Here is a 288,358-nt window from a genome sequence, read left to right as displayed (position 1 = left end):
AAACCACATTCTCCTGCAGACACCAATGGGTGTGCTAGAATTTAATTCAATTCTGACATTATCTACTTGGAGATAGTGTCACATCCCACATGTTAGGGGCTCAGTTTCACAATATTGCCCCCCAATTTGGACACCAGTTACAAGTCCCAGGTTATGAATTTGTGCTTCTTATCAACCTGCTATAAATTGAGATTCCCACACCTCCCCTTCTTGGGTTCAAGTAATTTGGTAGAGCATCTCACAGAACTCAAGGAAATACTTTACTTAGATTTTTTACAAACGATACTTTAAAGGATACAAATAAACAGCCTGATGAAGAGATATATAGGGGCAAGGTCTGGAAGGGTGTTGAGCACAGGAGCTTCCATCCCTTTGGAGTTGGGGTGCACACCTCCTGTCAACTGGATATATTCTTGTTTATCAACCTAGACACTCCCCAAACCCTGTCCTTTTGGGTTTTTACGGAGGCCTCATTATGGCATGATTGATTACATCATTGGCCATTGGTGATCAACTCAACCTTCAGCTCCTCTTTCCTCTCTGGAGGTTGGAGGATGGGGCTGAAAGTCCTAATCTCTAATCATTCCTCAGTCTCTCTGTATACCAGCCCCCCATCCTGAAGCTATCTAGGAGCCCCCAGCCACCGGTCATCTCATTACCATAAGTGATAAGAAATACTTTCTTATCACTACAGATAGTCCAAGGGGTTTTGGGAGCTGTGTGCTAGTAAACAGGAGCAGAGACCAAATATATATTTCTTATTATATCACAATTACATCACACCCAACTGCTCCCAAAGATAATTTGATGTTGATTGCAACAAATAGAATAGATTTTTTTCAAAATAATAATAAATAAATAAATATCAGATAATACAAGTATAAAAGGAACTGAGAAAAGAAGGAAGAAAGGCAAAAAAAAAGTTGAGCTAATCCTAATGTTTGACAAGAATTTTGCAGGATGTTTTCTAGTATATTAAGTGGTTTTGAACAACCTAATTTGTTATGGCCTCGGGAACAATTTGACAAAAGACAGATTGTCCAGAAATGGCTGTTTCTTACAAAAGTTCTGAGAGAAAATCATCTACATATTATCAAATATATTTCTGTTAAGGCAATTCTATCTGGAGCTAGAGTTGAATGGTCTAGGCACCCCGATAGATCTCCAGGAATAAACATGTTTAAATTAGAAGAGGTTGATGCTGACTAACAATAACCCTCTTTCTCAATTAAATGGAAAAGGGCTCAGACTAGGAAGGGATTCTGAATTGTTTTAATGAGATACAGAGTTTCTGTAACATAAACCTTTAGAAAATAAATATGCCCATAATGCTTGGCAAGAGATACCACTGGCCTTACTCCCATTAAAGTAGCAGTACACAACAATAATAAAGTACAAACCAAGTTTTTATGAGTCAAATTTGTATCCTAACACCCTAAAATTTTAAGAACTAAGAGTACTGAAAAAAATCCAAGTACTAGTAATAAAGGCAATCTTCTAATACCTACAATATTTCGTAAAACCTAAGACACTATTGATTCAAAGATACGACATTATTTATATACAGCGAAAAAAATGAAAAGTTAATTAATTGTAAGATGCTATCAACCATAAGATACATACTACTTTCTTTTAAAATAAAATGTGCATCTAAGAATCTAAGAATACTATCATAAAATTCATACTTATTGTTTGAAATTCACTACCTGCATTAATCATTTAAGGGACAAGAAAACAAAGGTCTAGAAATCTCATATGACTAAATGTGAAGGAAACCTATGGCTTAATTGATGTTTCTAAATTAGTGAAGAGTTTTTTGTTTTTGTTTTTGTTTTTGTTTTTGTTTTTGTTTTTGTTTTGTTTTGTTCTGTTTTTAGGAATATCTCTCTCTGTGTTGCCCAGGCTGGAGTACAGTGGCCGGATGATAGCTCATTGCAACCTCCAACTCCTGGCCTCAAGTGATCCTCCCCCCTCAGTCTTGCCAGTAGCTGGGACTATAGGCATGTACCACCACACCTGGATAATTTTTTGTTTGTTTTGGGGTTTTTTTGTTTTTTTTCTGAGATGGCATCTCGCTATGTTGCCCAGGTGGGTCTTGAACTCCTGGCCTCAAGCAATCCTCCCAACTTGGCCTCCCAAAGTGCTGGCATTACAGGCATAGCCACCACACCTGGCTGAGATTGTATTAACTGAAGAGATAAGAAATGTACTCTGTTTGTAGTCTAGAAAGAGGTGGCCTAACAAACAAAATTGTATCTATGTGTCTTTAGGATAAAATAGAACTCAGATCCACTGGGGGATTATATTCCCAGAGCACCATGTAATATAAGTAAATTCTTCTGAATCTCTGACTCTATTAAGAAACTCAAGCTTGTATGTTATCAAGGAGATAAATACAGTTACAATATTGAAGAGACACCGTAAGACTATTTAGTCTAATTTGCAGAGGCTACAAATTACTCTTTACAAAAGTACATGTATGTGTGTGTGTATTACATATGAAAATCAGTCTGAGTCTTCATTAATTTAGGGGGCTAGAAGTCAACAGAATTAAAAGAGTTCTGGTAGCAAAAGCTCTCCCTTGGATGTTTTCTTAGCTTTAAACTGTTAATTCAACTCACTCAAACCATATGGGCTTCTGGATCCCATTAGGGAAAATACAGTATCTATAAAATACTGAATGAATATTAAAGGACTACAGAGTCAGAAGAAGAAATGAATTTCAGGATTAAGGGAAGTGTATACTAGCAGGCTTATTTTATTGTTTTTACTGCATGTTATGAGAGGGGAAAACAGTCCTAGAATCTGCACTAATTGTTGGCACTGATCATAAACATGGGACCACCCATGGAGAGCCAGAACATAAGTTTGTTTTTATTATAACTAGTTTTTTTTTTTATTTGAAGGGAGGGAAGGGGATGGAGTGTGAATGGTTTAGGTAAAGGGTGGGAGTGGAAATGTTTATAAAATAACATAAATAAAATTAGTTCTTAAGTAACTTCCTCTGAATGAATCTGACTAATCTTGCTAGTGTTTTCTTGGCTTCCACGCAATCTTTATCAAACCAGGAAGTAGTTCAGCCAGACCTGGGGCAGACAAGACAATTGGTTGGTATATACACAGTTGAAGGGCTTCTCCTGTAAATCAGTAGGGGATTTGTAAAATCTCTGAGACTTAAACTGTGGCTTGTCCTATCTCAGGCTCTCCCCATCTTTCCATCTTCATTCACCCTGAATTCATGGGTACAATTAGGCATGCACACAAATTAAGAGGTGGAAATATTAAGGAACTGTCAGTTTAATAAGAAAGTGGAGATTTTCAGTGCTACACAGAATGCCTACTACATAGATAAAGCTGAACAGAGAAGAAGTACAGTTAGATTAAACCTGACATAATTTAATAATCCTTTGTTAAAAATGTGGTATCTCCTAGATGGATGCCAAGAGGTGCTGTGTATGAATAGCAAGTTTTGGTAACAGGTGAATATGATTATATATTTCTCTGAATAACGTAGCAAATCCTATAGGTGTGGTCTACTGATTCCCTATTCTGTACTATGCTTGACAATCTTTATTTAGACATTGAAGATTTTTATACATGGCTCAGAGTCTTGCACCTCTCTGCAATTCTTGCTCACCTTTTAGAAGATTTCAGGGTCTGTGTAGATAACCCATTCCACGATCTACGATTTTCAGTTCTACTCCATTCAACCACCATCCACCCCTGTCCAAGGCAACCCTTATCATCATCCAGCACCATACTGTCTCATAAAATCTAACCCATAGTCTTTCCACTGACTTCTGGACCAGTAGTTTTCTCCTAACTTTACTCACACCACGTTACACTCCTATTCATGTAGGCCTAGTCCTTTATTCCTCAATTTTATTTCAGTCAATCAGTCTTTTGAGTTTTTTCTCCCTATCATGTTTTCTCACTGTCCAGTGATAACTATTCCTAATATTTTGGTAAATAAGAACATGAAAATATTACTCTAAGTTGAACAGAAATTTTACTTTTTTATGTAGTCAAAATTAGGAATTCTTTTTTCCAGCTTTATCGAGATATAATTAACAAATAAAAATTATATATATTTATAGTATACAATGTGCTATTTTGATGTATGTATACATTGTGAATGAGTACCACAATCAAGCTGATTAACGTGCCTATCACCTCACATAGTTTTGTGCGTATGTGTGTGGTGAGAACATTTAAGATCAATTCTCTTAGCAATTTTCAAGTATACAATACGTTATGATTAGCTACAGTCACCACGCTGTACAATAGAACTACAGAATTTATTCATCCTAATTGAAACTTTTATTTTTTGTGATTTTTAAATCTTATCAAAATATCTCTCACTCTAAGGGCTACATTCTATTCTACTAATTTTATAGTTTTGTGTTTCACAGTTGGGCCTTTAATCCATCAGGAGTTCAACTTATTAGATACCAGACTCCCCCATCCTCTGCAGCCACGTAACACACACCCAGCCTCACTCTCCAGACAGGAAGCTGCCAGCCAAATGGACTTTGGATTCCAGACAGCGGAGGTAAGGGTAAAGAGCAGGGCCCAAAATAGAAGAAATAAGTGAAAGTCTGCACGCTAAGTGTGAGATCCCAGGTAATCCCTTTTTTCACAACAAGCATATGCTCTCTAAATAAGAGAGTGAAACCTTCTCTTCTTGAGATAGTAGACATCCGAGAGAAATCCTCCAGATACCTTTATTTTTGTGGGCAGAGCAAAAAACCGGGGCACTGCCTGATCACTCTACAGTGATCTACTAGCAATTTGGAAAAAGGTTCTATAAGGAAAGGAGACAAAACCCACCACAGAAACTCAAATGGGAAAGAGATAATGCTGGAAATGTAAAAACACTTAGCAAAACTCCTACTTTAATTAATATAATATGATCAGAGGAGAAAAATTTTGACATTCTTAAAGCAAAAGGTAATGCTATGAAAATGAATCAATCATCAGGTTAAAAAAGTTCATGGAAGTTAAACATATAATGCTTTCAGTAACGAAATATGTATGTATAAAAAGCTAAATGCAAGAAAATCTTCTGGAAAGTAGAATAAAAGAAATATGAGGGAATCTGGAAAGAAACAATAAATGAATTAGAGAAATCCAGGAGCTCCAACTTCTAATAAAGAGGAGATTTAGAAAGATAAAACAGCAAAAATATAAGAGAATTTTGTTTAAATTTAAATGTTGTCTAAATTACAAACAAAATGTCTTATAGTAAAAAGAATTCAACGAGTACCATCCTAGAAAATGTACACAGACCCAAACCATAATGTCATGAACTTTCAGACCCCCAGTGATGAAGAAGAGAACCTAAAAGTTTCCAGAGAAAGGATGGAAAGTAAGTTAAATTTGAAGAATGAAAACTAGATGGCCTTGGAGCAGTACTAGATCCCAGGATTCAATGAAAACATAAATTCTGAGAAAAAAACAATTTCCAAGATGAAATTTCATAGCTATCCAAATTCTCAAATGTGACTTAAAATAAGACTTTTTCAGATATGCAAGGACTGAAAATAGAAACTGAAAAAAAGGGAGTGACCTCTTAAATATATTGTGAGAAACTTTTGGAGAATTGCTATAGTACAAGGACATACAAAAAGAAAGAACAAAATAGTGGGTCTTGTCAAACAAGGTATTCAATGTAGCAGTGTTAAATTGAAACAAGAGAACAGAGGCTGTGTGGATTGGGTCTCTAGAAAAAATAGGGAATTAAGAGATCATCTGACATGTTTGAGGTTTTGTAAAATACTATTGATAGCAATTTAATAGACATGATGGAATATTTGCAAAAATGAAGGATAGGTATAAAATACCAAGCAAACAAAAAAGCAAAGTAAATTTGAGTGAAAAGAAAATTAAATTTAGGCTAAACAAGGAAAGCTAATTTAGCTATAAGTATACTGCTTGGTTCTGATGCTAATATTTACATAATCACAACAATGTAAACCCTTGATTTAACCAAAAATTGTGGAAATGTTATATTAGGACGATGGAAGAGGATGTGAACAAAGAGAGTGTAAGAGAGCTAAAAACTTAGCTGCATTACAGGAAGTTAATGGGAAATATAGAAAAAGGAATAGCATAAACATAATACCTCGAAACACGAATATTAATACCAGATGAAAGAACTAGGAGCTAAAGGAGTTGTTTCCGGGGAGTAGTGATGGTTTGGATGGAGAAACAACTTTTCTCGCTATAAGATTTCTTATTTGATAATCAAACCTGTGTTTCAGTAAAATTCCACTTACTTTTGAAATACATTAACTCTATACATCTTTCCACTCCTGAGATGGTGAAACCTGAATATATTACCTATAGAAGTAACACAAAAGGCGCAGGAGTACGTTTTGGAGGGATGGTGATGATTTCATTTTGGGGGCATGTTGGCAGGTTGGAGCTGGTGGACATAACGCCCAAATTTAAATCTGCAAACCATGCCTTGGACATTCAACCTCAAAATAGCCAGTGGGCTGCTTGGTCATATTTCCTTAGATGTCTTTTTCTCCATTACCTCAAGTCTGTCTTACCAAAACTAATGATTATCCACCTCAATGTGGATAATCCACCACAATCCACCTCAATCCACTTCAATCCACCTTTCTTGTGTTACTTCTCTCAGTTGTTGGCATTATCATTAATCACCCCAACTGGAAAACTAGAATCATTCTTAACTATTCCCTTTTAGTCATTCCCAACAGACGTTTCCCAAGTTCTGCTGATATGCATTTCTACTTGCCTAACTCAGTCCTTCATCTCTTAAATCCTGAATTACCATAGTCTCCTTACAGTTTTGCCTCCCTCAATTCTATCCTTTACTTAATCACCAAAGTGATCTTACCATGTTTACCCCTAATCCAAGTGAGTGGTTCTTACACTTTGCGTATGCTTGTGTAAGTGTGTGTCCATAAGCAATTTTAGAAAAGGAAAATGTTTAATGATGTTAGTGCAAGAATAAAAAGACTCAAAGAGACTTAATATTTTAGCAATAATTACAAATCAATTATTAGCACAATGTCACGGTTGCATTCATACTTCCAATCAAAGAGTGAGCGCTCACTGCTCTGCGCCAGAGGCTGCTGGGATTCTGCAGTGGCCGAAGCAATAGAGCTCCTGTTCCTACGGAACTCACATCCCAGTGGGGAGAGACAGACAGTTAACAAATAAACAGATAGGTGTTAACAAATACCATAAAGAAAACAGCATATCAGTTTGGGCAGGTTATTTTCCTTAGAGAGGCCAGTGATGGCCTCAATGATCAGGTGACATTTGAACAGGGACTTGAAAGCCATGAGAGAGCCATGGGGGTAATGCAAGAAAGGTGTATCAGAAAGAAGCAGCCGAACACGCCAGTATCCTGAGTAGAAGTGCTTGGAGTATTTGAGGAAAGCAAGGAGCCCAGTTGATTGGAGTGCCATAAGCAAGATAGAAACTAGTAGATGCGGTCAGAGAGGAAGCCATATACTGGATTATTTAGGGCCTCAATCGCCACAGTGATGCCTTTGGATTTATCCTAAAAGTGACAGAGATTCTCTAGGGGCTTTGAACAGAGGTGTGACAAGAACTGACTACACGTTGTAAATCCGACTACTCTTTGATTCTTACAAATTATAGCCTCTGATATCTCTTCTGTCCTATTTCTGCTGTCTTTGTAAATAAAAGGATCTTAATCTTTGTTGATTTTATGGGGTGAGGTTGGGAGGAAGGAAACAATAGTGAAAGTCTTCAGTCCAGTGTATGGTCCATTCTCTCTTAAGGAACAAACACGCCTGGCATATAAAATTGATTTTCTTTAGGAAACGTCACTTATTGCTGACAGAAAGGTTCTATCCATCTATATTTCTGTGACCTCATTTTGAGAGAGATAAATTAATATGCCTGACATAATTATGCAAAAAGAACATGCATTCCCTCTTTCCACCCCTACACTGAGTGGTATTGACAATGAAGAACGTTATGCCCAAATTATTTTTCCCCCATTGTGGACTGGCTTCCCCAGGTGGGAAGAAAGGTGACTGATAGCATTTCCTCATTACACATTTCTAATCTCCAACACCCCAAAAGAGAAATCTTCTTCTCTCATTTCAATAAAAACTCCAAAAGGACAGCTTCTGGTTGGCCTGGCTGGGGTCATAGGCTCCTCCTTGGCACAATCATTGTGGCTACAGGAGTGAATGAGTCATTCTGACAAGCCAGGTCCAGATCGGGCGCCCATCCCAGCCCTGGGGAGTAGGTACTTTGATGGACAGCCTAGCAGGACAGGGAAGGGAGACAAGGCAGACAAAATATACAAACATCTACTAAATATGGCATACGGAACCTGTGACAATCTGAAGACCACCTACTGCTCCAGCCTTATCTTGTACCACCCATGAATCTGGATTTTATGCTCCAGCAGTAGAGCAGAGTAGTTCAGAGCATGAGCTTTGAGGTTTGCATCAGAAATCTGCAAATCACTAATTATATGACCTGGAGTAAATTTTTAACTTCTCTAACCTTAGTTTCTTAATTTCTGAAATATGGTAAATAATAGAGCCAAAGGAAATGACACCAGTGAAACAGTTGGCATTGGTGGCAGGTGCGAGATTTTAGGAAATTGGTAAATAGCAGCCCTCTTCCTCCTTCAAGTTTGTTTAGTTTAGAGAGATACTCAGGAAATCAGGAAAATGGAAAGACATTTAAACCCTGTCAGGCCATGCTTTCTGCTCAGAACTATGCAGAGGGTTCCCCTCTCATACAGAGAAAAAGTCAAAGTCATTATGGACCAACAAGGCTCTAAAACCATCTTCCCCACTCCCCAAACAACGGTTACTTCTCTTCCTCATTTTCCCCGAGCTCACGTGCACAGCCACCCTGGCCTCATGGCTCCAAACGTGCAGGGAATCTGCCACCTCAGGTCCTTTGCCCTCGCTTTGCCACTGCCAAGAGCACTATAGGCTCACGTGTGCGTAAAGCTTACGCCCCACCTAGGGAAGGAAACAGATTTAGCCTCTGTCCTCATTGAGCTGATTGTCTAGAGGGGAGATGGGTATTACATGCATAAACAAATAAATATAATATGATTATGAAGTGTGATGAGTGCTATGATAGAAAATGCCTGTATTCTGAGGAAAAATAGTGGGGTAGAAGTACTGAACTCAGAATGGTGAACAAAGGAAGGGCCTTAGAAGGAAGTGTCATTTCAGGGGGGAGTGGCATGCAAATAACATAATCGGAAAGTACAGGCCATGCCCAAGATCCATTAGCCAGTCTAGCAGACATGCAACAATGACGAGCCGTCACCTGAGAGCCAGGCAGACAGTGGTCAGCGTCTGGAGCATTCAGGCACACCCAGTCTCTGGCAGATGGGAGTTCAGGAACAGGAAATTCAGTGTATGTGGGAATCCAATTGAAAGGAAACCAGTCTAATAGCATCAGATCATAACCAAGAATAAGACTGATTCAGTGCTTTACTAAGAACTAATTACTGGGCCTTCCTATAACCCCTCCTTCTCAGATAAAATTTTTCTTGGAACAAAGTGGGGCTCTTTCTCCACTTCTCCATTAGAAGGCAAATAAGTAAGGATGACACTGTTTGGGGACTAATCCTGGCTATCTTCAAAATTATTTTTTAAATTTTTTATTTTAAATAATTGTACACTCAGAGAAAGTGACAAAAGTAGTGCCTAGAGTCCTGTGTGCCCTTTTTCTAGCTCCTCCTAATGGTGACATCCTATGTCAATGTAGTACAATATCAAAACCAGGAAATTGATATTGGTACAATGTTGCTAATTAGACTATGGACCTTATTCAGCTTTTACGTGCAGTCATTTGTGTCTGTGTAAGTGTGTGTGCATGTACTTCAGTGCCATTTTGATAGCATGTGCAGATTCATGTAGCCACCATCCCAATCAAGATGCAAAACTGGGCCAGGCATGGTGGCTCTCACCTGTAATCTGTAGCACTTTGAGAGGTCAAGGTGGGAGGATCACTTGAGGCCAGGAGTTTGAGACCAGCCTGGGCAACATAGCAAGACCCTATCTCCACAAAAAAAATGAAAACATTAGCCAGGCTTAGTAGTATGTGGCTGTAATCCCAGCTACTTAGGAGGCTCAGGAGGGAGGATCACTTGAGCCCAGGAGTTTGAGGTTACAGTGATCTTTCATTGCACTACTGTACTCTAGCCTGGGCAAGACAGCAAGACCCCATCTCTAAAAAATATTTTACAGAAAGATACAAAACTGTTCCATCACCATAAAGGAACTCTTCATTCTCCTCTATATAGTCACACCTTCCCACACCTGTCCCTGTTCCCTGACATCCACTAATCTATTCTCCACCTTTATAGCTGTGTCATTTTGAGAACATTATTAAATGGAATCATATAGTATGTAACCTTTTGATGTTGACTTTTTTTTTACTAAGCATGATACCCTTGAGATCCACCCATGTTGTTGCATGTATCAATAGTTCATTCTTTTTCACTGCTAACATTCCATTGTATGGATACACCAGTATTGATTTAACCCTTCACCCAAGGAAGGACATTTCAGTTGTTTCCACTCGATTTTATTTTTAAATTTTTGTAAGCTCAGGTCTTTCCTCTTTACACGTAACTTCCAAGCCACCTCAATAGTGATTGGTGCAGGGAGAGCTGCTGAGCAAGATGAATGCAGTTAGAGGGAGGAGCAGGTGGGTCGTGAAAGCTGCTACTAGTTGTAATGAGCATCACGTGGGATAGTGTCCTGAACAAATGCGACGTTGTAAACGTAACTTTTCAGATTCTCTAAACTCTAATTAGTTGACAGCTTGATTCTAAATTGTGTCAAGTCTCAGGAGGCTGTGTAGGGAGGGGATCAGAGACGGTGAGCCCGAGACTAAGAGCGTAGGTCCGACGTAAATGTCACATAAGAGCCAGGGGGAGGGGTGACAGCGGCAATGGTGTGGGAATGAGCACAACATCACCTTTCCTGTGGTTCTGAAACAGGAAAGATGACAACGTAGGCATCATTACACTTCCTGTTTCCCTCAAGTCACCAGTGGCTGGGCTGTCACTGTCATGTCACTAACACACCCCTTCGAGCTTACACGTTTTGCCTGGTAATCATCATTTGATTATGGATTTTACAAAGCTATATATGGAAAGAAGACAAAAAATGGCAATGTTCTGTGTTAAGACAAATTCAGAAGACTGGGTTCTCTTTTAAATCGACTAAGTTTCTAACCATCTGAAATTAGCTTTAGCCCTCCTTGGGTAAATAATATATCCTATCCAAACTCCAGTTGCTACACCTGCAAAGGAAAAGAATCACTTTACCTTCCTGAAGACAATGAGACAGGTCAAAAAAATTCCTTGAATTGTCACTTTTTCTTATTTAATTAAAATAGTGTTCTGCCAAAATATTCTATAGGAAAGAGATTCCATGGGTTCCTAGGTGAATAAATATAAATTGTAAACACAGTCTCTGCTCTCAGCAGGCTCACAATTTAACCAGAGAAAGCAAATGTTGCATGTATAAAACATTAAGTGTATGCCAATGGATTATTCTAGCAATTAAAAATAAATATTTCTTGGTTCATTCTCTCCTTCAATAAGTTTTTCCTCACTCTACCTTAATGGCTCACTCCCATGATCATCAATGAGACAGTCATCAAAGTGTTAAATCAAACATCCTGCTCTGTGGCCGTTTCCTGCTGTCCCTCCAGCTGGCTTGTCAAACACCCACGGTGGGGTACAGTCCCTCCTGCATCTCCCCGGCTCCACAGTCCTTCTCACTTCTACTGTGTCTCTCCTCTTTAGCCCCTTCAGTCATTTGTTCTCTCCCTTTCCAGAATAAATGCAATGGTCTATCACCTCAATGATTTTCTTGCCAAAACTTTAAACTCTTTTGTCCCTTTTTTTTACCTCTTTTTTTATGGTACAATCTCTAGGAGAAACACCCACTTGCTGAATACTTTTTCTCCACACTTATTCCACACTTTCCTCATACTTTCTCTGTATTTTCTTTACACTTTCTTCACACGAATGCACCAGAATTTAAATGGAAAAGCCACATAGGAAAGCGAGTACCCTTGTCAATTCATGATCACTAAATTCAAATGTGCCTTCAGTTGTCCTGTTACTATCACCTGTGCTTCTCTGGGCAACCCACTCACCTTTCCAAGAAGGCTTTCTCATATCATCTCTCTTCTCAAACTTCTGTCCAAGCCTCATTCTTTTTATTTTTTATTTCAGAATATGACAGGGGTACAAATGTTTAGGTTACATATATTGCCTTTGCCCCACCCAAGTCGGAGCTACAAATGAATCCATCCCCTAGAGAGTGCACACTGCACCCATTAGGTGTGAACATATCCATCCCCTTCTCCCCCCTCCCACCTGCCCGACACCTGATGAATGTTACTACCATATGTGCACATAAGTGTTGATCAATTAATACCAATTTAATGGTGAGTACATGTGGTGCTTGTTTTTCCATTCTTGCAGTACTCAGTAGAATGGGCTCCAGCGCCATCCAGGTTAATACAAAAGGTGCCAGATCACCATTGTTTTTTGTGACTGAGTAGAACTCCATGGTATACATACACCACATTTTATTCATCCACTCGTGTTGATGGGCACTTGGGTTGTTTCCACATCTTTACAATTGTGAATTGTGCTGCTATAAACATTCAGGTGCAGATGTCTTTTTTATAGAATGTCTTTTTTTCCTTTGGGTAGATGCCCAGTAATGGGATTGCTGGATCAAATGGTAGTTCTACTTGCAGCTCTTTGTGGTATCTCCATACTACTCATTCTTCCCTTTGCTCCCTGAAGATGACCTACCTCAAACTTAACAGAGGCCAACAGAGATAAACTCCAACAAGTTCCTCCTATCACAACTAGAAAATGTTCCTGCCCCTGGACCCACTATAGCCTCCTTTACTTCCGTTTCAGCAAAAGTGCACCTCCTTCTATCCAAGGCCTAGCTTCAGCCTGAGTCCTTGCTCTCTTTTAAACCAAATATCATCCATTACACCTTCTTTCTCTGGGCTCCTTATCACTTCCCCTCTAATCAGTCTTTCCCTCCGCCCTTAACTGTGCACGTCCATGTCAGAACAGAGCTCCTCCCTTAATCTCACTTCCTCCTGCAGTTAGCATTATCACTTCTTCTCCTTTCCCCAGTTTACCGTGAAAATATACAAGTCTGTTTACTATGATGACTATAGTTTATACTCCACAGGTATCCACCAATGCCATCCTCCCTGTCACTTTTGTAATAAAAAAGTGCGCCCTCTACTTCAGATGTGGGCATATGCCCCAGGCTTAATCAATCACGGTCACTCTCTAGCCTCAGTAATTGGTGATCGGTGATCGGCTCTGCAACTTGTACAACTACTCAAGGTTCAATTACCTAAACAAATTTCACACTGGGTATTTCAAAGACAGTAGACTTAATCCAGGGAGCTCTCACTGTAAGTACTGAAAGGCCAAAAGATCAAAAAGGAAACTAATAACTGCAGGAAGAAGTCATTACCCTTGAGGGCTATAGAAGCAAAAGTGGGCAGGGGCACAGACACGGGAGCTCACTGGAGGGGGCCCAGTAGACCCGGTGCCCCAAGCTGTAGCAGGTAGCTGTCCACAGTGGGCTATGGATTACTGAGGAGAAGACCTGGCCAGGCAGATGCTTGGATAGCTCAGGAGGCGCCACCTTGTAGTGACATGCAGCAGAGCAACTAGAATTCCAACTGCACAGAGGTTAAAGTGTGGCAGTCGCTGGTTCTTTTAAGGGACATAGTAGAGGAGATGCTTAGAGTTCAAAATGAAGGTGGAAACTGGAACCACATTTCTGCTGCTGCTGGAATGATAATATAGAAACTGAAGAAAGAGGAAGAAATCCCTTTCTGCCCCCCTCTTACCTTCTAATCCTTCTCCAGTACCTCCCATTGGTAAAACCTAATAAGAAACTAGATGACAAAGGAGTCTGCGAAATGCAGTTAACTGAGCCCCAGCCCCAGCCTCACAGACCAGACTGTTAAGACTTACAACTGTGCCAATAGGTAAAAACCTGGTGTGTGACTCAAGCTGGATTTAGCCTGGAAATCCACATCAACAGGAATATCATTTTCCTCTCAAATCACAGTACCATGAGGTTTTATCTCAGAGTGCAGGTAGCTATGTGCCAGGCACATGGAAAAGCATGACCAAAGATAACACCGGAAAGAATAAATAGGAATCAATAGTCATAGCACTACTACTGTGAAGCTTTCTCAGTCTCTGATGTTCTAAGGAGAAAAGGAATGGGATCCCCAACAATAACCCCCCAGGGGTAGGAGAAGGTTGCCCTATGAATAAATTTTAGAAGATCATTTAATAATAAAAGTTATGTTTTGATTACATCAGTAAGTGTGCTAGTTCAGTGTTAACAGTTACTTCAACGTCTTTGAAGAGGAGCTGGAGAAGGAAAAGCCAAGGAAAGAGGCAGAGAAGCTCTTGCCAGAGAAGAGAGGTTAGAACAATGTCCCAGCAGTCAAAGGCAGAGAGGATTTCAAGAGCCAGACAGCAATGTTCAATGCCATCAAATAAATCACCCAAAGTGAATGATTGGGATAATGACTTGTTGCTAGTGGTCCCATGTTAAAATTTTGTCATCAATAATTCATTTTATAAAGACTCTCACACCCAAAAAATCACTGTCAATAAATTCTTGCTAGAGTCCTAATTCAAATTGAGGGCAAGATTCCTGGTTTATAGTTTATAAGATTTATTATCATCTTCTTTATGAAAGGTCAAGTAATTAAGTTAAAGCATGAATAACCGATACATGAAAGTCCCATGTTATTGCCCAGAAAACAAGCACATGGCTGAGCTCCTCTTCTGAAGGAACCTATAGGTTAGCCAAGGAGACCCTTCTGTTTCAAACTGAGGAGGGCTGGGTCTTCAGAAGGCTTTAGGAGAAAGTCATGAATTTTATTTTCTAAAGCAGACATATTGGAAATTATTCTTTCAAAATTAGAGGACTTTTAAAAAAATGAGGACTCTCTCCTTAGCTGGCGGATGGCTGCCTTCCCACTGTGTCCTCAAATGATCTTTCCTTTATGATCACACATTTCTGTGTCCTAATCTCCTCTTCCTATAAGGACACCAGTCATACTGGATTAGGACCCACCCTAAAGACCTCATTTTATCTTTATTACTTTTTTAAAGGCCCTATCTCTAAAAACAGCCACATTCTAAAGTACCAGGGGTCAGGACTTTAATATATGAATTTTGGTGGGGGACACAATTCAGTGCATGACACTCGGAAAATCAGTTCTACACAAGGTAGTGATGTATACAGTCAAGTTAGGATGATTCATAAAAGCAGTGGGTATTCTACACGGATGAGATAGTTTTCTAATTCACTAAACAAATTGTTTTTAAAGAAATTAGAAAAACATTACATTATTTCAAGCCAAGCTATTTAAAAACTTGCCTAGGAAGAAATATCATCTACCTAATAAATATTAGCACTTACAGTGGGGTTGCCATAACTTTCAGCCAAGCTACCTGTCCACATGAATCTTCTGGGCGTGTGTCAGTCCCTCTGCTTCTCACGGCAGCATTTGGATGTGCTATCTGCCCTTCTCATTCCAATTCAGTCCTTTAAAGGAAAGCCCTTGGCAGTGTACATACTGTTTACTTTTCTACAGCCTCTCATGGCAACAGGATTTGGTGTCTCCCTCATTTTAAAAGCTCTTTTCCACGCCCCTCACAAGGCCCTGTAGGAGAAAAACATTTTCCACATATTCTGCATGTGTCTCTTAGTAGCTGATTATTCCTATATGTTTGTTTCCAAAATACTGCTGGTTACAACTTGTGCAATTTGGAAGCGAGCATATCATTAAGTGAAAGTCTACATTTACATGAATATGTGTCTCCTTTTCCTACAGGCATCAAGCTGAACGGTGCCCTGCCCTTCTGAACCATTCATAGGGCTTGGAAGGGCAGGGCGCTGGCAGTGCACACACTCACACATCACTGCCAGGGCTGGTCCTAGCGCTCCCCAAGGGAAGCTGTGTGTCTTCTATCAGAAGGCAGGGAGGGAAACCCTACATCTCTCAGTCTGAGAAATGTCTTTGGAGAGCTGGGTGGTGCTGTAACCTGCCACCCAGGGATGAAACCTTGCCTAGAAACAGTGACAGTCAAACAAATGTGTAAACAGAAATCCTCTTTGTTAATGGCAAATGACTATACTAATTGACATCAAAAGTGAATGAGTGTGCACATAGTAACGCTACATCTAGGAAATCTCTCGTTATTTACGATTAATGTGATAAATTATGCAGTATTTTAGAATTTAGACCCAGGAAAAGCATTTTTCCTCCAGAGAAACTAAGAGCCATGCTTTTTTTGTTCTTCTGATAGTGTGAACTATATAAATAGAGTTTTCCAACCATGATGTCATGGCTTGTAAGTGTACCCCTAAGAGTTTACAGGTGTACCCAAACATTGATTCTTTCAGGCCTCAGGCTAGCTGGAGCCCAGGGTTGATAAAGCAGGCTCCTCTTCTTTTCACTATGTCACTTAAAATAACTACATTATTCTGTTTGTGCTATGATAGAATGAAGGGTAAGAAGCCTTGTTGTAACTAACCATAATTCCTTTTTTTTTTCTTGTGTGCCAGTAATTTCTGAGGCAAATGTAAAGTTCAAGTACATAAATTCTCACAGAGTTAGGTATTTTTCAATTTCTCCCTTTATTCTTGTTTTTTGCTTTCTTATTTTGATTTTTTATATCCTTTGTGCAGATAAATCAAACTCTTTTAGGAAAAAAAAGATAAAAATTTCTATTGTTGGTATTAGAGACATTAAAATATTAAAGGTAGGCATAAAAACATTTCCTTGACTGCTTAATAAATAAAAGTGATGATCATTCTAATAAGAAAAGTGATCTTTTATGAAAATCCTGCAGAAAACTGCAGTTAAGTACATGCTTTCATATCTAATTCATACTTGTTTCTTCACCCTTTGACAGTTTCTCCAGCTGTTGCTACATGGAGCAAGAGGAAGTAGGAAGACTCATAAGTAGGTGCAGGACCTTTTAACATAGCATAACACCATCCACAGGTAAGTGTGGTTCAACAAAGTCTAAGACTTGGCTAAAATCAGATTAGTATTCCCTTGGAAAGATAGTATTTCCTTGGAAGAATAACAAAAGATCCCCCTCTACTTTGTTTCTCAGCCAGTGGTTCAATCATTCTTTGAGTCTATAAATTAAAGAGAAATGAAATGTAGCTCTACAACACTTCAAAGAATGATAATTACTCAAAAATGTTTGAAAAAATAATGACATTTTTGAGGTCTTGACTTTTAAGCTCTCTAGAAAAGTATATTTTTATGAACTAGCTATTATAGAAGGGCTCAACATCTTGAAACAATGATTTCTCCCTCGATCCAAGAGCTTTAGATAATATAAATGAATAGATTAAAAAAAAACCTTGATTATTGGCTTAACTCTCAACCAATCAATAAAATATGGTAATTGATCATCAATAAATATTTCCGTATACACAAAAATGGAAACCCTCTATGGTAGCTTCAAAATATAAAAGCAAAGGGCAAAAATCAAATGTTTTTTTGTGGTTTGTTTTTGTGTATGTGTGAAGTCACCATAATGATCCCGGACAGTAACTAAGACTATAAAGATAACAAATATTAATGATTAAGTGGAAAACTCTTCTTGAAGGCACTTGGTGCTCTTGCAAACTTCTGACCAACCACCTTACTATCATATAAATGATTGTCCTGTAGACTGCAAGGCAAAATACCAAAAGATTAACCCAAGATGTTCCTTATTTAATCACAGAAAATAAGAATAGAACTGAATCTTTCTGCCCACTTTTGAATTGGTCTTCATCGGGGTTGACCAATGTAGCAGTTTGTGAGCATTTCACAGATTTCTGGAAATATTAGTTACACTTCAGATTTTTGCTTTTCCAATGTTTTCTTTTTTTTCATTTACAGACTTTTTAGAGCAGTTTTAGGTTCTGAGCAAAATCGAATGGAAGGTACATATTAATAGATGGATTTCCCATATACTACCTGCCCATACCCATCTATTGCCTCCTCTATTATCATCATACCCCACTAGAATGATATATTTGTTACAAATATATATGCAAATATTTATAATAAATTTGTCCAAACCCATGGAATGCACAACACCAAGAGTGAGCTCTAATGTAAACTTTGGACTCTGAATGGTAATGTGTCAATGTTAGTTCATCAATTGTTAAGTTTGAAACTAGTTTTATATCATAAAAAATAAAATAAAAATGGCTCAGACTTCCTCATCAATTTATCCATTCAAGATATGCTTCTCAAAAGACATAATTTATGGGAAAAAATTGTTATGTAATAATGTAATTAGCACAATGTAGATGTAGAGAAAAAGTGTTATGGGAGTAGAGAAGCATTGAAAACAAAAGGATAGAAAGGATGGGAAAAATTCTAAGGAAAAGACAAGATCAGGAAACAACTTCACCCTTACCAGAGGGGTGCTAAACAGATCACCCTCACCTTTTGGGACAACTCAGCCCTGCCCAGGTCTGTTTTAAGTACAACCAGTAGGCAGACCAGAGAATCCCATCTGATGACTCAGCTATTATGCAATGACGATGATTCACTGCTCTTCAATCTACATTTTCTCTGTGGGCTGTCTTTTCCAGTTCTATTACCTGGACTGCCAACTGAATGTCAATGACTTACAAATCTTTATCTCTTGCCCATACCTCTTTCCTGACTACAGACTCCTTTACCTAATTGACAATGGCATAGCTTCACTTGGTTTCTCAGAAGCATCTGAAAGTTGAACTCACAGGCTTCCCCCACTAATTTGACTTCCCCTGTATTTCTATAATTAATTAATTAATATCATAGTAGGGATTCAGCCTAGATGCTTCCTTCTTCCCTATCCTTAACATCAACTCTGTTCTATTGTCCTATTATTTTATCTCCTAAACATTTCACTCCCTCAATTTCCATTGCCAAAGTTCAAGAGCACACTATTTTGTACAATGGATTTTTTACTCATTTCCCTTCTCTATTTTAAAAATACAGTTTTCAAATTAACTACCACAAATTTCCCCTTTGGAAATCATCAGAGAATCAGTTTCAAAGTCCTTACTATGGCTTATTTTCACCACCTGTTTACTGCTTAATTTTCATCCCCCACCATTCTCTCCCTTCAATGTTTTTTTCATTTCTCTTGTGATTTCTAGGCAAAAAGGATTGCCAGCTCCCCAAATGTGTCATACTTTGTCACGACTCCATGCATGTGCACAGCTTTTCCCTCCACCTGAAGTGACCTTTCCTCCACCTCTGCCACACCTCATACCCTGCCTTGTCCACCTGGTTCTCTTAGTCATGCTTAAAGACAGTTTTTCCACCTTCTCCTTGAATCCTTTCCCCACCTTTACCCTCTTCCTCCAGGCAGAGTGATTAGCAATTCCTTTTTCCTTGGGGAGAAGCCAGAAAGAAGTATGAGTAGAAAAATCCCTTCTCTCTAGGTTGAGACAGAAATGTCAAGAGAGAAGGAGAGAATTTTGGACCCAACAAATGTAATCTGATGGATTCATTTGCATAAGTCTTCTTGTTCAGCAGTGGAGAAAGAGAAGTTTTCTGACTTTCATTCTTCCATGGTCTCTTGCTGGTCATCCTATCCCTTCCTCAGTCTTTTCTGAGGGGTAGATTATTTCTTTAGAGATGTTAGTATAACTGATTGGACTGAGTTGATTCTTAGTCCAGCCTGAAAACCACCCTTCTTCTTCAAAATGATTTTATCTATTTCTTATTTTATTCCTTAGTTTGGATTTTATAGTTTATCTCTCAGAGGTCAACCTCATTTCCAAGTTCTGGAAGACAGCTCATTGTGTGCTTTCATGTCAAGTTTACATTAGTGGTTCCTGAATACCTTTAAAACAGGAGATTTGTCACTGAGAAAGAGAGGAAGAGAAAGATTGAGAGAAAGAGGAAGAGAGAGAGAGAACATCGAATATCATCATATAACACACATGAAAGAGGAGCTGCTCCAATTGAAGCAAGAAAAGGAGACGGGGCACAAAGAGCCCAGGACCTGAATCCCTCTTGCCCCTGGTGTCTCTGCAGCTACACAGAATACACCATGAACTTCTTAGTAATATTTTAAGAACTTTCAGCTTGACTAAATGTTTACCAGGTATATGCATATGTGTATGTGTATATATGTGCATGTGTATGTATCTGTATGTGAATGTGTTCCTATGTGTTTTCCATAGTCCTAATTCAGAAGCTGATAAATAGCATCTATTGAAAAAACAATATCCCTTTCAATGACACCTTCAAAAAATGTTATGATAAGTTAGAGAGCTATTAATGATGGAAAAACTTAACAAAATTAAAGGTCATAAAAACAGAATATTTTAACAATGTTGATTCTGCTGATCCATGAGCATGGTATGGTTTTCTACCCAAAGTGATCTATAGATTCAATGCAATCCCTATTAAAATACCAAAAGCATTTCACACAGATCTAGAAAAAAATAATTCTACACTTTGTATAGAATCAGCAAAGACCCTGTACAGCCAAAGCAACCTTAGGCAAAAAGAACAAATTAAGAGACATCAACTTACCAGACTTCAACCTATACTACAAGGCTATACTAACCAAAACAGCATGTTAGTGGCACAAAAATAGATACAGAGACCAATGGAAGAGAACAGAGAACCCAGATATAAAACCATCCACCTTTTGCCATTTGATATTTGACAAAGTAGACAGCAATATACACTGGGGAAAAGAATTCATATTCAATAAATGGTGCGGGGAAAATTGAATAGCCACATGTAGAAGATTGTGACAGGATCCATATCTCTCACTGCTTACTAAAATTAATTCAAGATGGATAACAGACTTAAACCTAAGACATAAAACCAGAATTGTAGAAGAAAATTTTCAAAAAACTCTTCTAGACATTGGCCTAGGCAAAGAATTTATGAAGAAGACCCCAATGACAATCACAGCAACAGCAAAAATAAATAAATGGCACTTGATTGAATTAAAAGGCTTCTGCACAGTCAAGAAAACAATCAATAGAGTGAATAGACAACCTACAGAATGGAAGAAAATATTTGCATGCTATACTTCCTATAAATTGCTAATAACCAGAATCTACAAAAAACTCAAGCGAATCAGAAAGGAAAAATCAAACAACCCCATTAAAATGTGGGCAAAAGACATGAACAAAAGCCTTTCAAAACAAGATAGATTAATGGCCAATAAACACATGAAAAAATGCTCAATGTCACTAATCATCAGGGAAATGCAAATGAAAACCATGATGAGATATTACCTAACCCCAGTGAGAATGGCTTTTATCAAAAAGTCCCAAAACAATAGATTCTGATCTGGATGCGGACAGAAAGGAACACTTATACACTGTTGGTGGGACTGCAAACTAGTACAACCTCTATGGAAAATAGTATGGGGATTCCTCAAAGAACTAAAGTAGAACTACCATTTGATCCAGCAGTCCCACTACTGGGGATTTACCCAAAGCAAAAAAGGTCATTTTATCAAAAAAACACTTGCACTCGAATGTTTGTTGCAGTGCAATTCACAGTCACAGAGATGTGGAATCAAACCAAATGCCCATCGATTCATGAGTGGATTAATTAAATTTCGTATATGTATACCCTGGAGTACTAATCAGCCATAAAAATGAATTAATACCTTTTGTAATAATCTTGATGGAACTGAAAACCATTCTCCTAAATGAAGTATTACAAGAATGGAGAAACAAACATCACATGTACTCACTATTAACTTGAAACTAACTGGTCAGCATTCATGTATACAGATGGAAGTAAAACTCAATGGAAATCATGCAGGTGGAGGAGACAGGTGCAGATGGGTGAAATCATACCTAACAGATACAATGTACGTGATCTGGGTGACGGGCACAAATAACTTTGTCTCAAGTAGTACAAAAACAATCCATGTAACAAAAACATTTGTGCCCTTGCACTATTCTGAAATAAAAAAACAAAAAAAAAGTCTTTCTCAGGAGAAAAAAGTAAGTCATTTGTTTGAAAGAAAAGATAATATATTCATTAATGATCATATTGCTTCAAAGTGAAAAGATCCTGTTTCCATGAACAACTGTAGTGAAAGTTTATAAAATTCAAATTTTCAATTGTTTTTATCTAAAGTAATCTGAAATACATAATCAGATGGGTCCACTATTTTTTTGAAAATTTCTCATTATTGATGAAGTAAAAACTGCAATGAATTAATTTTCCTGATTGTGCCAGTTATCTGATTCTGTCTCTCAGTGTTTGCTTTGGTATTATGTGGATAAGGAATTTCAGAAAAGGATTTAAAAACTGAAAGAGTAATAAGGTCTACCCTGAAAAGGTCCAGGTTTGTTTGATTATAAATTTGGGACCAGAGCCCAGGGGCCTTGGCATCCCCTGCAGGAGCATCTGAGCAGTTCTGGCTTCTGTTAATGAAAGCACAGATAAAACAGGTTGTATAAACACACTGCACAGCTGAACTGGGGTTGCCCTAAAATAGCAATAGCATACCAGTTTTATGAAATATCCCAAAAAGGATAGATAATATTAAATGTCCTTAATTAGGTATGATTAAAAATGGAATCATATTATAATCAGCATTTTCAATCAGAAAGATACCACTCAAGCAAGGCATCTAGAAAGTAATTCCAAAATGATTTTATGAACAATGGCAGAATAGTAGTCACATGTGAGTTCACAATTAGAAAAAAATTGAAAATAACTGCAGCTGAGTTCAGAGACCTGGAGTCACAGCCCTGGGATATAGTAGGTATGACCATCATTCATTGGTTTAGACTATTTTTAGAATTTGTGTTTAAATTTTCATATCTCTATGTCACTAAGAAATAGACAAACTAAGAAACAAAGCTTTGCTGAACCACAAAGTCAAGCTGGGCGGGCAGATAAGAAAATCAAAGAAACTCAGTTGAAAAAAGAACACAGACTCAAAAGAAGCCTGCTTAGAATTTTATTCTTGAAATGGCTATAGAGGAAAGGAAAAAAAGAAGGGAGGGAGGTGTGATGGAGAAGGCTTTGAGGGATAGGTGTTTTAGACTGTTCCAGGGAAGAATGATAATTAAAGGCCTTTTCAAATCTGTGACTCTTCACTGGTGTGATAATAATAAAAAAAATCTAATATTTGATAATTTGCTTAAACTCTTACTTGAGCTTTGCTTGGATTTTGTTGTTTGAATTTTGACTATATAAAACCCAGATATGAGTTAGCTGTAATTAATGTCATTTATTTAGGATTAAAGGGAATTAATTAGTTCTTTATTTTTTAAAAAAATTTAAACCAACCTGCTTACCACTGACTGAAATTTAGTAGTCTTCAAATCCAATTTCAATGGCTCTGCTCGCCACTAGACTTTAAATCTCAGGCCAGCTATTGATGGTATTAAAGAGAGCAAGGGCAAAATCCAGAGAGCTCAGATACGCTCCTTTAAATATTCATTCCAAATTGTAAAGAAGCATCCTGACCCATCAAAAACTGTGAGTGAGGAAAGCAGAAATAAATAGAAGAAAATAAGTATTTTGATATGGCAGTTTTGGCAGTTATAAGAATTTTAGGTTGTATTTTGATAAAACCTTAAAAATAATCACTATTTAAAAAATTATTCAATAATTTATACACTTCTCCCTACCCACGTCTAAGCCCCATTCTTGAATTTCACTAGTAAGACACAGGTTCAGTTTGTGAAATGCAGTAGGGCTCAGGAAATAGGGTAAGGTCAGGATTAGGGTGGGGATCCAAAGAAGTTATATTTAGGGATGGGAGGAGGGACCAGGAGTGACCAGGAGTGACCCTGAATGTGGCTCAGGGATGACGGGGGTCAGGGATGGGCTGGGGGTAAGCTAACATTTATGTGAATCCATGTGGAAACCCTTACCCATATGGTTTAGTTGGGAGCAGTTCTACATTCAAAGAACAGGAAAATAAGAATTCTGATTTTTATATATCTTGTTCCCAAATCTCAAGAATAACCCAAGTACGTAGGTCTACAATAACTCCTATTTCAATTTTTTTCCTTCCCAATTCTTGAACATCCTGTAAATTCCAGATGCTTATCACTTTCCTACCCAGGATGATTGTTTTTCTTAAAAATACTAATCTGTTCCCATAATCTCCCGGATCACAGCTGCACCTAAAGCTTCCACATGACTTGCTAATAAATGTCACATGCTCAGATATTGCCAAGCCCCTGAAGAATTTAGTTTACCTTCCCTTTTCATTTCTTTTCCTAAATAATAATTTCTAAGAAAAGTCCATGCCATTTATCCTTGCTACTTTTTCCCAGACTCCAGACTCTGCATAACACTCTTCAGATGCAGAGTGGGTAAAGTCAGAATCTTCCTTAGTATACATGAAAAGGGAAAAGCCTAAGAACAGTCATACATTAACAATTCACATCACATGCTATACTACATGGTAATTTTAAAATATAAATATTGAATCTTTTAGCTGCAAAATAGGTATGAAAATCAATGTATCCTTGACAACCTAAATAATGGTCATGTTGAAATGTTACTGTTCAAGAGAAAAGAATAGGAGTAAAAATCCATTAGGAAAACTGGAATAAACTCATTTCTTTATACCACAAGATTAATGGAAGCTTCATAGTTAAGAAGACCCAAAACTAGTAACAGAGATAGGGCTGTAAAAATGCTTAATCTTGTCATAAAAGTATTACCTTGTATCCAATATTTACTAATGTGATCAGTCTTAAATACAAGTCTGAATGCACCATTCATCTTATTTAGGTACTCTGTAATAGCAATACTCTAAATCCATTGCCAGAGTCTGTATTAAGCAGCTTTGCTGAGGTGGCAAACAACTCAAAGTCTTAGTGACTTACAATGACAAACATCAAATTTTCCTCATTTTACGTATCAGTACCAGTTGGTCATCTGCTATGGCCATTGTTTCACATATCTTCCTCTCATAGGGCCAGGGTTAAGGTGTTGTCCCTATTTGGGACATGTATTCTCATGGCAGGAAGTTGGTGGATCCATGCAATGGTTCTTAAAACTTCTACTTGATTGAAATAAATATCATATCTACTCTAATGTCACTAGCAAAGCAAGTCACATGGCCAAGCCAATGTAATGGCCTGGGGATATAAACTCATCCTATAGGAGGCAGTGGATGGGTTGTATCATCCTGTCTTTGTCCATTTGTGGGTATAAGTTACCAAGCCTGGGTAATTTATAAACAATAGATATTCATTGTCTCATAGTTCTGGAGGCTGGTAAGTCCAAGATCAAGGAGCCGGCAAGTTTGGGGTCTGGTGAGGGAATTCATCTCTGCTTCTAATATGGTGCCTTGAATGCTGCCTCCTCTGGAGGAAACAAATACTGTGTCCTCGCCTGGCAGAAGGGATGGAAGGGGAAAAGGGCAGGAAGGAGAAAAGGGCAGGAAGGGGAAACAGCTTCCTCTCACCTTTTTTATAAGTGCACTAATCCCATGAGGGCAGATCCATCATGTCTTAATCACCTCCTGAAAGCCCCACCTCTTAAAACCATCACGTTGGCAATTACGTTTCAACATAGGAATTTTGGGGGACATATTCAGACCATAGCACATCCTCTTACAAGAAAGGGGACTATGCGGCTGGATTGATAACACAATCTACCACACATACTTTACACTGTGAGCCTTGGGAAGTTATCGAACAGTTTCCATAAGGGGAGTTGCAGATTCATATTTGTGTCTAAGGTTGATAATATTAGCAAATTTTGCAGGGAAAAGAACAAGATAAAACATCTCCATGGCCCCTGTCTACCTCAGTAGTTCTGTGTTTTCTTACTTAGCCATTTCATCTCTAGTTGCTCTTCTTTCATTTATCTTTAGCATTTTCCTTTGTGCTGACATCTTTTCCCTTCAGAAAATACATACAGTATGCTTAAATTGAATCCTAAGCTCTTTTCCCGACCCTCACAGGCAAGTTTCATGAAAGAGTCGTGCACGAGCCCTGCTCCCTCAGTAAGCCTTTCTTTGGGCTCACTTCTTCATGTCCTGCATTCTACCAAAAGTACACTTTGAAAGATCACCAATGACTCATCAGTTCCTTTACAATCTTCATTTTGCAAGCACTATTTCAGCATTTGACATTTTTTATCACATTCTCTTTAAATTTCCTCCTCCCTCGGATTTTAGGACATCACTGTCTCCGGGATCCTCTCCCGCCCCTCCTTCTGTTTGCTTCTCATGCTCTCCTGCCTGTCACCTTGGAAAGTGCTGTGATTCTCCTGAGTGCAGGCTGTCCTTGGCCACTATTGTCTTCCTTCTGTTTGTGTTCTGTCCATATTCTCTTAACCCACAGTTAAGATAATTCCACAGCTGTGATTCTAACCCAGATCTTGCTCTGACCTTTACACTTCTGTGTCCCTACTAGACATTTTCCCAAATACTCCATGTTTACTTGCACCTCCAGAACTTCATAACCCTGTTCCTTCTGTCTAAAACTCCTTCCTCTTTTGCAGCCTAATCCTTGTGAGATTGTGTTATTCAACCCAGGCCTTCCCTCCATAGAAAGCTCTCTCTGGCTACCCATTGTGTGTCAGCAACCTCTTCTGTAGAGTCCTGTGCACGGCTCTGTCATGGCACTCAGCACACTATTGTCATTGCTAGTTTGCCTGCTTCCCTCCCCTATTAGCAACTCAGCTCCTTTAGGGAAGAGACAGTCATCTGTCTTTGTGTACACAGCAACAATTCCATGTCCAGCACGTAGCAGGTACTCAATAATGTTTTTTAAATGATTGAATTAATTAAAAATGAGTGAATTAGTGAGAGATGGTGGGATTCCTCTGAATCAGTATATATGTTTGGAGAAAGAGAAAGAGTTGGGGAATCAAATTTATTTATTTATTTATTTATTTTTACCAAAAAAGTTCAAGGCATCAGTGTGTGCTACGAAGGGAGTGATAGGAGCGTGTGTGGGAAATGTGAGAACATTCATTCAAGGTCTCAAAAACTTGCTATGGACAGAGCCAAGTATGAATGAATAACAGAACTATTTTTCCACAGAATCTAGGATATCTTGTGAGAATTTTTTTAAATTATGAAATTTTATTTTCATGATCATCTGAAAATAATTTATTCTGAATTATATGAATGACCTCATAACCACAGATCCCACATGATTTCATTGCCCGTGTTTTCAGTTGTATTTATGAAATGAATACAAATAGTTGCAAAGTGAAACTATTTTAAGTATCCTGGCTGCATCAGAGAGTTAAATCAGAGATTCAGGACCATTAAGGATCTATCTCTATCTATCTATCTATCTATCATCTATCTATCTATCTATCTATCTATCATCTATCAAGGGATTTGTTTCAGGAATTTGACTTTACACAATTATGGGAGCTAGTTAAGACTCAGTCTCCATAATTCTCTTGTCCTTGCATCTGATGCTGAAGGTTGAAATCTGAGAGGCAGGTGGTCAGAAAGGAAGACGGTTGTAGAGTCAGGGAGACCAAGAATAAGAAACCCACAAGCACAAGCTAGAAACTGCAGGGATGGACTAAAACTCGTTTCAGGTCTTATTTCCTCTGCTCTTAGTGATGTGGGTGCCTGGAGAAGTCAGGGTGCTTCACCGTGGAGCTAAATAAACACACCTGTCCTGGGTATCTGAGAATCTGTCAGAGGGTCCAGTGGAGGAGGGAAGAGTTGTAGGCCCAGCTACTGCCTCACACAAATTGTGTGAGCCGTCCTATCAGTGACAATGTGTGTGAGCTGTAAAATAATTGCTGCGTCACTTCCGCTCTCCAAATCTTGCATGAGAACGTCTCCTGTGATTCACTGCAACCAGAAACATATGGCAAAGGGAATTCTAAGAAATGTGATTTGGCCTAGCCAAGTCGACACATTGCAGAGCCACCACACAGGCTTACGAAAAGTAAACTGTAAATAATGGGATGTTTGGCAAATGACTACAGCCTGGTGTATAATAATTACAATTTGTTGAAAAATTTCTGTATGCTCTATTCTTCAGTCATTAACTCATTGAATTACCACACAATGCTGCAAGGACTATTATTTTTCCCATTTTCCAGATCTGGAAACTGAAGCCCAAAGTGATTAGGTAACTTGCTTAAAGTCACAGAGCCAGTAAGTAGTAGCAGAGGCAGGATTTCAACCCCCAGACAATCTTGCTGTAGAGCCTCTGCCTTTACCCACTAGATTCTGCCACCTCCCTAGGGGACAACGTGAGAAAAGCTGTAGCAGAATTGAGTCAAGAAGTGGCACATTGTATTCTAAGTCTGCCAAGTGCAAAAGGCCCTGGGCCACGTGGAGAAAAGGGGACACTTGTACACTATTGGTGAGAATGTAGATTGGTGCATTATGGAAAACAGGATGGAGGGTTCTAAAGACATTAAAAATAGAACTACCATATGACCCAGCATCTCTCTTGTTCATGTAGCCCCCAAAGTTGAAATGCCAGCCACCTTGTAAAGATATCTGCACTCGCATATTCATTGCAGCATTATTCAACCAAGATATATAAGTAAACAACCTAACTGTCCGTAGACAGATGAGTGGATAAAGAAGCCGTGTGTGTGTGTGTGTGTGTGTGTGTGTGTGTGTGTGTGTGTGGTGCATATATGTTAACACAATGGAATATTATTTGGCCTTAAAAAAGAATGAGATCTTGCCTTTACTACAACACGGATGAGCCCGGAGGACATTATGCTATGTGAAATAAGCCAGATGCAGAAAGAAAAACATTGCATGAACTCACTTACATGTGGAATCTAAACAGACAAATCTAAACAAATACCCAGACGTAAAGAACAAAACAGCGGTTATCAGGGGTGGAGGGAGAGGAGAGAAATGGGGAGACGTAGGTCAGAGGATATGTAGGAGGAACAAGTCTAGAAATCTAATGTACAACATGAGGACTATCGGTAATGAAGTTGTACCGTTATTGGGATTCATGCTAAGCAAGTACATTTTAGCTGCTCTTGCCACAAGATAAAAAAATGGGTAATTATGTGAGATGATGGGCATGTTAATTTGCTTTACTGTAGTAACCTTTTCACTATTTGTATCCCATAACGTCATATTGTATAACTTAAATATACGTGATATGATTTTTTTTTTTTTTTAGAAAAGGACCTGGGCCATCAACACCTATTTTCATGGTGGGCAGTATAGCATTGTTCACCTCCTTAACTTAATGGTTTAAACTTTGCTGGAATTTATTTTGTGTATATTTCTTTTTATTTTATGTTGTATAAGAAGTGTAAGGAAGTATAAGGAATTTATTCCCCATTTATATTTGTATATATAACTTTTATGATAAAAATAATTAAAATCAATATGGTTCTCCAATAGTGAGTGGCTTTATTCATATTTTGGCAAGCTTAATTGCTTCTGACAGACAACAGGGACATGAGGAGCCAACGTCTCTGAGTAGCTGATTAATAAATTAAAGGATAAATATATGACAATAAATGAATGAATCATTAAGTCCATAGGGAAATACTTTTTAAAAACCCTCAATTCCTACTAAATGAGAGATGCTTTTGCCAGATGACATTAAGTGCTTAAATTAAATTTGCATGCAAATCATCCATTCACAAAAAGCCAGATTTTCACAACAAAATATTTCCTTTTTGTCTCTGGGGGCAGGTTTTCAAACTGTCCCCCAAATGCTCTTGGAGGCAAAGGCAGTGGGAATCAAGACTGTCTGGACAGAAGTCCACTGAGACTTTTCTTGTGCAATCCTGTGTGTAATTCAGCAATTGAAAATGAAAACGCATTTGGAGTTTTCTGTGACAATGACTGCATTGCACAAGCCCGGAGCTGCTTTCAATCATGTAACCACTTCCTCCTTACAGGGATGGCCTCCATTTCCTTTACCCCGCGTTATGCGTTAGGAGAGGCACGATGTCTATAAGGTGTCTCACCTGCCAGATGCTATGGGACTGCCCTTGGGGCTGAGCCTGCTTGACAGAGACTTGGCCCCTACCCATGGCAGAGCAATCCTGAAAGCTAATTTGTACGAAATCCTGAAACTACAGTTCTCTGCAGATATATTCTGTCAAATATAAAGTGTATTTCCCCCCAAATCGCTCAATAAAAGCCTTGTCCGCAGATCATCTGCCTGCCCTGACCCTGGAGTGACTCCTGTCAGGGTCACTTTGGTTGGACGGTGGCGGCCACACACACAAGTCCAGCCAAGTTGGCTCTGCCTCGCCTGCCGCTTAGAACCTTCTCTCTTCCCTAATGGAGTCCCTAATGATTCCTCATACAACTCTCCCAAACTTTTCTACCTTCCCTAAATCAAATCCGCTCTCTCTCATTGCCAAACCCTGACAAGACCCATCCTCTGCCTTCTACCCTATATCAAAAGTGTAGTCTGCCGTTTAGGGCTTACATGCACTTGATTTATTCTCAGGGAAATCGTGAACAGTTCAAATAAAATCTTTTCTTCACTCCACCACACAGTTGATTGTTTCTCTCTCAATTCTCCCACAGTATGCTTTAGACTTCTTTTTCTTTCTTTCCTCTTTTTTTTGTTTTTCACCTCACACAAGGTACTGTCATTGTCTTGTATAAAAATTAAAAATGCTGGATTCCAACTCTGCCTCTTCCACTAACAGTGTGATCTTGTTTAAATCACCTAATCTTTCTGATACTGTTTTCTCATCTGCAATGTGTTAATAATAATCACAATAAAAATATAACAATAAACATAAAAAGATCCAGATGTTAGATACTAGAGCACACAGAGTGTTCACTATGTGCCAGGCACTCTTTTAATAGTGTACATATATTAGTTTTTTAAAATGCAGAAGAGTGATTAAATAATTTTTAGCATATCCAAACCACAGAATACTATGTAGCCATTAAAAATAATGAGATATAATAACATGGAACTATATTAATGATATAATATTAAGTGGAAAATCAAGTTGCAAAACAATATACATAACATTATCATTTACATTTAAACTATACATTGGATATATAAATCTCTCTCTTTATATCTACAGATCTAGCTATACACATACACACATGAACACATGTACAATTTAAATTTTTACAAACCATGTATTTATAGATCTCTATAGATTAAATTTTGCAGTGAACATTTTAAAAACACAATAAATAGAAAAATGGCTATAAAAAGAAAACTTGACTTTAACAAGCATACTAGAACTGACAATTTAGGTAAGTTAGTATTGTACTCATGAAAGTAGAAACTTTGGCTAGAAATTATCTTAATTCCAATCATAATTTTTAAAATAATTTTTATGTACTCCTTTAAGAATTGCCAACTAAGCCAGCATTGCATTTTTTTTTAATATTCCCCAATGACAGCATAGATTTCTAATTTGGGGATGTTTGATTTTCTTTTAAAATAGTAATTGGTCATTTGTCATCTTGGCTGATGAATAAAATTGCTAATCAGGCTGGGCAATGCTGATTTTAGTTAAAACTGTATCATGGACTTCTCATTCTCATTCAAAGAACTGTAATTTTTAAAGGATGTTTCAGATGTTCAGTCCTTTTACAGGGCATAGAGCCTCAAAAATATTTCCAAAGTCTGTTTCAAAATAATAAGCTTGATAATGCTTTGTGGGAAGAAATATGCATGAATAGTGTAGATAATATTAAAGAAATAAATCAGCACTGACTTTCTTTGTAATTTTTACACATCTACGTAATCAATGGCTTTCTTGCCTTTAAGGTCACAACAAAAATGCCCCATTTCTTCATCTATCAAACTCTTAAACATTCTATCAATATTTCAATTATTTTATCTACTGTCCCTTGAAATTTTAACAAAGTCAAGAACTTCTTATATCTACTTAACACTCAAATTTTATTCCACTAGTACCTTGGAAATTGTTATTGTGGTCAAGATTTTCATTGTTGTTGTTAGTTATTGTTGATTTTGTTGTTTTTGCTACGTTTTGGCAGAAGTCCATTTCCTTACCTAAATTCCACTATTCAGTTTCCATTCTTACCAGTTACTTGCCATTTGGAATGAATCTGTAAACTTTTTAATAATTCCATCAGTCCTGGAAGTTATTAGATAAATACATTACTTCTCACCTCAGAAATCCTTCCTACCTTCTTTAATAATAATATTCCTGTCATTATTTCATCTAACATTCAAATATTAAGAAGTATCTCACTTATATATCTTATAACTTATTTTTGCTTGAAAATGAAAAAAAACTTTTAAATTTGCCATAGTTACCAGCACAATAATGAGTAGCAGATCTTACAAGTGCTGTTACTTCAAGGTGAAATCCAATGCAGCAACACCCAACTTCCTGCCCCATCTCCAACATGTACACGGCTCTGCACTGTGGATTATCTGCGTTTCTTTCATTCAGTGAACAAGTCTGTCCAAGATTAATCTCTCAACCCACTCTCAGAAATTGGCTCCATCATTTAGATCCATTCATGTTTATCATTAACTCTTCTTTTCACCCAGTTTTTATCCCTCAAAAGTTAAACAAGCTTAAGTTGCTCCCATACATAGACATACATAGAGACAGAGACAGAAATAGAAAGACAGACAGATGGACAGGAAAACAGAGAAAGAGAGACAAGTAGGTATTCTAGCTTCTGACCAATAATTTGCCCCTTTCTTTAAAATGACCTTCTTGATCAAGTAGTCTTTACTTGCTCTCTTAATTTACTCATTCTCACTTTCTTTTCAGGCCAAGCATTCAGGGTTTTGCCCCAATCCCTCCAATGAAATGGTCTCAACAATCATTAATGACCATCATTTTCCAAGCCCAAGGAATAACTTTAAAGCATCTTATGTCACTTCCTTGGCATTGTGCATTTCTCCATTCTTCATCACTTCCTTCTTGAAACCTTACCTTGGTCTCCGTGAAACCACACTCTCCTTGTTCTCCTTCCACCTCCTATTCCTTTTTTGTATATTTCGGAAACTTATCATTTAAAACTTGACACTATACCATAAGCCCTTTTCTCCTCTAAATCTGCATATTTACCCTCATCATTTCTTCCTTGCTTAAGGCCTCTACTACTCCTTCTGCCTCATGGCATCCTAAACCTTTGAGCCTAAGCTGAGCTTTGTTTCTGGAGTGCCAGTCTGAATTCACAGGTGGCTCTGAAAGCTCTCTTATCCTCTTCTCTTTTTGGCAAATGACACCACCCAGTTGTTCAAATCAAAAATACAAAGTCCTCCTAGACTTTATCTCTCTTCCTCAACTTCCCATGTTCATTGATCTTTAAGCCCTGCAGATTCTATTTATTATGTGCTTCTTCAAGTATAAGTAGAACATCCCTAATCCAAAAATCCAAAATCTGAAATGCTCCAAAATTCAGTACTTTTTGAGCACCAACATGACACCACAAGTGGAAAATTCCACACTTGAGCTCTTGTGACAGGTCGCAGTCAAAATGCAGGCAAACGACATTTTATTTAATGTCCTCAAGGGACCCTCCCAGCCTCCTTCAGTTGCAATATACCTTTTCCACACAGAGTGTGGTGATGATGCCAAACAACCACAGATTGTCTACAGGATGGCTGAGATAGTGACACCTTTCCTTTTAGATGATTCAATGAACACAAATTTATTTCATGCACAAAATTATTTAAAATATTGTATAAAATTACCTGCAGCCTATGTGTATAAGGTATATATGAAACATAAATAAATTTCATGTTTAGACTTGGGTCCCATCCCCAAGATATCTCATTACATATACACAAATATTCCAAAATCTGAAAAAAAAAGTGTGAAATCCAAAATACTTTTGGTATCATGCATTTTAGAAAGGAGATACTCAACCTGTATTAATGTGGGTCTTTTTCATATTTTTCTCTAGATTCCTGACAAAACCTAACTGGACCTCTGACGTTAGTCTTATGTTTTCCAATATGTCCTTCCCAATGCCATCACAAGAAGCTTTCTAATACACCAATTACTAACTCCCCATCAACTACCAGATAAACCCAAGCCTAATGCTGTACATAATCTGGCTTCCAGTCTTATATTCTCTCTAAACTTCATAGGCATCCCAAGATCTTGCCACGTTCAACAACCTGTAGTTTTGTGAACATAATATAACCTCTCTTTCCATGTCTTCCCATTATTTCCCATCTCTTCCCTCTCTTCTCAGTCTAGCTAATTACTATTTCATCTTTAAGAACATCTCAGTTTTCACTTTATTAAATAAAAATTCTAGGAGGCCATTGTTTTCATGTATAAGAATTATGGCCCAGAAGTTGCAAATATTTACAAACATGGCAAAAATCTTACTAAAACTAATTCAGAATTACAATGACCATCATGTGGAATGTTCCAGATGAACAAGACCGTTCATCTAAGAAGTGCACGTGAATCCCAAGCCTCCCAAATTAAGCATAGAAAGTGGGATTCATATTTTAATCAGAATTCAGAAAACTCAAAGAGACAAGAGGATTTTAAAATAGCTTTTTTAAAAGATTCATTGTGAAAAGCTAATGAAAAGCTAAAAATGCAAGATATTCCCCATACCAAGGACAATAGGACTGGTGACTGCTATGCTCCACTCTATCCCACTTACCTGAATATTCATTCTACTCCTGAGCACTCATAGTCTGCTAACTCTCTGTCTGAATTGCCTTTCTTTTCTGAAAAAAAACTGTCAGTTTCCTCATCAGATAAAACCACCTGAAAATTCAAGAGATAATCCCTGAGTGATTTAAGCTCCCTGGACAAAAACAGAGTTTAGGCCATAGTTAAAGAATTTCCTAAACCTAGGGAAGATGCTTAACAGTTTTCTGAAGAATTCAGAGTTTTAATTAGAACCTATGACCCCAGGATACCTGACCTCTACCAACAAGTACGTATGTTGGCAGGACCTGAGGAAGCCCAAAAATGGATGAAAGAGGCAGAATGGTGAATGGTGTTCTCCTGAGAATGATATCAAGGACCTGACAAGCCTCAGCTGGTCTACTCATGGGCCAGGTAAAGCCCAAATAATTGCAAATGACCTTTTGAATGCCATTCCTAACGTGTTCCCCACCCACACTGACTGGTCTATCATCCAGGCCTGCAGGCAAAAGAAAAATGAGTCTGTTACTAATTTTAAAATTCACTCATTCCTTTTCTTAAGGCATTCCGGCTTCTACCAAATTCAAGATACAACCCAACCAGCCCCACCTGCCCTCTTTGTAAATGAGCTCCCTCCGGAGATTAGTGGGCTCATGAAAAAGCCAAAGATAGGGTGGGAGGCTGCAAGACCAGCCGAACTAATAATTACAGCTGAACATTTTGAAAGGACATTAGAACAAGATAAGAAACAAAAAGCTTCTAAATTAATGTCCTAGCAATTACAGCAACTAAATAGCAACAATAACCTAGAACGATTTTTGGACCCGCCCTAGGGTGCTTTTCCAGTAAGCAACCCCTAAAACAATAGTTTCAAAAAAACTGTTGCTGTTTTTGCAAACAACTAGGGCATTGGAAAAAGGACTGTCCCCCAAAGATTTCACAGGAAGCCCAACAAAACAAGCTGCCTACCCTCTGATATTTAACAATAATCTCCATGCTAACCACGAGGACTAAGGGACCACCAAGGGAAGCTTTGGTAAGCTTTTACCAGTTATTCATTTATATAATCAAGGGGAAAAAAATAAAAATTAATTAATTAAAGGGTTTTTTTTTTTTTCCCAATCTTGGTAGATACCAGAGCCAATATTTTTACTTCAAACCCCATTCTTATAGGACAATCTCTACCTAGGAGTAAAAAGAAATTTTAGTTATGGGGGTATCATATTCATGTCTCAACTGAGTCTGGGCCTTTTTACCAAAAAACATTCCTTTTCGCTATGTGACGCAATCCTGCTCAATTTCTTTTTTGGGCAGAGACCTCCTGTCTAAGCTAACAGGTCTAATAGGGTTTCCCTTTAATGGAGATTTGACACAGAAATTTCCGGACCCACCTGGGCCAGATCTCATAAGGCTCTGTGTCCCAGACACAGGGGAAGAAGACAGCCCATTACGTGCCCCTCACTTAACCGAAGTACCCAGTGGTTTATGGGCCACATTCAATACTGACATTGGGAGAACAAAAAATGCAGAGCCCCTCAAAGTTCAAACAAACCCCACTAAGCCTCTTCCCAAATTACCTCAATGCTCATTAAAACCCAAGACCAAACAAGGTCTCATGTCAGCACCAAGAATAGAAGACTTAATTCCTCAGAGATTAATTATTCCATGTACCACCCCTTGTAACACCCCAGTTTTACCTGTGCAAAAACCTAATGGACAAGGATGGACATTTGTCCAGGATGTAAGAGCCATAAACAGGATCATTATTCCCCATTTCCCACTCATTCCAAACCCTAATACTCTTTTCATGGGTCTCCCCCAGATTCTAAATGGTTTACCGTTGTAGACCTATGTTCAGCCTTCCTTAGCATTCCAGTCTACCTTAACAGTCAACACCTGTTTACTTCCACCTGGAATAACCCACAATATACCTGGAAAGTCATGTCTCAAGGGTTCACTGAAGCCCCCTCCTCTCTCTTTCAAGCGCTCCATGGAGACTTGATTACCCTCCAGTTTCCTAGAGGGTGGACTCTCCTGCAATACGTGGAACTATGTTCACCCATGGAGAACCCATCCTACCAGGATTCCCTCTATTTACTGTAGCAGTTATCAGAAAAGGGACATAAGGTCTCCTGAGAAAAATTAGAATTATCAACAGATATTGTTCACTATTTAGGACACAATCTGAGTGCTGCAGGCATCCAGCTGTCTCCTAATTAAACTTACGAAGGAATTCTCTAGACCAGTAACTAAGCAGCAACTTTGAGGGTTCTTAGGTTTAGTTGGATATTGATGTCCGTGAGTTCCTAATTTTTCCCCCTTTAGCATCTGCACAGTATGAACTCATTAAAAACTCAGCCTTTGCAAAATTAAAGGGGGCATCATAAAACCCCCTGCTTTGGGATTGCTCAATTACTCAAAACCTTTGACCCTATCTGTACATGAAAGAAATAACCAGGCATCGGGAATGTTCACACAGGAACATGGTGATAAACTGTGTCCATTGCCTTTTACAGTGCTCAATTAGACTCAGTCCACTCTCAGAAGCTCCTGCAGATCTGACCCTAGGTAATGATGTTTATCTCCACACGCTACATAAAGTACAGAGTCTTAACTCTGATCTTACCCAACATCTTTTTGGAGCAGATTAACCTCATGAAATCCTCGTGCTCTCACCTCCTAATCTTCATCTGGAACTTTGTTAACATTTGCAACCCTGCTACTCTGTCACCTTTATCTGATGAAACGGGCGAACCACATGACTGGAAAACTGTAACCCGTGCATTAGTCACTTACTGTCCCGATATGCAGGACATTCCTTTACAGAATCTTGATTTCATCCTTTGGGGGATGGATCTTATGCTAGAGATCAGGCAGGAGATTTTTGCTCTGGGTATGTAGTCACCACCCAGCATGAGCTCACGGCAAGCGGCCAACTGCCCCACCTCCAGTCTGCTCAGCAGCAGAACTTTGTGCTCTTACCCATGCCTGCACTTCATCTAAAAACCTTTCTGGCAAGATTCACACTAACAGTTGCTACTCCTTTGAGGTAGTTCATAATTCTGGAATACTTTAGAAGCAAAGAGGTTTTCTCACATCTGCAGGCACGCCAATAAAAAATTGTCTGCAAGCTGATGAGTCCTTGCTGCTACACTGCTGCCTAAGAGACTGCTGCTATAAAAATAGAGGCTTGTGCAATGAAAACTGAGCCTGAATATGAGGGAAACGCTCTAGCTGATTTTCATCCCCAAAATACTATGCAACTCTGTGAGATCTGTTATTGAAATCTAATAGCTAGAAATAATAAACATGTTCCCTGATACCTGACTTTGCCTCCTTATGCCCAGATACTGTTACCTATGGACAACAAAATGCTCCTAAGGATCAAAAAGAATATTGGCAATGAAAAGGGTGCTATGTTAATTGCCTTTCCGAGTTGTTGGAAAGCCTGGATGGTTGCTTGGTGCTCCCAGACTCCCTTAAGGGACCTTTCTTATGCTCCTTACATTCCCTGACCCATAATGGTATTGATAAGATAGTGTAAACAATCAATAAGTATTGATGGGGAAATTGTTATAAAGTTGCAAAAACTATTTATAATCAGTCCTTACCCTGCCAAACTCATCATCCAGGAAAGTCTTTTTCTAGTCCCCTGAAATGACATCCTGCCCAGCAGGATGTTGGAACACCCTACAAGTATGCTTCACCCAACTCCCAAGTATGAGTTATTCATAGGTACCTGTAAAAGTCTGTATGTTTTCTGGATGTGTTGAAGCCTTCCCATGTGGAAAGGCTAACACCCTTACCATAGCAATGGAACTGCTAGAAGTAGTTATTCAATCTAGGTATCCTGAAAGCCATTTCAAGCAAAGGAGGCACTCCTTTCACTGGACAAGTCATTAGAGCACTCTCTAAATTTTCCTGAGGAGAAAGTCTGTCACCACGTGGTGGTAAAGAAGGCCATCAGCTGATTTCTTGAAAATTTCATCCCAAGTCTTGAAGCAGCATCTCCTTGACCTGGCTATGGTGATATGCCCGTATTACCGAACAATCTCTTTGGTTAGGACAATGAGGTAACCTGTTGGCCAGTGTTAGGTCACATGCTCATCCCTGGCACTGGGTGGCAGGTAGGATCAGTGTCCTCCAAGCCAAGAACTGAATATAAAAATGACTTCACCAAAAAGACAGAGGCATAGAAAGGAAAATATGTCTGCTGCAACCATTCTCATTCTGTATCATTACACTATGTTCATTTATCTCCTTACCCATTGATCTGTGAGTCTTTTCAGAGTATAGATTATGTTCTTATCTACGTACCCACAGCACTAAATATACCACATATCACATAGTGGGAAATTTTAAAGTGTATGTTGAGTAAATGAAAAACAAATACTTTCTTTGCTATATGAATCACAGATGTACACTGAGGTAGGCTCTATCCTATCTCTACAAACAGGGGCTGGACGAGGGAAGGAAGAAGCTGGGACAGATAAGATCGGGATTGGGAAACTGGAATTTTATAGTGCTGGCACCTCATAAAAGTCATTTTTCTAATTAGCTTCTATGAGATTGTAGGCAAGGGAAATGACTTCTCTGGACCTCCGTTTCCTCAGCTATCAATGGGGATTACCCACATTCCTGTGAAAACTTAATGAGATAATGTATTTAAAGCATTTATCACAGAGTGAAATACATGACAAACACTCAGTACATGCTGGATAGCATTACTGGTGTTATTATTTTTACCCAGAGTGGAAAGCAGAGTGATGAAATAAGCTTTATTTGTACAGTCAATGTACAGAAAAGGTTCTTATGTACAATTTCTGTAACAGAAGATGTTTTCACCTTTGAGTAATAGAAAATCCAACAGAAAGTGAACTAATATTAACAGGATTTATTATTTCAATAGCAAGGAGTCTAGAAGGCACGTGGCTATAAGGAGATGGCTAATTCTTGGCTAAAAGAAGTTATCAAGGATCCAGAGTGTTTCCATCTTTCTGTTCTGTCATGCTCAGAGGGTGGGCTAGTTCTCTTCACAGTCACACAAGAGAGCTGAAGTTCCTAGCACCACATCCTCATATACCAGTTGCCTAAAGGCAGGAAAAAGGGCATTGCTTTTCATGGATATCTCTTTAAGAACATAGAAAATTTTATCAGAAGCCTCCCTCTCCCCAGCTAATCACTACTACTGTCACTGGTCAGAACTGGGTCAGAGTGAGACCACTGCAATTTGCACACACCACGCAAGATCTACTTTTGAACATAGTTGGGACCCTACCAATATGGAAAACGTGGGGAATAGCTTTAGTGTTGGCAAAAAAATGAAGTCTGCTACATTTTGTAGGCATTTCCAAAGTAATACATACTCATGGTTGCAGTCCAATATATCAAGAGCATCTACAGTAATAGAATGGCTATTCTTTCCTTCTGGCTTTCAGTTTAATCCCCTGGTATATACATGTAAGAGTTTGGGAGGTGCCGATGCCTCTTATTTTCATTTCATTATACAAACATAGGAGTGTGTTGGTAAACCGAAATGTGCTATATATATTCTACCACATTTGCTTTCCAATAGATGCACATCATTACCATGGTATAGTATGCCAGTTACCAATTTATTGCCTTTCAGCTCCAAATCCACTCTTTGCTCTGTTTTGTGACCTTAGAGCTATCTCTTTAAACATTTCTCATTTGCCAGTTGACTCAATTTTAGGCTTTGTCAATAGAGGGTGCTGAAGGGACACTGGAAGTCCAAGGAGAAATAAAGTGAAATTAAATTTTGATGGGACTGGAGCCCCTAAGTCAGGAACCAAGTCTATAACCTTCACCTATTACAAAGATTCAAGGTCTGGCTCATCATTTTTTGTCTTTTTTCCTTCTGTCTTATCCTTCTTTCTCAATTGGCTTGCACACAACTCAACATGGCCACTCTGCCCCAAAACTACAGGTTTGTTAATTCCCACCAACATCTTACTAGATCAGGGATCATAAAAACAAATGCCTTCAAGAGTCAAGAAGAAAGCATAAATGAAGGAAGTGATAAAATTTCATTAAACTGTAACAAATAAAATAGTCATGTCCAAAAATACTATCTAGGGGCAATGGTGCAGTCTTGAGCTTCCAATAATCACAGAAGTATGATCGTATGTCTCTTAGAGAAAATTCTTCAGAGAAAGAATTCGATTAGCTGGCTTTGACCTGCACATTGATTGCCTCTGGTCTGGTGTCAATCCACCAGTCAACAATGGCAAGTGGGAGGCTTATGTTGTATAAGGTAGCAAGAGCTATGTGCCAGAGGAAACTCTCTTAGAAAGAGCTATGGAAAGGTGGATATTGGTATCTCAAGTACAACCATTTTAAAAAGAGTTAGGGTTCTAACTGGACATAGTGGCTTATGCCTCCAATCTCAGCTATGTGGGAGGATTGCTTGAGACTAGGAGTTTGATACCAGCCTGGGCAAGATAGTAAGACTCCATCTCTAAAAAAATAAAAAATGATCTAGATGTTGTGGTGTGTGACTGCAGTCCCAGCTACTCAGGAGGCTGAGGTGGGAGGATTGCTTAAGCTCAGGATTTGGAGGCTGCCGTGAGCTATGATTGCACCACTGCACTTCAGGCTGGATGACAGAGCAAGACACAATTTCTGAAATAATAATAATTGTTATTGCCATAGGTCAGCCACTTTTCTATGAGATAGAGAAACAATGATTTAACACAAACCTTTACTTCTTAGAGTTCATAGTTTTTAAAATAATATCTCTGAAGTTTCTTGGCCCTATGAAGATACTACATGACAGACATTTCCTTTCCCAGACAAAAATATTTTGTAAGCCAAAAAGCTTCAATACCAAAACATATTAGGGAGTACTTACTCTGCAAATAAAAAGAAAAATGGTACTTTCATGGGTAAGCAAGTAAATGCAAGGCAATAAAATTTGTTTACACACATACTTTCTGAATTGTTTTATCACTTCCACCATCATGATAAACTGCCCCTATAGATTTCTAACTCTAATGTCATCACACGTTAAAGCTAGATGCTATTATCTTTCTTTCAAAAAATTCCAGAATCCCCTATATCACCTCCAACCTTCTTTATTCTTCCAGGCACAAATTCATAATAAACAATTACTTCATAAGGTGACCTCACACATCAACTCCTTGAACTCTACCTTCATTAATTAAGCCAAAATGATTTGAGATTGGGGAAAACCCCATATACTTTCTGTGGTTGATGATTTCCTTAATCCTACCAATTTTTTTTTTTTTACCTTACTCAACACTATGTTACAGTTAGAATGTTAACCATGTAGCGTAGTTTCCTAATACGGATGTGAAGACAGATAGCTTAATCAGAAAAATAGAAAAGTTGGTTTCAGGCTGTCTTCCTTGAAATTTAGTCATGAAAATATAAACCAAATATTACTAGTCAGAAGAGAAACTGACTGATACCAGACAGCAGGGACCTTTTTGTGTTCATATTTGCAACTACTACATTTTCTATTTTAATGAAAGCAGGTGCCACGTGTATGTCTTTCAAGTTGAAAAACAAGAGGAGAGTCCAAATATAAAGTAACAATTTCATAACTTTAATTGAAAAGTTTAGGCCGGGTGTGGTGCCTCACTCCTGTAATCCTGGCACTCTGGGAGGCCAAGGCGGGTGGATCATTTGAGCTCAGGAGTTCGAGACCAGCCTGAGCAAGAGCGAGATCCCATCTCTACTAAAAATAGAAAGAAATTAGCTGGACAACTAAAAATATATATAGAAAAAATTAGCCAGGCATGGTGGCGCATGCCTGTAGTCCCAACTACTTGGGAGGCTGAGGCAGGAGGATTGCTTGAGCCCAGGAGTTTGAGGTTGCTGTGAGCTAGGCTGACACCATGGCACTCTAGCCTGGGCAACAGAGTGAGACTCTGTCTCAAAAAAAAAAAAAAAAAAAGAAAAAAAAAGAAAAGTTCAGAGAAAAATGTATATGGCAAGAAATTATACTAAAAATAAAAATGACAATTGAAATTGTATTCTAAAGGATAACCTTTAAGGAAACTTTGAAAAATACCTTCAGTCCCTCATCTGGAAAATGAGAGGAGCAATACTTTCCAGGTTCAGTTGTAGCAAATGAGATAGTGGATATAAAGCACCCGGTACAGTCTCTGGCACCTAACGGAACTCAGCTTGTGTCAGTTTCCTTCCTTTCCTTTTTTCTGAACCTCCTCCATATGGATGATCCTTGGAATATACTCATTTTGATTGACTAGAGCAAAACAATAAACATCAATCACACTGTTAATGACTCCAAGCTTTTTCAAATTTTTTTTCTGTATGTGCTTTCAAAAGCAAGAGTATATACAATGGATATTTACTGAGTGCCTACTACATTCCAGGTCACCGTAGGTCCTGGAGATAATGGCTCTGAACATGTTGTGATTAGTCTCTGAGTCTCATGGGGAAAACAAGTAGCCACGAAATAATGACACATATTAATTAATTGTAATCATCGCCATCTCTTGCGGTATCTCAACTCTTCTCGTTGAACAACATACAATATATCTGGCCTATTTGCCTAGTTTATTATTTGTCTCCCCCACTAGAATGTTTGTTTTACTTTTCAGTTTTCTGAGTAGTTTGGTAGGATATTTGAAAATAATCAAATAAATTTGAATAACTTTGATATTCTATTAAAGAGAAGAAAAATGTTGATTAAGTTTGATTTGAAGCTCAGTAATTGGAAAACAAAGTGGTGGTCAATTTAACTTTATAATGGCTAAATTTCCTATAATATTTAATATATGGTGGTGAGATTTATTACTTAATTTTAAATCATGCTGTATATGATTGCATGAGTGAGGTCTATTTCACAAAATGCCAGTTTATAGATTTGTAATGCTGTCTAATAAATATAGCAATGGTTAATTTGATTTAATTTTTTTTATTTGAGGAAAGAAATTTAATTTATTTAGGCATGATTGTTACTCAGAGCATCCATGTTACATAAACAAACTGGTTTAAATGCTGTTTAGACAATTGAATTATCTTTTAATATATCTGACAGTGTTGAAATTTTAAAATTAAAATAAATGAAAGTAATTTTCAAATCTAATTTTGCTTAATTCAGATTAAATTATGCAACATGTAGAAAAATGAATAAACATTTTATTATTCTAATCATTAAAAATCTGGAAAATGCAAAAATATCCACTGTGAGGAAAAGTAAATCAACAGTTGTTAGGAGGGTTGGGAAGGGCAGTGAGACAGAGATTACAAAAAACAAGAGGTAAATATATGGATATTTGGACAAAAGACAAAATCCCAAAAGACACAGTCCAAAATGCTATAATCCCAAATGTTGAAACCTTGAAAAAAAATCAAAATCCCTAAAGACTAAATTCCTAAAATCTTCATCCCTAAATTCTAAAATCCTTAATGTCTAAAAGCCTGAAAAATCACAGGATAGTTGCATTGGAACTATTATGTTGTTATTATCTTTATATAGAAGAAAATGAATTTAATTGAATCTCCAAACTGTAATGACAGATTTGGGATTAGGTGTAATCAAGGCTTCTAAAAGTGAATTTCAAGGGGTTACCAATAAAATTGGTTTTTCCCAGTTTGGCAGAAAACTGAGCTGAGTGGATTGGTCATTCGACACATGGACAAAAACTTCAGTTTAAAAGTGCATCATTTGGCTGCATTGACATTCCTTTCAGCTGATGACATTCCAGGAGTTTTTAATGAATTAAAGCAGCATTTTCCTGAAGAAGCCAGCTAAGTTACTGACTGGTTCAAAAATAATTATGTGCAAGGTAAGATAAGGAGACATATGATGTCTCCTTTGATCACGAGTATTGTTTCCACCAAATTTGTGGTCTGTGTATGAGTGTGTGCAAAATGGATTTCTGCATGCCCAAAACAACACAAGCATGGCACAGAAGATGGGAAAATTTAATAGGAAATGCTCATGTCAGTGTACATCTAACCATAGAAGAATTTCAAAAAGAGCAGTGCCACCTAGACAGTGGATGGGAATGCATTCTCTGAGGAGAGCTAAAAGAAAAAAAGCAGCTATTTATCATGATGCAAGAAGACTTCAAAATATGGCTAATGATCATAAAAGTCGGCCAGCTCTCATGGGCTGTCTCCATGCAATTACCCATAATTTATTCCTATAACACCCTTTTTCATATGTTGAATTTTCTTTTTAGTTTTTTTCCTTTTTCCTTTTTTTAGTTTTTTTTTTTCACTATTTTGAATTGTCAGCATTGGTTTTTAATAATTTGCTCTGCTATGTATTTCATCTTTGCATCATTTCCAATACTGGAGGTGTCAATTGTGTAAAGACTTTTAGAACGTTCTAATTCATTTTATGCATATTTTGCAAATATGACTCCATGAAAGTGCATTATCACAATGTTGACCTTCTGTGTAAGTATTGTGTGTCATGTAAATAAGTTGGAATTTCCTCAATAAATGAATAAATGTCCTTTTTGTACATCTGCGTTAGTGAAAGAAAATTTCTAAAGATCTTGGCTCATTAGGTAACTGCTACCATAGGAGGCAGTGATGATCCACTGCAATTTTTGATCAATCTTACTGAAATATTTAGGTTGTCCACCAGTGATGTTTCAGATGACTGCAGTTATGAAGCTGGGCATACACAGTCACCAACCACAGTGATATGCATTTATATGTTTTGCTTTTTGGCTTATGGCTTCATGAATGTGGTTCATCTGCTCATAATTACTATACCCATGTGAATGTTATTAGCATTCATGAGTGTTAAATGCTCACAAAAATATGTATGTTAGTATTGGCTATTTTATTGTGTAAAGTGGCTTGTGAAGTATTTTGTTGTAGTTTTACTTTTGTTGTTTTTGTTTGAGACAGGTTCTTGCTCTGTCACCCAGGCTGAAGTGCAATGGTGCCATCACAGCTCCCTGCAGCCTCAAACTCTTGGGCTCAAGTAATTCTCCTTCCTCAGCCTCCCAAGTAGCTGGGACCACAGGCATGCACCGCCACGTCTGGCTAATTTTTTTAAAAAGTTTTTGTAGAGACAGGGTCTCATTATGTTGCCCAGGATGGTCTCGAACTCCTGGCCTCAAGCAATCCTCTTGCCTCAGCCTCCCAAAGTGCTGGGATTACAGGCATGAGCCATTACCCCAAGCCTGTGTTTTTATGTTTCTTAAATAAATCATCTTTTAAAAATGTAAATAAATATCTTTTAAATAATTTTATATTATTTTTCCCAAAATTATATTTTTGGGATTTGGCATTTAGAATTGCGTCTTTTGGGATATGATGGGCTTCCAACATATGGTGACAGATATGTTCATTATCATGATTATGATGATGGTTTAACAAGTTCATTCATATTTCAAAACTTATCAAATTATATACTTTTAAGTATGTGCAAGTTATGATGTGTAGACTATACCTTAATAGGGCTTTAAACAATGGCTGAGGATAACTAATGTGGCCAAACATGGAGAGCTACTTTTTTGTTATCATACTACTCCTCTAAAGCACAGACATTTTGGGACCTCCATAAAAGTTGTTTATCCCTTCATCATCACAGAGCCCAAATTTGTTTATAAGTCACCTCGGTTATTTTCTGAACCCCAGTGGGCAGTGGCAGGAGTGGTGGCTGTTATTCAAGGGAGCACCTGGCAAATGCCCCACCTCGGGCACTGGCTGGCGTATGCGTCACAGTGAGAGAGAGGTACAGTAACTGTGATCAAAGGAAATCAACAAGCGGCACCAATAAAGCACAGGACTACAGTTCAACAAAGCAAATCTTCATTGTCAACCACTTCACAGACTGCAAGAAAATTTCATCCTCAACCAAACGACAAACATTTCCTTGAAATAATTAACCTGTTTGGTGAACAGTCACAAGTCTCTTCCGCATCGGAAACTGTTTGCTCTAAAGTAGTTATTCCATACAGATTGGTACATGGTTTGGTAAAACACACATTACAGGGAGACTAGCTCCTGAAAATCTTGCATTTGATCTTCTTCTTACTACTTTAGCTGAGGTTATAAGGGAGACTAAACATCCATATAACTTTGTGCGAAAGTCGGATCTTAGAGTACTGCTTTTGGTCAAATGTGCTCCTGGAAAAACTGTGCCTTTGCTACTTAGACTGACTCCTGCGTTAGAGAAAGTGCTGGTCCATTCAGATGGGGAAGGTGTGAAAGAGGATTGAATTCTCTGTGACACTTAGGTGTCATTGTTGGTCCTTCTCTAAATGATTACTTGAAAACCCCTGCTTACAAGTCTTTCCTAGAGACTAATGGATGAGAAATTGAAAAAGCTAATCACCAGTGCATTACAAAGCTAGAGCAGTATGGTGGAAATGGAAGCCTTATCATCATCAAATCTGAAATTCCAACATATTGCTCCATGTGCTGTTGAATGTAAGAGCCAACAATCTTATTTTACTACCTGGCGACAGGTGTTAAACACTGCCCTGGGTACCCACAGAATCTTTGTTCAGTTCAGTATATTCTTTTGTAAATCGCAGCCACCATTCATTATTTACCAGATTAAAATGAGTATACACAATCCCTCTAAACCATATTCATAGTAAAAGTTATGCATCCACAAAAAAGGGCAGTTAATAATGGAAAGCTCTTAAAATAAGTTCTATGATAGTACAATGATGTGGGGGTGATTTTTCATATTTTTATCATTTATGAAAAAACATTGAGGTTACAACATCAGATATCTTTCTGTTTTCTAACACTATTTATTTATAACATCCTTTGGCAATTTTTAGCTGTGCTCTTATTTTTATAAATAGCTTGTGATTTATTGGGTTTTATATTTATCAAAGCTACAGATTCAATGGTAAGATGTCATGATGAAAATGAAAAAAAATTTAATAAGGCTATAGCAACTTAACAAAATAGTGAGCAAACATTTGTGAATTCAATACTAATTATTGTTTGTAAATAAGTTGTTTTTCTTTCTTTCTTTTTTTTTTTTTTTTTTTTGAGACAGGGTCTCACTATATTGCTCAGGCTGGTCTCGAACTCTTGACCTTAAGCAATTATCCCATCTCAGCCTCCCCAAGTGCTGGGATTATAGGCATGAGCCACCGCACCTGGCCTGCAAATATGTATTCTGTAATGTAGCATATTTGGAAAGGTTTCTTTCTATAGTATTTATGTTCAGGAGATTTTTTCCAAATGTGTAAGTTCTCTTACAAATATGTTGTTTCAACTTGTTAAAAGTGTCTAAATCTCAGGTGCTAATTGTATTTAAGTAAATGTTGTTTTTATAGTTCATAGGCTAAAAACTACAAATATACAAAGATATTCAGAAATTAAAAGTTTCACACTCTTAAAAAAATTCCCCAAATAGTGAATAGAGCTCACAGATTAAAGATGACTTAAACAGTAAGGACTTTATTACTGTGCAAAACAAAACAACATGCAGCAGGTAGTGTTTGGGTTGGGAACTTGGAAGCTGAAAAAATTTATCACGAGCATCACAGGAGTCCCTTAAAAAGATAGTCCTTCCTTGTAACCTACCAGCCAAACATATACGATGTTCTCTGGGCCAATAATGGGTCAGGTTCACGCCCTGACTAGTCGGAGAGTTGGGAATGAGGACTCCCCTGGGCTCAGGGGCCTCCTAACTTCCTCAATCCAATGGGACAGCACAAAGGTTAGCTTCCTTGAGCACACTGGGGGTGGTGACTGATGCACACTTGGTGGTCCTACCAAGGGAGGGGGAGCTGGAATGGCTTCAGCAGTGACATAATCTGGCAAGAGCTCCGGGTAGGTTACAAAGTACATTGTTACACATGCTACCCACATAACTGACACTTATGAGGAATCTCCCCACTGTGGATGTTCGGATGGGTGAGATTCAGTTCAGGCAGGAGACTCTGCGCAGAGACTTTCCTCCAGGGTAGTTACACTGGATGGGAAATGGCACATTCCATGCACATCTAAGGCCTTTCTCCTATGTGAGCTCTCTGGTGTCAAATGCAGAGGGAGCTGCTGATGAAAGATACCCCACATTCTCCACGCTCAGCAGGCTCATGAACACAGGTGTGAACATTCTAGCGTTGAACGAGATCGGTAATTTCCCTAAGGGATTTCCTCCATTCACTGCATTCAAAGCGCCTTTCTCCAGTGTGAACTGTCCCGTGTTCACTGAGGCTGCAATTCAGGTGAGAAGATGTGCCACATCCATAGCATGAGGCTATGCGTTTCTTCGGGTGAAAGATTTCCCAATTTCTCTGCACCTTGCTTAGGTATGATTTCTCTGATGTTGACTGAAAGTGGATCACTGGTGTGAGTGGCCTGCTGCTGAGGATGTCCTGAGGTAGTCGGCAGGTGTTTCCTAAGCCCCCAGCAGGTAAAGGTCTTCTGTGACTCATTGAATGTGAAGCTCTTCTGAAACTAGACCCATCCACAACGATCCTGAAGGAATTGTCTCCTATTTGCTGCTTCTGCTGTTGTCGAAGCTTCGCCCTGTAACAACATGGTTTTGTACATGCCCCACACGGGCAGTTTCTGGACGAGTTGTGTTCCCTGGTGTAGAACATGTAGAACAGCCAAGTAGAACATGTCTCTCAAGACCAGACTACACATCTGAGAGGGCTGAGTCTGCTTGGGAAATGAACCTGCTTTGGCAGTCGCAGCCTGTGACAAACCTACAGAAACACTAGGGTCCTCTGCATCCTCTGCTCCACCCCAGATGCCTGGCATCACCCAGGACCCTCGACACAGCTGCTTCTGTGGGCAGAGCAGGGCCAGGAGCAATGGGCTACCGGGGTGGGAGCCCGGGCATGAGGGTTCCTAACTGGTTCTGATACAGGTCACCCCAGACAGCACTGCCGAGCCTCAGATCCACCTCTGTGCAGCTGGACAATGATTCCTTTTGTGACTTTGCATGGATAATTTTGGAATTGGGCATTTCATCTGGATTAAGGCAAAGTCAACATCTACATATATTGCTTTAGAGTTCTACCTGTTGGATACAGAATTTACAATTTTTTTATCTATCCAGTCTGTGGTATGGATACCACGGTATAATAATAATAAAATTAACAGAATCTCACTTTCGATCTAGAGATAGAGCGTTGAAGGGAGTAAGGAGGTCAGAGAAAACAAGATGAAATCAAGGAGCTTGAATTAATTTCAAAGGATAGAACACAAGTGTGCTGGAGAAGGTGTCAAGGTATGAAATTAAAATAAGCAGGTAAATGTCATATTATGAAAGTCCTTTATATGCCAGATACATATGAGAAGCTACTGAAAAATCTTGAGCGGGGACTGATATGAACAGCTTGCATTGTAGAAAGCCAATCCGGGAAGCAGCGTATTGTGGAAGTTGAGCTAGGACTAGTGAGCAGAAGGGTTGTAGATTAATGGCATCACCAACTAGAGGAAGCTCATAAATAAGATATTTAGTAAGAAGAGTTTGAATATTAAGGCAATGATATCAGAAACAGAAAGTTGGATCAGATTTGGTAAATAATTACATTTTTAAATATATAACCATTTTTATTAGAATCCACATATATATTTCCATCTCTTTTAAAAAAAATCCTGCTAATTAGCCATATGACCTTTATCCTCTTTGTTACTATACCCTGAAAGTCCCAATTCCTCTCTGTCACTTTCCACGCATTCTTTTTTCACATTCCAGGCTTCTAATTCTTCCAGAATATTAATATATCACTTAGCCACCATTATGCCAGAAAAAACTATAAGCGTGTTGAGAAAAGGAGCCAAGTTTTGCTTATTCACAGCCCAAATATCTGGCAGTAGTGTCTAGCATATAGTAACCACTCAGTATATTTTTGTTGAATAAATGGCTGGCTTCCTTTTGAGTATACTTGGAAAGTCCACTGTATCTGCTGGAGTTCTTTGTCGCTGGTATAGAAACCAACTCTGAGGAGACAGTGAGATATCAAGACTGGGGTTATAATAAGGCAAGAAGGTAAAGGTCATATGGCTAATTAGCAGGGTTTTTAACTAAGCCATAGGAATGTATTGAAAAGTCAGTGGGAGATCACAGAACCTACAGAAAGGCCAGGGAAAATAGGGAGGGACCAAAGTAAATCTTTGAGGGCTAAAAGATAAGAACTATAGAAACTTCCTGGGTTAGAGTATTAAGACATCACCAACAAAATGAATAAATTCTCTTTGTCACCTTGTTGAAGGTCAAACTACAAGGCTATAGCATCGAATTGGCACGATTTGTGTGAAACGCCTCCTTGTAATTAAGGCTAAAAATCAAGCACCTAGAACACAGCCTAGTCAGTGGAGTCTCTGCAAGTACTTGTTCAATGTTTAAAAGATATTCAGCTTTGGTTAGGGAGGGCAGAGCACCTAACTACTGTCCAGTTAGATTTTATACAAGGGGGAAAATATTACTTCCATAAAAGCAAAATCTCTTGTCAGAAATAGAACAAGATATTGGGTAGCCAAAACATAATAAATATTTGCCACATCTAAAAAATGCTAAGAATACATGCGTAGCATTCTGAATGCTCAGGAAATCCTGTAACTAATGCTATGTAATCCAATCTCATTTTAAAAGGAAGTGGCCAGGATCAAATTGTTTTTAGAAATAAAATTGGGGCCAGGCGCGGTGGCTCATGCCTGTAATCCTAGCACTCTGGGAGGCGGAGGTGGGCGGATTGTTTGAACTCAGGAGTTCGAGACCAGCCTGAGCAAGAGCAAGATCCCGTCTCTACTAAAAAAATAGAAAGAAATTATCTGCACAACTAAAAATATATAGAAAAAATTAGCCGGGCATGGTGGCACATGCCTGTAGTCCCAGCTACTCAGGAGGCTGAGGCAGAAGGATTGCTTGAGCCCAGGAGTTTGAGGTTGCTGTGAGCTAGGCTGATGCCACGGCACTCTAGCCAGGGTGACAGAGCGGGACTCTACCTCAAAAAAAATAAAAAAATAAAAAATAAAGAAATAAAATTGGGATGCTAAACCATGATTTCTTTCCCCATTTCTCTCTTTTCCTACTTACACAAAGTTAAAGTAATGGGGCTTCTGGGATACTACTTACATGCCTTGATTTTTTTATTACTTGTTGCAGTTGTTTATACATTTGTCTTTTTATTCCTCATACTTTTCCTTCCTCCTTGGAAAGCAACAAAGAAATTGTTTTCTCATCTGATGATAATCTTTCCCTTGTCATTCTTTTTCTGCTTCCTTGCTTCACTCTGGAATTCATCTTTTCCCCCTGGTCTAGCCCAGCCCGTTTATTAACCTTCAGGATATGGTGCAACACTAAACATTTCCTCAACTGAGTCACGTAAATAAGGACAGTTTTCAGTATTAAAGTTTAACAGTTTGCTATTTTTAAGCCCTTTCCCTTTGCTAGCTCCATATAACATGGGATGTGGTAGAATGTTGTGAAGAGTGAAATACTTTCTTTATAGAGATAAAAATGTATTCTATTGTTTTAATGTAGTATTCGTGTGGTGTTTATGTGGTAGCCTTGAAGTTTCCCCAAAGCCTTGCAATTACTGATTATTATAATGTTATCTCTAACTTGTTGAAAGCGACATGAGAGATGACAAAACTCATAATGATATTCATATTTCAGCATTTTTTCGGGAAAAGCTCCTGATGAATAATTCTTAGAAGCAGGTGTCATGGGATGAATTCTAGACTATAAAAAAATGGACAAAGTGAAAGGGCTGCAATTATAGTTTAATGGTTATTAAAGTGTCTCTCCAGTAGTTTCCTTGAATGATGAGGAGGATTCAATGCTTTCAGTAAATCAGAAAGATGGAGCATCTTAACTCAGAACAGTGTAAAGAATAAAATGTAGCAACATTGAAATTTTGAAGCACCCGAGACACTTTTAACGGTTTGCCTGACTGTAGTGTAGCAAAGTGGAGAAGGGTTAGACAAATGTGAGTTAAATTCTTGCTTTACTATTTATTAACTGCATGGCCCTACGTAAGGTTTTGCTTTTTCATTCTCAATCTCTAATGTGGATGCAATAATACTTTCTTTGCAGAGTTGCTGAAAGAATTGATCAGACAATATGTATAAATCTCGTTGAACAGTTACTGATACATAAGAACTTCTTAATACATAAATTGAATATCTGTTTCCAGAATACTATTCGTAGACACACCCACGGGACAATTCGATTTAACACTTAAAGATTCTGAAGGACCTGCTAAATGGGAAGATACTACTTCCTGCAGTGCAATACTGAAATAACGTACATGCATTTAAAAAGTCAATTTCTTTTTCTTTTACCAAGTGTAATTTCTTCAGAATTTCTAGGGAATATATCAACTGTTTAGCATGAGTCTCTCCTGATTTGGGTAAAGGGGAAGTGGTATTGTTAGGCTGGGACAAGGAGGAAGGGGAACAGATGCTTTGTCTAGGGGGTTTCCATTGAGAAACAGATAGCACTAGGAGACACTTTGTCTACAACAGGAGGAACAAGTTGACCAGAGGGGGCTTAAGGAACAGATGACATGTCAAGGGGGCTTCCAAGGACTGAACAGATGTTTGGTCTACGATAAGGGGTCTCCAAGGACTGACCAGTCAGAAAGAGGTAGAAAGGCCACAAAGTGGACATATGACCAAGGCCACGAAAGAGGTTCTTTGGAGCATGCGTACAAGTAAGGTGACAGTATCCTCAAATGACCTACCCTTATTAACATAGTAAAAATCACACCCACTTCCACCATGGCAGTTTACAAATACCATGGCAACCCCAGAAGCTGGGGAGGGTTCCCAGTTCGGGGAACTCTCCACCCCTTTCCAAGAAAAACCATGAATATTCCATCCCCCACTTAACATAAAATTAGGGAATCAGCATAAAAGGGAAAACGCTGTTAAACTCAGGGTCTCCTCCACTTGCAGGGGTTGGCCCACTCCTTCTCTGGAATGTACTATGCTTTCTAAACTTTGGCACTTTGCCCGCTTGCATCTGCTTGGTCTACTCATGTGCTCCGTCAACTTGGTACCAGTAACCATTCTTTGGTCCTGGGAACCAGGAAACAGAGGCCTGACATCTGGTCCCCACACCTGACAGCATAATTCTCTTTTTTATTTGAGTCTATAAAGATAACTATACACTTAGATTTTTAAAATAAAACAGTGAAGTGTTTCCCCAGAGCAAATAAAGATAGAGAAAAGCCTATAAAAATAGTAACGAAATTGCATTTCTCTGCCTCTGGCCCTCAGCCATAAATGTAGGGAATCCAGATTCTCCCAACTTGTGCTTGGAGGCATCTGAGTTTATCATGTTTGTGTTTCACAATTAGCTCTCTGGTGCCGCAGGTCTTTCTTCTCCTCATCTGCTTTGTTACTGTTGTGTTGTCTCTGAGTGTGACATTCTGTCCTGCTTCGCTTTTCCAGATGTGCCTGGTCCATAACTCAACCTGCTCCAAAAGCAACCACAGTGGAGAAAGTTCCCCTAACCCACAGCTTTGCTGCACTCGTACCTAGGATGCAAGGAAGTGTTACCTTTTTATTTCAAGTTCTTAAATCTCTCTATTTTTACCATCTCCTCCTTTGGGGATCTGGCACAGGTCTCGAGGGGCAAGAGTAAAATAAAGATGCAAGCTGAGGAGCACGTCCCCAGCTTTCCTCAGAATTACCCTTCCATTATGACATTAACCCTTCTGCGTGGAACTGACTTACTCTTCTTTCAGAATGAGTTCTGTTCTGGATGGTTCATCATTCACTTTTAGAAATTGACTTCTTTGCATCGCCCCATCCCAGTCTTCCAGATGGACATAAACATGTCTGAATCCTACAGGGAACCCAGAAGACAGGCTCCACAAACTAAGTTTGTTACTTTACAGAAAAGGGGAAATGCTCTTCAAAATACGGCATAGACTATCTAGTGTGTCCCCCTCCACCCTGCCGTGGAGTATGCTCTTCCAGGACATACTGAAGGGCCTTCATGGCCCGAGCCACTGCCTGGACCTTTCCAGGGTTCATCTGCGAGATCTCAGTGCTGTGTATTTGCCACTGTCTTACTGAATCTTTGTTTTCCCTCGGCTTTGCCAAAGCCATTCTCTCCCGGTTTTCTTGCTACTTTCATTGTTTCTCAGACAAGCGTAATGATTTCCATATTTCTATTTATAGCCCTGATCATTTTTATAATAGGGAAAATATTCATTACCGTATTTCTAACTTCCTATTGTGTATGTAAACCCACATAGTGCCCAAATATTTCAATATGATATGCTCAGAACCAGCTTCCCTTCCTTTCTTCCTTCAGTTCTGTATTACTGTCTCTGTTAACATTGCCATTCATCTGCTTCCCTGTTTAAGGACCTTAGACGACAACTTTTCTTTCTCTCATTCCCAACATCAAACTGCCAACATCAGGATTACACTATGCTGATTATATCTCTAAAGTGCCTCTGAAATACAATCCTTCTTGTTAATTCTGTTGTTGTAGCCCGAGTTCGGTCACTCCTTATGTATTCCATAATCACCAAGAATAATTTTTGTCCAATATCTTCCCATTTACAGACATCCTTCATAGTAAACCCAACATTATCTCTAAAGCCGCATTAATTTATGTCACTCTACTGGTTAAAAACATTTCTAATTTCCATTGCTCATGGCCTTTTACAGTCCGTTTGCAACCAGTCATTCCACCATCATGGCACTCAAGTTTCTTATGTATTTCTTATATATAGTCAAAAAAGTCCATCCATCATTTTCTGAGAGTGCTATTCACTTTTCTATCTCCCACCTTTCTTCATGCTTGTAACTCTTCAATTAATACTTCCATTAATTGATTTACAATATTAGTTTCCTCAGAATAATAGCTAACTAGGACTTCTGTAAAGTTAGCCTATTAAAAGGATGTGGACTTAAATATTAAATGCCAGTTTAAAAAATAAAATATTAATTTTCTATGGATATCAGAATGTCATAAATTAGATATAATGTCTAGATTTTACCCAATAAGTGAATTGTTTGTGCCTAGGTGAAGTAATTATAACTCTTTTGGTTATAAGTAACTGAAACTGACTCTGACCAGTGAAGCAAAAAAGGGACTGCATCATAAGCCATCGGTAATCTCACTGAACACAAGGACAGGATATAGCTACCTCAGGAGCAACTGAGATGGGAATTTAACACATTGACTGCCACACTAGAAAAAAATTTTTTCCCTGGGAACACAGTGTTTTATTATGAAAACAGAATAAAAACTTGGAAAACAAAACAATCCTTTCTAATTTAATGAAAATTTTTTGTTATTTTTTTATTGTTTTCTGTCTATGAGTTATATGCAACCTGAAAAATCGTTAATAACGGTAAAAGTAAAGAGACATGTGAGTTACATATGCTTTACAAGGCCCCAGGCTCAAAACTAGCATGAGTTAAATACAACTCACATGGCGGGTAATGTGTTCAGTCAGTCAGGAGTCTCTCCCCAAATTTCACCTTTACTTATCTCTACAAGACTACTTCCTTCCTGCTATTGTTCCCTGTCCTTCTTCCCTCTCCACCCCTGCCCTCCCCTCACGTGTCCTCTTCCTCTGTATCTCTCTCACCCCCATTCCTTCCCCACTGCTTTTCTTGTTTCCGTGTCTGTGTTACAGAAAACATGGAGGCCGATAGAGCCCAGGGTTGAGATTTAGTCATTCAGTAAGTGACTGTTCTCTCTTTTTCACAATCTAATGTCATTCATTTTCCTTTTGACCCAACTTGAGTCAGGTTGCTGCCTACAATCTAAGAACTTTGGCCAGAAGGTAGGATCTTAGTGTAGAAATGGCACAGCTCCCATGGTGTAGTAGAGATGGGAAGGGCAAGCCCCCAGACAAAAAGGAGTGGGAAACTGCTAGAAAACGTGGGGAGCAGTTATTGGTCAGTCAACGAAATATATGTACAAGTCACCACATTAAAAGAAAACACAAACAAGCAAACCAAAACTAGAGCTATAAATAATTAGCAAAATAAACTACTTTACATTTTGTCTCTTCCTTTCCCTAACTAAAATATAGTTGAAATGACTTGTTGACATGATACAGACCACAATGACCAAAGAAACAGAATATCTTAAAAGTTGACTAATTGGTAGCTAAATAAGCAAAAATTGACAGTCCAGCAGAATATACTAAAGGGTATTCACTGAAGCACTAGAACCATCAAATGTCCCAGGACAAAATTGTTTGAAAAAATCACCAAACTGCAGTCCTGTCCTGGAGACTCATAATATACATTTATGTTTTAGGGACTTTGGAAAAATAATTCTCTATAAACACTAGGAAATTGCTGGAATTCTAAACTTACTCCTTTGTAATGAGTTCGAACTTACTGTTTTTCTAGCTACCATTTTATGTTATCTTTATTATATTTCTGTTGAGCCTCAAGTCATTTTATGCTCTTGAAGCCACTATTTTTATAGGGTAAGTCAGGGACAATAGCATCATCTGCTATACTCAGAATTTCTCATTAAACTCCCAATTCAGATGGGAATTTCCAATCTATATCCTCCTTATGAAGCTTTGTTTTTTGAAAACTCTTAAAATAGTTAACCTGGAAGGTGACATCTGCTAAAAAGTTAGGCATACATTGTATTTCAACATATATTAAGTCATCATATTACAAACCTTGTTGACACAAAGCCTGTAGTATCACAGGATACTAAGAATTAATGTATTTTACATAAAAAGGAAGATGGAATTTTGCCAAGACATCTATAGTTACAAGAAACTTTAGTTAGTTTTAAAATAATGCTAGGTTGAGTAGCTTCTCCTTTACTGGTGTTTGGGTGTAAAATATTACTTGTGAGTCACCAATCATAGAGAAGGATCTTAGTAACCCCAAGAACATTCCTTGCCAGGTGTTTTCTAATGTGTCATTTACAAAAAGGGGTGATGGGGCTATATAGTGCAATTATGTAATTACAAGAAATTTAAAGGGAAATATTTTAAGATTAAAGATTGGAAAATCCCTAATGCTTCCCTTGTGATGGAAAAATCCCATGTAGCTGAACAAACTAAATAAAGGACATATGCAAATAGAAGTCAAAAATAAGTCATCATCATAGGTGTAAATCATGCCCATGTAGATACTGTAAGCTAAAGAAACCCATGGGATGAGGACAGGGAAGTATTTTTAAATATGAATATATTTGCAGTATAGAAACAATTTTTTTATATTCCAGTTCTTTATAATGTGGGTATTGGAGTGGAGAGGAGAGATGGAAAAACAACTTCCCTTTATTTATATATTCAGCAAATATTTTTTGAGTCTGTACCTTACTATCAGTCAATATTCTTGGCATTCTGGAAATGGAGGTGAACAACAGGGACAAGGTCCTTTTTCTCATGGAGCTCACTCTCTAGTGAGGGAGAACTAGCAGTTAAATAAGTAAACAAGCAACAAATTTAGCAAGATAAGTATATTGTGATAAGAGCTAAGAAAAGAAACAAATAAGCTAATACAACAGCATGCAATCCCTCTGAGAGGTGATGCTTGGATTGAGACATAGCTCCAGCTGCATGAAGAAACCTGGGGAAAGGGTTCCAGTTTCAGGGAACAGGAAATGCTAAAAGACTTCAATAAGTAAAAGAGTTTCAGTCTATTACAGGAACAGAAAAGAGCACAGGGTAACTACAGCACCCACCACCCTCAGGAAGGAGGAGAGAGGTGTGATTCAGCTTGATGAGGAAAGCAGAACTCAGGTTATTGTGAGGAGTTTGCATTTTATTGTAAATGCAATGATAAACCATTGAACTTCAGAGATTAACAACATAAAACAAAATCATAAGCTTTTCAAGATATCATTATGAATTATTTTGTGGAAGATTTTTTTCATCGTAAAATCTAACATTTTTCTTCCATATTCTCTCTCATCCCTGAAGATATGAGATCTTAGTTATGAAGCTAAATATAGCTATCATTTGAAAGTATATTTTGGAAAATGAAGAGTTTACATTTTGAAATGATTAATTTTTATAGATCATAGATAAGGAACAATAGATGTAGAAGAAGTGGCTGTGGGGTAAGACGGTTTCATAAGTTGATTCATCTTTATTGTCTTGAGATTAAGAAAATCTTTCTTAAAGAGGAGTTAATAATATACATTATTTGATTAAAATGCATTAAGTGTTAATTTTAATGAACTTGGTAGCTATATAAAAGTACAAAGAAAAAAATAATAATCACTCATAATAACATTACTTTTCTGTCTTTCCTAATCATTGTAAAGCTGAAATTTTAAAGTCTATGAAATTTTCCTACCTGATTATTTTCATTTAATATTATATTTTTGGTAGTGTTTCATGTCAATTAGTATTCTTTGACAACACCATGTTAATTTTTGCATAATAATAATTCTTGTGGCTATACCATAATTAATTTTATTCATTTATCTGGTTTTGATTTCTTTTTTTCTCTTTAACCTAGAAAGGGTTTACTAGAAACAATCATTATTCATGGCATTCATTTTATTTTAAGATTTGTCCCACTACATTAGAAGACACAGGAGCAATCTGTGGCAAGAAGAAATACAGGATTTCTTGGTGGTGGAAGACATTTCTCTTCATCATGTTACTAAGCATCACAATGACTAAGACCCCAACCTCAACAATGACAACAAAGAATACGAATGGTCCAAACACTGGTATGTATTTATATGTGTACATCAGAAAAATATTTTTCTGAGGCCGTTCTCTCCACTTACTTCATCTCCAGTGTAGCTTTAAAGCTTATATTTAGTATGGAATGAGGTGGGCGTTGTACATTCATTGATTCTGAATTCAAAGTGTGGTTCCCAACTACCAAGAGAATTCCTACATTTCTGTTTGTCAAGGACTGGTCCTGTGTGTCCTCATGTAATGGGACACATTTTAAAATAAAAGCCTGCCATTAGTAAGACCATCTTTCTGGAGGCAAAAATTAATGCTGGAGTTTTTATTAGAGATATCTAGCTTTAGTCTAAAGGTCAAGCATCATTTACTTATTCAGCAAATATTATTTATCACCTGCTCTTTGCCAAGAAATATGATCTCTGCCCTGATGGAGACTTTGTTATAGTAGAGAGACAGATACTAGTGAAGTTATCATACAAATAAGGGAATAGTTACAAGTGTCTTAGAATAGACACAGGGTATTGTGAGAAACCTTACCGTGTGTCCTGCTAATGGGGAGGGTCAGGAAAGTCTTCTCTAAGGGAATAACGTCTGAGCTGAGATCTAAAAGAAAAATAGGGGTTAACTAAGTACAGAGGTGAACCTTGCAGATATAAGGAAAAATAAATGACAGATTCATTGCTTAAATAATAACTGTTACAAATACTTGTAAGGATAGTTTTTTAACCAGTTCAAATTCCTTCTTAAGCTTTCACAGGAGCCTGGTCAGTTTATTAGTCATATTTTGTGCAATTTACATTAAACGGTGATGTCATTTACTAGGCAACCATCACTCACGCCAAACAGTGACATATAAATATTAAAAGAGAATAAAACAGCACTGGCTTTCAGTGTTCTCTTACTTGAAGCAACTGAACCTGTTCTTCATTTAAAAGAATAAAGACCTATGTTTTGCACAATATTACATGTTGCAGAGTGTAAAATAATAATTGTAGGGAGTGGGGAAGTACAAACACAGAATTACCTACTGCCTTTAAAGTAGTTTTTAGCTACAAAGACAGGATATCTTACCTTTTTTGCCCACATCAATTTATCAAATCAATTGGAAAGAAGATACAATAGCAAGTTTTTACCACGGAGAAGTGGCATCCAGAAATATGATCATGGTCATCATCAACAACATCAAAAATTCTGTGACATACATTTTAACCAAAGTATTCCAAACTGCCAATAAATAGTAGGAGTAACAGTAGTGGTAGTAGTAGTAAGAATTGCTATTTATTCTGAGTTTACCAGGCTATTGCTCTATCTCTAGTAGTTTTGATTTCTGTCTAAGACAGCTGTTAGAATCTCTGCTTTACAGACAATAATGGCATAAGTTCAGAGAGGTAAGTAACACAGTGAACAAGAGAGTAAGGACTCAGCCTTGGTCTCCCTGCTCTCTGTTCCAAACCAATATTGTTTGCACCCAGGGAGCTTGCCTGGGTTCAGGTTCTGATAATATGAGTTTCTCCCTGAATGATTCTCTTACTGTTTTCATAGCAATAAAAATGGGAAGCACAGTAATACTTGTAATCATGACTTTCTTCATCTTTCAAATTTTAACTGGTTCTAATAATCCCTAGAAAATGAAGAACATTTTCAAAATAAAAACAACCGTTAAAAGAGACGATAGATCCTACTTTCAATGGGATAAGTCCCTAAGCCAGAAAGGAGAGAATTAGAAATGGAATGCAGCAGAAACATCATAATGTAGCATAAGGATTTATTGGCAGCAAGGGTAATATCCAATCCAAAATAATGGATATGTTCTACTGAAAAAAAATGTATATATAATTATCTTTTCATCTGGGAAGTAGCAGAACCAAAAATTAAACCCATGTGTCTAATCTGGGCATTCTGTTCTTATCTATGCCATTAGCAAATTTTTTAGACTAAATGACTCTGAATTTGGCATGAGGTGTTCTCCATGTTGATTCCAGTAGAAATAAGTGAACCAAACCTCTCTGATGCACACAGCCTTAACAGGGTCTAACAGTTTAGTCTGGATAAGGGAATAGATGAAAATATAATTACATTTAAGGAAAGAAGGAAAAAGCAAGCACTAACAAAATTCTGCTTTCCCCTTGGTAAAATGAAATATAGTCAAAAAATTTATAAGAAGATATATTTATAATCATAATAATTATGTTAGAATGTTTTACCTCCATCTCTTGAAAAACAGTAGTGAAGAAAAGAAATTGTTTCATCTTTTTTTGTTTTTTACAACAAACAATATGAAATGAGACTGCGATTCATGCCTTTCCCTCACAATATGCAAAAACATCCTGCCAATTCTGCCCGCAATTATCGGGAGACACACACACACAAACACACCCCGCATGCGCAAGAGAGAGGAGACGCATCGTGGATCAAGGACCTGAATAGCTCCACTTAGAAAAAATAAAAAGAAACTATTTGACTGGCAATCCCAGAAGTCTGAAAGCTAGTTTGGTAGGGTTAGTGTGTCGGGAAGCGAAAAATTTCAAAGATTTGCGTGGCAGGAAGGGAAGAAAGAAAGGGAACTTCAAAGACTGCACAGAAGAGGGGCCAGAAGAGGGGGGTTGACATAAGCAGGCCCAGGCTGTAAGAGCTAAAGGTTGCTCTGCTCCAGGAAGCGCAGGGAGAACACGTTAAACAGTATACAGGAGACATTTGCAGTTTCCCACTCAGGGTAGATTTCATAAGATTGCAAAAAGCAGCTTAGGCCTGACATACAAACCTGTACATTCCTCTGAAGTGTGTGTGTGTGTGTGTGTGTGTGTGTGTGTGTGTGTGTGTAACTGAGCAGATCCTTGTAAAGATTTTCCACAATTAGACTGTTAAAATAGTTATATACCATAAAAAGAAACCTCCCTGTCTACTTACCCAGGGCCACTACTAACCCAGGCCTCACACTCTGACTTATGTTTGAAAATGGGCTCTGTGTTTCAACAGTGCTACACAATTGCACAGGAAACTTACCCCAGCGATCTACCTATATTAATCAACATAGACTTTTATTCATAAATGTAATCGGTCAGTTTTTAGGATCAGCAGACATTTTAAAAGAGAAGATCAAGATGAACAAGCAGAACTGATCCCAAAGGAAATGGATAATGTAAGGAATAAAAGGAAAAAAAGTTGGGGGAGAGACAAGATGGCTGCCCAGAGACACCGGCTGCCAATTCACCTCAGAAAGAAGGAAAAGTTGTGGATGTAAAAGAAAAAACAAACAAGAAACATAAATCAGGTGTAACTGCAAAGGAAAAGAGCCAGAACCTACTGGACATTCTGTGGGAAAAGTTGCAGAGCAGAACAAGAAGGACAAAGATATCAGCAGAGATCAAACACGGAGAGGCCTGGAGTCCAGCTGAAAGGGGTGGGTGGAGCTGTTTATTTCTCCCTCCCTCACATCTCTGGCAGTCAGCAGGCTCCCAAGCTGCTGGAAAGCCTTTCTACCCTCACAGGCCCAAAAGCTGCTGCTGCCAGAGAACTGGGAGCTTTCTGAGGACAAAGCACTGGGCTGCCAGCTTCTCATTACCACAAACTTGAGCCAATATGGCAGGTACCATATTGCTTTTCCACCCACTGTGCGCCTACATCCTCCCCAAGGGGGCTTCAGCCCCTCAATTTTTGTCTCATTTGTCCCCACACAAATATTTCCTAATCCTGGTCCAGACTGCAGAAGCCACAGGGGCAGTGGGTCCCAGGGGATCTGTGTGACCTCAGAGCCTGGACATTCCGGGTGGGCTGCCTGCCAGAGAGAGGGACAGAGATGCCCAGTGTGCGAGCTTCCCTCCATTCAGACTCCTTTCCTCCCGTCCCTTCCCCCACCCGTGGCTATCAGGGAGGAGATTGAGCCGGGGCTCTCAGGAGCAGCTGCTTCCCATCTGTTGGTGCATCCATCACCCTGTGGCTTCCACAGACAGTGGGGCTCACACTTTTCCTCTTAAAGACCTGCAGCACACTAAGGGTTGCTGGGTCTGTGACCTCCCTGTGCACCAGCCCTTCCCAGTGTTCCTCACTGGGCTGCTCCATCCAAGCAGGGTACACCCTGAAGCGGAGGGACATCACACTGCTTGAGCACCCCATAGGCAACTTGTGACCACCATGCCTCTCCCCAGCACAGTCAGGGATTGATCTTTGGGGACCCAGGTACAGCCCCACAGGCCAGATCCTGTACTCAATCATGTTGCTTAGGGGCATGGAGGGGAGATTGTGAACTAATCTTGGAGGCGAGGGAGCCCACGTGGGCAAAACTGAAAGGAGAGTGTAGCTTAAGTCCTGGCCACAGCACGCTCATGGGGCACCCCTCACCACACAGTAAGGTCATGCTCTCAGCCCAGGGTGGGATCCTGGACATGGGAGCTCCTAGCCCGCAGAGCCATCGTGGGGGAGCTCAACTAGTTTGAGCTCCTGTTTGCTTGCTGACTCTGGAGGGGGACTGCAGAGCAGGGGACAGGGACTGCAGAGCAGGGGACAGGGAGAAGAGTGAAAAGTTAAGGCTCTCATCAGAGTTTGATGCAGCTGGGCACACCTTCCTTCTCAGAAACTTACAAGCTCCTGACTTCTTTCCCTATGCCATTGACTTCTACTTCTCAGTCTCCTTGGTGTATCTTTAAATGGTAGATTTCTTTACACCTTGCACTCTCTCTGATGTCTTCCCTTTCTCTTCTCTCAGCTGATCTCTTAGTTCCCTTGGTGTAACCACTACAGATATGCTATTAATGGCCACATCTATATTTCTGGGGCAGACTTCTCTAAACTACAGACTTACACATCCAATTTCTTCTCAACTCACATATTTTACCAACATTTCAAACTTAAAATGTCCAAAACATGAAATGAAACCTGGTCCTCACCTGTACACCAAAGCTTCTCTATCTCAGTAGATGAAATCACAATCTACCCAGCTGTTAACACTAACAAAACTAGGAGTCATAACTGATTTCTCCCTTCTTCATACCCTCTGTATTAAGTCTATCAGCAAATCTAGTTGATTCTTTCTCTAAAATATATCTTCACCCTGCCTACCTTTTTTCCATCTCCTCTATTACAATCAATTATAGTGACTTGTGGTGTTATAGTCTGTTTCAGTTACACTGTGATTTTCATAAGCATGATCTCTTTTAGTCCTCCTAATAATAATGTGATGAGACCTAATAAGGAAATATACTCTTATTGAAGGTAAATAATTTGAACAAGTCCACACAATAAGTCAGTGTAGGTAAAATGCAAAACCAGTGATTACACATATTTGAACAAGTGACAACTAGCATTTCGATTACCTGCTATGTGTTAAGTATTTCCCATATTTTATCTCATTTAATCCTTATAACCAGAAAGTATAATCATTACCATATTACAAATAACGCTCAGAACTAACCTGTTAGGTCAACTGCCCCAGATTACTGAGTTCTCTTTGCTCCCAGTCTCAACTTCCTCCTTTCCATCCTTCTCAATTTCACCATAGACATTTGTCAAAAACACAATGCTCACCATGTCATTCCTCTGCTTAAAATCCTTTAATGGCTCAGAATTGTCTGCAGAATAAAGTTCTCATCACAGCGTTTTATGAACTGACTCTTGCCCACCTTTCAAACTCCATTTGCTCCTGCTTCCCACCGTACCTCCTGGATTCCAGCCAGGTGAGCTGCATTGCAGGTCACATCTGAACAGGCTGTGCTCTTTCTTTTCTCTCTGTCTTTCTCCAAGCCATTTCTTATGCCTTTAGTGCTCTTCTGACATACGGTGGACATGGTTGCCTTGCTACCCTCTGTTTTTGTTACTTTTAGTGGTTATTCCCATTTTTGTTTAAATATCCACATTTCCCTCGTTCTATGCTTTGAAGTTGGTTCGGCTCTAGCTAATCAGTGTGATTTTACACCCTGGCTACAGCTCTTCATTCAGATAACCCAATTAGAGCCAGTGAGACATAAGGTGGCGGCTGCATTTTAAAAATACCCAACTCTTCTGAGAGGGTTCTGGAATTGACGCTCTCTCTGACCACTGATGTGTAGATGGCAACCATCTTATAAATATGAGGGAGAGTAAAACCTAAACTGAAGCTTAACGTTCTGGAAAGCAGAGGAGAGAAAGGGAGATGTAAGATCCTCAATGACATCATTGAGCTGATGAAATAAACCAACACTGAAGCTCACTTTACCTCTGGACTTTTCGGTTACGTGCACCATTCAGCAACATTTTGGACAGATTTTTCTGCTACTTGCAACGGAAAGCAACTAAATGTTATACCACATTTTATCATCTGAATGATTTCTACTGAAAATAGGACTTCCTTAATCTCTCAAAAAAATTTTTTTCTCTGTAATCCTGAAATTCCTTCTGTATACCTCTATCTAAGCCCATGCTACATTGCTTTAATTTTATTCTGTTTTTCCACGAAACTAAACACCTTAAGGAAAGGAGCTCATGTTATTTGCTGCTCTGAGTTTGTTATAAGGCTGAATATGTTCAGAAACAGTTCACTCTTTCTCCAAGAAAAAACTCTTTCTTTAATTCAGGGTTTCTCAACCTCAGCATTACTGATATTTTGGGCCAGATAATTCTTTATTGTGGAGTATCCTGTGTAAAGTATGTTTAGCAACGTCCTTGACCCCTACCCACTACCTGCCTGTAACACCACCTACCCACCCCCCACATTGTGATAATCAAAAATGTCTCTAAGAATTAACAAATACCCCCTGGGGGGCAAAATTATTCCCAGTTGAAGACTACTGACCTAATATAATGACCAAGAGTTTAGATTTTATTAAAAACAGCTTCTTGAGCTTTTAAACCAATGGCAATTTATAGAGGTTCATTCCTACAGGATCATATTATATCCAACCCTAAATACAAACAGGAGGAGCTAAGGATTCCATAAAGGGCAAGGTGTATCAGTTTCATGTGAAACTATTGGTTTAGTATGTAATGAAGAAGTGCTGGAGCAAACCCCACCTTTATGGGTACAGGATGTGATCTCACACACCAAACCTGCTTTTCTCATAAGCCAATCCCTCTCCAGTAACTTCCCATTCCAAAAAGATGGCTCATTTTCATCACTGGAAAAGGAAAGACCAAAAAAAAAAAAAGGAGGAAATGTATTTTATATTAGAAATATTATATTGGGTGTCTGTAACAGAAGAACTTGGCACCAAACTTCTTTTATCACTTCGTCATTTCTTACACATACCCAGTCTAATCCCCAAATGGCTTCTTCCCACTTAGAGTGAGATCTTTCAAACTGTTACAAATTATAAACTTCTTCAGAGGCGAGATGTTTTCACTCAGAGCTAACATGCATGTACTTGAGCCCACACAATCTCCTTGGCCTCAGGCAAGCGCTTCTGCCTGAAATACCTTCTCTCACAGACAGGATGGTAAAAACGGAAGTTGTAGAACTGCATGAACCAAGCCAAAAACCTTGTTTGGATGACTAAGTTTTCTGTAATACATAAAGAATTCAGAGAAATAGTCCAGTATAAATGCATGTATGATCTGACATAACATAGTTCTTATCTTTATGTCCAAAGCACTTTTGTATGTATACCAAATCACTACTTGAATATATATGGTTTTGGTAAATATAAAAATTAATTATCGGAGGTGAAAAAATTATAAACATCCATTTTGATTTTTCTTTTTCTCTCTCTCTTAAGTTAAAGCTAACACAATGTTTGTCTTTGAATCTAGACACAGTTTTAAATATAATATTAATACATATGTGTCTATTAAAACATTTACAAGGCCTCAGTTAAAATTCTTGACTGCAAGCATAGGGAAATTAGTAAAATCCATACCATTATGTATAAAATGTAATAATTAAGGTTATTAATATGACCAAGAATGATAATGATATATGGTATGGCTCATTTTTCCAGAAACTCCAGGAAACAGTATAATTTGGGGCAATTAATGTGGCCATAGATGAAACTTATATATTCCCTCTATTAAAAAGAGATTTTATATTTTAAAAATTAAGTTATGATCATAAAATAATTTCCCTACAACCTGGAATGGAAGACTGTAATAGGAATTTCCATGATTTACATTGTAGAAGGAAATATTCTTTAGAATTAGTTTGGGGATTATTAGTATAGTAGGAAAAAACAAACTGTTTTCTCCTACTGTACTCTCAACACAACACAGAACTACTTCTATGACCAGACACATGGATTTTTTTCCCCCACACTAGCCAATTCTCCAACACTTTGGGTAACAAAGTCACATAGCTTGCAAGAAACAAACCACACTCTTTAAAACATTCACACACACACATTCTTTGTATGAAGTAAGACAATTAGTACCTTGCCCATCAAATAGATTGATAAGCTGGAAGTGCTGGGTCCTTGTGTTCCATTAAAAGATGTATACCATACATGTAGGTAGCACAAAGCTGGAAATGAAAGTTAATAAAGCTTCAAATGAACTTAGCAAGCTAGAAGAATAAATCCAAAATTAACAAGATGAAATTAGAAGGATGAGTGTAATAGTTTAGATTTCTCTCTTAAAAACATCCATGAATAAGTGAGGAATAAGTAATGGATTATGGATAAAACCCCTTCTTTCAATAATCATTAATTAAGGGCAGTTTACCACTGTCACTTTATCAAATGTCTTAGGGCATTGGAGTCACGTGGTATCTATAGCATTACCCTCATCTATCAACCTAGTAACCCTAGCAAAAGTAAAACTGATTTGTTTGTCATGACCTATTCTTTTGGGGTTCATGCTCTTTTGGGATTCTCACTGGAAATCATTTTACCTAAATTTTCCTAAGCTATCAAATTAATAATATATTATAGAAAATTTTCTTGGGGATTAATGTGAAGTTTATTAGTTAGAAGTCCCCAAACTCTATCATTTTCCTCTTTTTAAAAAAAATCAGAACGATACTTCTCTAGACTTATGCCATTCCTACACAATTTTCCAAAGTCTACCAACAGAAAGCTGTATGGTCACATTTCAATGTATTTTCAGAAACCAGGGTATAATTTCACTGGATCTGTAGTTTGAATATAGCCTGAAGTTATTAGTTATTACTTACTGTATTGGGGGAAAAAAAGAAGAAAATTTTAGCACTGTCTAATATGTTTCACATATATTATTTCATTTGATACTATTTTATTAATCCTCCAGTGGGTATTAGTATTTCTACCTTAAAGATTAAGAAAATGAAACTTTAGATACACTCAGCTTGAATGGATCAAACAGCTTGCCTAGTATATGTCTAGTAAGAAATAGATTCAAACCCTAGTTTAACACCAAACCTTGTATTTTTTCTGTTATTTTATAGTGGCATTGCTCCTCTTAGTCCTCTGTCTCAAATTTAAATTTTCTCTTTACAATCACTAATTAACACAACAGCATGTTAGTGTAAATGTCTTTCTCTCAGAAGAAGATGAAAGCAAAATAATTAGGAAGTAGTTTTGTTTTCTTTCTGTGATCTGTTAAGTTTAGTTCTGCATCTCTACCTAATTAATCTTATTCTGAATATTACTAGCAAGAGAGAAAAAGAGAAAAAAGAAAGAAAGAAGAGTCAAGAAACGAAAAATAGTGTTTATCATAATTTTGCAATTCTCCATTGATTATGAACTTCAAGAAGCTATAGATATATTCTCCCAAATTCCATGTTATTCATATATTTCTCAACCAGTTATTCCTTGTCATAATTAAACCCAGAGAAAGAGTTTCTCTTATCACTTCTATTTAAGACATGAAATTTTTAGAACAAGTCACAAATTTTCACTAACTCTACTTTTACTCTAATCATAATAACATGAACTATCTAATTAGTAGAAATCACCCATAAACATTATATCTTATTTGTAAACAACAGTGTGTGGCAGTCAGAATACATTCATGCAGAGTCTGTTTCAAAATCATCTTAAAAATGGTTAGCTCACTCAAAACATGTTTTTACTTCTAATAAACCAGGCACAAGGCCAAGAAACCAAGAAGTACTGGTGCTAATAGAGAAGTTAAAGAAGCCATTCACTGAGAAAAAATTTATGATTAATTAGTACAAACTTTCCCTTAAAATGTATTTACTTTTGCTTATACTAGTAAGGAACAATCTTCCCATCTTTGTAACAAGACTAATTTAGAACATCTGTTTTAGAGACAACATTGATTTTAACACATCTGAGAATGGTTATTATTTGGCATATGAACATGCCAGAATAGCCGGCCATTTAAAAATACAGTCAATGTTTAATAAATTCTGAAATTTAATTTGAAGGCAATGTTGAAACATATACAGTGGTATTTCTTCTCTTCCTGTGTATCCACTCTAATTTATTAAGCTCTTCCCTTTCCCAGCCACATCTCACGTTCTTTTAATCATATTAAACACCACACTGCATAAACTCTCATTTTAATTTGCAGTCCTTTTTGCTCATCCAAGTTCTAGGCCTCCGCAACTGCCTCTTCCTCACTCCTTCCTTCCAACAAGCAAGAAACAAGGAAGAAAATCTTGTTTATATCTTGTAAATATTTCCTCTGCCAGACCTTCTTCTTGCCCACTGCCTTAATTTAGCCCCCTTATAATCTCTCACCAAGATGATAGGAGTAGCTTTCAGCTGATCTCCTCCTGAATAGTATTTTTCCATTCTTGTCCAACATCCACACTGCCATGTCTGATTGCTTTCTGATTTGAATTAGTCATTGGATCTCTGTTGCCTTTATGATAAAACTGCTGCTCACTGACATTGAAATTCATATCTGGCCCCCACTGATGTCTTGAACTTCACATGCTCCCACCCCCATGCTCCTACCCCTATATAAAAAGCAGATATCATTCCCAAGAACCTTGAATGCTTCTTTCCCTTAATTTGCCATACTCTTTTACAACCAGGTTCCTTAGATTATTTACTTCACTTGGCGTAGAAGTATGTTCTCTTTCCTCTATTCTCTACGTACATCTTCTGATTCTTCAAACCCACCATAAGTATCACTTCCTACATGATTTGATTTTTCTTCCTCAGTAAAAATTAACCATACTCTCCCTGTAGTCCATAGCACTCTACTCATAGTACTTACACAACATTAACAAATATTAATTTCAATATGCTGAGAAAAGTACTATGATCATGATAGATAAATCATATAGAGTGGAAAGGAGAAAGGAAACATTAGCTCTTAATCTGAGTCCTGCTTTAGACTGTGAGTTCACAGAAGAAAGCAACCTGGCTTTAGGTATTATCCATTCAATTGAACTTTTATCCTTGATACATGGTGAGTAATCAATAAGCTTTTCTATAAAAGATGGTCTCCCTAAAACTAGTTTAATTTCTAACCTTTACCAATGTTTTAACATTGGATTTCATCTTCTTCTGTTTGTCTCCAACCATTTAATGTGTTCAAGCCTGGTCCGCCCAATAGGAAGACTAAATTCCTAGAGACAAGGCACTCAAAACAGTCATACTGAATTAAAGAATAATCTTAAACTTAATAAACTACTCTTACCTTAAAATTTGTTTCCTGAATTGAATTTTTAAGTATTTCTGTATAAACATAGTAAAAATTGATACCATCTGTTGTGTGCTCATTATACAGGCTACTGAAAGGTGATTTGAATGTGTTAAAAATTTGGGGGATTTTTTCCCACAAAGATGATGCATAATGTTGATGAATGTCATAGAACTGACACAACAAATTGAAATAGCTCTCATTTAAATTTATAGCAGAAATCCCATTAGTTATATGAATCTCTTGGTTATGTATTAATCAAGAAAAAAGAAGCCAAAAAACCTTAGCCATTTTAGAATTTCTGATGTTACCATTGTTTAATACCAATTTTAACATTTGAATAAAATATTATCACTCTGTCTATGGTTTTTGTTTACACAAACAAATGCTTGTTTTTTGTTTTTTTTTTTTAATAATGTAAGACCAGGTCATTTCTATTCTTCTATGAATCATCTTTGAGGGGCATTTACATATGTTTCAGGAACAGCACCAAATATCTAAATTTATTAACCTTCAAGAAGACCTGTGAAATGGGTTTTATTGTCCCTATTTTATATATGAGAAAACTGAATGTCGCAGTATTCAGTATATTAACATTCATGTAAGCTCCTGATGTTAGTAAAGTACCTGTGACTTCACTATAGCTCTTGTCCTCTCTTCCACAGATCCTCATTTTATCCCCTCTGTGTAAGTCTCCAGTGTTCTGTAAAAATTCCCGACAGAAAGTGAGGGAGGGAGTCTGACTCCGCCTTAAATACAGTGTCAACAACTCATCCTATTTTCATCTCTGCCTTTTTTACCTGTTGCCAGTAATTTCTGAGGATCTATAGTGAAAAATCTGGTTGCCTCTTGTTTTTCTCACTGCCAGTTTAAGATCCAGCTCCCTTAGGTCTATAAGTCAGCTTTTAGCTTTTAAAATAGTGCTTTTATCTTTTTTTCTTCTTTCTCTCTCTTCCTCTCTCTCTCTCCCCACCACCATTCCTCCCTCTTAAATAATTTATTGTGAATATACTCACCAAAAAAGTGAATAAAACATACGTACAGTACATATACCAGGGTGGCGGAACCTGTGGCCTTAAGCCTACATGAGGCCTTCTAGGTCCTTAAGTCCAAGCTTTAGACTGGATCCAAATTTTACGGAACAAATATTTTCATTTTTATTAATACATTTTGATTTATCTTTTCTATTTTTATTTTATTTTCAAAATGAACGTATTTAAAATACCAAAGAATAAAATAAGTTTCAACAAAATAATTTTCCCAGATTGACCAGCACAATTTGAACATTAGTGAGCCATAAGGACTGAATTGACAGCTGCTGTGCTCATGATTCAGTTCTCACTCCCCCTGCCTGACTAGCCCCGCTATGGCACAAGGCTGGTTGGTGAGAGTTTATGGGGGTCGAGTAAGCCAGTCTGTTATCAGCTTTTGATAATGGTGCACTGTGTTTCCACTTCTGTTTGAAGTGGAATTTGTAAATAGTTGCACAGTTCGTCAGTATTTTTTAATTCTGTCTGCTTAACAGCCCGTCATGTCAAAGAAGACGAAGAGAACACTGAAGGAAGAAAACAGATTTTTTGATGAGGATTGGGAATTGCAATATTATCTTGTTTCTGCTAAAGATAAGATGATTTGCTTGTTTTGTGATACTACAATGTCCACATTAAAGAAATTCAGTGCTCATCAGCATTGTAACACTCATAAGGACCATAAGTATTTTAAATACGGGAGAGACATGAAAGGTTGTATTGCAGAAATTAAAAGGTGAAAAGCAAAAGCAAAGACTATTCTTTCAAGCAGCAATTAAGACCTGGAAATAATGCCACTGAAGCAACTTATAAAGTAGCTTATATACTTGGAAAAAAAGGAAAGCCATTTAGTGATGTAGGAATTGTGAAAGAATGCATTGTCAAAGTTGTAGGATGCTTAGACCCCGATAACGTTTCAAAGTACAAACAACTGCCTCTTTCAAGGAGAACCATAACTGATCAGCAGCATAAATTAGCCTTCAATTTAACAGAATAACTTCATGCAATCCTTCTAAAGGAAAACATATATTATTCAATTGCTTTGGATGAATCAACTGATACTGACTCAGTGCAGGTTTTATGCTTTATTAGGGTCATAACAGAAGATTTTCTTTACTATGAAGAGTTATTGCTTTGAGCACTCTTGTGAACAGAACACAGGGAATAGGTTTCTTCAACAACTTTCAAGATGAATGTCATGAAGTTGAATTGAATGTGGTAAATTTAGTGAGTGTGTGTACAGATGGTGCACTTTCCATGACAGGATACTATGAAAGGTTTATTGCACAGATTAAAAAAAAGTATTAACAGATCCAGATGCTCTGATTTCTTACTGGGAGATTCTTAAAGATACAAGAGAGAAACAGCAAGCCACATTTAAAGGCATCTCCATTAGACTGTCAGCAGATTTCTCGGCAGAAACCTCACAAGCCAGGAGTGAATGGGATATAGTCAAAGTGCTGAAACCTGTAATTCTATTGTCTGGACATAACAAGTTTTGGAAATTTATTTTTAGCCTTTTATATTCACTGACTGCTTTTTTTAACATTGGGGAAAATATTTTATAAAATATCTGGATTTTTTTTTTACTTAACTTTATATAATGGCCATTCACTTATATAATTTAACATTTTGAGAACATCAGTAATCATTATTTGTGATATCCCATTGTCGGGATATGCCATAACTTATAAAACCATTTGCCTATCTTGGAGATATTTCTTTCCTGAGGAGAGATTACTAGAAGTAACATTGCTAATTTAGAGATAGAAACATTTTTCATGGACTTCAAGTATAGCAACAAATACCCTGTTGAAACATTTGGTGGCTTCTGATTGTAATTTTAAAATAAAGCTGGAAAATAAGCAATGATTTCCTATTATTTTCTTATACTTCAGTTATATTAGCAGCTCTACAACTTCTTTTGTTTCTTCCACTTCTCATATTTTTTTTCTTTTTCTCTTTCCATCATTTTACCTTTCCAGCATATTGACAGATGCCAACAACATAACCAGTATGGGAATAAACAAAACAGGATTTTTAAGTGATCAAAACTTATTCTTATCTACTGCAATGGAAAAAATATTCAGAATAATATATGAATGGGTCAGACAATTAATCATTACTATAAGTTAATCAAGTATTAGCAGGTAAAAGTATTGAATCCAGAAAAAAAAATCATTTTATCCAAATTAAATACATTCTTTATGTCATTTAGCAATGGGATTTGTTTCTTCTTTCCTCACTTTCCTTTTGACTTCATTCTCTGACTGTATAACAAATATTAAAACATATTCAGAATTAGTTTCAAACAATTTATAGTGGTCAAAATTTTCAGACTTGCAATATTATGAATTTAAGGATGACTAAGAAAGATAGCATGGTCCAGTCACAAGAGCTATGATCTCTGAGTCAGAAGCTGGTTTTATTACTAAAAGCTGAATGACCTCAAACAGGTCATTTTAAGTCCATAGTGTTATGGTTTCTCAATCTATAAAATGGTTATAATATTTATTCTGTATATAAAACATTAACATAATGAATATAATAATATATTTCAATTAGATTCACAATTATCTATTGAGTAGTCTTTTACATCCCAAGCATTGTTCCAGATACAATAAAAAAAAATGTTTACACTCTCTAACTTCATGGAATTCATAGGAGATTAATGAGGATGATGACTCATTAATCAAAAGTATGATGAATGTTACCAAAGAAAATGTAAGGCAGCTATAAGAGATGGAGAGTAAGGGGACTTAACTATGCAGGGAATCTCCTGAGGATAGACTAAGGCCTAGGAAGAGGAAGATAATGCAAAGAAGGATACATGCCTTTAAGAGTTATCAGTTTGCCTGCCTACAGGAATAAAAATGGCAGGCAAAACACCTTCCTGCTTTCACAGTGTTTTAAAAAATTAGTTTCCAACATTTAAGAACTTTGAGATCACAGGAAAAAAAACTCAGATTTCCCTATTTCTTGAAAAAATGGAAGATCTAACACAAGGCAGCAATCAGCTGAACCAAGTAGCAGTGGCTTCAAGTACGAACTCTCCAGTTTGCCACAGATACCATCACTCCCAACTGTCTCATACTTGACCTGCTTCACTTTACTTCGATCTGCCTCAGCCTGTATTTGGATTTTCAACATCTGATCTAGAAAGAAGGTTGTGCCACACACTGAAGAATGGAGGTTTAGTCCTGTGTGCACTGAGCATAGAGACAAAGAGGAGTCAGAGTGGTAGCTAAAGCCGGAGCGGTAGGTGTATGCACTGTCCGTACAGCACAGAACATCTGTGACCAGATGTAGGGGGGTTTTCCACACACATCAAACTAATCTTCAGTGGACACCAGTTCAATTCTGGGTCATCATGATCCCATAGATGACGGGTTAATCCCACAAGACTGCCTTCCACTTCAGATACCAATCACAAGCCCCAGGCTGTGACCTTTGCTTCCAACCAGTTGGCTATAAATCAGAGGTTTCCACAGCCTCTTCTTTGGGTTTGGTTAATTTTCTATAGGGTGTCTTACAGAACTCAGGGAGACACTCTGCTTATGTTTATTCATTTATTATGAAGGATATTAGGAAGGATACAGATGAACAGCCAGGTGAAAAAGATGCATAGGGCAAGGGATGTGGGTGCTTCCATGCCCTCCAATCTCCTTTACGTGTTCTGCTATCTAGAAGCTCTTCGAACCCAGTCCTTTTGGGTTTTTAAGGAGACCTCATTACCCAGGTATAATTGATTAAATCATTTTCCCTTGGTGATCAAATCAACCTTCAACCCCTCTTTCCTCGCTGGAGGTCAGAAAATGGGGCTGAAAGTTCCAACTCCTTGATGACAGGGTTGGTTCCCCTAGCAACCAGTCCCCTACCTTGCAGCTATCCGGGGGCCTCCAGCCATCAGTCGTCTCATTAGCTTACAAAAGGCCACTATCACTTAAGACATCTCAAAGTTTTTAGGAGCTGTGTGCCAAGGAAAGGGTTTGAAAGCCAGGTATATTCAGCATTTCACACTACCACAGTGCGGATGTGGCAGGCCTAGCTGAGCCTTAGGTTAACGGATGCCACTGAGGATACTTAAGCAGGGAAATTATTAATACATGCTCATGTGTGAGTTTTAAAAATACTTCTCTGGTGCAGTGTGAAGTGTGCTTAGAAAGCTGAAAACTAAAAAGTATCAATTTGGCTTATATTGTAAAATTTCAAATGAAAGCCAAGAATAACTTTTAAATTTTGTGCAGAATAGGTTCTACTCTGATAAAAGAAAGGCACTGTGACTCTTCAACTTCCTAAAGACAATAAAATAAAAGTTAGTCATATTTTGAAAAAACACTGACCAAAATTATTCTAACATGAAGGGGAAACATTTACATGAAAAGTGAAAACCAGACGATAAAACCTGAGTGATAAAAATTTCCCGTATGTTACAGAAAAGTCTTTCCCTTGCTCAATACAGTACATCCTAGTATTATTCAAATAAACTCAAACCCAAACAGACACCGTAAAAAGCCTGTAACTCAGAATGACCCATGGGCTTATTTCCTGTTAGGTTCTCTCCCGGGTTCTGCTCTATAATTCGGTTTGAATACATTTCAGCGATGATTCATCTTGTCAGTTTGCCAATGGTCTTTCCTGCTGAGCGAGTGGCACGTACTTTAGCAGGAACTCAATTGAGAACTTCGCTCAGACTGCCCCCAATTACCTTATTTGCTTCTCAAAAATGTCACATTATTTTTTTTATCAGTAATATGCTTCTCTAACACTAAGTATCACAGGACAAGAAGTGAAGTCAATTTAAAACACCAAGGAAACATCACCAAGGGATGACTTGGGCCTGCATTTTGGGGACCTGGCCTCCATCGGCGAGGCCCACTGCCTGGAACCTGTGTACAGGCTGCCTCTGATGCCCAGGGCGGGCCGCTGCTCCCCAGGCCCGGCGTGCACGGGAGGGCACCACGGCACACCTGGCAGCACCGCACACTCCTCTTGGTGATTTCTGTGCCCTAATATATTGGTAAAATTTTAGTCAAAACCATTACTTCATTATTATAGTTTCTCACTTTACTCCCTACTATCCCCATCTCTACCTCAAGGCTCAGACCTGAAGTTCATGAAGAGCTGAGGTAAGGTAATAATAATAGCTAATATTTATTGAGTCATTCTGTATCAGAGAGTGTCCAAAGTGCTTTATATGTATCAATTCCTTTTACCCTCACAATAACCCTAAGCAAATAATTAGGGAAGTTCTCCTTTTTACAAATAAGGATACCAGGCCACATAGTGGTTAAGTTCCGAGCCCATGGCCAAAGTTAGTTGTAGGTAGTGAAGCTGGAATTTCAACCCTCAGTAATAACTATCACTTTATAGCTCTAGAATCTATGTTTTTAACCTCTACACTATAAATTTTTTGCTACACTTGGACTCACCTTTTTTCTATATTATTTAAGACTTTATTAATTGTGCCCATTTGTAGGAGACTTCTAGTCTGCCATGATATTAGGCTTCTGGTGGACACATCGTATCAATCTGTAAGTCTGAGCAGACATAACTGGGTGGCAGTAATTTCAAGTTGGAATCTCTACTTTTCTCAATTCCTGGGCAACAGAAAACCCACAGTTCTTCCTTGTCCTTCCTTCATCTTCATTGAATCAGACTGATAATTTGATTTTTTGCTTCTACTATTGCCCATATTGTAGACAACATCCTTTCCTCAAGTGGGCATGAGTAACAAAAGAGAGCAAATAAGGAATCCTCCCTCTTTATTTGGTCAAAAACAAGAAAAAGGGAAGGAAACCCTCTTCTCCACACAAGTATCTTATAGAGATTTGGCTGCCAGCAAGGACCATGTGTTCCTTAGATCCAAATTTCCCAGCTACAACTCAAGATCTATTTTCCCCCTAGAGAGAACTGATTAAGCCAAATCTGTGGAGTTGTCCCTTAAATGACTTAACTCTCCTTAACTCCCTCATTTTCGTATCAGCAGCACATCCTACCTTTAAAATGTTGAATCCATCCATTTTCCTCCATACTCATCCTCTGTAATCTTGCAAAGGCCACCATTGTCTCTCACCTGAATTGCTGACCGTACATCCCACCTGGTTTCCCGGACTCCCACCCAACTCCTATTTCCATTTAATTTTTCACTCTAGTCAAAGAGTCTTTGCAAAATGCAGAGTCAGGTTACCTCTGTGTATAAAATCCTTTGATGACTCTCCATTGCTCTTAAATAAATCAAAACATTTGAACATTGCTTTTAATGACCTGGCCTTGGTTAATCTTTCCAAACTATCCATCGTTCATCATCCTTCCCCAAAGTGGCTCTTCATTCTCTTTCATGCCACAACTCATAACTTTCTTTGCTTCACTAAGGTAATATATTTTTTCTTGCCTATAATTGTTTGCATGTCTTTTCTCCCACATCGCTTACTGTTCCTTCTCCTTTGCCAAGTTAACCCCTCCATATTTTGTGTCCTTCCATATCACCCTGTACTTCCCCATTGTTTTCACGGAAGGTTGCATTTAAATTGCTATTGCTTGTATAGTTTGTGTCTCTGGCTAGACTTTAAGCTATGCAGGAACAGGAACTACTATTATTTTGATTACTATTATATCCCCAGCACCTATCACAGTGCCTGGCAAATAATGAGCACTTGGTAATCATTTATTGAATGAATGAGCACATGAGTAATCTGCTGCATAATGAGTTAAATAAGTTCCCATGGGTCTATCTGAAAGCTAAACTTTCAAATTAAGTTCTGGAACAGTTTGTTAATAATTTGAGATTTTGCTCCATTTCGTCCATTTGTTTATTTAGAAATGGGATGTATTTTTACACAATCATCTGTTCCTTTCCTCCCAAATGGCTGCTTCTAGATTTCTTATATTTGTTATCCAATCAAGAAGGAATATAGACTAAAACCATGATCTGAGATAGAGAAGTTAGAAATGGCATTGGGAGAACTAGGAAAATTGGAAAATAGAAAAATTAAATGTTATTCATAAAGTGTTTACAAATTACTTGGTGTTTATTGAATGCCTAACAACCAGAGTGCCCAGCACTTACTAGGTACCCAAAAAATATATGTTGACTTTTATGACTGAAGCAGAGTAGTTTTATCTCAATGTCCCTGACAGAGAAGGATACTGATAGTCAGCAGTGCAGATACATCTCTGTCTACAGAATCAAGTTTAAATGTTGACTTTAAAATTCTAGTTTCCAGCACTCTCGTAGAATAAGGTTTTGTGAGATCTTCCCTCTATAGAATTACAAGCTGTGGATAGAACAGAGTCTTTGAGGACTGTGAGTCTTACAAAAGGTTCGGAAGTCATGTTAATGTCTTTCTGAGGAGAGGAGTAGTTATGGATAGAGTTAACTGTGGCCAGGACTGGCTTGCCCTGGCGGTAGACACTAGCAGTAGCATTGCTATTGGGATACTGAGCCTTAGGCTAGCACTGAGCTACCAAGTTGAGACTTCACTCCCAGCTTAAAGGATCCTTGAAGAGAACTGAAGTGATTCTTGGCTCTTAGAACCCCTTGGATAACAAACAGCCCGAGCACAGCAGCAAAGCCTCTTTGCTGGAATTCTTGCCTAAGTGAGACCCATGGGAATGCCACATAGTAAGAAAAGACAATTAGCTCACAATCAAGGCTTGCAAAAAAAAGGAAAATTAACATTAGTTAAAAGTCAGCAAAAACTATAAACAACAGATTCAGACCCCCCAAGACTCTATACATGGAGTTATAAGAAAGAATTCTGAGCAAATACGTATGAAATGTTAAAAGAAATAAGGATTCTATCACACGGATAACCAATTAAAAGCTGTGAACCCCATAGATTTGAGGGGAAAAAATGAAACATATAAAAGTGAAAATATAAAGAATAAAATCAAAAACTCAATCACTTGGCTAAGCAGTAAACACATCTGAAGAGAGAATTTATGATGATAGATCTTGAGGAATCATACGGAATGAATCACAAAGAGACGGGAGATGTGCAAAGTGAGAGGGTTATGGAGGACGGACGGGGAAGGTTAACGTAGACTTAGAGTTCCAGGACAGAGAAGACAGAGACAGTTGAAGAGGCCAAATTTAAGACATAACGGCTGGGATTTTTGAGATTTCATAAAAGCATGAATCTCCACAGATTCAGGAATCATGGCATATTCCACACAGGTTAAATTAAAAACAAAATCTAATCCTAGAAACGTGAAGTTACAAAGGAAAGACGGTGGGAATGGCAGCAGCAGCAACAACGGAAGTCAGGAGAGAGGGGGATAATCTCTGCAAATTGCCAAGAGAAGAAAACTTCCCATTAGATTTATGTATCCAGCAAAACTGTATTTTAAGAAGGTGCAGAACAAAGACATGTTTAGATAAACCAAAACTGAGAAGCTTTATTTTTAAGAAATCTACCCTACAGTAATGTATAGGAAAAAGAAAAGTTACCCCAGAAGTATGGCCTGAAATACAAGAAGAAATGAGCAAATAAAGATATAAAGTATGTGTAAATAGAAGCAAACATTGACTAAATAATAATTTTTAAAGAGTGATGTCAAAATTAAGGAGCTAAAGAAAGGATAGAATTAAAATCCTGGAAAAATTAGCATTTAAATTTAGGAAGGATTAAAGTATTGTAAAGTCTTTGTAATTTTTCAGGCAAGGGTTAAGATATTGATAATTCTGATTTCTGGTGATGGTTTGCTAGGTAATTCAGATGACATTTGCTAATCCTAAAAAGGAGGAATCAACAGATCAGAAGCAAATAAGCATTTATTCAGGAATAGGAGTTGCAGTCTGGGTAGTAGCCAGAGACTGCACCACCCGAGAGAGGCAAGAGGGCTTGCATTTATAAAAACTTATTTAGATTACATACATTTTGTGTCAGATTATTTCATCAGTTGCTTAAACAAAGAAATCTTTAATCATCACTACATTTGCATCAGTTATGCAAGAAAAGCTATACACAGAACGTTCTTGAAGACAGGGACCAGTTTCTTTGTATTGTGTATTGTTGTGAACACAGATGTCTGTGAAAGAAATTGTTCCTTTGTGAATCTCAAAGTTCATTGGCAGTTTTAATGTGGAGTCAGTATCCCAAGTTGAAGTCACTGATGTCAAGCCTGGAACATTGATAAGCTTACACTTCCCCTTTCCAGCAAGATATTTCTCCAAGAAGAGAACATCTGTGATCATCATAAGTCCCTAGGCACTGATATAAACTTAGTTCTGCATCAGTTCCATCTTGTCCTGCAAAAGTAGGGTGAAGTGAGGATATTCGCCCTGGGTCCCTCATGGCCCATGGAGGGAGGAATTTATGCAAACTCACAGTCAAGCTTATCATTCCAGGTGCCATTGATTCCTTCTGGATGTTCACAATAGGCTACAGGAATCTACACCAACATCATTCTAAACATTGAGACAAATATTTGCAGATCAACAAAATTATGAGAAATAATAATGTTATAATGATACCAAATTGAAATATGGAACTGATCCAAAAACTTATCCTTTCTGGTAACCAACTAAATAATTCAAAGCATGGCTTATCTATAGATGGCACTATAATTTTATCAAGCCCAATGCAACTACTTCAGAGACATTTATCCAACTACAACACGAGGTGTTAGCTATCTCACAAACACCTCACCTACCTCTTCTGCCAACAGATAATCTAGAGCAATTCTGTTATAATAAGATTATTGCTAATGCATTTAAAGGTTGTTGGCTGAGTGACAATAGCTTTGGCAATTGAATCAGCTAGGTTGTCTGGGGTTTGAAAGAGATTAATGATCATATTTCTCCATGCTCCACTCCAAGAAAGAAAAACACTAACAAGTTGAGCAAAAGGTGACATATATATGCCTCCAGATCCTCTAGGAGTTTCCCTTTTAAAGAGGAAGAAAAATAATCCTCCTGATCAGGAGAAGGTGTTATTTGGGGAGTGGATAGAGATCTTGGTAATATGAATACCCAAAGTGCACTGACTTGCTAATGACTGAGAGTCAAGGTATTTTCTTCCCTAGCCTATAAAATGATTTGATCTCCATCCACAAACAAAAATAAACACTAGTGAAGCACACAGGCTTGCAGCACTTTTGCAGGACTCATTTTGAAGTATAGTCTGATTTGCTGTTATCAGTCAGTTTCAGAGTGGGAAGGATTGCACAAAGCCCAGATTTGCTTAGCATTTGCAAAACCAAAATGACAAATAATCGGCTTCTTTGTGTTGCCTCCTGAGAAGCAAGAGTTTTAAGCTGTTGAGTTAGAGCAGCAAGTATCTTTTTCCATGCTAATAAGGGTAGGGTCAAATTGAAATGGTAGGTTTTGGTTATAGTCTACCTTTATGTTCACTCAGTAAGTTTACATATACTGGTTATACTATGGAATTGAGAATTTTCAAGTAGTTTGTTACCAGAATTACCTTCAGGTTATAAGAGGAGGACAAAGTTTTATGGTGATCATGGCAGATCCAACAATTGGAGAAATTAACACTATACGTAATAGTATTGGATAACTTAATGAAGGCATTTTCATTCTAAGCATTTACAACTGATAAAATAGTTAAAGAGATTAATAACACATTCATTGCCTATTATAATTTGGTTGAGGCTTTTCTAAAAAATATGCAACAAAAATCTCAAATAAATGTCAACAGTTAACATAATGCCTGTAGCAAGTTTTCAGCTTGTCATACTATACAACTGGCCATTTAGAACATTTGGTAAGTCACAGAGTCAGGTTTCCAGTTAAAGGTGATATCCATGGGGGTTGGGGTGCTTTCCTAAGGTATAAACTATGGATCCAGGAATCTATTCCCTGTTATTTAGCTATGCAAGTGTTAGTCAGTAACACTTGATAAAGTCCATCCCATCAAAGTTCCAATGAGTTTTTGGATGTAAAGTACTTCTTATAAACAAAGTCTTCTGGTTGAATGTGCTGTAGTGTGTCATCATTCATAGAACTCTTTCAAAAAAGCATATTTTACAAATTGTTATGATTCATTTGGGTAATTAGTCCCTTGTAGTACTGAAATATTGGTTCTTTAAGAAGGAGAGAGTCAGGAAGAGCCAAGGGTGATGGCATAGGTTTGCCTGTACCTGTCTCAAAAAGAGATAGGTGATGTTTTCTCAATGGGGTAGCTCTCAGATTCTTCAATACTAATGGTAAACAGTTTGGCCAACACAATTTCAAAAGGTCCATATATTTTCCCAATTGGGTTTTTATCATTCCATTAGTTTTTTCAACAAGGCCTGAAAATTGAGAGTGGTATGCACAAGGAAAGTGCTAAAATATAGGCTATGCCTTGCAGACAAGTTGGAGAGTCTGTCCAGTAACATGAGTTCTCTGGTCGCTGTGTAGCTCTTTAGGAACACCCCAAGTAGGTATTATTTTTCTAGTAATACTTTTACTACTGCCATAGCAGTTATTTGACACCTTCTGATAAAATAATTAGCAGAGGGAAAAGTTTCCACCCAATTTAAATACATGCAGACTGTAACCGAAGCATATTTGTAACCTCAAGAGGGAGTTAACTAGATAAAATCCACTTGCCATACTTCAAAGATACTACTGAGAGGTCAAATTTTCCCCTTGAAGTTCTTATGAGTTTTCCCAGATTTAACACTGGACAAGTTGTGCATGCATTCATTTTACCATTCTGCCTCAGAACAGAATTTTCCCCACCAATATTGTTTTGCATATTCAATCATTTTATCAGATGCCCAGTGAGTTAAATCATGATGTTTTTCTAATCAAAATTTTGCTAAAGTTTTAGGTGATAAAGGTTCCATTGGGGACCTTTCCAGAGGTCTTTTTGTGTATCTAAGTAGTAGTCTTGCTCTTTCCACCACTGATTAATCTCATTGACAAATGCATGTTGTTGTGCACATCTTATTATAGTTTCTATGGATTCCTCAGGGGTCATAATGATAATGGATTCCAATGGGGTCATTTGTGCTTAGTTTATAACAAAACCAGAAGCCATAGCCACTCAGCCAAATGATCAGCTAATCCATTTCCTTTTGCCTCTTTAGTATACTTAGTGCAGTGGGCTAGTACCTTAATAATAGCCACTTCCTTAGGTAATTGAATGGTATTTACTATTCATTAACTAGAACACCATTTTTTACATGGTGTCTGGATGCAGTTAAGAAACTTCTCTGTTTCAAGGCATTCCAAAATAATGGGCAATGCCAAAGGTGTCTCAGGTTTCCCTCTACATATATTTACAGTGCGTTCTCTGGCCAGAGGGCAGGCCCTAATTATTGCATATAATTCAGCTTTCTGAGCAGTCATATTTGAAGGAAGAGTGACATTCTCAACTTTATGTTCTTCTGAGGCTATAGCACACCTGGTTTGGAAACCTCCATCTTTGTTTTTAAGTCAGAAGCCATCAGTACACAATTCAAAACAGCATTTTTAAGAGTTAACTCTTTTAAATCAGATCTTGATGTGGCTATGAGATCAATTATACTCTAAGTGGTCTTGTTATTCGGATGGTAAGAAGGTAGCAGGATTAAGATTGGTGGTTTTAAAGAAGTTTATATTAGGTGAGGAGACAAGAATAAACTCATATTGTATGAAGTGGCTTGTAGATAGACTTTGAGTATACAGTGGGAATTTAAGAGAGTTTCAACAGCATGTGGAACATAAAGATGTTATCCAAATGAGATACTGCTTTGACCTAAGGTAAGTGGCAGAGGCTGCTCAAAGACAGGGAGGAGAGGCTTGAGTAACTGGGTCAAGTTTATGGGTAAAAAGGGCAAGAAGTCTCTGGCTATTGCCATATTTCTAGGTTAGAATACCCAAAGCAATCCCTCCTTTTTATATATATGTAAATTAAATTCTAAATCATAGTTAGGATGTCCTAAGGTAAGGAGAGAGCAGGGTGATGCTTGTATTAATAATTTTATAAAAGCTTCCTATATCTTTGGTGTACATTTTATTTTATCAGAAGTTCCTTTAATGTGTTTAGTTAAAGGGATCTAATAAAGCAGAAAACTCAGGTATCCATTGTTGGCAATATGTAACCAATCCAAGACATCTTGTAACTGTTGAGGAATTTTAAGTTTTGGGAATTGCTGGATCCCTTTTATTCCTTTGGGTCTAATTGCTTTTTTTAGCAGAGATTATATGTCCTAAAACTTTTAATTGAAGATTGTGTGGTTTCTAGTTTTTTCTTATTCACTTTATGTTCATGTTCTGCTAGAAAGATTAGTAATTTAAGGGTGTCCTTACAGGAACTGTCAGCAGAAGGTGAGTACACTAAAAATAATAACAGAAAACTTTCCAAACCTGGATAAAGATATAAATATCCAGGTACAAGAAGATCATAGGTCTCCAATTAGATTAAACTCAAATAAGAATACCCTGAGAAATACTGCAGACTCTCAAAGGTCAAAGACAAAAAGAGGATCCTGAAAGCAGTGAGAGAAAAGAAGCAAATAACATACAAAGGAGATCCAATACATCTGGCAACAGACTTCTAAGCAGAAACCTTACAATCCAGGAGGGAGTGAGATGATATATTCATAGTAGTAAAGGAAATAACTTGCCAACCAAATGTATTGTACCCAGAAAAACTATCCTTCAGAACTGAAGGATACATAAAGACTTTCCCAGACAAACAAAAGCTTAACAAATGTATTGCTACCAGAACTGTCCTACAAGAAATGCTAAAGGTAATTCTTCAAACTGAAAGAAAAGGATGCTAATGTGATTGTTACACTAACATAGTAATTGTAAGAAGACTAAAAGACAAAACTATTGGAAATAATAACTATAACAATTTATTTAGAGATAAGCAATATCAAAAAAATGTAAATTGTGATATCAAAACATTCAAAAGGTAGGGGACAAGCAAGATAATGTGTACAAAGTAAGATAATATGCACAGTGTTTTTTGTTGTTATTGGTTGTTTTTCTCTTTTTTTTGCAATTAAAGTTAAATTGGCATCAGTTTTAAATAACTTGTTATAACTATAGAATGTTTTTGTGAGCCTCATGGTAGCAACAAAGCAAAAACCAATAATAGACACGTTAAAAAAGAAAAGCAACAAATTAAAATATACTACCATAAGAAAAATCACTTAACCACAAAGGAAGACAATAAAGAATGAAAGAAATAGAGGAGTTACAAAAAAAACTAGAAAACAAGTAATGAAATGGCAATAGTTAAGTCCTTACCAAAGGGACCATTGTTATAAGGGGCCATTGTTATTCCAAACGATTGTTAGTCAAACTATGCCATTTAGATAAAAACACAAAAGAACAAGGCCCTTAATGCTTAAACATATAACTAGCTGAAGTCCTTGAGAGAAGTGGAGAAGGGACTTTCAATTTGCTTAGAAGCAAAGGCTCCCATTCTCAACCTTATCTGAACTTAAAATGGGGGCAAGCAAAAAGTCAGACTAGGAGTGGTACCAACAAATCCTGAATAAAAGCAAAGATCTCAGACAAGATGGGAGTTCTTTGGCATGCAAGAAAACTTACAGCTCCAGATTCCAGCAGGTGCTGAGATCCCAAAGCACAATGGGCTTTTTAGCAAGTACCTCATGGATGTCAAAGACTGCCAGAGCAACTGGAGATCAAAGTTGCTTTGCATCCCACTTTGACTCACCAACTGCTAACCCTAAAAAGGAGGGATCAACAGGTCAGAATGTTCTCAGAGATGGGGACCACTTTCTTTGTGTTGTGCATTGTTGTGAGCACAGATGTCTGTGAAAGAAATGTTCCTTTATGGATCTGTAAGTTCACTAGCAGTTTTAACATGGAGTCAGTATCTCAAGATGGAGTCACTGATATCAAATATGGAATATTGCTAAACTCACACATTCTTGCTGAAAAAATGAAAAGTGTTGCATAAGTTACAAGTAAAACAACACTTTTTAAAATACTGAATATCTTAAAAGACAGTGAGGAATTCATAAGCAAATTTTTGGAAGAAATTTTCCAACCAAAGAAGTAAGGAAAGCACTGGATTACCAAAGCTGAAAGAGCCATAGTCAGTATGTAGTAAAAAATAACCAAGAAGGCTAGACAAGAAAACCAGATCAAAGAAACAAGAAATGATCATTCATTTACTCATTCAATAAATATTTACCATGCAGCTATTATGAAAAGGCACACTTTCAGGCATTGGGCACTGTTCTAGGAGTTGTAGAAACAAGACAGGAAAAAAAAAAACAAACCAGATTTGCAAAGCCTTCTGATACTGGAACAATCAATCACACACAGATTTTAAAACAATTATGCTTAATATTTTTGGGAAATAATTCATAAACTTAAAATATCTGTGAGAAGCAGGAAATCCTGAAAAGTGCATAGCAGATGTGAGAAAGAACGAAACAGAATATATAAGAGTGAAAATTAAATAAGAGACATTATAAAGCATAATGGACATAGTTGACAATGATTGGATATAACGGAAGGAAGAACCAACTGGTAAACTAAAAGAGAAATTAGAATAAATTATCTAGAATGCCAGATGGAGAGACAAAAAGATAACATAGAACAAAAGTGAAGACAGATGAGAGGGAGATAGTGAAAAAGTATATCCTATGTTTTATTGGAGAACCATAAGAGGAGGAAAGTAAATTCAATATTTGAAGAGATAAAAGCTGAGAATTTTGCTGATCTGAGGAGAGATAACAAACCACAAATACAAGAAGTCCAACACATCCCAGGAGATAATAAAAAAATATATCATAGTTAAATATCAACAACCAAAAACAATAACAAGTCTTCAAAACCAATCAGAAAAAAATAAAACACCAGATTACCTTCAAAGAGCAACAGTTACTCTGAAGCTGACTTATCAGCAGCAGCAATAAAAATAAGACAATCTCATATCTTCAAAGCGATGAGGAAAAAAATCATCAACCTAGACTTCTACAGGAAAAATAAATATAAGCAAGTCATCGTCAACAGGATTTGATTAGAGGAAATTCTAAAGGAGGAAATTCAGGCAGAACGAAAATGATCCCAGATGGAAGGCCTGAGATGAGTAAAGCAATGAAGAGCAAATAAATTGGTAAATATATGAGCAAATTTAAGTGGACATCAATTATATAAAAAAGTAATAAAAATGTCTTATCATTTTTTAAAAAATTAAAATACTAGACAGTAATATATCAAATGGAGGGTAAAGGTGCTAAAATGGCATTAAAGTATTAATTAAGGAGCTTAACTTTCATGTTAGCCATTTCTAAACTAATAAAGAGAAAAAAATTACAAAAACCAACATGAAAAACTTAAAAAATTTTAAAAAGAGTACAAACAGTTGGAACAAAGAAAATATCACAATGGTAAAATTATGCACAGATCATATGGTTGCCCATATAGAAAATCTGAATGAATTTATGAAAAGCTATGAGAGTTAATAAGAAAATCTAGAAAGGCCATGGATACAAAACTATAACAAAAATCAACTGAGTTCTTATGTAGCAGGAACCAACTATTAGAAAATTAAATTTTAAAAAGATACAACTTTCAATAGCATTAAAGCATTAAACCATTTTAAAACCACAGTGAAATTCCTCTACACAATCTCCAAACTGGCAAAAATTTTAAAGTCCTAATAATGCCATGCTGAAGATGTAGAATCACAGGAACTCCTATACACAGCAGATGGGAGTATAAATTGGATCAACTAGATTGGAAAACTATTTGGCATTATCTGCTATAGTTCAAGTGATGAGTGCCTTTAAGCACAATAATTGCACTCTTAGTCTGAGTTTAAGCATATGGTGCATCAACATAAACATGCAAGAATGTTCTGGGCAACAGTACTCATAGTTTTCAAAAACTGGAACTAGCCTATCACTAGTAGAACGGGTAAACTAATTGCGATATAATCATACAATGAAATACTATACAAGAATGAAAATGAACAAACTGGAGTGGCATACAAAACACGGATAAATATTAGAAACAAAATCAAGGAAAAGAAGCAAATCATAAAAGAAAAATGTGCAGTATAGGTGCATTTGTATAAAATTAAAATACAGCAAAAGTAAACACTGGATGTATTTATAACAAATAAAGCAAGAAAACTATTATTAAAAATTAAGGATAAAGATAACCTACAAGTAAAATGGAGGAACTTATGATTGGGATGAAATACACAAGAAGTTTCTGGAATGCTGCTTGCGGATTTTAACCTGAGTGGTGCACAGCTATTTGCTTTATAACTATTTATTAAATTGTACCTATAATTTTTGTGCTTTTCCATGTGTTATACTTCACACTTTCAAAATTGATCTTAAGAAGATATTGTACAATGTAGACTTTCTTAAGTATGGATAGTAAGGTTTCAAGTATAAGCATTAAAAGAATAGAAATAAAGTGCAAACCTGCCAAACCAGTTAAAAGTGGAAAACATAAACCTAAGGAAAAAAAGAAACAAAAATTAATCAGAAAAAAAAAAGAATAAGAACACTGAAGAAAAGCAGAGAGAAAACAGGGCAATAACATTTTTTAAAATAAAAAAGATGGTAGAATTAGCTTCAAATATATAATAATAATCTAAGTAAACACATCGTTTCATCCACTCAGTTCCCTTTCCCCATCCCCAGACCCTGCAAATACTGAAGCCAAGGTAATAAACTTACTAAAGCCAAGGGAGTAAATGGCAAAGAACTTATAATGTGACTCAATCTGAGGAGACAAACACTTTCTGCATAAAATGACACTTAGGAAATGCTAAGAAGAGACAAATCTTCACAGTGAGAAAAAGTTGATTGTCTTGGAGGCTCTGACCTGAGGCCAGTCCATACTGAGATCTTCTGTCCCTCCTCCTTCCACCCTCAGCTGCAAAGCCCTATGCCCTGCTTTTAGCAATTGTTCTTATATTTTATCTAGCTATATTTTTACTTTTTAAAATTCTATAAATCCTCCCCCCTTATGCCTTCCATAGTATTTTACATATTGCAAATAAACCTTTGCTGACAACAGTATACTATCTGTTGTCCACTGCATATGGCAAACCTGGTCATTTGTTTAGAATGAAAGTTTTGCCTTTACAGACTTATATGCCAAGCATATTACACTACCTTTGATTCATTCCACACCCATTCATTGCCCTTCTCAAAATAGCTCTTAGGAACTCATTCTTCTCATAAGTGAATAGAATTCCAAGAAGTGGAATGAAACATAGAGCAGAGAACCCAAGCGAAGCATGTTCACAAAGCGCCCACACACCAGCAACGTGCTATTATTCCCTCAGATACATATGATCATTGTCTCTTAAAAGCAAAGCAAACCAAAACAAAAACAAAAATCCCAGATTAACTTTCTTAAAATAATGTCTCAGAAATCCCACTATTTTTCTCCAGTAATATTTCTGTGATTGAGCCTGATAGATGCCTCATTACCTTTCACTGTAAACATTGATAAAATATCATCACTGTATATTGTGACAAAAATGTTTATTACTTCCATTTTCATGGAAGCATAATAAATGTTTAATTAAAGAATTATATACTATACTTATATATTCTGTATACCCCACATAATAGGATAATCTCAATAACTTTTTGAAAGATGAAAAGGAATAATTCAATGCAAAAAAGCAAAAACATTAAGATAAAAAAGAGGATGGAAATGAATACCTAATAAGCCAAAGGTATATCCTGTGACTCAATAAATAATAGCTAGAAAAACCCTAAATGATAATAATACCTCAGAAAAATACAAATAAGCTCAGTCAAATCTCAAACATAACTAACTGGACAGTTAAGAATAGTGAAACGTTAAGCTAAAGGCATTTATATGTATACTACACTGGTGATCTACTCTGATGCTGAGAGTGTCACACCTTAAGATAAAGGAATTTCTCCACCTGGAAACTCACATTTAGTAACAAAATTTACTACCTGGAAAGAGACTAAATGCCAAGCTTTATTAACCCACCCCTCCCCTCCCCTCCCCGCTGCTTGATTTCCACTGAGTTTTACTTCCCTCTGTGCACATGTGTACTCATTGGTTAGTTCCAACTTAATAGCAAGTACATGTGGTGTTTGTTTTTCCATTCTTGAGATACTTCGCTTAGGATAATGGTTTCCAGTTCCATCCAAATTGTTGCAAAAGGCCTTAATTCATCCTTCATGGCTGAGTAGTATTCCATAGTATACATATAGCACATTTTATTAATCCACTCATGAATTGATGGGGACTTGGGTTGATTCCACATCTTTGCAATTGTGAATTGCGCTGTGATAAACATTCAAGTGCAGGTGTCTTTTTGATAAAATTACTTCTTTTCCTTTGGGCAAATACTCAGTAGTAGGATTGCTGGATCAAACGGTGGGTCTACTTTTAGTTCTTTGACTAATCTCCATAATTCTTTGGAGGCATCAAGTTCTTTGAGTTTTCCATAGAGGTTATACTAATTTGCAGTCCCATCAACAGTGTATAAGCATTCCTTTCTCTCTGCATCCATGACAGCATCTATTGGTTTTGGACTTTTTAATAAAAGCCTTTCTAACTGGGATAAGGTGATATCTCATTATGGTTTTAATTTGCATTTCTCTGATGATTAGTGAGCATTTTTTCATATGTTTTGGCCATTTGTTTGTCTATCTTCTTTTGAAAAAAGTCACTATTTTTGTGAACTAAAAATTATTACAGAACATTTTCTTCCAATATAGAGAGATTTCTGTTTCCAGACAAAAATTACATGCACATGTAATTGCTTATACCATCTTATACTGTTTACAACCCATTCATTCCCCCCTTTCACTCTTAGCTCTGTTCCAGCCAGGAGAATATGTTGCTAATGGCTCAGTAGTGAGTTTTGTTTTTTCATCCAGGTCATCTTCTCTTGCTATGGGCCTCAATCAAAACTGGCAGCCTTTCTGGTTACCTGGCAAGTGACCAAAGCAGGATACATGAAGTGGATATGTGCTCCTTCCAAGGCATAGCAAGTATTAGGACTCTTTCTTACTGGTACAAGACCCAAGGTATAGTAGGTCATTTTCCTTTTGGTGGGAATATCTTGACATTTCCCAGATGTACTTTTAGCATTACAGCAGGATCTGGCATCAAGGCTGTCTGGCCTTCCCTTCATTCAAGGGAGTCTAATAGTGCAAACAATTAAGTTTGGGAATTGGCTAAGAGCTCTGATCATGACTCTTTTTTCATGGTTCAAGACCTCCATTTACTAGACCTAGAGTTTTTGCATTGTTTTATGATGTACAGTTGCCCTACTCCCATTTGTTTCCCTAGGGAGCTCATCCATAGTGAATTAGGCACAGCCAGGTAGCTCTTCCAGGCAGCCCAGTCTGATAATCATGTCAGGACCACCGCCTACTGTGGTCTGGCCTGGTCTCTGCTACTCCTAGGATGCTGCTCGTTTTAAATGAAGAATTTCTGGCCTAGAGAGAATAGTGTTCTAAACAGATGTTTTAAAGATATCGTGCTTCCTTCAATATATATTTCAGGTGTTTGTTGAAGAGGCTAAAGGCATTTTCATGTGTCAGTTTGTATATACGTGTTAACCAACACACACAAACTATTACAATCAACCCAGCTAGTCTATTTCATATAGAATCTCTGGTATGTGAACCACACCGACAAAGTCAGTAAGACTTCAGTGCTTATTAGTGCTGTCTACCAAGTATTTTTAGCTTTTATACTGGGCAGAATTGTATTTCAGAATCAACGTCCCCCTTGAAATTATGAAAGCCCTTGTGACTTGCTTTAGCCAAAGATATGTGAGCAAAAGTGATATCTCTCACTCCCCTTTAGCAGTTTTAAGAGTCAGTGCACAATTTATCACAACTTTCCTTCCCTCTGCCACAGTGACCAGCAATGCTCCAGGTATTCACTGCTGCATCCGCCTGGGTTCCTGGAATGGGATGACGCAAAGCAGAACTGCCAAACAGCCTGCAGTGGGGACACAGTGCAAGAGAGACACAGCCCTTATTGTTTCAAGCCACTGAGACTGCGAAGTTATTTTGCTACCACAGCATAGCCCAGCCCATCCTAACTGATACAACCCTGAATTCAACTGGTGATTAAACACTGAATTTGCTTCTTGGCTCTCTCAGTTCAGTACGTACAAGACATAGGAGATTCTTTCAACATATTCATAAGAAGTACCTGAGTTTACACCTGCTTTTTAAATGGTACTTTAATATCCTGGGCCTATCATTCTTTTGCTTTTATTTATTCAATGCCATCAGAAGGAGTCTCCCTACACTGCTGTCTGTGAATCCCTCATACCTATTCTACCATTTCATGGTAGAAACTGTTCTGAGCTCCCAAACTTAATCTCTTTCTGAGATTTTTTTCCCCAGATGACTGTGGGTGATAACTTACCTGTCTGCATTGTCACAGGATTATCATCCTTGGTGTCTCACCTTCCCTTAGATTCTTCATCACTACATCCCTTGCTTAAAAGCAACAGAAACTGACTGACTAACATAAACAAAAGGGAGTTTATTGGAAGGATACTGGGGTCCGTCAGAAAAGACATCAAGGTCGGGGACTAGACTTGGTATGGGAAAGAAACCAAGGGAACTCTGAAAAACAAGGAATTACGAAGCAGAAGGCAGTAACCACCTTAAAGCTGGACTAGCTGTTGCTTCCGTGAAAGACCTTTGGCTATCTTCTATGTTCTTGCATCACTTGCTTGAAATTCAAAGTCTTGGAAGGAAGTCTCTAATTAGTGGAATTGAGATCATAAGTTCACCTCCTAGCATTTCCAAGAAGTGAGAAAGAATTGGTCTGGCCCTTGAAAGTTTCATTGGGAAAGAATTGGTCTGGCCCTTGAAAGTTTCATTGTTGAAGCATGGAGGGGCCTGAAATTCCCTCCCAACGCGATTATACACAGTGGGAGAAAGAGTTAAATTCTCAAAGAAATTAGGGTTCTACTAGGGTGAAGAATGGATGTTAGTCAACGACAACACCAAGGGGGAAAAAAAAGATAGTTGTTCACCAGGGAAGTGAGAAAAGGAGACAGTAATATGGTCCTTAATAAAAGAAAGGTTTATGGCTTCATGATGTTATTAGGTTACTGCAGGAACTCAGGAAGTACTCACTTATCAAATGCATCTTTTTCTTGCAGGGTCATGTAGTTAAAGGCACTTTAGAATGATACACACCTTAATTCAAACCAGGTTCTGTCATTTACTAGTGCTTTGGGGCAAGTTCCTTAACCTCTCTGGATCTCTGTTATTTCCAAGAGTTGTCTGGGGATTCTGAGTTAATATGTATAGAATGCCTGACACACATCCTGCACTAAATAAACATCAGTTTTCATCCTCTGTGCATTAGTCAGGGTTCTCCAGAGAAACAGAACCAATGAGATGTGTGTGTGTGTGTGTGTGTGTGTGTGTGTGTGTGTGTGTGTGTTAATAGAGTCTAGAAATCCCAAAATCTGCAAGGTAGGACTGTGTGCTAGAGAGCCAGGGAAGAGCCAGAGCTACAGTTCAAGTCCAAAGGCCAGCAGGCTGAAGACCCAGGAAGGAGCCAGGGTTGCAGTTCAAGTGCAATGGCAGCCTTCTGCCAAATTCCTTCTTGCTCAAGGGAGGGCAGTCTTTTGTCCTATTCAGGCCATCCACTGATTGGATAAGGCCCACCCAAGTAATGGAGGGCAATCTGCTTTACTAAAAGTCCACCAATTTAAATATTAATCTCACCCAAAAACACTCTCACAGAAATATCCAGAATAATTTGTAACTATATATCTGAGCACTGTGGCCCAGCCACATTGACATCTCAAATTAACTATCTCACCTGGAGAGATGTTATTATTCAGGAAAGTAGTCCTTCTTTCTCTGAATTCAAGAAAGCATTTTACAAGGCTGTTGAAACCAGTTGGGAAAAGAGTGCCTGAGATTGTGCCAATGGGACCAGTAAGGGTGGCAGATGTGAGACATAAAACAGTAGATCCCAGAGGTCAGATATTCAAGCTTTGGAACAGGTTCACCCCCAAGAAGTCCTCTGCTATGATAAGAAAAAGTATGGTTAGACCCCCAAGAAAATGGTAATATCTCCAACACTAGCCCCTACCAGCAAGTCTTGAACCCGACCAAAAAGAAGCTAATCATCTGCAAACTTGTGATTGTCCACTCCTAGAACAATGTCAGACTAGCACTTTGGCTCACTGTAGGGCAGGCCGGTGGGCACAGATAAGCAAAATGTTTATTACCAACATTCAAATGCATGAGTATGGCATAGCTGAGAAAGATAAGAACTCTGCAAGGACCTCTCAGAAGATACATTGAATCCAGGAAGACTAATGGCTATATGTAACATGGCACCTACCTGGAGATGAATAAATGTTCACAAACAAGATTCGCATAAAACATATTCCCCAGGCTGAAAGCAGATAAAGCTCACAAGAGGCTCCTAGGTGGCTGCTATGGTTTGAATGTGTCCTCCAAATTTCATGTGCTGGAAACTTAATCTCCAATGTGGCAGTGTTGAGAAGTGGGCCTTTAAGAAATAATTGGATCATGAGAGCTCCGCTGTCATGAATGGATTAATGGCTTTATGGTTTAATGGATTGATGGGTTATCATGGGAGTGGGACCAGTAGCTTTATAAGAAGAGGAAGAGTGACCTGAGAAAGCACAGTAGCACACTCAACCCTCTTGCCATGTGATACTTTGTGCCACCTTGGGACTCCCCAGAGCCATCACCAGGAGGAAGGCCCTCACCAGATGTGCCCCTCAACCTTGGACCTCCCAGCCCAGCTTCCATAATTGTCATAAATAAATTTTTTTTTGTCAATAAATTACCCAGTTTCATGTATTCTGTCATAAGCAACAGAAAACAGACTAACACAATGACCATGCTGAGGCTACCAGTGCTGTGAGGAGCAGCTACAGGCCAAGAAGGAAATGATCATCCAGACTTTGTCCAGAAAGAAAGAGACCAAGAAATAAATCTCCTCCTCTTCTATCTTTATCTACTGGCCTCATCAACAATAGATGAGCCAAAATAAACAAGCCTTTATCTGAGGAAAGTGTTAAGGAAAAGAAATAGAATATTTAAGAAGCTTAATAATATAAGTGATCAAAATAATATCACTAAATGAAAATTCATATAACAGGTTTAACCATACGAAATTGCTATTATTTGACCACTTTTAACCTATGAAAATCACAATTTATATCATTCTTTTTTTTTTTTTTTGGAGACAGAGTCTCGCTCTGTCACCCTGGGTAGAGTGCAGTGACATCATCATAGCAACCTCAAATTCCTGGACTCAAGAGATCCTCTTGCCTCAGCCTCCCAAGTAGCTGGGACTACAGGCCTGTGTCACGTCACCCAGATAATTTTTCTATTTTTAGTTGAGACGAGGTCTCGTAGTCTCACTCTTGCTCAGAGCTGGTCTCGAACTCCTGAACTCAAGGAATCCTCCAGCCTCAGCCTCCCAGATTGATAGGATTACAGGCATGAGCCATCACACCCAGCCAATTTCTTATGGTTCTGTTTAATATGAGAGTAAGAATAAGAGTTAGGGAGAAGCAAACAGGCAAGTCTTTTCCTATAAGTTATTATATCATCTCCACTCCAAATCTAAGTGAATATAGCTGATAACTGTGAAAGAGAAGAGGAGTTAAAATTTTTAAATACTGACCATTCAACAACATAAAATCAGGGCCTTGAAATCTACTAGGGCCGAGTAGAGCAGCTAGTAAAAAAGTTGCTGATGCAAAGTGTAATGTGCATCACACATCTTCACAAAATAGAAAGGATTGCTCTCCTTTCTCTCACAAGCAGGGAAAGTGGTTTAGCTAAGCAAGGCTGATATTCTTTGTGGGCAAGGATTGAGGATTGGGGAGGATAATGTGTGTGTGTGTGTGTGTGTGTGTGTGTGTGTGTGTGTGTGTGTGTGTAGGTGTGTGTAGGTGTAGGTATAGGTGTGTAAGTAAAATCTTCCAGTCATGATGTGAACGAGATGACAAAGAAGAGGTAGCTTACACCTCATTACCTCGTTACTATGGGTCTAGGACAATGATGTCCTAAGGTCTCCTACAGACATAAAAGGCAGTCGCAGAATTCAGCCTCTTTCTTAGAGATGGGAAATAGACTGAAGTCTGAACCAAGCCCATTTTCCTCCTTTCACCTTCTCCTTGCTAGTTCTTCACTCTCTCGTCTCCCACCCCCCTTCCAGAAGTGTGTGAGTAGCCAAATCCTCATTAGGGAGACGCCGGCTGCCTTGGGGGAAAAGTTGCTCCTGCTCCAGTCCACTAATGACTTTTCCACGCTCTGCCTTGGCCTGTGACTTCTCCTTCTGAACCCTGGTGCGCGGGTCTCTCCCAGGCCTCAGGCCCAGCTGACCTGGTTCGGTACACAGCTTCCAGTTTCCTTCAGTTGTACATATTCCTGTCAAATAAGAAGATTTACTTATGTAAATTTTTAAATTATTTTTTTATTTCCTACTTATCACCTATCCAAGCAAAAATTGTTAAGTTAATCAAGTAGATAAAAGAATATTAATTCTACAAAGCCTATAATCTTGAATCTAAGGAATTCTTAAAAGCTACGTCATTTGTTTCCCCAAAGCACTTATTATCTACATCTATTACTTCCCAAACATCTTTTAAGCTTTGTAAATACCACTTACAAGCCAAAAGACTAGTTTTGGGAAATTAGAGGATAACCAAAGTCCAAGAAAACATCCTTGATCTGGATAACTCTATAATGTTTTGGAAGCAGTACAAAGAAAAATGCATAATCCTACTGTTGGACTACAATGCCCAGGTTCTAAGTCTGATTATAGTCTTAGTCACCTCATTTTCAATTTAGACTATTAGGGAATATTTTACAAAAATAGAGTGGAATTTATTCAAAGTATAATAAACTCAAAAGGGGCAACCTTCTATTTAATTCGACAAGTATTTAGCATCTACTATATGTCAACCACTTCAAGAGAAAGAAAAATTAGCATAAGAGAGTAAAGCTTTAAGGAGTTCAAAATGTTTTCTGGGAAGTGGAAATTCCAATTTTGGTAGCAGCTTTATGAAGCCTTGGTTCACGAAGTTCCACCAAAGCTAGACATTCCAACATACTTAACTCACGGCTTTTGAGACTGCTTTAAAAATACCTATGCCAGGAACACGAACACACCTACGAAAGTAACAAGGGAAGTAGCCATCAAAGAAACCTTGTGGACCCCTGCTTAGGTTCTGCAAATATTGGAAAAACAACCACCTTAAGTTCAGGGAGGACAGCAATGAGTGTTCTCTGAACTAGTTTGTCTCAACAAGCAGGCAGTACAACCCTCAACTTGCTCTCGCAGCTCTCCTTCCTGTGGTCACCATGACCCTGGTTCCTAAATCGTTCAGTTAACACCACCTCCCGGAAATCAGTCCTCTTTGGCATAACTAGACTAGCAGTACTTGATTCCACTACTACAAGTTTCACAACATGATGAGTTATTCAGATTTCTTTTCCATCTTTGATTTCACAGGTTTCTACATAACACATAATTCTATTCAAGTCAATGTGCACTGTTGGAAATTTGACACCAGAGGTAAAGAAATAGAGATGGCTCTCTGTTGTATCACCAAAACTATATTTTTCTCCCTGAACAAATAGAACAAATGAAGCTAAATATTTAGCTTTCATCCTTGGTGAACCTACACATAAAGGAGAATTTTATATATATATATATATATATATATATATATGTATATATATATATATATATATATATATATATATCAACCAGATAATTAGAAGAACAAGAAAAAACAACACTGTGTTGAATAAAAAGTCCCACGAGAAAGAAGGTAAAGTGAATGGTCAAAATGGCATGAAATGAATATGAGAAGGCTTCCTGAAGAAAGATAAGTACATTCAAGATAAAGGACAAGGGATGTATAAGAAGCCGTGGAAATAAACTTTATTAAGTTTCAGGCAAACTTAATTTTACATTCTTAACAAGGCTATAAGCAGCTCTGAAATAAATTTGGGGCAAGGATATTTATGTATTTACATTCCACTTTGATTTGATGGAGAAGGAAAATAGGAATAATACATATACAGAAAAGAATTTTGATTCTTAGGGTATTTTGAGTTGTGAAGTCTAGATTTTAAATGAAATCAACATTGGCAACATGTAAGTCTAAACTCACATCAGTGTTGCTTAAGATTATAGCATTGGCACAACCTTAATTTGGGAAGAATGCTTGGAGTTTCCCTTTTGACTTAAAAGTACAATTTCACTAATCTCCTTTTTTTAAATGGCACCTTAAAAATCTAACACCATTTTTGTTGTATGTTTTAGAAAAAATAGATGGTTGTGAGGCACAAATTTCACCTCACTAGAGAGATAAACATTGTAATGGTTAGAACAGTCCAAAGTGAGGTTGAACAACCACAGGATTGAATAAATCCCCCTTATTAGAAATGTTCAAAAAGAAACTAGCCAACAGTTTAGAAGGGTCAGATGAATTTTTAAAGTCCCTTCCAACTTTGATTCCAAGACTCCATGATTCTAGTTGAATGTTTTCGACATGAACAAGCTCCTTTATATAAAACTTCGTGTAGAGTCTTCAGTAGAGGTAAAAATTCCGCTTTGTTCTAGCAATGAGCCACATAAAGGTACCCTTCCCAAGGCCACTGCCAGGGGTTTACCCACTTGCCTGGCATTTCACAAAGTTTGCCTCTGGATGCATATATATCACAATCTCTGGAATGCTTATTAAACTTTCAGATTCCTAGACCTTGCCTCAGAACTACTAAAGAAGAATTTTTATGGGTGAGCCCAGAAATCTACATATTTAACTAACTTTCCAAGAGACTGATAGACACATTGCAATTTGTGAGCCACTGCTCTAACCCTTGACATTACTGCTGAAAAGGCAGACCCGTAGCACTACTTGGAGCTATGACTACTGCTGTATAGTCATTTGTTCCTTATGCAGTGAGTTAAGCTCTCAAGCATTTCAAACACTATTTAAGCATCCAACCACATTTGGAAAGTAAACTTACAGCATGTAAAACCTTTCTTGATCTTTCCCTTACAACATACAGTTTTCTATTTTCATGGGCATGACAATTACTAACAATAATCTTTCTCAAAATTCTTTGTCTCACCAAAGAACATGAAGTGAACGAGGCCCCAGTTATCGGCAATGTCTGGTCAAGATTTAAAGGTATAAATATTTTAGCTGTTTTTGTTTCTATTTGATATTAGAAAAGGACACAGTATTCAGATCATATTGACAACCAAAACCCAAGTTAAGAAATTCAAGGGAGTCTCACTATCTCCATTTTACTGTAATAATAATAATGACTTGTTTGTACACCAAACCGTAACTGCTTTACCATCTGTCTTACGGTTTACAAAGGCATAAGCAAAATTGAGACTTGAAAATCTCATGTATTTTTTCGTTAAAAGTATATGAAAAAAATTTAATTATAGCATATTAAAAATACAGAATAGTAAAACTCCGGATAAATTGGGCTAATTGATGAGAAAGTGTCCAAACTGATAAAAAGATTAATCAAGGCTTTTAAAAATATTATCTTTAATAATATATAGGGAGATGCTGATAGTGAGCATATATAACCTTTTTAAGCACATGAAAATAAAGAAAAATAATTAATATTATTTCAGTTTTTGCAAATTCATTCTATAAATAGGCCAAGCCCAAATCCTTCCTAAATTATCAAAAATTCCAAATCAAGGGATTTTGAAATTTACTATTTTTATGTCTTTGGATCTTGATAGTCAAGTTATCACATAGATTAGTTATTAATACATTTTATGCCTGCTTTAATTTATCCTCTAAGAGCATTTTTTAATTGGGATAAGAGTAAAAAATACTCTCTAGGCAGAAAATGTAATTTCATCCTTAAAGTAACTCCTGTAATTCCCCTTAGGTACCAATTAAACATAAAGAAATGTTAACATTAAAAGTTTACAAAATCTTCCAAGAGGAATATTTGAAAAGTTCACTTCAATTTATGAGAACAAATATTGCCAAAGTTAGGAACCTCTTAAAAATCTCAGATTCTAAATTTTAATTAGGTTGACAAGCTTCATTTATTCCAGAAAAAGAGTTTTGGTTTGTGGGACTAAATAAGATTAGAAGAGAAAATAATCATTCATTTAAAAATAATCTATTAGGACCCCATTTTAGAAGAGAAAAGTAAAACATTCTGAAAAGATTATATGTTTTGTGAGTAGTGTTAAAATATGCTCTAAGTAAATATTAATAATTAGTGTTTCTTCAGTTATAAAACTTTCTTTTCTGTTTTTTTTGTTTGTTTGTTTCCTTTGGTTTTTACTCTTTCTTTTCTCTTGCCACTCTGATCCAAGCCCCACAGTTACAAAACTTGATTTAACTTCTCAAATAACCACAGAACTAATACAGGGACAAAGAGTAAGGTGGTAGAGTATAGCATGGCAAACAAGTACGTAGCCTAGAGGCAGAAAGCCCTTGTTTGTAATGCTATTCTGACAGCTGTATCACCTTACATAATTTTTGTAAGACTCAGTTTTCTCATTTATAAATGGGGATAAATTACATTTACTTTCTAGAGTTTTTAATGGTGACTAAATGAAATAATATAGATGTTAACCATTATATATATGCCCATACATATTCTTGTGCATAAAAACCCCAGAAAAAATAAAAGCACACACAATAAATTGTTAGTAAGTTCTAAGAAATAAAAGGTGGATTCTAAGTAAATCTGTTTAATAGAACATTAAATATCATAGTTTCAAAGAATAATAAATAACATGGTAAAATGGTAATGATATAATATTAAATAAAAAGCAGGACATAAAGCCATAGTTTCTATGAAAAAAATGCATGCACAGAAAAGAAACTGGAATTACTAGAAGGAGATTCCTCAAATGTACACAGGGATACTTTCTGCTTGGGGGCATTACAGATGGTATTGCCCATGGTGTGATTTCCACCATCCTGTTCATTAACATCCTTTTAAAAGTATAGGTATCTGGAGCTCCTAATTGAACATAATATTCCAGCTGTCTCCTAACACAATAGGATGATCACTTACTGTGCTCTGATCCCTCTTTATACAACCTGAGCTGCACATATTTATTGGGCATTTACTCTGTGCCACACACTGAGGACAGAAAGACACAGATTTTACTTTAAGGAACTTCCAGTCTAGTAAAGGAAACAGAAAAGGTAAACAAGAGAAAAAATATGATGGCTACTCTAATAAAGAGTATTGAAGGTACTGTAGAGGCATAAAAGAGAGAGGTCTATTTTCTTCTTAGGTTTGGGGTACATAGGCTGAATCTTGAAATATGAATAAGATTGGGTTTGATTTCACATCTAAATGTGATGCATGTAAGATATTCTCATGGAATTGTCAGGTAATCAGGGAAATAAGCAAGAGTAGAAATCAAGAAAGAATTTTGAGATGGAGAGAATTTGAGAGCACCCAACACATAAGTGGTCGTTAAAACAATGAGAATGCCATGAAGTTGGTAAAAGTGAGCATGCAGAAGGAAACAGGAATATGATTCAGCATCATAAAAAGGACGAGGCCCTTAAAAACACCATTAGTTTAGGAGATGTTACGTTGCAAGAAGGCCCACAAATAAAGGCTGAGAAGAAATGATCAGAGACATAAAATAAGAACCAGAACAGAGCTAGTGAGGAAGCAGTGGAGGGAGAGTTTTCAAAGAAGGGAGAAGGTTGACAATACTAGAAGACGTCTAGCAAGGTGAGACATGAAACTAATTCATTGAATTTAGAAGTTAGGATCTTTTGGGTGACACATGTATGTATATGAGTGTGGGCACATACGTACTTGTAGGGATGAGAAGGTAGGGGCTGAGGACACTAAATTTAGAAATGAATGAGGGTAAATGGCACAAACAGATAATTCACAACGAAGGAAATACAAATTGGAAATAAATACATATTAAAAAATTGGCCTCTTCTACATATAATGCAAATGAAAACTAGACACCAGTTTTGCTTACCAAATCAGCAAAATACTTTATAACACTCCTTGCTGGCAAGGGTACAGCGAGACAGCACACACTGCTGAGAGGAATATGACATAATGCCACATCTTTCGTACTATCTACCTGGTCTAACTGCTCTCCCTTTCCACTGTGGCCCCATTGTGTACTACCTGTAACATTTCATTGTACTTACACTCTTCGTGAATAACTCTCCCTCTACTTGGTTTATGAGGATCTCAAGGATAGGGACCCCATCCGACTGTTCTCTATTTTCATTAGTTTGCAGGTTCTAGCACATTGCCCAACTCACAATAAGTACTTCAGTAAGTACGTAAGAGGTATTTGCTAGACGAATTCATAAAGTCCAGACTTCCTGTTTAGATAAATGTTATTCTAGCTAAAATTGGCAAAATTCATCCCAAGGTCATGTTATAATTCAAAGAAATTAAACCAGAAGAAATGATTTCCCTTATGAAATTCTGATAGTGTCTGTGAAATCAGTTATGAAAGGAGGGACAATGTATTACACATATCATGCATATCCACAAATATTTATGCCATCCGGATCCCCCTTCCATTTTGTTATTTCAGTTCTACCAAGGTGAGTATTTTCCTTTGTTCAATTCTCCATTTACTGTCTCATCATTCTTTGAGTATAAACGTTAACAGCTATCCAAAGCTGTCTAGTCAATCTAAGACAGTCAGACCCCCTGCTGTTCAGCTGGACATATGACTAAACCTAAGCCTAAGAAGTTTATTGAAATCAATGAAAATGGAAAAAGTATAAATCCACTTGGTATTTGAAGCAGGACAGTAAAACATGAGTAGGCTTTAAAGTATATTTTTAATGTGCTTCATATTTCCTAAACTGTAATTTTAATGAATCATCAGAAATTATTGTGTCTGTCTATACTATTCAGGGAATCTCAGGAAAAATACAGTCATCACTGAGCCCTCAGGAAAACAGATATAAGATTTTATACCTCTTCCGTGAGAGCCAAAGTAGCCCACCATCAATATTATCTGGTGTTATTCTTCTAGAATTTATCAACACCACCTGGAGAATGAACCAAGTCAGCTCCTTCAAAGAACTTAACAATTTTCTTTAACCATATGCCAGAGCTGCACTGCTATCCCTTTGCTTGCTTATGAGGATGCTGAAATGACAACTTCCCCAGTTATACGTCACTATTCCTTACCTGCTAAATCAGTGGTACTCAACCAGGGGCCATATTGCCCCCCAGGGGAAAAAGGCAATATCTGAAGACATCTTTGGTTGTCACTAGTGAGGGTAGATAGGGGGGTTTGTTACAAGCATATAGTTAATAAATGCCAAGGTGTCTGCTAAACGTCCCCCAATGCACAGAATAGCCCCTCACAGCAAAGAATTATCCAGTTCAAAATGTCAGTTGTGCCGAGGTTGGAAAGTCATGTGCTAAACGATAGAGTGTATGCACCTTTCAGAGAAGCCTATCTATCTTTTGAGCCCAATTGAAGCTACCACTCCTTTCATGATGTTTTCTCAGATCAACCCAACTATGATATCTTCACAGGTTGGACATTCTATATCTGATTTAGGTTTGATTTGATGTTAAACCTTCTCAGAGTTGTTTTGAGGAATCAAATGTTCATATTCATATTCACTGCTAACATTTCTTTCTTCCCTTTTTGTAATTTGGCTGTGTTCTATGACAAAACTATTAGATAGCTTTGTATATCCAGAAACTCACTATAATATGTTACTTTCTCTTTCTAAATTGGTTTTTTTTTTCAACTTCTCCGGATCTTATCTACTGTAACATTGGTGTCATAGGTAATAAATTTTGAAACAGGAACCAGTAAGCAACTATTCTATTATTTTTCCTACTAAAGTGTTTGGTAATATTTCTAGTAATTCATATTGCCAATGTCCACTGTTTGGATATTCTGCTAAGAATAAAACAAACAAAAAGACTTTATTTTTGGCCTCTGATCAATTATGTAATTCCCCTTTTATTTAAAGTTTAAAGATTCAGCCTTTTATTTCTAATGCCAGGAATTCACATTCCATTAAGCCAGTAGTGGTGGGAATGAGAGGCATGAGAGATATTTTTTAAAAGTTCTGAATTAATGTCAATAGTTGAATAGAGTTCATTAGCAACAAACATAGAGTCTACAAGTCTGTATGGAAGATTCTGTCAAGAAATGAATTGTTATACAAAGTGTTATTAAGGCTTATGATAGCTATTCCCATATGACCTACCCAATTTTTTTTTAAAAATCCAGCTAGCCAGGTTAATTGGTTGTACATTTCCAAGAAAGGAAGGGCCATTATGGAAAGATCTGAATTCTACCTAAGACTGAAGGGGGTGATGACCTTGTAGAAAAGTCACTAACAGAGGTCAGCTAGAGGATGTCAGTTGTCATACTGAACTAAAATCTGCCTTCCTGTAACTTCCTTACTGCTACCTGCCTGAAGCAACACAAACCAAGTCCATCTGTCTTCCACAGAAAATATTTGATGATATTTGAAGATAGCTTCCTTATTTTTCCTAAGTCTTCCTTTTGAACTCCTTTTAAGATACATGAACTATCTAGCCTACCCAAAAACAAGAAAAAAAATCAGAGAGCCAACAACATAATTCTGACACCTGAGTATGACACAATCGTGAACAGTCTATCTTTTGAGATTTAATTACAGTTTGACTTGAACCCCAATCCCCAGGCCTCCAGCTGTCTTCAGGGATTCTTGGATGAGAAGAATTGAGGACTTAATTTTCTTCTTGTTACCCCTGGCTCAGACGTTGTGTTTTCAGTGAATATTTAGTCTTGATTCCCACCTTCAGTGGAAGTTCTCTTTCTCTTCTGTTTAGTACTAATTCAAACATAAAACACAATCCCTTGTCCTAGATTTTCCCCAAACCAATCACACAAGACAGTTGTGTTTGTATCAAAGTTTACAGTACTTTTGGGGAAACAGAGGATACTTATTATACATTATAGGAATGACAGTGACTTAAAATTATACAGTAGGCATCATTGTAAAATTATACAGTAGGTATCCTTGTTCTCAGAAGTCCCTTAGCCATCCTGTTTGGTCTTCTGCGCTTTTGAAAATGCTCCCATAGATTTCACGCATTCTTTTAGCTCCAGTATCAACACGGCATTCTTAGCCTTGAACTCCAGCCTGTTTCATTACCTCCTATGAGACACAGTTTGGTGTCAGACATTTGCATTATCAGTGGCACACTATGACATTATTGCTATTACACTGGGCAACCTCACTCAAAACCACGTTAGTGTGTGTGGTTCAGCTGTTCCTTTCTTTGATAGCAAGTACTGTTCCCACTTCTAATACTTTAAATAATAACTTACATGTGTCCTGCTTCCTTCATTTCCACAGGCTAGACCCCTGTCACCACACATGTGGCTTTTGCCTTCAGTCTCTGTGTAATGGAATCCCTCACACCACTGCCAGATTCAGCTTCTAAAATCTGGGTATTCATAACTCCATCTCTGCTTCAAACCTCTGACCAGAGCTTGCTGGGTTAAGTCTCACCTTTTTCAGAACAGTGTCACATCAGGTTGTTTCTTTAAGAAGCCAACCAAACATTCCTTATAATGACAACCATTATTTTCTTACTATACCTCCTCCAGGGAAACACATTGCTGCTTCTACGCCTTTGTTCACAATCTTCTCCATTGTATTAGCCTGCTAGGGCTGCCACAAAGTACCACAAACTGGGTGGCTTAAACAGCAGAAATGTATCGTCTCACAATTCTAAGGCTATAAGTCTGAGATCAAGGTGTTGGCAGCATTAGTTTCTTCTAAGGCCTCCCTCCTTGGCTTGCAGAAGGCTGTCTTCAACCTGTGTCTTCACATGGTCTTCCCTCTGTATGTGTCTGTGTCCTAATTTCCTCTTCTTAGAAAGACGGCAGTCATATTGGATTAGGGACCACCCTAATGACCTCATTTAATGTTAATTACCTCTTTAAAGGCCCTGTCTCCAAATACGGTCATATTTGGGAGGATACCGTTCAGCTCATTACAACCCGCTAAGTATTTTCCTTCCTCCTGCTCCTTTCCAAATCCCAACCAACATTTAAAGCCACATTCAAATTCCATTTCCAATCCTACTTCCTAATCATTCTAGCTTGACTTTCCTTCCTCCTCCTCTAAGCTTTATCCCATTCACTTTGGCACTCATAATAGTTTCACCTTCCTGGTGCAAGTCTTCTATCTCCAGAAAGTTTAAGCTCTTTTAAGCTCTCTAGGTTCTTGGTAAGTGCTTACTGTGTATAGATGCAAAACTCAACAAGACTGAGTTTCTTCAGTCAGACTTCTAGTTTTGGGTCTTGCATATAAGAAGCTTGAAGTCACCACTCAGTCCTAACAACAAGTAAAAAGATGAACAATCTTGAAAAGATTGACTTTCCTCAATGCAAATTTTTGTAAAGATCTTTTCAGGGTCTTATTTACTATGATACTGCTTTCATAGATAATGAAGACATTCTTCAATAGGAAAGAGCCATTACCCTGTTATCAAATAAAAAGTAGTGGTTCAAGTCTTTGAGAGGAAGAAAAAATTTTCCTCCATACATCTGAGATCTCTCCCTTAATTTTCACTAAATCTTAAGTTTTCTATCTTTACTTTTTCTCTCTCCTCTTAAATAGCTCCTTCAAACGTATTTTTTTCAGAATCTTTATGACCAAATACCATAAAATACAGTCTAAACACCTCACTCAAAATATTTCTCATTCATTGGTCTCTGATAGTTTTCTAGTTCCAAATGGAGGAAGGCCTTTTTAAAAATCTGTGCTTCAAAACTTCAGCAGCTACTTAATGAATACAGGCATGTGGTACTTAACAACAGGTATATGTTTTAAGAAATGCGCCACTAGGCAATTTCATCATTATGCCAACATCAAAGAGTGTACTTACACAAACCTGAGTGGTATAGCCTACTACACACCTAGGCTATATGGTGTAGCCTGTTGCTCCTAGGCTACAAACCTGTACAGCATGTTACTATATTGAATATGGTAGGCAACTGTAACACAATGGTAAATATGCGTGTATCTAAACATGTCTAAACATAGAAAAGGTACAATGTTGCACTAAGATGTTAGGATGGGTACATCACTAGGTGATAAGAATTTTGCAGCTGCATTAGAATCTTATGAGACCACTGTCATATTTGTGGTTCGTTGTTGACCGAAACATCATTATCCAGTGCATGACTGTATAATGCAAACTAATGTTTACAGTGCACTTATGTGTGGAGCATATTCAAATGGATCTACCTGCATTATCTCATCTAATCCTTACCAATCCTGTGAATGCACACTATGATTATTCCCATGTAGTTGAAGAAATTAAGAAAGGCATAGAAACGTTGAATAACTTGACCAAAATATCAAGATAAGTAAGACACAAGTAGTCTGACACCAGTGTTCAAAATCTATGTATTGTTCCACCAACAACAACAAAAAAAAAAAACAGGAAGAAATATCTCTCTCTCTCTGTCTTCTTTTTAAAACACCAATTTGAAAATTCATAATTGCAAATTCTTTTTCTAATGCAAATCACATATCATTTTGATAAGGATATTCAATCATAGAAAAATATCTGTAAGTGTATTTCTTCTCTCTAATATTTTCACCTTATGTTTTAATCAATCTCGCAATGTGTGTGAAAGAAAAACTGACAGCATTTCCATGTCCCACTACGTGGTTTCCCTTGAAAGTCAAACCAGAGAGCTGACCTGTATGTGATTATGCCGCCCTCATGTGGCAGGTGTCGTGAACTGCAAGTAGACTGGGATCCTAGCAAAGATCGCCAAGCCCAGCCCAGAGGAGCTAAGCAGCGACTCCTCCCCAGCTGTTCCCTGACCACTTGCAAAGCAATTTTCCCTGTGACATCAAAGAAGCTTTCACATGTTCTTAACTTACTTCACAGAGGAACCACACAAAGAGGGAAACTATTCAATGAGTACAAGCATTTACAATATTGTGTATTTACAGGTATTACATGCATTTACAGTTTAGTAGTAGGCAATAGCAGGAATGCTCTATTCCCTGTGAACTCAATACGCTAAAAGAGAAAGTTAGTATATAATAATATTTTAAATAATTAGAAAAGTCTTGAAATTTCTCCAGAAATATATATAATTTACCTCTTTGATCATACAACCTGACAAGTCCAGCCATTTTTAAATCTTCTTGGTATTAATCTTAGAAACAAAGAACTTAAAACCATAAACTTAAAGTCCTCTATTCATAATTATGAGTATGAATACAGCTTGTATTGGTTATTTAAAATGTGCAAATGTGCCATACAACAAAACCGAGGGAAACCTCTAGTATGGTCTTTTTTCTCTCCTTAATAAACAATTCACTGACCTGCAAAGGAAATGGAGAGAGCTAAAATTCCCCCTCAGCAATAAAGTTTTATGTCTTATTGACTATGGAGTTTAAAACTGGAAAGAGCATAAAAATTCCAGCCCAGATGATGAGGCAGGTGCCTAGAATACGTGATCTGAAGCCACCAAAAGGCCTTTCAATGCCTCCAAGTTATCTTTCAAACTGGCCTGCCCCAGAGCCTAGGATTCCTGCCATTAACACATTTTTTCCTACTTACAACATGATGTTTCTGGTAGCTTAATTTTGAAATATCAAAATAAAACATTATCTGGAGAGATAAGATGCCATAAATCACAAATCTTCAGCATGAATTAATTTGTCAGAAAACTTAATGTCAAACAACAACAAAAATAAACGAATGGGACCTGATTAAATTAAAAAGCGTCAGCACAGCCAAAGAAACAGTCACAAGAATAAACAGACAACCTACAGAATGGGAAAAAATTTTCACATATGACACATCAGATAAAGGACTGATAACAAGAATCTATTTAGAACTCAGGAAAATCAGCAAGAAAAAATCAAACAACCCTATCAAAAAGTGGGCAAACGACATGAATAAAAATTTTTCAAAAGAAGATATAAGAATGGCTAACAAACATATGAAAAAATGCTCACCATCCCTAATCATCAGGGAAATGCAAATCAAAACCACAATGAGGTATCACTTAACTCCAGTGAGAATGGCCTTTATCAAAAAGTCCCAAAACAACACATGTTGGCGTGGATGCGGAGAGACAGGAACACTCATACACTGCTGGTGGGACTGCAAACTAGTGCAACCCCTGTGGAAAGCATTATGGAGATACCTTAAACAGATTCAAGTAGACCTACCATTCGATCCAGCAATCCCATTATTGGGCATCTACCCAAAAGAACAAAAGTCATTCTATGACAAAGACACCTGCACTCGAATGTTTATAGCAGCACAATTCACAATTGCAAAGATGTGGAAACAACCCAAATGCCCATCAATTCATGAATGGATTAGCAAATTGTGGTATAGGTATACCATGGAGTATTACTCAGCTATAAGAAATAACGGTGATATGACATCTCTTTGGTTCTCCTGGAGAGAGCTGGAACCCATTATATTAAGTGAAGTATCCCAAGTATGGAAAAACAAGCATCACATGTACTCACCAGCAAACTGGTTTCCCTGATCATCACCTAAATGCACATTTGGGAATGATACCAATTGGATATCAGACTGAGGTGGTGGGTGGGGGAGGGGATGGGTGTATGCCTACATGATGAGTGCATTGCGCACCATCTGGGTCATGCTTGAAGGTGCCGACTCGGGGAGGTGGGGAGTGGGGGAGGGGATGGGGGTATAACTACATGGTGAGTGTGATGCGCACTGTCTGGGGAATGGTCATGCTTGGAGCTCTGACTCGGGGGGATGGGCGGGTACATGGGCAACGTATGTAACCTGAACTTTTGTACTTCCATAATAAGCTGAAATTAAAAAAAAAAGTCCATAAAAAAAAAAAAGCAGTAAACAAGACCTGAAGAGCAAGCTACAGGTAGTATTTTGCAGAGAGGAGGATAGAGAAGCAGTCTGAGGAATACAGTACTGCCAAGAACAGCAGACAGTGTAGGCTGTCGAAGTAGGGGGAAAGGAAGCCAAACATCAAAATGGACAGTAAGAAGAAGCTGAAGACAAATTTGCACTACTTGAGAATTTTATGTTAGACTGGTTTTGTTGGGCAAAACTAAAATATAGAAATTACCCCATAAAGGAAAAATTTTTATCAGAGTTTACAGATTAAATAAAGCAAGGAGCAGAATAACTCAATTTGTTTCAAAGGACCTTGACATTGATGACTTCACCACAAAAAATCCTCACTTTTTTAAATAAAAAATTCTGCACATGCAAATACCAAATGGTATTGAAATGCTTCCACCTTTTCTTGGCCAGGTGAGGAAAGGGCCATATTCTGCTTTTAAAGATCTTACTCAATATATATCTTAAAATCTTTAGAATAAACTAAAAAAAATGTAATAACAAAGCCCAAAGCATAACCAACATAATGTGCTGCCAGATAAGGAAGAGGGGTTGTCACAACTATTAAAAATCTAATTTCAACCCTCCCAAACTGTAAAAGCAAACATTAGAAAGTTAACAAAGTGATAACAAAAATAAGGCTTTTTTTTTTCTGTATATCTGAGACAGCAATTGTTAGTTGGTCTTTTTCCGGTGATCTCCTTTTCAGATACATGCTTATTTGCAGTATAGTAGCTCTTCTTTCCACAGGAAATATTGATACAGTATCTATACTCATCTCCTGGTAAACCACTTGCTTCTCCCGGTGATTATGGTAACTCTTTAACATATAAAGCAAACATTCTGAGATCCCATTTTCTATACCTTCTGATTAAACTCTCTTTGTGACCAGGAAAGACCTCCAGGAACAGCATGACTACAAATTCAGACATGGGGAGAAACGACGTTAGATTCCTTGAACAGCTCTAGCATCTGACCCAGGGCAAAGAAAGCAATCACACCTGGTGGAGCTGTTCCTTCCAATGAAGGCCAGAGCAGTGTCCTAAGCTGGGTTCTCTTTTAGTCTCTGCCCTTTATCCCACTCAAAAGGCAACATACTTTAGGTAAAGGATCAATGTTTAGTATCCAATTCCTAAGGATGATATTCAAAATATTTTCTTTAAAAAAAGGCAAGGTGGTGCACTGGCTAACGAGCACAGATTCTGGATGTAAACCACAGTATTTGGCCACCATATTGTTTCTTCCACCTCTGCTCCACCTCATTTCGATTTTTTATTGTTCTTAGTTTTCAATTTTAATACAATTTAAATACCATAACTTAAATGATGCCTATGATTTGTAAATAAAGCCAAAATATGTGTTGTTTACACTTACAACCAAAGAACTACTTGCAACTTAGTTTAAGCTTCACGTAGTCATGCAGCTACATAAAATATTATTAAAAAGAAAATCAAACAAGAATCTACAACCTTGACCCTATTAAAATGCTGAGTTAACATACAGATTTCTTCCTAATTTGAATAGCACATTTACCATATTGAAAAATACGTTAAGAATTTTTAAGGTGGAAAACAAGAAAATTTATAACCTATACATTTGATACTATATAAGGAGGAATAATAAATATCAGATATAGAAATATTACTAGAAAAAGTAGAGATGTATATGTAATAGGAGTAAAAACCCATCTAGAATCAAATTAATGTCCAAGTCTTGGTCTCAACTTTTATTGGCTCTGGGCTCTTGAACAAGTTACTCAACCTATCTTAGTCTATTTCTTCATCTATTAAATGGTAATAATAACTCTCCCTCTAGTCAGTTTATTGTGAAGATCAAAATTAAATCATGTCGTGAAGGTGTTTTGTAAATTATTATAAGTGATTCAGGTGTTACCTAATTAAGCTTTAAAATAATAATAATATTATTAAGCTAAATACTAAAACAGTTTCATAGTCCCTCCAAGAAAAATTTTCTTTATGAACTATTCCTTAAGATGCTAGAAATGTAATAAGAATGTAAAAGCTTGACAAATGCTTTAGGTACTAAAACTGGATTAAAAAGGTGGGCAAGCTAAACAATCTCTCATCACCATGACTACACCTTTGTACCTCACACTCGAAAATGAATGTTATTTATAGATAAAGCCTCCCAGTTAATTCTCTCAAGAGGATTACATGACTGCCAATCAAGCAGAAGCCCCAGCAGGTGGGGTTTATGTGAGCTGATGAAACAGGTTCTGGCAAAGCACCTGTGGAAGTGAATTCCAGAAAAATGAACCCTCCTATATACCCTAATCTTCATCCAAAAAAAAAAGTATCCTCCTGGTTAGGACAAAAAATAACAGTGTGGTATTAAATAACAGATGGATTTCACTTGAAATCCTTGGTAGGCTATACAAAAAATGTGTGTGTTCTGCATACCTAGATTTTGGAAACTGTAATAAGAATTCAAAAGGGCACTTGGAGTTTTCAAGGGTAGCTCAAAGTAAGTTATATTTTTCAATTATAACAATATTATCTTACATTCAATATTAGATTCTTCACTTAAGCTCCAGGCCCAGATTTCCATTCTTATTTAGGGCATCTCTACTTGAGCTACCCAAAGATACTTCATACTCCTTATGTTCAGAAATATCATTGACCTTAAACCTCCCTCATAAGGGTTTGATCTCAGTGAATAGCATCACTATCATTCTAGCCACCTGGTAAAACTTTATATCACTTTGCACTCCTTCCTCATCCCTACTCCCATCATATTCATTAATTCATTAATATCTTTTGCTTCTGTCTCTGAAATGCCTTTTGTATTCATTCATTCCTCTGTTCCGTTCCTTTTGTCACTGCCCTTGTCCAGGGATTCACCATATTTCAACTAAACCATCTGTGCAATGTCTTAACTGTTTTCATTGACTTTCTCACCTTTCCAAATGTATTTTCCACATTCCTAATAGAGGAATCTTTTAAACAATAAGGCAGTAAGATTAAAACTCCTTATCAAGGCATTTAACAAATTAAGCCATATCTGTCTTTCAGTCTGATTTCTAAATTGATGTCTCCACAAATTCTATTCCCCCACCACACCAGACGTCATAATGGTTACCATTCCCTGAGGACTGTGCTCCATGGTTCTGGGCTTTTAGTTATATGGTTCCTTACATCTAGAAAGCCCTCTTCTCCCTTCTTTAGATAATGGTATGTTATTTATTTTTCAAACCCAGTTCAGGTACTGTTTTCTCTACCTCCTTTCATTTGAGCCACACTAAGAATTTCTCACTGCCTACTACACCCTTACAAAGACCTGTTTGTATCTCTGAAAGAGGACTTCTTTAATGCAATCATGTTGTTTTCTCACTAAATTCTAAGTCCAAACACTGTAAGCTGTCATTGTTAGCTTGGTATCCTCTATAACCTGAACTTTTGTACCCCCATAATAAGCTGAAATTAAAAAGAGATAAATTTAATAAATTTATAAAATTCATTTTAAATTTAAACATAAATTTAATAAATTTTACAAAGCTTATACAATTTACATCTGACATAGATCTAAAATATAAATGGCTTAACTATTGTTTGGACAAAGTTATGAATGATAGCCTCATAGATGACATGAATAAGAGGTTTACTTAGCTTTTATGGCTGATGCCAGAAAAAAACATCATCTTCTAGCAATACATTTCCCTCCTCCTTTTCTGGGAACAGAGCACCGGAGTCTGTGGAACCTGGACCACAAAGTTGATCCAGTAACAATAATAATTACTACTCATTGAGCAAGACACTGGGCAATGCAGTTCACGTGTATCAACACATTTACTTCTCACAAAACACCTATGAGGTTTGTGCTACTACTACTATTACTATTACTATTTGAGTGAGGACAGCAGGGTATGCAGGTTAGGTAATTCGCCCAGCATTGTATTGTCGCAAGTGGCACTGACACAATTTTAGTATGTGTCTGTCCAACTCTGGAGCCTGACCTCTAAACCACTAGGGCTGTTTTCACTCAGACTGTAATCTACTGTTGCTTTGAATTTTTGTTTTACAAAGGGAAATTTTTTAGTGTGATTCATTACATTATAAGTACTAGCTTCTCTTTAAAAACTCATTCAGGCAAAACACTCATTGTCTAGGCAATCCAACTTCTTTTAATTTAACAAAAACAGCAGACATAAACAAATTACCATTTATGTAGTCTGAATTTCAATACCATAAAACCAAAGGGCACAGTGGACATTTATCAGTCTACGGTCTTTTTCCTAGAATGGTCTGGAGACCAGCAGTGACGTCATGGGGGGATAGACTAACTTCATGCCATATGACTGCATGGTGATGTGTTCCGGATACATTTTTATCTTTTTAGAAAAGGTCATAAGGGTAGCACATCCAATAATATCTTTTTAAAACTTCGTCTTTTCCCAAGTCAGCCACATTATCCGGTCTTTACATCTACATAGTTGCATTGTCATTTCCTTGGCGATTCCCTTTTTCTAATCTGATATCACTGCCTCCTTTATAGTCTGGGTTCTCACTTTTTAAAAATAGCCTTGTAAATAATGGTTCACTTGAAAATTCCATCCCCCGTGAAGAATTGATGTTATAAATATTTATATTAGACCTGCACGCTGAAATTTCACTGTGCACAACGAAGGGAAGCACTCAGGCTTTACCATAACTAGCTCTGAAGTCCCTTTTCTCCACCACATGAAAAAGCAGAAATATGAACCCAGAATTCAGAAGGTTTAATTTAACATTGTGGTGGTTTAGGAGCCTCGGCATCTGATGAGAATAATTATAGACTTTTTTGCCAAATTTAGTGTTTTGAAGTTGAGACAAGGTTTTCATTTAAACCTAACATTCAACTCTGCATAAAGTTTGAAGTTCTTCTCATTATTTTGTCAGACATCTCAAATGCTGTTTCTCAGTATTTATTTTGAAACCCCAGAGATGCTAAAAAATACTGCATTAGGTTTTTGTGCTACTACGCTTTCATCTTTTTCAGCTTTGTAGTTACGGTTTTTAGGCTACAGCTGGAGTCATTAAAGTAAGACTCTAGACAAATCGTTCTACACATTCTTTTCACATATGCTGTCCTACAATATTTTATTTGGATGAAATATTTAAATTAACATTTAAACTAGAAAGTTGCAAAATGACAACACCATCCATAAGTGTGTATGTGGAAGAGAAGAAGGGCAGTGACCTTGTTGAAAACAGGACATGTTGAATTTCGGTTATATAACTATTTTTTTAACCCCCTGAAGAAATACAGACTTCACCCAACAAAATATATATCAAAATCTGCACATATCAATTTACACAGTCCTCCATTGACACTGTCAATAAGTTCTTGGCTGTGACTTTAAGCGAAACAACATATAACAAAGCCAATTTTACTGTAGGCTAATTCATATAAACAAGAGTTGAGGTCCTATAGCATATTTCTGATGACAAAAACACCACCAAACTCCCAAATAAAGACCAAAACATTTATAATATTAAGTATTGAAATCAATGTGAGCTATATGTACATTTTTAAAAGATTAACGAAAACAAGATCATTATTTTCCCACTTATTTCCAGTTCAGGGTTGTGAATGGCCAGAGCCTCTCACAGTAGCTCAGGGCTCAAGGTAGGAAGCAGCCCTGGACAGGATGCCGGTTCCATCACAGGGTGCACCCACACCCACACCCACACCCCCCAGATTGGGACCATGTGGACACACCAATCCATGTAATGTGGCACCTTTGGGATGTGAAAGGAACCAAGGAGAAAACTCGTACAGATGAGGGGAGAATGTACAAACTTTACAGACAGTGGCCCCAGCTGGGAAACGAATTTTTTTCTCATTAACATTACAATGAAACAATGTTGAAGAAAAGCCATTATTCCAGGACCTGCTGTATTTTGTTGTTGTTAGAATCAAGTCTTTAATCAAAACCACCATTATGGTCAGTCAAGAAATAGCTGGATATTTCCTCCCACCCGCTATGTAGCTTGTACAGTTATCTTGGCACAATTCTCCAATAATATTTATTCTGTCCTGAAATAAAATCCAGTGCCATCAATTCATAATAATTGCTCAAAGCACGTCTAACAACTGGAAGAGGAGATAATACTTTTCCAAACATATTTGTGGTGGGCCAAATAATGGTTCCCAAAGGAATCCAAATCCTAATCCCTGGAGCCTGTGGATGTTACTTTATTTGGCAAAAGGGACTTTGCAGATTTAATTAAATTAAGGATTTCGAGATGGGGAGATTTTCTTGGATAATCTGGGTGGCCCGAAATGTAATCGTAAATGTGACGAGAGAGAGGGACACTAGACCACAGGCTATGTTATCACTGAAGCAGAGATTGGAGTGATGTGGCCAAGAGACAAGGAATGTGGGTGGTGTCTAAAAACTGGAAGAGGCCGGGAACGCATTCTCCCCTGGAGACTCCAGAAGGAACCAACCCTGAAAACCCCTTGATTTAGCCCCAAAGGATTAACTTTGGAATTCCTACCTACAGACCTGCAAGAGAATAAATTTCTATTGTTGTAAGCCAATACGTTTGTGGTAATTTGTTACAGCAGCAGTAGACAACTAAGACAACATTTGACATACATGTCCGTATTTTATCAATGGGAGAATTATTGCCAAGTATGTTTTAGTCAATTTCTGATGTTTCAAAACCAGTATGTATTCTCAAATGTAAGGAATAAAGTGAGGGAACTTCTGGTTTCCAGTCCAGCATGTGAGGAGCTCGATAGTCGCTACTGTGTCCTAACAAGTAAACAGCTGAAAAACTGAAAACTCAATTCTTCTTAGATATGTCATAGAAGTGAGGTCACAGGCACTTACCATATGTAAATTTCTCTTACATGGATTAACTCATTTAAGTGGATTAACACAACTGTTCTCGCTTTAGACACACAGAAATATTAATGCAATTTGCCACGGCCACGCAAACAAGTGGCTGCAGGCAGTCTGACTCTGCAGGGTCCACTGCTAAGCACGGAGCGCTCTGAAAAGGTATCGCATTGCTCTCCCCAGGATATGTAAACCCTTTCTGCATAGGTTGGCTATTTTTTGAGGTACCAGTTTGAAGTGCCAGTTCAAATGACTATCATTATTTAGGCTTACAGAAGATAAAATAGTACCTTTTAAATACCTCTAATCCAAATTTGTTATGATTTTTCCAAATAAAAATGATTTTACTTGAAACAGATCATTTTCAATTTCTATTATCTCTTGAGGTTTAAGTCCCATAAAATTTCTAACTCCTATGTAAAGACTGCCTTATGCTAATTTACTTAAATTTATTTCTTTCAAACTTAAGAAGGTGTTTCTTATATTGAATAGTTCCATATTCATAAGGCCACCCTTTATGATTTTATAAGTTACAAATATATCTATTATTCTAAGGCAATGTTTTCCCAATTCTTAGGATTCTATTAAACTATTTTTTACATGCGCGCTTCTAATTATTTTAATATTAATTATCATTTCCTTAGATGTTTTCCAACTTTGTTATTTTTTTATCTATACCTAGCTCTTCCAAGATAGGGATACATGGTTTTATACAAGAGAAAATGATATCCTTTGTTTTATTTCTAGAACTATTCCTGATGCTATTCAATAATTTATTGGCTGTGGGATTACATGCAAGTCATTGGTCAATGATTTAAGAAATAATCATCAATCCCAAGTTTCCCATTAGAGTGAGATTTAATTGAGATCACTTCCTCAAAAATTTATTGATTTATCACATACATATGAAGGACCTGCTATGTACAAGATACCAATGCAATAGAGTTGGCCATTGAGGAGCTAACAAGCTGGCAAAGAAACACCATGAACAAGTGTAAGAAAGAGATGGTCAGAAAAATCATTTCCAAGTAAATGCAATTTATTTATTCAGGGAGTTTAGATATTTTAAAATAACATTAAATTTATTTGTTTTCCTAAGTTTTATCACTCTTGGCTGCATCAAAAATAAACGTCTATTTCCTTATCTAACATTTTCTCTACCATTTGCCAACTACTGGTGGTTGTTTGAATTAACCAACTTTTAAAATATAATTTAGCCTATAAAAAGAAAGAGAATGAGGAGCAGGAGGAGAAAGAAGTAAAAGAGGAGGAGGAGAAAAAAGAGAAAGAGAAGGAAGAGGAGGAGGAAAGGAAAGGTGTCATGAAGGAGAAAAACCACTGAGCAATTAGATCCAAGGGCTATTAATGGTTTTACTAATATTAGTTGAATGAATAACTCTGTGGTAAAAGTAACTGAATTATAGACTCATAATTATATTTAATGTCTATTTGGTTCCAGAGAGCTGAGCCACAAAGAACTTTTTACTTCATGAGTAATATTTTTACTAATACATAGGATTCACCTTTTCTGGGTAGGGTGTTTCATGTACTACAATGTCTGTAATGGCACTGACTAGCCTTTTTCCCACAAGTTTTCTCAGCAGCAATTTGAGGTTCATTAAATTGTAAATCCTGGTAAACCAACAATGTATTACAATGATAGGAAAAAGTAGATATTCACTTGATTCAATAAAATAACTCTTCAATCTTATTTTTATATTGGTCAAATATTTAATCCAGAAAATAAGAATAGACAAATAGCTAAAAGAAATATAATCCAACCCAATAAAACAAATAGTATATTTCCTACTTATTTTTTAACATTTATCAACTTGTATCAATGCAAAGATCCTATACATATCATAAATTTTATTAATAAGTTCCAAACTATAGACTCAAAATTCAAAGTGAAAAATCAGGTATTCCTCAAAGGGGGAATAATATGAATATATTAATTATAAAGGTATGTATTTCTAGTTTTCAAAGGCCAGAATCATAGATATCTGAGAGTGCTAAATTATAGTTTCCCACAGAAGAAGTTAGTCTTGACATCCTGGAGTAAAAGGAAAGGATAAAGTTTTCAGAGTAAGCACTGAAATTATTTGAATTGCATCAAGACAAAAGAAAAGATATATAGAAATAAGGGAAGCAGAGGAAGCAAAATAATAATACTAATAATAGATTATTAGCGGCTCACCATATACTAGTTATGGTGCTAAGTAATTTATATTTATTAGATTCTCACACTGATGCTCTAAAGCCAATATTCTCATCATTTTACAGATTAGAAAACTGAGGCTCAGAGAAGAACGGAACCACAATAGTAAGCAAAAAAGCTGAGACTTGATCATAGACATCTCTTACTCTAAAGATAGTGTTCTTAACCACTATCTTGTGCTGCCTACTTAGCAAGCAAAAAGAAATAGAATTTACTCTTTTAATTTTTTGTGGCATTTTATTTTGAATTAATTTCAAGCATACCTAGAGGTTGCAAGAACATTACAAGAGAGAGAATGATTAAATCAATGTGATAAAACGTTAACAATTGAGGGATCTGGGAAAAGGATATCCTGGAGTTACTTGTATTATTCTTGTAACTTTTAGGTATGTTTGAAAATATTCCAAATCTAAAAGTTGCAAAAATTTTTGAAAGTATGTATTTTTTACACATGTTTTTCCTTAATCAGAATCAGAATCACTAAAAAGTAAGTTTGTAGGCACACTTCAGTATCTATTTCCTAAGAATAAGAACATTCTCTTTCATAACCACAGTATAATTAATTATAAAAATTAGGGAGCTAATACTGATACAATACTATTGTCAAATCTACAGGCCTTACGCAAATTTTACTGACTGTTTTAATAATTTCCTTAAAAGCCAAGAAGTGGTGAATCCAGGATCCTGTAATCCAGAATCATATATTGCATTTAGCTGCCGTATTTCTTTAATCTCCTTTAATCTGAAATACTTCTGCTTTTTCTGTCTTTTAAAATCTTCCCATGACAATCCAGTTAGTTTGTAGAATGCTCCTCAATTTTGTTTTGTCTGATACTTCCTTATGATCAAATTCAGACTCCACATTTTTGGTAAGAATGCCACAGAACTGACGCTGTGTCTTTCTTAGCATCAGAATGCAAATGATGTCAGTTTGTCTCATTGCTGGTGATGTTAACTGATCACTTCATTCTGTGGTTTCTCTCAGGTTTTTCCACTGTAAATTTGATTTTTTCCCCTTTGTAATTCATACATAATGTGTGGGGAGATACTTTGAGACTATGAAAATATCCCACTCCACATCAAACTGCCACACAACTGTTTTTTGGCACCCATTAATAACTCTTGTCTGAATGAAATATTACTTTGATGCTTATCAAATAGTGATTTTTAACTCCTTTATTCTTTCTATATCTTGTTTGGCATTTTACTCTAAAGAATGGGTTTTCCTTCTCACTCATTTATTTATTTTTCATTCATTTATTTATATCAGTTTATACTTATAGATCCTTATTTTATTCTATAGAGTAAATCCATTATTATCATTTTTTATTTTGATGCTCAATTTTTTCCAAATTTGAACAGTGGAGCCCTTTCAAGCTGGTTCCTTTATCCTTTTGATACATTCCCACGAATTTTTGGGCATGTCTTTATTTTCGACATAAGATGATATCCCAGGTTAATTTCATAATTTGTTTTCCAAGGAGACTTCATTTATTTTAGTGAAGATGTTATTTAAAAATCAAGATTTCAGTACTAAGTATAATCACTGCTACTGGGCTGTCATTGTTTCTGGGCCCTCTCAGAGCACATGGCTGGGAAATGTATGTATGTATGTTTGTATATACACACATATGACATGGATGAGAGAGAGAGAAATGAGAGGGAAAGAGATAGCAAGAGAGATGATAGACAGATAGATAGAACAAGCCATGAATTCATACTAATACCGTCAATCCCAATCCAACATCAAAAAATTCACTCTAATCTTCTCCCAATCCATAGTGGTCCTCCTATCAACAACAGTGAGACACCAAGCTTCTTTTCTTTTCAGTTTATTTACTTATTTACCCAACACATAAAGTAGTAACAGATTTCTAAGCTGCAACACTACAAACAACAATCCTACTTACTGGAGTTCAGTATTTGCGTACAGTTGTTTTGGTCTTTATTAAAATATTGTATAGGAAAATTACTTGAGGCTGGGCGCAGTGGCTCATGCCTGTAATCCTAGCACTCTGGGAGGCCAAGGCAGGAGGATCACTCGAGGTCAGGAGTTTGTGACCAGCCTGAGCAAGAGCGAGACCCCATCTCTACTAAAAACAGAAAGAAATTATCTGGACAGCTAAAATATATATATAGAAAAATTAGCCGGGCATGGTGGTGCATGCCTGTAATCCCAGCTACTCGGGAGGCTGAGGCAGGAGGATCACTTGAGCCCAGGAGTTTGAGGTTGCTGTGAGCTAGGCTGACACCACAGCACTCTAGCCTGAGTGAGACTCTATCTCAAAAAAAAAAGAAAAATTACTTGAGCTCATTGTCCCCATCTTCAATGTGGTTATATTTTTCATTTGAAACAGTTTCACTTGTTTCTATTCATATTCCCATTTTGGATTCCCCTGATTCTTACTAGTTTTGCTTTATTTTGCAGATGTTGTTTAAGTACATAAATTATTAATATGATTACAAAAATTACAACTGTATAAAAAATTATACTTAGGCATCACTCCCTCATTCTTCACAAATCATTCTCATTCATGCCCAGTAGGTAACCAATCTTAAGGTTTCTGAGTTTTTTGTTCCTGTTTCTTTTTGACAAAATAAACAGATACATGTGTATTTTCTTGTATCTCCTTCTCAATTACACAAAAGATAGCATGCTATATACTTCACACAATTTTAACTTTGCTTTTCTGACTTAAAAATATATCCTGCAAATCACTCCATATCAATCTTAGAGATTGTTCTCTTTTAAACTTCCATGGTACTTCATTTAACCATAGTTTATTTAACCAATCTCTTATGGATGAATATTTACATTATTTCTAATATTGAACAATTATAAACAATGCTGCATAAATAAATTTGTGCATATGCATTTTCATATAGTTGGCAATACATTTTCAGGGTAAATGCTCAGAAGTGTAATGAATTGCTAGGTCAAAAGGTAAGAACATTCATAGTTTTGTTAGATAATGTCAAATTTCCCTCTATAAGTTTTATACCAATTTTTATTCCTACCAGTAATGTATAAAATACTATCCCACATCCTGACAACAGAATATGTTACCAAGCTTTTTGAATTTTTACCTCTCTAAGTCAGAAATGGTATCTTAGTATAATTTTAATCTCTTAAATTCTTATTTCTCATATCATAAGTAAAAGTGGACATATTTTCTAAGTTTAAGACCCATCTGTGTATGTTTAGATATTTTATATATAATATATAATAAATACAAAATCTAAGAATGGCTAATAAACATATGAAAAAATGCTCACCATCCCTAATCATCAGGGAAATGCAAATCAAAACTACAATGAGATACCACTTAACTCTGGTGAGAAAGGCTTTTATCAAAAAATCCCAAAACAATGCATGTTGGCATGGATGCGGAGAGACAAGAACACTCATACACTGCTGGTGGGACTGCAAACTAGTGCAACCCCTGTGGCAAGCATTATGGAGATACCTTAAACAGGTTCAAGTAGACCTACCATTCGATCCAGCAATCCCATTATTGGGCATATACCCAGAAGAACAAAAGTCATTCTATAACAAAGACACCTGTACCCGAATGTTTATAGCAGCACAATTCACAATCGCAAAGATGTGGAAACAACCCAAGTGCCCATCAATCCACGAATGGATTAGTAAACTGTGGTATATGTATACCATGGAGTATTACTCAGCTATAAGAAATAACGATGATACGACATCTCTTTGGTTCTCCTGGAGAGAGTTGGAACCCATGATATTAAGTGATGTATCCAAAGAATGGAAAAACAAGCATCACATGTACTCACCAGAAAATTGGTTTCCCTGATCATCACCTAAATGCACATTGGGGAAGGGTACCAATTGGATATCAGACTGAGACGGGGGCTGGGGGGAGGGGATGGGTGTATGCCTACATGATGAGTGCGTTGCGCACCGTCTGGGGAATGGTCATGCCTGAAGGTGCTGACTCGGGGAGGTGGGGAGGGGAGGGGATGGAGGTATGACTACATGGTGAGTGCCAGGTGCACTGTCTGGAGAATGGACATGCTTGAGGCTCTGACTCAGGGGGATGGGCGGGACACGGACAATGTATATAACCTGAGCTTTTGTACCCCCATGAAGAGCTGAAATAAAAAAATAATAAATAAAAATAAATAAATACAAAATCTCTGGTGTTAGAAGTCAGGATAATGGTTACTCTCAGAGAAAGGTAAGTGGTGACTGGTAGCAAAATGTAAAAATTCATTGAGTTTAGGATACGTATACTTTTTGAAAATATTTTAATAAGAGATTTTTAAAAATTTTTTATTTTTAATTATTATGGGTACATAATAGTTGTATATCTTTATGGGGCACATGTGATGTTTTGATACAGGCATATTATGTGTATGAATAAAATCAGGGTAATTGGGGTATCCATCACCTGATGCATTTATCATTTCTTTCCATTAGGATAATTCCAATTTCACTCTTTTAGTTATTTTAAAGTATATCCTAATTTATTGTTGATTATAGTCACTTTGTTATGCTATCAAATATTGTTCACTTTATCTATCTAACAATATTTTTGTACCCATCAACCATCCTCACTTTATCCCACCCACTGTGCTACCCCTTCCCAGACTCTGGTAACCGTCATTCTTCTCTCTGTCTCCATGAGATCAATTGTTTTTAATATTTAGCTCCCATATATGAGTAAGAACACGTGATATTTTTCTTTTTGTGCTTTGCTTATTTGATTTAACATAATTTTCTCAATAAATGATATTTTTAATATGAATGTCTTATGTATATCCTTCAAATTACAAGAAGGAATTAAAGAGATTAAAGAAAATATGATAAACTAAAAGGAAGTTTGGGAATGGGAGAGGAAGGCAAAAATGCAATCATAAAAATGTCATTTAAAAAATCAAAACGCATGGAAAGCAATTAAATATATCAGTCATCAGAATAAATGAACATGGACTAAATTCTCCAATTAAAAGAGAGACATTAGCAAGTTGGATAAAAAAGACAGTATATACTTATATGCTATTTACAAGAGACATGCATAAAACATAAGGATATCACAAGTAAAAATATGAGAAAAGCGATCCCAGGCAAAAATTATCAAAAGATCTTGAGACAAAACAGAATTATTATATATAAAGATGGTTTCTACATATGGCAAAATGACAATTTACCAGAAATATTTATCAATTTTTAAACTTGTATACACCTAAAAATGAAGCCTCAAATACATAAAAATTGATAAGATACAAAGATAAAATTTCAAATTCATAATGATTGTTGTGATAATAACAGATCAAACAGACAAAAAGTAATGAGCATGTAAGAAATAGGAGCACCACAATAAGCAAACTTGATCTCATGGTCATATATAAAATGGAGCAATCAACAGTTACAGAAAATACAGGTTTTTGTAGAGCATAGTCATAGCATTAATAGGTCATGGACCAAGTCTCAACAAATTTCAACTTTTATCATACAGACCACATCCTCTGACTCAAAGCAACTCAGATATAACTGTTTAAAAATCTCCTACATTTGAATATGGAAAAGGTTGATTTATAGATACAAAGCTATGGTTTTCTGGGTACACACAGATATAGGGGACAAGGGGTTAAGCAGATGACATCATTAGGAGAACTGAGATGCAGATTTACATGACCAGACTGCCTGTGTCACATTTGGGCAAACTGACCACATAAAAAGAAAAAACTTCTGTGAAATAATTAGAACTCATTTGGCAAGAGCTTTTTCTTTTTGAAATCAATTCTTTTCAGTACATTTTGAGCACATTGATGTAGAACATATATATATATATATATAGATAGTCTGTGCAGGAACAAGGCAAAGGACTGACATTGGCCTTATGCTTTAACAACCGTCTGTTGGCCAGTTCAACAAACTTTCTATTTTACTAATACTTGCAGTGACGGGATACAAAAATAACCACTCATGAATATTAAAATGCTGATTCTTAAATTTGGAAGTACATTAGAAACATCTGGGAACTTCTCTAAAAATGCAGATGTCTGGGACCTACCTAGGACTCACTGAATCAGAATCTTCAGGAGCAGAAATATGCATTTCCAAACCAGAGATAATTCTGGTCCACAACATGGGTGCAAGGATAGGAAACCAACCAGTAGACATTTCAGAATAATTTCATAGAAAAATAATTAAAGAGGTTATATCACTTCAGATAAAAGAAACGTTTTAAAGTTGTCATTAAAAATACTGTTATCTATTTCAAGAATGAGGTCACAAAGAAATGGCCTGTTTTGGTTGCCTTTTAAAAAATATTCCAGAATCAATTTTATTGGTAACACCTGAGAGAATGGATACGAACTTTTGCCCAGAAACAAGCAAACAAACGGAATAAAGCCAGATCAATACATGGGAAATGTTAGTAAGAAAAAAGCTTGTCATTACATTATTTTTCCCCTTTTCCTCCGAATTTTTATTCTTAATTCCTTGGAGGACAAACAGATGGCTTCGTTTAACATAAATGAATGTAAAGCTTTAGGTGAACTAGTAGCCCTCAGCTTTATTATGTCTCAGCCTTTGATTTGCTGACATTCTGAGAATTGTTGCTGTTTTACTATGGTAAGAACACTTAACAGCAGATCTACCCTCTTAACAAATCTTTAAGTGTGCAGTACAGTTTTGTTAACTACAGGCACAATGTTTTACAATAGATCTCTAGAACTTAATCATCTTGCATGACTGAAACTTTACACTCACTGAATAGCACCTCCCCATTTCTCCCTTCCCACAGCACTTGGCAACAATTAATTCTATTCTCTGCTTCTACGTTTTTGACCATTTTAGATAATTTACATAAGTGGAGTCATATAATATTTTTCTTTCCACAACTGGCTTATTTCACTTAGCATAATGTGCTACAGGTTATCCATGTTGTCATATATGGCAGGATTTCCTTCTTTTATAAGGCTGAATAATATTTCATTATATATATAATGTATACATATACGCAATGTATACATATATACACACATTTTCTTCTCTCTCTCTCTTTTTAAGAAATGGGATCTTGCCCTATTGTCCAGGCTAGAATGTAGTGGTATACTCTCAAGGGAGCTCAAGTGGCTCAATGGTTCCAGCCTATGTGTACAAGAACTAGGCACATGCAGAAAGTTAATTGTTTGGGCTTATTATATTCAATTAGCTGTTTTCAATATGGCACTTCAAGGCACTATTTTGTGGCTAGTGCTTAAAACTCAAAAACAGGTTTCAAGCCAGGCGCAGTGGTGTGCATCTGTAGTCCCAGCTACTCAGGAGGCTGAAGCAGGATAATCACTTCAACCCAAGCGTTCAAGGCTATAGCACACTATGATCTTGCCTGTGCATAGCCACTGCACTCCAGCCTGGCCAACATAGCGAGATCCTGTCTCTAAAAAATAATAATAATTCTTAACAACAACAATAAAACCTGTATTCAGACTCTGAAATATACCTGAGTCCAAAAGAGTAAATTGTTCACCAGAAGAAACAACAACACATATAAATCAATTAATTTTGACATATACAAAGTGATGACTACCTGTTCTCCAATCTTAGTGATTCCTATATAAGTGAGCAGTGGCCAGAACTGGGTCCCAGGGGCTAGAGCTAGAGTGAGGTGTTTTACCACAGGCAAGAAGGATCACAAAAAACAGGACAGTGAGCTCAAGCCAAATGCTCCAACATCTTCCCATTATACCACCCGGCTTCCCATAGAGAGAAACTAAAGTGATAAATGGTCTAAGGTGAGAAGTATAGTTGACACTACTCAACTTGGAATGGAACAGAAGCAAGGGTGAGATCAAAGCTATGGGAAATCTAAGCAAACTATTGCCCACACAATTGAGTGTCCATGGTTGCTCAGTATTCCTATGGTATTTTGGTGGGCCAGGCACATTTGAACAATGATATATTTAAAATTAAAAATAAAGAAAAAAATAAGCACCATGGACTTTTCCATGGTATTTCCATGAGGTTTGGACTAGACGACAAAATATTCTTTTACTCTGATAATGTATAGGTCATTATGGAGTCAAAAACTCTCCCACACTTTATCTCTTCCATTTTTAAAATTTTTTTGTCCATGCTTAATAAAAAGATCTCAATATTGACTCAATTTTTATATTTTTTCTTTCCCATAACAAAGATTTATCCTTTGAAGGAGAAAATTACAGAGGTTGCTGTCATTCAAATTAGTTATTCAAATAAAAGAAACTAACTAATAATTTGTCAAAATACAAATTATTTTGAAATTAAATCATACATTAATATGTGCTTGAATTTACTGATATATTTATCAAAACAAATTTGACTATATGCAAATAATCATTCAGAAATTTTCTCCTGGGTTTATAAAATAAAAGTCAAAACTATTACAAATCAAGTATACCAAAAGCTATTAATAGCTTGTGGAGCTATTTGAAATTTTTTTTTTATTAGAACACATAATTTTAGTATTTGTGATGGTTAATTTTATGCGTCAATTTGACTGGGTTGAGAGATACCCAGATAGATGATAAAACATTATTTTGGGGTATGTCTGTGTGAAGGTGTTTCCAGAAGAGATTAACATTTGAATGAGTAGACTGAGTAAAAAAGATCTACCCTCACAAATATGAGCAAGCATTATGGAAGACACAGACAGAACAAAATGGTGGAAGAAGGGCAAATTTGCTCTTTCTTCTGGAGCTGGAACATCCATCTTTTGCTGCCCTTGACCATCAGAGCTCCAGGTTCTCAGGCCTTCAAATTCTGGGACTTACACCAGCAGCTTCCGTGGTTCTCAGGCCTTTGGCCCAGGACTGAAAATTACACTATTGTTTCTCCCAGATATCAGGTCTTTGGACTCGTACTGTTACACTAGCAGCCTTCCTGATTGAAGTCTTGAAGATGACATATTGTGGGACTTCTTGGGCTCAATAACCCCATGAGCCAATTCCCATAATAAATCTCCTATATATCTACATATAGCCTATTAGTTCTATTTCTCTGAAGAAACCTGAATAATACAGGGTCTTTTCCAAATTACTTTGAAATTTCCATAAAGTTTGTAATTCTTTACAGTAACAAATAGAGTTCAAAAAACTCAGAAATTAACAGCAAAAATGATTAAAGTTTGGAGTAATTATACCTATGCAATATTGTTAATAACAATTTCATGCTTTCTCTCTCTCTTAAAAAAAAAAGTAGAAAATTTAAACTAAATGAAAAAAATTAAGCAATAATTTAGCAATGGAGCATCAAGTATTTCCTTGGAAAATTTTATGGGCCACATGATGTGCTGCACACCAATCAAAATAATAATTCTGAGAATTTAAATATCTGATGCTATATACTACAAGAAATTTTCACTGAGTTGTCTATGCCCCAAATTTGATGTTTGAAGTTGGAAAAATTAAAAGGTAAATTTAGAAAAATGAACTCCTATTTTCATTTCTCTTCTAAGATGCATATATTAATGACCTGCAAGCTGTGAAAGGACTTACTTTCCTTTGAATGTACTTAATTGTTTCCCAAATTCCTGTATTACTGTGATCTTAGTTTTTACCCAAATGCTTTGGTAGTACATAAGTAATATAGAGTGAACAGTTGTTTTCATATCATAGAAACTTTAAATAGTGTTATTCCAATCTACAACGAACTTTGAAAAAGTGATGATACAAACAATTTATTTTTTAGAGACAGGGTCTTGCTCTGTTGCCCAGGCTGGAGTACAGTGGCACAATCATACCTCACCATAACCTCCAACTCCTGGGCTCAAGTGATCCTCCTCAGCCTTCCTCCTCATTCAGCCTCCTGAGTAGCTAGAGCTATGGATTCATGCCACAATGCCTGGTTAATTTTTAAAAAAATTTTTTTTGTAGAGACAGGATCTCTCTATGTTGCCCAGGCAGATCTCAAACTCCTGCACTCAGGCTATCCTCCTACCTTGGCCTCTTAGAGTGCTGGAATTACAGATGTGAACCATCATGCCTGGCCAGAAACAATATTATAGTTATAATAGAAAAAGTAAATTGTGGCTATTTCTAAAATTGCACACTCCTAAAAAGAAACACCTGAGCCTATGCTTCAATTTTACTCCAGATAATTTGCTATATTCACAGGAAATGTATTCAGAATACACAAAGAATATGTTTTTTCACAGACTACTATTATGCATATTTTTGCAGAAAATGAATGCTATCCTCAGAAGAGAACTCAAAAAGATTTCTATTGAGTCCTGGGCAGACAACCGAAAAACTTCAGAGTCCAAGTGGTATTTTCATTTCCTTCTTTTAAACTCTATGACATAAGATGAGAAAAAAAAAAATACCAGAAGTAAAGGGCTGGCTACAATAAATATGTTCAAGAATGCAATTTGATTTTTCTTAATCATATTTCTTACTGAGCTCTCTAGGCCTAGAAACAAGATCTAGAAAGGTATTTTTCTGGAGACTTTCCAATCAAAGCAATAAAGATTTAAACTAGAAAAAAAAAAAAAGAAAATAGGGATTGGGGGTGGAACAAGATGGCCAAATAGAACCCTCCAGAGATTGCCCCCCGACAGGAACACCAAATTGAACAACTCTCCACGTAAGAAAACACCTTCATAAGAACCAAAAAATCAGATGAACAATCACAGTGCCTGGTTTTAACATCAGAGCTAGGAAAGAGGCACAGAAGAGGGCAGGAAAGACAGTCTTGCATTGCCTACACTAGCTCTCCACCGTTCCCTGGCAGGGCCATGAGGAGAGAGAACACACGTGGTTGGGGGAGGGAGAGCAAATTATTGTGGGACTTTACACTAGAACTCACCACTGCCCTGTAGCAGTGGAACACAACACAGGGCAGAATTCTGCAGGCACCCACCGAGGGCACAATTAAGACCAGCCCCAGCCAAGAGGAATGGCCCTAATGGTAGGAACCTGAGTTCTGGCTAGTTCCACTATTGGCTGACTAAAGTGGTGTGGAGCCCAGAACAAACTTGGAAGGCAGTCAGGCCACAAGGCCTGCAGTCCTGGACCAAGTCCTAACGTGCACTGGGTTTGGCGCCAGAGGACTTGGGATGCAAGTGACCCAGTAAGACACCAGCTGTGGCAGCAAAGGGCGTGCTTGTGCCACCCCTCCCCCAACTCCAGGCAGTTCACCTCAGGGAGAAACTCCTTCCACCTGGAGAAAAGAGAAGGAAGAATACAGAAGACTTTGTCTTGCAACTTGGGTACTAGCTCAGCCACAATAGAATAAAAGTATCAAGCAGGTTCCTGAAGCCTCTGATTCTGGGCTTTAGCTCCTAGATGGCACTTCTAGATCCATCCTGGGCCAGAAGGGAACCTGCCGCCCTGAAGGAAAGGATGTAGTCCTGGCAAGATTCACCACCTGCTCACCAAAGAGCCCTTGAGCCTTGAATAAACACTAGCAGTAGCCAGGCAGTAGTAGCCATGGGCCATGGGCAAGACCCAGTACTGTACTGGCTTCCAGTGTGATCCGGCACATTGTCAGCTCTGGTGGCCACAGCAGTGCCCATGCCACCTTTCCCCCAAATGTAGGCAGCTCAGTGCAGAGTGAGACTTCTTCTGTTTGAAGAAAAGTGACAGAAGAAAGCAAGAGACTTTGCCTGGTAACCCAGGAAATTCTCCCAGATCTTACCCAAGCCCACCAGGAGTCAGCAAGAGTGGCAGCATTACTGGGCTTGGAGCGCCCTCTAGTGCTGAAATAGCTGCAGTCACCACAGGCTTAGATCACAATACTCAATTCCCTTGGAAAGCCTAAGGGTAAGTACAAACAAGCCAAGACTCAAAAGACTGGAATAAATACCTAACTCTTCAATGTCCAGACATCAGTGAACATCCACAAGCATCAAGAAGATCCAGGAAATCATGACTTCACCAAACAAAGTAAATAAGGCACCAGTGACCAATCCTGGAGTGATGGAGATATGCAAACTTTCAGACAGAGAATTCAAAAATAGCCGTTTTAAGGAAATTCAATGAACTTCAAGATAACACAGAGAAGGAATTCAGAATTCTATTGAGAAATTTAACAAAAAGATTGAAATAATTTTTAAATATCAAGCAGAAAATATGGAGCTGAAAAATTCATTTCACAAACAGAAAAATGCATCAGTCTTTCAATAGCAGAATTGATCGAGCAGAAGAAACAATTAGTGAGCTTGAAGGCAGCCTATATGAAAATGCACAGTGAGAAGACAAACAGAAAAAAGAAAAAAGAAAAAAAGAATGAAGCACACCTATAAGATCTAGAAAGTAGTCTCAGAAAGGTGAATGTAAGAGTTATTGGCCTTACAGAGGAGGCAGGGAGATCAAAGTAGAAAGTTTATTCAAAGAAATAGTAATGAGAACTTTCCTAATCTAGAAAAAGATATCAATATCCAGGTACAAGAAAATGTGGTACATACACAGTGGAATATTATTCAGCCATAAAAAAGAATGAAATCCTGCCATTTGCAACAACATAGAACTGGAAGACTTGTTAACATAAATATGCCAGACAAAGACAAATTTCACATGTTCTCACTCATATGTGAGAGTTTAAAACAATTGAACTCATGGAGACAGAGAGTAGAATGATGGTTACCAGAGGCTGGGAAGGGTAGTGGGGAGGGGAGAATAAAGTGGGGATGGTTAATGGATACAAAACTACAGTTAGATAAAATGAATGAGATCTAGTATTTGATAGCACAACAGTGTGACTATAGACAATAATAATTTATTGTATATTATAAAGTAACTAAAAGAGGGGAATTGGAATGCTCCTAACATACAGAAATGATAAATGCTTGAAGTGATGGATACTGCAATTACCCTGATTTGATTATACATTGTACTCTTGTATCAAAACATCACATGTCTGTCATAAATACATACACCTATTATATACTCATAACAAAAATAATTTTTTTTTAAAGTTAGTTTGTAAAGAATGGAAAGATCTTGTCTTCACTTGAGTAAAAATTATGTGTATTAATGAAAAAAATAGAGTAAATTGTAAAAAAATTATTCCTTGAAAGATATCAGAAATCAAGCCAGAAGAAGAGCAGTGGTAAAGATTCATGGGAATTAAAGAAGAAAATTTGAAATAATTGGGAAGGGCTCTTAAATAATGATATGAACTTTTTTACATATGACTTTAGAAATTATGGTACTATATTATTATATCATTTAATCCTCATAACAAGATATGAAAGGTACTATTACCTCCATTGTATTTAAGAGGCTGTTTTAGAGAGGTCCAGCAGCTAGTTAATGGTCACACAGCTAGGAAATGATAATTAGCATTCTAACCCAGATTCCAACTCTGCTGTCCCTCCACTAGATCACAAATAACCTACTTCTATGTACCAATGTATAGACTCCACGTACTAAAATTAAACCTAAAATTTTAACAAAAGCAAGTAAATATATCTTGGCATTTTCCACCAATATTTGGCATGATAGAACTCAGGAAAAATGATAATAAAAGAATAAAACATGTTTAAAAACATAAAGTAATTTGAGGATGAGGAAGATTATAAAATATGCCTCCCAGAAAGGAAGCATTTGGAAATCTGTAGCCCTTGATGTATGAAGGAAAAAAGCAGAATAAATCAAATGATAATGATGTTGACATGTATAATACAGATAAAATGAGAGATTGGTGTGTTCCCTATACAGACCACAAACTAACGTAGGCTAGTTTTGGGGGAGTCCATTTCCTAGATGCTTCCTTCGGTACAAATGAAAATGTCTTGACTAGTTTCACTGATAATATTTTTCAAAAGATAGAGGATGAAACTTAGTAAATTGCTATTCCAGAGTTAATTTAGGCCAGCAAAGAATAATTATAATAGCAGGTAACAAGGAATTGTTGTAAACTTTTGAAAGGAAACAACTAAGGGACTTAAGTTACAAAAGGAAAAGAAGGTAAGGCTGAGTATAGAAAGATAAATACTACAGATTTATGGAAAGCAATAAGTTTTAGATATTCTTTGGCCAAAGACTCTAAAAGAAAAAAAAAGTCAAGAGAAAACAAAATAAAATCCTGACAATAACTATCTCCACATATCTTCAGGAAAAGAGAAAGATAAAGTGGCTGGTGGTGCAGCACCACAGTGAATGTCCAGGTGAACTCAGGTGTGTTAAAGGATATCTATAAACAGATGGAAAGAAAGGCATGCAATCAAGTATGATAAAATAATATTAGGAATACTACAGCCCAAAACAAACTAGGTTTCAGAAAAGTACTAAGAACAAAAGGAGATTTGGAATTATGCACAGAGCAAGAAGACCATGAAGGAAGATGTAGGTCTCCTCTTTAGATGAATATTTAATTGCAAAGGAAAGAGCAACTATGGAATTCTTACTTTGCTTTCATCTTCTCAATCTGGAAGAATAAAATTCAGACAAGAAAGGATAGAACACATATTGGAAAAGGGAAATAAAATCCTAAATAGAAGAGATCACAGCACTGCCTCATTCTGTTAAATCATCTCAGCATAATGGTCTTGTACCCAACATTTCCTTCCAGCTCTGAATTTTATTCTGTTATTTGAAAATTGAAAGAGATGTTTTCAAGCTCAAAGTAAGAAAGGATCTCGTGTCTACCTCATCTAGAGCCTTCATTACTAAGCCCTCGTCCCTGCTGAAGGGTTGGCCTTATGTAGATCACATAGCCTGCCCTGTGGCTAAAGCTGATTAGACCGAGGATGTGACTTTGGCCAAAGTATGCCAATCCACTGATGGAAAACAAAGTGGCCTGAAGCAAAATTATTTGAGCTAAACCAATCAGAAGCTTTCAGAATATTAATGTGGAAATATAGAAATGGAAATAACCAAGCCATTATCAATGGCTATAAAGCTTAAATAATTTCTATAGACAGAAATCCAGAAATAGAATCAAGGCCCTGAGGGGAGTCATGGAAAACAGAACAAATAAGCAAATACAAATTGTACAAGCAGAGGCTGTAAAGTTGAAAAAAGATACACACACCTTAGGAAACATATAAGTCATAACTAGTGACAGAGAGGATCAGCTAACAGGAGAAAGCTACAATCTTGGTGGTTGAGCCCTATTGGAAAGATCATCAGACCTCTATTGCTAAGGTATTTAGAGCACTATTATATCCTTTAAGATTGTGAACTGCTTGAATCCCTAACGAATCCACGCTTTTCCATCAGCTCTATCCTTACAAAAACTTCTCATACACAAAACGAATGAGGAGGTAGATATGTATGACAGCTGTAGAGCCAGAAATTCTGTGTTGGAGAGTGTTTAGGATTTAAAGAAAAGTCTATAATTTCATCTTTTTAAAGGGTGTTTAATCTGCCCTAGGCAGGAGCCTTTACTGATTAATAATGTGGGCCATGGAATTAAGTCATACCTGAATTCTAACCCTCAATTCTGCATAGACATAATTTCAACATTTGAAACTTAAGAACTTTGTTTTCTTACTGCTCTATATAGAAGCACCTTGTCCACAGAAGTGTGTTTAACACATAGTAGGCATCCCACAAATAGTGGGGAATAAATGCATAAAATTAGATAAGTTACAAAATTTATCTTAGCCTGTTTCCTCGTCTATGAAATTACACTGACCTACCTTAGAGTATTGTGAAGATTAAGTGACGTAAACCTTTAGTACCTCACCTAGCATGGTCAGCACTTGGTAAGTATGCTGATTATTGTCATCCTGTTTTGTATATATTTTCAGCTGGTTTATAATATTTTTGCTTTGTAAAGTACTCCAGTATTCTTAAGAGTGGGCATAAAATATCAATATATAAGTCTAATACTTTTAAATGTTTTTACATCAATCAGGAATCATATGTGTAAAATAATGGGCCTTTTGGGCTTTGACTCTTTTCTTGACAAGTTTTTATGATCTACAAAAATTACTCAATTGATGATTGAAGCAATTGAATCAAATGTGCTGTCAAACTTGGAGGCAAGTGTGTGATATCCTTAATGCCCCCTAAATCCCTCCAGTAAACAAGTGTCAGAGGTAGCAGAAAGTAAACAGCAAGCTATTGAAAGATATATGTTGGGAAGGTGAGGGTAGGAATTGCTATACTAATTCTTGTTTTAACCACAAGCCTCTAGAGTTGTGCAAATATTACATATTTGAACATATGAGTTCCAAGTTACATTTGACAGAAACTTAAACACAAACTCTTTGTTAAAACTCTTACTTATGATACTTTTAATCAATAAATTGAAGCATTAAATTTTTCCACATTTTCCATTAGGAGGCATCTTTTAAGTTACATTAGTGTTACATCTGATTATATTCTAGATTCTTTAGCTAGAGAGAAAACACCCAGTTCATAACAACTGAATGTGAATTGCCCTGAGAAACTTTGTTGAAAATCACATTGTTCAGGAGATTATGCTAATAAACAGAAAGCAGTGACCTCCATACATAGCATAAAAGAAATATACAGGCCAATGAAGTTCTGAAATGGGACATTTCTCTCCTGCTAACAGAAAGAGTGTAAATAAGTGCCCAATTCAGTAAGTATAATGCACCATAACTCTACCCAGAAGAACAAAAGTCATTCTATAAAAAAGACACCTGCACCCGAATGTTTATAGCAGCACAATTCACAATTGCAAAGATGTGGAAACAACCCAAATGCCCATCAATTCATGAATGGATTAGTAAATTGTGGTATATGTATGCCATGGAGTATTACTCAGCTATAAGAAATAACAGTGATATGGCATCTCTTTGGTTCTCCTGGAGAGAGTTGGAACCCATTATATTAAGTGAAGTATCCCAAGAATGGAAAAACAAGCACCACATGCACTCACCAGCAAACTGGTTTCCCTGATCATCACTTAAGTGCGCATTTGGGAATAACACCAATTGGGTATCGGACAGAGGTGGGGGCTGGAGGGAGGGGATGGGTGTATACCTACGTGATGAGTGCAGTGTGCACTGTCTAGGGAATGGACACGCTTGAAGCTCAAACTCGGGGGGATGGGGGAGCATGGGCAATACATATAACCTGAACTTTTGTACCCCCATAATAAGCTGAAATAATAATAAAAAAAAAGAATGTGTTTAGACACTACCACTGTTTAAATTGCATAAAGATCCATTTAAAGTTCTTGGATGAAGCTGAATATGATTAATCTTTATAATTTATAAATCTAGATGTATTTATTTTAATTGCCATTAGTATTATAAATTTTGTCCTCTTGCTAATTAAAAATTTCCAGTTTTAAGCTCAGAGTAAGTTAAATCTACTTTGGCAAAGTTAGATGAGACATTTAGGCATAAGGATTACAGATGTTAGGAAAAGATGGAAGATTGGACACATCCATCTACTTTCCCTACATTCCTAAACTCCATTAAAAAACAGCAGGAAAGGAATTTTTAATGGTAAAAACCAGCAACAAAAAAGGAGAAAACATCCAGAAAGCAATACACCCATACATGACTTAGCCAATCTGAAAAAGTTTAATTAAAAGCCTGTAATGGGAGAAGATAGAAACTAACTCTATACCCATAGAATCTCTCTTATGTACTCTCTATTTTGTAGTAATTATAAACCTTCCTTATGATTATCATTTTACTTGCCTACCTCCCACACCAGACTGTAAGCCCCACAACATAGGGAATAAGTTTATTTTTGTTTGTAGCCCCAGTGCCCAGCCACTGCTTGTTTGACACAAAGTAAGTCCTCAATACATGTTTGTGAGACTAATGAATACAACTCGTTTCACTGTAATTAATAAATACTCATATAATCTCTTTCACCCATTCAATGTATCCTGTAAACTATAAGCTGATTACTCTTAGATCATAAAATCCACATTCTATGAGGTAGCCTTGAGCCAATTGTTGCAAAAGTTTAATTTCTGAAGACAGCAATTGCGCTTTATGTAAGCATACCCTAGCAAAGGGTAGGTAATCAATAAATTCTTGTTAAATAAAAGCTCATTGTTTTGAATGGCACATGGAAAAAAAGTGAAATGACCAACGTAATGAAACGAAGAAAAACTAGGGAAGATACAATAAAACAAAGAAAAAATATAATAAAGCAGAGATCATTAACATAACTAAAGACTGTACCAAACTTTTTCAGGTATTTTGTTGCAAAAAATAGTAAGAAATTGCAGAGATTTGAATACATGTTGTACTAAAAAAGCAGAAGAAAATAGCTGTTTGGTGCCTGGGTGCAGCGGCTCACTCTGGTAATCCCAGCACTTTGGGAGGCCAAGGAGGTAGGATTGCTTGAGCCCAGGAGTTCAAGACCCGCCTGAGCAACACAGAGGGACCCTGTCTCTACAAAAAATAAAATTAAAAATACAGCCAGTTGTGGTGGCATGCACCTGTAGTCCTAGGTACTTGGGAGGCGGAGGCAAGAGTATTGCTTGAGCCCAGGATTTTGAAGTTGCAGTGGGCTATGATGATGCAACTGCACTCTAGCCCAGGCGACAGAGTGAGAGACACTGTCTCAAAACAAATAAACAAAAAAAAATAGCTGGTGAATTTAAGAGGAAAAATGGACCATGCCAAATGAGGTTGTTAGCAGGATAATTATTATAGCTGGATCAAGAAAAATTTCTTAATCAGAAAAAATTATAATTTTTTTTCTTTTAGAAAATGGCAAGTAAATTTCTGAGAATGGATATCAGTTCATGCTGGAAAGAGATTTTTTTTTCAAATGATATAAAAATAGGTGGACAAAGATTATATTAACCATAGGACATGATGTTCTTTGTTTTTTATTTCATTTTTATTTTGTTTGTTTGTTTTTACCCTTCTAGTAATGAATAGGCTTCGTTAATTCTCCTATGTCAATCCTATTACGTGCTCAGAGCTATTTCTGCAAGGGTCATCAATATCCAGGGATCTTAAATCTGAGCTTAAACCTGCCTGAGTTCAGCGGAGTTCAGCAGACAGGGGTTCTCATTCACTGAACATAATCACGGACACCAGGCGCAGAGACCCAAACTGTGAGTCCACAAGTCTTCCTGACAATATAATCTTTAAAATTTTACCTGAGGGGAAAGAATAATAATTTCACTGTTTATACATTATTTTGTTCTTTTAAAGTAACTCAAAGAACATAAAGTGTTGATTTCTCTACTATAAGGACAAATACTGTGTATCTTGGTCTCTTAAAATGATTTTGCACTAGTCATCCTCACTAATAAAAATTCAGAGTAAACATGCATTTTGAGTCTGATATTCTAGACAGTTAAAATAAGACCATGAATAAAGAATTAATTTTGAAATTCTAAATTTCCTTTGAGCGAAGGGATAACTGAAGGGAAGAAATGCTAATACCTTGTACTTTGTGTCTGAGGATTTGGCTCCCAAGCTGTGAAAGGGAGAACAGTACCTGCCCCTTATCCAAGGGAGACGTGTTCCAAGACCCAAGTGCATGCCTGAAACAGCAGATATACTTTATTTTTGCCTATACATACACACCTATGATAAAGTTTAACTTATAAATTAGTCACAATGAGAGATTAACAACAACTAATAATAAAATAGAACAATTATAACAATATGCCAGCCTCACTAATATTGAGCTTTGGGATCATTATTAAGTAAATAAGGGTTACTTGAACACAAGCACTGCAATGCCACAATAGTAGATCTAAGTGACTGACAGGTGGGTAGTGTGGATATGTTGGACAAAGGGATCATTCATGCATGTCCCAGGCAGGACAGAGCAAAATGGTGAGATTTCATCATACTACTCAGAACAGTGCACAATTCAAAACTTATAAATTGCTTATTTCTGAAATTTTCCATTTAATATTTTTGGAGCAAGGTTGACTGAGGGTAACTGAAACCACGAAAAGCAAAACCTATGTTAAGAGGGGACGACTGTATTACATTCAGCACTAAGACATTCTTAGATCTCTGAATCAGACACTTAACCAGCTGTATGTTTGGGAGTTTTTCATTAATAAATTTTTAGTTGTTTTTTTGTTGGTGGTTTTTAGTCTTTAAAGTGGGGATAATAATTACTGTTTCCAAAGGTTACTTTAAAAATTTAATGAGACAAAAGGAATGTTTTTGAAAGAAAAGGATACTGACAGTTTGTTGATATTTGTTAAATTAGGTGAAATTTTTTTTTCAATTGGTTTTAACTTTCTTGTATTTTGTTCCTATGGAGGTGATTTTTATTACTACTAATCTTTACAGTTTGCATCATGAAAATGAGTGCAGTAAGAGTTTTCAATTGTTTTGAAATGGAGTATTTTTATTAACTGCAAAAATAGCTTTTAACTATAGCATCTATTTTAAATATATATATATATAGAGAGAGGCCATTATACATGGTACTTAGAATCACTTAACATTAAAGCTAGAAAAAACTTTAGAGATCATCTAATTCATCATGGCAATTTTTGTCTAAATATTGTTTGTAAACTAGATTTAATATTATATAAGTTATTGTCAAAATATATATGAAACTTTCAGGATAATGTACTGGGATAGTGTATTTACAAGACAAAGAGATACTCAAAAAAACATAGCTGCTCTGAATTTCCTTCAAGATTTGGGTACTTCTATTTTCTCCAGAACAAGTAAGAGAGTATCTGTATGTTGTAACAGAAAACCTGGTTAGGTTGTCTTTTCACTAGGAGCAAGAATTCAGTTATAATTTGAAAGCTCATATTTTCTCAGAATAAATATTTTTACTGATGATACAAGTGAACAAATAGGAAATTGCTATTTTCTATGCATTCCTGACATACAAATTGTTTAAATGGCTCCCTATATCTCCCGCCTGCCCAGTCCCATTTGTGGAAAAGGCAAAACTATTTGAGAACGGCAGAAAGTGTTCTGCTGTATCTTATATCACAGTTTCTATCACAGTTTTTCTATCAGAGTTGTTATGAACTTAGATACTTGGGGGAAAGTGTAATGCAAAGTAAGGAATGTTTTCAGTAACATCGAGATGTGTGTTCTATATGAAAAAGAAAGCAAACTAACATCTGCTGAGTGCCAACCACTTTCTTATTTGTTACAGCCATTTGCAGGACCATATGTCCTGGATTCCACTCATGCTTCTGGGGGTTTATTTTTATAGAAAACTTTTATCATGAAACCACAAAATGTAAACGTTGATCTACCCAAAACCAACAACTAGAATAACTAAAGGTAGCAACAGAAATCCTGAGTGTTATAATACTACCATCTCTGCAAAGTCCTACACCATTAGAGAGCCGAAATTCAGAAAAGATATATTAATATAAAAGCATTATGACATAAATGCAAAAAGGAAAATCAAACAGGAAATCACTCAGTATTTGCAAAATCATGGGTAGAAAAGCCAATTTACTGAAAAATGAGCATGTTACATTCAAATTAAATCATCACTCCCATTTCCACACTTAGGAATACATTTCAGAAAATCTTTTTTACTATTGTTTTTAAGGCAATTTCATGCACATTTGCCTGTATTTCATTACTCCAAATTAGTCTATTCTTTATTTTGTATGTTCTTAAATGCCTTGTGGCAAACAGACATTACTAGGAGTAAATCAAAGTCTAGCAGTAAAGTACCTTAGTCAATAATGAGATAGGAGAATATAAAATAGTTTTGAGATAAAGTGCACAATATGTGTGTGTCACACACACACATGCATACACATTCTTTGGGAAGGGAAGATACTTAGGCATAAGCAGTGCATACATGTATTATTTCCAAAATAAAATTTAGATTAGTTTGAATCTGTTCATTATTAATTTTAAATATTTGGTTTTAGTATTTTTCGTTTTTAATTATTTACTAATTATCAAGCCTTTGCTCAATACCTATTAAGTGCCTAATACAAAATACTACACAATTTATATAATTTCACTCATTTAATCCTCATACGACCTTTTGAAGTAGACACAATTATTACTCTAATTTTACAGATGAGAAAAATAAAGCACATCCCAGTGGGTGGGAAGGGGGCAGTAAACCCACAACTAACGAAAACAGAGCACACTGTATGGGGGAGGGACGCACCTGTAGCCCTGGCTTGGGTGGGGCAAACACATTACATGTAATCAAAATATTTGTACCCCCATCATATCCTGAATAGATAATAAAAAATAAAAATTAAAAAAAATAAAAAGGCAAAACAAAAAAAAAAGAAAACTAAAGCACAGAGGGTGTTAGTGATTTCCCCCAGGTCACACAGCCAATGACTGGCAGAGCTAGATTTGAACACAAGTGTTTAAGTGTGAATCATTATGCTATCCTGCCACTTGGAAGCATTGTAATACATAGTTTCTGTCACCAGCTTAGTTCCTCCTTTGAAGAGAAGGCAAATATAAATCAATCAATTAGAGAATAATTCGAGAGATTAACTGATATACTATGAGGCATAAAATTCCCCCTTTATTAATATTGAACCTAAGGGCATATCTCCCTTAGGTAGCCATCACTCAATCTCAAAGTCAATAAATAAAATAGGGCCAGGGAATAGAAAAAGAGAAAATTATGGCTTGGGTGAAATAATTAGATCCACCTTATGATTTGAGAGACAGTGGAGGTCTCCAAAAGCCCAGTAATATTTCCATGATCTGACACACCGCTGTCAGACCTACCTATATGAAATTTCCACCACTGATAACTTATTTTAATAAGAAAGAAGAAGCAGAACTGCTTTCTAGAGGAGTCCTTTATGACATTGGGGAAGATATTCATGGCAGGGGTTAAAACATCTCACATTAATATATTAGTATTGGTGAGCACATTAGCCTGGCTTAGTTGATCAGATTAGCTCACAGTCACCTTGGAAAACATAGGAAAGCAGAGACCTAAGGAGACGTATGGTTAGAGGTAGAAAAAGTCAGGACATGAAGCCCTGCAAGGGTAAACAGAATACAGTGTAACATCCTTATGGAACACAGATTAAGACACAGAATTTAGGTTTCTAACAACAGCTAAAGTTAACCAGAATGTCTATCAGTCTTGCCCACCTAGTAGTTTTGTGTGGTTTCAGCCATCTCACAGTGTAGTCTGTGCCAGGTAGTGCCTTAAAGGTAGATAACGTACTAAATTCCACTTTAGCTGAGGTATATTCACACCCAGTAGGTGCAGGGCACACCATCTGGGGGATGGACATGCTTGAAGCTCTGACTCGGGTGGGGAAAAGGCAATATATGTAACCTAAACATTCGTATCCACATAATATGCTGAAATTAAAAAATAAATAAATACATCAAAACAGAAGAAAAAAATAAATTAAAAAAGAAGCATTTCACTTCAGTACCTGATACCCAGTCATTTCTTTATATCCTACGTTTAATCATATTCACTTATAATAATGCCTTTGTTAGTACAGCACCTTTTCTGAAACAGCTTCTCACTCCATTGGTTTCCAAAAGGGAATATATGCATCCATGTATACAAAAGAAGGAAGATTGTTTATTTTAGATTTAACAACAGCAACAAAAACAAAATCTATCTTACTATGAAAATTTTACAGTGGAGCTACTTCAATACTCTATGTTTTCTGCATTTTGTATGTCCATGGAACGATGTCAGGTGTGTCAAAGGTAAAGAGGTAATTTAATGGTTAGTTGTTTAACCTCTTTACTCTGCAGTTAGGGAAACTAGTATCAGAATAAGGCATTGAAAACCTCTAGTTACAATCTGCAAAGAGAAAAACTGAATGAATACATATTTACCTGAGCCTCAGCCCTTCTAAATAAAATAGATTACTTCTATTGAGCATTTACCTCTTATTTCTCAAGGGAAAATAATAGTTATTAAAATTCTTAAAGATATTCTTCCTCTGTGTGGAAAATATTGCTACACAATATATTTTTAGATGTCCTAGTAGCTACTTGATCTGACCTAGACTAAGGTGAGCACATATACTCTATCCTAAGTCTGTGTATCACTCTTCTGATTTACTTTTAGAGTAATACCTTTGATTCTATTGCAGTTAGCATAAAACATCAATATTTCCCTTAGGACATCAAAACAACCCAGGAAAGTGGCCAAGGAAATAACTGGCATTTGTATTACCTAACACGAAGGGGAATCCTGGCCTATATTTTTGTGGGACCTTCTGTGATATCCCAGGAACGTGGGTCCAGAAGCAGGGAAAGAATTAGTGAAGAGTCAAAAAAAGGAAGAGTTAATTTTAGGGGTTCTCATTTCCCTGACTGCAATTCTAATGGGTAGGTTCCCTAAAAAAATCCAGAGGCTCCAAAGCTTTAGAAATTAAGGAAAAGGCAGATTATGGAGGCATAGAAATAATGAACCCAGCATCTACATAGTTTAATTTACTCTTTACAAAAGTCAGAACCAGGAGCTATGGACTGAATTTTATCTTCCCCAAAATTCATACACTGAAACTCTAACCCCAAATGTGACTATATTTGGAGGTAGGACCTTTATAGAAGTACTTAAGTTTAAATAAGGTCAAAGGGTATGGCCCTGATTCTCTAGGATTAATGTTCTTACGAGAAGAGACACCAGAGAGCTCACTTACTGTCTGCCATATGAAGACACAGTGAGAAGGCAGCCGTCTGCAAGCCACGAAGAGAGCCCTCACCAGAAACTGATCTTGCCAGATCTTGATCCGAGACTTTTAGACTCTGGAACAAAGAACAAAAAAAAAATTTTAAGCCACTTCAGTCTTGGGCTGCTCTTATAGCAGTCCAAGAAGACAAAAGCACCTTGTAACTGTTTATTTGTGACTTTTGACAAATAGAAAAGTGGCAGAAAGTTTGAGAGCCTAAAGTATTAGTTTTCAAAGAGAAGCCACACTCTCAGAAGATTTTTATATAAAACTTGGGCTAAATAATAAGAGGCTTAACAATCAGACTTAATTTTAGAAATTTATCTTAAAGATTTACAAAGCCATAGAATTGTTATTTCAATTACATTTTAAAAATCAAATACCATTCTTTGGAGTATAGGATTAATTTTTTAATGGTTGATGTGAGTTTATGAGTGAAATATCTCACTTCCCTGTACATATCACACAAAGCTCACAGTGTGACATTTCCACAATTTTGCCACACATGCAAGAGTAGTTCTATATGGAGCATTTCCTAATTTTTAATATATATGTATAATTGATGCATATTGCCTATTAAACATGTTTTTTTTTTTATTTTTAGAGATAGGGTCTTACTCTGCCACCCAGGCTGGAGTGCAGAGGTGCGATCATAGCTCAGAACAGCATTGAACTCCTAGGCTCAAGTGAAACGATCCTCCTGCCCAGCCTCCTGCGTAGCTAGGACTACAGGTGTGCGCAATCACACCTGGCTACTTTTTAAATTTTATTTTTCGTAGGGACAGGGTCTTGCTGTGTTTTGTAGGCTGGTCTCAAATGCCTGTTCTCAACTGATCCTCCCATCTTGGCCTCCCATTGATTTTATACATGACCTAGAGACATAAGACTGATAATAATTTCTCAATTCATGTGATTGCCAAGAATCAACAGCAGGCCTGCTGTCTTTTGTATTGGCCTTCCAGAGTCAATACCAGTCATTTAGGATTAATTCAATTAACTTGAAATAAACAGACTCCGCTATTACATTCAGTATAAACTAATGAGATTTAATCCAAAGCAGAGATCTAGCATTCAAATAAGTACTATCTCAAAGAATTTAGGAACATGGTGACTAACTGATTTGTTATTTTTCATATCCTTATCTTGGTTTTAATGCATATATAAAAAATTAGGTTGGCTTCTTTGGTTAATGCACGCCATTTTATAGAAGCAGCATTGATGTAGCAGAAAGAGTAAAGATTTTGGAGATTTGAGAGTCAGAGATTTGAAACCTGGCTCTATCTCACCCATACTACCTCTGTGAGTTTTGTCAAGTCACTGAATCTCTCAGAGCCTGACAATCCACATCTCAAAAACAAGGATAACAGTTTTGTGAGAATTAAAAATAGCATGTAGAGAGTACCCGGCACATAGCAGGTTCTTTAAAATGTGTTGCTGTCATTTATGGAGTATTTACAATGTGTGAAACAATCATAAGAAAACAAGTAAAAAATTGACTCTGTCTTCAAAGAACTTACAACCATGGAGAAAAACATGTAAAGGTAAATGTTACAAATTGTGGTAGACGCTAGGAGAAAAGTGAGTCTAGGGTACGGTGATGAGATGATCCCATTATTTAAAAATCCACCAACAAACTACAACAAATAAATTTGAAAACAAAACCCTTCTTAAGTAACACTGAGAATCCACAAGTCAGTTCTAAATTAGATATTCTGATTAGATTTTATCAACAGGTTTGAAATGTTTAATAATTATCATTACTGTGTCATGTGAACAAGGATACCAATAATAATGAAATGTATAAGGGTAGATTTGGGCTTTTTAAGAGTCTTTTAAAACTAACATTTAAGAGTTTTACTCTCTTCCTTTCTATTCTAGATCACCACAATCATATGTGAAACAGAAGCAACAAGCAGAACGATTTATACTGGTCTCGTTTTATTTCTTGGTAATTACTAACCCATAGTTGGGAGGTGTTAGAGTTTTGAGGGAAAATTTGAGAAATGTTATCCCATATAAGCTATTATTTTAAATTATTATTAAAAACCTAAATTAAGAGGAAAATAAAACCCTAACTTGGTAAAATTATATTTTAAACTGTATTTCTTGCCAATATTAACTTTTTATTTTTACTTTTGAAGAACTTGGTAATGCCCTTTTAAATGAACAATATTCTCTCAAAGGTCATCCAATACAATTTTTACTTAACAGATTTTATTCATTGAAATAGTATTATAACTGTTTAAAATCAAAAAAGAACATCACAAATTTTTATAATTATATAATTTGGAAAATACAGTAATTCTTTTGCACCACAGTAAATCTTGGTGAAGGTATCAATTTTTTCTGTCTTCTTGCCCTTTATCACCAATTTCTAATCACACAAAGATGTGCTCACTATCACCCAAAGCCTTATAATAATCCTATTGTTATTTTAAATTTTTTAACCTAAAGTAGACATGGGATTTTTTATCAACTAACAACACTATTACAAACCAAATGTTGTTCATATTTTTAAATGACTGACACATACTATATACATACATAGAAGATACATTTTTATTTTATCTAACAGATGCAGGGAGCAGTTACTTACTATATGTCAGGATCTAAGCACCCTACAAATACTAATTCAATCACTTTTATGATGCTAATGTAAATTTTGAAGAAGATAAATTGAGATAATCAGAAAACCCCAGAGTGAGTTGGTGACAGAGGAAACTAATTGGAATATAGATCATATCTATCAATAGTTAATAATACTCCACTTGTATCTTCCTCTAAAAGGCTTTAAGTAGTGCAAGCAAACATGCTCATAAGCCAGTATTTTTCTTTCAATCTGTTCACTGCTTCCCTGGCAGTAAATGGTAGCAAATTTTGCCAATCTTTGTACTCTAACTCAAATGGTGTTATTAGATAGAATGGACTGTGTTTTTTACTTAAACAGGCAACCCAGCTGATTTAAGTTTTAGTATTAATGAGCACCATTAAGGAAGAGTTTTGTTATTCATGTAATTCAGAGCCTGGAGAAATGCCTGGCCCATAGTTTATTCTCAACATACACTAATTCAGTCTATGAATCAGATTTGTCTTAAGTAACTGGATTATCTTTTCTATAAAGGGATTCCTTGAAATTGGTAAAAGGCTTTCTGAAAAATGAAATCCCTTTTCCCCCATTAGGTTGTCAACTAGGTAAGCAATAAGCAAGTCAAAAAGGAAGGTATGCTCTGTCTCTTCAACATTTGAAATAAAATTATTTTTAGATTTTCTTAAACCTTGTGTATATTTATTGAGAATAGTAGCTACCCCAAATTAACAATTCTGCTCTTGCAAAATAAAAGAGACTTATTTGAGTGTCTACTTTTCTGGGAACTAAACAGGTTTAAGTAAAAAGGGTTTAAGTAAAAAATGTTTAAGTAAAAAAGGTTCAAGTAAAAGGGTTAAGTAAAAAAAGACAAACTGTGAGTTATGTAAAATCCTTACATCTATACATCTTTAATAACATGTATTAAATTAATGTCCTTTTTCAATGCAGACAGAAACATCCTAAATACTTTATCACTTAGTGATAATCCTTAGCCTACTATGGAATCTGGCAGTAGGGTACCATAAATAACCATATACAAATATATTTATATTAATATATGTATCTATATCTTGGAATCTATCTGTCACTGTTAGCTCTTTGTTCATTCTACAGATTATATCAAATCCAATCCCTAAAATGGAAGAAGCCAAAAGCCAAAGTTTGGAGGAAGACTTTGAAGGACAGGCCACACATACAGGCAAGTAACAGTATAAGGAAAAATAATTATTAAATTAAAATCAAATCTGGAAATAGGTAATGTTCCTATTGACACGATTTAAGTAGTGAATTTATTATAGGCAATACCTTCATATGGTTTGATAGAATAATCTAAAAAATATGTGAGTGGGTAAATTTGAAATCAAATAACTCCTAAAACAGTTTTATTTAGATGTCAAAGAGCAGGCAGTCAGAAATCTGTAGTCTAAACAATGCGTTTGTTTCTGATGCAGGAGATGATATCTATTCTCCTGGCAACATTTATACAAATTTCAATTGTGCAAATAGTCCTTTTGAAAATAAAAATGGAAACAGTTTATTTTTAATTTTATTCCAGGACCCAAAGGAGTAATAAGTGATTGGAGAAAGTTTAAGTTAGAGAGTGAAGATAGTGATTCAATCCCACCTAGCAAGAAGGAGATTCTCAGGCAAATGTCTTCTCCTCAGAGTAGAGATGACAAAGATTCAAAAGAAAGAATCAGCAGAAAGGTAAGATAAAAATATCAATAACAAATAATTTACAATGTGTTTTCTAATATAAATGACTCTAAAGGATCACTTTACAAAATATATTGATTGCAGTATTGTTAGTACTGGCAAAAAAAAAAAAAAAGGAAATGTAAAGAATGCCTATCCAGGTTTTCCATACTAAGAAATACATGCAGCTATTAAAAGAATGAGTTACAAATACATGAGTTGACCTAGAGGTAGCTTCACAATATGAAAAAGCAGAATACAGAGAATTTTAAATTGTATGATCCAATTCTCTAGAACAATTAAAAAAGATAAAAAAGATATCTTTTTATATGTTTTTATGGTTATGAGCCTGTGAGTTTGTACATACAAAAGTACAGAAAGACACTCACCAAGTTGACAATATTGGTAATTTGAAAGGATGAGATTGGTTGGAATAAGACAAGGAAGAAGAAAGTAAAAAAAATAAGTCACAACTTAAAAAAAAAATCCATAAATTTGTAAAAAGCAGCATTTTTGAGTTATATAATATGTATGTCTATGTGCATAAAAGAGATATATTAAAAAATCATCTCTAAAAGCGTAATGGAGATAATCACAGAGTATCAGGGTGGTGAAATTCCAGTATTAATTACTTTCCTCCCTGAGCTTTTAGGTCATTTTTGAATCATCATAATTAGTATGTATAATTTATATAATAAGAAGAATGATAATATAAGAAATCATACAGTAATTTTTATTGTGAGGAAAAATCACTGTAGTGGATTATTTATGTACAAGCCAGAGTATATGAGTTGTTGTATACCAATTTTCAACAATGATCAGAAATATGCCTTGGTCCCAGGCTTCTGACCATTGTAAAAATCTGCAATTCTAAAATTCCGGGGAGGGGGAGGTTGGTTCCCTCACTGAGTCACTACATAATGTAAGACAACCAAATTTTCCCATCTGAGGAATTGTAACAAAACTCCCCCACTTGTTTTGAAGACATGTGAAGAGAAAATAAATGTAAAAGTGGTATTAAACATGTAAAATACCACACAAATGTGGCACATTCTAATCATTAAAAGTTTTGAACTATGGTTAAGCTTTAGAAATGTATCTGAATGCCTAAATATCTAGATGCCTGAATATGCAAACAGAACAAGTTCTCATATGAATGCTCAAGTGCATCTTTAAATCAATATTTGTGTGGTTTGGGCTGTTAAATTAACAAAACTATGGTAGCAATCTAAGAATTATACAAAACATTAAACAATTCTTAGAGTCAAGACAAACTAAATGGGATAATAAGCTTAAGACGGAAAAAATATATAAGAAAATTATATATGAGGATATTAAAATGAGAATATTAGGAAAACAAATATAAGAAACAGAAACAAGAGAAAAAAGTAATAAAAGTATCAGATATTTGTACTTAACCTGAATCACAGTATCTTCTTTTGTAAAATGACACTAATAACACCTACTCGCAGAGATTGTGATGATTAACTAACATTATATATGTAAAGTGACTAAGACATGGTAGATTTTCCATGAAGGTTAGTTTCTTGCCTTCTCAATTCTCCTCTACTTTAAAAATTGACAGTAGCTGCTGTTTGACAGGCTACATGATGACAAGGCAGCAGTAGGTGACCCCACTTAGGACCATGGAACTTCCATGGCTCTGGGCTGCCCCACATCTATTAATCACACCACGTCCCAATGCTCCCTTGTATCTTTTTTTGTTGGTTGGTTTTGTTTGGGGGAATGAGTGCTTCACATTCTATTGAATACATTAACAATGGAGTAGCTGTCATGAAAGGCTGTGCAGGTAATTTTATAAAAAATGGCTGTGTTGGAAAACGAAACTTAGGTCTTTTCTCACTTTGGCCTAAACCAGAGGATAATAATAACCTGGAGGGCTTGCAAAAATATGGATTACTCAGCCTCACCTTTATAGGTTCTGATTCAGTAGATCTGGGGTAGTTCCCAAATATTTGCATTTTCAAGAAGTTCCCAAGTGATGCTGATGTTGCTGGTTCGGCAATTAACCTCTTGGCTCATGTGATGAACTCTAAATAGTAGTAAATGCTGTCTTGCTTGAATTCCATCTTATATATTCTAAAAAAAAAAAATCATTAAGTTTTAAGATATAATCCTTTTAACAGCTTTTGTGAAGGGGACACTAATGCCCAGAGGCATTTGTGGCAGACACATTTAAATGTGTGTGTGTGTGTGTGTGTGTGTGTGTGTGTGTGTATTTTTTTTTTTTTCCTTTTTGGTGAAACCCCAGGGCAGACCTTGTTGGATTTTTTTTTTTCCACTCAAAGTAGTGGGTAGTTTAGTGACATGTTTCTGACTGAGACTGTGTGCATATCACGGCTCCACTCTATTCAGCAAAAGTTATACATGTGTTTAATCATGACATAATTATTGAACTGCTATTATGTGCCAGACACTATAGCAGATGTTGAAGACAGAGTGATGAATGAGACAAATAAAATTCCTGCCCCTGTGAAACATACCAGTTAGAAAAACTAATATTAGACAAATAAATATATAACACAAGGTCAGATAGTATTTATTGCTATGAAGAAAATAAACCCGTCTAGAGAAATGAGATGAGGGCTCTTTTAGATAAAGTTAGCAAGGAAGGTGACGTTTGAACAAAAGCTTCAATGAGGTGAAAGAGAAGGCCACATCAGAAGTACAGGCGAGATGGTCCAGTCAGAGAAAACAGCAAAAGCAAACTCTTTGAGCTGGGAATGGGCTTGAGTGTGTCTAAGGAATATAAATTTCTGACTGAATGATTTCTATCATTTCTTTCATCTGTTCTCAGATGAGCATTCAAGAATATGAACTTATCCAGCAAGGCAAAGAGGATGAAAATTGCCTTCGTAAATACCGTAGACAGTGTATGCAGGATATGCACCAGAAGCTGAGTTTTGGGCCCCGGTATGGCTTTGTGTATGAGCTGGAAACGGGGGAGCAATTCCTGGAAACGATTGAAAAGGAGCAGAAGATCACCACCATCGTTGTTCACATTTATGAAGATGGCATTAAGGGTTGTGATGCTCTAAACAGCAGTTTAACGTGCCTCGCGGCAGAATACCCTATAGTCAAATTTTGTAAAATAAAAGCTTCTAATACAGGCGCTGGGGACCGCTTTTCCTCAGATGTACTCCCCACACTGCTCATCTACAAGGGTGGGGAACTCATAAGCAATTTTATTAGTGTCACTGAACAGTTTGCTGAAGAATTCTTTGCTGGAGACGTGGAGTCTTTCCTAAATGAATATGGGTTACTACCTGAAAAAGAGGTCCAGGCCCTAGAGCAGACCAACATGGACGACGAAGATATGGAATAAAGAGTCACTATATCAATAGCTCACATTTATCCTTTATCATTGAACATTGACTTTGGTAGTATCCATATTCCTTTAGAGGACACCAAGTATGGCCATGACTGTTCTAATTTAAAAAAAAATGACTGACACTAAAATTGTGTTATCAGCATTTCTTAGTGCTAGCTATTCAAATTAATATAATGCTTTACTAAAAAAAAATTGTAGTCTTCAGCAATGTTGTTAGCAAAGAGGATGTAGATAACATTGTGACATTTTTCAAAAATCCCTTTCAAGTTATGTGTTGGCTTTTTTACTCCTTCCCCCTTGTTATTATTATTTGGGCTTTTCAAATTACATTATTAATTATAATTTTACTTATGTAATAGGAATAAAATCTCATGAGGAAAGAAATTTTCTGTTTGAAGTCTGTTCTTTCTCAAGTATTATATTATCAAAGGCCCTAAAAACATGATAAAGTCCAAAATACATTCAGTAAAACATCTTATATTCCAACCAAATCTATGCATAAGAAACTTAGGAACATTGTGCCTCATTAAAGTTATATATATATTTTTTAAAAAGTATCTGTTTTAAAAGCAGAATGGAAGCAAGGTCTTTTTATTCTCTGGGTGAAAGAATAATATTTAGTAGTAACAAAAATTAAAATTATCATTTATTGATTGTCTATTAAAGACCAGTATTTTATATGTATCATCTCTAATTCATAACTACAAATCTGCATGTAGATAAGCCTACTCCCATTTTATAAGTAATGAAACTGAGACTCAGAGGGGTGAAGTGGAAGTTTTACTTTTATGTCCATTGAAAACATTTGGAAGTCTCTCCTCCCACACAAACACATGGAAGGACAAAATAAAATATCGTTTTAAAAATGTTTTTAAGGACAGGGTAGTGCCGTGCGCTTGCACTCCCAGCTACTTGGGAGGTTGAGGCAGCAGACTAGCTTGAGCCCAGGAGTTCGAGGCTCCAGTGAGCTCTGATTGTACCCCTGTACCCCAGCCTGGGTGACAGAGCAAGTTCCTGTCGCTAAAAAATTAAATAAATAAAAATAAAAATGTCTTAAAATGCGCGAATGAGCTGACAAGCAAGATAAAGGAAATTTCTAGGTGTCTGAATCAGAGTAGAACAATAATGGTGAGTGGGAACTGAAGTGACAAAGTCTACAATTGAAGATACGGTGCTTGACAAATACCCAGAAACGGACTCCCTGCATAAAGCAGGTTTGCACATTTTCCTCTGGCAGCCCAACGTTGAAATCAGACATTTGCCACAAGTTCTAATCTTCAGTCTCCTAAATGACTACTCTACAGCTTTTCTCCTTTTCCTTAAATCGTTTACACCCCTTCCCCCTACTCCAAACATCTCACCTTGCTCATACTTCTTTGAGAACATAGAAGTTATCAGATGAGACCTGCTTCATCTTTTCATCCCCAGATCTAACATGTGCAGCTGCAGTAAAGCACTGTTCCTACTGGTGCCACAATGGCAGAAGTGCCCATTCTACCCAAGGCCAATTGATCTAACTTCTGTGGATCTTATTCTTTTCACCCATTCAATAATTTTTCTCCTGCAATTATTCCCTGTCCCCAGCTCAATCATCTTTCTTTCTCTATGTTGTATTATTCATATTGGCTTATAAGTGAGTTTTAAAATTGTCCACTATTTGAAATACACCCACTTATAATTGAAAATTTCCAGCTATCACTCACTTCTCTGCTTTCCTCTACAATCACATCTCTCAAAAGAGGTATCCAAAGTCACCATCTTTATTCCTCATTTCTAATTTTTTTTTAATCCCACTGCAATCAAGCCTTTATCCCAAGCACTCTAATTACAGTTGTACTCATCTTGTCAAACTTAATAGCCAATTCTAATTCTCATTCCTTATTTTATTCTATCTCCTATAAGCATGTACCAGAGTTGACTATCTGCTCCTCTTTTGGAGTGATTTCTTTTGGCTTTGTTGAGGACACACTGCTTGTTTGCCTTCTATTCTACTGACTACTCTTTCTAAGTCTCCTTTGCTGACTTCTTCTCCAAAAACCCTAGGTAACCTCTTCCTGTCCATAGTCTTAAATACCATTCATATTAAGGCCACTCTCAAATTCGCATCTCCAGCCTTACCTATCTCCTAGACTTCAAAATCCTATATTTCAACTGGAGGCAAGGAGGCAAGGAGGCAAGGAGGAAGGGAGAAAAAGAATGGGAAAGAGAAAGAAGATCTGCAATTGTACTAGACATTAGTGATAAAAAGATGAGTAAGATAAAACTTCTATGACCAGTTCCTAACACATGGTCTGAGTGTTTTTGTTAATGAATCTAAAATTCCACCCTCCATTCCTCTTTATAAATTGGGAAAACTATTTTAAATACCCCATGGACTATTTCTAGGTCGATGAGCAATACTCATATTAGATGGAGAAAAAGTGCTACCAAGGAGACATGCAGGGTAACTATGCATAAAAATTAGAAGCTTTTAAAAAATAGTTCAACATGTTTTCTCCTATCAAGTAATTGCTAACAGATGTATTAACCCCTTATAGAGTTCTCTGATAAGGAATTACTGAACCTAAAGAAGTATAGCAAAACACAGGGTCCTTGCATGATATAATTATAATTCAGAAACTCCTTAGTAGGACAACTCTTTAGATTGACATTAATTCTGTGGTCTGAAAGTAAATACTTAAAAGGATGGTGTCAAGGCAGTGAGCAAAAAGAGTCAAATATGCATCTCAAAAGATAATAATATTTTAAGAATAAAATATATGTCCTTTTCAATCACTAGTCATTGTTAACTTCAGTGTGGTGCAGTTTTGTAGGCCAAGGGCAGTAAAGCAAGGCTACACAGTGAAAGACTCTCATCTATAGAAAAGACGAATACAAATGAGTGCTTTGAAAAATTCCTGTTTAAAGAATGCTTTACTCTTGAAAGAAATAACCCATCGTGCCTTGATTTAAAATAGAGTACTAGCAAGCTTAAGCAGGACTAAGCCCAGGAATGTATTTAACCCATAATTGCCGAAACAAAAGTAACTAGGTGGCACCTGTGTAGAGAGTAAATGATAATAGCAACCATTTTCAAAATAAGCACTTGGTGACTAACGGATGCCAGGGTAGAGCTTTGATCAGAACACTCATCGGGAAGAGTCCAACAAAAGGCAGGATTTGACTAGAATATTTGAAACCTGCTGCTGCAGAAATCCTGGATTACAAACTCCCCTCATGTAAACACTTAATCTGCTATTTTATTTGGCAGGAGGAGAGAAAGAGATTTTTGTCTCAGCAAAAGAATGAAGTTTTAAATGTAAGGGTTTAAAATGTCATAACATGTCTCATAACAAACCACCCAAATAATAACTGGAACAGACTTGAAGGAAAGGCAAGAGTGTTAGTTGTAAAATAATGGTAAAATAATAGGAAAATTTGTAGTAAATAACAAAATTAACCTGCAAAGTGAGAAACTCATTCATTCACTTGTTCAAAAAGACTTATTAATAAGCTGCAATGTGCCAGGCTAATTATAAGCTGCAATGTGCTCAGGGATCTAAAGGTAAAGAAAACATTTAAACAAGAAGCAGATGATAAATGATTTTTATCTATATGTCTATATTTTAGTGGTGGTTAATATCTTGAGCACCACTGCTAGACTTCCCAGGTTTGAATCTACTCACTAATTTTGCGAACTTCGGCAAATCAGTTAACCTCTCTGTACCGGTTTCCTCATCTGTAAAATAAGGATAATAACAGTATATCCTCATTGGGTTGTTGTGAGGAAAAAATGAGTAAATCATGTAAACTATGTAGAACAGTGCCTGACACTGAGATCATTCAAATGTTATTACTGTTGTTATTAATAAACATATATGAAGTAAAATGATCCATACAGTACATAGATATAAGGTCTTAAAGACATGCTTAAGTAAAGTTCATCTATTAAGAACTTGGGATGCAATTCATCTATACCAAACACACCACTCACATTCCTTTATATAACGAACTTAATCAAAATTTCATATATTTAAATTGAAATGGAAGAGTCCTAAAAAAGTGCCATTTCAGATTGACTATAGATACCACAATAAACATAAGTTAAATTAAGTCTGAAAACAGAATAAACATTAACACACAAATAAGAAAGTAATCTACAAAATTTTGAGTTTTATACTGAATTTATTATAGAATACAATTATGATCTTATTCAAATATAATTATGATCTGTTCAAATATATCTAGTAAATTATCTCATGATGAAATTTTATTTTTTTGTTCTCTTTTTCAAACATTCTATAAATTTCTGAATGTCTAATACATATAAGGAATTATGTTAGATAAGGGAAGGGGTGATAAAAATGTATAAGATATAATCATTTCTTCTCAAGGGGTTTATCATCTAGGAGGAGAGCACACATTTCTGAAATTAAAAGATATGTGGACTTATTTTTATTTTGCCTATTTATTAATGTTGAGATCGTATGTTCTGGAACCCAGCTGATACTGGATTTCAGTGAAGAAACTGTCATTCGCTCATGCCCACCTAACACACACCATCGTAACTATTCGGTTCTTCCTCTGATTTTCACTACCAACTCCCTTTTGGAAATCCTCAATTTCAATATGCCATTCTCTGATGACAGCCGTCTACCCTTCCAACTCAATTCTTTACTCACAAAACACATATTCTTCAAGACCTTCAATTTTTGAGTCTTGCCTTTTGGCACTCTTTCTCCACTTTGATGGTCTCTATCCTTTCCGTGCAGCCGAGACACTTAACCGATGACATCAGTCACCCTCTTGAGAGCACCCTCCATATTTTTATCCCTTTATTTTTCCTAAACACTTATCTTTTAGATCCTCAAACTGCTAAATTATTTCAACCATCTGATCTCTCTTTTCCTAACCACTAGCAGGGAAGTCCTACTTAAGGAGTTGCCTTGCTGAATATTTCATATATATATATTTTTCATATATGATATATGAATATTTCATATACATATGTATTATATATATGTATATACACACACGCACACACCAATTTATTCTCTTCAACTGGGGTCCATAGCTTGTTCAACAAACAGTTCCTTCTTCCATTTCCCACAGCAGCGATTCCAAACCTTTATTATTCTCCTCAGTCCCCCTCTCCGAAATCTTTCCCCCCCTCAACAAATGACCTTGCCTTCAACATCACAGAAGAAATTGAGCCTACCAGGCACGAACTTTCAAGTTCTATACTCTACATCTATTAACCCTGTTCTTCAAAATGTATTTCTGCGTGAGGCTAATACTGCCATCTGTGCTTTTAATCAGATTATATCACACTCAAGTTTCACAACTTTTTCGCTCATCCTGTACAATTTTATCCTCTTCCTCCTAAAAACAAGTCTAGATCCATAGCTCACTACACTCTCAAACTCTTTGGCTTAAGTGATCCTCCTGCCTCAGCCTCCCAACTAGCTAGGAGTATAGGCACATGCCACTCACTAAGCACGGTTAATTTTTTTTTTAGAGACAGGGTCTTGCTATGTTGCCCAGGCTGGTCTCAAATTCCTGGACTCAAGCAATCTTCCTGCCTTGGCCTCCTAAAGTGCTGGGATTACAGGTGTGAGCCACCACACCTGGCTTCCTATTTTTTTTTTTAGTGCCTCTTATCGTCCAAACTCAAATGGAGACCAGAGGGCAAGAGAACTCTGTTGCTGAAGTCTGTTAGCTCAACCTTCCCTGGGCACAAAGCAGGACAGAGGAAGATAGAAAGTGAATCTTAAGAGGCAAATGGAGGATATTTAACACAACCATCTAACCACCAAATCCCTTAGACTCAACAGTCCTCATCTTACTTAATTTGGGGCTCCATTGAATGCCGATGACTACTCCCAAATTTAAATTCTTTTCTCACTTGGTTTTCATGATACCACACTCCAGTTTCTTCTCTACTCCTATAATCATTAATTCTCATTCTTATCTTTTGACCTTGCTTTCTTGGCATGCTCCTTGTATACTGGTGGGTTTTTTTTTTTTTTCTTTTTAGTTCCTCCCCACGTTTGGATGCTCTTACTCACTCTGATGGCTTCAGGTACTATTTAATAGTTATACCAAGACTTCTAAAAATCACCACTACTGACATTTTGGGCCAGATAATTCTTTGTCGTGGGGGGTTGTTTTGTCCATTGTAGGCTGTTTAGCAGCATCCCTGGCGTCTACCCACTAGAAGCCATTAGCACCCCTCTCCTGGTATCTTCAGATATTGCCAAGTATCCTCTGGATTGAAAAATCATCCCCAGTTGAGAACCACTTACTTCTACATACGAAATATATATCTTCTGTCTCCTGAGTTCCATGCTGATGGAAATTTAATTACCATCATCTGTCTTCTGGACCACTGCAGTCATTTCCTAACTGGGCTCCACAACTCCCAGCCTTCACGCTCACAGCAGACTGATCCATAAAAGATTGTGAATGGGAAAGGGAATCCTAAGTCTGTCAGGACAGGCAGCTGAAAGTATTCTTGGAACATCAGTGAGACAAATGAAAAGAAGTGGAATTGTAAGAATTTTTGATTTACACTCTCAATCATTTGGAGATATAGATGCTCTTCTTGATGACCTGTGACTTGTGGGAGTGAAGTAACTATAGATACTGTACCTCCCATTACTGGGAAAAGATATTCTTTTCAGAAGAATGTAAATTCAATAGAAATATTTCTCTAGTAAAGTTTCAAAGGTTTGATCTCTAACTGAAAGTTTGAAATATGAAAAAATATAAAGATTATAATGGTATTGACATAAACCTAGATAAAAAATATGCAGGTTTTATGACAAAACAGTTATCACGTTTTACAGCAATTGAACTTGAAAACACTTGATGTAATATATCAAATTATATAAATTCACACACAATAATCATTTTACTTTTATTTTTAAGATAGGGGCTGTTTCAATAATCATTATGCCTTTAATAAGAAAAATTTTTAAAGTTATTTACAAATACATTTGTCACAGGGAGTTGTTTATATGTCCTGTTATGAAAATAAAGCATTTCATGAACACATTAAGTAGTGTATTCCTGAAACATACATAAGGGCCAAACATTATATATGTTCATGATTGCTAACAAATTCATGTAAAGGTAATATCATCCATATGGGCATAGTAGTTTTGGAGGCCCCCAATAACAGCTACAATAACATTTTTATGATATGTTATAATACATAATAATTTCATATACATTATATCTTTGAAGAATTATGAGAACACAATTGTCCTATGAGATAGGCAGAGCCATGTTTTTAATATGCCCTGTTCAAAGATGACAAAACTGAAGTGTCTGCAGTTCAAGTTTATACAGCTTTTAAGATACAAAGTTTGAACTTAACTTTGGGCCTCCTAACTGTGGTTCCGATGCTTTTCACATGACATCATACTCCTTACCTAGCAGTCACCAACACAATGCATTAACAGTGAAATTCAGGATTCTATAAGATTAGAAGACCTATCTTAATATATTTCAAGTCCATATGTCAATTCTGCATAAAATTTTTTTTTTTTTTTTTTTTTTTTGAGACAGGGTCTCACTCTGTTGCCCAGGCTAGAGTGAGTGCCGTGGCATCAGCCTAGCTCACAACAACCTCAAACTCCTGGGCTTAAGTGATCCTACTGCCTCAGCCTCCCGAGTAGCTGGGACTACAGGCATGTGCCACCATGCCCGGCTAATTTTTTTTTCTGTATATATTTTTTTAGTTGTCCAGGTAATTTTTATTTCTATTTTTAGTAGAGACGGGTTCTCGCTCAGGCTGGTCTCGAACTCCTGACGTTGAGCGATCCACCCGCCTCGGCCTCCTAGAGGGCTAGGATTACAGGCGTGAGCCACTGTGCCTGGCCAAAAATTTTTTAAAAGTTACCTAGGATCCAGAGGAAGCTTCAGTTAAGTCCCACAACTCCAAAGAGTAATACAATGGGCATGGCTCTAGCAAAGAGAACAAAGTGAATATATGGTAATCATAGTTTTCAATTACGAATTTTCATTATTTGGAAAATAGCATTTAAGGAAAACATCAAATTTTATCTTTACTTGAGGCTCTCGGCTACTACAACTGTCAAAGTATGTTTATCTTTCAGGGATTTTTTTTTTTGTCACAGTATATAAGAAAATGCTCCTAAAAATTAGTTCTTCATAAAACCATGTGTTTCACCCTAGGCTATTTTATTTCTCAGACTGTCCATTCCTCACTTCTGATCCTGAACACATACTAGATTGTTTTACCATGTTATCTCAAAAACAGTAATTCATTTTTAAAGGTTTACATTTATTCATTGTTGACAACACACAATTATCTCCACTACAGGGTTCCTGTTGTAACAAATTAGATGCATTTTCAACAGACAATAATAATCACACACGAAATTGAACTTGCTGGGTAATTTGAATTACAGAGACTTACACAATAATTGTGAAAGTCCCACAGAAGTTTAGAAGAATAAGGACATGGTTCTACATTATATTTACTTTGTATTAAAAATAAGTATAGATGCTATTTTTTTTATTTCAGCATATTATGGAGGTACAAATGTTTAGGTTACATATATTGCCCTTGCCTCCACCACCCCCTAAGTCAGAGCTTCAAGTGTGTCCATCCATCCCCCAGATGGTACACATCACACTCATTATGTAGGTATACATCCATCCCCTCCCCCCCCCTTTAGCCCAACACCCAATAAATGTTATTCCTATATGTGTCCTTAGGTGTTGATCAGTGAAACCAATTTGATGGTGAGTACATGTGGTACTTATTTTTCCATTTTTGGGATACTTCACTTAGTAGAATGGGTTCCAGCTCTATCCAGGAAACACAAGAGGTGTTATATCACCATTGTTTCTTATAGCTGAGTAGTACTCCATGGTTTACATATACCACATTTTATTAATCCACTCATGTATTGATGGGCACTTGGGTTGTTTCCATAACAGATGCCATTTTTGCTAATAATTTTTCCTGCAATTTATTTTTTCCCTTCTTAAAGCATTTGAATGGAGATTTTTAATTTTATTTTTTGTTGCTTTTATTTTGGTGCAGGAATGGGGAGAACTTTTAAACCTCCATTTAGCTTTTCTTGAAGGAGCAGCAGTAAATTGCTATCATTTGAAACCAGAGTTATTTTATTATTCTTCTCAGTTCCAGAGTAAAAATTTAAAGTAGCAATAATTCCAGACATAATAATAGTAACAAAAAACATAGTTTAAAGTTAATAGTTAAAAGGCATATATTGTCTAATTAGACTTTTTAAAAACCTAGGTACTTGCTATTTAAAAGAGATACATTGAAAGCATAAGGATAGAGAAAAGCAGGATATGAAATGGTGGAAAAGCTATATTAGGCAAATATAATTTTTTAAAAAGCAAGTATCACTTAATATCAGATGAATAAGTTTAAAGAGGAAAAGCATTACTAGATAGAATATATAGAATATAATTCTATGTGTAGAAATATATGTTATATATATATATCTGTAATATGATATTACTTACATCGTTACAGAATGATAAAATGGTATATTTCACCAGGAAGAGTTAACAATTAAAACTTGTATACACTTAATAAAATGTTATAAAATATACATGGTAAAATTGATGGAACACAGGGAAAAAGTGACAATCCAACAACAGAGATTTCAGTACAGTTCTTTCAATCTTTGATAATAAAGTAATAAAAAAATTAGGATCAATGCAGATATTAACCACATAATTTACAAGCTGGATATAAGAGACATATATAAAACAGTGCAACCAATAATTAGTGAAGTAGCCTTTTTTTCCCCTCCAACACACAGGAACATTTTCAAAAGCTAATAATAAACTAGGATGCTACAGGACATCACACCTTAGGATCACAATGCAATTAAGTAGAAATTAATAACAAATATATATTTGTTATTAATAAAAATATACAAATACCTAAAAAACTTGTGTGTCAAGGAGTGAATTATACTATAAATCTAAAATTCTTAAAACTGAAAAATAATAAAAAATACTTTATACCAAAACTTCTGGGATAAAGCAAAAAAGGCATATCAGGGAAGTTTTTATTATTAAAAACATAAATTACAAAAGAAAGACTTAAAATAAATAACCTGAGTATACAACCTAATAACTTAAGAAAATAAAGTAAACCAAGAAAGTAGAAAAATGAGGAAATAAATATGAGCAGAAATTAATGAAATATAAATTCTACAGACAGAATCCACAAAGCCAAAGGTTGGTCATTTAATAAGACTAACAAAATAGAGAAATATCTGCCAGATTTATGGCAGGGAATGTGGTGGGGGTGGTAAAAGCACAAATAAACAACATTAGGAATTTTTAGAAAACATTTACAGATGGGGGTGAAATTAAAAAGATACAAAACATTATGAGCAACTTAATGCCAACAAATTTGAAAACAGAAAAAAATGACAAATTTTTAGAAAAATACATCATATCAGAACTTATTTAAGAAAAATAGAAAGTCTGAATAATCCTCTAACCAGGAAATAAACCAGAACAGTAGTTACAAAATATTATCCTGAAACAAACACAAAGTCTAGATCTATTTACAAGTTAAATCCATAAAATTGACAAGAAACAGATTATGGAGGCAAAAATTCTAAATAAAATATTAGCAACTCAAATCCAACAGTGTTTGTAAAAGATAAAACATGAACAAGTTGGATCTATCCTTGAAATGTAAGGCTGAATGTACAAAGCTCATAGCTATAGGTTATGATCCTACTCTAGCTTTGATGTATTTGGTTGCTGGCATTATTACCTAGGCCCCCCTCCCACCTCCAAGCCACACAGGAGCAGCTACCAAAACTTGTTGCAAATGCAATAACTACTCACTCAAGCTAAGTAAGCCAAGTCTTCTGACTATTAGACCCAGAATCCAACCTCCTCAAAAACACTGAAACTAAATCTGCCGTTATTCTTAACACCACATTCAACAGAGTCAATCATCTAAAATCTAAGCTCCCCCACCTCTTCCCACTCCCAGCTTGCCCTTTGCCACAACACTCTACTGCACAATCATCCCCGTGATAGTCTGTGCTTTCTTGCTTTCTAATATTAGCACACTTCCCCTTATTTTCAACCTCTTCTACAAGCATTCCTTCCACATTTTTGCCATCACTGAAACCTAGCTCTACAGAAGGAACATTTTCTCTTTATAGCCTTCAAGTGGTGATTGTGTATTATTTCATAATTCAGACATCATTATTGACACTCCCCTTTGTTCCAGATCATTATTCTCACTGGCTTCTATAAAAATATTATGTATCTTTTATGCTTATGCTATCTGTGAATAGCACTTTTTTCCCATCCTTGTGACTCTGTCCAGTATTGACCTTCTAATTCTCCCTCACTTATCAAAAATTGGACACTTAACTCACACAGTTTTCCTTTATGCTTCAACTGCTCTCATTATGCTGGGTATCATTATTCCAGCAGACAATCCATCCATAATCTGGACTCTGTTCCTTGACCCCCTCATCTCTTGACCTTCAATAACCCTCTACTACACCTCAGCCACTCACTTCCTTTGCTATCACATATGTGTTCTTTCTTCTCAAATCAATATTCCAAGCATTCTTATTTACTTGTGGACTACTACCAAAATTTTGGATTTTGATTCTTTGATTTCTTCTAGACCTCCACTGCATTGATCCCTAAAGGCCATTAGCCACCTGTGCTATAGAGTCTATCTTCTCCCATCTTCTCAGGAAGCTTACATTCATCTTTGCTTAGTTCTGTGCAATCCTCCTATCTAGTTTCTACATACTCAATCATTCCCTTTCATTAGTATCTTTCCTTTAATATGCACACATCCTACTAACCATTATGTTTAGCAAGTCACTTTCCTGAACCTCAGTTTCTGAATTGTTTAAAAGAGCATGATAAAAATGAAAATAACTTGTAAATTGTAAGATATTAGTTAATCAGAGTTAGTGTAAGGTTAGAATTTGTTGCAACCTAGAGATCAAAGGAATTAACTGATTTTCTAAGGTTTTATGGTTTTTTATTTTGCAGATCAAGGGATATAACTCAATTCTCCATAATCATTAGCTATTTATAATTAAAAAGTAGAAAATATTCTCAATAGTGCTAACTTGAAAGCATAGAAAAAACCTACAAAAATTATGTTGGGTATTTTTGTTTAGACATAGATATTGCAGTCTAGCATCTTAGCTTCTTGAGATTCAGAATTTTAATCACAGAGTTAGGAGTCTGGCACGCCTACAACTAAATTGGATTTGCCTAAAATAGAATCTAAGACCTGATTAGACTACCTCATCCCTATCATTAAGTTCCCCTCCACAGTTCTGTAAACAAAAGATCTCCTTAACAAATTGAGCAAATCGAGTAAAGGATTTTTTTCTAAAATATCAAGTCTTTTTAATTGAGAATTTTTGTACAGGGCTCTTTTGGGATCAGAATTTCAAAAGTTCCACAGTACAATATAAAATCTCGCTTCATTTAACGGTGCTAAGTATGCAAAATATTTATAAAATATTTTTACAAAGATGAAAAAAGAAGAAATAATCTATTTCTGATTATTGAAACAAAGATAATAGGTATTTACCCAGATATCTACTCTTCTTATGTGTCTGTGGGACAATACCTGTGGGACAATACCAATGTGTAAAGTTTCAATTGTATTCATCAAATTTGGACCTATTCAACAAATCTTTGCCCTGCTTATCACACAAGAATGTTTTTAAAATCCAATGAGATAATGAATGTGAAAACAAAATGGCAAAGGCAGAGACAAACTACAGTTACTTCTAACTCCACTTTTATCCTTTGTCCTTAATAATAAATCAAAATCTATTAAAATATTAATTTACCTTTTAATAGGTTATAAATTTCATGAGAACTGATTGACTACCTTTGGTGAATATTCATTAATATACTTGATAGTCCCAACATAATTATTTATTAGGTTAAAGTCAGAAATCAAAAACTGTTTACTAGATATTTACTGTGCATTGGTTAATTTATATTTAGATGAATCCTTTAGGTGAGAATCAAGAAACAAAATCAACTTGGAATAGAGCTTGACTACTCCCAACTATGTGGGTAATATAGTTATGAATGTATTGACTGTTGAGCACTGTAGAAGTAGGTAAAAGGGAAAGACATTTTATTTGTCCACAGAAATGTCACAGAAGAAAGGAGGAAGACAGAAGCACTATACTAAAAAGGCAGACTGTGATAAAGTTAACGTGGGGTTTTTTTTAGAATGGTAATAATAACCATTTCCTTAGGTAACTCCTTTGTCTGTTCTTTCTCCTGTATAGGCATACCTCATTTTATTCTACTTTTTCATTATTATTATTTATGTTATGGTGATCTGTGACAATGATCTTTGAGATTACTATTCTAATTGTATTAGGGCACCATGAACCACGCCCATATAAGACAGCAAACTTAATAAACTTGTATGTGTTCTGACTACTCCACTGACCAGTCATTCCCCCATCTCTCTTCCTCTCCTCTGGCCTCCCTGATACATCACAAAGTTGAAATTAGGCCAATTAATAACCCTACAATGGCTTCTCAGTTTTCAAGTGAAAGGAAGACACCCATGTCTCTCCCTTTAAATCAAAAGTTAGAAATGATTAAGCTTAGTGAGGAAGACATGATAAAAGCCAAGACAGGCTGAAAGCTAGGCCTCTTTCTCCAAACAGCCAAGTTGTGAGTACAGAGGAAAAGTTCTTGAAGGAAATTAAAAGTGCTACTCCAGTGAACACATGAATAAGAAAGCGAAACAGCCTTATTGTTGATATGGAACAAATCTGAGTGATCTGGATAAATTAAACCAGACAAAGTATCCCCTTAAGCCAAAGCCTACGTCAGAGCAAATCTCGAACTCTCTGCAATTCTATGATGGCTAAGAGAAGTGAGGAAGCTGCAGAAGAAAAGTTTGAAGGTGGCAGAGGTTGGTTCATGAAGTTTAAGGAAAAAAGCCTTCTCCATAACACACAAGTGCAAGGTGAAGCAGCAAGCGCTGATGTAGACACTGCAGGAAGTTACCCAGAAAATCTAGCTAAGTAATTGATGAAGTCAACTCCACTAAAAAATAGATTTTCAGTGTAAATGAAACAGCCTTATATTGGAAGAAGATGCCATCTAGGACTTTTATAGCTAAAGAGGAGAAGTCAATGTCTGGCTTCAAAGCTTCAAAGTACAGGGTGACTCTCTTGTTTGGGTCTAATGCAGTTGGTGACTTTAACTTAAAACCAATGGTCATTTACCATTCTCAAAATCATAGGGCTCTTAAGAATTATGCTAAATCTATTGCACCTGTGTTATATCAATGAACAACAAAGCCTGGACGACAGCACATCTGTTTAGTACATGGTTTACTCAATATTTTAAGCCTACTATTAAGACCTACTGCTAAAAAAAAAAGATTCCTTTCAAAATATTACTTCTCATTGACAATGCACCTAGTCACCGAAGAGCACTCATGGAAATGTACAGTACGAGGAGATTAATGTTTTCATTCCTGCTAACACAACTTCCATTCTGCAGCCCATGGATCAAGGAGTAATTTTGAATTTCAAGTTTTATTATTTAAGAAATAAATTTCATAAGGGGATAGCTGCCATAGATAGTGATTCCTCTGATGAATCTGGGCAAAGTAAATAAATAAACTGAAAACTAGCATAGAAGGAACATATCTTGGAATATAAAAGCCATATATGACAAATCCACAGCCAACATCATACCAAATGGGAAAAAGTTGAAAGCATTCCCCCTAAGGACAGGAACAAGACAAGGATGCCCATTGCCACCACTTCCATTCAACACAGTGCTGGAAGTCAGGCTGCAGCCTTCCGATTTCAAGATCAGTCTTTTTTATGCACCTAAGGAGGCAAGAAAAGCTTCACCTTTCTCTGTTGTACCCCTTTTAATAAAAGAATTTGCTCTGTAAAATTTGGATTCAGTCAAAAGGCCACATTTAAGGACCTAGAAGGCCACAGATTTCCCACCCCTGACACATGAAGAACAATCAGATAAGCTGTCAACATGTGGATGAGCTGTCCCGTATGTTACAACCTTTAGAAACTGAAGCCCCAGCCAACATCATGTGGAGCAGAAGAACCATCTAACTGAGCCAGCTAAGCCCCATCTATGCACAGAATCATGAGAGTTAATAAAATGGTTAAGCCACTAAGTTTTGAGATCATTTGTTATGGAGCAAAAGCTAGCCAAAATAGAAACTGGTACCTAGAAATAGGGGGCTGTTGGGCTAAAACCAAAACATGTAGACTTAATTTTGGAACTGAGAAGGGGATGGAGACAGTGGAGGCTAGAAGAACAAGGAGGAAATTGAGAGGCAACACTTTCACCTGCAGTAACATAAAAGGCAGAACTAATAAGCTTGTGTAAATTGTTGAAGCGCAGAAGTAACCTAATAAACCTGGAGATCTAGCCAAGGAGATTTCCAGGTAGAACACTGAAAATACTACATTGATTTCTTCTAGCTGCCTGTCATCAAATACGAAAAGATAGAAATGAACTAAATAACAAACTGCTCAGTTATGGAGCAAAATCTATAGAAAATATAAAATGTCCAGAACATCTTTTCCAGCCAAAGGAAGTTCTCAAGGAAGAAATCATATTAGGGCAAAGATCAAATCCAGGGAACTCTTAGTAAAACACAGAATTAAGATAATTTAGGATAAAGGGTGCAGTTGTAATATCCTTTGACTTATGAAACATTTAAGCTAGTGCCTCCTAGACCTATTAGACAAAAAGACTTCTAAGAATCTTATGGACACACGTTGTAGACCCTTCAGCTAGACAATGAATATCTAAGACTGTTAAGGGTGCTATCCCTCAACATCCTAACTCTCAGCTCAAATTAGAGAAAGGCTTGAAGAGATTTGTGGTATGCCTTTTTTCTAATGAAGTGGATTATAATTTGATTCAAAGGAAATGGAAAGTGTCTTTAAAGGAATTATATCAGCTTATATTAAAAGGGCAGAGATAGTTTAAAATGAAGAGACTGCTGGGCCATCGATCTCCAAAAATCAGAAAGCAGTTTGAGAAAGTTACTCAGCTTCAAACATAAGCCATTTCTCATGGAAAAGAGATCTCATAGAGGAGAGCCAAGAGCTGAGAACCACTCTCAGGGAAGAATTAGGCTCTACATTCTCTGCTTCTAGAATCATGTGGAATTAGAAACACGTGCCCAATTGGAGTTCAGAGTTGCTATGGACCATTCACTGCTATGCACCTCTCATTTTCCCTCTTTTTGAACAAGAGTTTGTATTGCCTGACTCAACATTGTATTCTGGGTAAATATAGGGAAGAAAACTCGTCTTTAGTTTCATGCATTCTTAGAGAGGAATTGCAGTAAAGGTGCCTCTTATGTACCTGAAACTGATTTAGATGATGAGGTTCTGGGCCTTGAGCTTGGACCTGATGCCATATTGAGACTTTAAGGTTTCTTGGTAGGTGGTTTGTGCATTTTCCACGTCAGGAATATGAATTACTATGGCTAGGTGTATTATAACAACTAATCACTGAAAACTGCTGTTATCAATCTTTTTCCTTCTTGTATATGCATGCCCCTTCCCCATCAAGAGGTAAAGGGTTGTTTTGTTTTTTCCTTATTTAATCTGGCTGGCCCTGTGGATTACTTTGACCAACACAATACAGCAGAAATGATGTTCTGGGACTTCCAAGCCAGGGCCGCAAGAAGATTCAGCTTCTATATTCCTCTTCTTGGAATGCTCACATAGGATGCTACTTCTTGGATCCCAAGCACCTCATTGAAAAACTCCAAGCCACATGAAGATGCCACATAGAGAACTGGAGTGTGGTAGCTGAATTCCCAGCCGACAGTCACTGTTAACTACCAATCATGTGAACGGGCTATTTTGGATATTTCATGCACAAACAAGCACCTAGATATTTGCAGTCCCATCCACCATTATGTGGACAACCCAGCGGATTCCTGTCAACTCACAGAATTGTGAGAAAAGTGAAATGGTTGTAGTTTTGAGCCAATTAAATTTGGAGGTGGTTTTTAAGAGAGAACCAAAAAATGTTTCATGTATTCATGTCTTACATCTTGCCTTCCTGTCCTGACATCATTCCCACTGAGATGATAAACACTATCCTGAATTATTGATTTATCACTACTTTGTTTTATCACAAATATATGTATTCCTACATTAGATTTTTTTAGCTTTATTAAAACTGTTATCACACTGTATGTAGACTTTTGAGACTTGCTTTATTTATCATTACATTTCTAAGATTCCTCTAGGCTGTTGCATGTAGTTTACTCTCCCTACTACATAAAATTACAAACTCCACAATTTATATGTTATTCTTTTGTCAATGGACATTTAAGTGGTTACAAACAGTGCTGCCATGAACATTCTTACATGTGTACTCTTCAGGCGCATGTACTCAAGAATTTCTCTAAGGTATATACGTACAGGTATTATAGAATGGTTAGGGTATGTGAATACATAACTGCAAGATAGTGTCAAACTGCTTTCTGAAGAGTGTATCAGTTTAAAATCCTACCTGCAGTATAAAAGGTGCCTGCATGCACATCATCTTCATTGGTATTGTCTTATTTCTTAATTTTTCAATATATTGAATGTAAAATGGTATTGTGTTCTCAATTAGTCAATCATTTATGAGGTTAAGCATCTTTTTCATGTATCCAGTCACATCCTCTTAAAATACCTTTTTTCTGTCTTTTGCTCATTTTTCTACAGAATGACAAATAGAAGTGGTGATAACAGGCAACCTTGTTGTGTTTCTGATTTTTAACATGTACAACCTAGTCAGGATGCACTATCCTTTTTTATATGTTAAATTCAGTTTATTAATGGTGCTTTTGACTTCTGTTTGTGTTAATAAGTTTTCTCCTACTGAATGCGCCTGATTTTAATATCACTAAGTTATAGGTAATGGCCCCATGCAATAAGCTGGAAATTATTCCTTCATCATCTATTCTTTGAAAGTCTGTATAAATGGTTGAGATGGAATGGTCTTTGAAAGAGGGGTAAAACTTACCTGTAAACCTGGGCCAGGTGTTGTCAAAAATTTTTAAATTGTTGTCTTATCTTTTCCATCTCTGCTTAACTATGTTGTTAGGACTCCTTTTTTAGTCTTTGTGCTGTTTATTTGTGCCCCATTTTCCTCTTGTTCAATTGTGCCAGTTTTATTGTTTTGTCATGAAAACAACTTTGACATTGTGATTATCTTTTTCTAATTCATTGATTTACTCCCTTGCCTGTATCTTCTTGCTTCTACATTCTGTTTCTTTCTATTTTTTTAACTTGTTACACATTTAATCTTTTTCCTTAATTCAAGCATTTAAAGCCATTTCCCTTCAAAGTGCTGTTTCTGCTGCATCAACCAATTTTTAAAAATACATTACTTGTAATTAGGTTCTAAGTATTTGTTTCCTTCTTTCTCCTATAAATGTTTTTTAAACTTGTAAATGTATGATTTTTAAAAACTTAACGTTTATTATTGACCTCTACTTGTTTCTGGTTATCCATTCAATACCAATTATTTGAAATTTATTGTGATTTACTTTATCTTTGGAATAATTCATCCCCTATCTATTCTTTTAGCAGTTACCCTTGAAATCTGACTACACATATTTAAAATAATCAATTTTAAAGTTAAACTGTATCTTAATTTTCTAAATAATAAAAATGCCACAGAACACTTTAACCAGCCTCTTCCCAGTTCATAAGCTACTGTCCAGTTTTTCAATTACAACCTCATTTTACAACTCCACATTATTAACATTGAGTAACAATATTTATTTAGTTTAACATTTATTTACAATTTCTTAAAAACATTTCCTTCATTATGATAGTTTTATGCAAACAACATTTTAAATTTGTAATTTATCATTTTATTTACTTCTTAAATTTCAGATCATCCTTTGGGAATCATTTTCCTTCTTGAAGATCATCCTTTTGCAGTTTCTTTAATGAAGGTCTGCTGATGGTAAAATCTTTTTTTCATCTGACCATGTGTTTCAGTTGTATTTGGTGCAAATTCTGATAATTAATTTTTCCCCAAATTCTGAAAATATTATTCTGTCATCTTTTGGGTACATTGTTGCAGTTGGGAAGCCTACTAAGTATCTGACTGTCTTGCCTTCATTGATGACCTTTTTTCCCCTTTGGTTATTTTTAAAATCTTGTGTTTGGTAACTTGCAGTTTACTACCTTGGGTCGAGGCATGGATTTTATTTAAACACGTGCTTGGGATATACTGTGCTTCCTGAATTTAAGAATTCATGTGTTTCCAAAAAATGTGGAAAATTCTGTTATCTCTTCAAATATTGCCTCTCCTCCATTTTCTCCTCCTGGTCTTTATAGTTCTTACCAACTTTCCAATAATTTGTAACTCCTCGTTTCTTAGTTCCTCAATGTATAATGACTTATATCTAGCTTCCAGCTCATTTGACTCTTCAACTGATTCTAATGATGTTCAATGTGTCTGAGGGTTTCTTTTTTCTTATTTCAATAAATCTATTTCTCATTTCTAGGAGTTCCATTTGGTTCTTTTTCAGATCTGCCTGTGGTTCCATCCTTCATTTCTTATGTTGATAATGAGACCTTGAGTAACTGAATTCAATGTTTATTTTTTCTATAGGTTCTTCCTCATGCTAGCTAGTTTCAGCCTGTGCCTGGTGATCTGTAGTCATGAAGTAATACTACCTGATCTTAATCTATAGCAATCTTAGACCTAAATTAGGAAGATTTGCCCCTTTGCTTCTGCCAGGAGATAGAGTACTACAAACTGAGGGCCACTTACCCTTCTTCAACTGTCCTGGCTAGAGCAGCATCTCAGATTCAGGTTTCTCCTTCTTTCTTGTTTGAGGCAAACTGCATGTGGCAGCTGCTATTGGTATTTGCCATACTGGCAACCACAGTTTCCTTCTATGCTTAATATAATATTCATGATTTCCAACTTAAAATCTGTTCATTTTTGTGGAGGAGGAAAGATAGAGGTGTGGTTCTTGAAGATTTCTCCTACTTCCTTTGAGCCTGTTCAAAAGTAGATTTTATTCAGGATCTAGTTGTTTTACAGTATCTAGTCTAACATACTGCTGAAAGCAAAAGTCTTATTTTATATATCAAATATACTGAAACTGTTATGATACACTAACCTGAGAAAGTACATGATTTATGTCATTCTTTAATGATTCAAACCTCTCTGGAAAGGTTTTCTACCCCTTGATTAGAACAAAACATACAGTTTATTGGAACTGAATGCATATTATAAAGGTCCTAGAGGATGAACTTACTCCAGCGTTGTTCCACTTGGTAGAAATTTCTCCTAAAGCTCTATTACTAAGATATAGAGTCAACACTGTTCAAATTTTTAATGTCCTGATTAATCTGTGATAGATTAGTAGGACTAACATCTAATGATAAATAATATCCCCTCATTTTGAACCTTTTAAAAATAGATAATAATGATTTGTTATGTGCAACTTCCATCTAGATGCATAACTTTATTTTTGGAAACCTGGGCCACCTATAACATAAACAGGCTAAACAAGGCAGGTGGTGAGTTCATTTTAGTCAGAAACACACCTAATAGGCATTATGGCAGCAGATCTGGCTGCGACTATCTTAAATACAGATGGATTGTTTACGTATTTTACTCATAATTTTTAATCAATGTTCTCTGGATGATCAGGAAGCTCTTTGTGCCTCACCCTAATCACTGAAGTAATGAAAGGAGATACCCACAGCAAGGACTGTAACTGCAAATGCTGCAATCACACCTAAAAGTAAAACAAACACAAAACAAATGAAAATGGAATGAGCAAAAGAAAGGCTTAACTAATCCTAGGCTCTGAAATGTGGGTAACTGATGGGTCAAAAAAACAACACACATATACATACACATACATGCTATCATAGACACACACATATACACACACGTATGTATGTGCTAAAAGCCAGCAAAAAAAATCTTAGAGAAAAATATAGCAGGAAGTTGAAAATTTATATTGCAAATGTTGGACAAACTGTCTCTCTTGCACACATGTGTACACTCAGACATATCTAAGAGAAAAACTAACAAATACTGTAAAAGGCTTCTATAAATATTTATATTGGCATACCAGCTGTCTCATGCTACTTAGCTCAAACCAAAAGGCAGCTCCAACAGGCTATTTCTCAACCACTATAATGCAAAGCCATTTGTGTCACTATTGAAAACTGCAGAAGCCCACACTCTACCATTTTAAAATCTAAGAATTGGTAAGTCTGGGTTGGTAACTTTTATCTTTTCCTGATTATAGTAAGTTTAAAAGAGAAACTGACCAGAGTAGCCCAGACAGAAATATACACACATGCACACACATACAAATTTATCTAATGAATGACAAGAATTACAACTGAATCTTCTGGCTCCTGATTCTCAGTCAAAAGTCTTAACGCTTAACAGTTCTTAAATTGTTCCTTCACTAAATAATAGTCTACATGTTCTTTGTTCAAAAAGTCTGAAAAATGTTCAAGTAACTTTTGCACTTCTTAGAGCCTTTAAAATACAAAAGTTCATTATAAATGTCCAGACTTGAATTTGACTTTTTTACATAGAACACCCATCAAAATCTCCTGCAACAGTAATACTAGAAATATCAGTTTGGAAAACGTTGGCCCTACCATATTAACTGATGCTCAAAACTCTACACATTTTTCTTCTAAAAATACAAAAAAAATAGATGTGTCATTTTTGAGAGCATTTGGATGATAACACATTATTTATAAATCTTTCTAACTCCAGGGGCTGACACTTTCCATAATACTCAATAAATACTGACTTAATATAGCACTTTTAAGAAAGCAAAATGAAATGAAAATAATTTTAAAGCAATACGAAAACTCAAATCCAAAAATTGTCTTTTCGATGTTATAAAAAGTAAAATACCTATGTTTTGCTGAATTTTCAATACTACTGTAGTTTTGACTGGTTGTTTTGGTTGTTCATCATCTGTGTTGTCCAATGAAGCTTGACTATTCATAGAGGAACTCATATAAGCTGCAAGAGGATAATAATAATAAATTCTACACAAAATGAGAATTATTTAAAAATGAGTTTTAAAGAACATCACAAATAAATATAAAATCAATACCATTTTTCTTCCATTTGTCTTTTTTATAGTACAATGAATTTGCTCCTAATCAAATGAAGGTGAATTAAACTTAAGGGAATATATGTCAAACTGACATAGTTTTCAAACACTGTAGCTTTCTCACTGACCTGAACCAAAGGGCCATAGAGCCAGGTCTGAATGACTCTCAGAAACTATAATTTATTTATTATATAGTAGTAGAGATAAATTGATATCAAAAGTCAAACCAGAGAGTAGCAGTGGAGGATTAATTTATATAATTGAGGATTAATTAAATTAATTTAATCCTGATTGAGTATTAATTTATATAATTCTTATTGGTTGTTTTGGCAATTTTAATAATTTTAAATAATTAGATAGTAATAATAAAATCATGGATCAGCAAACTGCAGACCATCGGCCAAAACTGGCCCACGACCTGTTTTTTTTCTACAGCTCTTAAGCTGAGAATGAATTTTTATATTTTTAAAGGGCTATAAAAAAAGAACATGTGAAATAGATTTTATGTGGCTGACAAAACCTAAAATATTTACTCTTTGGCATCACACAGAAAAAGTTTGCTTACACTTAATCTAACTTGAAATTTGATATATTCAAATATATAAGCAAAATATGATTAGAAATTTGATCTTAAAACAACTCTGAATGTTAAGCAAGGCAAAGACGTCATCCCATTTTACAGATGGAAAACAAAACATGGGAGCTTAAATGCATATTTGACGGTCATGGCCAGTCAGAGAGAATGTGAACACAAGTTCTGTTTCTATTTCATTATGCTGACAGCAATTTATGTAGGTTGCCCTATCTGAATTTATTTAATGAAAACGTTTGAACTTATCCTTAGAGATCACACAGGCCAGTGGTTTTCAATATTTTATTGTAGTGTTGAAGAATCCTATGAAAATAAATAAGATCTGACAGAAAATCTCAAGTATGTAAAATATACGAAAGTAGTACTACTTGGGTTGAAGCAGAGACAGACGGCTCCTGGGGTCAGACAGCTCCTTTCTCCCCCTCCACCTAGAGGTAGGCGAGGTGGGAAAGGAGTGTTATTCCACAGAACTCTAGAGAGCTGCATATGAACGCAACTACATCAGACTGATCCCTTTATTTACAAAAAAGAGAAGAGAACCACAGAATGAGAGAGAAATATTACTGTTAAAATTTACAGTAAAATAGCCTGTTTTGATTTTAAAATGTTCCTGTAGACATTTCTGTATCCCAATACAAGCACAGGCTCACAAGGATGACATATAAACTTCATTAAATAGATATCTATGGTAGCAAAATAGATAGGAAAAAAACACCTACTTATTAATTTCCCATGAAGAAACGTTTATTGTGATTTTCAGAAATAATCCCTAGTAACTATCTCATTAGAATCAAGGGTACCATCATTTTTTATTTTCTCTTTAAGCATATAACTAAAGTACTTTAAAAACAAACAGAAAACCCTCTTCTCTTTTTTCCTACTCTCACATCAAATCAGTCACAAAGAACAACAAATTGTTATGAAGCATCTTTAGGAATATCTAGTCTTCTACATTTCCACAGTTTCTAGTTTTCTCATGAGCTATAATACCTTAGTTCTAGACTATATTAGCCCACTAGCTTAAAATTTCCTCCAACTTCAGTCTGTAGGTCTAAAAGTTGAATGGATAATACAAATTTATTCATGTTTAAAAAACAAAAAAACATTGGGTCTATTAGCAAACAGCTCTGCTAAAAAGTTTTTCCTTCATATTTGGGCCAATAAAATCCTTTTATTAGGTAACAAAAATAGTGAAGTATTAATCATACCTATTTGCTATAAGAATTTTTTACTTGTATACTTGTATACAAAGCACACAAAAATTGTTTTATCTTAATACCTTACTTATACATTTAATACTGAATTCCTATATATGAGGATCATGCTCTAGGTATGTCAAGTCCTCTGCACAAGTAATTTATTTCTATAAAAGACATTCCACTGCTCTCCTATTTCCATTTTTAAATCTGTCATACAAAATCATGTGATTTGATACAAATCTGAGATAATTTCACCAAAGCAGAACGTTTTTCAAGGAGGAATAAGGCCTTATCACAACAATTTATTTGTCTGTTTTTGGTGAGGGCTTGTAGGATTTTAATGCAAATCTCAGACACTTTGTCACTTCACCAATATTTCAATATTTTACCTGAAGTTTAAATGCAAATAATGTGATGATTCCATAGAAAATTATATCTCAACCAGTCCCTAAAACCACATAATTTTAAATTCAGACAAATTCCAAATTAATCGTGAAAGAAAGTAACCTTCTTGAGTGTCTGTCAACAAAAGAGAAAACAAGGGCCATGGTGAATGCATGGGAAGTTGTAGAGGTGCTCAGATTTCATCCCAAGCTACTGATAGGTATGCAGGGCCATTTAGAAGCTTAAAATGAAATGTTAGGACTTGAACTCCTTAGTTGTCTTCTTCTCTATCCCTAAATCCTAAATTAACAATGTATCGCTATAGTCAGCAATGTAACCATAAAATTACATCTTCAGCATTATTCATTTTTCCTATACAATTAAATTATCAATGTTTAACTAAATAACAAAAATTAATTTTAGCTCTGATATCAAGATAATATTGGCAAAGGTGAGTTCCACCATATTTTAAAGTTGTGTCTCCAAATATTTTTAGCTGATACTGTGGATAAAGTACATCTGATTTATTAAGTTAATGTCTACTAGGAGATGACTAACACATCTAAGAAATTTTAAAGCCCCATAGTTATCCCTCACCTGTGAGTCATTTTAACAAACAAGTTGTTCTTCATCCCTTAAGTCATTTAACGGTATGTTATTTTAAGACACTTACTTGGCAAAATATGTATTTTAAACATAGCAACTACTTGGCAACTATATTACAGAACAGAAATAATTAAATAATAATGAAACAAATAATACAAGTTGAGTATCCCTTATTCAAAATGCTTGAGACCATAAGTATTTCAGATTTTCTTGGATTTCTGAAACCATGTATGTAGGCATAAGCTTATAATCTTTCAAGAATAAAATAAGCATGAAAAAGATGTCTGTGGTTTCCTTAAAATTATTTATTCAGTATTTATTAATCAGTAATAAATACTTATGAGTACCTACCATGTTTTAGGCAGAGAGCTCATAAGTATTCTACCTATTTACTATCAAAGATCTTACAGTCTAATGGGGAAGGTCAACATTAAATATGATTATCAAAAGTGGGAAAAAAAGAAAAACAAAAAAATGCAATTGATTTAAATAATTACAGGTATGTAAAGTAATATAAAATAACAGCAAAGAACAGGGAACTACAAGAAAGTTTAGTAGAGGAGTTGAAGTAGTCTGAGCATATAAAAGTTAGTGACAAGTTGGTACCTACAAAGATTTTTTTAAAAATTCTATTTAGTTCCTTGAAGGATCAGCATTGTGTTATTCTTTGGACCCCAATCCATAGGACTGACATAAATCAATAATCTGTTCAGTCAACAAATATTTACTGAATACTTATGATATGTTAAGGCTGGGCTCTTAGTAAAGTGCTAGAAATACAACAGTAAGCAACAGAGGTAAAGTCCCTTCCCTTGTGAATCTTACGGAAAAATCAATAAATGTCTGTTGAAATATACATATAATGGTTTCATAAGAGTTTGAATTTATTGGTTTTAGTTTTGTTTTGCGGAGGCTGTTATGCAAGGCAGCTATAGTTACCTCTTAAGAATATATTACAGTGGTAGAAGCTAATTAATTTTTTTTAAATATCTTGGCAGTGTAAAGAATTAATATGACCCTGTTATTAACTGAGGTTAATAACTGTCATTAACTGTTTCTTAAAGCATAACTTAAAAAGCACTAAATAAAATATAAACTAGTCTATATATCATACCTATGTTTGAAATACAACATGAAACTAAACAATGAGTTAAAAAATATTTCTTAAGACAGATAGTCTTTAAAAAATCTAAATGAAATCTCTCTCCATTCCTACTCTTTGATATTAGATTTTAAAGTAACTTGTGGATGGGGCAAGTTTTGCAAACAGTTTGCTACCTTTAGTGGTTCTTAGTTTAAGAATGTGGTATGCACTAAGAGTGTGACAAAGAATTTGAAAAATATCAAAACCATATACAACAGACCCAAGATTCCAATCAACAAGTGGAAAGTTATACTGACATAATCTAGATGAAATTCAACAAGGATAATGTAACATCATTCATTTATATTTAAAAATGTTTAAAAGGATGAAATGAAGGACGCCAGGCTAAGATAAGTAGATCATGGAAAGTGATAGTACTATAGGTCCCACAGAAAGGCTAGAAAACAAAATTGTTAGAAAAAAAGCACAGACTTTAAAACCAAATTTTTTAAGATTAAATACCAGCTACAGCATTCCATAACCCTGGAAAAATTACTTAACCTTTCTGAGCCTTAATTTTGTCATCTGGAAAACAGCATTAATAACAGTATCTACATCACAACAGGGTTGTTATAAGGATTAAATAACATAGTATTCATAAGACTCTTAAAACAGTGCCTGAAAGATACTGTTTTCAAAAAGTGTAATAGACACTATCTGCTAGAGAGTATGATACAGTTATACCTTTAGAAACGTTAGTTTTCAAGAAAATAAAACATAGCTGCTTCTTAAACATCAGGTACTGAGCAATTTAGAATAGCTTTTTTTTTCCTTTTAAAACAAACTTATTTTCCACTTCATGAATGATACTAATCTAGAGTTATGAAAAAACTAGAACCTGGTGGTCTCCAACTAACTTGAGGCAGTTTACTGACAGCTTTGATATTTTCCAATCAAATAATTATCTGGTCACCATAATTTCAAATGCACTATGAATCAAACACTACTCCTGCTGGGTGTGGGAATTAGCAATGCAAAAAGGAATAACTAAGAAATTAGAAAAGGGACTTAAAAAGATTGCTATATTCAAATTTCATAAACAACCATATTCCAAAATTTTTCTACTAAGATATCATAAGTTTCAAGAATGATAGCTATTTATTCACTATTTATTGTTATTTACAAATAATTACTTTCATGGCACATTTTTAAATGTTTCAGGAAAACTATCTTGCACTCACATATTTATAGACATGTTTTCATATCCTGTACTCACAAGAAACAAAACCAAAAACAAAGCAAAGCAAAGCAAAATAAAAAACAAAACCACCTTTCAAAGTATAAGGTCAAATGTGAAAGTGATGGCTAGGGGAAGAAAATGTGTTACCCAACTGGATAGTATGGCAAACCTATGCTCTACAAAAATACCATTAATCTAACTTTCTAGAACTGCTCATCTCAGCTTAGTGTCCCAATTATATGAAGGGGATATAAAAAGGCAAATAAAATAAAGAAACTGTTTAAAAAACAAAATGTTTAAAAAAATTTATGACATGCTGGTTTACCAAATAATTGAGATAACATTTTTTTTAAGTAGACTTTATTGTTTTTTCCAGCTATAAGATATATATATATATATATATATACACACACACATATATATATATATATATATATACTTGATGTAGAAAATTGTGAAAATATATAAAAGCATATAGAAAAAATTTTTTGATTTTACTTCAGAATATTTCAGGGGTTTTGAGAAATTTTTTCTCTTATGTTAAAATAAATACCTTAAAGCTTTATATTTCCACTTATTTAAGGCTGAACTTGTTTTATGAAGACCTCCTTGCTAGGTCTGAAAAAAACTGAAGTCTCTTAAATTTTGGTACAATTTCCTAGGAAAATACACACTATATGTTTATATATGTAGAAAATAAACAGATACACTTTTAAATGTCTCAGTTAATATTCTGAAGTGTCAGAACTAGCTTTAGTTGAAAGCTTTAATTGAAAGACGTGCTATTTAAATTAGACATCTCATAAGTAATATTGGCTATAGTTTAATCAGGATTCTAAATAACATCATATAATTACCTGTGTTTATTTCCTCTGCAATTTCCAAGTCTTCTATTTGAATCATATGATCTAACATCTCTATAAAATGGTCTCTGATTTCTTCAGCTGACTCATCGCCAAATTTATAATCACATAACATTACAGTGGATCCAGGAATGGGGACAAAAACTCGATGAGGCAGGATGTGGAACTCTTTTTCAGAATCTAAAAGCAGAAGGAATATTATCGATATTTAGATAGGTCTGTCACTGGTATCAGCGATATATATTTTAGAAGTATATGAAAACATCTAACAGAAACAAAGTTTAAAAGGTCAATGCCTTTTCATTTCCTAATTGATGTGGCACAAAATTGCTCACACTGAATTCTGTTTTACCTCAATATACTGGGACTCCGCAGGGGACCTATAAAAATACTCATATAAAACTTATAAATGCCTCTTTGTAAACAGCTTTAAATCATTTTTAGAAAAAACGAATCTGCATATAAATAAATAATAACTATGCTTCATTCTTCTTTGAATACTTACAAGCCAGAATATATTATTTCCCCCAATTTCTAACTTAAAGAATTACTGGTCCATGTAAATACATAATTATTTTTAGTTCAACACTATGATTCTAATGAACTATCATAAAGATAGAGATTTTGTGTAAAAAATGACCTCTTTCAGCAACAGATACATTAAAAAGCTACTAAAATAAAGATCAAGTAGAAAACTAAGGCTCACTTTGACAGCAAGCTGTACTTCCTTGGCAAGAGACTAGTGGTAACGTTATATAATTACAAACAGAAGATGATGAACAAGGCCTTAAGTGTCATGGGACATGTTATGACTTAAACTGTATTCCTTCTAGATTCTGTGTATTATCTTGTTTACATATAGTAACTGGGAGAACAATTTTACTCTTTGACCAGATTGCCTTCTAGCTGTAGAATTACATTACTGCAATTCGTACCGTAGCACATAAATTATCTAGGCAGTGAAATTAGGAACATATTATTGTATTTTGGGCCACAGTTACCTGAAATGTATTAAGTAAAAACTTTCAAAGATGACTATAATGTGTATATGCAATTGACATGCAAAATTTTAAAACTGCATAAATTCTAAGTTTATCTGAAAAAAGAATAATATGCTATAAAATCAAATGTTAAAGAATTGGTTGCAGCTGGGCACTGTAGCGCACGCCTGTAATCCCAGCGCTTTGGGAGGCCAAGGTGGGAGGATCACTTGAGGCCAGGAGTTTGAAACCAGCCTGTGCAACACAGTGAGGCCTCATCTCTATGAAAAAAAAAAAATAATAATTGGTTGCAATAAATTTAAATTACTCATTAAAAAGGAAAAAGCATTTATAACTTTAAAATTGGCTATTTAATATCAAAATAAAACCAAGTTTTCCAGTTGGTCTGAGGTTAAAAATGAGAAATCTTTTTGAAAAGACACATCTCAAAAAGTATTCCAAAGAATCCTTTAGGATAGTCCCATAGCAAAGTATCTAGTTCAACATTATTTGAGTAAGTTCAGAGAAAAAAAAATTTTTAATTTAAGCCAGTTAGATAAGAATTAGGGTTCTGCCCATTAAAAATAGAATCCCTAGCTAGTATCAGAGTATTACAGAAGCTTTTTTTAGAACAGGCGATACCAGAGCTGAATCTTACAGGATAACCAGACATTTGCATAAAGAGATGGGGAGAAATGTCATCAGGAGAGTGGAATCATGGGCATAGGCAAAGAGGATTACAAATGCTCTTAGAAGATAAGTGGTACGGATGTATACTGATGTAGGAATGGAAGAAGGTAAGAGATTTCACAATTGATGACCTAAATTTTCTCAATGAGTATGTGATCTGTTGAGAGTAAGTTGGCCAAGATTGAATGAAGGTTTACAGCAAATAATGAAGAAGGCTTGGAATATGTTTTAAGGAGAATCAAAGAAGAGAAAGATCACAATAAGTAAAATGATTAGCGTTCTTGTTTAATTTATTGTCATTGAAATATTAAGTTCTTTCATCTGGGTAGAAAGAATTCAAAGACTGTGTTTACTTTTTTGTTGTTGTTTTAAGACAGAGTCTCACTCCATTGCATAGGCTACAGGGCTGTGGCATCAGCCTAGCTCACAGCAACCTCAAACTCCTGGACTCAAGCGATCCTCCTGCCTCAGTCTCCCGAGTATCTGGGACTATAGGCCCACGCCTGACTACAAAGACTATGTTCACTTTAAAGACTGGGAATTTAAAGTTAGTATGTCCTTTACAGACTTTCTTATGCCTGCAGAAATATTCTAAATCAGGTTAATTTCATGGCATATATTCTACATTTTACCATATTAAAGTACCTATAAGAAAAATAAGCTAAGTAAAATGAGGACAAAATCTAAAGTCTAACAATTTGATGTATATTCAACTTTAGAAATTTACATTTATTTCTAATTATTACACTTACAATTCGTTCTTTTATCTTGATATCTTAAGATAAACTAACATGTTGCTGGAGTAATCATCTTGTTACTAAAATTTAAAATACATTTATTTATAACTTGTATAACTTGTTTCTTTTTGTAATATAATTCTAAATTTCCCCAAAATTAAAGTTAAGAAATTTTAAAGACAACTAACAAAGTAAGCAATTCTTCTCTTTCATAATCTCTAACTTAATAGCATTACCGCTTACTGAGTGCTTGACTTACACCAACTTGTATTAGAAACATCACCTCATTTAATCTCACAGCCTCAAAAAGTAACTATTACAATTCGTGTTTTACATATAAGAAAACAGATGCTTATAAAGGCTGAATCATTTGTCTGAGGTCACTCAACTGGTAGTAGAATAGACACGGAAGCCAAGAACTGTAGTCTGTGCTCTTTCCACCAAACTATGCAGTCTATTTCTTTCCACAGGTCCTAAGGCCAATTACCAGTGAAAACTTTTTCATTTTTTAAAAACTTATAATTAGATAATATTTACTTCTAAATATGCCAAATTTAATGTACAAATAGTACAAATGCTATTAGAAGCCATTAATTTTACTAATTGGACATCATAAATTTCAAAATACTAACTCAATATAAAATAATACCAGGACAGTCATATAATATCATTTTTATAAAGCATTTTTAAACGGAAAGAGTATATTAATGTGTGTGATAAGGCAGATCTTTAACATTAATGGTGGCTATGTCCTCATGCCCCTGCAAATCTTAAAATTCACAATTCAGCTGTAACACCACTGTGCTCAGAAAGTGAAGTAATGGATTTATACCATGAGAGTTACCACATACTCCAAATCAAGTAGCAAAAACAAAGCCACACCAAGATGAGGCTGCTGGGCTGACTGACTACGTGAACAGGTCCCACATATTTTCCCTGTAAAAATCTCAATCCAATTGCTGCATCTAACATTCAAATTTATGTCTTAGCAAAATTATGTATCATTAGTACATGAAATTTGAGGATAATTTGTGAATTGTGGGAAGAATAAATGTTAATAAATCTGGCAATCCCAAGAATATGGCATACTAGGAATATTAAAAAAAAGATTATGATTAGTCCATCAAACCTAATATACTGGTTATCAGTAGTACTAAAAGAAGTTAGTTATATTGCTCTACACATGCCAGTGAAAAGAAGATTAAAAAAAAAACAATATAATAAAAAAAAAAAAAGTTAGTTATATAGAGGAGCTACGCTTTTTTCCTATGGACAAAAAAATATTACCTTAATAAACTAACGTGTATGTTTTAATTATATATATATCTACTCATATCTGAATTGCAGAAATGGAGAAATGAAGGTGTAGCTTCAAAAAGCATACTCAATATTTTAATTTTCTTTTTAGGTAAAAAAAATTATTTTTAATACAAATTACTGAGATGGTATAAATGGTTTACATTTCCCAAAAGATGGGATATTTATTAAAAGGTAAGACACTGTAACCCAGCCTTTTTTAAACCTAAAAATGTCTGTTAAATAGCTAAAGTATATAAACTAGTATAACTTATATAAATAGTACTTATTAAAGAATCTATTATATAGTACTGAACACTAATGAGTGGTACTTTAATTACGGCTAAATTCTTGAAAAAAACACATAGATATTAACAAAAAATATTAGCTTTAAAATGTCAACACAGTTTACTCATTCTGGCAGGGGAAGATTCACTCAGAATTAATTTAAAAAAATCCTCTGGCCAGGTGAGGTGGCCCATGCCCGTAATCCTACCACTCTGGGAGCCCGAGGTGGGAGGATCACTTGAACTCAGGAGTTTGAAAACAGCCTGGGCACCATAGCAAGACTCCCTTTCTACAACAAAAATAGCCAGGCATAGTGGTACATGCCTGTAGTCCCAGTTGCTTGGAGGCTGAGGCAGAGGGATCCCTCGAGCCCAGGAGTTGGAGGTTGCAGTGAGCTATGATAACACAACTGCACTCTAGCCTGGGTGACAGAGCCAGACCGTGTTTAAAAAAAAAAAAAAAAAAAATCCTCCCTGAAATTTGAAATTGTTGTATCTTGACAGATTTGCTATTACTGCATTCAAAAAAATTTTTCTGGGCAACAACTGAAAAATTTTCATTCAATAATGAAAATAAAAGATGACATTGTTATAAAAGATAGGTAGACAGCTATAAAAGATGATGTATCTATTGTATCTTGATGTCCTACTATTATATCAATTGAATACATAAAAAATTAGTACTTATTTTATACTCATAACTTTTTTTTCTGGAATTTCATTCAAAAGCAGATCCTCAAATAGAATTTCACAACGATCAGCAACTGTGTTCAATATATCCCTCTTCATAGCCTATAGGGAAAGAAACACGAAAAAATACAAGAAATAAAATACTTCAGATTTACCTTATTTAATTACCAAAAAACCCACATAATTTGCTTTCCAGTATAATCATGTCCACTAAATAACTGATACATCATTCCATTTTTTATTTCCATTTATTTGACATGTTTATTAACACATTTATAATTTAAAGGCAAATTTGCCTAGTAATAAATTTGCCTAATAAACTAAAACCAAAAAAATGAATAAAATTTTTTATCTTAACAAATAATGCCAGTGTTTCAAATTAGGAAATGTATAACTATGACATAAATGCCTGCCATCACCTTTTAAATTTCTGAACTGTATGGATTGTGGAACACTACTTAACAACTCTTCCTATAAATACTTTTCCTGTTATTTGAAAAATTCAATTTCCCTCAGAAGAAATGATTTCAAATGTACTAATATAACTGTGGAGCATTTACTAAACCTATATAATTATCATTTTTAAAAAATGTATAAAATAGATATTCTATGTGTGAAAATCTTAGAACCAATTATATTAATATGGTACCTCTGGGGGGCCCAAAACATTGGGCCCTTATCAGTTAAAATCAAATTAATAATTATAAAATCTGATACTGGAAAAAGATAAAATTTTAGGTTTTTGAATAGTCAGGTTAACAGGGTTCCATTTTTCATATACCAGTTATTCCTTTTTGTACCTGCACAGCATCTTTAACTTTGGGTTTATGGCTGTGAACATAAGCTCTGCATTTCACAGCACCCTTGAGGTTTACAGAACCACTGCATATCTGGACGGTGGCTGTGGATCTGTGGTCTGAATTTAGGAGCTGAAAGACAAAATGTGTCATAAGTTCCAACAGCCAACAGTTATTAACCACAGGAAATATTTAAACATTATGTAAGCCATTTTACAAAGAGAGAGGAATTTTTGACTGAGTCAACAAGGGTTTGAAAATACTCTGCATAAATTATTTATAGGCCTTCATATTTCTCTTTATAAGCTATAAATTATTTTCTGAGCATTTTGAATGTGCACTGAAATTAAACACAACTACATTTAAATTTTTTTACTAACATAACATCTAAAAATCCAATATACGTTCAATATATTCACTAAAAATGTATTATTTGCAGATTACTCAGGTAAGTACTGTGAAGATGGAAAGATGTACAAAGAAGACATGATGTAATAGGTCAGAGGTCTCCAGCCTATGGTGAGTTGTGTAATTATTTCATTATATATTACAATGTAATAATAATAGAAATAATCAACAAATATAATTGCACTTAAATCATCTGGAAAACATCCCCCCACCCCCCATATGTGGAAAAATCATCTTCTATGAAAATGGTCCCCAGTGCCAAAACGGTTGGAGACCGTTGTAATAGGAGATATAAGATGTACACTAGGAGATATGTACAAAAATAACTAAAATAAAAAGTGGGATGTAGTAAATATGGTAAAATTATAACCAATTCATAGACATGCATTTATTTATATACTTTCAACTCATAATTTTCATTGAATGAAAGTAATGTTATGCTTCAGAGCAAAAACAAACACACCAACTATGCCTGACACCAGAAAATGATATTAGTGGTTATAAGTAGTCACTTTCATCTTGCAATCCCATCTTCTTTAGCCCAAGGAGTATTAGCGCCTGCTTGGTTTTCAGGGGCTTTGCAGATATTTTTCACCTCATCATCTTAATAAGAGCCAAAACAAGGAGAACACTGAAACCCTGAAAGTACTATAAACAGGCAGAGCATCCCTAATCCAAAAATCTGAAATGCTCTAAAATCTGAAACTTACTGAGCGCCAACATGATGCTCAAAGGAAATGTTCACTGGAGCATATCGGATTTCAGATTTTTAGATTAGAAATGGTCAACTGGTAAATATTCTCAAATCTCACAAAATCCAGAAAAACCCAAAACCCAAACACTTCTGGTCCCAAGTATTTCAAATCAGGTATACTTAAACTGTAGTAGAGGCCTATAATCACAATGGAAACAAAAATCATGATTAAAAAACAAATTTTAAATGGACATAGTAAGAAAGCAATTTGTGTTCTAAGAACACTTGGAATAGATCACTCAACAATATGGTCAATTCTGAAGGACAAAAATCAAATGACTTTACAGAGCACTTTACAGAGCTTGTAAAAAGTGCTACGTGCCTACGTAATCAGGAATAAAGAAAAATGGTGACGGAAAGAGACAGAAAGAACGTGAATATGTACTGAAAGAGCATGATCAGTTAATGCTAATGTAATTTAGGCAATGTCTAATGTAATCAGGCAAAACTTAAAATTTCTAGGTTTTTAAAAGAATTTAAACTTAAGCACGGTCAAGGTCATGTCAATACAAAATTTGTCATAGATCAAACAGTTCCAAAGGTCCTGAGTCCATTCAAAAAATGTCCATCATCAGATCAAGCAGCAGCATGCTAATGCTGATACTACACTTGGAATAAGCTTCCTATGACACTTGTAGATTTCACTGATACATCAATAAAGTAAGTGGAGAAGGAGTAATAAGCTTCCCTCATCCACTCCACAAATCTTTCTATAGATAAAACTACTCTATTTTGAAAAATAATGCACTCTTATATATTTAATATATAACTTACATCTTTTATAACATATAACTCATTTATAATATATGTGTATATTATATATGTATTAATTAGGGCACTGTTTTCCAAAATAGACTAAACTACTAAAGACACCCTCCACACACACATGGAGAAGAGTTTTAAAGGATATAAGGATCGATTCATTCCTTGATGGTGGAAATGTAGCTGCGTTCCACAAATGTAAATTTCTCTTGGTTACCTGGATTTAGGAATAAACCAGCTTACAAACAGCCTTTGGAATCTAACTGGTTCATAAGTAAAGGAACTTCTGTGATAATGACAGGGTATTCTGGAAAAGAAAAGATCCATCTGGCTGTGATGACCAAATGAAACCTTATACAAATAGTGGCATTTGGGCTAATTATTAATGTACAGACAGGATTTTGACAGCTTGGGTGATAGGGAAAAGAAGGCAGTGGCAGGACATGTTCAGGAAATTCACAGAACTTTAAAGGCACAGCATACATCTAGAATAGTAAGAGTTAGAAAATAAGAACAAAAAGGTATGCTGAGACTATGAAGAGCCTTGAAATAGACTTTTCTAACTCATCAATATAAAGCAATTGAAAAATACTGAGCAAAGAGAGTAACATAATCAGTGTCTAATTCTTATATATATTCAATAAATAATTTTTGAAAAAACTATTAAGTAAATGAATGCAAACTGTGATTCAGAAAGGATAATTGGTATACAAAATAGAGTAGCAAAATGGAAGATATTCCAATAGACATACAAAGGTATAAGGGTTTTCAGAGAAACAAGCACCTCTGCCAGAATGCATAGATGATGAGAGACCAGTTAAGTGCTACCTGTGCTAATCTAGGTAAAATAATATTATCATAAGGCTGATGGCAGTGGAACTGTAAGAAAATAAAAGGTAAGTCTTACACTACAATAAGAGAATCAATGAAACTTGAGCAGAAGAAAAGTGGCAACCAGTACTTACTGACTTCTGATACACTGGTCACTTCAAAATTTCTAGTTGGATGACTAGTGAAATGCCTGACAAAAATATATTATACTACACGATATTAAATAACTATCATGACAAATTATCTTTTATTATTTTCCACTCTTCTCTCTCTATTCCCACACTCTATACATCTCCCAACTACAATTTTTTCACTAAAATAATTTTAATCAAAGTGTTTAATAAACTAAGAGGTAAGCCTAACTAGTAAAGAGCATAAAGGCAGAGAAAAACCTAGCCTTAAAACAAAGGAAACTTCTAAAATCAAAAGAAAGGTAGAAAATAAGAGACTAAAATACTTTCAAGGTATTGAATAAAAAACTGAGAACTCATGTTGAGTGGCATAAGTAACAATTTAGTAATGTTTTATTGCTAAACACAGAGAAAGGGAAGAAATTAAAACATCCTCAGATGCCAAACTGTCTTTAATTCTATTTTATTCAGTTAAGAAAATCCAAGTCCTGGTAGTATTTCCTTTTCAAAGCCCTATAATATTGAAATTAAAAGTTTTCTACAAACATGGCTGTGCTATTTTATACCCATGTCTGTTCATTAGGATAATTTCGAGCAGGTTTAAAATCAAAGCCATGTATACTTTTAGAAATAATTAGTGGCTTTAATTTTTTATTCTTCAAGATATCCAACTTTAAATTTTTGAAGAGAGTTGTAATTTAATATAACCAAACAGAAATATAAAACTTACTAATATTTTGTGATTTTTATCAAATCAGAGGAGATATAAATCTATTTCAAATTAAGTATATGACAACTCTTTGCACATCTGTGTATACATCTTTTACTTCTAAGTTGTTAAGAATTGTGACTTCACTCATAAAACCCACAACCCAAATTATTTACATACATGTAGCACACACATGTGTGTATGTATATGAATATGTATATGTTTTTAATCACTACCTACTTGATGTTAAAAGTTTAATAGCGTTAAGGCAAAAGACCCAAATAGGTTCTACTAAACTAATGTTTCTTGTGAATAACTTCCCTACAACTAGACATTTTATACAGTCTCTTACATCTCTAAAATTCTTTTATTCTTTACTTATAATCATAAAATCAGAAACAATTTTGTTATGGTTATTCTAAGAAACAGTGAATTTAAAATAAGTAGCACTTTAAAATATTTACCAACTGTGTTAGCACTCTGACATCAAAACAATGACTAGTCTGAGTATTTCCTCTGGAAGATTTTTTCTGAAAAAAACACAAAATTTAAAAAGCTAGACTTTTGAGATTATAAGTGGAATATGAAAGACAATTTAGAAACTATCTTACATATACTAAATAACTTAAGAGAAAAAACAAGTCTTATTACATATTTTGATTTAGCTTTTTATACAATGTTACTTTATGTATTCTGTATCAATGTGTACTCTTAGAAACCTTTAATTCCCTACTTTCAGTCCTCTGCAGTGGTCCCCAACCTTTTTGGTACCAGGGACCGGTTTCATGGAAGACAATTTTTTCACAATGGGGAGTGAGGAGGATGGAGCTCAGGCAGTGGTGTGAGCCACGGGGAGTGGCTGTAAATACAGATGAAGCTTCACTCACTTGCCCACTGCTCACCTCCTGCTGTGCGGCCCCTGGTTCCTAAGTTTCATGTAAGGCATGGTGGGGGCAGGGTAGCAGAGCTCTGCAGCTCCATCACCAAGACACTATGGACTGGTACTGATCTGTGGCCCTGGTGTTAGGGACCACAGCTCTAAAACAAGGACTGGGAAACTATTGCCTCCGGGCCAAATATCTGCACTGCCATCTGTCTTTGTAAATAAAGTCTTACTCAAACACAAGCATGATCATTTATTTACATATCATCTGTGGCTGCTTTCATGCTACACCACCAGAGTTAAATAGTTGTAACAAAGACAATATGGCCTGCAAAGTCTAAAACATTTACTATTTGGCTCTTTTACAAAAAGTTTGCTGACCCCTGCTTTAAAGGGAGAGATCATCAAAGTGCCTCTTCCTTTAGATTAAAGCTATTTTGGAAGCCCATACAGACACCTCTTAGAAAATGGCCGTAGCTTTTAAACAGCTGTCAGGGCAGAAGAACATGTGGCCTTTAGTGATAAGTGAGCAGTTTACAATTTCAAGATTAGAGAGAATTCAGAAGATACTCTCTACTTTAGGTTTCGGGATTCTAATAACATCAGAAATAATCTCCTCCCATCATTTTCTGAGAAAAACATTTGCCCTTTACTTTAAAAAAAAAAACTTTGAAATGAGTAGATGAAACTGGTTTTCATGAAGGCAAGGACTAAAGATAAGTCATCTTTTATTTTTTCCTTAAGCACACATAATGTTATAAGATGGTTTTCTCTCAACTCACCTGTCCCTCTAATAGGTCACAATCTTCACCTTTAACTTGTCCATTAATCAAATAAACACTGTTTTCTATTTGCTTGGCCCAGCGTGTAAGTCCATTCTTAAATACAACACAGAAATCTTTCAGATATAATGTCATCACAATTAAACTCCCTAGTCTCTACTTTTTTCTACATAATACACTGAAATATTACTAATAAGATCCCTAAGTATCAGTAATACAATATTTAAATCCAGTTTCATAAATTTAAAAAAGTATACTCCCAATTTTTGGTACATTATTCATATTTTATAATAGTTTTTTCTGATCTTTATGCCAAACTAACATTTGTATCACAAACTCAGAAGGCTTATTAACTACTTGACTAGAGTTAAATAAAATTCAATAATGTTCACTATCTTTAAAAAAAAGTGAGAAAAAAAGAGCCTCAAATGAATAAGATAAAGCAGTATTAAAGAAGGAAAAAATAAGCAAGCTCCAATTTTCTTCATCTTTTTTTTCTTTTTAGAGAAAAAAAAAAAAAAAAAAAGAGGAACCCAGCCTCCATTTTTCTTCTTTAGTGTAAAAAAGGAAGAAAAATGAGATATAAAAAGAATGGTATAGAAATACAAAAAAGGGCTGGACGTGGTGGCTTACACCTGTAATACCAGCACTTTGGGAGGCTGAGGTGGGAGGATCACTTAAGGCCAGAATTTCAAGACGAGCCAGGGCCACTTAAGGAGACCCTATTTACAGAAAATAAAAAAATTAGCTGGGTGTGGTGGCATTCACCTGTAGTGCCAGCTACTGAAATGGAGGATTGCTTGAGCCCAGGAATAGGAGGTTATAGAGAGCTATGATCAGGCCACTGTACTCCAGCAGCCTGGGGGATAGAGTGAGACCCTATCTCAAGAAAAAGAAAAAAAAAAAAAAAGAAAAAAGACAAGCAAAAAAGGACTAGAAAAAGGAAAACAAAACTAAGGACCAAGAGAAAGCTAAAAGTCCAAACCGTATGGCTTTTTACATAATTATGTTTTACAAGGGCCAGGCACAATGGCTCATGCCTATAATCCTAGCACTCTGGGAGGCCAAGGCCAGAGGATTGTTTGAAGCCAAGAGTTCAAAAACAGTTTGAGCAAGAGCAAGACCCCTTCTCTACAAAAAATAGAAAAATTAGCTGGGTGTGGTGCCTGTAGTCCCAGCTATTTGGGAGGCTGAGGCAGGAAAATCATTTGAGCTCAGGAATTTGAGGTTGCAGTGAGCTATAATGATGCCACTGCACTCTAGCCTGGGCAACAGGGTGAGAGACTGTCTCAAAAAAAAAAAAAAAAAAAATTACATTTTACATGTGCTAATTAATAAATATTTAGTAGGTACCTACAATACTGAATATGCTAGTATTATGACATTGTCCCACCTCTAAAAATATTTCTAATCTGGCTGGGGTAATATGTAACTCACTCATACAACAATGTTATTATAAGTAGAATGCAATTTTTGAGGATTATAAAATGAATGACACAAAAATTTTTTAAAAAAATTAAAAAATAGTAGAAAAAAAATGAATGACACAGGCAACCATAATAAAAAGTAGATTGTTCACTCAGCAATCATGAAAGAAAATTCATTTTACCCTGATACCTTTGTATTTTTCTCCAAAGTATAGCTGACAGAAGTAGTAGAAAGTGGAATGTGAATATTAATGTGAACTGTACACTCTAAAGAAAGCCATGAGGTTGATAATCCATTTTGATACTTCCAATCTGCTGGTTTTGCTGAACTCTAGCAGTAGAGAAGGGAGAAAAATAAAATAGATGTGATTTAGGTAAAACCCAAGGATCAATAAAACACAAAAGTGTACAACCTAGTAACTCATACAAGCTGATATCCAACATATTTAGGCAAATTCCTTGATCAAAGGGCTATAGATTAGGAGTAAATAGAAAATAGCACGTGCATTCAGCTCAGTACTCTTCAGTACATCCTAAGCAACCCTGGCAACCCTCCTCCTCCCTCCAGTGGCAGACACAAAAAGGATTAGAAAGTTCCACGTTTAGAATTCTGAAAAGTCCTTTGCTCTTCTAACTTTCACCTGTAGCTTCCACAGTTATCAATTCTGAAGATCCTGATGTAAGCAAATAATCACTGAGTGACTACTAGATGCCAGACATTTTTCTTTCTGTCCCATCCTTGCTAACAATACTGCAAAGTTACTTCCTCACTTCGCTTTAGACACCTTGTTAAAATGCTAGTCTGGGTTCTGCTGAATACAAGTAGCTTGTTTCCTAGGCATTGCAGGTATTAATATCAAAAGTACTCTGTCATTTTTACTATCAGCTTCTCAAATATAACACTAAATGCATAAACAAGGTAGGAGAAGCTTAACAAAGATATTTTAACAATTAAAAAAGCCGTAAGTTTTCCTTGCCTACAATAAAATTGTGCATATTTCAAAATACAAACTACGATTGGCTGTGGACATCAATAGGAAGTGATGGCAATCAAAATAATTAAAACTAAACATAAAGTTGAATTTTAATTTAAAAATAGTTTGCCACACAAAAATCTTTAAAAAGTAATTTTTCTTACCTTTGGATCATGGACATCATAAGTTCGACAAAGTATTCTTTACTAATTAAGGATAGAAATGACCAAAAAAAAGAATTCTTGATAATCAAAAGAATATAAATCATAAAAAAATTAAAATTAAAAAAACATGCATCCAAGAGTTCTTACAAAAATCATAACACTTTATATACTTAAAGCTATATATATGTGTACATGTAACGTGTGTATTATACACAGACACATAAATTGCTCTGACTATTAACACTTTCAGTTCTTGAAAACTATTGCCTACCATTTATAAATCCTGCTAATCACAATGAATAGAAAGAAAGCACCTGTGAAATTTATCTCAACTATACCCCCTCCATAACAGAAAGGGGCACTGTTTTAGACTGGGTCAAGCCTCGCAATGTTCATTGGCTCACAAGGCTTGGAAGTGAAACTGCCCAGGTGAATACCAAAGAAGTTAAAAGCTGAGCTTCTGCGGGAATGGTCACTTTTTAAATTTAGTCTTCCAGAAGTCCTAATTGATTGGGCCCTTTAATTGCATTACTCCTTTGGTGAGGCTGTCTCTTGCTTGCAGGCAGCCCACCCCTAGCAAGATGCAGAGGAGAGAAGCTAAGGAGGCCCTGTAACTAGCTTCTAGTGCCACTTGATCTTGGCCAAAGACATAAGAATTTCTTGGGTGTCCTACACTGTCCAGCTCAGCACATTTATGCTCTGAATTGCACATTTTATCCATAGCAATTGGAGGTAAAAACTTTAACATAATAAAAACATTACTTTGCCTAAGCTGTCAGCTGGGCATTTCTCTCTCTCTAGGGGATCTATCGTGCTTGGATGTATAGGGTAGACAGCTGGTAAAGCATTCAGAATCCCGAGTCCTTGCAATATTGTTCTCAAACTCTGCATAACCCTGGGACATAATTTAACCATTATTAGTATTATTATTGGCAACTCTAATCACGTGTTATTTACCAAAAACCATACAAAACTATGCCTATTTTCAAAATAATGGTGATTTAAATAAGTGGGGGAAAAAACTTGCAGGAATATTATTTTGGTACCATATACGTTTAAACATAGACCCCTAAACAAAAGATACTTTTTTGTAGAAGAGCAAATGTGAAGTGTCACTCGTTCTGAGACCTCTTCCTCTGTGAAATTCCATAGTCTCTTTCTATTCATAGACTTTTCCACAGCAAATATCAGCTGAAAGAAAAACACACACAATGCAAAATGAAAAAAAAAAAGTAAGCGTGGAAAAAAGACAATTATAATGTCCCTATGCTTTAAAATTCCATGCTTCTATCATTAATTTTTTTTTTTTTTTTTTGAGACAAGGTCTTGCTATGTTATTCAGGCTGGTTTTGAACTCCTGGGCTCAAGTGACCCTGCTGCCTCAGCCTCCTGAGTAGCTGAGCCTACATGCACATGCCACCACGCCCAGCTTTTTTTTTTTTTTTTTTTTTTTAGAGTTGGAATCTTGCTATGTTGTCCAGGCTACAGTACAATGGCTATTTACAGGCCAATCACAGTGTACTGCAGCCTCAAACTTCTGGGCTAAAATTATCCTCCTGCCTCAGCCCCCAAAGTAGATAGGTGCGTACCACCACAAATTTTTCTTTTCTTCAAAATAAAGACTGAAACTCATCATTAAACAGTTTAGATTCCATTTTTAGGGATTTACAAAAAAATTAGGTTTTGAATAGAACTGGATATGAAAAATTAATTTGGGGCAACTAGCATTTACATGAAATATAAAAGAGACTATTTTAATTAGAATGAAAAAGATGAATGATTTTAACTACCAAAATGGAGCATGTAACCTATTCAGTGTTTCCTATTTAAATGTCAGAAAAGATTTAAGGTAAACTCTAAGGACACATAAAATATAGTAATAACTTAAATGGAAAGTAAAAAAAATCAGAATAGTGACATAAATTTATGTCAGAAATAAGAATTTTAAAAATGCACACTTGATATAAAAGATGTTACACATTTGGCTGTAAGCTTTCTAACAATAACATGCATAGAGACATCTAATTTGTTACATAATTAAAATGATCCATAGGCTGAAAACAAATAATTGATCAGAAGAAGCACAACTTTCTTGATGAGTGTATGAAAAAAAATTTCTTCTAGACACACAATATTATGTAATATAATAAATGACATTCTTAACAATAAATCTCACAGGTGATGTTGACAAATTTTATAAGGTTATTTCTCACAGTATCTCTCAATGCTAGCCAATAGAAACAAAGTTAGATCATTGAAATCGAACAATTTCAGAGATATAGCATTTTTAAAGTTTTACGTGATTCTTAGGAACACATGATACAAAAGCAAAAGGATGAAGAATCTGACTGTATCTCTCTAGCCCTGAGCCCACATTCACCCTGTTCAGTTCAGATCTAACCACAAAAGGATGCACAATCAATGCTATTAATATTAATATTAAATACATACAGATTTAGATTAAATTGCAAAGTGCCAAAGAGGATAAACAACTGTGAAAGAGGTAAATTTACTTAAAATGACAAAACTGGCAGAAGATTGAACAACTTGCCAGGGAGGAGACTATCACCATTTTCTTCTTTTACTCCCTTAGGTGCAAAAATCAAACGTTTAGGGTGGGACATCTGACAGAAGTTACAAAACCAAAAGAAACAATAGAATCTGGAGTTCTTACCTACACATTTTTATCTAAAAAAAGTTTTGGGGGGATTCTGTGAGGTTCTACACTTTTCAAGATTATGAGACCCTCTTTTCTTGGGGTTATAAAATACCCTTTTGAAAGTTCATTTGGATCTTGAATACTAAAAGACAAGAAAACTGGCTGCACAGAGTTTGCCTTAGGTGTGGTTTTAAGGAAAAACACGTTGTGGACCTTTATATTTATTTTTAGACTATGATAACCAATTCTCTGATATAGCAATAAAGCAAAAGATACAGTGGATTCAGGATAGATCCTCTGTCCAGGAATACAAAATAAATATTTGATTGTTGTTTCTTTGTGTTTTACTCTCAAAATCTTAAGAGAATGGAACAGAAGGTGAAGAGTCTCAGCACCTATTAATTTTACATACTAGCAATCACTTGTTACTAAATGTAAGATCTAGCAGAATACTGCTATTGCACAAGAAAAACTGTTAAAGCATTGTAACTTGTTTAATAATAGTTAGAAATTATCTTTAAAATAAAGATAGCTCTGATTGGAAATATAAATATTTACATTTATTCCACTCACGATATCTAAGCGATTGGGTAGAAAAAGCTGTTTCAACATAATTCCAGCATAAGGGATACGGAACACAAACCTAAATATGCCTAGGATCATTATTGTATATACTCATAGTCAATGAAAATAACATGTAACTCTGATCTTATCAAATATATCAGACTTACTCTGCGCAGGGCATTTTGAAAATCATTTGCCAGTTCTAGAGTAGTAATAATAAATACTCCAAGAACCAAAAGTCCCCCTGGTAGCATTCTGGATACCTAAAAATAGAAATAATGTATTAGCTAATAAAAGCATTTGGCATTATAGGCATTCTTTTCTGCTTGAGAAACTAAATATCTTCTCAGAGTGTCCTTAGATTTTTAACTTAAAACTACTTTACAAATAAAACCATCTGATAACAACATCTTTTAGCTACATCAATAAATAAACCTCTTTCTCCTAAGAACAAGACTGGTATATCAGACTTTTTAGAATCTGGTCAATCTGACAATCAGAGCCTCGTTTGACACTACTTTCTCTGAAATAATTAAAGTATCAGCCAAAAGCTACTCACTGTTATGCACACATATCCCTAGGCTTTCTAACTCTATGCCTTTACTCAGGCTGTTTCCTTGGCCTGAACTGACTTTCTCTTACATTTTTATACATTTGACCTCTATTGAATACTTCAAAGTCAGCTGGAGGAAGCTGCCTTCCCTGATCCTTTGATCTCTGAGCCCCCATCGGACTTCGGGGTAGTTTTCCCGTGGACCTTATACACAACCTTGTATTTTTATAGATGGCTTTTCTTCTGCCGTCTATATTCAGAGAGCAGAGTTCTTTGGTCAGCTTTTGTTTACTTAATGTATAAGCAAACAATCACAAAGTTTAGTCTTAGAAAATTAGACACTAGTGTCTAATCTCTAATGTATTTTATTTGCATTATGTCTGCTTGTGGTTCCCTCTGATTTTATAAATTCTATTTAGTATAGTAACACAAATTTGACAAGATTTTCATATTTAGTACAGGGAACCTGCATATATTTTCAAAATCACTAACACATAAAATCATTTCCTTGTAGAAGGAAAAAGATTAATCTAAGTCACTATATAAATTCATTTATTCTTTCTGTGTGTGTGTATGTATATACAATATAACATTTTATAGGAGACCAAAAGCAAAATTAAAATAGGAAGTTATTTACAAGCACTGGGAATTTAACTTTAAAATATTTAATATTTACTTTAGAAGACAGTTGCTATAGTTTGGATGTTTGTCTCCTTAAACCTCATGTTGAAATTTGATCCCCAATGTTGGATAAAACACAGCATAATAGGTGTTTGGGTCATACGGACGGATCCCTCATGAATAGATTAATGCCCTCCCTTAGGGAGGGGGTAAGTGAGTTCTCGCTGTTATTTGTCCCTGTATGAAAGCTGGTTGGTAAAAAAGAGCCTGGCAGCCTCTTCCCTGGCTCTTGCTTCTCTCACCATCTCATCTCTGCACATGCCGCCATAGTGGAAGCAGCCTGAGGCTTTGACCAGGTGCCCAATCTTCCAGCCAGCAGAATCAAACGCCAAATTAACCTTCTGTTCTTTATAAACTACCCAGTCTCAGGTATTCCTTTATAGCAACACAAAGATAATAATATTAAATATTTCTTGGATTTGTTTTTATAACTATATACTGTCCCCATCATAAACACAAATACATGTCTATGTGTATGCACACAGAAACACGTTTGTGTCTTTAAAAGATTTAAAGTTGATTGGAGAAAGAAATAATTATATTTTTATCTTACTCTAACATTCTTTATTAGATGATATAATTCATTCAATAAATACTTTTAAGTGGATTAATTTATTCATCATTCCATCTCACACACTCTAAATTTGTTTCCTCCTTATATAATGGCAACACTATCCCCCAAACACCCAGGCCAAAAATCTCATTCATCTTTAGATACTCTTTCCCTATGTCTCTTTACTCCCAATCTACCTGATCACTAAATCTTCTTCATTATAGCTCATTCTCCACAATGAAGTTCTAGCCCAATGTATTAGTTTTATTGATGCACTCATTTATCCAGGATTTTGGAGTTCCCATTATAAACTATAGAAATACTGTGCTGGGCACTCAGGATATAGCTATAAACAAAACAGATGTGACTCTTGATCTCACAAAGTTCAGAGTCTAGGTTAGGTTCACATCATCCTCTTTTGGACCATTGCTGTAACTATGTTTTTTGTTCTGTTTCCAGTCTGCCTACCCTCCATTTACACTGTACCAAGATAACAAAGTTACATTCTAAATTATCGGCAAGTCATTCACCCTAACCCTTTCTCAAAATAAGAAGCTCTGAAAGTCTACCATGGAGCTAGGATTGCATTAAAAAAAACCCATAAACCAGCTTCTTCTAGTCTTATCTCTAACTACATTCTTCTACATACCCTGTGTTTCAAGTATACATAATTGCTTGCTATCCTCCTAACATCTTTTACTTTTGTGACATTGTGTCATTTATCCATACTGTCCTTGGATACTACATGTTCCCTGACTACTTCTGTGGCAAAGTCCTACTCATTCTTCAAGTTCAGAGCCTTCTTTGTAGCTATTTTGAATCTAACCATTGGCAGTTATTTAATCACTCCTCTTTACATTCCTATAGTACTTTTCTACCTTTTCATTTTTTATAGTTGGTATTATTAATAATGTCTTTCTTTTTGGTTAAAATATAAATTCTCTAAGGGCATTTAAAAAGAATTTAATCATCTTTTTATTCCCACAGTGCCTAGCATTAATCCTTTAAACAATCTGACCATCAACAATATTATCACTAATTAGTATTTTTAAGTAAAAAAAAAAGCTAGAAACAAGCTAAGTAACTGATAACAGGAGACAGGTTAAAAAAATTCATAAACTAACACAATGAACAAATGTTAACACTGGAAAAGCATAACATTTAAGAGCAAAGGCTTTAAAGTTATGCTGTCTGGGTTAAAATCCCAGTTCTACCACTTAATTGCTATGTAATCTTGGGTTACTTAACTTCAAGTATGAAAATGCACTTTTAAAATTAGACACAGGTAAATCAACGAATAGAAAATATAATCATGGATGAAAGAGAGTAGAAAATACTTCTACTTTTGATATATTCTACAAGTTTTGAAAACTTAAGAATGAGTACTCTTAAATCCTAGTCAAGTAACCTGAGAAGAAAGTGCTTTTTTTTTTGTTGTTGTTAGTCAGATAAACACAAACTTAACTATACGGAGAGACAAATAAGATGACCTGGTTAGCATGTTCTGTGGCCCATTCTTCATCCAAGTTATCCAACTTAGCTTTGGGATGTTTGAGGTTCTCATTTAGCTCCTCTTTGGGTGGCGTTCTAGTGGCAAGAATCACATAATCCTTTTGTGAAGAACACTTCAAAAACAAATTATAGAAGCTTATTAGAGTGATATCTGATTGAGGAATCAGATGTCTTAGCTCTTATAACATGCAAAAACTGAGTAATATTTGTAGCAGGTTAAACTGTTAATATTCATAATATTAATAGCCTCTGCAGGGAAACTAATTTCCAAGGACAGCCTCACACTGCCCTTACATGTTATCTTTTAATGTATTTAATATCAGCTTCTTATTTATTTGGACATCCCAAATGTGAATCATACAGTGGTCCTTAAAAATGGTTTACTGGATGAGTGAATGAACTGCATTAACTAAAAGGTATATGCTTAGTCAATTTTCTAGCTATTATAATTATTTTATAAATAATTTAAACAGATTGGATGTTTAGCAAATATAAAATCTCAGTAAAATAAAGCAACAAATGACGTTGTGTACCTTACTTTAATTGAAATGATGATAGTGGGAAGCTTGTACATATGTGTCCACCAAATAACAAAGGGGATTTGGGACTCTCCTTTTTTTTTTTTTGTTTTATACTGCTGATTGACATATTCTTCTTTCAATTATAATCAATCAGTACATAAAGCTGCTTATGCTTTTTTCAAAGTGTCCAAATCTCTGTTCCATTTTATGTATTTTTAAGACTTAACTCTATGAGGAAAATAGAATTTGTCTAATTTCCAAATTTCCCCTAATCCCTTTCTCTCCTTCTCTCTAATGAACTTAAAAAAATTTCAATAATAAAAGGTACTACAGCATTTAACAAAAATATGAACACTCTTGTCACAAGTCTGAAATAAGACAAGACAAATTAGAATGGGAATAAAAGTATCAAAAGCTTCTTATCTAAAGAATTAGATAACCAGGAATTAATAAAGATTAGAAGAGAGTACAAAATACTTTGGAAAGACAATAAAATGTAAATTATCTGGTCAATAAAAATTCTAATTCTACAGTTTCTACACTATAAATTGCTTCTACATGGTCAAAGGGAATGTGTTCTGACTTGAGCCAACCTGGGCTAATTTGTCCTATGCTCCACATATTGCCTCAACAATCCACTTTAAATTTACTTCTTCTACATCCCATCCTCATATCTCCCAACCTTGAGTTTGCTGTTAAATTGCATCCTTTAACTTTAAATAAACAGGTTATTTGTACATCAATAAATTCAGAATAAAAGATACATACCTGTCCTATTAAAAGGCCAGAGACAAAAGCCTTTCCTTGGAGATTGATGTTTGAAAGATACTGGCCAACAGTCTCTTCCACAATGTAGGTTCTTCCCATTATTGATAACTAATTCAATCTCCTAAATTATAAGAAAAAAAGATATAGCATTTTTAGGTTAAATATAATTTACAATGTTTTTATCATGGGGGTAGGATAGTGAGAGAAGTGGTACTATCCTGATACTACCCCATGCCTTGCAGTGATTGCTTATTAAATACAGTATTCTTTCTTGCAAAGTTCAAATATAGAATTCTTTTCAACACAGTGCTTTAGGAAACAACTACCAATCAACCACAGCTGACAAAAGAGATCAAATCTATTTCTCGTATCTGGTATAAGGAAAAGGACACTAAACTTGAAGTTGTCAACACACCTGATTTCCTATTTTAGATCTCCTTAGTTGCATTTTCTTTGATAATCTATTGCTAAGCTTCAGTGTTCTCATTTCTAAAATAGAAAAGATGGATCTCTGAATAGTCCACTGAGAGGGAGAAGAATCAAATTCATTGACTCAATAAGCATATACTGAAGAACTACTATTTGCTAGAAATTGTGCCAGGTGGGATAACACAAAGATGAGTAACACCTGATCTTTCCCTTGAATAACACATAATACAGTGAGAGTTATGTAAACAGATAAATAACAATGCAATTACAACATTTCTATAGCTTCTATTCTGTACAAAACATTATGCTAAGTACTTTACATGTAACATTTAATAGTAACAAAAACACTATGAGGTAGGTACTATTACTGTAATCTTCATTTTATAGATGAAGGAAAGGAAATGAGAAAGATTAATTAAATAACTTGCCCAAGTGACAGAGCTGGTAAGTGGCAAAGATGAGATTTAAACTTAGACAGGCTGGCTCTAAAATCCATGTTCTTTAATGCTACATTCATACTGAGGAATTATGACCAGTCCCTCAATTAAATCATTACTAAGGATAGTTTCTATTCTGCTCTGTCTCCAGTTTGTGGATGGAAACCAGTATATTCATTCCTCCTACTGGCTTATGCTCCTATGATTTGAGTTTCTGTAGCTTAAAACCAAAAATACTGAATAAAAGAGTCAATAATGAATGATCAAAGAGCTCACATTTAATGCAGAAGATGAAAATGTACAGAGATGATATTCAAAAAGCCTATAAGATAGATATAAACAGAGACTGTGGGACCATAGTGGCAGCATTTTGAATACTGCAACTTAAGAGATATTTAATAACAGTCATCTGCGTTCTGTAAAAAATTTGAATCTTATTCAATACCACAGAGTTAAGGCTACAGATATGCTGGTATGGTATATCTGACACCAGTAAACTCAACTCCAGTCACAAAGTGGCTTTGCATTACTCTAAAATTAAAGCTCAGAAAACGTGTTCAAGTTTGAAATGACCTATTGGATGCTATTTTGTTTCTGTTTCAAAAAGCCTGTTCAGTTTTGTCTCAAAATGCATTAATTTCTTCATGCCTCTTTTCTGACAACAATGAAAAGTGAATACTTTTCTGAATACCATTTTTTAAAGACTAAGTCTAGAACTCCCTGTGCAAATCATTGATGCCTCTAGTTAAGGGCTGTCAACTTTTAGTAATGCCTTAAGGTAGTGCTCCCCAACCTTTTTGGCACCAGGGAGAGGCAATTTTTCCATGGACAGGGGCAGGGGAGATAGTTTCAGAATGATTCAAGTTCATTACATTGAGTGTGCACTTCATTTCTATTATTATTACATTGTCACTTGCCACTCACTGATAGGGTTTTGATATGAGTCTGCAAGCAATTGATTTATTATGGTCTCTGTGCAGTCAAACCTCTCTGCTAATGATAATCTGTATTTGCAGCTGCTCCCCAAACAGTAGCTTCATTGCCTCAGCTCCACCTCAGATCATCAAGCATTAGATACTTATAATGAGCACGCAACCTGGGCCCCTCACATGCAGTTTACAGTAGGGTTTGAGTTTCTATGAGAATCTAATGCTGCTGCTTATCTGATGGGAGGCAGAGCTCAGTGACGCAAGCGATGGGGAACAGCTGTTAAACACAGATGAAACTTTGGCTGGAAATACAGATGAAGCTTCACCAGCTAGCCCACTGCTCACCTCCGGCTGTGTGGCCCATTCCTAACAGGCCAGTGACCGTTTCAGTCCTCCGCCCAGGGATGGGGACCATAGCCTTAAGTTATGCATTTCTATGTATTTACTTTATCATGTTACTCTATTCCTTTTCCTTCTGCCCTCATAATTCTTAATTCCTGCAAGAAATAACAAGCAACTCCAAAGTTATATTTCACCTTCTAACCTTATTTCTCCCAGTATCACCTACCAGCCATATTAATATGTAAGAAATTGGATGCAATAGGGAGATGAAAATCTATTTGATTATGAAAGCTGGATGAATGTCAGATAAATTTTTCTTTAGAGCTCTTTCAAAATTTTTAAATGTAGTCAACCATATTTTACAAAAGGCACTACTAAAAATGTATACAGTCAGCTCTCTGTATCTGTGGATTCAACCAACCCTGGACTCAAACTTTTCAGAAAAAAAATGATGGTTGCATCTGTACTGCATATGTATAGACTTTTTTTCATGTCATTATTCCCTAAATAATACAGTATAACAACTATTTACATAGTACTTACATTCTATCAGGTATACATAGAGATGATTTAAAGGGTACAGGAGCATAACTGTAGGTTATATGCAAATACTACACCATTTTATATAAGGGACTTGAGCATCCACAGATTTTGGTATCCATGGGAGATCCTGGAACCAACCCCCCACTGACACCAAGGGACAACTGTATCTTGCCTTACACAGTTATAATTTTCCCAAAATGTTGTGCATCAGCTAAAGTTTTTGTGGTCAATCAACTGTGACCTAAGACAACTCAACCTCCCTGGACTCTGGTTTTCTAATCTACTAACTAAAGAATTTGGAACCTCACAGATCTGAAAACCTATCTAATTTTAGGATTCTGTGACTCTAAACACAGAATATCTGCACTTCGCAAATGATAGATCAACAGTATGATAATACTGTGGGCCTAGGACATAGCACAGTACTTCACATTCCAGCAACCTTACAGTGCTTATTTATAAAATATTTTTGAGGAAAAAAATCAACCTTAAGCTCCTTACTGATTTACTTTCGTTATCACAAAATATCATAAGATGCTTCCGCTTATATTTCTCAGATGGCTTCAGAACAACAGACTCAAAAGTACGAACTAGAGAAAAAAAGAATAAATTTCACGTGAGAACTAAATCACCAATTCACAGAAGGCCCCCGACTGTGGGAACTGCAAAAAGGACGACATTAGGAATGCTTTATTTACAATAAACTCTTTCAGAAAAGTAACCAAACATGAAGCAATGACAAATTGAGCTTAGAAATTACAGACTTACGATCTGGAAACAAGTAGTTCTGTAACGGTGGCAGGGTGGGAAGTGGCTTTTAAGAATGTGTTTAAAAACTTTAGTTACAACGGTTTTCAAGTCTAAAAACATCAACACGATGTTAGGAAACACTTTCTGCAACGAAACATTAAAGCATAGGCTACACTCAAACGCCTGGTTTCTCTTAACCCTCTTCCTAAAAAATTAACCGGGCTACTTAAATTCCTGTTAAATCACTCGGCATCCTCCCTCCCCCACGCCCAAAAGGCCGTTTCACAGGGGTAAGTCCGTCAAAGGTGTGGACCAGAGTGACAGTCCGTGTGTTTCCTGCACTCTGTCCCTTTCTTTCTCCCTTGAAAAGGGAGCTCTGAGTCACAGAATGCACATATACACGTGTCACATCCTTAGCCTGTCTCACCTGCTTTCGGAATGTGCACTCGTGGCAGAAAAATCCGTCAAAGTGTCCTCTGGCGACGGAGGGTCACGGTGCAAGCGCCAGCCTCCAGGAGCTAGATCGCCCTCCGGTCCCCAGGCCACAGCCAATGACTTCATCAGAAAGCGACCGGCTTCCCACACCTCACTTCCCGCTCCAACACACGGTCTCGGGAGTCGGGTGGCGCAGACTGATGACGCAACCTGCCCGCCCTCCCTTCTCCGCAGAGCCACAGCCAAAGCGACTGCGGTCGCCACCCCGCCCCCTTCCGGGCGCCATTGAGAGCGTGGCGGTAGCCCAGGGCCCGCCGTCCGGCCCTGCCGGGACCGATGCCCTCTAGCGGCTCAGTGTCCAGAAGCCGCCAAAGAGGACGACCCATGGCATCGCGGGGCTTCGACGGTAAGGACGCCCCGCTCCTCAAGGTGGGACGTGGGTTGACGAGGAGGTGTGTGGCGCCACCGCGCGGACGGCCGTCGCGCGGCTGAGCGAGGAGAGCCGGGGGCGGGGAGAAGGGAGGAGGCGCCGCGGGCGGTGGGGCTTGGGTTTACGGCAGGGCGAGAGACGACACTACGTCTCCCAGAGCCCTGCGAGGCCCGGGTGGGTGGGGCGGGCAGCCGGAAGTCGGGGCGCGCGGCGGGGTCAGGCCGGCTCGGGACTCGGATTCCCAGGTTGCGCAGCTCCGGCGGCTGCGCGGGTGGCGCGGGCGGCGGCGGCGGCGGCGCGGCTCAGGCGGGACTCGCTTTCCCAGGGTGCCGCCGCGGGAGTCTCCGGCGGGCCGGCGCGCGCGAGCCTCCCGGCGAGGCGGCCGAGGCGGCGGCCCAGGCGTCTGGGGCCCCCTGGTCTTCGCCTGTCTTCGCGGCTTCCACCCCGTCGGCCGCTGCCACCGTGGGCCCCGGCCCGGCCGACATGGCGGCGGTGCTGCAGCAAGTCCTGGAGCGCACCGAGCTCAATAAGCTGCCCAAGTCCGTCCAGAACAAACTTGAAAAGTTCCTTGCTGATCAGCAATCCGAGATCGATGGCCTGAAGGGGCGGCACGAGAAATTTAAGGTGGAGAGCGGTAAGTGAGGCGGTCTTCCCGCCCTTGGTTTGGGGCTTCGCTCCGTGGCTGTCTGCAGAGGCTTCCCCCTTTGCAAGCTCGCGCTCGGTGTGGCGCCACTTCCTGGACTCCTGGCACCCCAGGCCTTCTCCTTTCCGCTCCCCGCAGTTTGATAAGGGGAAGCCTTTTTACAAAAAGTTAGAATCCACGTTTGTTTCGGTTTTGTTTGTAATTGGGGCGGTCTCATATAGGGACGCTTAACTTTGTTTGGGTCTTGTTACACCGGACATGCGAAAGTCTGCGACCCCTTGCTCTCTAAGCCTGGAGTACCTTATCTGCATGCACAGTTGCACCCTAAATGATAGTGATTTCCACCCTGTTTGCTTGTCACCGGCATTCATAGGCCTTTGCCTAATTGACCCCTTTGTGCATTTGTTTATAGTTTGTCAGCCTGTGATCCCGTAATGAACTAGATAGTGACAAAAATGAACATTAGGTACGTAAGACAGCACTGGAAACCCAGTGAATGTGCAGTAAATAGGTTTGATATATCGATTTTTCTCTAAAACTTGGAATTTGATAGCAAATATATTAAGATCTGCTTATAATTAGCTAAAGTAGACCGTCAAATAAGAAAGTTATCAATAATAGTGGCTTGAACATCCTTGGAAAAAGATTAAGACTGTAGTAATTACCATTAGCAAAAGACAAACTTCCTCTTGTGTTTTGGTTTACCATTTGTTTGGGGGAATTGATAACTGTTTTTTTTGCTAAGTTGCCTTGGAAACAAATTGTCACTTCAAAAAAGTGTAATTGTCAAGCAGAATTGATCGTGAAAATTAGTTCTGTGAATTCCACAGCTAAATATAGAACACTGCATTCTACTCATTAATTTACATAATAAATATTGAGTGTCTTCTGTGTGCCTGATGCTGTGCTGAACAAGACAGACTTAATCCCTACCCTTGGGAAGTTTACGCGCTTCTACATAAATTTAGTAATTTTATGCTTTCAGATTTTATTTTGGCTACTTTAAAACAAGCCTTTTAAAGCAAAGCAGTTTTTAATCTAAACAGTTTTTTTCTCCATTTAATACTTATTTTTAGTCTGCTTAATGATAAGCCATCTACTGATGTCTAAGGTAAGTACTAAGATAAATAAGACATGTTGCCTGCCTTGAAAAAATTCATTTGTAAAACTTCTTTTAGACCTATTTTCTTTTGTCATGTTAGTCATTTGGAAGTGTTCAACCTAATTATCTTTACTCACATTCTTCTTATTGAGAGTGCAATTCCAATACTATACCTGAAATTTTAAAATCATAGTTATTAGAAATAAATAGAAGTATTGACAATGTGTATACATATGTGTTTTAGTTTATTTGTATTATTATTATTTTTTTGCTTTTGTAGAACAACAGTACTTTGAGATAGAGAAGAGACTGTCCCACAGTCAGGAGAGACTTGTGAATGAAACCCGAGAATGCCAAAGCTTACGACTTGAGCTAGAGAAGCTCAGTAAGTATTTAATCACCTGTTTATAAGCATTCTTAGAGTATTGAGATTTTCAGACACTCCTTTGTATGCTTTGGTAGTATTTAGTTACTACATATGAAAATACTGATTAAGCATCATTGTTTTTGTTTATGGTAATATTTTGAATTTTTCACTCCATGGTAGACTTGATAAGAACACATGGCTTAATGGTCAGGAGGCATGGGTTCTAATTCTGACTTGCTATTAAAAGAAGTTTTGCCATATGTAAATCATAACATATCTGATTGTTTATAAAATGGTTAGATCTGCATGTCCATCTGCTTACACAGCTTTGCGTATCAAATGATATTTTTGAAAGCCTTTTGAAGAGACTAAAACATTATGCTACTGAAGAAGTAATTTAAAGAGAGTGACTTAATTATTTTTATGGTAAAGAATTAAAGCCTATTGATTTCATTTATATGTTAATTCTCTTTATTCTGTTTTAAATTTTATAAGTATCTATGACTCTCAGGATATTTCCTCTTTAAGGCCTAATTCCTGAGAAAGGTGGATAACTAATTTCCATCTTAGATTTTCTATATCGTTAAATCTTAGATGCTACAAAAGATCTTAGTTAAAGGTCCTGACATTTCTTAGGAGAATGATGCGTCTTGTGCTTTGCTTGTGAATAAAGAAAGCTAACATCAGTAAAGATCTTATAGACTAAGGGCATAATTCATTGATGTTAAATATAGCTCGATTTTAATTTGATTGATGGAGAAGGAACACAGGAAGCTCACAATCAAAGGAATGATTAAAAGTTTCAACTTTCTCTCTTACTGTGTCCATGCCCATCAGCTATTTGGTTTATAACTTTTTTCAGCTACTTTTGACACCGCCATTTTTAAAACACAACGTATATGAATGATGGTATGTATACATGTGTGATGGAGCATAAATAGTTAGATCTGGTTCATTATTTACATAGTTTTCCCTTGGCATAATAAAAAGATCTGTTCAGTGGTGCTGAGGAATTTCAGAAAAATGGCTGTGATACAACTACTTTCATGAAATCTGGGAGAGGGAGAAGATAAGGGTAACCCTAGACAAACATGAAATACCTTCCTGGGGTATACAATTAATGTTTATTATTTTAAATATATTATTGTAGATATGTAAATGTGGAAAGCAGTAAATCACATTAAAACAAAATAGAAGATCTAGACTAATTTAGCAGGTATTATTTTCTTTTAATGATCCTCTTAAATAGAAGATTGGAATTGGTTATAATGTATTTGCTCATTAAATTGCCAGCACATAAGATACATGCATTTTAGTGGAATAAAGTCTCAAAACATATGTTCTTTCTATTTATCTGCATGTGTTCAGAAGAGAAACTACGTATAAAGCAAGATAGCCCATTTTGAGTGGAGATTGAGGGATTGATAATTGAATATCAAGCATACCTATTTCCTCCATGTTAAAGGCTCTGTTTAGAGTGATAAACAAGTGGAATTGCAAATATCTGTTACTGTGATTTGTTACATGTACATTTTATATAGTTTAAATGTTATTTTCTCTCTTAATCCTGTGTTTTTAATTGACTTTTCTTATTTCTAAATACAATCCACTCTTTTTTATGATACATGTTGATTTAGAAGGTATCGTTGAAAAATAAGGAAATTGTACATACTTTTTCCTATAAATGTTGGCTTGAATTCTTATACTTGATTTTGGAGACAGGACAGCATATTTGAAATTTTGGTCTGGAATACAGTAAATTTGGAATGTCTTCATAACTTTGGAATGTGATGTACAATTCAGTCTTTCCGGGCTTCAGTTTCCGTTGTTCTTAAAATGTATAAGGGTGACAGTTGAATAAAAACAATCATTGCAAGTTTTAAGCTAACATGTATGTGTTCAAAAAATTCATTTTATCCAGGCAGTCAGCTGAAGGCACTAACTGAGAAAAACAAAGAACTTGAAATTGCTCAAGATCGCAATATTGCCATTCAGGTAAAAGTTACTCCCGTAAATAAAGCTAATTGTAAACATGATGCTTGAGGATATTTTCTATTCTGATTGTGTTTATCAGTTATTTGTCAATGGGAGGATGAAGCAGATACCCTATTAGGAGAAGCTACCAACAAAAACATGTATACATAAATTCCTTAATTAGATTGTTTTATGTTTTATTGATTGGATATTCCTTTTACTCAGTAGAAACTATCTAGTGAATGCTTACTATAGTTAAGACATTATTCCAAGTATTGTGATGCACTTGGGGATTTGAGCAAATCCATATTGGTAATCATTTCCTTGGGACAATGATAACAATAAAAAATTGAACGTGATCATAAGGACTGCTGACCATTTTGTAAATCAAGTCATACCCAGTGATTCTTTAACCAGGTAGAACTTTAGATGCTTGCCAGTGCTTTTGTAAAATTTTAATTTGATTTGGGGGTTAAAAGATAATTTCTTCAGATCTCTAAAAGAAAGAAAAAATATTCTACTCCCAGAATCTGAATAGGAGCAAAAAAGCCCCATAATATACCTGGAAATAACTACAAAAATGTAAAGTACCTATATCAAGAAAACTCAAATTCTTTACTGAAAACTGTATGAATACACCTTTATAGATGGAGATACAGCATCTCTCAGGATGGGAAGGTTTTCTATAATTAATATATGTTGGTTATCTCCAAGTGAGATAGATTGAAACTTGTTAATGTAGGTCTAAAGGTGATTGAGGGGAAAAAAAATGTTATGGCTTGGATAATTCTGAATAAGAAGTATGAACATAAAAGTACCTGCATAGTTACATATTAAAATGTTTTTATAAATCTATGGTTATTAAAATATTGCAATGCTGATACAAGAATCAACATAGAGAATAGAAAACAGTCTAGAAGTAAAAACCAATACAGAGGATATTAACCTTTTGAGGAGAGGAGCTGTCACAAAATCTTTATAAATCTGGTAAAAGCTGTGAATGTACAGCCTAGGAAAACAACATTCACATAAAATTTTGAAGAAAAAAAAACTGTGAAGCAACTTAAAAGTAATAGAATTTATTAGCCATATGAAAAAAGAAGCTGAAAGCTTTTCCACTAAGATCCAGTATAAGGCAGGAAAGCCCACTGTCAACACTTCTATTCAGTATGGTACTGGAAGTACTAGCAAGAGCAGTCAGAAAAGAAAAAAAATAAAAGGCATCCAAATTGGAAAGGAAGAAATAAAATTATTTTATTTCTCTAGCTACAGATGACAAGATCCTATATGTAGAAAACCCAAAGATTCCACAAAAAGGACTGTTAGAGTAAATGAATTCAGTACATTTGCAGGATACAAATTCATTCAAAAATCAGAAGCATTTCTATACAGAAATAATGACCTCTCTGAAAAAGAAATCAAGAAAATAATCTTGTTTACAACAGCAGTAAAAAAATGAAATACTTAGGAATAAATTTAACCAAGGAAATGAAAGATTGGTACACTGAAAACTGTAAAACATTGATGAAACAAATTGAAGATGCAAATAAATGGAAAGGTATCCCATGTTGATGGATCAGAGGAATTAATACTGTTAAAATGTTCATACCATCTAAAACAATCCTATTAAAATTTCATTAGGATTCTTCACAGAAATAGAAAAAAAAAACAATTCTAAAATTCCTATGGAATCAACAAAAACCCTGAATAACCAAAGCAACACTGACAAAGAAAAAGTTAGAGGTATCATACTTCCTGATTTAAAATTATAAAACAACAGTAATCAAGACAGTATGGTACTGACATAAAAATAAAAATACAGTCCAATGGACTAGAGCCCAGAAATAACTCCAAACGTATACAGTAAACTAATTTTAACAAGGGCACCAAGAGGACAGGGAAAGGATCGTCTCTTCAATAAATCATGTTAGGAGACTATATTTCCACACACAAAGGAATGAAATTGAACCTTTATATTATTTACTTCGTACACAAAAATCAACCCAAAATGAAAAAAAGAGTTAAGTGTAAGATATGAAACCATAAGGGGAAGAAGTCCTGGACGTTGGCCTTGATAATGATTATTTTAGATATCACACCAACAACTCAAGCTGTAAAAGTAAATAAATGGGACTACATCAAACTAAAAACCTTCTACACAGCAAATGAGACAATCAACAAAATGAAAAGTCAACCTAAGAATGGGAGAAGATTTGCAAATCACATATTTAAGAGGAGATTAATATTCAAAATATATAAAGAAACATGTAGAACTCAATAGCAGAAAAACAGCCCTATTAGAAAATGGGCAAAGGACCTGAACAGGCATATCTCCAAACAAGATATAAATATAGCTAAGAGGTATATGAAAAGGAGCTCAGCATCACTAATCATCAGGGAAGTGCAAATTAAAGCCACAATGAGGTAACACCTCACACCCTATTAGGATGGCTATTAATCGATAAATGTTGATAAGGGTGTGGAGAAGAGAAAACCCTTGTACACTGTTGGTGGGAATGTAAATTGGTGCAGCCATTATGGAAAACAGTATGGAGGGTCCTAAAAAAAATTAAAACTACCATGTGACCAAGCCATCCCTCTTCTAGATATATACCCAAAGGAAATGAAATCAACACCTCATCAAGATGCTTGCACTCCCATGTTCCTTGCATCATTCTTCACAATAGCCAAGATAAGAAAACAGCCTAAGTATCTGTTGATAGATGAATGGACAAAGAAAATGAGGGGGAGTGTGTGTGTATATATATATATGCATATATATAAAATATGTATATATATGCATATATATATAATATGTATATATATGTGTGTGTATGTATATACATAAAACAATTGGATATTATTCAGCCTTAAAAAAGGAGATCCTGCTAGGTGCTATAACATAGCAAGACCTGGAGAACATTATACTAAGTGAAACAAGCCAGACACAGAGAAATATTGCATGATCTCACTTATATCTGGAATGTACAAAAAGGTCAAATATACAAAGAGAATAGAACAGTGGTTGACAGGGAGGAATTGAGGGATGTGAGTCAAAGGATACAAAGTAACAAGTACATAGGATGAACAAATCCGGAGATGTACAACATGAGGACTGTAGTTAAAAAAATTGTATTAGGGATTTTTGTTAAGTAAATTTTAGCTGCTCTTGTTCTAAAAAAAATAACTGTGAGGTGATACATATGTTAATTTGCTTTACTATAGTTACCATCTTTCTATATGTATCCTGTAACATGATGTCATAAACCTTCAATATATACAGTAAAATATATTTAAAAAAATTTCTAAGCATAAAAACAGTATAAGAACTTATAATGGGAAAGAGTGATAGACTCAATCTAGTAGATATATGAAAATCTCTACATTAAAATGCCAATAAACAATTAAGAAGTATTTTTTCAGTAAAAATATGATAGTGTTTATGTCCCTAATACATGACTACTTTCAAATTTTAAGGAAATCATTCCAGGGAGATAAGGGCAAAGGAAGTTTTTTTAAAAAAATCAAAGAGGAAGCTATATAAATGGCCAATGGCAGTATGAAATGTTTCTCTACTTGTAATCAGAAAAATGCAGATAAAACAACAATAAGGTAATTATTTTTCACACACCCCCATGTTAGCATTGATCTCTCTCTCTTTCTCACTGTATTTGAATAACCATTTCTGTCATGGGTGGCTTGCAGTTAGTACTTACAATTCAAAGAAAAGCACATAAACTGTCTTACTGCAAAGCAGTTTGACAAAATAAATATTATTTCAAGTAATTTCATTTCTAGGGATCTTTCTTAAGAAGTAATTTGAACTAAGGTGTACAAATGCCATGATATTCCTCAGACTATATTTTGAAGGCAAAAAATTAGAAGTACATTAAATGTCCTATAAAGGCTTGTTTAAGCAATTAGGACACTTCCATGTGGTACAAAGGGACTTGGGAAAAATTGTTATGAGCCTAGCAAAAATGTTTTAAAAATCCAAAGTATGAATAGAAACGTTGAGTAGTTTTAAACTTTTGGATGTATAAATTATAAGAGAAAGAAATCACATTTAAACTGCACCTGACGTTAACTATTAACTACAGTGACAATTCTGTGTTCAATTTCCTATATTGTTCAACTTGATTTTCTTAATTTAAATTTATTCTTTATGTGACAGAGCCAATTTACAAGAACAAAGGAAGAATTAGAAGCTGAGAAAAGAGACTTAATTAGAACCAATGAGAGACTGTCTCAAGAACTTGAATATTTAACAGGTATGAACAAGTGCTTTAGCTTTTAACTCCTTTCTTTCATTTTTTCTTTGAATAGTGCTAGGAATTAATCCCCAATCTGTTTTTGCTGCTGCTGTTTCTTTGGTGTGGCTCAGTATAGAGTTCAGTGTGATATCCTATTCTTTCCCTTATTTATCTTTAAAGCATTATCAAGTGTTTAAAGAAGTGTCTAGAAAGTGCCCAGATGAAAAACATGTCAAAGAAGTAATAATTTGGACCAAGTTTTGCATGCAAAGGTTTTTACTCCAGTGGTATTCATAATAACAAATTGTTAGCAGTTGAAATGTTCACTGTAAAGGCTGAATTACTGTTCTTCATGTTATACAGACATACTTGTTATCTGTAACCATGCAATATAAGAAGCTGGAAGAAGAACCTGTATTTAAAACAGGCTGAAGGGAGTTTAGGAGGCAGTAATATAAAATATATAAAGATAGAATATAGTACATAGCACAGCTGATGTATTCAGGTGAACTTGACTCTGAAGTAGTTAACGGTATGAAGTTCCCTTTGGTACTTTTTTTAATGGTTTTTGAAAATTTTTATTTCTATAAAACAAAGGAGAGAATTTTCAGATATTTATGTTGCTGTACAATAATATTCAATTAGGTAAGTATACTTTTCCAGTCTCAGAAAAGAGTTACTTCAAAGTATTTGTTAGCCAGGCATGGTGGCGCATGCCTATAGTCCCAGTTACTCGGGAGGCTGAGGCTGGAGGATCACTTGAGCCCAGGAGTTGGAGGTTGCTGTGAGCTAGGCTGACGCCATGGCACTCTAGCCCGGGCAACAGAGCGAGACTCTGTCTCAAAAAAAAAAACAACAAAAAAAAAACCAACAAAAAAAAGTGTTTGTTGATTATGTTGATTAGCTAGCAATAATTAAAATGAAAAGAATTATTTTCATAAAAACCTGGATGTTTATGAGATATAAAAAACAAAAGAGCTAGGCACACTAGCTCATGCCTGTAATCTCAGCACTTTGGGAGGCCAAGGCAGGAGGATCACTTGAGCCTAGAAGTTTGAGACCAGCCTGTACAACAGTTTAGCGAGACCCCATCTCTGTAAAAAGAAAATAAAAGTAATTAGCTGGGCGTGGTGTCATGCTCCTATAGTCCCAGCTACTAATGTAGGAGGCTGAGGCAGGAGGATCACCTGAGCCTGGGAGTTGGCAACAGAGAGACCCTGTCTTCAAAAAAAGAAATTAAAAAAAAATATATATAGAACATGTATATTCTAACTCAATATTCTAACTAAACTTTGAAGAGAAGGTTTTTATTATCATTGCTTTTTAACTTAACAAATGGTTGTTTATAAAATTTTAATAGATCTTTGGGTGTATATTAAGAACATTAAGATTAATGTTGGATATCTAGCTTAAGATACTGTGTTTAAAATAAAGAAACCCGGGTAATTCATGTGTTTGATTGGAGGCACAGATTTCAATTCTTTATAATTTATTTGTTAAAATTATATGTGTAATTAAGTATGGCAAAAGCAAGTTAAAACAGGAACGGAGAACTACAGTTGGCCTTTGAACAATGCAGGGGTTAGGGGCACTGACCCCATCCTCACCATGCAGTCAAAAATCCATGTATAACTTGGCTCCCCCCAAAAATGACTGCTAATAGCTGGCTGTTGACCAGAACCTTTACTGATAACATAAACAGTTGCTTAACACATATTTTGCATGTGATATCTATTATGTACTGTATTGTTACAAAAAAGTAAGCTAGAAAAGAGAAAATGTTATTAAGAAAATCATAAGGAAGAGAATGTATTTACTGTTCATTAAGTGGAGATGGGTCATCATAAAGGTCTTCCTCTTCGTCAGTTTCACAGTGAGTAGTCTGAGGAGGAGGAGGACGGGTTGGTCTTGCTGTCTCGGGGTGGCAGAGGCAGATGTGGAGGAGGTGTAAGGAGAGGCAAGAGAGGCAGCCATACTTGGTATAACCTTATAGAATTATATGGTAATTTCTGATTTTTTTGCTTTTTCATTCTCTAAAAAATGTTGACATGCAGTACCAATCCTTCCACCATTTGCTTTAGGTTCAGTGCCCATGTTGTAGAAAGGTCCATGTCATAAAAGAAGTGAAAAGCAGTCTTGAGTTACCAGACTTCAAACTATATTACCCTGCTATAGTAACCAAAACAGCATGTTACTGGTGTAAGAAAAGAGACATAGACCAGTGGAACGAAACAGAGAACCCAGATATAAAACCACCTACCTATAACCAATTGACCTTTGACAAAGCAGACAACAACATACACTGGGGAAAAGAAGCCCTATTCAATAATGGTGCTGGGAAAATTGGATAGCCACATGCAGAAGAACGAAACAGGTCCCCTACCTCTCACCACTTATAAAAATTAATTCAAGATGGATAAAAGAGTTAGATCTAAGGAATGAAACCATAAGAATTACAGAGGAAAATGTAGATAAAACTCCTCTAGATATTGGCCTAGGCAAAGAATTTATGAAAAAGACCCCAGTGGAAATCATGCAACAACAAAAAATTAATAAATGGGATTTGATTAAACTAAAAGGCTTCTGCACAGCTAAGGAAACAATCAAAAGAGCAAACAGACAACCTACAGAATGGGAGAAGAAGCTACAAATCCAATAAAGAGCTAGTAACCAGAATCTACAAAGAACTCAAGCAAATCAGCAATAAAAAAACAAACAGCCCTGTAAACAGTAGGCTAATGACATGAACAGAAGCTTTTCAAAAGAAGAAAGGCAAATGGCCAATAAACATGAAAAAAATGTTCAACATCACTAATCATCAGGGAAATGCAAATTAAAACCACATTGAGATATCACCTTACTCCAGTTAGAATAGTATTTATCAAAAAGTCCAAAAACAATAGATGCTGGTGTGGATGTAGAGAGAAAGGAACACTTACACACTATTGGTGGGACTGCAAATTAATAAAACGTCTATGGAAAATAGTATGGAGATTCCTCAAAGAACTAAAAGTAGACCTACCATTCTGTCCAGCAATCCTACTATTGTGTATTTACCCAAAGAAAAAAAAGACTTTTCATCAAAAAGTCACCTGCACTCAAATGTTTATTGCAGCACAGTTCACAATTGCAAAGATGTGGAATCAACCCAAGGGCCCCTCAATTCATGAGTGGATTAATAAAATGTGGTATATGTATACTATGGAGTACTACTTGGCCATAAAAAGGTGAATTAATACCTTTTGCAACAATCTTCAGGGAACTGGAGACCATTCTCATAAATGAAGTGTCTGAAGAATGGAAAAACAAACACCACATGCACTCACTATTAAATTGGAACTAACCTATGAGCACACGTGTGCATAGAGGGAAGTAAAACTCAGTGGAAATCAACTGGGGGGAGGGGAGAAATAGGGAGGGGCAAAAACCTACTTAATAGGTACTGTGAACACTATTTGGGTGACAGGCATACCTTTAGCCACAACCCAAGCATTACAAAAGTGATCCACGTAAAACATTTGTACCTCCTTAATATTTTGAAATTAAAAAAAAAAAAGAAAACAAAAAGCAATCTTGAGTAATCAGAACCCTTCTGCCAGATTGTGTAATGTCAGTTTGTTTTCTGACAGTGCTGCTTCGTCATTATCTGGCACTGGTTTGGAAGTACTCTCCCCAGTCAGTCGTCTTCTGTTAATTTCTCTGCTGTGGTGTCTGTTAGCTCTTCAGTTTCTCCACAATCCATATCTTAAAACCCTTCACCACCCACTTTTTTTGCCATATCCACAATTTCCATGATATCCTTGATTGGCTCTGTCATAAATCCTGTGAAGCCATGTGTTAATACATTTGGACACACTGTTCTCCAGCAGGAATTTATTCTTTCATCCTTGATGATTCTTATTGTTTTTTGTATTAACAACAGTGTCATCTTGAATGGTGTAATCCTTGCAGATGTTCATGATGTTCTCTCCATGGGCTTCTCTTCCATAGTGTTCCAATCCTTTCCCAAAGTACCATGTGTGATGAGCCTTATGGTTCCTTAAGGTACCCTATGATAAGGGTGAGTTAGAGACGTTGTGTTTGGGGCAAGCAGACCACTTTGATACCTTCAGTGTTGAACTCAGGCGGTTCTGGGTGGCCAGAGAAGGACATTGTCCAATACCAAAAGAATGTTAAAAGGCAATCCCTACTGACGAGGTGCTTCCTGACTTCAGGGACAAAGCATCAATGGAACCAGTCTAGAAGAAGGGTTCTTGTTTTCTAGGCCTTCTTGTTGTACAGCCAGAAAACAGGCATCTGGTGTTTATCTTTTCCTTTCAAAGTTCAAGTGTTACTGGCTTTATAGGTAAAGGTAGTCCTGATCATAAACCCAATGGCATTTGCATGAAACAGTGAAGTTGGCCTGTTCCTTGCTGTCTTAGATCCTGGTGCATGCTTCTCTTCCTTGCTAATAAATGTGCTTTGTGGCTTCCCCCTCCACCCCCAGAGTAGGTCACTTTCATCTGCATGAAAAACCTATTCAGGCAGGTATCGTTTCTCAGTGATTTTCTTAATGGTGTCTGGGAACTCCTCTGCTGTGTCTTAGTTGGTAGAAGCCTCTTCTGTTATCTTGACATTTTTTAAGCTAAACCTCTTTCTAAAATTACCTCACCACCCCTTGCTGACATTAAATTCTCCACCTTTAGATTCTTCACCTTACTTTTCCTTTAAGTTGTCATATAATGACTTTGCTTTCTCTCAGATCATATAGTTACGCCTTTCTTACAGCAATTATGCATCCACATAAAAGATGCATTTTCAATACTAGGTAAGGTATTTCACAAAAAGTGCAAGATTTTTGTGCCTGCTGATGTAGCTGTAGCGATGGCTTCACAGATATCTTTTTCTTTTTTTCCAATGGTGCTTTCACCATTTCATTTGTCTTGAAAGGGCAGGCAGTCACAGCTGCAGACCTTAATTAATCTAAGGTACATATCAAGCAATTTAGCTTTTTCTTGTGATGTTATGACTTTTCTCTGCTTCTTGGGAGCATTTCCTGCATCATTAGTGGCACTTCGTATGGGTTCAGTGGTGTTACTCAAGGTTTACAGTATTGCACTTAACACGATGAAAAATACATGAGAACCGCGAGAGATTACTTTTTACTGCCATTTGCAATTTGCTGGAGATGATTAGCATCACAGGGCATTTTAATCAGATAATTTCAACACTTGAGTTCACTGCAACAAGAGATCCCTACAAAATTATTAAAGTAGTATAGTGCATACTACAGTTAATTTTATGCAGTTATGATTTAAGACTGCACTTTTACATTTGTTTACATTTCTCTTAACTATCAATGGTGCTGTGTTTTGTCTGTAAGTGTGTGCATAAGTTTTGATAAATCTTAACGTTTTATAATAGATTTGTATTATATTTTTTGGTAGTAAATGATAAAAATAAACTAGTGCCTACATATATTTTATGCACGCATGACTTCCCTTTTTCTTAATTTTTTCTATATTTCTAGGCTACATGGTTCGTTTGCAAGTTTTTTCAAATAGTCACAAATCTCAAAAAATTTTCCAATATATTTATTGAAAAAAATGCAAGTATATGTGGACCCACATAGTTCAAACCCATGTTGTTCAAGGGTCAACTGTATTATATTAAAGGTTTATGTTCTCAGAGATAATATTTTTGATGTCTGGTTCCTGTGAGTGTTAGTGATTATTTTCAAATTCTATTTTGACCTCTCTAGAGGATGTTAAACGTCTAAATGAAAAACTTAAAGAAAGCAATGCAACAAAGGGTGAACTTCAGTTAAAACTGGATGAACTTCAAGCTTCTGATGTTTCTGTTAAGGCAAGTAACAAGTAATTCCTAATTTATAAAGTACAATTTTTGTTTAAAACTCACCTAAGTTAAATTTTAAATATAGGCAAGTTGTCCATAAAATAATTAAAAGCTGGGTTTTTGTTTTGTTTTTAATGTCAGGGAATTCAGCATTGGGGCTGTTTTTATTGAACTATTTTGCTTATTTGGAATTTAAGTTTTGTTGTAGTTCTTCTTTGATTTTTTTCATTAGCTAAGAAACCGTGCAAATATTAATATTTATTTGTGTTTTGAAATAAAATTCTGCATATGTCCCTTAGCTACAAAAAAGTCTTTTGAACAACCGTCTTTAACTGTCAGTGTTATTTTCTTGGATTTCTTTAGTATCGAGAAAAACGCTTAGAGCAAGAAAAGGAATTGCTACATAGTCAGAATACATGGCTGAATACAGAGTTGAAAACCAAAACTGATGAACTTCTAGCTCTTGGAAGAGAAAAAGGAAATGAGATTCTAGAGCTTAAATGTAATCTTGAAAACAAAAAGGAGGAGGTAAATTAGTCAAATTATATCTTTCTTTATGCTGAGTATAACTTATATTTGTGTGTCAGTTTATTAAATATGTATTCAGTGTTGTACCTAATTAGTTGTATTGTAAGATTAAGAGTCAAATGTGGAAGACATAACTTATTAACATTTTGCCTAGGGAATCAACCAATTACATTTAAATAAACAATTTACGATATTCTTTGTTGAATCTTTATACTCTCTACTGTCTTATGATGTATCTTTCCTAAGATTTTGTGAGCTAAATTCAAGCATGTCATTCTATGAACTATTATTATTCATTTTCTTAAATATGCATATTTTTAAATTGGTTTTGCCAGTGGGGGGATTATTTTGCTTTTCCTTGGCAGCATAAACCTCATATCAAAGTAATTTCAGTTCGTATGGCATCCTACCCCCCATCCCCACTATGCGTTTTGTTTCTAGGTGACTAGACTGGAAGAACAGATGAATGGCTTAAAAACATCAAATGAACATCTTCAAAAGCATGTGGAGGATCTGTTGACTAAATTAAAAGAGGTATAGATGACCAATTGAAAATGTTTCTTTTATAAAAATAGTAAGGCATTTAAGAAGCTGTTATTTTACAAAATGATGTTATCTTGTAATCTCTTTGGCACCAGAAAACAGGAATTCTCTATTGTATAGCCTGGCTAAAACAGTAATAGCAATTAAATGCTATATCTAATATACTGTCTAAAAAATGAGCATGGGTTAATTTTAATATCATTTTTTCTACTTTAAGTTAAAAATATCAGTAATATTTTATCCCTAAAGTAATTCATTTTTGTCATGAAAACTGCTTTTAATTTTAGTGTTTTAGTCTTTATCACTTACTTTATAAAAATGGATTTTTTTAATCTCAGCATTTAAAAAGCATTCTAAATTTAGTTCAAACTAGACTGCTATAGTTGGGTTATTTTTTTCAGGCCAAGGAACAACAGGCCAGTATGGAAGAGAAATTCCACAATGAATTAAATGCTCACATAAAACTCTCTAACCTCTATAAGGTAAATAACCCACCATACGTGTTGGTACTTTAATTTGCTCTATTGACTATTAGTTAACTTTTTAAGATTAACTTTTAGAGTGCTGCTGATGACTCAGAGGCAAAGAGCAATGAACTAACCCGGGCAGTAGATGAACTACATAAACTTTTGAAAGAAGCTGGAGAAGGTAAGTGTTTTTAATTATGGGAAAATTATTTTTGTTTTTAGATGGAAAGTACTTTTTTTCTTTACCTTTGTATATATTGTTGGATTTTGAAGTTAGACTTAAATTAATCAGGGACAAAATTTGGCATAGAAAAAAGATCTTTGGATTATGAAATTCAGAGTTATATTTTAAGCAGATAGTATGTTTGAAAATATAGATAGCAGTTTTCTGTTTTTTGATCTGATAACTGTATAATTTCCTGATTTCTAATGAGAAAATTTTCTTCCGTTTTTGAAATATTTGCTCTGATAAGTAAGTACGTTTGGGTACTCTTTTGTTCCATAAATAAGATTTCCCTTTTTAAGTTATCAATAGTATATTATAAAATCTCTTATTCATATTTCCTTAAATTCTTGCTTTTTCAAATGTAATATATAGTCTTTTCCAATCATTTCCTACATTTCAGACAAAAGATCAAAATTTGAAAGAAAGGTTATACCTAGAACCATTTAAGATTTTATCATTTGAGTTTCTTATTTTCCCTATAGATAAGAGATACCAAAAGGAGAAACAGACTCACTAGGCTAGAACATTTCAAGAAGTATAAGTAGAGCAAGAACTTTTAGTACATAACTGTCAAGTGCAGCCTCTGTAGAGTTTAATGTTGTCTGCTGAAGAGAAAATGACTGTTCTGTTACATATTATAAACTGCAAGATTTTAATGATATGTTTGGGTATTCTGTCTTTAAAAATGTTGTTAGCCAACAAAGCAATACAAGAACATCTTTTAGAAGTGGAGGAATCTAAAGATCAAATGGAAAAAGAAATGCTTGATAAAATAGGGAAATTGGAGAAGGAATTGGAGAATGCAAATGACCTGCTTTCTGCTACAAAACGTAAAGGTACGGCTAATAGATGCTGATTAATGGCTTGAAATACTAGAACTTCCCTACATAAAAGTCATTTAATTTCACTAATAGAATTTCTTTGTCTTGGTGTGATGTAGGAAACTCCATCAAGTTATATTATTGAAATTTATTTTTAAAGTTAACACTCTATCCTTATCTTTATTGAGTCATCAGATACAAGTGCCATTTGATCACACATAATTGTTTGTAAATTCCCAGGTTATTGCATGATTTTTAGAATTGGGTTATGTTACATGATTTTTATGTCCTGTTTTTTAAATCTTCATAGGAATACATAATGTACAGTACATGTCACTTATATTTTAGTTATCTTGAAAAATTACGAGTGCCTTTTAGTTTGAAATATTGTCAAAACATACTAGATTTGTATGTGTTGGCACAGGAGCCATATTGTCTGAAGAAGAGCTTGCGGCCATGTCTCCCACTGCAGCAGCTGTAGCTAAGATAGTGAAACCTGGCATGAAATTAACTGAGGTAAGAGCAGTATTAAATCTTGTAAAATTATTTTCCTTCAACAAAGGTGTTCAGATATTTCTGAAATTCTCCGCCAAAATTATTCTCAACATCATCGTATGATTCATGGATCATCCTGGGAAAGGCTTTCTTTAGTTCCTAGTTCTACGTTAACATATAAGTTAACATTTCCATTTTGTGTAAGTGCTAAAGAATGTTTGTTATGAAACTAGACCACATGCTTCCATTATTATGGTTAGATTTGAAATGGCCCTTCTTCTGCTTTCAGCTGTATAATGCTTATGTGGAAACTCAGGATCAGTTGCTTTTGGAGAAACTAGAGAACAAAAGAATTAATAAGTATCTAGATGAAATAGTGAAAGAAGTTGAAGCCAAAGCACCGATTTTGAAACGCCAGCGTGAGGAGTATGAACGTGCACAGAAAGCTGTGGCAAGTTTATCTGTTAAGCTTGAACAAGCTATGAAGGTTGGTTCCATTCCTAAGTAACGGTTGTGGGAACAATACAAGTGAGAAATCATTTACTAGGCAGTGTTTTCTTAAAGTGTTTGAATCAAAAAATCTAAATACGATTTTCAGTAATATGGCAATTATACATTTTAAAACTTCTCATCACATTATTAAACACCTCTGATTACAAAATGTTCTACCTTTACTTAGCTAAAATTATGAGAGACTTTTATGTTTTTTAAAGGCATTTGGTATGTCTTCCTTAGGATTCTCTAGTAGAGAATAACAGCCAAATCTCCTCGGACCACTCTTTAAATTAAAATAATCTCTCTTTATAATAGAACTCTTCTAAATTTAGCATAATCATTATTTTTGTCAGATAGTTGTGATATCCTGCCTAGAAATGATAATATTGTTTGACCATAGGTAAGAACTCCTTTTTTATGCCATTTCACAATTTGGCATAACTTCTATACATTATTTTGTTACTGTTCCTTTGCATATTAAAACTGTCAAGGAAATTCATAAATATTCTTTATGTCTGAAGACTACTTTTTAATAGATAATGATTAAAAAAAGAGTGTTTATAATCTATTTTTCTTTTAGGATACAACTATTAATATTACTGAGGGAAATCTTCAAGATTATTGAATCACTTTTATTGAGGAAATTTAGCTAAATGAATTTATATCTACCATTCTAAGCTGATAAATTTCTTTTTCCATTTATTTTTTGGAGAATATCAATAAATTGTAGCCCTAATTCTGAATTAAATCTCTGCTGCTATTACAATTTAGAAGTCAGCTTAAGTTCAGATACTATATTATAGCCAATGATCTTTTTAATCAGATGAAGTCTAGCAGTCTTTCCCTGACTGGAAATAATTAACTTTTTTTGACACCCACATCCCTACCCCAACAGTGTAGATTGGAAAGAGGTCCCTTCAGTCCAGTTAGATCTTCTTGAGTTTCTGTCTGCTGAAAGTAAGGAATTTGCCTGGAGCTTCTTTTTGTCTGAAGAGAGGTAGAGGGACTTAGTAGATAACAGCAGCTGTTTATTATGGAAAAATCCTGTTTGTTCCTTCTTCATGAATGTACAATAACAGTAGTAAAAATTTTTTAAAAACTTTATAGCTGCTAAAGAATTTGAAGATAATTTGTTTCCTTTTTATAGCTACATTTTTCTGTCCCTAACATATCACGTATCTTCTAGTATAGATTCAATAATGCTCATCTGTAAGATTCTAATAATTTTATGACCAAATTGCTTCCTTCTTTGTCATCTTAATTAATCTTGTTTTGAACTCAGTAGATTTTTATCACTGTGATCTTTCATGAACATTTACCCACTTTTTTCATTTATCTGTTCCTATTGAAATTGATGTATGTATACCTTTAGAACAGTGTGTTCAGAGATACTTGAAACACCAGGATAAATGTAAATTATCTTTAATTTAAATAGTATTTAAAATATTACTATATGAAAATAACACATTAAGAATCAAAATTTGCATGCATTTGAGATAAAACATAAGATTTCAAAGCTGTAAGATTTCTGTGACTGTAGCTATCTCCTAAAACCGTGCCCCTAAACCCCTATTGATAATTTTGATGGAAAACTTTGTAAAACCTCATATCCTGTATCTGTTTTTTTTTAACAGCTTTGTGCATTGGCTGCTGCTACTTTAGAATTACTTACTGATGCATTTTTTTAAATAAATCAAGTACTTTTTTCATCTTACTCAATATATTTTACTTTTGACATTTATCTCCAGATGACAAGTCTAATAATGATTATCACTGCGATATAGTCCAGTGTCTTTGTCTTAGTAACAAAGCTTTTGAGAGCATTTATGTGATATCATTTGGTAGTAAACTAAGAACATGATGTGGCTGTCAGATTGTAGTGGACAGTGAATTTGGTGGGAGGATGGCAAATTCCCCATCATTTTCATACAGTGACAAGCACAGTAGTGAACAGTATTTGAGATACTAAGAATAATGTCATATTTATACAGAATTTCTCCCTTTTTTAGAGACTATTAGGTAGAATTTTTTAGTTTATAAATTGATTACTATGGTATTTGAACACTGTAGACTTTTATGATTTGTATACCTGCTTCGATTATATAATTTACTTAATTTACATTTTAAAGGAGATTCAGCGATTGCAGGAGGACACTGATAAGGCCAACAAACATTCATCTGTACTGGAGAGAGACAATCAAAGAATGGAAATACAAATAAAAGATCTTTCACAACAGGTTAGAATTTCTTGTTTCTTTTTCTATTTTTTAAACTGGCTGCCTAATAATGTTTGAATCTGAGGGTATCAAAGATAGAACTACCACATACGAAATTCTAATCAAATAGGATTACTACTCTACCAGGGTTGTAGCCTAGTTAATCATTGCTTTGTCATGGCTCCTCCCTTTTTTCCAAGTGTTTGATAAATTTTTAAATCATAGGGACTAGTGGTAATAAGTGGACAGACAATTCAAAGGGAATAAACGTTTTCTCCAACTTTGACCCCCGTCCCCCAAGAATGTAACTGGTGTTAACAAACTGTTTTGTGTTCTTTCATATCTTATATGTGTAAACATATGTGAGTATATAACATACGTAAGAGTTCTTTGATTTTACTGAAATAAAATCATACTATGTGCATTACTCTGCTAATTGTTTTTTCTTAATTAGCAACTCAATAAATGTAGATCTGTCTCATTCGTACATTTTACTTTAATTTTTGTGTGTGTGCTTTTTGTTTAAAAATCAATACTTTTCTCTCTCTGCCGTACCTATAATATATACATGCTTTTTTGTTTAAAAACCTATTTATTTCTCCCTCTGCCCTATCATACAAGATATACATAAGCACATACACAAAATATCTCTCTGTGGGTGCTATTTCATCATTGTTTTACAAAAATGGGGCCACGTATCTGGAATTGTAATTTGCTACTTTTTAATAAATAAAAGCTTTCATTACATACTTAAAAATAATTTTACTCTATTAAAATTTTCCTTGATTATTTAGGTTTCAATCTGTAAAATGCTAACACTTGATTCTTTGTTCTTTAAGATAAGTTAGTATAAATTGAGTTTTCATAAGTAATGTTTTCATTTGTAAATTTTCATTTTCTTCTAAACATTTCCAGAATCAAAATTAACAGTATATTATAACATATTAAAACTTCATTTTTAGATTAGAGTGCTTCTGATGGAACTTGAAGAAGCAAGGGGTAACCATGTAATTCGCGATGAAGAAGTAAGCTCTGCTGATATAAGTAGTTCATCTGAAGTAATATCACAGCATCTAGTATCTTATAGAAATATTGAAGAGCTTCAACAGCAAAATCAACGTCTTTTAGTGGCTCTTAGGGAACTTGGGGAAACCAGAGAAAGAGAAGAACAAGAAACAACTTCATCCAAGTAAGCAATTGACTACCTCAGTTTGGTCAGCAAACATTTATTGAGATCTTTTGATCTTTTATGGGCCCCCAACTGCTATGAATATAGTGATTTAGGGGGGAGGGAAATTGAGCACCAATACCAAAAAAAGAAATCCTACTCTTAGGGACCTCAATTATGAGTGAGACAGACAAAATAGATAATAATAGGTAATGAAATAGATAATTTTTGTTCAGCGTGATTAGTGCTGTAACAGAAAAAGCCTATCTATGGGAGCGTAGAGGTGGAGGACCTAGGCTAGATTTTGGGGGAACACACTAAGCTTTATGGAGAACATATACAGGAATTGCTCATAAAGAGTTTTTTCAAAAAACTTGTATGCTAGAGGGGGAAAGATGTCTATGAAAGCAAGAAGACTAAAGTTTGGACTGAGTTGATTTGATTTTTGCAGCAAATTTTTTAGATTGCATTGGTGAGTATGAGTACATGAGTCCTGTGTGTTGGGGATTTAAAAAGTCAGGTGGCTCATGCCTGTAATCCTAGCACTCTGGGAAGCTGAGATGGGAGGATCACTTGAGCTCAGGAGTTGAGACCAGCCCGAACAGGAACAAGACCCTGTCTCTACCAAAAATAAAAAAAGTTAGCTGTGTGTGGTGGTGCACGCCTGTAGTCCCAGCTACTCAGGAGGCTGAGGCAGGAGGGTCGCTTTAGCCCAAGAGTTTAAGGTTGCAGTGAGCTATGATGACACCGCTGTACTCTACCGTGGGCGACAGAAAAAAAATCAGTAGGAAATGAAAGGACAAGAGAGACAAAAATAGTGTGCTTGGTGGTAGATGAAGATGCTTAGGGAATTTACAGTAGAAATTATAATTGCCTAACTCTTCAATGCAGTCTGGTAAAATAGACTGATTTCTTTTCCTTACAGAATCACTGAGCTTCAGCTCAAACTTGAGAGCTCCCTTACTGAACTGGAGCAACTCCGTGAGTCACGACAGCATCAGATGCAGCTTGTTGATTCCATAGTCCGTCAGCGTGATATGTATCGTATTTTATTGTCACAGACAACAGGAGTTGTCATTCCCTTACAGGGTAGGCTTGTATATGTTATCCTAAGTAATATTTTGGAAATGTGTATTAGGGAATAAATTTTGCATAAGCAATAGCCACTCTAATGATGGTAGCTTCAAATTTGACGACAATAAAAGATTGATTATACCATGCCATCAATTCTGAAACGCACCATTATTTTATGTATTACTAAGAAAGAAGAAATGCTTACTATTATTATAAAATGTGCATCTTAGCATCAATAACTTATAATATTTATATTTTGGTTATATTTTAACATTTAATTTGTAAATATTATCTCTAATTAGAAAGCAAAACAATACATTGTTTAGTGGATTTCTTATTTTAAAACCCCTATAATCTTATGATTTCATTTAAATAAATGTAGCTTATTGATTTTGTCATGATGTATTTGCAAAGAAATACTAGATTAAAACTGATTTATGAAAACCAACAAAGCATTTTATCAGTCTTTTTACTTTTCTGAAGCTTCAAGCTTAGATGATGTTTCTCTTATGTCAACTCCAAAACGTCCAAATACATCACAGACTGTTTCCACACCTACTCCAGTACCTGTGACTGAATCAACAGAAGCTATAGAAGCTAAGGCTGCCCTTAAACAGGTAAAGATCACACCTTTATCTTTGTGTTGGATTTTTAGAGAACAGTGTTATCTTTTAATAATTTCCAATATTTAGTTGCAGGAAATTTTTGAGAACTATAAAAAAGAAAAAGCAGATAATGAAAAAATACAAAATGAGCAGCTGGAGAAACTTCAGGAGCAAGTTACAGATTTGCGGTCACAAAATACCAAAATTTCTACTCAGCTGGATTTTGCTTCTAAACGGTAAATTTTCCTTTGTTCAAAATATAATAAAGTCTAACTGTTATACTTCAAAAGATCAATCAAATTCAATAGTTAATTTGCAATAGTCTTGCTTTTTTGTGGACCATGTTCCAGAATGAGAACCTGTGGTAGTTCATTTTTTAGTATTGATTAATGATTTTCCTGGGCAGTGCTAAGGGATTATATTACTTATAAGTTGAAATTCATGTGAGGAATGTTGTTAGTTTCCCTTCTCGAGATTGAGGGATTTGTTGTTTCTGTAGGATTTAATTCTTTTGTAAATGCTCCAAAGTATAGAGAAATGGGAGCAAATTTTATTCTGCCTTTTCTATTCTAGGTAGAAGAGAAGTGAGTGTTAGGTTAATTTTAGGAAAATTCACTTTCTTGGTCACTTCCAAAGAAATAATAGTAAATTTCATTTCATGGTAAATTTCATGGTTATTAGATTCATTGAGTGCTTGTTAGTTTAGCATGTTAGGACAAAATTTGTTTTTATATAGTACATGATAATATCAATGTATGTTTTTATAAGGATATAGCAGGCAGTTACTACTGTACATCTAGTAGTTCAACATCGTTTGAACCTAAAAGGTTCAAAGCACCTTTTTTTCTATGTTGACACCTTTAGGCAGCCATTTTCTAACCTTTCAAGCGCACAAGAAAATAAGATGAAGGATTATAGCGGAAAAAAGGATTGGAAAAAGATCCATCACTACCCATTCATAAATATCTTAAATTGCATACTGCATTGTGGTGGGTGTCTGGTGTATCAACATTATATTGGTGTTATTTTAAATGTGATTAATTTTTCCTGAATGCATAAAATGAAAAAGTTATTCAGCATGAAATACTGTACTTTCTTAGAACTTGAATTTAACCATCAAATTGGAATTTGGAAAAAGAATGAAGGTTTTCCATTATTGTATGAGCTACTTTTTCATATTATTGATCATGTAAAATTAAGCTGTTGTGAAATTCTTCAGGGAACTAAACTAGGATATAGTATTTCAGTTGCTTATAGAATTTTTTTTCCCCATGTAAGTTATGAAATGCTACAAGATAATGTTGAAGGATATCGTCGAGAAATAACATCACTACATGAAAGAAATCAGAAACTCACTGCAACGACTCAAAAGCAGGAACAAATCATCAATACAATGACTCAAGATTTGAGAGGAGCAAATGAAAAGCTAGCTGTTGCAGAAGTGAGACGAATAACTCTGATCTGATTTGCTTTATAAATTGCATTTGATGTTTCTTTAGTTTTTACGTTGATTTTACTCATTGTTATGACTTAAATATTTAAGAGGTTTGTGGATTAAAAGTCCTTATTACATAGTTCATTTTTATCTTGCTCACACTCCATTGTGAGGAGTGGACAGCAGCATTTTTTCAAACTGCTGGAGTAAATTTTATGACTGATAATTCACATGAATTATCAAGTATAAATATAAATACTTTGAAATGAAATATTAATTTTCAGAGCATTCTCCCAGATCCCCTGAGACTCAGAGTATACTCTTTATGAGGGGAAAAAAAGTTTAAATATATCAGTCATCACTTTAAACCAGGTACTTAGAAACAAATATGGATTCTGAAATATGTATAATTTATTAGTGTGCACATATGACTATAGCATAGTGATATAGTTTTACCCTTTTACTCTGGCATTTTAGATTTTTCTTGCTATTTCTAAAGTCTGATTTATTAGCGCAAAGAAATAATAAGTATTTGTAGTAATTGTAAGATTTTTTTCTTTGATCTAGTCCCAGTAATTTTTGCTTCATATTTTAATACATGAAACTAAGGTGTTATATTTCCTCATATGATGAGGAGGTATAGTTTCTAAATAGCATTAAGAAATATGTAGTAATGAATCATTTTAATTTTATAATTGAATTATTACATTTGACACAATATTTTCCAACATTTTTTCTTTCACTTGTATTTGCCTTAAGGTAAGAGCAGAAAATCTGAAGAAGGAAAAGGAAATGCTTAAATTGTCAGAAGTCCGTCTTTCTCAGCAAAGAGAGTCTTTGTTAGCTGAACAAAGGGGGCAAAACTTGCTGCTAACTAATCTGCAAACAATTCAGGTAACCAAATAAAAAGCACTTGTAGAAAAAAAATTATAAAAGTTAAGTTGAAATACAAAGTATCCTTGTATCCTTTCAATTTTCTTTATTAGAAAATTTATCTGTCACTTTTTCATCCATTATGATAATCATTGAATTTTGGGGTTAAGGCATTTCAATGTTTTAAATAGAACATTGAAGGAACTGATTGAAACCATGCAATTGGCAGGTTTTCTACACAGGTCTGTATTTATAGAGTCCTATGCAACTTATTCACAAGATTAATCCTATTCACAAGATTAATTCTTTGGTTTTATTTTTCTTTAAAACTTTGGGAAATCTGAATGACTTATAACATGTTTCTCTTTTTTTATATGTAATAGATGTTTTAATATGAAAGATGTCAAAATGATTTCTTGATAAATATTCTGTAGTAGATCTTAACTTCTTCATATAGCAATGTGTTGTAATCCTTTAATTCTCTATAGGCTTTAATTCTCTTTGTATTTTTATTTTTAATTTTTTTACTTTTTTCTTAAACATAACCAAAAATTTTTTCTTTACCTCAGGGAATATTAGAGCGATCTGAAACAGAAACCAAACAAAGACTTAGTAGCCAGATAGAAAAATTGGAACATGAGATTGCTCATCTAAAGAAGAAGTTGGAAAATGAGGTGGAACAAAGGCACACACTTACTAGAAATCTGGACGTGAGTCTATCAGTGTTCTGAATTTCTATAGTTCATTTATATTTAGTAATTAATCTGGTGTGTGGACACACTGCCATCCAAGTTGAAGCATGGTTTTGAAAATCTTTTCTTACAGAGTTTTTCTTGCCTCATTATATGCCTAATTATTTTTGCTTGGGTGCCATACATTGTTTAGCCTCTTGAATGCTGGATATTTTCCTTTAATCTTCTTGAGGTTTGTTCTGGGATGCAGTAAAATTGATTGAAAATGGTTTGATTCTTTTGAGTCTTGCTTTTTATGATGTATTAGGTGGGCCCACAGCAGTGCTCAATCTAGGATTTAATTTCCCCACTACTGAGGCAAGACCTTCTTGAATACTGACTAATCCCAGTGTCTAATTAAATTCAGTTTTTTCAGTCAGGCTGCTGGGAACAGGCATTCTTCTTCACTTTGAGTGCCAGGCACTCCTCTCTCTAATCTCTTTGGATGAATCTTGCCTCTGTCTGGAGTAATCTTCTCACATGCATGCACTGAGCACTACTCTGCTGAATATTTGAGGGGGACCGTCTGCGGATCTCCAGGGTACTCAATCTGTGAAACTCTCTTCTCTCTGATAGTCTGTCTTATGAATTTGAGTTACTTTAGTCTTCCTGAATTCTCAAATCTGTCTTCCCGATTCAGAGAATCTCCTGGTGTCTGCCTCATTTCCCCCGCCCTGTGTCATAGCCCAGGAACTTTGAAGTCAGAAAACCAGGGCATTTATAGGGTTCACCTCTTTTGTTTACCATCTCAGGGATCTCAGCTGTTTTCATGTGTTCTCTCTGTTTTCTTTTGATTGTTTGAGGTGGGAAGCTAAATCTGTTTTCTGTTACTCTATCTTGGTCAGAGTTCTAAGAGTTTGTAGAAAGAAAACTTGAACCTCTAGTTTCTTAGGCACGTAAAGGTACTGTTCATAGAATTTATGCATTTTTTCTTATAGGTTCAACTTTTAGATACAAAAAGACAGCTAGATACTGAGGCAAATCTTCATCTTAACACAAAAGAACTATTAAAAAATGCTCAAAAGGAAATTGCTACATTGAAACAGCACCTCGGTAATATGGAAGCCCAGCTTGCTTCTCAGTCTTCACAGAGAACTGGTAAAGGTAAATAAATAAGAAGAAGGATACAATACTAAGTAAAGAAGTACTTTGTTAGGTTTATAATATATTTTGTAAATATATATTCTTTTTGGATGTCGAAAAAGGAAAACAACACCTTCACTCTTCATGTAGTAAAGCTCAGTTTTGGGTTTAAATTAATAAATTGCAGTCTTGAAGATTCAAAATAGTTATGTAGGGCACCTGACCAAGGTATGTTCTGAGTTTTTCAGTTCTACATGGTTTTATTTCCTAATGGAAGGGAAAAAATAGTAAGTATTTACAGACAGTCCCTGACTTATGATGGTTCAACTTAAGGTTTTTCAACTTTATGATGGTGTAAAAGCTATACACATTCAATAGAAACTGTACTTCAGTACAGTATTCAATAAAGTACATAAAATATTAAAACACTTTATTATAAAATAGACTATATTAGATGAGTTTGCCCAACTGTAAGCTAATGTAAGTGTTCTGGGCACATTCAAGGCAGCCTAGGCTAAGCTAAGCTATGATATTCAGTAGGTTAGGTGTATTAAATGCATTCTCAGCTTAGGACATTTTCAACTTCTAGTGAATTTATTAGGACATCACCCCATCATGAGTTAAGGAGCATCTCAGTGTATGTGTATGTAAATAGATATATAGATATCTGCTACATGTGTAAAGGAGACATATATATACACACACACACATATATATAATTGTCCAATAGTCCTTATTGATACCATGTGCGTTCTTTTCGACTTAAAATTTTTGCCTTTTTTATGCATTTTAGATAACAAAAATTGTTCCAAATATCTTTTTTAATTTTTGTAATAGCTGATATCAAATATTTGAACTTTTTGAAGAAGTAACATGACAAAATGCCTGTTAGTTTTATTTTGGTATTCAGCATGGATTGAAACATGCAATATGCTTTCCAGATAGTTAAAATACTTCTGTATTTGAGTCTTAATCGTAATTTCACAAACTCTTTGATAACAGTCATCTATAATACCATTAAAATGTGAATTTTAATAGAGCTGTTATATCTTTTAGGTCAGCCTAGTGACAAAGAGGATGTGGATGATCTTCTGAGTCAGCTAAGGCAAACAGAAGAGCAGGTGAATGACTTGAAAGAGAGACTCAAAACAAGTACTAGTAATGTAGAACAGTATCGAGCAATGGTTACTAGTTTAGAAGAATCCCTGAACAAGGAAAAACAGGTATGCCTGTTCTGAATTCAATTTGAACACATTTATTAACCTTTTTGTAAATTATGAGCCTGCTACGTATAAGGCACTGTGGTATGGATTGGATTGACGTTATCACTGTTACCTTCTGAGAGTGCTTGAGTCTAACAAGCCAGATAAATAAAAAACACAAAATTCATAAAGCAAGAGAAGATGTAATTGCTATAGGAAAGGTACAGATCAAATATTGAGGACAATGAGAGGTAGGGAAAGTTATTTGTCTCCTGGAAATGATGGCTTCACACGAGAGATGGTACTTGTGGCGGAGCCTTGGATGAAGGTATCATCTAGATAGTTAGATACAGTAGAAAGATATTCCATGTAGTAGGAATCCTCAGCCAAGGTAGAAAGGAATCAGATGATAACAGTTTGTAGTTTGGCTATTGTCCTGAGTTTGTGAAGTGAAATAGTGAGGGATACAGTTACAAAAGTCATTGAGAACCAAATGTGAAAGGTTTTTAATGTAATGTTAAATTATATTCTGTAGGTTTATTAAGAGCCATTGATTTTTTTTAACATGTCATAACCAGAATTTTTTTTTTTTGCTTAGAAAATTAATTTGGTAGATTGGAGGATTCATTTGGAGGCTATAGCAGTAGTCTAGGGCCACAGTTTTAAAAGCTCCTTTTGTGATTGGCATCAGTGAAAAGCAGTGAAAACATATGAGGAACATACCTTTCAGTGGTAGAGTAGGCAGATTTGGCAAGAGGATGTGAGGATTGAGGGAAAAGTAAGAAATGGAAATTTCCCCTCAAAAGAGAAAAATGACCAATAGCCAAGTTGAGAGGTAAATTATGCTTATAGGTTTACATGGTGTTTTTGCTTGTTTTTGTATCTTCTAGTCACATTTGGTGGATTCTTTTTCTAATATAAGGCAAACATCAATTTTAGTACTTACCAAATTTAGTTTAGATTTGGAGAAAGTAATTGTATAATTTTAAATGTATAATTTTTGTATCCTACTTTTTGTAATATGGCGAAGGTGACAGAAGAAGTGCGTAAGAATATTGAAGTTCGTTTAAAAGAGTCAGCTGAGTTTCAGACACAGTTGGAAAAGAAGTTGATGGAAGTAGAGAAGGAAAAACAAGAACTTCAGGATGATAAGCGAAAAGCCATAGAGAGCATGGAACAACAGGTAAATTAAGCTGTTAACCATATTATCTTTTTTTCTTGTAAGGATTTGAATTCTATATCTAGCTCATTAGTTACCACTCAGATCATTTCAACAGAATTTATTGAACATGTAGACAACAATTTTAGCTTTTTGTTTTACCCTGTATATCTGTATACATTTCCTTTTGAAAATTTTAGACTTCTTTACAGAAGAAGGTATTAGTGCTGCTTTTTAGAAGCCTATGTCTGAGGTTTGACTTTTGCAAACATTAGTTAGGGAGTGGATATAGAGTTGCATAACTGTACAGTAGATTATATCAGGTTATAACTATTTTAAATTTAGCATCAATCCTTTGGGCTAATTGGATCTTTAAAAATCTGTCTGTCAATGCAGTAATACAACACAGTATTTTCTAAGTAAGTTTGCGGTTAACTCTGGTTTAATCTTCTTCCTCCTTAGTTATCTGAGTTGAAGAAAACACTTTCCAGTGTTCAGAATGAAGTACAAGAAGCCCTTCAGAGAGCAAGCACAGCTTTAAGTAATGAACAGCAAGCCAGACGTGACTGTCAGGAACAAGTAAGTGTTGTGTTCATAGCCAGTTATTAAGAAATCAGCTTTGATCCTAGAGAATGGTTCTTGGAGTATATTTTTGTGTTTGGGGGACAAGTAGATCTTACAAAAATGCATGATTATTTCCACTCTTGTGGAACCTGGACTAAGATAAATTGAAGATATAGATGAAGGCTAAAAGTAAATAGTACAATATTCATTAACAATCTTGACAAATGGGAAAAAATGGAAAACCAGAATTAGGATGCTAAAACGTGTACATGCTTTCATTTGTGAACATTCTTTTACTATTTTGGTCTTTCCATAGATCTTGTAAAATTTTATTACAGACAAAACGGTTAGAGGTATGTTCCCTCAACAATAAGGACCTTTTGATAACATTTTTAATGCACTGCTGAGCTTGCATCGATTTGTATACACCTCTTTTTATAAAATTATTTAAAACGTCTTATTAAGTGTATATATGTACATGCATATATGCATGTGACAAAGCTTTTTATAGTTGTTTTAAGAAGTGATAAAACAATTCAGGAAAGTGGGAGTCATTGAAATGGTGGTGGTATGTTAGTAGCTATTCATTGGTTACAATTCTTTATCGCTTTTGTATATGTAACATGTATGCATCAAGATTGCTTTAAAAATGGAATACAGGGTAAAGAGGCTTCATAAGTAAATTTGATAAAAATGAATTATCTTTGGCTTATTGCCAAACACAGCATACCATCAGAAATTAAAGTTAAATAATTTATCTATAATTCAATATGCAAATAAATGATTTTCATTTCTCTTTATTTTTAAGTTTCTGTGTGTGTTTCATAGGCTACCTGTGACAGAGAAATAAGAAAAAGAAAAAGAAAAAAATAGAAGAAGTTTGTGTGTGTATATGGAATATATTTCACATAGCTTAGTTATTTTTAGCTTTTTATTTCATAAAGTTTATTCCAAATTGATACCTAGTCTTCTAAGATTCATTGTTAAAAGTTTTTTAAGTAGATATAGCATTAACTTTTAATTCTCCTGTTTGCTACATTTAGATTGTTGCCACTTTATTTTTAAAAATGCAGTGTGTGTCTTTTCCAAAAGTACTGATCAGCGTTATGGATTTTTAATCTTTGGTGTCAATGTGGGAATAATTTCTTACAGGCTAAAATAGCTGTGGAAGCTCAGAATAAGTATGAGAGAGAATTGATGTTGCATGCTGCTGATGTTGAAGCTCTACAAGCTGCCAAGGAACAGGTTTCAAAAATGGCATCGATCCGTCAGCATTTGGAAGAAACAACCCAGAAAGCAGAATCACAGTTGTTGGAGTGTAAAGCGTCTTGGGAGGAAAGAGAAAGAATGTTAAAGGTATTATTGTACAGCATAATAGAATTATCCAGGGAATTGAAAGAGTTTTTTTTCTTTAAATGTGTATTGGAAAGATCTGCTATTATGATAGACCTCTTGGCTTATAGGATGAAGTTTCTAAATGTGTTTCACGCTGCGAAGATCTAGAGAAACAAAACAGATTACTTCATGATCAGATTGAAAAACTAAGTGACAAGGTAGTTGCCTCTATGAAAGAAGGTGTACAAGGTCCATTGAATGTATCTCTCAGTGAAGAAGGAAAATCTCAAGAACAAATTTTAGAAATTCTCAGGTAAATCAAATATGTTTTTCATTCTTCATTTCTGTGTCATAACAACTATAAAATGAAATTATAAATGCCTATATTAGAGAAGGGAATTATACAGAGTTTTGATATAAAGCTCATTCTGTCTTTTATTGGCCAACAAACCCACAACCACCAAATTGGTCACTTTTAACAGGTAGAAATGTTAAATAAATGACTTTAAAGTTGATTCTGATAGTAAGAATATGAGCAGGCTCCTCTTGAAAAACTATATGCTTTTCAGGTTATTTTAAAGATACACGTTTTTACAGCCAAAGTCTTTAATAAAAAATAAAAATGTATCTCTCATTATTTATTATTAACAAAAACATGAAAGTAGTTAATAAAGTGAGTAATTTTTGTCATCTTAAAAATTACCCAAGTTTTGAAATGTTGGCTTTTTTAATTCAAATAAGATTTTAACATATATATTCTTGTAGATTTATACGACGAGAAAAAGAAATTGCTGAAACTAGGTTTGAGGTGGCTCAGGTGGAGAGTCTACGTTATCGACAAAGGGTTGAACTTTTAGAAAGAGAGTTGCAAGAACTGCAGGACAGTCTAAATGCTGAAAGAGAGAAAGTCCAGGTATGTATACTAAGCTTTCAGAAAGCAATTGTTAAGTTCATTTATATTTCTACCAATTAACACAGCATAAAATTTACTTTGAAATAAACATTCTTCCTAGACCTATAGATTCATTAAATGATTTTTAAGTACGGTATAGTATAGTGGTTAAGTGTGAAGGCTCTGTAACCAAATGCCTGGTTTCAAATTCTAGCATCATACAATCATCTATGTGGTCTTGGGGACATTGTTTAACTTCCCTGCTCTTAGTTTCCTCACCTGTAACATTTGGATAATAATAATGAGGATTAAGTGAGTTTGTGCACATGAAGCATCTAGAACCATGTCTGCTTTGTAGTATGTACTTAATAAATTCCAGCTGTCTCAATTTATTGTAGTTGTCCTTGTGTATACACCTGGATAGTCACTCTAGAATAAAATGGTAGAATAAAACTGCTACCAATATATCTTTCTCAGCAAAGGAGCAGAAAGCAGTCAAAACTAACAATGAAAGGAAAAGAAGGTGCTGTAATCAAGCTTGCTTGATTACCCCACACCAGCACCCAAAAGCTTACTGTTGAGTTACCTCATTCTGAGGAGATACAGTAATATACCCCCACATCTAAGAGGAAGGAAATTAAGACCTTAAAGTAAATATTTACCTTCTTTTAACTAATAAGTAGTCAAAATGACAGCAAGGGAGGAACCATTGAACAGGGGAAAGTAATAATTAGATTTATGGGATTTATGTTTTCAGCAGAAGTTAAAAGTTTCAGAATTTCATCCTGTTCAGAAAACAATCCAAATTCAAATTTACCACCATGGAAATAATAAACAAACCCTCCCATTCAATAGAGTTAACGCTTGAAGGAAAGAAGGGCAGAATTAGTGTTTCTAACAAAGAAGGCATAATGTCTCAGTCTTTTCTGCTCCCTTTGCTGTTCCCTTGGGCTATAGAAAAGCAAATACTAAAAAATACCCAGCCCATGGACAAGTTTGGAGGGGAAAACCAACTAAAGAATCAAGAAGTAATACACATTATATCAAAAATAATATAATAGCTGTTCAAGTATGAGTAATGTAGCATGGCAACCACAAAATATGCTATAGCTTTAAAAGTAGCGGGGGAGGAAAGTAACGTCACATACAAAAGATGGATAATTATATCCAGTGAGAAGAAAAAAAGTTCTTCACAGTTCAGTAGATATTCGGTAAAATTGCTTAGTACAAAGTGACAAAACAACAGAAGAAAAGAGGGATTTCTGAACACAAGGGAAAAAACTGAGGATTAAAATAACATTATTTTAGAGCTATTAATAAATTCAGTGCAGCAAGAAAAAATAATACAGGAAGATAGAAGTTTGGATTGATGTTTTTGCCTAATGTTAATACTGATTATTTGTTGGTGGAATTTGTAGTGTGTTTTTACTTTTATCTTTATAATTCTTTGCATTTGTTTAAACTCTTTGCAATTAGCATGCATCACAGAAAATTGTAAACTTTCAAAAATTGCAGTTTTAAAAGTTGAAATTTAAATTCTATTTTGTTGTAAGGAGGATTAGAACTAGAAGGAAAAGGTAACCTTTCAACTATTATTAAACTTTGGTGTCTATGTGTGTTTGAAATGTTTAGGTAACTGCAAAAACAATGGCTCAGCATGAAGAACTGATGAAGAAAACTGAAACAATGAATGTAGTTATGGAGACCAATAAGATGCTAAGAGAAGAAAAGGAGAGACTAGAACAGGATCTACAGCAGATGCAAGCAAAGGTTTGTAGATTAGTAATCAAAAATGGAGGCATGTTATTATTTTTAATAATATTATAAATGAATTTTTACATTAGTTGTTAAAAAATATATTGGGACTATTTTCAGGTGAGAAAACTGGAGTTAGATATTTTACCCTTACAAGAAGCAAATGCTGAGCTGAGTGAGAAGAGTGGTATGTTACAGGCAGAGAAGAAGTTACTAGAAGAGGATGTCAAACGTTGGAAAGCACGTAACCAGGTAAATGCAGTTATACCTATTCCTAGGCATGGAAACGTGCCTAGGAATACATGTTGATTTTAACTAATGGGGTAAAATGAAAGGGGATAAAAATATTTGAAGAACTAGTGAAATATCTTTTTGTTTTTATCAGTGAAAGTCTTAATATGTTACATGTATATATGCAACAGATGTTAACCTTAAAACTCAATTTTTTAAAAATTTTTGGTTACATTTGATTTTTAAAAAGCAGTTAATTTATTTCCCATAATTCCAAAATTTTAGTCTTTATCTCTGAGATACTTTTATACGTGAAAATAGGAATTTATATACTTTATTGAAGCACTTTAAGAAGACTTGTTTCTGGCACCTTTTTAGAGAGATGAAACCGTACAGCGTAGTGCGGTTAGAAATTCCAGCTCTGTCAACCAGAAGGTGGAAAATATGCCTTGCACATACTAGTTATGTAATTTGTGAGAGGTTCTTCACCTCTCACAGGAAATAATACCCCTCTTCATGTGATGGAAATGAAATAAACGTAAAGAAGCTCACCCAGAACTGGCACCTAGAAAATGTTCATGTTTATTTAAATTATAATACAATATGCACATTTTTTTCATTGTAAACATCACTTTAATGAAATTAGGTACTTAAGCTTTTAAGATTCTTTGTTTCTCTTTATTTGGCCTCATTATAAATAATCTGAAATGTATATTCACAAATATGAAACAATAATGAGCAGTTAATAACATTTGATTGTTTTCCCCCCTCTTCCATTGTGGCTAGACAAGCTAAATCTTAGTTTGATCTTGGTATCTTGTAGTTCTGTGCTTGATTACTTTACATGCGGGATACGTAATATAAACATAATTAGATATTCTACTATTTTATTATAGCACATTTGTTTCATAAAGCCCAAAAGACCGAATATACATTTTTGATCTTCTAGCATCTAGTAAATCAACAGAAAGATCCAGATACAGAAGAATATCGGAAGCTCCTTTCTGAAAAGGAAGTTCATACTAAGCGTATTCAACAGTTGACGGAAGAAATTGGAAGACTTAAAGCTGAAATTGCAAGGTATATGGAAAGAAGCCTTAAATCATCTATAATACATGAAATCTTGAAGTTTATTTCAACTCTTTATATGACTCCCCAAGTGCTTTCTAGTTTTAGAAAGAATGGAAAGCATTAGAGCCCTTTTATCTGGCTTCCCTCTGTTTTTCTGTGGAGTCAAGCAAACAACGATATAATATTATGCCTTCATATATAAAATATATATGAGAATATTATTATTCTCATTATAGAGAATTATTTCTCTATATTTTTTTTTCAAAAGCTACTTAGTATTAATTCTAAAGCTAGTTAATTTGCTAAGCAGCTGTCAAAATCTTGTTAAGTAGGTTTTGCTTTTTTTTGGTTAGCTTACATTTGTGATTTGCCCCTTTCAAAATAAGAAATTAAATATTAAAATTAATGTTTCTGGTTTACATTTTTTAAACTTTAGTATAATTTGTCAGTGTCATGTCTCCTACTTATATGAATGCTTTACAGCTTATAAATTTTTGTCATACATACTCTATACATAACAGTAGTCTTATATGTTAATTAGGAGAGAGATTATTTTTTAGTCTTAAAGATGAGGAAGCTAAGATTCCAAAAGCTTGACTACCTAACGTTACAGAGTTAGTTGTTAAACCCATACTCTTAATTCAGGTCATCTGATTTCAAGTTCCAATTCATAATACGGTACAGGGGTTGGCACACTATAGCCTGCAGGCCAAATATTGCCCATGACTTGTGTTTGTACAGCCGATAAGCTAAGAATGATTTTTACATTTTTAAAGCACTGTATAAAAAAAGAAGAACATCTGGAAAAGACTTTATGTGGCTTGCAAAGCCTAACATACTAACTCTATCTGGCCCATTACAGAAAGAGTCACAGCAGTAGAAAGAATGTAGGTGTGCTGTCAAGCAAACCCGAATTGAAATCTAGATACCATCATTTGATTACATTGTAAAATTGTGCATGTTACTTGACCACTAGTAGCTTAGTTTCTCTCACCTCTAAAATAGCCACATAAGCCTATGTAATAAGGTCTTTCCAAAGGACCATAAATTTATAAGTTAAATAATTATCTTTTGAAGTGTGTGTGGAGCATTTTTAGGATTTTTAAATAAAAAACTTATTAAAGTAGCACAATATAAACTTATATTGAAGCATTTGAAAAAAGTCTCGATATTTAGTCTTTGTCCTTTCCTCCGTTTTTGAAAGATCAAATGCATCTTTGACCAACAACCAGAACTTAATTCAGAGTCTGAAGGAAGATTTAAATAAAGTAAGAACTGAAAAGGAAACCGTCCAGAAGGACTTAGATGCCAAAATAATTGATATCCAAGAAAAAGTCAAAACTATTACTCAAGTCAAGAAAATTGGACGCAGGTACAAGACTCAATATGAAGAACTTAAGGCACAACAAGATAAGGTATTTTGAAAAGCTTTTCTTTAAAAAAAAATTAGAATGAATCTTAAAGAAATCTTATTTCTTTGTAATCTTGAATATTATAGATATTTAGATTCCAAACTCTTGTGTAAGTGTATATGATATCTTTTTTAAGATTGGTTCTTTTAATATGTCTGAAGTGCATTATAAACTCAAAAAGAAATTTTGGGCCGGGCGCGGTGGCTCACGCCTGTAATCCTAGCCCTCTGGGAGGCCGAGGCGGGTGGATCGCTCGAGGTCAGTTCGAGACCAGCCTGAGCGAGACCCCGTCTCTACTAAAAATAAAAAGAAATTATCTGGACAACTAAAAATACGTATATAGAAAAAATTAGCCGGGCGTGGTGGCGCATGCCTGTAGTCCCAGCTACTCGGGAGGCTGAGGCAGTAGGATCGCCTAAGCCCAGGAGTTTGAGGTTGCTGTGAGCTAGGCTGACGCCACTGCACTCACTCTAGCCCAGGCAACAAAGTGAGACTCTGTCTCAAAAAAAAGAAAAAGAAATTTTGGTAAACAGATATTTTAGTTCAGTTTTCACATTTCGAATACTATCCCTTTTTAAAGCTACATCCTCATAACTCATTGCTAATTAAAATTGTGTATATCAAAAATTGATGACTAATCAGACTTTGTATATTTCAAGTAAGTTGTTTGTTAAATGCCTATCAAAAAGAATCCAAAAATCTTTGTTATATTTTTAACCTAAATCTTGTTTTTAATTCTCGAAGATAAAGAATTTGTATGTTGACTTAATTACATATTTATCCTATGTTAGATTAGAAAATACATAAAGAAAAAAATCCAAAATTTTTACCCTTCAGTGTTAATCACTGTTAGCACATTAGTATACTTTTCTGCACACATAGTATGTTTTCCCAAAGAAATGATATCATTTGCATATGTTCTTTTGTGGTCTTGCTTTTCCACTCTGAGTTAAGTGAAAAACTCATTATTGTGAAAATATATTTCTGTGTCAAAAATTCATCTACAATGCATCATCATTTTGATTAGCTATTTAGTATCCAGTTGTATGGAAAACCATAATTAACTAATTCCCTATTTTTGAACATTAAAGTTATTCTATAGAAAATCCATTTTTGAATACCCTCAAGGTTAAAATTTCCTTGCATAACTATGATTATTTCCTTAGATAAACTTGCAGAAGTTGAGTTCCCGAATATAAATACGTAGGTGTATTATTACTGTTTGTCTTCTTAGGTCATGGAGACTTCTGCTCAGTCTTCTGGAGACCATCAGGAACAGCATGTCTCAGTCCAGGAAATGCAGGAGCTCAAAGAAACCCTCAACCAAGCTGAAACAAAGTCAAAATCACTTGAGAGTCAAGTAGAGAATCTGCAAAAGGTATGCATGTGAGAGCAGTAAAAGATGTCCCTAATTCTTTCTGTGTTGTGTACCTAAAGAAATATGTGTTAGCCACTGACACTTTCCCTTATCATGTGGGAATGCATAAATTTCTTCTTTTTACTTTGAATGGCTCATGTATGTAAACAGTATCTAATTATCTTCAAGTATCCACTTAGTTGGTTTGACCACCTTTTTATATTTATACTTCCATTTAATCTAAGAAAAAGCAAATTAATGTTACATTTTAAGTTTATATGACAGACATGCAGTTTGTATTGATTTGATTGAATTCTATGGTGAATACTTTGTTTTCCTTTAAAAGACATTGTCTGAAAAAGAGTTGGAAGCAAGAAATCTTCAAGAACAGACTGTGCAGCTTCAATCTGAACTTTCAAGGCTGCGTCAGGATCTTCAAGATAGAACCACACAGGAGGAGCAGCTCCGACAACAGATAACTGAAAAGGAGGAAAAAACAAGAAAGGCTATTGTGGCAGCAAAATCAAAAATTGCACACTTAGCTGGTAAATCTCTGCTTAATGTTTGAACTTGGTAGTAAAATTTGGTTATGTGATGCAGGCTTAAAATTAAATTGGAAAGAAGAAAAGTACGAGTACTACAAAGTGACTTTTTTGGTGTGTGCTTTAAATATTAGGTATATTTAGTTAGGCACAAACATAAAGCAGTTTTAATTTTCAAGTGTGATGAAAATGTCGATATATTTATGAAGTTTTTCTTAATTGTTAACTGGTAATAAATGGATAACGGGTACTGCTATTCTTCTGCTTTAGTGTGTTAACAGTTCTACCTTGTGACAGAGATCATTTGGGCTCAGACTGTGCTGCCCAGCTATCATCTGTAGACAGCATTGGATCTTTCCAGCCCAGGGATTCTTTTGTGCCTCACTGGACAGAGGGCCCCTCTAGCTGTTTAGGGAGAGCACCATGTCAGATTTATGAGGAGCCCAGTGCTGCAAGGCCCACGGCCTTATTCACCCTTGCCTGCCAGTCTGCTGAATAGTTAAATAAAATGTCAAACTGTTGGGTTTTATTATGAGCATTATTTTTTTTCTGCATATTATGGGGGTGAACATTATTTTTAATAATCTCTAAGACAGTGTCCCAACAACTTATTTCATAAAGTTATTGAATTATTTTTAAATATATGCTATAGATTATATGAAATGAAAATTTTGCAACTCATAGTAATGAATTGAATGATACATTAAAATATTAAAATTCCTGTAAAAGAATTCTGCTAACTGGAAGTCTTTAGCTTTTTGAGATTTTAGTTAGGAAAAGTCACATTTCTATGTTGGAGTAAGTATATTTTATATTAAAATACTAAACATAGATATGTTAGAACTTTGCTCATTGAGATGTATAACGTATCAGAACTAATTTAGACGTTAAAGTACAGTAGTGGAATCTGGTATGATCTTTGTGTGTTAATTAGCACATAAATGTTCTTTTGAATGTTTTATTATAATGTAAATATCATTGGGTGGGTACTTTAGGTGTAAAAGATCAGCTAACTAAAGAAAATGAAGAGCTTAAACAAAGGAATGGAGCCTTAGATCAACAGAAAGATGAATTGGACGTTCGTATGACTGCTCTTAAGTCCCAATATGAAGGTCGAATTAGTCGCTTGGAAAGAGAACTCAGGGAGCATCAAGAGAGACACCTCGAGCAGAGAGATGAACCTCAAGAACCTTCTAATAAGGTGATTAGCTAATTCTGTTTAAATGACAAGTCATTTTTTTTCTTTGTACATTTTACTTGAAAGTGCCTTGTGATTCAGGAACCTTTGTCAGAATGAATTTTGGCTAAATTCAAAGTATACAAAAAGAATTAAAATAGGAAGATATTTTGATGGCATTGTTCAATGGACTTTTGTGGGATAGGCACAAAAATCAATCGTTTTCTCTTTATAGGTCCCAGAACAGCAGAGACAGATCACATTGAAAACAACTCCAGCTTCTGGTGAAAGAGGAATGTGAGTTTTGGTTCTTTTACAGTCTGTTATTTGTTTTTCTTTTAAATTTCAGGGAACTTCCGGTGATCTTTGGGGGAGAAACCAGAAATCTATATATTCTGTTATTAAAACATGTATTTGTCTCTGCAAAACTCTATCATGTAGTTGCAAACTTTCATTTTTTGGCATACTTTCGGTCTTACCGAGTAGACGTTTGTGGCAGAGAAAACATCTTTTGTCTTTCAGTTTGTGATTGGCTTCTAAGTTAGTCTGCTACTGATTTTCCCCGTGATATCATATGGTGACAAATATAAAAGGCTGGACTGAGACTTGGATTCAGCGATTCAGTAGTTAGATACATTCTGCATAATCAGAACGCATCACTCCAGAGTGGTGCAGTTTTTAATGCTTAAGTTCAAAACCTCTTCAATAAGAGTTTTGAAACATGTAGTGAACAAGAAGTGGAGAACTGTGCTCACTGTCTTTCTAAAAATATTTGTTTTAAATCTGCCTAATAATTTTTTATGAATCATTATTCTTGTATTTTCTCCTTTTTAAGTGCCAGCACATCAGACCCACCAACAGCCAATATCAAGCCAACTCCTGTTGTGTCTACTCCAAGTAAAGTGACAGCTGCAGCGATGGCTGGGAATAAATCAACACCCAGGGCTAGTATCCGCCCAATGGTTACACCTGCAACTGTTACAAATCCTACTACCACCCCGACAGCCACAGTGATGCCCACCACACAAGTGGAATCACAAGAAGGTTAGTGAAATAAAATAGATCTGATTGAACTGACTGCTTATTCAGATTTATTATGGGTTGATGACAATAACTTCAAGGATAGATGAAACATCCACTAAAGCTGAAGTCAGATATCATTGTAAAGGTGGGTGTCTAGTATTTCAAGGGTATACCTCCCAGGATACTTGTTAATACAGCAAATTGCTTCCTCCCCTCTCTTCCTTTCTGCTTTGTTTTTAAGCTAAAGAAGTGGGAGAGTACACAGCATATTTTTCTAGGACTAACTTTTTCACTTCTAATGACTAAGAAACATGATATGAAATCCACTTTGAAATACTGTACTAAATTACTGCCTCAGGCCAACATTACTTTTTCACTGAAATTATCTGGCCTTTTCATTGCTTTCTCCACTTTTTTCCTGTGGTACTTTGTTACTCATTAAGGCAATAACAACTTTTTATTTTATTCAGTTGTATATATGCTTTTTGATGCCACTAGGCTGAGCTCCTCAAGGACAAGAATCTTACTTTTTATTGTTTAATCCCTCTACTCAACCCCAAAAATAAGTATTCAGCAAAACTTTGCTACAAGCATATTTTCTTAGATATTTATTTGATGTGTATTAGAATTCAGTAAATTATTGAAATATTTAGAAATATGATTTATGTGTATCCCATCAAAGTACAGAATATTTTATTTTGACTATATCCAACAAAATGATTACCAAATACATTACCAGTTAAACTTACTGTTTGTGTTATGATATCAATTACAAAAAACAATGCTTAATGAAAACTTCTAATTTGACTTGAGCTTCTTAATTTCATTAATTTCATTTGGTAATAATTTAAGTGAAATAATAGATGCAAAAAGTTTCAGATATGTATTTGTTTATTTAATTCGGCTAATAATCTATTGCATACTACCATATCAATCATATAGGCAGTACAAAAATGCATAATACATTACCTTTACCCACAATGCTTTTATCTATTAAGTAGTAAGAATAATTATGCAAAACTATGTAAAATGTGACATGTACAATAGGAAAGAATAATTCCAGCTTTGGTAAGAGCAGAAGACTTATATTAAACATAATTATTTTTCAGCTATGCAGTCAGAAGGACCTGTGGAACATGTTCCAGTTTTTGGAAGCACAAGTGGATCTGTTCGTTCAACCAGTCCTAATGTCCAGCCCTCTCTCTCTCAACCCATTTTAACTGTTCAACAGCAAACACAAGCCACAGCTTTTGTGCAGCCCACTCAACAGAGTCATCCTCAGATTGAGCCTGCCAATCAAGAGTTATCCCCAAACATAGTGGAGGTTGTTCAGAGTTCTCCAGTTGAGCGGCCTTCTACTTCCACAGCAGTATTTGGCACTGGTAAGATTAATTTTAAAATGAAGTTAGAATAGATCTATGCATATATGATATCTTGGATATAATATATATCTTCAGTATTCTTTGTACATACTTGATTTCTTCCAGATATCAGAATGAATGAGTGCATTCCTAACATTATTTCATGTTTACTTCTGAATTTGACTATTTTAGGTCAGTTATTTTTGTCATTGAGACCTTTCTTCCCCTCCAGTTATTTTTTGACTTGTTTTAAAGATGAAACAACCCAAAACATATTATATATAACTTAATTGCAGGTCCTGAGGACTAAAAGACACCTAAGACAAAACCATACACTAATTTATATACAGTGTAAATTTTTCATCCAAGGAGTCCCGGGTTTTATAGAAGGCCCCTATGTAAACTTTATAAATAGCAATTATTAACATACATCAGTACAATCTAATTCATTGTAAGAGTTAGGGTCTTTATTAACCAAAGGTTAGGTTGGCATGAAAACATTGATTCAGAGCATAAGTTGCTCTTTGTTTACCTATAGACTAGCAGAAACAAATTATGTTGATGGGCATATATCTAGGACTTAATTAATTGTATTCTAATGATTTGTACAATTAAATGTTTACTGTGTTCTTCTTTGGTTAAGTGACCATGTTGGCTAAATTATCTTTGTTTAAACTGAGTTATTCTCTAATTTCAAGATTTAAATTATGTAATTTCAAAGTTTCAGCTACCCCAAGTTCTTCTTTGCCAAAGCGTACACGTGAAGAGGAAGAGGATAGCACCATGGAAGCAGCAGACCAAGGCTCTGACGATACAGTGGAAATGCCTCTTCCAAAGAAGCTGAAAAGTGTTACACCTGTAGGAACTGAGGTGTGTAAAGTTACTTTATTTCTATCTTTACCAGTAGGGTTAAGGTCTTCTTTTCAGTTAAAGCCTAATGAAAAGTAACCTTTGAAGTTCATTTAGTAGCCTTAATGTTTGATATAAAACCTAATTCATTACAATTTAGCTCTAACAACAACAAAAAATAAAGGAATATAATTTTGGTTAATCTTACAAGTAAGAAGGTAGATAACAGTTTAAAGTATCCATGAGACTTACAAACTTAAAAAACTTTGAAATGCAATTCAACTTAGTTGTTTACAATGATTTTTTATTGAAATGAAAAAAAAATTTGATTAAAGATATGCAAATAGTAATATGAAACATTGTAGGCAATGGTACCTGCGTTGTTAGTGGAAACTTTATATAGTAAGTTTAATAAGAGTGTACATTTCTTTTATATAGCTTTAAAATTGTAAATTTGAGTTTTGTTTTATTGAGAGGACGAGTAGAACAGATAGCCCTTCATGTAGTGCACCTATAACATTTAATATGCTTGCATATTATGATTCAGGAGGAAGTTATGGCAGAAGAAAGTACTGATGGAGAGGTAGAAACTCAAGTATACAACCAGGATTCTCAAGATTCCATAGGAGAAGTAAGTAAAAATATACTTAAAGTAACAAATGGTTGCTTTCAATGAATGAAATTGACAAATTAAAACATTTTCTGGAATTTTTTTAACTTGTTCTCATATTTAATGAACTATTACTAGAATTCACTAGTGCAATTTCTGCTTATTTTACTCCCATGAGAATACTACCTTCTAAATTTATGTTAAAGAAATGTTTTTGTTCATAGGTAGCATAGATTTCCAGATTTTCCAGAGTTGTGAGTGAAGATTATCCACTATTTTAATTAAATTGAGGGAAAAGAGTGCTAGTTGAGTCTTGAGTTGATACATAATACCTCATTTGCTAGAGTCCTCTGTTGTTTCCCTTACAGAATTAAATCATCCATAAAAGGAAATGCGTTTGTATACTTCATTTTCTGAACTCTCATTGAGGTTCCTCTAGAGCAGCTTTCCTGGCAGAAATATCAAAGCACTAGGTTCCATTCCTAGCTCCACCACTTAGAACCTCTGGCTATAAGCATGTCATTATTTCTCTCAATTGTCTCACTTTTAAAAAAAATTTAATTTTTAAGATTATGAAGTACCTAAAACAGTACCTGTCCACATATTAGACACTCTAAATGCTGTTAATTTTCTTGTGTCCCTCTGCCCCACAAGATGAGAATTTAGCTATAATAATATTAATAGTTAACTATTAATACTTAACATAGAACTCATTACCATATACCAAGTTTTGATCTAAGAAATTTACATTTATTCACTATGGGAGGCCAATATAGGAGGATCACTTGAGGCCAAGAGTTCAAGACCAGCCTGAGCAAGAGTGAGACCCTGTCTCTAAAAATAAATAGAAAAATCAGCCAGGCATAGCTAAAATATATAGAAATACATAGAAAAAATTAGCCAGGCATGGTGGCGCATGCCTGTAGTCCCAGCTACTTGGCAGGCTGAGGCAGGAGGATCGCTTGAGCCCAGAATTTGAGGTTGCAGTGAGCTATGATGACACCACTGCACTCTGGCCCAGATGACAGAGTGAGACCCTGTCTCCAAAAAAAAAAAAAAAAAAGATTTGTATTTATTAACTAATTTAATCCTCAAAACAACCCCATTTTATAGATGAAGAAACTGATACCCAGGTAAGTAATATACCTAAGTTCACATAGCATTGGAGCTAGGATTTAAACCCAGGCTGTATAGTTTTAAACTGTCCTCTTAAGCTTGAAACAATACTTTCTCTCTGGATAAACTTTTAGGGTCATTTTGTTATCTGTGTAAAATTAAGGAATTATCTCAAGCTAATTTTAAGTAACCATAAATTTTAAGTAAATTTTAGTTTCTTAGATACATTCAGTCTGTAAGTTAATTTTACTACCTCTCCTTGACTAAAAACAAAAAACTAAACCTTAGGTGAATGTGTAGTACAAGTTGAACATCCATAATTTGAAAATTCAAAATGCACAATGCTCAAAAATCCAAAACTTTTTGAGCACCAACATGAAAGCCACATGTGGAATATTCATTCCACACCTGACTCATGTGATGGGTTGCAGTCAGAACACCATCAAAACTTTGTTTTATGCACAAAACTATTAAAATATTGCATATAACTATCCTCAGGCTATGTGCATAAACATATGCAACATAAACGAATTTCATGTTTAGACTTGGGTCTTACGCCCAAGATATATTGTTATATATATGCAAGTATTCCAAAATCCAAAACATTTCTGGTCCTAAGCATTTCAAAAAAGGAATACTCAACCTGTACTATAAGTGACGTCTGTTCCATGTATCTTTCAGAGAGTGTTGTCTCTGAAAAACATAAAACAATTTGAAATAATAAGATGTGAATTTCTATTTTATTCTCAGACTTGGTTAAATTATAGTAAAATCTTCTATGGAAAGCTTTTACTTGAGATTGGCAAAATTCTCTGTGACTCAAATGTACCATTTGACCTTTCATTCCACCCCTCTGAATGTGTAATAGTTCATTTTTCTGATTTTCCAACAAGGAAGCAGATGTTCTTTGTAAGTGTTGCTTTTCCTGAAATAAACATGTCACTTTGAGACACATTTTTAATTATATGATGACTTACTCACTTTTTCCATTATAGTATATACAAATTTTTGATGATGTCTTAGTTTAAAAGACATTGTTGTTGGCTTGTAAAAAAAATAGATGTTACTGATTGTTTAAGCCAAAAAGTAGACATTTAACTTTTTATAGCAAATATCAGAAATAGAGTTAAAATAATAGTTTATTTCAGTAGCTAACAAAATAGAATTGTGGAAGTAGATTGAACAAGGAATTATTTTAATATCTGATATCTTTAATGTGGTTTGAAGGCTTAGGATAATCAGAGTTTTGGGGAAAGAAAAGGTTTCTTTGTAAAAAGACAATAATAATAGCTTATTTTATTCAGCATATTTCCAGTGTATTTCTAATTTAGGGGAAAAGTTTCTAATAAAATGTTGCAGGTCCATGTGTATCCTTTTTTCTGACTTTGGTCTGCAACTGCACCTAATTATATTGGTCAACTAATTATATTGGTTACTGACCACTTGAAATAAGGCTAGTCCAAACTGAGATAAGAGTGACATACACATCAGATTTTGAAGACTTAGTAAAAATTTTAAAATGTAAAATATCAGATTAATAATTTATATAGCGATCACATGTTGAAATAATGTTTTGTATATATTGGTTAAGTATATTATTAAAATTTATTTCACTTGTTTATTTTCCTTTTTTTAAGTGGCTACTAGAAAATTCAAAATTACATGTGACACACATTGTGGCTCATATATTTCTGTTGGACAGCACTGATCTACAACATAACACTGTAGTTTTGAACATACCTATGTTTATATATTTTTTCTCTTATGTGAGTATTACCCAATAAGATTTATAATAATTCTTCTGTAGGAAGACAGTAAAGAAACTCAAAGGTTCATCATCTTTAGCATGTATTTCAAATTCTACTTTTGAAACCATATTTTTAAAAATAAAATACACCTAGTCTATAAGTATTGTTTAGTCTTTACTTTGACCTATAATAACTCATTGATCATTTTAGGTTTGGTTTTTTAGTATTTTGTGGTTTTGTTTGTTTGTTTATTTTTTCAATTTTTGACTTTTTATTTTTAAAGGGAGTAACCCAGGGAGATTATACGCCTATGGAAGACAGTGAGGAAACCTCTCAGTCTCTACAAATAGATCTTGGACCACTTCAGTCAGATCAGCAAACAACAACTTCTTCCCAAGATGGTCAAGGCAAAGGAGATGATGTCATTGTAATTGATAGCGATGATGAAGAAGAGGATGATGATGAAAATGATGGAGAACATGAGGTAAATTTGATTTGAAATCATCCAATGTTTCTAAACTGTTAGATGAAAGTGCTTAAATCCTTGGGACAACTAATGCAACGACTAGTAAATTCTGGTTTCTCGTCAGTTTAAATAGATTTTGTTGAGGCCAGGCCCAGTGGCTCATGCCTGAAATCCTAGCACTCTGGGAGGCTGAGGAAGGAGGATCACCTGAGCTCAGGAGTTTGAGATCAGCCTGAGCAAGAGTGAGACCTCATTTCTACTAAAAATAGAAAATATTAGCTGGGCGTGGTAGCACTCACCTGTAGCCCCAGCTACTCGGGAGAGGCTGAGGCAGGAGGATCACCTGGGCCCAAGAATTTGAGGTTGCAGCGAGCTATGATGATGCCACTGCACTGTAGCTTGGGCAACAGAGTGAGATCCTGTCTCAAAAAAATTAATAAATAAATAAAAATTTAAAAAAATATATTTTGTTGGTTTTCTTTTATCTGATTAGTTCAGAAATTAACATTTTATAATAAAAATGAGTATAGAACCAGTGCTAGAAAGTCCCAGTTTTTTTAATTTTGCTTTTTTTTTTAATGATTGCTAAGCATTTAAGATTTGTTCTAAATTAAACTTAATCTTAAGTCTTATTGGTAAGTGACTATATGAATTTAATTGTAAATGCTATCTGGAAATAAAAAGAAGAAATAAGGATTTCTTTTCTCTTAGAGCCCCATAGTTTATTTCAGAAGTAACTGAGGATACCATCATTGAAGTATATTTTAACTGAACTACTGTATTTTCTTTTGGAATTTAATTCTGTATTGACAGCTTTTTATTTTACACTTTTTGGTTAATAAAGCAACATTTTTTAAAAGCTCCTGGTATAGTGTAATTTCATTATTTTCTTCTTCAATGCAGCCTATTTAAATTTAGAATTAAAGTAGACCACTTGGCACTTTGCTGACATCTAGGGGCAATAATCTTTGAATGATCTCACACAAACAGTTAGAATTCAGAAGTGATTGCTACATTACTAATTCTAGTAAGCATCACAGTTGTAATATCTGGTGCTGCTGAACTAATTTCATACAATGCTCAAGACAACTATTTCCTGATCAAGCTTACATTTCTACATTAGTATCAAGATGTGCAGAACATGTGGGCCATATCCTAGATTGTTATTTATTCATAATTTCTACTAGGATTATGAAGAAGATGAAGACGACGATGATGATGATGAAGATGACACAGGGATGGGAGACGAGGGTGAAGATAGCAATGAGGGCACTGGGAGTGCAGATGGCAATGATGGCTATGAAGCTGATGATGCTGAGGTAACTGGCTGGAATTTTTACCATTCCTTTGAAGAGCTTGCTTAGAAAACTTGCTGTTTTCTAGGGCTATAGAAAGGCCTATATCATGAGTACACTAAAACCTTTTATGCCTTTGGAGTTTTATCAGTTGGTTGTTGTTTGTTTTTGCTGTAGTTTGGTTTGGTTAATTATTCAGTTTGGTTTTTAAGGTATCTATTTGAATTACTTGAGCTCACGGCATCGCGCTTTGTTCTCAGGGTGGCGATGGGACTGACCCAGGCACCGAAACAGAGGAAAGCCTGGGTGGAGGCGAAGGTGGTCAGAGAGCTGCGGATTCTCAAAACAGTGGTGAGATTCACGTTAGTCTTTTTTAATTGAATATTCATAAACTAGGTAATATTTTCTAAACAAAATAATACTTTCTAAGCTCAAATTGTATTTAATCATCCTGTATAAAACTTACTTAGTAAATTGACAAGTAAGGGATTGACTCCTATTCTAGCTTTGTCACTACTTTGCTCTCATAAAGTCTACTGTACTGTTAGGGGCTGTCATTCTACTCTCTTCTCTACCTCATTGGTAGAAAAACATTTTGAAATCTCTAAAGTATTCTAAATACTGATGCGGCCGCTGCTCTAATTAAGGGAAAACATTAAATCAGGGATTTCCAACAGCAGTAGTAATAGTTCACAACCAGAAGAGGTCAGTCTAATCAAGCTTCACGTTTTAAGATTTATGGATATTGGAGCTTTTCAGTGTGATCTGGTTTTCCAGTGAAAAAAAGATTTTTTGATCGGTACAGTAGACCTTCTGTTGTATCTTTGAAAGAAAGAGTCCAGGAGGTCCACCGAAAAGTTGTAGGCATTAAAGGATTATGGAAATTATAGAAAATAATTTTATTTCATTCTCATTGTTTTAAAATGTGTCTTAAAGAATTAGCGATCATCTGGTATAATATTCCTGGTTTTACAGATGATACTGACCAAAATCATTAGTAGTGATACAGTAAAATCTTGTATATTTGGGTTAGTGGGAAAGCATTGTATCCAGGTTTCTGTAGAGGCCTGAATATTTAGAAGGGCAAAGTATGTACTCATTTGAATGAATATAAAGCAAGGGCAGGCAACCCTTTCAAGTGTTTTAAGAGAAAAATAGACTAATGAATATTAAGCTATATAATAAAGAATAGTCTTCCTTTTAAAGGAGGAAAGGAGAGAGAAATTAATATACTTGGGATAACAATTTATATTTTATAAACATTTTATAAATTAAGAAACATTTTGTGTGTATCACATAGTTGGAAAAGAGGGAAAAATTTTGCCTTGTTAGGTATTATCACTAAAAGATCTGTTGAGGGCAAATGTTCATAGCCATTTTTCTTTTCCTTTTCTCTTTTTTTTTTTTTTTCTTGCAATCAAGCAAAAATAGGTCTAGTGGTCTATGGTCTGACTAAAATTTAGTGGATAGGTTTGATACATTGCCAAAAGTTACTGACTGTTTTTCTTTACTTGTATTGAACTATTATTTAATTCTTACAATAAACTTAATCAAATTTAGGTACTAGTGAAGAATCTGAATCACAGAGAAATGGCTTAACCAAGGTCACATAGCTACTAAGTATTAGAACAAGGATCTGATTCTAGACCTTAAGACTTTAGAGCTACTGCATTCTGTGATATCCTGTTCAACTTTTCATAGTGAAAGACGGCTTCTTTTGTTTCTCTAATGTATATAGAAGACAGACATTTGAGGGACCATTGAAATTCAAAATTTGGGAATACCAAGATATAAAAGTGTAGTTGTGAAGCTTTTCCTCAATCTTCTTCACCCTGTTTGATTGTTTTATTCTAGTGATCTGACCTTCAGGTAATTTGCCCACTTTGTTAAGAACAATATAAGACAAAATTTATTAAATATTTATCACATGTTGCTGGGTACTTTATGTTCATTATTTGAAATCTTCAGAAAAACTTACTTATAGGTTACATTTGCTCTATTAACCAACCAAAAAATAGACTCACAGAAGTTAAGGCAACAGTCTCCAACCTTTTTGACACCAGGAACCGGTTTCATGGAAGATGATTTTTCCACCAGCCGGGGGTGGAGGGGTGGGGTGGGGCAGCAGGTGCCAAGCTCAGGCGGTGATACAGATGGGTACCAGCCCGCAGCCCTGGGGTTGGGGACGGCTGGCTTAAGGGACTTGCTCAAGGTCACACAACTGATAAGGGCAAACCCCATTATTTCTGAGTCTAAAGCCCAACACACCTTACAACTTTACTTCTAAAAATATTAGTGAGGTGAACATTCCTAATGGTAAGACTTATGTTTCTAGGGATTGTCCAAGTTATTTTGTAGTAAATTTAATAGTTCAAAAATAAGCTTCTGTTTTCCTGTAGGTGAAGGAAATACAGGTGCTGCAGAATCTTCTTTTTCCCAGGAGGTCTCCAGAGAACAGCAGCCATCGTCAGCATCTGAAAGACAGACCCCTCGAGCCCCTCAGTCGCCAAGGCGCCCGCCACATCCACTCCCCCCGCGACTGACCATTCATGCTCCACCTCAAGAGTTGGGACCACCAGTGCAGGTATTAAAAGTACTGGTTGTTCTGAAAAACGAACTTTTAAAAATCTTGGCTTTTTTTCCCTTTCCATTAGATATTTTTCTTCTTTTTTTCAGAAATTAAATAAACTTTTTAATGTTTTGGCATATTTTTATAAAATTTTCTAAACTGAAACTGGTCTCTGATTTCTTTTCCTTGAAATATGACAATAATTTACTTTCATAAACGGAATAAACTTTAGAATGGCAAGACTTACTAAAATTGAATATAATATGACATATATAATTGAATATAATATGATATATAATTGAAATAATTATAGTCATAGCAAATAAAATTCTGTTGCTATTTCTATAGGTTAGAAAAGAAAAAGATTTTCTTGGGTTTTAATGAAAATAAAGTATATTTTGTCAGCTCACTACCATCTGATTTGAAGGTTTCTTTCTATAATGTGCACGTTTATTTAAAAAAGGAATTTCTATTCTACTTAACAGAAGATCATTTTTTCTCTCATTTATTTGTAATCTCATATTCTACTTTTAAAATTAACGAAGGTATTCATGACCCTTTACATTTAGCATGTAGTAGGGTTGGGCATCTCTTAATGAAAAGTGCTTGCAGAAATAGCTGGAAAAGTATAAAACTTCTATTAATCTAGCTTGAGTTTTATCCTGTAACATAGTGTGTTAAAATACTTTCAAGTATAAATTCTACTAATGATGAAAATAATGTCATTATGTGAAAATACAGTCTTAAAGGACCGTGTGTGGATGCTGCAAAATATACCCAATCTGTCAATTGAGAATTAACTGGGAAGCAATTCATAAGAAGACTGTACTGCTGTTTGAACTCCAAAGAATAATTAAGCCTTAAGATCCAAAGGCACACTTTGCTAACATTTTCAGTTAAGGAGATAGGAACTAAATCCATTTACATACAAATAAGATAGGATCATAAATTTGTTTTAATTTGAATATTACTTAATATTTTGTCTGTCAGTTAATAAAATATTTTTTCTTTTGGTTAATATTATAGTGTCTATAATTAAAAATTTGTCACTAATTAAAACTGATTTCTTTAGGACAAGAGTAGTAGCAATTTTTTCTGAGAAAATATCCTGTTGATTACCTATCTACTAACATTTTAGTTATTTTATTGCCCGCCTAATAAGCTGTCTGTTGATAATTGATGTTTATTTCGTTGCTTGATTCTTTAAGACAAATGTACTTTCTTTCTTGACACACAGAGAATTCAGATGACCCGGAGGCAGTCTGTAGGACGTGGGCTTCAGTTGACTCCAGGAATAGGTGGCATGGTAAGTACTTACTCATCACATAAAAGTGATTTGTTTATTCGGCAAATATTTGGACAGTCCCTATGTGTGACGTTGTGCCTGTTAACTCCTGTTTTCTATCTCTGTTACAGCAGCAGCATTTTTTTGATGATGAAGACAGAACAGTTCCAAGTACACCAACTCTTGTGGTGCCACATCGTACTGATGGGTTTGCAGAAGCAATTCAGTAAGTTAATGAAATAGAAACATATTTTGTCACTAACCAAATACTGTTTCCGGGTTAATTTATCATTGGATCAACTCATTATTTGTTGAGCCCTTCTCTGCTGTGTACTAATAAGCACTTGGGATAGGAGAGTTGAGGATGTAGTGTTGGGGAAAATTATACGGAGATGAATGAAATACAATTGCTTCTATCAAGAATTTTTAATTAAAAGACAATATAACAATGGTTAGGAATGTGATCTCTAAGGTCAGAATGCCTGTGTTTGAAACAGCTCTGCTGCTTACTAGCAGCAAGTGCCTTAGGTTCTCTGATCCTGAGTATACTCATTTAAAAAGTGGGAATAATAATACAATAGTTTCTACTTCATAAGTTGTGAGAATTAAATGAATTAATTTGTATTAACATGTTTAAGATATTACTTAACACATACTATGTGCTATATAGGTGTTGGTCAAGGTGTTGCTAATTACACCGATCATAATGGATAATATCGTGAAATATATGCATATGAGCAACTAACTGTAACTTCAGCAATCTAGAAGAAGACTAAAGGCGTAAGCAATAAGCTCTGTTAATAGAAATGAGAAAGTAATTTATTCCAAAAAATTAGGGGGAAAGAATCTGAGAAGACTTGATGGAGAGGACATTGAATTCAGTCTTGGAAAAGAATAGCTAACATTTATTGAGCATTTTTATGCATCCGCTTATTTTATGCTCATAATTATGAGGGTAGATGCTGTTACCATTGCCATTTTACAGATAAGGATACTGAAGCACAGAGACGTTCACTAATTTGTCAGATAGAGGACAGACTGCCAGGAAGTAGCAGTTTTTTGGTTTCAAACCAGTTAGTCTGGCTCTAGAATTTATGTTAACTGTTAGGCTATACCACTCCTCTTGCAAGATTAAAAGGCTTTCTGTATGGAAGTATACATGTTTAATTGTGGCTGAACTGTTATTTGTGTAACAAGATGTACTTGAAGATCGGAATAAAAAAGTTTCCACAAACTTCGGAAAAGGTTAATCGTTCTGTAGCCATGGTAACGTGGCAGTCAGAACCAGTTTTAAATGCCCTCAGTTAACCACAGTGCATCTCAGCTAACACACTTTTGCAAGCCAACCAATCAGTGTGAGCTCCTCCTTTCTGAAAGTCAATAATCAGGAAGAGACTTCAATAAACATGCTTCTGAGTATCAGCCAGTGAACAGCATTTTCACCCAAATAAACATGTTCTACAGATGTCAGACTCTAAAGCCTTTAATAGTCACAAGTCCCTCCACCCCACGTTCCCTAAAAATCCTGTGTAAGAACAGCAGTCCTCTTGGAGCGGAGGTGCCTGACTGACATAGCTTGCTCTTATTATAAAAAGCAATAAATTCAGCTTTGCCTTTTTTATTTCAGATATTGAGGTATAATCTGATTATCTAACAAAGATAAGACTGAAAAAGTAGAATGGAGGCCTTGTCAACAGGCAGCCTTAAGTGCTTTGGAGCTTCTCGAGATGTTGGTCCAGATAGGAAACTTGAGGGCTAGCTAGGAGAGCTCAGCGTTCTTCCAGAAGAGGATAACTGTATGGAGACAAGTTTAAAAATCCACCTGAAAGAGAAGTGCCTTAACTAAAGCGATAGTGTTAAAATAGAAAAGAAAATAGATTCAAGAGGTATTATAGAAGTATAATCCTTAAGTATTAATAGCTGGCTACCTAAGGAAAGATAGGGTACAGAGTGGGCAAAGGAAGAAATAATTCTGAGTGTTTTTTTCTGAATTGTGGGCAGAAAAATAAATGATAGTGTTGTTAGGATAAGGGGGAAAGCAAGTTTTTAGCCATCTAATCTTAGAGAATTTTTCTAAACCTTGGGAGCCAGCTAGTGAATAATAGGCCAAACAGGTGACTTGATTTTTTGATGACTCAACAATGAAAACTAAGGTAAAACTTTGTCTCGTGACTTCATTCTAACTCTCTTTTTATGCTTCTTGTTGAGTTTGTGTTGTTTGCAATATATATAGGTGGCAATATGTGACAGATTCGAGAAATGTGAGGCATAGTTCAGGAGAGCTAAAAAATATTTATATGTAAATCACAGGTTATTCATATGATTACTAAATTCATTAATAGCTGATATTTTGAGTATTTTTATAAGTAAAATACCCTTTATTGGCTTTATTTTCAATCTGTTTCCTTCCCAATTTGTTGATGCTCATTCTTCCTTGTTCCTATATTCTTTCCACCTTTGTGGTTTAAACAAGGTAACTTTGTAAGTTTCATCTCAAACTACTTTTTATCCATTTAGTTCCCCACAGGTTGCTGGCGTTCCTAGATTCCGGTTTGGGCCGCCTGAGGATATGCCACAGACAAGTTCTAGTCATTCTGATCTGGGCCAGCTTGCTTCTCAAGGAGGTAAATCGCTAAATAAACCCTGAGATTTCCTGGATTTGTATGTATTCAGTAATAAGCTATTATGATTTTAAATTTTAAGAAAAGAGCAAATATAAATATTTTAAAAGTTGATATTTAAATAATCCCTCTGCTAATTTATAGAGAAAGCTATAATATGCTTATTAAGCGTTGCCTTACATATAAATCTTATCTTTCCAACAAAGTTATCATTTCTTTGAGCATAAGGATTGGTTTTTACTTTTGTATCTCTTCTGGCTCCTAGTATAGTGTCATACATGAAGTAAGTATTCAGAAATATGTAATGAACCAACAAATATACATAGGTACTACCTGTTTATGGTTTGACACTTGTAACATTCCTGGGTAAAAGTATAAGATTAGTTATATTTTTTCTATTAACACTACTTAACAAAAAATATTCAAAATATATGGAATAAAATGACCCCTAAATTAAGTAATAGGAGTAGTTGGCTTTCTGCATATGAATTATGCTGTTTGTGGAATTTTTTACCTTTTAATCTTCGGTTGGATTCATGTAGCCCACTTTATTTCTAGGAAGCTGTCTGGCATTTTATAAGTAAATATAGAATGCATACTAGTTTAATAGTAAGCCAAGACAAAAGATTAATCTACAGCCCTCATAAAACTTATTTAATGTGACACCTGGTTGTTTAGGATGTTAGTTCTAACACTACAGGCCTCGCTACTGATAAGAAATTATAAGTTGACTTTATACATTTGAAGTGTTATGTGACTTTGTATGTTAGAATAATTTCCTAGACTGAGGAGTCAGATCTAGGCTTAAATCGGAATGCTACCATTTACTAACTTTGTAACCTTGGGAAGACTTAATTAACCTCCTTGAACTTAAGTTTCATTAGCAAAAGGGGGATGATAAATGCCTTGCAGTTTTGGTGAGGAATAGATACTAATATAGTACTTCGCTCATAGTTGGATACTCAGTGAAGTTAGCTTGTACGAAACTAATAAGAGCATTTTAGCTAATTTTTTAAAGGTACTTTAATTTGTGTGAGGAAATTTAAAGGATATGTTTAAATTGTATTTAAAATTTGAGAGATTGATTTTTGCTTTATGGAATAATTAAATTGCAGGCTTCAGCGAAATTGTATCTCCACTAATTAATGTTTTTCTTTCAGATACCTGGCATATTGACAATTTTATGTTCTTTCAGTCATTCATTAATATTCAGACTTGTCTTTAGGTTTAGGAATGTATGAAACACCCCTCTTCCTTGCACATGAAGAAGAGTCAGGTGGCCGAAGTGTTCCCACTACCCCTCTACAAGTAGCAGCCCCAGGTAGGTATCAAAGGCAGATTAGTAGATTTCGTGTCTTAATTATAAAAATAAAACGGAAACCTATAAAATATCATCTGGCTAAAAATTTTATAAACCACAAAGTTAAAGTTTTAATTTTTTTATTGTTTTTTCCTTTTAAAGTGACTGTATTTACTGAGAGTACCACCTCTGATGCTTCAGAGCATGCTTCTCAGTCTGTTCCAATGGTGACAACTTCCACTGGCACTTTATCTACAACAAATGAAACAGCAACAGGTGATGATGGAGATGAAGTATTTGTGGAGGCAGAATCCGAAGGGTAATATATTTTACAGTTTTTGCCTGCTTTAAACTCATCAGATTTTATATTTGTTTTCCTTTAGCTGGGAAAAATCTGTTGAGCTCATTTTCAATAGCATCCTACTAAAAAAAATAAACCAAACCATATGCTTTGAAAGACTGTTTTGCATATAGTAATATATTTTGGAACTTGAAGGTTGTTACAGAAGACAAATAATTTTTAAAACTACTATCTCCCTGAAAATTGTATGATACATTCTAGATCAGAGTATTTCTTTAAAAGTACTGGTACCTTTCCATTAACATAGCTGCTTGAACTTTTCCCTAAGAAAGAAGCCTTTCTGTGAAAATTAGGAATATTAAGAAATGACTCACTTTCCATTTAACAGTGGGCTCTCAAGGGATCCTCATTCTTTATTTGTGTGCATTTAGACTTTGATGCCTGAAATATTGGCTTCATAAAAATAAGATTTTTCTAGTAGTTTTCAAGTCATGACTACATTTTTAACACATCAGTTATAAAGTTTAGCAAAAGTATTTTGTGACAAGTCCTCTGGACTTTTTAATAAGTCAAAGGAAATGGTGTAATTTAATGGAAAGAGCCATTGGACAGTGATCTTACAGTTTAACTTTCAAGATGGAACCTAATTCTTTATAAGATGAAAAAATTGGACCACCTCATGATCAGAAGCTAGAAGTAGAACCCAAGATTTCGTAGGTAGAACTGAAGAACTTGATTTTATTTAGCAACATTTTCTTACAGGAATTACAGGCCAACTCTAGTATATAAGGAAAAAAACAGGTCTATTGTTACTCCTCAACACCGTGCTGCTTAATGGGGGAAGTTAAAGACCCTGTTGAGAATATTAGCTGCCATTAATTCCATACCATGTATGCAGATCACTTTACATATGTCATATCTAACTCACACACTATCACTGCAAAGTATTGTCTCCATTACACAAACAAAAAACCTCAGACTCAGAGCATGTTAAAATAACTTGCTTAGGCTATACTATTGGTAACCAGCTCAGGCTGGATTTGAAACTCTGACTCCAGCCCCATGCTCTTTACATTTCACCAGCACTTCTCAACTTAAGCATATAGTAAATTATTACTAATAACCACTGAAGTTTGCAAATGAATAAAAAACCTGGAGCAGAATCATGTTATTCTTATACTATCTCCCTCACTTGCTTCTCCAGAGGAAGAAGGATGGAGTTGTAACCATTGAGCCAGGAGTTTCACTACCCAAAGCCTATCTCAACTGGGCTAGAAGCCCATGGAGAGTTACTGGTGTACTATTAGTAGTGTGACTAATTTGAATTATTTTAGTACTCTGTTCTCCTAAAAAGTTTTGGAATTTATGAAAATCTGGACAATATATTTCCTGTGAATGTCAAGAAATGTGGAATCCTTGTCAGAAGAAAAGAGGAAAACAAACAAAGAGGAAAAACAAAAATTCAAATTGGAACATGTCCTGGTGAGAAAAGGAATGAGGAAAAAACAACTTGACTTCTTTTCTTCCCTGCCCCTTTAAAAAATATGTATGGTTACCAATATCAGAGTCTATAATTTTTAGTTTAAGGGGAGTTTTGGATAATTTAAGTGACAAACTAGATCAGAAAAAAGTTTGGAAATAATTTAGGATACATTCTAGAATCAGTTTTGTATTTTCTAATCAATTTTTGTTTTCCTTAGTATTAGTTCAGAAGCAGGCCTAGAAATTGACAGCCAGCAGGAAGAAGAGCCTGTTCAGGTCTCTGATGAGTCAGATCTCCCTTCTACCAGCCAGGATCCTCCTTCCAGCTCTTCTGTAGGTAAGTTCCTGCTCTTGACTACAGTACAAACAAATTTTATACCTCAGATTTGTTTGTGAAAACACTATTATGTTAAGGATATGTAATGAATCCATATCCTTTTTTTTTCCTGTACTTTAAAATGCTTTATTTAGAAGAGAAATTTTGTAATTAAAGGGAACTTGGTTTATACTGAAATCATTATTCTAAGAATATTCTGACATCGATAACCAGAAATATGGACATAGTGAATCCATCCCAAAAGAATAGTTCACTTAATGTTTCATCTAGACAAGTGGTTCTCACATACTGTTCGGTAAAGTTCTTGGGTCTCATCGAGGTACTACAGGGGCTGTAGGAGATGGGCATATTGGGAGGGAAGCTAAGGAGGGGTAAGTACTCCAGGCATCTTGCCTCTGTTTGGACCAGAGCAGCTCCATTTTTGGTAGTTCAACATACTGGGGTCCTACGTGAGATTTGATGTGGAGGGCTGAAGGGTAGAAGCTCTGTTCTTCAAAAAAATGTTTGCAGTTTACTAAGGTAAACAGTTTCAGAGTTTGCCTTTTCACATTTGAAGTTAATTTTTTTTAAAAAAGATATTATGTATCCTATAATAAAAGTTATTCTTTTACATAATAACAGTTAGCATTTTTTAAGCACTTTCTATGTGTCAGGCCATATTCTAAGCCCTTAACATATATTTACTCTTTTGATTCTCACAACAACTCAGCATGGTAGATACTCATCCCTATTTTATAGATGTTAAGACTGAGGCACAAGAAGGGTGAATAACATCTTCAAGGTCAGATAACTAATAAGTAATGGACAAGTCAAGATGCAAAATGAAGTTTGGCTCCAGAGACTACTCTTAAACAATATACCATACTAGCTTATCTATCCTCCAAATTTTTAGGCAGGAAATTACCTTTATTACTGAGGAAATACAGTACTCAGTCATTCACTCTGATTATTTTCATTTTGAATTGTTTACAGTAATGATTCTCAAACTCTGCCATGGAACCTTCAGATGAAAAGCTGGGGGTGGGAGAAGATAGATCAAGTAGATGGTTGTAATAGCCTTGGCTTTCATGGGTATAGGAAGCTATTGGAGGGCTTCAGGCAGAGTAATGACACGATCTGACTTAAAGGCTTAACAGTATGCTTTGGCTGCTATGTAAAGAAGAGATGAAAAATAAGTAATGGACAGAAACAAGGAAAAAGTTTAGAGGCTACTACAATAACTCAAGGTAAAGATGGTGATGGCTTAGGCAGGATGGTAGAGTTAAGATTGTGACAAGTGGTCAGATTTGGGATGTATATTTAAATTTGAGCTTGTACGATTTGCTAATGATTAGATTTGGGGTGTCCAAAACAGAAGTGTCCGATATGATTCATGTTCTGTCGTGTTGGGCTATTTGCTAAGGGACCTGACAATTTGTTTTCCATTGTATTTCCCAGCACCTAGCACCATGTCTGATACATGAATAGTCACCAAGTAAATACTTAATAAATTAGTTGAATGAATGAATGAAAAACATGAGGTACTTTTTTTCTTCAAATAGGAATTTTTTTTTAACCACTTATCCTTTTTTGGTTTGTTAAATGTCCTCTCATTGTTAAAAAATATATATATATTGAATGTAAATGGATGTGTCTACATGTTATTCATACATTCATTTAGTAATTAGTTTGTGTCATTATAAGTGCTTTCTTGTTTTAACTTGCTTTTCTTGTATCTTAATGTTTTCCTTAGATACTAGCAGTAGTCAACCAAAACCTTTCAGACGAGTAAGACTTCAGACAACATTGAGACAAGGTGTCCGTGGTCGTCAGTTTAACAGACAGAGAGGTGAATTTCTGATCTACTGACTACATAATAGAATGTGGGATAGTAATAAAAATGAAACACATTTTCTAATTCTTAAGCTTCCCTTTTAATTTTTTAAATATTCCAAAGATTGATTAAATAATTACATGTGGAACATGTGATATTTACTAATTTGTAAGCTTCTTGTAGACAGATTTATACACCATAGATATATAATAAATATGTATTTATAGTTCATATATTGATCTCTTTCTTAAATCCAAATTAAGATTTGGAAAATCTAAAGTGTTATAGTGCTATATTCATTTGTTATATCCCTACTTGTTGTCATTGTATTGTTAAATATTTTTTATACAACAATATGAAATTTATGACTTTGTTTTAGCTAGTAAAAAGAATTTAAAATTTTAATAATCTGACTGTTGTAATGATTTCCATTAAAGATGTGGAATATCTGTTTCATATCCACCGTGCCTATATATTTCATACTGAAAATAATCTCTCAAAGAACTTACTAGAGTAAATGAATACCCTAATTTTGAGCTGTCTTAAAGATGCATCCAATTTTATTCTATTTTGTTTTCTTACAGGTGTGAGCCATGCAATGGGAGGTAGAGGAGGAATAAATAGAGGAAATATTAATTAAATGGTCTATAAACTAAAATAACTGAATGAGGTTGTCGTCTGTTTTAGTGTAATGATTGTCGCATTTACAAACATTTTTATATTTAAATTGGTATGCTTACTCAACATTCTTTATTAATAAAATGTATTTCAGTGTCAAAGTTTATTATTATTTTCTTCACTTTAATTAGTTGACTCTTCCTTTGCCCATCAGTTTAAGGACAGTTGTACCAGACTTTGGATAGGGTCTGCCCAGAACGAGTAGTAATTGCTCGTGCTGTTCTACTAGGCACGTCGATGTTATAGTATTGATCTAAATGGAAGAGAAATCATTTTTTTAATTAAAAGGAAAACAGAACACTCAAAACTCAAAAATAATTTGTGCTGATTATTATGCTCAAAGATACTGTTTATCATTTTAATAATCAGAAATGTTTTTATTAATTAATTTGAACTCACAAAAAGAAAAACAATTGTTTTGACCTTTCTACCCTTCAGCTTTTTTGACCTTTCAAAAGATTGACCTTTCAACATCTTCCAATAAAATTTGGTTCAACTCTCCTTTTTGAAGTAAGCATTTAAAAAATAACCAAATTAGTCTGAAAAATAATTCACTTGAGTTTATCCTTTTTTAACAGTACATTCTGATGTCATTCGTATTATGGAATCATAGGCAGAATAACTTAGATTGCCGGGCTTTTCAAGAAAAAGTATCCTGAGTAATATAATTTAATTAATAAAATCAATTTCTCAGGAACTTCTTTCTGATCTTATAGACTGTGTATTGATGCAGATCAGTAAAATTTTGTGTATACAAGGTATCTATTAAATGCCACAGATGATAGAAGTAAAGTACTGTTTTCAGTAGCAGTTTTACTCAAGTAGTTGGATGTTTTATTATAATTTCATGAAGGTTAGAGCAGAATTGAATGGCAATACCATTCAGTTTAATTGAAATTCAAGCAAAAACCTAAAAACTCTTCTTTTTTCACAGCAATTAGAATAATATAGTTTAAATACTCATTTTTGGTCACCACTGCACAGTTGGTGTTTTTGCTGTGATTATATTCATATTTTCACAAGTGGTATCACCTCCTCGAGAAGCTATCAAAGTTACACTAAATGACTTACCCTTAGAAAAGGCATAATAGTCGTAGCCATCAGGTTTTCTGATATTGGGTAGTGATATAGCCGAGGTGACCACGTTTGGAAGTCCTCTCCACAGTGTACTCACTTTAACTTCATTATGAAGGAAACCTGCAGATGACATTTTTAATAAAAGGTGTCAAATTAAAAGGGAATATAACTATCTTGGAAAGAGCCAGACAGACCTGAGTTTTAATCTCAGTTTATTCACTTAGTAGCTGTTACTTAGGTAAGTTATCTAACTTCAGTGCTTCAGTTTTTGCCCTCCGATACAGCACTAATAGCGACCTTTTAGAACTGTTCAGGGCTACAGATTTGTATATAATGTTCTTGGTAAGAAGCACTTGATAAATAGTATTTGTTACAGTTAACAAACCTGAATAAACTTTTCCTTACCCACAAAGAAAAAGAAAATATTGCTGTGTTTATTCAGTAAGGCAAGTTGATGTGTTTTGCATAAATCTTAAATTATTAGGGCTATATGGTCAGTATTTATATTTAATAAGCCTTACTCTATAAGAAACTATATTACATATACTTTATGTTTAAGAATTTTTAACACAATAAAAATCTTACCTTTGTCTTGATAAACAACTCTGACTGGTGGTGAATAGTGAATTCTGATGGTGTGTGTTTGAGAAGGTCCTAGAGCCCGTTCAAAGCGACGTCTCCTAACCTGTGTTGTTTCTCCGTACACTGGATAATTTATAGCAGGCCGCCTTCCAGGGCACTTTCGGACAGGTTCCTGTTTATAAATATACTGCTGAATGCCGCCACCTGTTATGTGTGAGAAAGTGACATAGAATATGAAAATTGATTTAACCCTCTCAGATAGAAAAGAACTTTTACAAAGTGGAAAAAATGATCAGTTTTTTGTTTTTCATAAAATATGTCTAGACATTAATAATGGCTATTAATCAAGGGTGTTAAAAAGAATTACTAACCCTGAAATACTTGTTGAATGCATAAATGCAACAAATTGCATAGTTATATATTGAACTTTAATTGAAGGTAAATGATGACATTCCATCAGTGACCTGAAAACTCAGATGAATTGTGATTTCTATGTCAAGAGATCTAAATACTTCTTACAACCTTCAATTTTGATTTTTTCATTGAAAATATTTGATTCCAGCCATTAAAGATATCTTTTGACAGTAAACCCAGTAATACATGAAAAAATGAAATAAAAATCAATTCTTTAAAAGTTCTGTAATTTTGTCAATTATATAACACTTACCTCTCTTGAAAAAATACACAGATTCAGGCCTATTCTTGTATTTAGATATTGAAAGAGCTGCCACTATTTTTCCATTTAGTCCTCCAAATCCTTTTACAATTTGCTTGGGATACCCTGCATCTTTTATATCATTGGTGAAACGCCAGTACTGAGAATCCTGATAATTTAAAAGAGAAAATGATGTTAACAGCTTTGAAAAAGGTTAGTAACTCATTTTTAGATTTAAGTGTAGGAAGAAAGTGTTAACATTATTTAAATGTTGTAATATGTTGACCATTAATGTTATCAAATTAGATATTTATGATTAAATTTTCATTGTACAGTAATTCATTAAAATGTGGGAACACCTCTGAATTGGAGGGCAAAGTGATTTATGTTGTGGTAATAAACAATGCAATTACTGTTTGCTGACTTCTCTCATAAAGATATTTTTGTTACCTTAAAGAAGAAAGTTTTTCCTTCACAGTTGCATCTAGTAAAAACAGTATCAATGGGGGAAGGAATACCCCAAACTTCAGTAATTCTGCGAGCTGGAGATGGGGGACTGAATGGACTTAGCATCCAGAAATAATGACCTAAAATTTAAAGAGAGACATCAGCCTATAAGCTGGATACTAAAACCTATTCCAGAAGAAACCAAAATGAAAAAATTTTAAATGGTTACAAAGAAAAACAGATTATATGCATTGTATGACTGGAAGTTTAGGCAGTTACAGAGGGTAGTATTTGAACATTTCTGGGAGTAGATATTTCTCAAGTCCAGAGAAATCTAGCATAACCTTTGAGATATATTAGTTTTCCAGTTTCTCTAGAAAGAGCCTTTTGGCTTTTTCTTTTAGAATTAAGGAGTTACAACTTAATGACTACGAAAATCTCTTCAGAGTATTTACCGTGTGAGCATGTTTTCAGATTTAATCTATATTTTAGGAAGACTGGACTAGTAGAGAATTAACATGAAATAACAGCTTTTCTCCTGTTACTCTCCCACAGAGAATGTAATGCTTTTGAACACATCACAGCTTAGATGTTACTTTCAAATAAAGTAAAGCAGGGGAAACAAATTCTTATGTCATTTCATTTGATACAAAATTAAAATTTGAACTACCTTTTAAATCCTAACAGTAGGAGAAAAACCTCTGTAGTGTCAATTTAGGATCTTTCATTAGTTTGTCTAATTTTACTAATCCAATATTTTGGTTATTACTCTCAGGTTCTCAGTGTGTGAGGCAGGTTTATCAATCAAATCCCCCCCAGAAAGCTCAGCCCAAACTAGCACTCTTCCTTGGCTTTGGTTCTCATAAATGCCAAAACAAAAAGATGGGAAGAAAGAGAAACATATACATCACCTCGGAATGCAACTAACGTCCCATTGCGCAAAGTAGTCAGTCCATCTACTGGCTTACCATTGCATAGATTGGTCTCATCTAAACAGATTAACAAAAAAAAAAATATATAGAACTGAATGAGAGAAGTATGTTCTTTTCAAGTCCTCCCACACGGTTCCATTTCTTGTTAACCCTGTTCTAAGATTTTGAAGGGCACAGTTTGAGGTGTCTGCATTTCAGAGGTGGAAGAAGTGATATACTTCATAATTCCCTTGTACTTAAAGGTGATACTATTCAAAAATATCATATGAATTATTATGAATTTAAATGGGCCAGGTTACCTTGATCTTCAGGTAAACTAGACATTTGCTGGATGTATGAACTCAATGTGAAGTTCCATTTTTCAGTTCTGGTTGCCCTTTGGGTTGGCTTCGAAAAGAATACTACAAATTTTTTTGACTGTACCATCTCTGCTTCTTACAGACACAGAAACACTAAATTCCTAGCCCTAGATTATTACTCAATTTCCTAAAGACTGAATAAGCTTCCTATGATTGTTCTCTTCTGACCTACAGGAGAACTGTAAAATTTCACAAGTTAATAAGGTCTGGGTTCTAGGTAATATGTCTTAGTAGAGTGATCCTAAATCAGGGCATTCTGGTTAAGATAGATGTAAATTAACATTACTAGTTTTAAAAATGACAGTGATTCTTATTACCTGAAAGCATAGGGTTGATGACAATGCCTTGACTGGGTCCTCTCACTGAGTACTCAATGCCTGGAATAACTATAGGAACTAACACCGGGGGCCTGGGTATCATGTGAGGTGTTTCTCCTTCAGCACCATCTGCATCTTCATACTTTGGATATACTTCAACTATTTCTGAGTTTGGAGTTTGGTTAGGGCTGGTGGTGGTTTGGAGCCTGGTTTCTGCTAAAGATGTAGGGTTCAATTCAGGCATTGTCGTAGTCATCTTTGGAGGAGTTGGTGTTGTCTTTGGTTTTCTCACTCTAGCTGTTGGTCTTGGTTTTTTGGTAGAAGTGGGCTTTTTGGGTGCTTTAGTTGGCTTTGGGGGTTTAGGAGTTGTCGCTTTAGAATTAGTAATTGTATCTTTTGGTTTAGCTGTTTCTTCAGGTTTTTTCGTAGTCTCAGTTGTAATAGTCCTTTTTGTTGCAGTAGTTACTTTGGGTGCAAGAGTTGTTGCTTTAAGAGTAGTAATTTTGATTGATGTGGTTGTACTTGTTTTGGATTCAGTTGTTTCTTCTCTTGTAGTTGCTGTCTGTTTTGTTGTAATCTTGGGTGCAGATGTTGTAATTTCAGGCACAGTACGTATGTCTTTTACTGTTGTCTTGTCTTGAGCTGTTGTAGTCATTTTGGGGTTGGTCACTTCAGGAGTCTTAATTGTAGGTACAGCAGGATCCTTAGGACTGTTTTCAGGCGCCTTTGGCGTGGGTCCTGCAGAGAACTCAGGAGTTGATTCAGGAGGGATCTCGGGGGTAGCGGGAGGCTCCATGGTGGTAGTTGAAGTAGAAGCCCCTGAGGTGGTTGGAGCAGGTGTCTCAGGAGTAGTTGGAGCAGGCTTCTTGGGGGTGGTGGGTGTGGGCTCCTTGGGGGTGGTGGGTACAGACTCCTTGGGGGTGGTAGGAGCCAGTGCCTTGGGAGTGGTGGGTGCAGGTTCCTTGGGTGTGGTGGATATGGGCTTCTTGGGGGTATCTGGAACAGGATCCTTGGGGGTGGTAGGAGCAGGTTCCTTGGGGGTGGTGGGTATGGGCTCCTTGGGGGTGGTGGGAGCTGGTTCCTTGGGAGTGTTGGGTGTAGACTCCTTGGGAGTGGTAGGTTCAGGGTCCTTGGTAGTAGTGGGTACAGGGTTCTTGGGAGTGGTAGGAGGTTGTTCCTTGGGGGTGGTAGGTGTGGGCTCCTTGGTGGTGGTGGGTGCGGGCTCCTTGGGGGTGGTGGGTGGAGGCTCCTTGGGAGTGGTGGGTGCAGGCTCCCTGGGAGTGGTGGGTGCAGGCTCCCTGGGGGTGGTGGGTGCAGGCTCCTTGGTGGTGGTGGGAGGTTGTTCCTTGGTGGTAGTGGGTGCAGGCTCCTTGGGGGCGGTGGGTGCAGGCTCCCTGGGGGTGATGGGTGCAGGCTCCTTGGGGGTGGTGGGACGTTGTTCCTTGGGGGCGGTGGGTGCAGGCTCCTTGGTTGTGGTGGGAGGTTGTTCCTTGGGGGTGGTAGGTGCAGGCTCCCTGGGGGTGGTGGGTGAAGGCTCCTTGGGGGTGGTGGGAGGTTGTTCCTTGGGGGTGGTGGGTGCAGGCTCCTTGGTTGTGGTGGGAGGTTGTTCCTTGGGGGTGGTAGGTGCAGGCTCCCTGGGGGTGGTGGGTGAAGGCTCCTTGGGGGTGGTGGGAGGTTGTTCCTTGGGGGTGGTGGGTGCAGGCTCCTTGGTTGTGGTGGGGGCAGGCTTCTTGGGGGTGGTGGGAGGTTGTTCTTTGGGGGTGGTGGGTGCAGGCTCCTTGGTGGTAGTGGGTGCAGGCACCTTGGCGGTGGTGGGAGGTTGTTCTTTGGGGGTGGTAGGTGCAGGCTTCTTGGTGGTAGTGGGTACAGGCTCCTTGGGGGTGGTGAGAGCAGGGGCTTTGGTTGTAGTTTCAGCTTTAGACGCAGGTTTAGTAGGCACTTCGGATGTGGGTGCTAAATCTTTAGCAGATGTTTTCTCTGCACTTCGCATCTCTTTAGCTGAAGTCTCTTTTGCAGTAGTTGAAGTCTGTTTATTTGTTACAGTAGTCTCTTTGGTTTCAGCTGTTGTTTCTTTATTGGCTGTCAAAGATGTCTCTTTAGATGTATCAGAATTAGGTGGAAGAGTGGATTTAGGGTTTACTGGTTTTGCTGTTGTAGTCCTGGGAGATGTAGTAACTTTATTGCGTTGGGTGGTAGGAATGTCAGGAGTTGGAGTGAGCTTAAAATCACCATTATCCGGGCCACTTCCAGCTTCATCTTCAGCTGGTGGTTCTGGGGTAGGTTTCTTTTTAGGAGTTCTTTTCTTGTTATCTTTTACTAGAGGAAAAAAATAGACATCTTGTTATTTTAGAATAATTTTTTCCTTTTAATAGTGACCTAAAGTTCCCATCTTTATTATTGACTAGTTGTGTGTTTCTAGGCAAATTGCTAACCTCTAATATATCCATTAATTTATTGTGAAATGGTAAATATCTTATCGGGCTGAATGATATAAGGGATGAAAACTATACAATTGGAATTGTATATATATAAAACTGTATATATATATATAATTGTATATATAAAACTATACATGGAATTTCAGTAGCAATATTGAAATTAACATGATCAGTAACACTAATTCATCTCTTTATATAATGTTCTTTACCCCTCACCTTTTCTACTCTTGTTCCTCAGTGCCCAGTGCCCTTTCCTTCCTTCCTCCCTCCTTCCTTCCAACATCTCCTAGTTGCACTGTACCAATTACCTTACAAGCCTCTTCAGCCAACTCTGAGGAAATCTCCCCCAGTGCCCCAAAGTCCCTGCAGAGCCCTGTTCCCATACCTAGGCTTATTAGCTGCTCTCTTTCCTCTGCTTAGTCAAACTTGACAGTCCCTAGAGACACAGGGAGGAGCTGTGTCCCACGGCAGCAAAAAGACCCTGTTTTGCAGAATTTCCCATAGCAGCTACCCCATAGGAGAACTACAAAGCCCGAGGGGCACTTCACTGAGATGAATTCCGTTTAGCCAACATGTGTTCCACTTTTATTGTGTGCAAGATTTTCTGGATGACTAAGATTAAATATCTGGCTAGTCAGCTAGAGAGAATGCTTCAGAGGAAATCACAACCACCCAGGAAATGGAGTTCTTCAAAACCCTATTGTCCAAAATCCAGTATTTCCTGGTGAAAGAGAATATATTTTAGAACTTCAGGAAATAATAAAGAGAACAAAGGGAATCTCCTTTCAGGCAATAATAGCCTACTCTGTGGCACATTCTCTACTAGAGAAAAATCAGCCAGATATAATTTCTAGGAAAATAATAAAGGATCTGTAAAATGTGGATAATATTGCCCTGCTTAGAGGTTTATGAGAATTTAATGGATTAATATTTGTAAAAACGCTTAAGCAGTATATAAGTGTTTGTTTAAAAAAATAAAAGAAGGCTGGGGAGGGGAAAATGAAAACACAAGGAAGATAGAGGAAGGGGAAGAAAGCAAAATGCTAACAGGTAGACAGGGACTGCAGTAGAACACCATAAATAATCATCTTTGGTGCCATCTCCTGGTTCCACAGTTGGGCTTATCCTTTGCTTTTAAGAGTGGTTTCTCAGCTGTTTGGCACTAATTTCCTGTAGGAAGTATTCATTTGGTATTTTTTAAGATAATTTTTATAAAGTTATATACCCACCCCCATATTTTGAGATACTCTCATTCTACCAACACACATTACTTTTAAATAACCATTGTTAATATGGCATTGATATAGTCTTTGATCTTTATCAATGCTCAAACCTTTGGGTTTCTTCTGTAATTCTCTATTAGCAGCTGAATTTTTGGAAGACTTGACTTTCCGAATAGTTGAAGAAGAAGAGGAAGAGGAGGAGGAGGAGGAGGACTCTTGATTTTCAGAAACAGAATGTTCTATAAATCAAATAAAAAAGGTTGATCACACCAACTGTGATTTCAAACAAAAAAGAACTGCCAGTCCAAATGCAATAAGAAATGCCGTTTACTGATCTACAAATATCTGTGTTCTGCTTTTGTTTATAAATAACATGATGAACTGCCCTTTTGTCAGTTAGAAGCAAGGAACCTGAGCTTATCACAGATACTAGCACTACAACTAGTATCTCTCAACTTTACCATAGTTGCCAAAATTTCTCACAGAATCTAATTATTCTGCAAAGAAAATCATGGGGTTTGTTTTATATTTGTTTTTTACAGTAACTTTGTCCCTTCTGATTTTTTTTTTTTTAATCCAGACCAACGCTAGGTTTGGTAAATAAGAAAGACTATAAATAACTGAGGGTTTGCAATTTGTTTTAAACTTTGACTTAAAGCAAAGTCAAAAAAAGTTAACGGGTAATGAGCCTTTCATGACTCCTAAGATTACCCCGTTCTCTGAGAACAGTCTTATATAAATAGTCCACCTACAGGTCATTTCGTCTAAGAAACAGCTTCCTTTGGTTGCATCTGTCATCTTCCTACCTTCTGTTATTTCCTCTGATTCTACAACTTTCTTAGTCTTCTTCTTGTCTGGTGATTTGGGTGAACGTTTGGTTGTTGATTTGATGTTTTGACGTGCTCCTGGAGGCTGAGGTGCAGTCTTTGAAGATGGTGGTGATGTGGGATTGTGCACTGAGGCCAAGCAAGACAGGTCAGTTAACATCTTGGTTATATTCATTGGCAGCCCTAACTGTGAAAAGCACAGATGCATCTGGTTCAGGAGTCCATGCTGGTGAAAGCCACTGCAGACAGGCTTTAGCACAGCACCAATGGCTCCAAACCAACTCATGCAGAGGATGCATTGCTATTAAATAGTCATTCTCAAATTGTAAGTTATGACAGGGAGCAAAGTCTAAGGAATCAGGAAACCTGAATTCCAGTCCTAGGTCTACAAGTCTCTATCACTGTGACCTTGGGCAAGTAGGCTAACTCCTCTTGAACCTCATTTTCTTGTCTGCAGACAGAGGTTTATTCAAGATGGTCTCTGAAGGTATTTGCCTGCCTAAAAAAATACTTAATTCTATAAGCATCATATTCTGTAATTATAAAAATAGTACTGCATGTGGATGACAGGATATTTATGCTCTTGGGAAGAATATAATTATATTTTTCCTGTTTTCATATTCATTTAAATCAAATGATATGAATTTACCTTTCAGTTTTTTAATTACAGAAGTTCTATATGAATATTTATCCTTGTGAAAATTTCACACCTTCACATTTTGCTTTTCCTCAAAATGTGCTTCCCTTCCAAAGATAAGCAACCGTTAATATTTTGGTGTCAATCTTTTAAACTTTTTATCCCCTTCATTCCTACCCCTTTTCATGTCTAGAAGAGAAGACATACAGCATTTTTTGATCATTAGGAACCAGATGAAAAGAAGAGGGACTTCTGAAAGATAAGAAAACAGAGAGCAATGGGGACTCTCTGGTACAGAAGAACTGTGATAAATCCTGCTACTCCCACCAAACTGAGAACTTCATTGCTCTAGACTCCATGAACTGACCATTGTACTTCTTTCTCCTCCCACCCAACAAAAACATCAATATCTCAAAGAGTTCTGCCATGTAGTAGCTAATGCTCTTGGGCAAAACAGTTACTTAACCTCTTGCACTCAAGTTTTCTCACCCACATTCAGAGTCACTTGGACAGCTGGGATTCCTTCAATTCTTGAAATGCTTTGATTTTTAGGTACTTGCCTTTAAGCCGTATTTATATTGAAACAACTAAGTAGTGAGTCTCAAAATAGTTTTAAAAATGAAGTCTTGGAGCTCTGAGTGGTTCCATTATTTGGGCCCCTGATTGTCTGATGCTTTCTGTAAAGGAAGTTGCCTGGCATTGCCTCCATCATTTTTCTTCACTGAGTTCTTCCTAAACCTTAGGTAATCTGACCCAACACTTGCTAGCATAAAGCATTGTCTTTACTAAAGTGTTCGCTTAATGCTTCATCACTCTCTAATCATCTTCCCTCTCCACCCATTCTCTGCCCAAAATAAATTCTTAGCTTTCTGTTTCGCAGCCAAAACAATTATCAGGGTAATGAGTAAATATGTTTCACTCATCATGGGGCCTTCCAAAAGCTGCAGGAATGTTGAGCTCTGAGTTGGGCTTTTTTTTTCTTTCTTTTTGGTGTTCTGTTTTTTCCACCTGGTTTCATGAGCCCTGAGTTTTGATTACAAGGGTGTTGTCTTCGTTATTTTTGGAATGCTTTCCAATGGAAACATTGAACAGTGAAGAAACATCCCTCAACTGTGCTGATGAGCAGTTTTTCACTGTTTTTCCACTGTTTTAAAGGAGCAGGAAGTGCAGCCTTGTTTAAATAAAATGATAAGATTATGCAAACAAGGCTTATTTTCACTTTTACCTCCACGAATATCCTCGTTTTAACGAAGTAGGATTTAACACAAACATTGGATACAAGAAAATAATTTAATATTTAAGTATATTTTTTCAATCTTTTTTTTTTTTTTCCTATAACAAGTAGAGGGTTTTGTTACACTCTCAGAGTACTCCTTCAGGACTATAACCAGCGAGGAGGATCTGAAATGGAGCTATCCGTTTCCTTGACTGTCACTCACAGGTGCTTGAACAGAGACTACTGAGGGGACTGGAGAGATGGGAAGGAACACATAACCCACAGTTGACTTCTTAGCAGATTTGCCCGTAACTTTAGTGGCTTAAACTAATTCACAAACTGACTTGTTTAGAGAAGCTAAAAGTGTCGATTCTATGCTTAAATATACACTCAAACATTGAGGCCAAAAGCACAGAGAGCTCAAAGAACAGGTGACTTTGTGAAATCAGCAAGGGGGAGACAAGAAATCATCAAACGAGTTGATTACTGGTGATTTAACCTGAAATTGAACCACATCTGAAGGAGAAAAGCATGTCCACTCGGTCCCCTCCTCTCTGTGACTGAACCACAGTCTCTGGTGCTCCTGGAGCCCGGCTGAGCCAGGGGCGCTATTGTTGGAAAATGCTTTGCTTCTTTAATTCATCTCCATGAAACAAACTTATTAGGAAATAATTGAAAAGTTAGTAAAATCAAGACCCTAGAGGGACTGCATGTTAAAGCATGTTAAACGCTATGGGTGACACTAGGGCAGGTGCACAGAGCTGGCTGTGCCGGGAGCCCCGAGCGGCCTGTGATGCTCACCTTCTTCACAGAACTTGTCGTAGTCGGAGCAGCACTTGCCGTACTTGTGACACTGGGAGTCACAGTCACACTCCCTTCCTCTGGCAAAGGACTCAAAGCAGCGGCCTTTACAGGAAAGCTCTGCCCAGAGCACAAGAAAACATTACAGATTATTACGTGTGAAGCCGTCCCCTTGGGCTTGGTAGCCATTTCTCATTTCATAGCTGGCTAGAGTTCCAACTGTGCGTTTCTAAGTCTTTTATTTGGAATGTGGAATACATGGTCCAGTTAAAGATGGATGGCGTCCCAGACGAAGACAGCCCAAGTCAAGAAAGAAATGTGGCGACTTTGAGTGACTTTTCTTGTCCTTCAAGGTTCTAAAAGACACCTCAATGCTACCTGAGTCATTTATATGTATGGGGAAATGTCTGAACAGTGAAGGGACTTCCCATGAAATCCCTCCATCCGCTCCTCACACCACTGCTGTGTAATAATAGATTTATATTAACTGAATACTCAGGTCTATGGCAATATATTCCAAAGAGCTGGCTTAATATAAATGGGTCACTATTTGGACTTGAAAATTATTTATGATGCAGAGACCTTTATGATAACCAGCTAGGCAAAGTGTAGAGATAAAAGATTTCAGTCTAATCCCATGGTATGGACTGTATAAGACAGGTCTGCTCATTTCAAAAAAAGCCTTGGTTAGAGGTACAGTGATTCACCAAGGCCTGTTAGAAATAATTACCTTATCCAATGCACAAGTTGTGCAACAATATAATTATCAGTTTCACATGCAAATTGTAAAGCAAATATAACTCTAAACAACTTTAATTATAATTTTTATAAATTGAATATGAACTGTTTCTGTGTTAATAAGAAAATGCCCCAAAATATATTCACATGAAATACCATCCATAATTTAAAATTCAGACCTTTGGGTTTTAATTGAAACTCATCATTAAACACTACTAGTACTTTATAGAGCCTTTTTTAGGTCATTTAAAAACATGTTGCTATCAAAAAGTCAAATAGTAGACAAGATTATTGTAAGCTATGAATTCTTTTGATGAACTTACTGAAAGGCTCCATCACTAAGCAATTGCATTTCTGATTATTAGTAAATAATTACCCATTACTAACTACTTAATATCTCCTGAGTCACAGTGTTGTCTCTGTTTAAAACAAGACACTTTGCTTGAACTAGTCAATAACCTCGTGCAAGTGACAGATTTCCAGGCTCCTCTTACCCTCCCAGGTCATCACAAGCCTTGACACCATCCTTAGGGACAGAGCACCGCAACATTTATGCAAGTGAAGGGAAAGGCACTTGAGCAAAGGAAGTGAAACAGTGGGAAAGCAGCGCTGCGAGGGGGTGCGAGGGGGTGCAAGGGGGGGCTCCCAGAGCAGCGTCGCTGGACAGAGGAGGGGACGCCGGCTCTCGGGACTTACCCACAGTGCAGACTCTCTTGAAATCGGGGCAGCACTCCATGTAGTGTTGACAGTTATAATCACAGTTGCAGGCGGCATCTCTAGAATACCCTTCCCCACATCTCCCTGCACAGCTTGATAAATCTAAAATTATACAATACTAGCGTAAATATGGCCAGACCACTTCACAGAGGCGGACAGATCTAACGAGGGGGACAAAGCCGCTTGGGTGAGAGAGAATTTGATCAATCGGGGAAATGTTGGAATGATGGTTGGCAACAGGCCCAGCCGGTAACTGGCTCATCTTTTATGTGATCTTGATCATGTCACTTTACTCTTCGCCAGGCTTGAGAAGATAAATACGCTCTTGACATCGGGCAAAGTAAGGGCTCTGCATAAAGAGAGTGACATTCCTAACGGAGAAGGGGCTGTGGTTATGATGATTACTGGCTGCCATTGACTGAGCATCTCTGTGCCAGGCACTGAGTCACACATTATCTCTGATGCTTATGGAAATGTTTCCAGGAGAGTATTGGTAGCCCCTTTTTAGAAATAAGGAAGCTGAAACACAGAAATTTTAATAACTTGCTCAATGGCACACAGCTAACTAATAGTTCTAGTATATCTGTATTATAGGTCAATTAATACCTATTAATTATTTGTACTGACTTCTTTTACTCTTAGAAGTGCCCTGATTTGGATAATTTATATAGTCATCTTAAGCAAACAGTCCATCCAGAATTTGGACTCTGATGTATCTGACTCTAAAGCCCAAGCTTTTTCCACCCAATTACTCTGCCTCTCATTCCTGATGCAGAGTTTAAAGCAAGCTGGTTACGCCAGCACGAACGTTACTAGGCATTCTCCTCCTTTATTGATGGGGATAACTGGATACTTTAAATGTTGGGGACGACAGATGCTTAGAACCACTGCTAAAGTTAGTACAAAATAGAGAACTCTTGAAATAGCATCTGGACATGAATATAAAGGTCACGAATGGAGTTTTTCTGGGCAGAAAATAAACAATAACAAAAGCACAATTATCCTCTATTTTTTTTTTAAAATAAATCTTGGAAAACAACACCTTAAAAACCTCCCTGAGAGTGAACCGCAGCAACGTAACAATGGAATCCATCTCTGGAATAGAAATTGGCAGATGCAATGTCTGAAATCCATAGAGTAATGCTGAAACACACTGAAAAAAAATCTCAAAAGAATAGAGTCCAGGAAAGTTAAAGTCTGAATATGCAAATAAAACAGTAAATAGTAGGACAACTTTCAGATCTTTTTGCATGCATATACGTATAAGACATATGAAAATGCATATATAGTGTATGTATATAAATACATATATTATATATATAAAGAAAAAAGAGAATGAGAAGAGGTTGAGAAAGCAAGAGAAGCAGACAAGACAACATCAAAAGAGTGTTCTTTTACAGTTGGCAGATTTCTTAAATAAGAAATCAGTTACCTTTATAGGAAAAGTTTATTTTCATGGATTAAATGTCGGTCCTACTTTGGTTGCTGTTAATTTTAACCACTAATTTCAATTTCATTTATTTAAAGGAAAGTAAAAACTGTTTTAGTGAAAAACTGATTGTATTACAGAGGAAAAGGTAATTTAGGAAATGCACCCAGTTTTGTGAGCCTTGTAATAACATTATGAGAGAGCCGAAGCATCTGGAGATACCAGAGTGGTCATAATTCCTTATTAAATATTCATGTGTGCTTTCATGTGCTTTTCCATCTTTTCTTATCTAAGAAATTCTGAAACTATGCCTGCGCAGGCAGTTTTCTACCATATTCAGGTTTCATAAGAATTTCAGTTATTTTACTGGAAATGTCTACTATAGAAATGTAATTTCACTGTAACAGTTAGGAATCTTGATTTATCTTCTCTCAGATTTTGCTTATCAAAGGAAAAGAAAAGAGAGAGATCTTGGTGTTGTTACACTAATCAATCTAGATCACATGCAAGCAATTTTTGCTAATGTGATTGTATTGAATGTACTTCAACATTCTTTAAGCATGAATAACAAGAACTGTTCATCCAGGACTGACTCTGTTTTGGGAGGTCCATGAGTAGCTCAATATTATAACACAAAATGACAGTCACATCTGTATAAGTCTATATCTGAATGAATAGACCTTATAATAAAGAGAGAATACTTTCAAGATTAATAAAATGCCATTTGAAACATTGTAAATATTCATTATAATATGATATCTATGTCAACATGATGCCAAAATAAGTTATTTGTCAATAATTCACTTGATGTAAAAGACTAGTTAAATTTATTTGTCACCATATAGGCAAAAGTTATAGGATAAATATTGTTCTTTTAGTTATTTTGATGATCTTGTACAGCTCCAGCATAGTTTTATCATATGTCTGCATTTTTTAAACTTTTGGAAGAACCATAGGAATAATGAATACCACAATTATTCTGTACAAAAGCTCAAAAATTCTTGAAAGTTTTCATAATGCAGAAGAAAAAGGTGAGAATTCCAAATCACTTATAAATATGCTACATATGTTTTACATTTTATTAAGGTTACACTACGTATTAAACTCAAATATCGATTTTTAGAAATTTATTTCATTTGTTAAAAATCAAGACACTGACTAGCAATAGTTGTTAAGTCAAAGTATTTTTGATGGTTAAGTTACCTTGAGATGAGACTTGCTGAATCAAAAAAACAGGAAGCAGCAGCAACAAGTAAATGGGAAGTATTTTCCACTCCATGGTTGTTTTCAGGTACTGCACCCTTGCTGAAAATAAAATACAATTATAAGAAAACTGCTCTTTTGTCTCACCACTAACTTTTGCTTGTGTTACACACAATGTTTTAATAATTTTAAAATGTAATTTAATAATAAAAACATCCCATTCTTGAAACAAATCTTTTTAAAGTAATTCCATAGAAAATATCTGCCCATTATATTCACTCTTAAGCAGAACAAATCATTACCCTTAGTTATGTTATTGACCATTTTAATAACTGTAGAAATCTCCAACATAGAAAACAGACTTACCTTAAAACTCTATTCAAAGTATAGCATATACTTACAGTGCAAGGTTTAAATTTTGTCTTGAGGGGAAAAAATAACTGGCTTCAGTAAAATTTAATTTAACAAGCATAGTGGAATTATTGTTCAAACTTTCCCTTTACTCTCAATATAAATTGTAAAAGCTTCCAGCAGGTGTATTTCATAAATATAATCTTTTAAAAAATTTTCCAGCTACTGTTCTTATAAATCTTTTTCAAATACCTTTAATGAAAACACATTTAATTCCATGAAGCAAGTTAACTTTGACACTTACCGGTAAATGGATAGATGAATTTCTCCAATGTGCTGGAAGTCTTATATATCAGTGCAAATATATTGGGATGAACCAATTAGTCCAAAGGTTAGACAAAATCAACAGTGACAACCTATGAAATCAAACTTTCCTCATGTGTTGGAAGTAGGCCCAGACGACTAGACTTAGGCAACATCTGGAAAACACTTCCATTAAGAAAAATGACTACTACAAAATAAATTTAGATTTATTGGCTAAAACATTTCTAATTTCTAAGTCAAGTGAACAAGTTGTTCTGAGATGGTACATCACGCTGGAAGGCTTTGAATAGTATATCGAAGCAGCAACTTTAAAATAGTGAAATACTGGTATTATTCCTTTTTTCATTTTTTCCCCAGTTAAATCTAGCAAAGGTGGCTTTGAAACTTATCTATTCTTACTTTGTGGCATAAATTTCCTGAATTTATAGCATTAAATCAAATGTACCTTTCTTTTCCTGAGTATTTTCATTTTCACTGAACACAGAAAAAATGCTCTCAATTAACTACTGGTGAATTATTGACACTGTGGATTTTCTAGCTTCCTTTACTATGCTAAAAACCTGCTTAAAAACTGTATTGATATTTCCCTTAGCCCCTTTATTTAAGAGCACCAGTGTTTGGAAAAGGTCTTTTAAATTACTAATTTATTTTTCTTGCCATAGAGAAAATGTGAACCATCAACCTTGCAAAGCCAAGGTAGCTTAGCTCAAGGCTTTCCCCCATTTTGATATGGAATGTTCCTGTTTAAATCTTACCCACCAACATAAGGCCTCACTCATCACGTCCTAGCACCTCCCTGAAACCTTCCTGGGTCAATCTAAATCACCTACAGAATTACAGTCAGCAAATATACTACATTTTATTGAAAGTATCTGTCCATCTGTCTCCCACCCTCAACAGACTGTGATTTCCCTAAGGACAACCAACACCTGGATCTTTACTCCACTGCCAACATCTAGTCTGGTGCTCCACCAAAGTTATGTGTTTAATGCATGTTTGGTGGAACAAATTATTGTTGTAGCCTTGACTCTGCTATGTACTGTGAATTTTGTAGGTATTGAATTTACTTATCACTAAATGCCTTTAAGTTAAATATAATCATCCACATTTTACAAATAAGAAGTTGAAGCCCCACAAACGAAGGGTTTGTGACCCATCCAAAGAACCATAAAGACAAGGAGCCAAACCAAGTTCTGAACCCATTTCTTTGCATTCTAAGTTCCATCATGTTTCCACTATCCCCATCTCTCTTTCGATCAAAACCATCCCTTCAGTGTGTAATCACTGTGCTAAATTTTAGTCCATCGTGTGTATATATAGGTTTATGAGATTGTGACCTTCTTAAGGACAGAAATTATGATACAAGCATCTCTTTTGTTTCCACAATGCTTATTTCTGGGCTAAATATATAAAAGCAATTTAGAAGCTATCTGCTCACTTCTTAATAATCCCCTTTCTCTGGGAACTACTTCCCCGTCTATAGGGGTATTTACCTTTTGGCTCTGGTTATATATGTTATCTTGCCACATCAGCAACAGCTGATAGGATTAGGAGCAGAAACCTGAACTAACCTGGGCTATGTTTCCCTTTCCTGGAAATTTGGAAATATGATTCAGAGATTATAAGTCTATCTGCCTATGTAGACCTATAACATGTACATGGTCTAAAGAAGTAGAAAAAGTCCTTCAGAATAAGGAGATGATTATGAATGAAGCAGCCCTGCAGACAGAGAGATTTCTGATGACTTTCTATGTCTTGGTTACTCTGTGTTTTAGACCCAACCTTTTGCTCTTTATCATCCTAGCGAATTCTCCCTTTGGGGCTGAAGCTAGCTAAAGATGATTTTTGCTACTTAAGATCACAAATCAATGAATAGTAGATACACCAAAGATCCTGTTGGATGGAGTTAAACAGAATTCTCTTAATTCTTATCTACGTTGAAGTCAAGAGGAGGAAGCTGGAAGCTTTGTAAACTTTTCAATCCAGACCTGTGCAGTGTTGCATTATTTTTTGTTTGGAATATTGGGAATACCCAAATCAGATACAAATGTACACACAGACACATAATTTTAAAGAAAATATAAGTTGCTTTCTGATTATTGCCTTTTGAACTATCTGCATTATCATTTTTCTCCTTTGTATGAAATTCATTATAAATAATGGCAAATAACATTCTCAAATTGATTCAGTAATATGCACTTGTTCTTAAGTTCAGATTCAAGGCTAGGAAAACTGACAAAAGACACACACACACACACATGCACACACATACACATTATCACACTATTATGGCCAATGTAAGCTATAACTTTAAACATATCCATTAACATAGTCTCATCATCATCAAAATGTTTTCTCCATGTAATAAAATATAAAGGAGAATGAGAATCTATATTAAATGCCTAATCCATTAAATTTAACTCATAAATACCTGATTTACTTCATTTTATTGGGTAATGAGGCTGTCTGGGTAGTTTACTCTTAAAATATGTAAACATTTTAATTTTATCTATTGAATATATTTTTATAAACCGTACTAAGTATTCTGTGAATATTGGGTCATTGAACCTTCATTGTGAATCACACACCAATAGTCCCACTAGGCTATAGTTTCCCCCTTTAAATTTCATTTCTCATTAAGGGTATTTTCTTAATGTTCATTTTAATCTTGTTTAATTGGGATAAGAATTATCCCAGAATTGTTTTTCAATGTAAAGGAGACAGGAAGAGGAGAGTAAGGAGAGATGGAGTGGACGTGTGTAACAGTAAATCCTAGATTCATCTTCTAGGGATGATTTCACACGGTTCACCCTCATGGAGATCGGTCTCTGTACTTACCAGCAACACCACGATGCCTTCAGAGAACATCAAGTATGTTTAGGGATATTTTCTCTGCATTAGACTGTCCTAGACTGTTTGTGTCCTTCTACTTGGTGTGTTCTGTCTCCATCCCTGCAGGTAGCTGTCTCTTTGCCCTGTAGCCGGAGTGTCTGTGCCTCGTAGCTTCCCTCCACCTTTCCACATCTTTGATGTGTTTCATTCCCTTCCAGCAGCAGCCTAGGAAAAATCAAAGCATGCCAGGGAAAAATCACAGAGGCAAGCCCTAATTTTGCTCACAATGCTAAGTTAGCGTACTGTAGAAGTGAAATAACTCCCTGCTCTCGTATGCAGTAGGGAGCAGGGCTTTGGGACACTTGTCCATTCCATTCAGGCATTTTCACACACTGGAAAGGATTGTGGCTTTTTCTTTCTCCTGGATGTTTTATAGAAAGTCTGACCATTAGATCAGTAAAAGTTATTGTATTTGCTTTTGGAGATCGTGGCAGTCTGATCATTGGTCCCAATCTTTTCTACCTTTTTCTAACTTCCCAGCTAGGGATTACATTTCCCAACTTCCCCTTCAGGTAGGTGCAACCACGTAACTGCGTTTTCTCTGGTGAAATAGGAATAGAAGAGATACAGGCAACTTTCACTCATTTTCCTAACAGGAAATAGAACTTCCTCTTTCCCCGCTTCTTGCAGACTGGAAGTGAGCATCAGAGACCAGCTTTGATCATGAAGGCAGAGACAGAAGCCTAGGGAGTGACCTTCATGGTGGAATACACACGCCCTCTCACTCCCTGCACTAGTCAGAGTGTGTCAGAAAAGGACATGTATTTCCATTTTATTTGAAATTTTTTAATTTTACGCCTTTTTTAGACATTATTCTAATTAATGTAAAATCATAAGAAATCTCCCTATATTTAAAGGAATTGTATTCTACAAATTAATTTGTATACTCTACACCAATGGAAAAGAATGAACTATTGGTAATAAACTATTGGTATTGGAAAGGGAGAGGTAAGCTATCTTTATTTGCAGATGGCATGATTATATATGTAGAAGATCCTAAAGAATCTCAAAGTGGTAAAAACTACTGAGTGGATTTGGCAAGATTGCAGGATATGAGACCACTAACATGATCCACACTGAAGCCATTTTAATGCATGAACTTAGATGTACATGAATAAAGTGTTGCCTCTACTGAATTTTCTAAAAATAAGAGTTCATTCATCCAATTTGTTCATTCATTCAATTATTTTGATAAGCAATTATCAAATAGTGCTCCGTACGTACTAAATCTAGTACTAATTGCTGGAGGTACATGTCTGTGCAAGACAGAGTCTCTGGTTCCTAGGAATTCTTAGACTAAACAAGGAGCCAGACATTTAAATAAATAGTTCAAATATCGTGTGAAAGAAGGAAGGCAGTGTGGTGAACAGCTAGAGCTGGGCTTCAGAATAGGTCAGACCATTGTTCAAATCTGTGTTAAAATTTTCTAACTGGTGGGTTTATACAATTGTCTTGACTTATCTAGCCCTCAGTTTCCTTATCTGCAAAGTAGGAGCAATAATTCCTGTTATTACTTGGCATGGCAGATGTGCATACAAGATAAGGCAGAATTATATTGACCACCAGTGACATGTGCTTAATAAATCATAGGTATTATGTTTGTGGTTATGATTATAATTCTAGAGCTGCACACAAACTGCTATGAAAACATGGATCAGGCAGTGCCAGCTCTACCTGAGGAATTTTTCACAGTGGAATGACATGTAATCTGGAGTCTGAAGGCTCATGGCTAGGAAATGGAACAGTAACCAAGGGTGACAATAATAGAAAAAAACGGCATAACTCCTCTTGTCATTCCTCTTACCTATTTGTTCTTTAGTTGCTGACAATCTGGCTTCTTCTCTTCCATGAAACAGAGCTTTGGAAGATAAAAAATGACCTACAATCATCCCAGGATAGGCTTTTTCCAATGGACCATTTTAGTAACCTAATAATAATAATAGGAAACATGTTGAGCATTTATTTTGATACACGGCATAAGTACATGACTTTATTGAGTCTCACAATGATCTTATGACATTATCATTATTATTATTATTAAACCTATTTTACATTTGAAATTATTGGAGGCACAGAAAGGATAATAAGTAACTTGCTCAAGATCACAAAGCTAGAAAGCCAGTAAGTGATAAAGTTAGTATCTTAACTCAGGTCTTTTCTGACTCCAAAGGCCGTGATTTTAACCAATTCCATGACCTACCTACTATAATATCCAGGGTTGATAACTACCTTCTTCGTGCTCCTACATAACTGTATTTGTATCTCTAAAATAGTATCTTATCTTATCAATATCCATCTTTCCCACTGTGTTGCAAGCTTCTTAAGGTTTCAGAATGATTACATCTTATTTATTTTGTAGCTTTTTCACAGCTAGCATGGTTTCTTCTCACTGGTTCTCTATAGCTGTTGCTGAATTAAACTTAAGTTTACTGTCTTTCTTCTAATGACCACTTTGCCATCACATCTGTTTTCTCAGCCCTACCATTATAGCATTGTGATCATTCAAGCCCACATCACTCGGGTTCCAGATGTCGAGGCAGCATGCTATGTGACAGCTCAGACAGGAACATTACAAACTTACTTCCCAGTGGCCAAAAACATGAGTAATTTCCACATAACCATTTAAGTGAGTGAAAGTGAATTGGGGTGCTTTAATAACTCAGTGTGACAAATACTCCAGAATTGGGAAATTCCGAGAGTGGGAGCAAAGTTTGGGTGTGGTTGGGTGTGGTCGAAGGACCCGCAGATAGGTAGGAGAGGAGGAAAGTCTCCCAAGAGACGCTGTGGAGGACATTTCATTGAATCATTCCAAAGCAGGGACACAAGGCCCTTTAAAGATATTGAGTCTAAGGCAGTTTGAGCTGATTGCATAGCACTGCATGATATTATAATTAAAATATTTCTTGCTCTTATAATTTCTTATATTTCTTATTATATATCAGAATATATATTTATTTCTTATGTATTTCTTATTCTTATTAAAATATTTCATAATAATTCTTTAAAAATCCCTTTCCCTGTGATGGTAGCTAGTTTCTGTCAAAAGGATTAAGAAGCAGGATGTTTACAATGAATTGTCTCCGTGGAGCTTCTGTGAAGCTTGATGAGGAAAACCCAGTCAGAAGCTTAACATAAAGTTCAACACTTCCCCCTCGATTTTTGCTGATCACTTATAAAACTAGGCTCCAGAGGATCCCTACACCTCTGGCAGCTCAGCAGGTGTTAGCTGCACGAATTCATGCATAAGTGATATTGCTAATACTGGCACTTGCTCTGCCTTTCCCTGGGACGGGACAGGAGGCCTGTGGTGTTGACAAGACCACAGGTTCTGTGCTCGCGTGACCTCAAAATGGCTAAAGGGATGGAGAGCAGAGATGGGACAAATGGTTACTTACTTATCCTTTTGTTTGTACTCTGCTTTCTC

General features: G+C 35.7%; 4 protein-coding genes across 8 annotated transcripts; 2 read left to right on the top strand and 2 right to left on the bottom strand.

Moving 5' to 3' along the window:
- The first annotated feature begins 138,512 nt into the window (after positions 1-138,512).
- On the top strand, positions 138,513-152,123 carry PDC (phosducin). The gene is made up of 4 exons (XM_045536041.1): positions 138,513-138,574; positions 147,810-147,894; positions 148,252-148,403; positions 151,210-152,123. Exons 2-4 carry the CDS (start codon positions 147,834-147,836, stop codon positions 151,735-151,737), a joined length of 741 nt encoding a protein of 246 aa, XP_045391997.1. The 5' UTR covers positions 138,513-138,574; positions 147,810-147,833; the 3' UTR covers positions 151,738-152,123.
- An 18,423-nt stretch (positions 152,124-170,546) lies between these two features.
- On the bottom strand, positions 170,547-205,307 carry ODR4 (odr-4 GPCR localization factor homolog). Of its 3 annotated transcripts, XM_045536180.1 has the most exons (14): positions 204,847-205,298; positions 200,990-201,110; positions 199,679-199,813; positions 196,569-196,664; positions 194,263-194,369; positions 193,179-193,215; positions 192,231-192,371; positions 190,614-190,709; positions 189,413-189,478; positions 185,357-185,485; positions 184,568-184,658; positions 179,871-180,056; positions 173,704-173,814; positions 170,547-172,552 (listed from the first exon to the last, which is right to left on the bottom strand). In XM_045536180.1, exons 2-14 carry the CDS (start codon positions 201,086-201,088, stop codon positions 172,485-172,487), a joined length of 1,362 nt encoding a protein of 453 aa, XP_045392136.1. In that variant the 5' UTR covers positions 201,089-201,110; positions 204,847-205,298; the 3' UTR covers positions 170,547-172,484. The 3 variants fall into 3 exon arrangements, with proteins under 3 accessions (XP_045392136.1, XP_045392138.1, XP_045392137.1); XM_045536182.1 differs by lacking the exon at positions 185,357-185,485 and having other exon boundaries at positions 204,847-205,301; XM_045536181.1 differs by lacking the exons at positions 170,547-172,552; positions 173,704-173,814 and adding an exon at positions 174,573-174,928 and having other exon boundaries at positions 204,847-205,307.
- TPR (translocated promoter region, nuclear basket protein) lies at positions 205,067-265,870 on the top strand. Of its 2 annotated transcripts, none has more exons than XM_045536176.1 (52): positions 205,067-205,260; positions 205,610-205,918; positions 207,310-207,414; positions 209,318-209,391; positions 213,545-213,641; positions 219,364-219,467; positions 219,822-219,986; positions 220,428-220,520; positions 220,931-221,011; positions 221,090-221,177; positions 221,918-222,058; positions 222,468-222,559; positions 222,828-223,025; positions 225,163-225,270; positions 226,212-226,438; positions 227,343-227,506; positions 227,975-228,108; positions 228,184-228,332; positions 229,375-229,537; positions 230,291-230,425; positions 230,974-231,114; positions 232,074-232,239; positions 233,275-233,441; positions 234,451-234,603; positions 235,042-235,158; positions 236,296-236,499; positions 236,607-236,791; positions 237,244-237,391; positions 239,003-239,140; positions 239,246-239,377; positions 240,306-240,436; positions 241,632-241,842; positions 243,074-243,217; positions 243,543-243,741; positions 244,734-244,939; positions 245,151-245,212; positions 245,751-245,959; positions 247,048-247,320; positions 248,021-248,169; positions 248,696-248,779; positions 251,906-252,106; positions 253,276-253,407; positions 253,644-253,734; positions 255,783-255,967; positions 257,190-257,258; positions 257,369-257,463; positions 259,755-259,861; positions 261,084-261,179; positions 261,321-261,477; positions 263,160-263,278; positions 265,011-265,106; positions 265,676-265,870. In XM_045536176.1, exons 1-52 carry the CDS (start codon positions 205,191-205,193, stop codon positions 265,729-265,731), a joined length of 7,320 nt encoding a protein of 2,439 aa, XP_045392132.1. In that variant the 5' UTR covers positions 205,067-205,190; the 3' UTR covers positions 265,732-265,870. The 2 variants fall into 2 exon arrangements, with proteins under 2 accessions (XP_045392132.1, XP_045392133.1); XM_045536177.1 differs by having other exon boundaries at positions 205,131-205,260; positions 233,275-233,339.
- PRG4 (proteoglycan 4) lies at positions 265,823-282,040 on the bottom strand. Of its 2 annotated transcripts, none has more exons than XM_045536179.1 (11): positions 282,023-282,040; positions 281,368-281,469; positions 278,715-278,837; positions 277,281-277,400; positions 270,139-272,454; positions 269,442-269,519; positions 268,534-268,670; positions 268,096-268,252; positions 267,432-267,632; positions 266,841-266,966; positions 265,823-266,022 (listed from the first exon to the last, which is right to left on the bottom strand). In XM_045536179.1, exons 2-11 carry the CDS (start codon positions 281,441-281,443, stop codon positions 265,925-265,927), a joined length of 3,432 nt encoding a protein of 1,143 aa, XP_045392135.1. In that variant the 5' UTR covers positions 281,444-281,469; positions 282,023-282,040; the 3' UTR covers positions 265,823-265,924. The 2 variants fall into 2 exon arrangements, with proteins under 2 accessions (XP_045392135.1, XP_045392134.1); XM_045536178.1 differs by lacking the exon at positions 282,023-282,040 and adding an exon at positions 274,606-274,755.
- Positions 282,041-288,358: the final 6,318 nt, after the last annotated feature.

This window comes from Lemur catta, chromosome 23 (assembly GCF_020740605.2).
Source record: "Lemur catta isolate mLemCat1 chromosome 23, mLemCat1.pri, whole genome shotgun sequence".
NCBI lineage: Eukaryota > Metazoa > Chordata > Mammalia > Primates > Lemuridae > Lemur > Lemur catta.
This window is presented reverse-complemented; position numbering and strand designations above follow the sequence as displayed.

Bases quoted from the DNA above. Each gene is read 5' to 3' on its own strand.
- TPR (XM_045536176.1), top strand. From the start codon at position 205,191: ATGCCCTCTAGCGGCTCAGTGTCCAGAAGCCGCCAAAGAGGACGACCC. The intron at 233,442-234,450 runs GTATGCCTGTTC...AATATGGCGAAG, and splicing joins CCCTGAACAAGGAAAAACAG to GTGACAGAAGAAGTGCGTAA. The intron at 253,735-255,782 runs GTGAGATTCACG...GTTTTCCTGTAG, and splicing joins TGCGGATTCTCAAAACAGTG to GTGAAGGAAATACAGGTGCT.
- PDC (XM_045536041.1), top strand. From the start codon at position 147,834: ATGGAAGAAGCCAAAAGCCAAAGTTTGGAGGAAGACTTTGAAGGACAG. The intron at 147,895-148,251 runs GCAAGTAACAGT...ATTTTATTCCAG, and splicing joins AGGACAGGCCACACATACAG to GACCCAAAGGAGTAATAAGT. The intron at 148,404-151,209 runs GTAAGATAAAAA...ATCTGTTCTCAG, and splicing joins AAGAAAGAATCAGCAGAAAG to ATGAGCATTCAAGAATATGA.
- ODR4 (XM_045536180.1), bottom strand. From the start codon at position 201,088: ATGGGAAGAACCTACATTGTGGAAGAGACTGTTGGCCAGTATCTTTCA. The intron at 190,710-192,230 runs GTATCAGGGTAA...GTTGTATTTAAG, and splicing joins CTTTGGAGAAAAATACAAAG to AATGGACTTACACGCTGGGC. The intron at 189,479-190,613 runs GTGAGTTGAGAG...TGTTTTTTTCAG, and splicing joins GTGACCTATTAGAGGGACAG to AAAAAATCTTCCAGAGGAAA.
- PRG4 (XM_045536178.1), bottom strand. From the start codon at position 281,443: ATGGAGTGGAAAATACTTCCCATTTACTTGTTGCTGCTGCTTCCTGTT. The intron at 278,838-281,367 runs GTAACTTAACCA...GTATAATTTTAG, and splicing joins TCAGCAAGTCTCATCTCAAG to ATTTATCAAGCTGTGCAGGG. The intron at 268,253-268,533 runs GTAACAAAAATA...TTAAATTATCAG, and splicing joins GAAAAACTTTCTTCTTTAAG to GATTCTCAGTACTGGCGTTT.